The sequence below is a fragment of the Drosophila arizonae genome, chromosome 2 (assembly GCF_054131065.1).
Source record: "Drosophila arizonae isolate 15081-1271.41 chromosome 2, UAZ_ARI_1.0, whole genome shotgun sequence".
Taxonomy (NCBI): domain Eukaryota; kingdom Metazoa; phylum Arthropoda; class Insecta; order Diptera; family Drosophilidae; genus Drosophila; species Drosophila arizonae.
The window spans coordinates 4,958,788-5,210,964 of NC_142922.1; the positions used below are offsets into that span (position 1 = coordinate 4,958,788).

Here is a 252,177-nt window from a genome sequence, read left to right on the forward strand (position 1 = left end):
GCGTACAAAAATTTTTAACTTAAATTACTTTTCGTAATAACTTTATTTTGTAATTTACGTAAGTAGAAGTAACATTTATGCAGCTGCATAAACCTCCAGCCATGCCAAAGTAGCTTTCAAACTATGACGGCGCACGTAAAAAACTTCTCAAACAGTTTAAATATCCTCGCAAATTTGCTAAGAAACGATGAAAATGAGGCTAGCCAGGCAGCGAGCAACTGGAAATACGCTCCCCGCGACGACTTTGCCTTGCATTAGCCCAGCAGGCCCCACGCTGCGCCAAAAATTATTTAAAAACTACTCTGCATATGGTAATAACAAAAGTTTCGCGCTGATCTGGCAACACTAACAAGTCAAGGCGAAACAAAAATTAAACTATACCACTCGATGCTATGTGGAAATAATAGATATGACATTAGGTTTGTATGTTAAAGAGGCTGTGCGAGAGGCGTGGCGAGAGGCGGGGAGAGGGGCGAAACAGGAGCTGCCTATGCTTTTAGGCAAACACAAAAAGCTGCCACATATTTCTAAACACTCAGCTAAACCGGAAAGTCTTGTTGAAAATCGCAGAGAGAGGTGTTGTCTGAAAGCTATGTTAATAGGGGTAAGCGCAAGCGAATAGGTGAAAGGGGCAAAAGCATAATTGAACAATAATATTAGAGTATGTATGGCTTACTGGAAACAATGAAAATCGCATAGAGAGGCGAATAATCAAAGAGATGGAGTGATTGTGGAGAATCAGTAAAAGAGGATGGGAAATTAGAGTTGGTGAGTATTAATAATGTTGTTAATATATAAGATAAGGCAACTTGCATATATTGATAGAGTGAATGAAGAAGAGAAGAGATATATTAGAAAAGAGAGACAGAGAGAAGAAAGATTAAATTAAAAAAGGGTATGTATTAAATGAAAGATATGGAGAGAGAGAGAGGGAAAGAGAGATAAGATAAATGAAATAAAATGAATAAAGAAGAGAAGAGATAAATCAAAGGATCGAATAGAATACAAGAAAGAAGAAGAAATCAATCAGTAGATAGAGAGAGAGGGAAAGAAATGAAATAGATGAGAGATAAACCCAAAGCGAGAGAGAAAGAGAAGAAGCAAATAATAGGTGAAGAAGATAATAAATAAATCACGGGAAGGAGCTAGTAGAGCTAGTAGATAAATGAAAATAATAAGAGTTCAATCAAGAGTGGCGAAGAGAGAGAGAGAGAGAGAGAGAGAGAGCGAGATAGCTAAATGAAATTAAATGAATAGAGAAGAGCATAGTTAAATCAAAAGACAGAGCGCTTTAAGATTAAGAAAGGAAGAGATAAACCAAGAAAGTGCCATTAAGATAGAAATAAAGAGTGATTGACAAAGTTAACGGCACCAAGAAAGAAAGAAAGAGGTAGAAATTAAGAGAAAATAAATGAGCATATTAACTGAGGGTTTGAGTACAACTTTTCTTTCTCTTCGAGCTTTCTCCTCATTTTACTTTATTGCTGTATTGATGAATCCCAAATCTCGCTATATTTCGTTTGCAAATATTCTGTCAAAATTTGCACCATTACTGAATCTACTTTATTTTGATTTTTTAAAACACTTTCGCTTTGCCTTGCTTTGATTTTTGACTGTATTTTGATGAAACTCGTTGGCTGAAATGGCGTACGATGCGATTGTGCTGTAGTCGTTTGCTTTGTTTACTGAATGTTTACGAGAACACTTGTCCTTGCGCCAAGCCATTTGCATATGCGAAAAGCACAGCCAGAGCCACGCGGCCAAAGAAACAACAAAGCAACACACTTTACCTCAATGCACACGGGAAAGTGCGGCATACTTTACGGCGCTTAGCATATGAACCAAATATTTTCTGTGAGTGTGAGCCAAAAAGAGAGGGAGAGAGTGTGTGTGTGGGTGTATGTGTTGGGGTGTTACAGGTTATTCGCTCGTCTGACATACAAATCATTTTGTCGAGTGACTGAGCAACGCTGTAATGTTGGCTGGAAAAAGAAAAAGAAAAGCCAAATCCAACTGGAAATGGAAATATGTCTTAAGCATAGTGCCAGAAGCCAGAAGACAAAGGCATGCCACATGCAGCTAACCTTTAAATGGTTTTACACAAACACACGCAAGTACACACACACACACGCACACATACACACACTCTTATGTTTTGGTGGGAGTATTTGCATTTTAATTATTGTGTACAACAAATTTGGTTGCGAGCCAGTCAAGCAGACGGCAATCGCTTTGACAATCAATCAATAAATCAAACGACTTTGAACACATTTGCCCTGCACTCGATTTGCCAATCAGTGACTGGTGGGCGGTGGGCGGTAGGCGGAAGGCGTTGGTGGGCTAGTGGGCGGGGCCGCTTAGATGTGGGCTTCAATTATGCTCAAGAGGAACTCAAGCTGAGAGGCGTCAAGCAAGCGAAGCCAGCCAGCAAAATGGCAGCTCCAACAAGAAGAAGAAAAAAAAGAAGAGGCAAAAGAAGAGCTCAAGAAGAAAACGAAAAGAGAGAAAAAAGCATCAGCAGCTCCAAAGATGAGCCAAGTGAAATGTGTAAAATGCAAAAACACATTGATGATTGAATGCTGCAGCAGCAGCAGGAAGAGCAGGAGCAGCAGCAGGAGCAGCAGGAGCAGTAACTGCACTTTTTTTTGCTTCTCTTCTGCTCTTTGTCTCAATCTCAATAACGAAATGCAAATATGTAAAAAAGCGAAAGCAAATACACACATCTAGAAAGGGACATGGGAGATCGACAACAACAAGCAAATCGAATAGCACCGCAACCCAAGCCATGGCAAGCAGAGCTGCCAAATGCTCAGCAAAGTTCCTTAAAAACTTCAAATACTTTTGCCATCGGCTTTAAAAGCGAAGTGCGAATACCCTACTTGCTGATATGGTATTAGTGTATTCATCTGGAGTTCGGTTTACTTTGCATTTGTATATTAGAAATGTGATGAATATTATAAGGAGGAACAAGGAAGCGCGCTCTTCTTTGCTTCTGGTTCTCAATTTTGTGGATAGTTTCTTATTGAAGCAAATTAAATTTTAATAAGATTATGATATGACTATAAAACTTTGAAAATCCTTCTAGACATTTACATAAATTATAGTGTATTTTAACATTACAATACGAATAGGAGTTCATGTAGCTCCCAATAGACAGCTCAGCTAAGTTTATTCCATTTGAAGATTTTCGCAACAATTATGAAGTACATTAAAGTATGTTCTATGCATAGATATCATCATAGCAAAAAATTATTTTATAGTATATGTACATCACAAATAGAAATCCTACCTAAGTTTCATTTTCACCTGAAAATTGCTTTATAATTGATTGATATCTTACAGTTTATTAAAATCTATAATGAAATGTTTGTTTTGTTCTTATGTTTAATATAAGTATGCCCTTGATTATCTATCGAATACCAAGTGAATTTAGCTTGTTTTCTAATTGACAAAATCTTGAGTTGCTGAATCGGTAATGGAATAGCGTAAAATTTATTCGTTGACTCAATTTCAGTAACCTGTAACATAGCTCTTTCCTCTTTATTCATCTCATACGAATTGTTAGTATATACAGAGTGCTGATATGCTCGCTGAGGCTAGCCGCATGCCAAAGAAAATGGTGTTAGATGCAGCACGTAGAATTGCAAATTCAATTTCGATTCAATTGAGCATGTGTTTGCAGCAGCAGCAGCAGAGGCATATGCTGGCCTCACACTCCGTTTCTCCTTCTCTCTCTCTCTCTCTCTCTCTCGTTTCTTGTGTTGATAGTGCATATGTCTGTCTGTCTGGTTGGTTAGCTGTGTCTGTGTATATGAGCTGTTGTGGCATGCGGCTGGGCTTTGTTGCCTTGCGTGTTGCATTGTCAGTCGAGCGCTGTAACCGATACGATGACTCTTTATCTATTGATAACTCCCGGCGCCAATTGGCCAGAGATTTGTTCAATAATGTGTCATAAGAGCGAACAACTAACTAAATTACAGAAATACCAATCGCTTGCCAGCTTTAAAGCAGCGTCACTAATATCCAATGGCAATTGACAGAAATTAATGCCAATCGCAGCTGATTAAAATTCTAATTTTTGCCAGCACTTACAGTTATTATATACATTTATGTGCGATATACATATATGTATATACACATGTGTATATTCATTTCGTGGGGGAAATGTTAATTAGATTTTCGATATTAGAAATTCGCATTTTCGCAGCACATTTCATTGAAATGGAAATGCGAATGTGATGACAGCGCATGCATAAAATGCAGCTGCAAATCAGCAAATATTATTTTTACACATATATATATACATATAGACATACCTATGCATGTATATATCAATATTTGTGTAGATATATATGTGTGTGTAGAAGTGCATTTAATAACTATCATTATTGTCGCATTACATTATGAGCACAGTGGGGCAAATAGCTTAATATTAGCACAAATTATGGCCACATTGAATATAATTATTTAAAGAATAAAAAAGGCTAAAGTCTAATTAATTAAATACTAATTCAAGATGAATATATATATTTATATAAATAGAGAAGAGAATTCAAAGTAGTGAATATTCATATACATATATATTTATTTTGTTTAGCTTCTCTCGTACTGACCAAAATACAAGGTAAGCTTGCCTTTTACTTTCATAATTTTACAATAAGAAATTCTCATTAAGAAATTGTTCTATTACTGTCATCCATTATGCTTTTCAATTCCTATTTGCCAGCCCTTCGTCCACTGATAAACATAACAACAGCTTAGATGGTCATCTCGCTCTAACTCAGCAACAGCTTAGACTTTCTTAAGTAACAGCTATAAATATCTTCTGCTCGCTCTCACTCATTAACATGCAAGAGTTCTTTCAGCCATAGTATAGTGCTCTCTCGCTCTCTCTTTTGAAGTAAGAACGACCAGTGACAGGCCTGCAACCATAGCGCAAACTCACTCGGATAACAGTTTACAACAACAAGATCTCTGACTCACACTAATACAAATGCAACCGCAGATGGCAACCCCTAATAAGAAAGAACAGAATTGGGAAACTTTGTCAGAAGAGTCTGCTGGCATAAACATATGCATATATACAGATATATAATTATATGGAATATCTGTGTATACGTAAACTATATATTCATCAAAATAGTGTAGATTCAGATTTGAGTCTTCCATTTCAACTAATTCGAGTTTAACTAAATTGATTTTCGTCTTAGTGCAAGACAATGTGGCTACTCGAACGTGTCCTTTTAATTGAATTTCGATAAGAACTTTGGATCGTTTTGGCCATTGTTGCGAGCCGCGGGCCACGATGAACCGTTGCTTCATAGTGTGTATAATCAAATTAAAATTAACAAAAACGCCAATGATTGCAAATTAGTAGCTGAAAATGTGCGCTAAATTGAAATATCGATTCGGAGGGTCGAGTTGCGTGAGAGGATGAGGCTGGCTGTGCAGATGTCGCCGATTGATTTGAAAGTGGGCGTGGCCGCAGCAAGGATTTCAATTGGCGAGAAGCTGACTGTCGACTGCCGACTGTTGACTGTTGACTGCTTAGGCAGCCAAACGGATCAAAAGTTAAACTCGTGTTTGACTTTTCATTCGAAAAATTGGATTTTGAATTCGGGCAGAAAGTTTTGCTCTTAGCCAGCCGTGCAGTCAAAGAGTCAGACGGATAAGCAGCTCAGCGCCGAGCTTAGCTCAACTCGGCTCAGTTCAGTTTCTGGCTGGCGAAACCGTAGAAAAGTTTTGTTCCTCTTCTTTTTTTTTTTTAGTTTCTCTCTTGTACAACAACTAATTTATCAAATTTGTGAGATTTGCGCTTTGCACTTTTTGTTTGAGTTTCAGTTTTTGTTGTCCAAATGCCAACTGCCGACAGTCGACTCTTAAATACCAAAACAATGGCCATACAAATTTTAATTACTTATGAGAGTAACTAGAATTACAGCTGGCCCAAAAAAAAAAATAAGGAGACAGCATGAGTGAGTGAGTGAGTGAGTGGGGGGCGTGGCAGCTCCTGGAAATGCAAAAACAAATCCACTTGTCAATTTGCTAATTGCTGTGGTTCTCCCTTTAATTGCGACCGCAGCTCTAACCAAATGGCAGCACATAAAAAACCATGCCATAAGCTTTACCCACAAAATGCCAGAATCACCAGGCAAAAATACAAAAAAAAGAGGGAGGGAGACAGAGAGAGAGAGAGAGAGAGAAAACAAAAAGCAATTCTAATAAAAATAAAATGTTGAGCGTGGGAGAATCTGAGAATTTTGGGGCGGGGCATTGGCAGGCGCTGCCTGGGAATGCCCCCTGGTATTGCTGGCAACAATTGAAGCGTGTTATTAGCTCTAATTGTTATAAAGCCCTTTTAATTGGGTGTCTGATAAAGTTGCGCCAAAACAAAGCTTAAGACTCGGGCTTTACCCACCACACCCCGCCATGCCCCACCCGGTGCAGCCCACCCTTCCAGGCATGGCGTTTACCTTAATGGAAAAGGTCCTTTGCCCTTTTTTTATTCTTCTCCGTTTGCCACATCTTTTGCCTCAGCTAGCTTAGGCTTAGCAATGCCTTTCAGTTAACTTTTGGCCCAAAAGCATTTTTCACACGGCCCACACGGCGTATGCGTAATGCGCACAGATCTTTGCCACAGCTGAGGGGGCGGGGCCCACCGCATTTGTTTGCGCGTGCTTTTTTGCTTCAATCCTCTTGTTAACATGCTTTCAGCTTGTGTTTTAATTAATTTTCAATGTATTTGTGCGTGTGTGTGCGGGTGGGCTTAGAGGTGTGCGTCTATAGGTGTGTCTTACAAGCGCCATCTCTGGTCCAACTCTTTTTTCTTTTTTCTTATCACATTGTCGCAACAGCGTGGCCCGTTATCTTGCACTTAATTACAGCTATGTTTCACTGGGTTGCCATAACTCTAAAATTATGTTGAGGCAGGCGACACGGTGTGAGAAAATGGTGAAAAATGCGCAGACTTAGGGCGGGCGACCGCACATTCATGGATTGTTTTACGATACGTTTCTTTGGTATTGATTTGCACAGAATGCCTCAGAATTAAATATACTTCAGTAAAGCTTTAAAAAATTTGAAGATCTTTATAAACAGTAATTATCTGTGATCATAAATCATAACAAATTTTTCGTTGCATATTTGATGGAAGATGGAATAAAATATAGAAATTCATTACGTATTTTAAAAACCCTTCTATATTCAAATAGAGTAAAATAATACTGCGTCTCTCTCTCTGTCTCTCTGTCTTGCCCTCTTGCACTCCATATTTATCTTACTGTCTCACTCTTTCTACCTCTATATATCTCTGTTCATTTATATCTCTCTTGTTCTCTAATTGAGTTTCCCTCAATTTCCCTTGCTTCGTCTGCCTCTGTTTCGGTCTCTAACTTTACCAACTGCCACTTTCTTTTCCTCTGCCACTATGTTTTTCTTTCTCACTTTCTCTCCCTCTCTCTTTCTCTCTCTCTCTCTCTCTTTCTTTCTCTCTCTGTTTCTCAATGTTTCTCACTTTCTCAATTTTTCTCTGTCTGATCTGTCTTTTCCTTATTTTTTCAATAATTTTTTTCAATTTGCTTCATCTTTATCTCTCTCTCTCTCTCATCTTATTTCCTCTTATCTCATTCATTGCCTACCGTTTTTCTCTTGTTCTTGCATTGCCTTACTTAATCATCCTCCTCTATCACTCTGCATCTCTCTCCAGTCCCCCCCCCCCTCATCCTCTTTCAGTACATATTTCTCCCATTTCTCCCTCTGCTTTCTATCTCGCCGTCTCTTTCGCTCCTCCCTCTCTTGCACCAGGTACACACACTCCATCGAATGGATGTACTCGTATTATTATTTAAAATTCGGGGAATTCCTAAATACTTATCTAAAAGCTGTTCGCATTTGCATGCTTAGCGCCCTAATTTGCGATTGTGGTCAGACTCGGCTCGGCTCGGTTCGGTCTGTGCCTCTGTCCACATGTCCGACACTCTGAGTGTCTGAGTGTCTGCAGCTCTCGGCTGTTGGGCTTAAGACAAATTATGCACAATAAATATCGCGTCGATAATCCCAGTTAAAAGCACAAACATTTGTTTGGATTTGCTGCGGCATTTTGAAGCAAACGTTCTATATCAAGTTTGCATTGGTTTTCTCTTATTTTCCCCCGTTTTTCATGTTTTCCGCAGTGCTTGCCGAGAGCTGGTTAATGGTCGTCGATTGGTTGGACTAGAACGAATGGCAGGCCATTTGTTATGGCCGCTGCCAAAGGGCTTATTAATATGCGTCGTGTGCCAGCTGACAGACAGTTGTCAGGGTGTTGGCCACATTTTAGCGTAATCTGTTGGCCAAATCGCGCTGGCAACGCGCAGGTGCTCCATAATCGTCAACAGGCAACGCTTCACTCGCTGCGGTTGCGGACATGTAGTTGTCATCAATGCAAATACAACAGCCACACACACACACACACACACACAGTTGTCAGCCGCAGCGTCGTCAGGCTCGCATGATTGATCAAGTGCGTGCGTGCTGGAGACAGCATCAAGGAGCAGCAGCAGCAGCAGGAGCAATGGGAGCTCAACTCAGCTCAACTCAGCGAGCACTCACACACACACACACACACCCAGTGCTATTGCCGGCCATTTTTCTGACATTTAGTTGACAGAGCAAAAATTTTGTTTGCTCGTAATGCGCCCTCGACACGGTCCAACATGGTCATCGACAGCGCCATTTACATTGCCAGCATGCGAGTGTGTGTGTGTGTTTCGAGTGAGTGCTTAAAAAGCATTTCACGCCACGCTCCCAGCCGAGCGAGCGCACACACACTCGAAGCTTATTTGACATTTATCAGTGCAGCTGGATTACTTCGATTGGCCAGCGCCAGGGCAGCGCAGCTTTGTCGTTGATGGAACTGTTTAAAGCATGCTCAACGATGACGCTCCACGCTCCACGCTCAGCGCTCAACGTGCGAGTGCACAAAAATTGTAATGAAAAGTGTCAGGCGGAGTGGCTCAGGACATGTGATAATCCAATTGGGGCGGCTCGACCGCAGCGCGAGTGCCTTGTCTAATGCAATTCGTGATTCAGCATAAAATGCTGGGACATGCGTCGCATGCCACGCCCACAATTTATAGGCCACTCACCTACTGCGCTCGCCCGGCTAGCGCTTATCGTGGCTACGTCCGTTCGTCTGTCCGCCCCTCTGGCTGGCTGCCTATTTGGAGCTGCGCCCACTCGCACTATCAAACGGGCGGATAGGCCAATTGCCAATTGTCAGATACAATTTATTCTTCCCTTAGATGCGGCCCCAAACCCCAACGAAACGTGGGCCACGCCGGCTGCACTAAATGCGAATTGAAAATAAAATATTACACCGAGATTGCAGCGGCAGCGTGCGAAAAAAGCGCTCAGCAGAGAACCAACAATGAAATCCAGCACCGCAATCGCACCGCCCGCCCCGCCCCTTAGCCTTAGCCGCCACGACAATGCCGGCTCGCATTCTGGCTAAGGCTGTAGCTAAAGCTGGCGATGGGTTGAGGGGGTGTGGGCAATGAGACGGGTGGGTGGGGAGGGTAGTTTCGTTTGGAATTGCGGAGACAAACAAACATCCAGTGCAGCAAACAGCAACACGATTACGCCGCTGGCCATGCGACGGCAGGGATGGAGCTTATACCAAAAAGGAGAGGGAGAGAGAGAGAGAGAGAGAGAATGGGAGGGAAAGTGTGAGAGTGAGATGCCTAGAGAGTGGAGGAATCACTGGGAACACAAACGAGTCCTGCAATGCCAGCGACGCCCGCAACGGTGACGATCATCAAGCGCAAAAGGAATCGTAAAACAAAAGCGACAGATAGTTTGCAGCATGCCATAAAATCAACAGCAGCAACAACAACAAGAACAACAACAACGACGACGACGACTACAACAACAACAATGGCAGCCCTCGCGGCAGTTGGAGGCAACACCAATCGATTGTGTGGGACTTTTTTTTTTTTGTCTCTGTTTAAGTGTGGGCGGCCGTGGGGCAAAAGGTAGAGGAGCTCCCACATTCACAGTCAGTCCTTCTCCTGCTCGTCCTGATAACGCGCACGCAGAGATGCTTCGGCAGCGCTGCCAACGACGCGACGCGACGTCAGCGACGTCATCAACAGCTGCGCCAGTGCAGCTGCATTAGACTGATGCCAAAAAAAGCACGAAACTCAACTATTTCTCGTTGGAATTATTATGAGTGAAGCATAATAAAATATACTATTTATACATATTATAATATTTATATTTAAGTCTAAACTCTGTATAAAGAAAAAAAAGCTAGCTTTAAGCTAAATAAAGCATATATTGAATTGAATTTAATATTTATATTTAAAAATATCTATATTTATATATGATAAATAGTATTGATATTGATATATAGTTTAAAAATAAATCACAAAATAAGGAAAATATATTACAAAATAAATAATAAAATATATTTATGCAAATATGGGTTCGAGGCATATTAAAAATTTCTTAAATATATTTTATTTATATATTTATATAGAACACTTTATTTTTTTTAATCAATTTTCGGTATACAAAAGTGTTTATAAAATATAATTTTAAATTTTTTTATATTAGTTAGTTAGCAGTTAGCAGACTTTGCTGCTTGCTCAAAGGTATTTTTATAATGCATAAAGTAGAAATGATATTTTAAGCATAGCAAAATATTCAGAATGCCCAAACAAAAATTATATTATTTATGATAATTGCATTAGATCAGCTATAAAAAACTATGATTTTTTTTTTTTAAATAATAATGGGTATAAATGTGAATGTAAATAATTTGTAAATTCATAAAAAGTGCTATTATCAACATAAAATATATATTGTCCGTTGCTTACTCCGCATTTAGATAAAGTCTACCACAACATGAGACCCAAATAGCCGCTATAGCAACCGCTTTTAAGGAAGACTTGGGTCGGCTAGCACTCCAGCTGCCTTTGCCGAATATATTGAACTGGGTTAGCCCACATTCAGCCTTGCAACACTTGAAGGACAGACAGCAATCTCTAGTGTGCCTTTCAGAATTCAAGAGCCTCAATGAACTTCAAATGGAAACTGAAAAGGAGTAAAATATTAAAGGAATTTTTCTACTTGCTCTTTGCTGGATGCCATAGAAATATATCGAATATTTTGTTATAAATAAATTAAAATATCTGTCGTCATATGAACTAAATGAAATAAATAATAATACATTGAATTTCATAGTACAAAGTACAAAGAATGACTATACTTGCATTTATTTAGATATATCATAATTTATAAATATAAAAAAAAAGTATATTATAAATCGAATAATTATATATAGTCATATGAAGTTCTTTATATAAATTAAATAAATAATAAGAAATTCAAATATAAATAAAATAAATATAATTCTATACACATAAATGAATTCGGTAATAATAAATTAAATGACTATACTCATAAGGGAAAAGTTAACTTATACAAAAGCTTTAGGCATCGGATTATTAAGCTAACAAATCTCATTGAATATTTATAAGTAAGTATTATTAATTATTATTAATAAATTATAGATTTAACGTGATAATTATTTTATTGACTTTGATTGAGCTTATTAATAGAGAAATAGAGAATTTATTATAATATGGGAAATTATTTTAATTTATATTAAATTGTTTTCTTTTTTATCTTAAATTATACGAATACTATAATTTAGTTATTTTTATATCAAAATATATTTTCTTTTATTTTCAATTTATAGTTTTTTATAAAACCTATGTAAACTAAAATGGGAAGTATCTGAGATCTAACTGAAAATGGAAATCCTAAGTACCATGAAAATTATACGGCTGAGTCATCTGTAGCAGATTTCCCATAAATATATGTACATATTTAGTAAACCCCATTTCAACAACAATCGTGTGAGCTGCGCGTGACACGCGCTCATCTCTAGCACATTCTTTTTGGGCAGCAGCTCAGCTGCAGCAGCTGCCTGCAGCCGAGTGCATTGGTGTCCTCGCTGCTGCGACACCTTGAGGCGCTGTTGGCAAACTGCAGAAATCACATAAATGTGAATGGCGGCGACGTCGACGGCGACGGCGACTGCGACGCAGCCATTTCATTGCTTTCCGCCCGCATTTCCACAATCGGAAAAACACACAGCGAGGCAGTGGGCGGCGGGCTTTAAGTTTCGGTGGGCGTGGCGCGCTATGAAAGCGGCGTTAGACAATCCACATGCGGCGAACGACGAACGGCGAACGGCGCACGGCAAATGCAACGTAAAAATGCATAAATCCAACGGGATTTAAAGATTTTTTTGTCGGAATTTGTGATTTTTCGCGTTGGGTTTTTCTTCTGCTTTTTTGGCGTTATTTTTTTTTTTGTATTTTATTCGGCACGCTGCCTTCGCCTTCAGCTGCATTTTTTATGTCGCCCGCCCGCCCGTCGAGTGGGCGTGACTGGATTTACGCGCTGTCCTTTTGTTGAGCATGTGCGGGAATACCCGCTCCATTCGGCCCGCTGTTTAACACCCGCAATCAGCAAGCGCTACAAATTTCATATGACATTTTAAGTTGTTTTGCATTGCACACGCGCCACGCCCACACCGCCAGCCACGCCACCACACCACCACACCACCACGCCCCACACAGCCACGACTACTTTTGATTCGCTTTCAACGCCAAATCTGCAAAATCTGCAAATCCACGAAACGCTTTGTGCATTTCGACTTGGGGGCAAAACATTTCGATGCTTTGTTTCAACATTTCTGCATTTTGTGAATTTTTTTTTATTTGATTTGAATAGGTCTCTGGGTGACGAGGAATCAAAGACTTAGAGGAACTTGCAGTGCTGTACAAAATAAAAGTGATTCGTTCGCTCTCAGGCATCCACCAGAGACTCGGGTATGGTCAGATTGTACACGCCGGCCAGCAGGAACTGGCCGTGGACATAGGGCTGCAGCGAGATCTGGTCTAGGGCGTCTAGTTGCTCGGCATGCAGCCGACTCACGGCGCCGAGTCCTGCGGCGTCCTGCGGCGAGCCCGTCAGCATGAGCGCGAAACGGCCGCCGGGCCGCAGAAAGTGTCGAGCGTGCAGCATCAATATGCGCAGCTGCTCGTGATGCAGCGTGTCGCAGAAGAGGAAGTCAACGCTCTCCGAGATGACGCGATGGTACTTGTAGGGCATCGTGGCATCCTCGATGATGGCCACCACGTTCGGGCGCCGCTTGGTCAGCGCCAGCAGCTCGCTGTTGGCCCACGGGCTGGTCTCGACGGCATACACCACGCCCCCAGCGCCCACAATGTCCGCCAGGTGGGACACCGAGCAGCCGGTCGCAGCGCCCAAATACATTACCTTGCTGCCCTCGAAGATCGGAACGTGGGCGAGGTCCTTCAGCAGGGCAGCCGCCAGCTTGGACTTGTAGGGCGACCAAATGCGAAACCTGCAGCACTCCCCATTGTAGTCGGCCATGAGCGTCTCCTCGCCAAAGCCATCCTCAATGCCCGCGCTGCAGCGCGTCATCAGCTGCAGCGAGTCGTCCTTACCGCGTGACACAAAGGCGCCGGAGAACTGCTGCTGCTCGATGCTCAGCTCCGACTTGTGGCCGAATAAGGCCAGGCTATTGTTGCTGTGCTCGCTGCAGGAGTCGCTAACCTCGTTGCTGTCCACCTCGACGAGGTCCGCCAACTTGCTCCAGCCGCGGGACTTTGTATTGCCACGCCTACGCCATTTGTGTTTAGATACCAACAACTTGTTCATGTTTGTATGAAGAATGTGTTTGAGCCGATTCAAATATACATTTGAATATGACAGTTAATAAGAATATATCTAGAAATAAAGACAGAGAAAAGAAAACTACAAAGATACAAATACAAAAGATACAGATACAGATACAGATACAGATACAGATACAGATACAGATACAGATACAGATACAGATACAGATACAGATACAGATACAGATACAGATACAGATACAGATACAGATACAGATACAGATACAGATACAGATACAGATACAGATACAGATACAGATACAGATACAGATACAGATACAGATACAGATACAGATACAGATACAGATACAGATACAGATACAGATACAGATACAGATACAGATACAGATACAGATACAGATTACAGATACAGATACAGATACAGATACAGATACAGATACAGATACAGATACAGATACAGATACAGATACAGATACAGATACAGATACAGATACAGATACAGATACAGATACAGATACAGATACAGATACAGATACAGATACAGATACAGATACAGATACAGATACAGATACAGATACAGATACAGATACAGATACAGATACAGATACAGATACAGATACAGATACAGATACAGATACAGATACAGATACAGATACAGATACAGATACAGATACAGATACAGATACAGATACAGATACAGATACAGATACAGATACAGATACAGATACAGATACAGATACGATACAGATACAGATACAGATACAGATACAGATACAGATACAGATAACAGATACAGATTACAGATACAGATTACAGATACAGATACAGATACAGATACAGATACAGATACAGATACAGATACAGATACAGATACAGATTACAGCTACAGATACAGATACAAGATACAGATACAGATACAGCTACAGATACCAGATACAGATACAGATACAGAATACAGATACAGATTACAGAACAGATACAGATACAGATTACAGATACAGATAACAGATACAGATACGTACAGCTACAGATACAGATACAGATACAGATACAGATACAGATACAGATACAGATACAGATACAGATACAGATACAGATACAGATACAGATACAGATACAGATACAGATACAGATACAGATACAGATACAGATACAGATACAGATACAGATACAGATAAGATACAGATACAGATACAGATACAGATACAGATACAGATACAGATACAGATACAGATACAGATACAGATACAGATTACAGATACAGATACAGATACAGATACAGATACAGATACAGATACAGATACAGATACAGATACAGATACAGATACAGATACAGATACAGATACAGATACAGATACAGATACAGATACAGATACAGATACAGATACAGATACAGATACAGATACAGATACAGATACAGATACAGATACAGATACAGATACAGATACAGATACAGATACAGATACAGATACAGATACAGATACAGATACAGATACAGATACAGATACAGATACAGATACAGATACAGATACAGATACAGATACAGATACAGATACAGATACAGATACAGATACAGATACAGATACAGATACAGATACAGATACAGATACAGATACAGATACAGATACAGATACAGATACAGATACAGATACAGATACAGATACAGATACAGATACAGATACAGATACGATACAGATACAGATACAGATACAGATACAGATACAGATACAGATACAGATACAGATACAGATACAGATACAGATACAGATACAGATACAGATACAGATACAGATACAGATACAGATACAGATACAGATACAGATACAGATACAGATACAGATACAGATACAGATACAGATACAGATACAGCTACAGATACAGATACAGATACAGATACAGATACAGATACAGATACAGATACAGATACAGATACAGATACAGATACAGATACAGGTACAGGTACAGATACAGATACAGATACAGATACAGATACAGATACAGATACAGATACAGATACAGATACAGATACAGATACAGATATCTTTCAGCTATGTCTCTCGCTATATTTTATTCCCTTTACACATTAAATGTTTTTTATTCAATTTCTTCAACAGACGAACACCTGCCCTTGTCCTTGGCATCTTTTTCACCTCTTCAGGCTGTGCTTTCACAGTTCCACATTGAATTTGAAATTCAGCTTTCATATAAAAAGTTTTAAGGCCTTCTGTCTGCTTGAGGTGCGGGGCTTTAGCTACGTGATTTAATGAGCTGTTGATTTGCCAAATGCGCGTGAGTCAATTTACGGGGGGCACAAACAGACGATGGCTTTGTGAGAGCGGGACAGACAGATTGAGAGAGAGAGAGATGGCCAGTGCATATATTTGCTGACAGCAAACAGGAGACCAAGCAGGAGGCAGCTAACTCATATTTGGCTTTTATGCAACGCGTTTGCAACAATTTCAGCGCCGCCGGACGAGGGCACAAAAATTATTTAACATGTAAATCAAGGCGAATCTAACAGAGCGAAGCGCAAACTTTTTTAATTTCAAAGCAAATAGCGAGGCAGTCAATGTGGCAGGGGGCGGGCAGGCGGCGGGGTACTCAGGTCAGCTGGCCAAATGGAGAGACGTGCGGGCGCATGGGCGCATGGGCGTGGCAGGGCATCCATCTGTCTGGCTGGCATTGCCAAACGCGCGGTGATTATAGTCACGTACTTGTCAGCGCCAGCTTTAGCATCTAGAAGTAATTATGTGTGGGTGTGCCACTTACATGTGCATCACATGCGTGCCTCTATGTGAATGTGAGTGAGTGAGTGAGTGAGAGAGAGAGGGAGAGCTTGCTGGCAAATATTGGCGCTCAACTTTTATTTACGCGCGCTAATGTTCAAGTTTGCAGCTAAAGACAAATATTAAGAATTCTAAATCGCAACGCGAGCTTACACCAGTCCTCACCCACCCCCCCTACCACCCTACCCACACTCAGACACACATACTCATTTAACTGACAGTTAAAATTACAAACGCTTATCATGTACCAGAATCATATCATACGGAATAATTTATTATGCTCGACGCTTAATGTAATTCCCGAGCAGCGAAATTGGCGCCGAGCCATGTGTAAGTGTGTGTATGTGTGTGTGTGTGTGTGTGTGTGTGTGTGTGTGTGTTTGAGTTAGAATAAAGTGCGTAACATACCAAATGAATATGTGCACACACACACACACACACACACACATAGTTCTATTTGCTCAGCTCGTTTCATTCAGTTGAAGAGCTGGCATAATAGACAAGCGCCTAGCTCCCAGCGCTCTAAATGTATCTATGTAACTAGATGCTGTCTGTGTGCGTGTGTGTATAGAGATGTACGTGTGTGTGTGTGTGTGTGTTGGTATATGCTGGTTTATGCTCTGCACCCTGAGGTTAATTAAGATTTTGCCATGCATTCGCTTCGACATTGCGCGGGGGCCTCCACTCGCGCTGTAATTGTATCTGTATCTGTATCTGTATTCGTATCTGTGTCTGTGTCTGTATTTGTATATTTATTTGTATCTGGATTCGGATCGTCGTGGCCAAAACGTCTCATCAGCAAAACTTTTTATTAAGTAGTTGTAATCCCTAATTAAACGAAACTCGCTGTTTGTAATTAAATGGCGCAACTTATTATATAAAATTCACATTTTGCCGGGGATTATGAAAGGCCGAAATGTATTTAAATAGATACATGTAAAACAAAACAAAACAAAAAATTAAAAAAAATAAATAAATAAAATACAAAAATAAATGTATGTACATATTTAAATAAATAAATGTAAAAATATACATATTTAATGTAATATATACATATACATGTATATTACATTTATTATTTATTTAAAAAAAAATAAAATAAAATAAAAATAATAATGTATTTAAATATAAAAATAAAAATATCTAATGAGAATTTCTGGGAACAGAATGTATATATCTAAAAAATATATAATAAAATATATATATGTATATATTCACATGTATATATTAAACAGCAACAGTTAAATATATAATATATATAATGTAATTTAGATGTCAAGTCAAATGTAATAAAAGATAAAGATAGATAAGATAAAAGACACAAAATTATTTTCATTTATAACATATTTAAAATAATTACCTGATTTATTGCAGTATATCATAGATATATTATACAAATGACATTTGATGATATTTAAGCATACATACGGCTCTGCCCTTGAGTGTCCTTGAGCACCTGCCATCACAGTTAATGAGCACCTGAGCATATGGCAGCGCTCGTGGCTAAACAACAGCTCTTTCGTCTAGGGCAAATAAATGTGCATACAAATGCCGCACATAATTTAACAAAGTGAACTACTTACTTGCCCCAGCAGCCACTACTACAGCAACAACAACAACAAATACAACAATAATAATAATAATAATAATAACCTCGTTGGCCGCAGCAGCAGCTCTAACAACTACAACAGCAACGAAAAATAAAAAATAAAACACATTCGACTTTATATTATGTTTGCGGTTTTCTTTTGGCGCTCTCGCAATGTACATAAAACTTTTGCGAGGCACTACAATGCTTAATGCACTCTCTGACATTGGCTGGTACTCCCGGTGCGCCTGGTACTCCCGGCTAGCCCTTTCTCCCCCATGCCCCCCCCCCCCCCCCCCCCCCCCCCCCTCCAAGCACTGCCACGGGCCTCGAACCGTTGCCGAAACAAGCAAATGAAACTCAAGTGCATGTTGCGCTGGCCAAGTGGCACGAAATACAACAGCAAAAAAAAGAAAGAGAGAGAAAGAGAGGGAGAGAGAGAAAATGCAAAACAACAAAAAAATAATAATAAAACACAAAATGGGAATGAAACACAGTCGAGGCAAAACAAGAGCATGGGGAAAGGTAATAGCTGACTAGCTGATACTCTGAAGTTGGCCATAAAGCCATAGAATATATTTAAAGTCGAAGCTAATAGATATCTATAAACAGGGCTTCTCAGCCCTAACCAGTAAAACTTAATGGTAAATAATATATTTATATTCAACTAAAAACAAAACAAAACTCAAAAGTAAATTTTTTGTCTACTATTCGAGATATAACAAGATATCTCCAACATATCTCAGATGTTTTTGTATATCTTTTATATTGATTTATGTAAAGATATCAATCTCAATATATGCCAAGCTAAATCAGTTCATGCAGAGAGAAAAATAAATAAATAGAAGCAAAGAGACAAATAAATAAATAAATCATAAAATAGATGAGCAGGAGAGCCTGCTCCATCAATGTCCAATAGCCTATCAGACCACACACGCTCAACCAGCTTGCATAGGGTATAAAGCAACCCGAAAAAGAGTAAAAGAAACGAAACTAACAATAAAATAGACGTGAGTGGGGCGCGCGCTCAAATTTTTTAATAAACTCGCCCATTGTGGCGCTGCCCAGCCGCACTTTTTGTTGCATTGCTCAGGGGCGTGGCACGGCTGCCTAGTGCTTTAACCGCAAAGCTTCAGCGCACAGAGAGAGTTGCATTTCGTGACACGAGCAGCCGCAAATGAGCACGAAGTTTTTAGAGTACTAAATTTTAAATTATCCAAAATTGTTTAGAGTCAAACAAAATATTTGTTTATTTTAAAAAATATTTTAAAAGTATTTCAGCACATTTTATCATGTATGTAATGAAAAATGAACACAAATTCAATTAAAATATTTTATGCAATTATATTATGAATTACATTTTGAATAAATATTTTTTTCAAATACTTTATATATATACATAACATATAACAAATAGAAATATGCGACTTAAAAAAATATATATACCAACATGAATAATACTCAAAAAAATCTAGAAAAACATGGTGCCTTCAATTGAGTTTTGGGGTGTGTATATATATATTTGCATTAGATTATTGAAAAATAAACAGAGACTGAATTAAAATATTTAAGACAATTTTGTATGATTATATGTATTTTATATTAATATAGTTTAAAATATTTTATTTTAAATATTAATATTAGGTACTTTTTGCTTTAATTTATTGAAAAATAAACCGAAACTAAATTAAAGTTTTTAAACCATTTGTTTTTATTTATTAAATTAAAAAAAATATATTTTTTATGATTTTGTTTTAATACTAATAAATACCCTTTTATTTTTTATTTTTTTTACTCTTAATTTATAGAAAATTAAAATCTAAATCTAAATATTTTATACAATTTTTTTTAGACTTTTTTTGTTTTTTGTTTTTTTTTTTTTTTTTTTTTTTTTTGAAATATTTATTTAAATATAAATATGTGGTGAATTGATTCATTATTTTATTAAGAAGCAAACCGAATATATATTTCAAAAAAAATTTTTTATTTTTTATGAACTTAATTTAGTTACTTTCCATTCATATTTAAAATAATATCATACATTTCCACATCTTGTTGAGACAAGAGAAGCACGACATCAGCCCATCGCTATGGCCTGAAGTTCGTTGTTGCAGCGGCTGCCGCTGTTTATTTATGAGTATTTGCTTGGAAATGTTGCAAATGGAAAGTTTAGGCCGTCTGCTGAGGGCTGCTTGCCAAGTGGCCGGCCGCGACTTTCGGTGCGTCTGGCGTCCGTCTTTTGCATAATGAGCCGCAGCCAACAAAGTTAAGCGGCCAAAGTCGCAGTTAGTTCATAAAATCAAACCGAAGAAGAAGTGTCCAAAGAAGAAGAAGAATGGCAAAAGGCGCGACAAGCGCAATAAAAATGCGATTCGCTGCTTCTTCGGGCTGCCTCGCTTTTCTTTTCAACCTTTTGTGTGAGGCAACATGCCTGGAGCACATGTGCCTGGAGCTACATTAACCCGTTGGGGCACAAGATGGCACCCACACACACACACACACCCACACACACACACACACACAGTCGACGGCGCGTGCTTGACGTGGGCAGAGTAAAAAAACTATAGCATACTTACTTGGGCTGCGCAAGGAAAAAACTATAGCATAGTTATTTGCGCTGCGCTCACTCGGCCAGCAGCGCCCGAGCATTTGGGCCGGCACGTTCGATGTGTCCCAAAATGTAAAGCTGCCATCGCTGCAAAATACATTTTTAAAATACTTGCGCACATTCTCGCAAATGGCAACAAACGGTGCCAAGTTTAGCAGCTTCGCGGCGCTGGGCTCCGTAAAATGCATAAAAAAAAAAACTCAAGAGTTCTCGGCTCACGTTGCTGTTGTTGTTGTGGCTGCTGTTAATGCCATTGCTATTGTTGTTGCTGTTGGGCTGGCTTTTGGCATAACATTTTTTGCATATTTGTTGCAGTCAAAACACGTGTTCCAGCCAGAACTATGTGCATGTGTGTGTGTGAGTGTGTGTGTGTGTGCCATTAGTTGCTTTAGTCATGCACCGGCTGCAACACAAAAAAGGCTCACGTGTCGCATTTGCAACTTGCCAACAACTTGGCCGTAAAAGCACACACACACATGTGCACTCACACACACACACACACTTATGCAATATTGAGAGAATAAGTGCAATAGTTGAGGTTATTTATTCTGCATCTCTTCCCATTTAACACAGACATTCCTAGCCACATTTTAATCAATTCTTAAATTCTTCAATTCACACACACAAACACACACACCCACACATACGTAAATTATGCCAAAGCTGATATTCAAATAAAGGGCAGCATCTATAATACATAATAAATAATAGAAATTCTGTGTGGAAGACGCCTTTTATTTAGCTTTAATTGTCTAAATTTGAATGCAGTCAAAAATATATTTTAATATGTTTGGGAAAACAACAGAATTCTCTTTCTTTCTCTTTCTGTCTTCTTTGTTCTCGTTTTGCGAAATTGTATCATCGTTGTCTAACTAAAATGTATGCATGTATTTTTCCAATCTAATTGTTTTTTAATTGTAAAGTATAATTTGCTGTTGGCTTCAGTGAAAACTAAGCTTTTCTCTTGCTGAACCGTATAATAATCATTGATGACATTTCAGGGTTTTTCTCTTATATTAACTTTTTTATACCCTGAACCCATTGAAAGAGAGAAATCAAGGTAAAATGGTTTTGTGAAAAGTATGTAACAGACAGAAGGAATCATCACAGACCCCACAAAGTATATAGCTGAGCCGATATAGTCCTGTCCGTCGGTCCGTCCATCCGTCCGTGCGTATTAACGCCAAGATCTCAGAAGATTTAAGAGCTAGAGAGCTGAACTTTTGCATGTATACTCGTGTATTCCATGCGCAGTACAAGTTTATCTTATTTTTTCGAGAACTCATCCGATATTTTTGTATCGATAATAATTGATAAATTTATTTTGATTTTTTTTCAGCATTATTTGAACTCTTTTAGACCTGAAGACTTCAGATTTACTGTGTATATACATTTGATAAACACAAAGATTTTGTAATTTACAGATTTTCGATACCAAAATGATGATATGATTATCTCCTAGTCGATCAGCATCGACTAAAGCCTCTTACTTGTTTTTTATAGAACCTATACATCTGAATCTGATATGTAAAGTATACAAGAAAAAACTAAGAAATAAAAATAACTTGGGTCCGTCGGATATGGTCTGCCTAGCAGGGTTGCCAAATGGATCTGTCGAATATGAGCCACCCTGAACCCTGTATATCATGATGTCTTTCCTCTTAAATGCATATTTCTAAATAGTCTTCATAGTAAAATTGTAAATAAATTCAGCTAATTATAAAATATTTCAAAAATTTTCAGAGCTTTGTGAATTAAATTTCATCAATTTTATTGATCAATTTAGTATACATTTGATTTTATTTTATTTTTGATTTTTTTAACCAAATTGTCCTTTACAAATATTTAAGTAACAAGCTGTTTTGGGCAATGCACGATATGAAAATAAAAATACAAATAAATAATTGATTTATCTGCTGTTTATTAATTAAAACATTTTGATGCATTCAAAACTTTTAATGAAATTATGTTCCAGCACAGTTGGCACAGCGCAGCTATAAAGCCGCACTCTCTGCCTCTCACTCTCTATCTCTGTCTCTCTCTCTCTCTCTCTCTCACTATCTCTATTCATCCACCGTGTAATCTCATTTTGAGCGTTGGCACAAACAGCGAAAAAATTGAATTTAATTGAATAATATGATTAAATATTTACGTTTAATTCCGTGGCACGCTCCTCTGAGCAAACTGCTGCAATTTAACCAAAAAATAGTTGTATTAATTATGCGGAAATTAACATCGGCTTAAATCTGTGCAGCGGTTTAGCCCAGCCTCGTGCCGGCTGTTTGCTGCCCGCTGCCTCCTCCTGCTGCTCCTGCTGCCCGCTGCCTCCTCCTGCTGCTCCTGCGGCCTGCTGCTATTCGCGGCCTCATTAACCAGCTTTAATCTTTATTGATTTCCAGCAAAAACACAAATTTTAATTAATTTATTTCGCCGGCTCCAAAGAAAAACAATTTCCAAAAGGAAAATTGTGCGATAATTAATTGTGGTGCTTGCCAATTACACTGAGCGAAAATGAGCTCACTTGATGGATGAGATCTTCCTCTTCTGTTGTAATTGAGAGCATTTTGAATGATTGATTAGTGGTGCAATTGATTGATATGACTATCTGATTGACGCATTGAGAGACTGGTGACTATTACTGACTGACTGATTGACTGACTGATACACCGTTGACAATTTGTCAACTGGCAATCGGCAAATTGTTAATAAACCTGATTCAAGGACTGACTGACTATATGTTAAGAGTCTGATTGATATTTTGTTGAGAGATTGATTGAGCAATTCACTTTGCTCACGATTGATTAACCTTTTGTCAACAGATTGATTGACTGTATCTTTACTGACATAATGATTGATGGACTGATTTACTGACTGACTTAATGATTGATTGACGCTTTGTTAACATATTGATTGAGTGATTGATTGACTATTTGTTGACATTTTGATTGATCAATTTGACTAACTTTTTTTCAATTGATTGATTGACTGTATCTTTGTTAACAGAATGATTGACTTTGATTGATTGTTGACTCTCTGATGATAGATTAATTGAATGATTGACTATGTCTTCATTGTCAAATTGATTGAGTGATTGAATAACTTTTTGTTGACAATTGATTGTGCCATTGATTAAGTCTTTGTTGAGATTTTGATTGAATGAAGGATTGTCTCTTGTTTTGGTTTGTTTGATGATTGACTAACTTTTTGTGAATAAGAGTTGAATGATTTTTTAGTGATTACCTGCTTGACAGAGGCAACAGGCTCGCTTGCTAGTGGGCCAACTGAGTGACCGATTGATTGACCGGCTGACTGATTTCCCTGAATTTTGACTGATTATCATTAAGCATTATTAACTCATATACAGATTGCTTAAATTGCAGACCAACTGATTGACGGATTTACTACAGATTAACTGATTGACAAATTTTTTGATTGATTGAATACTATTTGACTGATTGATTGCGTGATTTGCTCGCTGATGGACAGATTTACTGCAGGGACTGATACTGAACGAGCATGATTGATTGAATGACTGACAACCTGATGAACAGACCAAGTCGATAAAGGATTGATTGACACGACTTACACACTGATTGATCGGTTTTTGAGTGAGCATTGTCAGAATTGTAATCTGCAATTTATCCTCTTAGCTAAGCATTTAAAAACAAATCTTATCATAGAACCAAGACTTAAGCCCCAAGGCGATTTGCTGTCGTGGCTAAAGAGCTGAATTAAATTTCAAATGCACCGAAAACTATCAAGAAAGGTTCGCCCTTGGTGGTGAAGAGCAGAAGGTTTCGGGAGTGCTTACAACTGTTGTCCGCGTCCATTGCAGATAGTTTCGCTTGGCAGGCAGCTCCATCTCGAGTCCTGAGAGTGACTGATAAGCCAAGCTGCGATTTGCTGCGCACCTTTGTCCGCCTTTGTTCGGCCAACCGATGCGGGCTGAGGCAGACCAGAGTCTGCACTAATTTTGTTTGCCCTTACTCTGTTCTCGCTCTCCCTCTCTCTCTCTCTCTCCATCTGTCTCTGTTACATTTTCTATTTATTTTGTGCTATTGCACTATTTTTGATAAGCGGCTTGGCAGTTGAATATCTCTTCTTGCAGCCTCAGCCGAAAAATACATTTCCGCTTGTTGCGTTGCATTTCGTGCTGCGATTCCTGCCTCCTGCCTCCTGCCTCCTGCCTCCTGCCTGCCTGCCTCCTGCCTCCTCCTGCCTGCCTGCCTCAGCTGTCTGCGAGACGGGCATGTGGCTAATAGGATTTCCAGCGAGCAGCAGAACAGCAAGAAGAATGACAACCAAAGTCTTGGGATTTTCCTATTGCATAGTTGGCTGCACAAGGCCGTTGCCACTGCGGCTGCCAGTTAATGTTGCATGTTCTTATTATTCTTATGCCCACAGAGAAAGAGACAGCACGACAATGTGCATAGCTCAATTATAAACGATTTTGGGGTATTATACAAATGCATATATATTTTATTGGACTTATTCATATCCAATTAGACTCATTCAATTATACTGGCAACAATTGCATTCCAGTTGAATTGAAAAATCTGCTTAATGAATATCCTATATTCAAATATATATTCGCATTCCCAATTTATATAATTATATCAATTTTTCTCTAATTTGTATATATTTTTAAACAATTTTCTACAATTAAATCGACTTCATTTCTCTCCTGTAGTCCAATTAGAATTTAAACTGATTTCAACTAACAGCCTGCCACTGTAACGCTTAACAGCTCTGTTCAAACTCTCCACTCGCTGTTAGTGTAACAGTGCTGTTAGGCAACAGCGCGACAAAGCGACAAATGCTCTTTGACGAGAGCAGAGCTCAAGAGGCAATAGACGCGCCCAAAAAGAGACGACGATGCAAGCATTGTTAAATGCTCCCATGATGCTCGTTAAACGACAGCACCCGAATCAATTGGAGCCGAAGCGTAAGCAGAGCAAAGCCGAAGCAACGGCCGCTACGCAGCATCTATGTATGTGTTGTTAAAGAGTTGCCAGCTGATGCTCTTTCGACGCTCGCGTCGCCGTCGACATCGACGTTGGCAGCAGTGCACGAAGACCGCAACGGAATCCAGGACAGGGCATGGATTTTACATACGGGACTTGGCTTGCTGACATCGCTGCCGCAGCCGCCGCAGCAGCCGCAGCCTCGCAGCGCAACGCAACGCAACGCCAGCTGGCCGTGGCCCCAGCCGAAGCGCGTCAGTTAGACGGCAACTTTTGTGGGACACGGTGCGTGCGGACGGACGGACGGGCGGGCATAACGGTGAGCGAAGAGGCACGCGGTGCGGCCGACTGACGAAGAAAGCGCGTAAAAGGCTAACAAAAACAAAAACGAACTAAGAAGAGGAAGAAGCAAAAGAAAACAAAGACAAATAACAAACGATTACAAGCATGTGCATATGTGTGCGTGTGTGTTAGGAAATTATGCATTTATGCAAATGCAAAAATAGAGGGAAAAAAATGTTTGCCGACTGTTGCGCAAGGCTTATAAATAAATATTTCAAAAGGGCCAACAAACTGTGCCATGAACTCAATGTGTGCGTCTATATGCATTCACATGTGTGCGTGTGTGTGTGTGTGTGCTTGAGTGTGTTTGTGTGTCACTTATGCCAGTCAATGAAATGTTTGTTAATTATTAAAATGCCTGTGCATTACGTTGCCATTAAGTAATTAACTTAGATTCAAGCACAGCCCAAACAGCTGTGTGTATGCGTGTGTGTGTGTAGCTTGTGATTGCACATATGTGTATGTGTGTGTGTGTGTATAGTTCGTTTAAGCGTCAAGTTTGTGTGGCCCTTGCTTATGCGTTATTTTAGTGGGCAGCATACAAACACAAACACACACACACATATGCATATGTATGCATGTGTGTAAGTGTATGTATGTGTGTGTGTTAAGTACATAGATAAGTAACAACTGTCTTTAGTGCACGATTGAAAAGCAAATGTTTGCATTAGGATTTCTAGCTAAATTGACAAAATTTAACTAGCATAATAGAGAGTGAGGGAGAAAGAGAGAGATAGAAAGAGAGAGGAGGCAACATGCTAGGCAACATAAAGAGTTTACTTAATGAAAATATTTGTGCAAACAATTTAATGTTCAACAATATAGAAAAAAATAAATATATTTATATTGCAATTATATTTAGCTGCAAATGAAATTAGCCTGAGCACATCTGCAAACACTAGCACACCTGCAGGCACCTGCGTTTATAGTAGGCAGCAGCAGCAGCAAAAACAAATTAACCAAGAAGCCGGCTCGCCACTGTTATTAAAAAAAAAAGTAAAAAGAAAAAACTGCCGATGCGAGCAAAAACTTTGCCACGGCAATTTTAATAAACGCGTCAATGAAACCAAAACAATGATGACAGCAGCAGCAGCAGCAGCAACAACAACAACAACAATGGCAACAACACAAGCGACAACAACAAGTCAAAGTTGACGACAAGGCAGCACAAAAAGAAGCCACAATTTGATTAGAGCATTAAAGGACTTTATGCCACAAAGCCTGAAGCGCCACAGGCTCCCACAGGGAGGAGGGGAGACGCTCGGCTTGGCTCGGTCAGCGTTGCGGCTGTGTGTGCGGAAGGGGCAATGTCCACTGACGTGGGGCGTGGGTCGTGGGGCGTGGGGCGTGGGGCGTGGGGCGTGACTCACTGCCTCCTGTTGGCCCAACAGCAACTGCCACTGGCCCCGATAGACAATCGCCGCAGACAAAGTTGCCGCCTGCCACATTTTCATTTTCATTTTCAGTTCGTTTCCCCCTCTATCTCTCTCTCTCTCTCCCTGTCCCACACTCCATTTTTGGGCCACAAGAAAAAAAAAATTTCAAAACTGTCAACGTTTAAATAACGCTGACAATGACAATAAACAAATGCAATGCACGACAACAACAAAATAACAAAACAAAACAAAAATAACAAAAACAAAAGCCGAACTTTATTATACAGGGTGCAAAGCGTAGAGAGAGAGCCGACTAGAATATACTTTGCTCTTAGACGAGGGCTGCCTAGGAAGTTAGTCAATTTTATAGATATATAGTTAGAGGCATTACATATCATATATGTAGGTGCTTTGCAGTCAGAGCTATCGATACAATTCAGTTTTTAGGTAATAAAATATAGATATAACATAAATATATAAAATATATGCGTGTGTCGGGCCCCTCTTTCTCGCTCTTTACTTCTCTTTCTCTACTTCTCAATTTTCCGCTGTGTCAGTCAATCTCTTTTGTTTATCTGTCTTTTTATTTGCCTCTCTCTCTATGTATCTCTCGATATATCTCTCTGTCTTTAATACCCCTATCTATCCCCGTCTTCATTTTCCTTATCTCCAGTTTTCTCTCTCTCTCTCTCTCGGTCTCTACTTATCTATCTCTATTTTGCTCTTTATATCTCTCTCAATGTCTCCCTCTTTATCTATCTCTATCTATATATTTCTTTCTCTCGCTCTCTCTTCCTCGATTTCCCCTTTTCTCCCTATATATATACAAATACATATATATAAGTCTCTCCATCTCTTTCCTTCAGACTTTTTCTGTCTCTGTCTATCACTCTCTCTATGTATATATCGTTATCTTTCTATCTCATTCGCCATCTCGCTCTATTTCTCCATATCTTTCTCTTCATATCTCCCTATGAAATTCTCTCTTATATCTCTCTTATGCCTCTATATATCTTTCTATCTCTTTCTCTGTCTCTATATTTGACACTCTCTTTCTCTCTATACATCCATCTCTATTTTACTATTTCTCTCACTTTTATCCCCCCTCCCATTGCGGGTCAAAGTTCAGTACTTTCCCTCGATCATATCTAGTTTAGATCATGCGATAGAGCATATACTAAAGTCTGAGTCAAAACTTTCTTAAAGCCGGACACAATAGACAATAGACCACAGGCAAGTGTAAGTGTGCGTGTGTGTGTGTTTGTGTGTGGGTGTGTCTGCTGTCTCAGTACGCCGCACTTTGACGCCAAAAAACTTTTCAAATTTAATAACCTTAAAACATAGCGAAAAAAAAAAAAAAAAAATAAAAATAAAGCATAAAAAGCGGAATTTGAGAAAAACTAAACGCCAGCAGCGAATGCTGAATATTGTTTTCTTTTTTGGCCAGCAAGGACTCGGCGCTTGTTTCAATTTGTTGGCCTGTTAATGGCACTTGTCGATATTGAAACTACACACACACACATATATATATAGATATATATAGAGACATATAAACTCGTGGCGGACGCTAGTGCAAAGTAACATGTTTGAGATTGTACGGCAAAGAAAGCAAAACACAGAAAATTGATTTGAAAATATGCCGGACGGAAAGTTTTCGCATGCGACAGGACCTTGGCCAAGGAGCACATAGAATGGATTATGCTAGCTGCTGGCTGCTGCAGCTGGGCATCTGTATGCTGCTGGGTAAGTTTAAAGTCGAGGCTTTAGTCCGGACCCGCCGGCCGCTGGCTCTCATAATAATAATAATAAAAATATTTGAAACTTTTCATTTTATTGCCTTTTGCTTTTAATCCCTTTAAGCTGTTCAACCTTTTTACGACAAGCTCGACGACGTGGCCAACTTTGCGGTTGACTTCAACACACGCACACACACACACACGCACACAGAGCCAGAGTGAGCCCTGACCCTTCAATGGCGACACCATGAAAAGTCATTTAGGCATTTCCGTTTCCGCTTTGCGCTTTTGTGCACTTGCCTTTTGTTGCCACTGTGACCCAAACTCTAAAATTAGCATAGCAATAAATGTGTGTTGTTGTTGTTGTTGTTGCTGTTGTTGTTGTTGTTCGTATTTTGTAAATATGGGCGAGACCGCAGAAATTTATGCAAATTTCATGCGACCAAATTGTTTTTTAAATACACTTTCAATTATTGCGCCCCACAAATGAAATGCGGCACACAAAAATCTCACCTGAATAACAGATATTGATTGCGGCAATTATTGCGCTGATTAGTCTTAAACATAGCTGCTATACTAAACTAGTTAGCATTGCTATCGAGCGACAGCAACAACAGCTGCAGCTGCGCCAGTAATTGGATTTCTCGATTGCACTCGGTGTCCCTTCTGTCACTTCTGTGCTCGGCCAACAGTTTTCCATTTTCCCATCGCCATTTGTCGCAGGCAGAGGCGTGGCAAACGGAGCTGACAGCGCGGCCAGCTGGGGCAAAGCGAAAAGCAAAACACAAAATAAGCTCAAGGTATTCAAGTCTTTCACTTCGAATGCATTCGAGACAAATGTCAACGAAATGTAAATAGAATTTTAAATATGCCCTCAGGCTGGGCTAATAAATTAAACAGCCCGAGCTGAAATGCACTTTTTGACAGCCAAAGAGTCAAGCAGCTGAGTTGGAGTAGATATATACAGCTTGGATTAATATTGTAAATAATTTATAGCGAAAATAGAAAGGGTTGTTAGGTCTTTTAAGCTTTTACTATAAAATGGACTATGGAAATTTCCAATTGTCGAAATTGCAATTTTTAATCCAAAATGAAAATGTAAAAATCCCATCAAATTATTGTGATGGATTTTAAAGACAGAAGAAGGCGAGGCTCATTAAGCTCAGTTCGTCAGTCTGTCAGCGTATACCAGGCAAAAGGAGGCGTGGCAGACCCCATAAAGTAAAAGTATTCTTGATTAAGGCGACGAGCTGGAGCGATATAGCCTATGCCATCTGTCCGTCCGAAGATATCAGAGCTAGAAACTGAAAATATCCTTTTTTTTTTATTGTTATTATTATTATTATTATTTTTTTTTTTTTTTTTTTTAGTTTTAATTAGGATGCACGAGTGCTTCTATTTGTTGCATAATCTCTCTGGACTCTTTTAAATAATGACAGATTTAAATTATCATTGATTTAAATTACTATAAATACTAGCTTAAAAATATCTATTCCAATTGTAGTTTTATTGATTCAACGCAAATTAATTTACAAAAAAAAATAATGTGTAATTGATTAAAAACTTTACCAAAAATCATCTATAAAGTTATATCTGGCTCATATTTATAGCTAGAATCTTTATATTAATACTCTTTTCTTTTTCCTTTTAATCAATTTTTCTTATTTATATTCATAAATATTCATTTAATTTTTATAAACGAAAAGAGTTAAAAGCAGTTAAAATATGTTTTTAAAAAAATGCTACTTTGAATGAACAAGCAAACATATGAATATTTCATCAAAACACAATCAATAGCAACTTTTTCTATTTATATTTTAGCTTTGGCTATAACTGTTTCCATTTGTATAAAATCATAAATATTTATAAATATTAATAATATTAAATAGATTAGGAAAAATATCTAAAGCTTGGTCGAACTGAAGAATTTTGTGGCATAAAATTAATGCAAAGGCAGACACACACACACACACACACACACACACACACACACACACACACACACACACACACACACACACACACACACACACACACACACACACACACACACACACACACACACACACACACACACACATGTGTATAAAAATTTGCATAGTTTTTTCTTAGGCATTGTTTAAAGTATTTAGGGCCAGCTAGAAATATTCGAAGGACATTCCAACCAGGACGAGAGCGAGAAAAAAAATTTACATAAAGGAAACATAAATGTGACAATTTCATTTTGGAGTACGCCTTAAAGGATTTACCCCCAAAACACAAGGACACAAGCACACACACACACACACAGACTGAGAGGCATAAAAACTTGCGCTATATTTTATTTGCACTTTTCTAAAAATATATAGACGCTTTTAAAATTTACAGTAGCCAAAGAGTGAGCCGAGTTGCCGGCAAAATAAATATTTGGCTACAAGTGCGTGGGTGTTCGAGGGGGGATGGGCGTGGTGGGCTGACTTGCCGACAGTTCGGCACTCGGCTGAGTCGCCTGCCTCAAGTGCCATAAAGTTTATTTAAACAAATTGCCTATTTTACAAGTGTCTTCAATTTTATTAAGTGTGCGATTTGGCTGGCTGAAAGTAAATTATGTTTGCGCCACTCCCACCAACTGCAATTGTGTGTGTGTGTGTGTGTGGGTGGGTGTATGTATTTTTATTGTAAATTCCTGTAAATTGTTTAGCTGCGCCGGGCGTGGCCAAAAAACTGACACTAATGTCTAGCGGATGTGGCATGCAGCAAAGCCAACAACCGCAGCCAATGTGGAAAATCAAGTTTCAACTTTGACGTTTCGCATGGGTCTAGCTGATGCTGCTCCTGCTGCTGCTATTGTTGTTGTTTGGCTTAAATCCCATTTGCTATGCAGCAGCCATAACAACAACAACGGCAACAACAACAACAACAACAACTATAGCAGCTATGGAATCTCAGCTTTAGCTTAACGCTCGTCGCATAGTTGGCCAGACAGCAGCTACGGCTATTTATTTTATTTTAGCTTCTCTTTTTTTTTTGGCTTCTTTTTTTTGTGCCATTTAGCTGCTCAATTGTTGTTGTTGTTGTGCGCAACTACGCTTTAGTGAGATTAGCATCTTTATTTGTGTTCGCCTGCCACAAGCTCAACTCCAGCTGAAAAGAAACTCAAATCAGATTGCATCAAATAACAATTGAACAGCTAAGAGATACCCCGTAGACAACATAGTGTAGTCTATAACGAATGGCGGGTTTTTCGCTTTTCATAGGTCAAGAACATTAGAGCTAGCCTAGGTTATCGATTGTTATCGAAATTTCCTTAAGTGAAAATAGAAAAATCAAACAAAATTAATAATAGAACAATTCTTTCGATCTTTCCTAGACCTTTTTTTACCCCTCTTACATTATAGATAATCGATATTTATCGATTCAAGTTATTATCGGGTCAAATTATTATTGAGATAAGCAAGACAGAAGTATATATGATATAAATCTTTGTACCTTTTCCTAGATATATGCTTTAAAGAAAATATGTTAATTTCGGCTGTTATCGGAACCAATTCATGATGGGACAAGATGATAACTGAAATAAGTATTAAATACTATTTAAATGAAAATCGAGATCTTTAGTTCATTCTATTAAAAAATAATAATAACTAATAATAATGCTTAATATGTTAGGATGTAAAATATTGATGTATATATTGATGAAATACCCCTGATATCTTTTATAAGAATTAAAACGCTTTCGAAAAAAATCTAGAGTTCATCCAATGCGGAAATCGATATTTATCGAAATATGATTTAGATGTATGCATCACATCTGATATGGAAACTGAACAGCTTCCAAACAAATTCAGTATTCTAACCTACCCCCACCCTATGCAGAAAATCGATATTTATCATTTATGAGACAAACTGAAACTTCATAAAAGCTTATTAAACTTGACTTCCCAGAATATATATATATTTAAAGAGGTCAACTTTCTTAGACTCGTGTACAATAAATTAGTCAGACTTTTGCTGCTTAAGCTTGCCTGAAATTCATCAAAAATGTATGCGACTTTCTAAGTTCGAATCCCTGCTCAAACTCTACCTATACTTACAGGGTATAGATATACGAAAGAAAAGAGAAAACGCAAACGCAAAGTCAAAACAAACAAGCGCTCGGACTGCGTCGTGGTGCTCGAAGCGTTTGTCGCATTTATATGCAAATTATAGATGCTTGGCATTTCTTTATGCTGCGGGCCGTGCAGATTTGTCTGCGCTGGCGTTTATCGTAAGCAGCAAACGGTTCTTTCGTAGCCAAAGCTGCAGCAACTTTTGTGTTGCCTACTTTTCAGGGCACGCAATTTGCATTATCCACTCAACGTGGAGTCAAGCGCAGAGAACTATGCGCTGCATGCCTTAAATAAAAAGTACAACAACAACAACAACACCAACATCAGCAGCAGCAGCAGCATCTAGCAGCAATAAAAGAAGGGAAAGTCTGGCGACTTTCTTTAGGCACTTTCACGGTTACCAGAGGAGGAAAATCCTTGCTTCGTGCTGCGGCTTTCACAATTCTGTAAGCCACAAGCGAACAGCTGTGCAACAATCAGCCAAGCAAACAGACAAAGCATCAGACAACCTGCTCTACCTATACATAAGTAATGCCCACACACACACACAAACACACACACCCACACACATGTCGAGTTGACGACAACAGCAAGAATCAAATTGAGGTCTTGAATTGCCATCGGAGTTGTTTGGCGTTGTTAGGCAGCAAAAACTTTGCTCAAGTGCGTTGATTGCCATGCAAAAAAGTTGCCTCTTCCTCGGCTATTTGATGTACTTATTTAAATACCCTGTGCCGTGCGTGTAACAGCTTTTGTGTGCAGCATAGGGTAGTTTGGCTTCAAGCAAAAATATGTATATACAAAATTTATTGAATTTAATTCAAATTTATTTAATAAATCAACTATATATAATTTTTAGTTATATAAGAGTAGATAATTAATGTTAATTACTTATTTAATTATAATTAAATGAACATTTTATATTAAGTTGAATAAAAGAACTAATAATATTTTATTCAATATTATTTATTTAATTTTCATTTCGTGCAGAAAAACTTGTTGAATTTATAAACAGTTAAGTAAAATATTTTTAAAGTTTTAACTAGTGATTTTTACAAATTCAACTATTTTTTTTTTTTTTTTTTTTTTTTATACGAAATGAAAATAAAAAAAATTAAATAACTTATTTAGCTTTGTTATAAATGCAATCAGTTATTTAATATTTAAATAAAAATAATAATAATAATACAAAAATGATATAAGTTCAAAAAAATGATATCCATTAATATTTAACGATTTAAACTTAAGTGTTATATAAATAAATGAAAATTTTACATTAATTGTTCAAAAAATTGTTGAGATTTTTGATAAATAAATGACTAGTTTTTTTTTTTTCATAAAATACTAAAAATGATTAACATTAAATCTTATAAAAATTAGCAACAAAACTTATATGCTTTATATTTTATTCAACAACTTAATAAAAAATATGCCAACAAATTTAAGTAATTAAATATTATGGATATTATTATTATTATTTTTATTATGCTTATTACTTTTGTAGTTTTTAATAAATTTAATTTTAATTACATAGCAAATTCTTAACACTTTTGATTTAATTGTAGTTAAAAAAATATATAAAAATTATTATATTATTTTAATTTAAGTGAGAGTTGTGAGCTTTTCAAGGTATTAAACTTTTTTATTTTTAACCAAGCGTCATAAAAAAAGTTATAGTATTATTAATTTAATTTGAAGTATTTATTGAGAGAGCTTTTCAAAAGCATTAAAGTCTCGTTAAGTGAATTACATACAATTTATTTCAAGGGTATTAGCTTGAAGTAAGCCTTTGAAGCTGCCGCTGTTTGCTATGCGCCACACATACGCACACAAAGGCACAACACACAAACACACACTCACACATATATAAATGTATATAAATTTATATATATACATATAGAAGAAGAAGAAATAGTCTTACCTGCTTGGTCACAGATACAGCTGTCATGCTTTCTGCCATGCAACTGAACTTTTACCGCCCACCTGTGGTACACCTACGCCTCCATCCCATGTGTGTGTGTGTGCGTGTGTGTGTATTTGAGGCTGTCATTAAGCTGCGGTTGCCGCTGCCATTTGCAAATGTGTTTGCGATTGTCGTTGTTATCGTCGTTGTTGCTCTTGTTGCTGTTGCTGTTGCTGTTGTTGTTGTTGTTGTTGTTTCATGCTACTGCTAGTCAGCAGCTTTGACATGCTTCAAAGGAGTCGTGTCACACTCAGCAGTCGCTCTGCGTGTTTATGCGTGTACATGTGTGTGTGCAGCATGCAACAGCAGTTCCGCCTCTTTGTCGTCTAGGCTAGGCACTTTTGTTTGTTTGTCTATTGAAACTTTAAACAAGTTTCTCAGTTTGTTTGCTGCCATTGACAAGGCATAAAACAGAATGCAAAGCTCACATTACAGCCTGCCATCTGTCGCGCATTATAAGAAAGTATCTCTATCTCTCTCTCCCTCTATCTCTATATATATGTATATGTATGTAGCTTTAAATCTGTAACGGTTACAAGGTAAGCACACTGCATAGACATCTTAAAGAAGTTATGTTGTTTGTGGCACAAAAGTTTTTTACTGCCACACCTCAAGTTATTTCAACTGTAAAGTGCAACAAATTAAATTCACGAGAAATGCTGCTGCTGGTGGTGCTGATGCTGGTGGTGCTAGTGGTGGTGGTGCTAGTGGTGGTGCTTGTTGCTGCCGCTGTTGCCTAATGCCATTTGCAGCAACAAAAATTATGCAGACAAGTTGCAAATTGTCGTCGTTGCTTGGCATTAAATTGTTGCTTATCATGCGGCACAGCGCTGCGATGCGGCAACTGCTGTGCGAGTGCGACGAGACATGGCCAAGATTATGGAAATTTACCAACAACTTTTTCAGCTGGCGCATGTTGCAGTTGCAATAAGCAGTTGCCCCAACAACAACACCAGCAGCAACAATTTCAGCTAATGATATTAACCACTTTTTTTGTTGTTGCTGCCATTTCCTTTTCAGCTGTCGGTTTGCACTTAAAAACGTTCCGCAAATTGTAAAAACCCACGCGCGGTTTCATCCTCGTTGCTGTTGTTGTTGTTGTTGTTGTTGTTGTTGTTGCTGTTGCTGTTGCTGGCTGAAAACGTTTAGCAGTTGTTGTTCTTGTTGTTGTTCGCTTTCCTTTTGCTCGTGCTTTCTTTTTGTTGCTGTGTCATTTCAGATGTTGAGCATTTTTACAAGTTCATTCAATTAGAAGTTGTGCGTCAGTTTTTTTCCGTTGCACAATTTGTCTGCTTCGCGTTTTAACCCTCTTCCCCTTTTCCCTCTCTCTCTCTCTCACTCTTTCTCGCGCTTTCTCTCTCTGTGTTTTGCTTAATTTCTTTTTATGTTAATTTATCTACCCAACATTAAGTTTTCTTTTTTTCTTTCGCCTAATGTACTTAACTCTTTAATCACTTAAAAAAAAATAAATAAAATCATTTTATTGTAACTTGAACTACAAAACACTTTAGAGCCCTTCCATGCGATTCTCATGGCAAAATGAGCTTGGGGGACAATTAAAATCTTAAAATTTTCGAACTTATAGATATAAGAAAGATGATACTTTATATTATACCTATCAAAGTCATCTATCAATAATCGTCATCTATCAATAATCAGTAAGAGATTTTCCACCAAGAGCAAGAGTAGGAGGACACAAAATGTTGCCAGAGCAGACAGATATATGCATTACAATAGCAAACAATCTACTATATATTTACCTATAAATATATATGTTTGTCAATATTTATAGAAGTAAACGTAAATGAATACAAATATTACAAGATTTCAAACAAATTGCATACATTGAAGGCTTAAATATTGAAATAACCCATATGCAGCAATTAGCATTTGACTCAGCACACGGAATACATACATATGTATTCATGAAATGCAATATGCCATTTTTTCATTGCGATTATAAACTCGGATGAAGCTTTATTTGTGCTATACAAACCCATGCACACACACATACACACACACACGCACACCAAAGCTGGCAAATGCAAAACCTTTTCGTTGCGTTTTTCGCTATAAATTGTGCAGCATTTTTATGACAGTTTTCATCATTTTATCTGACGTTGTTTTTTTTTTTTATCGAAAATCGCACCCAAATGCTGCTGCCGGCAGCTGCTGGCTGCTGTTTACCTCACGCTCACACTCACTCACCATCAGCGTATCTGCGTGTCTCTATCTCTGTTTCTCTTTTGGCAGCTATGCGACGCATTCAGTGTCTACTTGTGACTGACATCAATGTGCCACAAATTGTTGATTTTCGTGATAACGTGACATTATCCTGCAGCTATGACATAAGTGGTCACACGTTAAATTCGGTTAAGTGGTACAAAAACGACGGCGAGTTTTTTAGGTAAGTACACAAAAACGCGCACACACACACGCGCAGAGAGAGAAGGAGATGGAGAGCGTCTGTGTGGCTGTGTGTGCGTTTATAATTTATGATATTTATTTTGTTATTTTTGCGAAGGCTGCGCAGCTGTCAAATGCATCAAGATCCGTGCCATAGCCATGGGCGTAACGCCCGCTCGCACTCGCCACCGGTTTCAGCCACACCCACACAGCCCACAGACACACACACACACACACACGCACACTCACACATACACAGCGAGAATTGCCACACAAATATGTTCATTGTCATGCGACTTTCTTGCCTAATGAATTATTAAATAAATTAATTTACGTTGGTTCGTTTATGCGATGGCAAATTAATTTAAATGTCCTACCATATGAAATACACTGTTGTGGTTGGCCCCATTTTGGGTTTATAGGCTTTTAGCCGTGCAGCCGAGCCGGCTCGACTCAACTCGACTCAACTCGGCTTGCTCGACAACAGCAGCCATCAGTCACTTGCGTATTTTAACCTTTGCACGTTCGTGGCAGCAGCCCTGACAGTGGCTGTAGCAGCAGCAGCAGCCAGACAGGCGACAACAAAGCCAACTAATTGCTATAGGAGCTGATATCTGTTCAGAAGCTGTGTCAGAGGCAAGCTGAAATGATTATTAAATGCCAATTTGACCTCAAGACGACTACTTCAAATAGTGAATATGCAATCAAGAGAGGGACACAGACATTAACATCATTATTAAATTGCCACACATAAATTATAATCATCATCATAATCATCGTCGGCCCGCCCAGATGGAAGTCAGTTACATGCATGCACATATGTATGTATGTATATGTATATGCACGTCTGCAAGTATTTGCACTGCAGCGTAATGAAAAATCTCAAGTGACTGCTTCGCGTTTTGCTTAATTAAAAATGAGAATGAGTAGCGCTTAGGTGCTTTGCACACACACAGACACAAATACACACATCTGACTGCAACCCCAAGTAAGTAATAAGGGGAGGGTCGACTGCTAAGCGAAAGTTTTAATTAGACAGCAGGAACAGCCGTTGTTGCAGCGGCAGCGCCAACAGCAGCAGCACATGAAAAGTCAACTCTGGCCAATTGCAATTTTACTTGCACTTGTAAAGCAACTGCAAATTAATGTAAACAAAAAACTTTAAAACGCTAAAACATGCGCAATATATATACAGTTTTATATATATATATAAATATATATGTATTTTGCAAACTTGATACACAAACAGCGCCAACATTGCCTCATAGCTAGAAATTTGCGCACTGCAAGCAAAGAAACTTTCAATTGGTGTCATTTTTATAATGGTGCATTTTTATAATGGTACCGACATTCGTCGGTATATAAATATTTGTCTTCCCCTTTTTGACTGCTGGTCAAATTCGTGTATTTACTTATGGCAGTTGGAGCGGCCATTCTTTGCAGCGCCAGCTACCTGTCACGCTTGCACTTATGAAGATCAACCGCGTCGCGCCTCTCTAATCAGCATTGATCGCAGGCTTGTACGCAACATACGGTTGTCTCGCTTGCTCAACTGCTTCATATTCTAAAAGCTCGTTCATTGGTCAATATCAATTTCTCTTTCGGAATAAAGTATATTTCTCTCCCTCTCTCGTACTTCTTTTAGTTGTCACTGTAAATCTTTTATATAATGTGCAAGGCGCCAATTAGAAGACAGAATCAGTTGAATCTACCAACAAATAAATAAATTGAAATACAATTAACTTTAGTTGGGATCTGCTATCCCGTGTAGTTTATTTTATCGAAGTATTTATTGGCTTTGCACATCAAATATGTGAAAAACTAAGTGGAAAATAGGCATTAAACACAACACACAGACCATAATAGCTGCCTCAAAGCCCATGTAACGAGCCGCGTCCACGAACCAAAAAAGGCAAACGCCAAGAGCAAGAAAGCCAGTTTATATTGCTTATCAAATTTGTTGATTTGCTGCCGCAGCAGCCGCCATCTAAGCCGCAAATAATTCGACCCATCCCCCCCCGCTCAAGGAGCCCATCAGCCTAGTCTATCGTCCTGCGTAGCAGCTTGCCCAGTCTCGGACAAGCAACAAACGCCAGCTTACGCCTATTAACAAGTAGCGCACAAAGCGACTTATCAACACCACAGCAGCCCACAAAAGTTGAGAGCATTTTTTTCGCTCTCTCTCTCTCTGTAATACCGAGTAGAGACAGCGAAGTGGGGCATAGTTAGCTAATCGAAATGTGACAGCAGCCAATGGACCCATACACACACCCATACACACAGACTGCAGAGTATTTGAGCGTCGAGCACACTCTAGCACATCGCACTTGTTTATTTATGTACTAAGGCCACTTTTGTTGCTCGGCGCTGAAGAAGTTTTCCACTTGAACACTTTTGTTGTAGATTTGTCTGCAGATAGATTCAATATATATTTGAGGGATTAATGAGCAACAATCTACAATACAAAAACGAATTGAAGAAATCACCCACACACACACACACTTATACACACAGAGCTGAGTGCATGTCCCGGCACTTGTGTGCGAAAAATCTCCATTTCCTGGCCTCGTTTCGTTTATGGCTTGAAAGCTTTTAGCGTGCCTTTTCGGCCGATTATCAGCTGACCAGGCAGGCAGGCACCGAAAAAGGACAGTAAATGGCAGCTGGCACAATTTGCGGCCAATTTGCCGCCGCTCAAAGGAAACCCTTTAGGCCAACTAACCATCTCTCTCTCTCTCTCTTACTCTTCTTCCCTATGTCTCTTTCTACCCATAACATACAGATATGCGCCGCTAATGCAGACCGTTTTTCGCAAGTTCCCGGTGGCGGGCGTGCAATTGATCGATAACAGCTACGAATGCAATGAATCGTCGTGTCGTGTGGACTTGAATTTATTGGGCATCAAATCGACGGGCGTCTACAGGTGCGAAGTGTCCGGCGATGCGCCGCACTTCAAGCTATCCGAGCGCACGGCCAACATGAGCGTTGAGGGTAAGTTTTCACCAAGCCGCGTACCACGCTGCGTATACGTAATAAAATTCAATTTCAATTGTTTGTCTTAAATTAAAGTGCATGCATGCATGCATGCTTGTTTGTGTGAGTGTATGTGTGTGTGGGTGCGTATGTAATGCAAATATTTTTACCGCTATCCATCGGCAAATGCCCGTTGCGCTGCCGCACAGCATAAACCAAGTAAAATGTGTAATTTCCGTGATATTTTAATGGTAAACAACATGCAAAGAAAACTGCAAGGAACATGCACAGTGAGCGGGCGAGCGGGCTAGCGAGCGAGTGAGCGAGAGAGACAAAGAGCAAAAGCCGTTTGCATATATGCCAAAGTGGCTTGCAACAACGTGCAACGCGCAACGTGCCGCATGCAACGGCCAGCTACACGCACAGGATAAGCAGCCCGGCAGCAGGATGTATTCGCGCAAGAAACAAGCCAGCGAGCAGCCAGCGAGCTCTGAACGTTTTCATAAAATGTAACCAAGAGATGCATGTGATTCGCATCCCTAGCCACACACACACATGCACACACATAGTGCAGTTACACTGAGAGTGATGCTGGGCAGGCAACAAGAGCGCTGGAATAGCGCACAGGAATCGCGCTTGCCTGCCTCGAGTCTGCGGGTGTGCGGACCATGTGTATCTGTGTGTGTGTGTGTGTGTATATGTGTGTTGTTGTGCGCCTCTGTGATTTACGGCAGCACTTTATGCTTAAAAAGGATATCGCTAAAATGAAAAGCTCCGCTACGGAGTGCCTCCTGCCTCGTCCCTCCATGCACACACAGGATGTGTGTACGTATGTGTGTATGTGTGTGTGTGTGTGTGTGTCTGTGGCCGAGTGTGTCTGTGTAGCTCGTTTTTCCCCTTTTTATTTTCGCTTTTACTTTTGCCCACACACACACACACTTGCACACACACTCGCACGCAGCAGGATGTTTCTGCGCGCTCTGCATGTGTTTTATGATCATCTATTTTTTCGCTGATATAAAATAAATATCTTGTAGATGCGCTGCGTCGTACATGGTGTGCGTCTCGCTGCTGAAATATTTTTAAAAATTTATCAAAAGCAAATAGAGAAGTTGTTAAATAAACAACAGCAAGCAACGAGCACAACATAGACAACACAGCCTTAACGGCAAAGCAGAGGCTGAAGCAAGAGATGGAGATGGAACTGAAGCTGAAGCCAGGGCTAAGGCTGGGGTCGTTCAACAAGCTGCAAAATTTGCATGTTTCATGCACGTTTAATATTAGCTTCGCAGTTGTCACTAATGCACTTTTGCTACCTTTTATAATCTGATTATTTTATTATGTCCTCTCGCAAGTCAAATGAAAAACGATTTTTTGACATTTTCGTGAAGAGCTTCCGTAATGTTTTTTTTTTTTTTTTTCTATACATCACATTTTACCCATTAAAGGCACGACTCGACAACAATTTAAGCATTTCTTTCAATGGGACAAAAATTTAAATGAAGGTTCGCATTTTTTACTTAATAAATATTTAAATCCCGAGCTTATAAAGCTTGAAGATTCATTTAAGAGCTGTATTTTCGCTTAAGCGAGTCCTTCAATGCTTAAGGAAGCTGTTTCAGGACCAGTGACAAATGAAATTGCTTTTCATTTGCATTCATTAGTTGGCCAAGCCAACGACTTCTTAATGCACTACATAAAATTATCGTTAGCTTCATATTCTGGCACACTTTATATATATACATCGTTGTGTCTGCCTGCTTTCTTGCTGTTAACTTTGTAACTTACTTAACAAAACTTGGCAGAGCTCCAAATGATTCTTGCATACATTCGCTGAATCGAAATCGAATGAGTTTATAATATAGTAGAAACAAAAATGTATATTATATGATCTTGTTCATCTCATTCATTCGAAGTTCCTCATTATCCGCTCAATTTTAGCATAACACTTTTATTTCTTGCACCTACACTTCAGATATTCTGTTAACATTGCCATCACTATTGTTAGCAGTGTCATTCCTAGCTTTAACAGTCCTGTGGTAGAAAATTAGTCTATATAGTTGTCTCACTCTAGCACATGAGAGCAAAGACATCGATCTAGCTCATTCAAAATGTATTGATGATAAGATTCATTCGAGAATTAGAAAGCAAATAAAGTAGATAATACATAAAATGATGTGGGTTATTAATAAATTAAAAAATGTAATTAATTAATTAAAATGGCACTAAAACAAATATTGAAGCTATCTAAAAATCTCGATAGCTCAACAATAAAATTTACTGTCCTCATATCACGCTAATCAAAATTTTTGAGTGACCTAAATTCAAAAACTGTTTCAAGTGAAAGTATTCAAGCATAAATCATATGCATTCGATCATATTAAATTAAATTTATATATAAAATACTTTCTATTTAATCTAAAATCTTAAATATTTGATTCTACTTAAATATTTTCGGACACTTCAAAAGTTGTGTTTAAAGCTTAATTAATTCTTAATCGCCGTCATCTCACGCTCATCTTTTATATTTTATTATCACGCAGCTCTGCCTCAGAACAATCCGCTCATCAGCGGCTTCCACTCGATGTATCGTGAAGATGATTTCGTCCAGGTCAATTGTAGCACAGATTATTCCAGTCTGGTGACCACGATTAGCTGGTATATAAATGGCATCAAGGTGAGTGAGACGCCCACACAGACAGACACACACACAGACACACATACTCAGACAACTAAGCTGTCTATCTCATGCAGGCCAGCAAATTGGATTTGCTGCCCAGTGAAGAGACAACGATTACGGCACACGATTACAAGCTGCGGCGCATCGTCTCGCAGCTGAACTTTTATGCCAGCGAGCCGCGTTTCCAGCAGCCGCAACTGCAGCGCCTGCAACAACAGCAACAGCGACAACAACAACAGCAACATCAACAGATGAGGCAGCAGAAGCCGCTGCAGCGACGCCTCGAGCTGCGCTGTGTGGCCGAGATCGGCAGCTATCCGCAGCTGACGCGGGAGTCCACTCTGCAGGCGCTGGTCATGCGGGACGACATCGATCGCAAGAATCAGGAGCTGTACACGTCAGGTGAGTGCGCGCTCGCTTAATGCATGCGACCGCAATTACAATGCCCGGCAAAGTGATGTGCACACACAGCTGTGGCGGGCAGCTAATTAAAAATAAATACCTATCCAAATGCCAACTGACAGGCGGTTGCCTATTTGGACAATTTACAAACATAAATAAATATAATTGCACGGCATCGCTCACCTGACATCGTTTGTATTATTACCCCTGCTCTAGGTGCGCCGCGGGTCGCTCTGCTCGGCGTTCAGCTGCTGCTGGCCGCGACGACCGCAGCGGCGGCAGCCATCGGCAGCCGGTTGCTCTGCGAGCCGCTGACATTTCAATATGGCGCCCGGAAGTTGACGCGCTGCAAAATGGCGACACGGACAACTGCAGCTGCTACAACAACAACAACAATAACAACAACAGCAACAGCTGCAACTCCAATTTTTAGTTTTCACATTTAACTCGATCGGTTTATTCACAATTTTTCGTTTGTAAACTGTTTTCTAGCTTTAAGCAACTGAAATGCACGTGAGAATTTACAACTAAAACTGATATACAGTGACGAGCAAAACTGTAACACGAATTCATTGTTGCAACTTCAAGAGTCTGTATTTTTGCTTCTACTATATGGATGTTTAAGATCTTAATTTTATTTTGTTAGTATGGTATTTAGCTGTCTTACCTAAGAGTTTGAAATCATTCGGTTGGCTGGAATAATTATAAGAAATAAAAATGTAAAGAAAGTCAAATGTTACAGTTTTGCACCCGGGTCATTTTTCAACAAATGTATTTATTAATAATTTTTTAATAATTAATGCATAGCACTTTTGACTTTTTTTGCTCATTAATATCATTTGCCATCATTTTTGTGTACCGTCGCACCATTTCAGCAAAGTCGCGCACCAAATGTCCTTGTTCCTCTCCAACAGCTCTTTCATTCCATTTGGAGCCACCCATAATTCGCAAGCTGCGATTTCACATGACTCCATATATTTTCAATGATATTCATGTCTGAAGAGTATTCAGGACACTTCAGGGACTTGAATCCTTGCCATATTATCCACTTTTTGACCAAATTAGACGTGTTCTTTGAGTCATTGTTCTGCATTTTTCAGTAGTAAAACCCATATGTTCACTTAATTCTCCCAAATTCTTTTGTAAAATGATCAGGTATTGCTCATGAAACGTTATTCCATCGATTAATACCAAGAGTCCAGCACAATTTTTGTTTATTCTCCCCCAAACCAAAAGAGAGCAGCCACTGCGCTTGACAGTTTGCCTTACTGTAATGTTACAGTCAACAGACTGGACTGTAGGAGCATTTAGCTAATGCCAGAATTGTCCATATGACTTGAAACTGTTAATATAGTCAGATGAAACAATGAACAACCATTTTGAGTCATATGGATAATCTCGGCATTAGCATAGAGATCCTACAGTCCAGTCTGTTGACTGTAACATTACAGTAAGGCAAACTGTCAAGCGCAGTGGCTGCTCTCTTTTGGTTTGGGGGAGAATAAACAAAAATTGTGCTGGACTCTTGGTATTAATCGATGGAATAACGTTTCATGAGCAATACCTGATCATTTTACAAAAGAATTTGGGAGAATTAAGTGAACATATGGGTTTTACTACTGAAAAATGCAGAACAATGACTCAAAGAACACGTCTAATTTGGTCAAAAAGTGGATAATATGGCAAGGATTCAAGTCCCTGAAGTGTCCTGAATACTCTTCAGACATGAATATCATTGAAAATATATGGAGTCATGTGAAATCGCAGCTTGCGAATTATGGGTGGCTCCAAATGGAATGAAAGAGCTGTTGGAGAGGAACAAGGACATTCGGTGCGCGACTTTGCTGAAATGGTGCGACGGTACACAAAAATGATGGCAAATGATATTAATGAGCAAAAAAAGTCAAAAGTGCTATGCATTAATTATTAAAAAATTATTAATAAATACATTTGTTGAAAAATGACCCGGGTGCAAAACTGTAACATTTGACTTTCTTTACATTTTTATTTCTTATAATTATTCCAGCCAACCGAATGATTTCAAACTCTTAGGTAAGACAGCTAAATACCATACTAACAAAATAAAATTAAGATCTTAAACATCCATATAGTAGAAGCAAAAATACAGACTCTTGAAGTTGCAACAATGAATTCGTGTTACAGTTTTGCTCGTCACTGTATGTACATGTATGCGTGTGTGTGTGTATTGTACATTCGTACATCACAATGAGCGTACAACTATCCAACACACATGATGTAAGCAAGCTAACCTGTGTAAATAGTCTGTAAGTATGCGAATACGCAATACAATTAAAGCTCATCAATAAAAATAAAAACTAAATGCAAACGACGTGCGCTCGTTTCACTTCCTCGGCTCCGGCTAAATAAATGTTGCATTTGCATGACCGACACGCCCACGCCACGCCCATTACCACAAAAATTGCCGCTAACTATGCTGTTGGCCTTTTGGCATATGCAGCGCCATGGGGCATATGCGCTGGCAGCTTGAATATGAGCAAATACTGGGAAGAGATACTTTTGTATCTACAAGACTTTTTTTGTGGAGCAAAGTAAGTATGTATTAGTAACATGATCTACTAGTAACAGAATCTAAATATAAAATAAATTGGCAATAAATCTGCATTACTATTGTTATTATTATTAATTATGTAAATTATATTATTTATGGTATTTATTTATTTCAGATTTATTTATTTATTATTTATTATTAATTTATTTATTTATTATTTAGTATTTATTATTTTATTATTTATATTTATTATTTATATTTATTAGTTCTAATTTTATTTATGATCATTTATTTATTTATTACTTTATTATTACTATTTATTATTGATTATTTTATTATATTTATTATTTTTCTTATTTTCTTCTTTCTTATTTCTTATTTCTTATTTCTATTTCTAATTTCTTATTTCTAATTTACTTATTTCTTATTTCTTATTTCCTATTTCTTATATTTTATTTTTAATTATTACTTATTATTTACTGTTTATTTATTTCCCTACATAGAACTATTTAAATTAATTAATAAATATTTTCTAATAATTATTAGCTTAATTTATAGAGTATCTCAGAGTCTGCTATACAGCACATTTGAGAGCAGCGGGCTTTATCTATCCAAACTGACGGCCGATTCGTTTTTATTTCATTTTTAAATCGAATTCAATGAATTCAATTGCAATTCCTTTTTGCATACGCAAGTTTGTGGCTGCAAAAATGCGCGCCCGCCATCGCCGCGCTGGGTGTTTGGTGAAGCATGTGTTAATGGGGCCACCCATACGTGGCGCCCTTTCGACCGCATTCGTATACACTCCAGCAACACCCCAGATCGACCGACATACACACCCAAACACCCACACACACACATACATACAGAAACAGGCAGCCAGACACCCCCAAACACTCAGATTGCATATCAATTACAGCTCTTGACAGTTCAGGATTGATTTTTGTTTCGGTTTGCATTTAAAGCGCTTGGTCTTCATTTCCGGCTCAAATTTAATTTTTCATTTCCATTACTTTTAAAGCAATTCGGTGGGTTGCTCTTTGCTGGGCAGCCAATCGGTGTTGTTTTTTTTATATATATATGAGAAGCATTTATATAGTCCTTCAGGTAGTCTTGGAATTTATATAAAAAAATAAAGAAATATTCTTTGTTGAGTATAACAATAATGCTGTAAAGTAAAGATTCCTCTGGGAGAATTAAAGGATCCTTCGAATGCTTTGGCGTATAACTTAGAGATACAAAATACTTTCATATCTCTTATTGAAGACGGTTTGATTATGGATAAAATTTCATACTGCCGAATGCCTTAGCCCTTGAATGTCTTTAGGTATGATTCCTTCTGCAAGTATCGAACCCTGCTTCGAATGCTTTAGCATAATACTCGGAGCTAGAATTGACTCTAATGTCTCCTTGATTATAATTGTAATCAACTTAAAAGTTCACATAGGTGAAGAGGAAAGAGGGTGCCTAAGAATAATTTATAGATGCAGACTACAAAATATTTCTGAAATATTGCTTAGAGACAATTCATATATGCTTAATGACGAAAGCTTTGAATTCAGATTCTTAGAGAGAAGCTAAATAAAAAGACCCTGATGGGTTAGTTGGGGGATAACTATTCGGCATTTTCAAGAAAACTCTACGCTCTCCATCTCAGTTATCTAGGTCAAGAAGAAAAGGATTCAGGATATCAGATCTCTCATTCAATTTAGCTAAAAACCTATAATGCAATAAATCATATTTCGAATAGATTACAGATATAAATTACTTAAATTGTGCTCCTAAAAATACAAAGCCTTCAACTCTTTTCCATGGCAATGGATCCGCATTTAGCTAGCATTCATATAAACATACATCATTACATCAGTTCGTTGCGTAGGCATTCGGATACGGTTGCCTTAACTACTTTTCACAGTTGCAGGTGTTGCACGAGTAGCAGATAAACAAGGTGCTGCTGCTGCTACAACTGCCCAGCTTAAGTCGGATTACCGACAGCTCCAACACACACATACACAGAGAGAAAGAGAGAGAAAGAGAGAGAAAGAGAGAGTTCTCGTTGAGTTGAGGGAGCTGTGTGATATGCCCTGTATATACAACCTTTTTGCTGCGGTCACTGGCTCTTAATGCTCAGCAGCCTGGAGAGAGCTCTTGGCGCTGCCAATCGAAACCAATGCATGGAGTATGCTATGCCCGAGGCAGATGAGTCGCTGTCGCTGCCTCCTGTTCAATATTGATGGCATACATAAGTAGGCGCCAGCTGAGTGTAAGCAATGCCGAACGAAAGAAAATACAGACCTTATTTGCAGTATAAATGAAAAATGAAGTATGAAGCACCAGTAGCAGCAGCAGCAGCGGCGGCGGCTTTGGTGTCAGCCCAGGCAGCTAGAACAACATCAGCTAGGTAGTAAAAGGACTATTAGGCGATAATTTATTTGTAATCTGCGACGTGAATGCAACTCAGCGGGTTGCATCAGCGTGCGGCAATAAAAACGAAGACCAACAGCAGCAGCTGCAGCAGCAGGAGCAGGAGCAGGAGCTGGAGTAACAGCAGCAGCATCAACAGCAGCATCAGCGATTGCAGTCAAACAGGAAACAGGACGCATGCAGCTGAAAGGAATCATCGCGTCCCTTGGGGTCATAAAAACGACTATCGAAGCAAATGCCGGCAGTGGGCGGTGCAAATATTTAAAGACGGTAACGTTCACTTGCCGTCGTCTTTCAGTTGCAGCCCCACTGCAGTCGGGCAGCCCCGATGGCTATTTGAGGCCGGAGCATTGTGCAGAGAGTTGAGGTCGGGGGGGGCGGCTTAAAGGGTTTAAGCCAGAGAATATGGCCAAAATAGTTTTCGAATGCGGCTTACATGGCCAGCAACAACAATTGGCAATTATAATTGCTTTAATGTGCTGCTGGCTGAAGGGTTTTGCTAGTTGCTCCAAAAAACCGCAAGGATTAAGTAATTTCTGCCAGACATGCAGCAGCCACAATCAACCAAATGAACACAAAAACTTTGCCCAAGGCAGACAGACAGACACGCAGACAGACGGATCCAAAGATGGGGCTGGCACTCTAATGCACTCGTGTGTGCAATAAATTGGCATATCCTTACCACACACACACACACACATGCTCACAACTAAAAAGAGCGAGAGAGAGAGAATGGGATTTCTGTAAAATGAAGAGCTGCACACACACACACACACAGACAGACAAAGACAGAGACAGGGACAGACACAGCAATGCCAATGAGTTTTGCGTGTGCCGATGCGAGTGTATTATGCACAGGATGCGCATAAGAATGAAAATAATTTTGCACTTAATGGCAACACCCAAACTAAAGGGTAAAGAGCGACAAGGCATGCCGACTACTAAATACCCTGTAAGACATGTTAGGGGAAGTTTATTGAAAAATAAGCTTAAATAAGTATAAAAGATGATGAGCGCTTGAGAGTTATATAATATTATAAAAAAAATTTTTTTTAATTTAAGAAAACCGAACAATTTCGTATTATGTAAACTAGCTATAAATAGAAAATTATAAATATTAAAAAAAAGTGTATTTTTTTATTTATTTCAAATCAAAAATAAATAAAGGAATACACAAATTGAGTTGATTTCCTTTAGAATTAGCTCAAGTATCTTCCAAGGCTAACAAAAACCATCTCTGCTTTGTGATCACTTTCAACGTTAGTTAAGCTAAAAACATGTGAGAATCCGTGTAAGGCTTTGGAAAATGGAATAAAGCAAGTAAGTCTGGTAATCTAGTCTGGCTTACACTAGAGCCATCAACATACTGATTTCCTAAGGACATCAGCAAAACACTGAGATCAACTGAACCTTGGCAGATCATTGGGTATTTTTAAAAAGTTAGCATAGTATTCTCGTAAGCAAGTGCAAATATTCAGGAATCAAGTGTGAGAGCTCTTAAGATTCAAGAATGAAGGCAGTCCAATCTTACCCAATTAAATACGATTTTGCATACTAAATCTTGCTCCTTTTTTTAGAGGTTAAAATGAGTAGAAAAATTTTATAAAAAAGTGTGAATGTGTATTAACTAGTTTGGCATGAGACGATGATTACTATGAATATGAGTATGAAGAGTATGAACTAAAACCCAAAATACCTTAGTAAGAAATACAAAAAGCAAATATGATGGGAACTACACAACAATGAATTTTATGAATTAATTTAATGGGAATAAATAAAAATAAAATGGGTTTATACAAAATAAACTGTTTATTAGCACATTTTACTCTTATTTTACTTTTAGACTTTCTATAATATTTATAAGTAAAGCTAAGAGAAAGATGCTTTACTTTAATATTTGATTTGAATATAGCAAAGAAATGCGTGTTAAGCATAAAAGTAAAGCTCTTTATATTCTGAGAAGACAAGAAAGGAAAGTAAACAGTAAAGAAATTTATATATAATAGTTGATATTTATATATAAAAAAATGCTCTTAGAAAATCAAACTACCCGCTTATAGGGCATTAAAAGACAGTTATAAGAGCAGCAGTTGCAGCAGCAGGAGCAGGAGCAGCAGCTACAACAACAACAACGCCAGCAACAGCAGCCAACAACCAACCGCCTCCTGCTCTCCATCTAGCTATCTTCGTTCATGCCTGGGTAATATTATTTTGTGCAAAATTTCTTATTTTGCCGTGGAAACTCATAAAATTTGGTGCTCTTTTGTGTGGACTCAATGAACCCCGTTTTTTGCTGTTTGGCTCGCAGCTTCCGTCCAGCTGTTTAACCACTTTGAAGGCCATTAATTTGCGATGGCCGAAGCAATGTCGTCTGCTCGCCCCTTTTTACCCGGTTTGGCTTTTCGCACCTCTCAGCAGGAGTCTCGACTCTTTTCTATTGTCTATAGTATGCCCATTTATGACGGTTGCAAATGAACGAAAAGCTACAGTATTTAAGTAGTTCGCTTTAAGAGTCGCACGCCTTGCTGGAGTCAAACGCATGGCCATTTGATCCATTCGCTCTGTACAAGATAGATTGGCATTATTTATTCAAGCTACACGGCAAACTGGCACAGGACCCAGCGCTGTATGTTAAAAGAAATATTGTGTCCCGTTGAGCACTGGGCCAAGTTGCCGAGCTGGTGAGCTGGTGAGCTGGCGAGCTGCTGAGATTGCATACATTTCGCTTTGGCAGCACATTTTTTAGCCAGCGCAGCTAATGAACCGTTCCACGGCTCCGTTCCATGTGTGCAAGTAAGTATGAAGCTGGCGTCCCCAGCACACACACACACACACACAACACACAGTCCACACACAGCTAGCCTGAGAGAAGAGTACGCTCTCTAAAGTGCTTCAATTTTCAAAAAGAATTATTATCTCAGTTGTGTCAAGGCAACAAGCTAGAGCAGCGCTCACCCAACCCGAAGCCGAAGATTGAATGCTCTGCGGGCTAACAGATATGACTAACTGAATGAGATCTCTTTTAGATGGCAATAGAAATAAGATGGAAAGTAGAGCAAGTTGTAGTTGAGATTTATAATAGATAGACATTGAGTAGAGCACTTCATAACAACATATAAATTTGAAAAATACAAAATTTAATGAAAATCAAAATGAGAAATTAAAGCTAAACTCGAAAGAAATAGAAACTTAAACGAAAATCTAAATGAAAAATTATATTAACTAGAAAATGTATAATATATATAATATATAAAATATATAACCATATATAAAAAATTTTAAAATAATGGTTAAAATATAAAAAATGTATAGAACAGAAAATTAATGCAGAATTTTTTTGATTTCTATGTTGAAATTATATTTTCTTTTGTTAATATACTTTTATGATATAGATTTTGCTGTCTTTAGTTCAATTCAGAAAAAAATTAACGTTTGAAAAAAAAATAGAAAAAAATTTATAGACATAATAGAATATATGTATAAGATAATTTAGAATATAATACATATAATAGAAAATTTTCTGTTTCTTCAGGGTTTAACTATTTACCAAGCTAGAATATTATTCAAAGCTTTCATAGAATCGTCCATAGCTTTCCAAAAGATCCGTTATCACAGCGGTTGCTTAGTTTCTATCTGTATATATATATACAACCATATTTTTACAATTTTACAACTCAAGAAGCGTTTTAAAAAAAATTGCACAAAAGTCGAATTTATGCCCCAATAAGCTACCCTGCGTATGTCTAACTCTGTAATTAAACATGGAAATTGCAGAGTTTATGCTTATTATTATTAAAAATATTACTAAAATGTTTCCTTTGGTACTATATGGTTCTTACAATTAGAGAGACTATAATAATATATATGAGGTCTGTAACAAATTATATCAACATACATATATCAACAACAGAAAACTGCAGCTTTGTTTGGGTATATAAAGGTAGTAAGGATATATATAGTAGTAGTAAGACACATAAGTCTACTATATGTGGATATAGATAGATGATAGATGATCAACTGCTCGGATTGACAAAGCATAAATATACATATTTATAATGTCTATATGAAGTATGTAAACTTATACTAATAATAAATTTGTAAGACATTTATTGAATATGAGATTGATAGGCCTAAAAGCCAAGATCTAGAAAATCTACTCATTTGAATCTACTGCTACTTAAGTTAACAGCCAAATACACTTGACGATTATCTATCAGGCTCAACTAGCGATGGCTGTGCTTGGAGGTTTCAGTGAACCTTTTTGGCATCTTCAGGTCTCTGTGTAGGGGCAGTCAGTCGACTGTTAAGTCTCGACAGAAACCTTTGTATTATGAATGTGTTTCAGTTTGCTGTTACCGCCCATAAGTGTATGCCGTAGCTAGTAAATAATTTATGCAATAAATAAAACATGCACAATGTTTTCCAGCTATTTATTCGAGTTCAAATGTTGAAAGCATCTGCATAAAAATAATTTATTTATTTGTTTGCTCTTTATTTTCTGACAATTTTAAGCTTAAAGAATATTTTTTTTTTTTTTTTTTTTTTTTTTTTTTGTGTAAGAGACTAGTAATCTATTTATATATTTGTATTAGTTGTAATTTTTAATTTATGCATGAAACTTTTTGTAGATGATTTATGAACTACTTCAAAGCGAATGGCATTAAAATACGGCTGACAAGAAGCAAAAGAAGAAGCAAAAGATATAGAAATAAAAAATTGTACAAAATATGCGCAAAAGACTCTTAAGTTCTATAAATAAAACAAAATGGTTTTAGTTGTTATTGACAGAGACAGAATAGAAAGCAAATAAAAAGCTGTGTAAATAAATTAAAGAATTGCAAAATGCTGCAAGTGTGAGAGAAAGGGATAGAGAGAGAGAGAGAGAGAGAGAGAGAGAGAGAGAGAAAGAGAGAGAGAAAGAAATGTTAAATGGGAAATGGCTGTGATTGTCAGCGACGCCTGCACCTGCCACAAGCAGCCGAACAGAAGCTGCGGCAATTACAACAATAAGCCAAAGCAGCAGCAGCAACAATAATGACAATTGCAATTGTTGCGAATGCCAGAGCGAAACGAAAGCGAAACGCAATGGGAAAAGGGATGTGGAACAGAGTAGAAAAGCATTTACTTGGATTGACTTCATCCGCTTTGTTTGCAGCAGTTGCTGTCGTTGCTGTTGCTCTTGTTGCTGCTGTTGCTGCCGTTGCTGTTGTTGCTGTTGCTCTTGTTGCTGTTGCTGCTGGTCAGGCAATCAGGCGCAACGACTTCCGCAAGGACAACAGCAGCGTCGACGCCTGGCAACCGCAATTGAAATGTTTTCATTTCAGCAACTAAAAATTGTCATCAGGATTTTCATTACCTGCGGCCAACTTGGCTCGCCTCACGCTTTATTAAAGATGCTGCGCGACATATCTAGGAGCGAGAGAAAGAGGAGCAGTAAGAGAAGAAGATAGATAGAGAGAGAGTGAGTGAGTGAGAGAGAGCGAGAGTGGCAGGCCCTACCGTAGGCAGTTGGCTGCAGCTTTGCCTTTAATTAAGTTGGCTAGCAGCATTAGTCGCTTTCCATTGTGTGCGCGTGTGTGTGTGTGTGTGTGTGTGTGTCGGCGCTTCTCTTATCGGGCGTGAAAAAAATGCAATTAGTGTTTGGCTGCGTGCGTTTCAAGGGCCTTGCACTTAATTGCAAAAATGCGGCAAATTAAATCAACTCATCTGCCTCTCTCTCTCTCTCTCTCTCTGTCTCTCTCTCTCTCTCACTCGCACTCTTGCCTTGCTTTAAAGGCCACGAATTTTACTTTAATTACAACGAAAGCAAAATATGCAGCTGCAGCTGCTGGCAGCTCGCAGCTATTTGGTTGACACATAAAAAATTAGCATAAATGTGCGGCTCCAAGGACTGCGAAAAGAAAAGTTGTAAAAGCAAACGCCATTAAACACATCAACTGGAAAGAAAAACTCATTTTCTTCGCAGCAAATAAAAGCAACAACAAAAAAGCAAATATATACACATATACATATACATATACATATATATAGAGATGTGCATAAAAATCCAAATTGGACAAACAACAAACGATTTTCCACAAACACAAATGAAAATCTAACAGCAACAATAACAATGTCCAGCATTTTTTGGGGCAGACCGTACGGGTAATATAAGAAAAACAAAAACACAAACTGAAACAGAAAATGTTGTTCTTTAAATGGCACAAAATGTTTTGAAAGCTTATTTTTCATTTGCTTGGCAGACAACAACAACAAACAACGAACAACAAAAAAAAGGGCAGCATTATTATAGAGAGCGTCGAGATGAAAGAGAGACGAGCAAAAGAAATAACATATAGACACACACACACACACAGTTGATATAAGAAATAGCTGAAGATAGTGAAAAACTAGAAACGGCAAGCAGCAGGAGCTGCAGGACAAGCCAAATAAAAATAAATAAACATGGCACATAAAATGAAAACTAAACTTTACCAAAAATTTTATGCTACATGCGAAAAAGTTAAGAGCAACGCCGAATGGGTGTATGTGTAAGTGTGTGTGTGTGTGGCAACCCTCTAGCATAGCTACATATTTACCATCATCATCATCATCATCTTTTTTTTTTTTTTTTGTTTATTATATTAGCCACGCTGTGCTCAGCTCACATCCTTGGCATATTCCATATTCTGTTTAGTTTTTTATTTTCTTGCATTTCGGCTGCACTTTTTACAACAATTTTACAACACAAATCGAAATTGTCATCCATTCGCTCAATTTGTCGTCCTGGCTGCACAGCAGCCTCCCTCATGCATGCTCAACTCATCGGAGATGCAATTCTCTTTTTCATCTCTCGCAGTTGCCAATTTGCTAGCTGCCGCAGCAAAAAACAATCCAAGCAAATACAAATACAAATACAAATACATTAGCTAAATTTCAAATAACCCTACAGCAATCAGAATGTACGACAAGTGCAGAAGAAATATACTCCGCTGAGCAAAGTGCTATGGATGGGAGCTGTAAGAAAAACTGAACAACAAAAAATATAGTAGATAAATTACATGTACATTCTCTTACACAATATTACCATATGATAGTTGTGGTGAAAATGAAACTTCAGCTACAATTTTATAAATTAAACAGTACTTTAAATGACAAGAAAAAGAATATATACGAAATATTGTAGTATATATATTGAATATCTTAGGAATAATATGAATACATGAAACATGCAAGTCAGGAAAGAGCGCTCTTAGCGGAAGTGCCCGACTAGGATATGCTTATATATAACTGTAACTCCTATGACATTCATTCAGCTGCTTATAAGATAAATAGTATAAGCAAATGTAAGCATTATCAAAATCTTTGTATTCACAGAAAATCTCATATTCCTTGCTCTAAAAGTATTCCAATTATGCCTTATAATCTAAGTCAATGTATCGATTATTATCGATAGTCATGAAATGGAATGAGTTATCGGAAACATGTATATGAAAAACTCGATCTGCGTTTGGCCAGTCAAAATTTCAAGTCTCTAGCTTTTGTGGTTTACGAGATACGGAATTATCCTCATTCATAATATATATGCATACATAGGATCAGCCACGCCTCCTTCTGCGTGTTACATACATTCGCACAGAACCATTTTATCCTGGGTTCAGGGTATAAAAACAAGAAAAATCAGAGCTCGCAAAGTGACGAAATATATTATATCTTAGAAAATAAAAAAAAATAAAAAATTATAATGGATGAAGCAAAAATAAATACATACATATATATAGTTTTTAGAATTACTGAAATAACAAATATATTTTAATTTAAGTTAATTAATTAGTCAATAAAAATTGATGTTGAGAAAGAAGAAATATTATTATTTGTTTATTCAGGTTTATTATATAACAAAGAGAGAAAATATATATATATAAATATACATGCATATATTCTGTATATACCTAGGCAACAAATAAGTCTGGAAATTCTAATTATGTTGTATATTTCAATTGTGCAAGTCCCTTCAATGTGTGTAATAAATCTGATGTCAATGAAAGCTCTCAATGTGGCTGACTTTCGATAAAGCAAAGCGAGTTCCATTCAACCGGTAATAAACAAAATATTAATTTTGATTTGAAGGAAAGTTATTGTGCGAGCTCACAGTGGCGTTAATCAATGAAACAGTGTTGTAACTGGAATCCCTTGGCCAACTGCAAATCAAATTCAAATATGAAATGGATGATGACAATAGAAATGTTCGTTAATTAATTTATGGCTATGCGAATTCGAATTGTTGAGCTTGAAGTAACTCAGTTTCGGTTGGCAACTCTGCTGAGCTGTTTAACAATTGCAATGGAATAATTCAATGAAACCGACTATAAATGGAAATATATGCATCAATAAATAAGTGCTGAAAGTTCAGCTGAAATTAAATGAGAATTCATGTCTTGTGTGAAGCGAAATGCGAGTCTCGCTGGCGAACAGAGCTACAGAGATGCCGATGAGCGATGATAATGTGCATTATGCACGTTCTTATTGAGGTCCTGAACAATTGCGACGGCAAGATTTTAACAGCATTATTAACGCTGCGCTGGGACGGCGCGGCGTCTGGCCTCGTTTCATTTAATGGCCCAAAGCCGGCGAGGGCAGCAAAGGAAATGCTGGTAGACTTTTTGCCAACTCAATTAATGTAAAATAAACAGGCGACAGGCGACAAGCAGGAGGCAGCAGGCAGCAAGCAGGAGGCAGGAGAAAAGGCGAAGCAGTTTATAAAGACCTTGCCAGTCTCAGTCTCAGTCCGTCTCACTCTCTCTCCCTCTCTCTCGCTCTCTCTTTGTGTGTGTGTCAATCAGAGACAGATACTTAGATACATTCGCATTCGCATGGCACACATAGCAAAATTAATTAGCTTACTTCACTTAATCGCTTGCAATTTGACTGCAACAATGCCGAGTGCCGTCTGCCGTCTGCCGTCTGCCGACTGTCAACTGGCGAGAGAGACCTTTGTCCCTGCTCTGCCATAAAGCAATTTGCATTTGCAGCTAATGCCATTTGTATGCGCATATTCCGATTACAATTTAGTTAAATTTGATCCGCTCCCTCTGCTCCCCCGCTGTGTCTTGGCCGTGTTGTCCCGCAGGCGGCAAATTGTCCTTGGCAGTCGGTGTGCAACATTTTGCAGCAAGCAAACTATTGACAATGAACTAATTGCTATTGTTGCCAGCTCTGGGGACATATTTCGACTGCAAATAAACTCGTTGCCATTGACGTTGTCCATTCAGCATGTCGGAGCATGCAGCCACTCCTCGGGCCTCATCAGCACGGCTTTGGCTCCAACTAAACTGACATAGTTGTCGGCTCCAGCCAGCAGCAACAGCAGCAGCAGCAGGAGGCGTCCACTCGAATGTCTCAAGAGCTCTGGCAATCCGGGCATCCATCCACAAACGACTTCTGATGTGCTCCAACCAACCTTCGGCTGCCAACAACACACACCGCACTCTCCAAATCGCAAACAATTACTTTTTCAAGTGCTGCCAACGCCCAACTCAGACCAGCTTACCTGCTCAACATACACACACACACACACACACATTGATCTATCATCAGTTCACATGCCAGATAACGAACACTAAACGACAATGCCTCGAGCGACTCGATAATGCCTAGCTATAGAAATCATGTGCTACAGTAGCTACTCGCTTTGTTGCACTCTGAAGCACTGATAGCAGTGGAATGCTTTAACATTTGCTGTTTACATGCTGTATATGTTATGTTAAGCAATTGCTTTTATGTATTCCTGCAAAAATGAATAGGAAAGAGAGTATATGGGCTTTATAGTTTGCAGTTACTCCGGTAGGTGGCGAAACAAAGTGGACAAAGCAAATCTGTTTTGCCACTCCCCCTATGGACGTGAATATATTTAATATATCTCATTGATCTGCAGTTGTCAATTCGAATATATGATTAAAATTTCAATTTGTCAAATAAAATTTCTGTGATACCAGATAAATTATTTAAAGTGGGCGTATCTTTATAACACATCATAAAATAATTAAGCTCTCAGGAATAGATTCAAAATTTCAAGTCTCCTAGGTGAAGTGGTATATGGTTCATATAGATAAATGGATGGACAGACAGATGATCGAACAGACGGATAAATAGACAGACGGACAGATCGTCAAGCAGGCATACGAACGGACAGCCGAATGATGGAGAGAGAGGGAGACGAACTGACGGTCAGCCGGATAGATGGACAGACAGTCGGACGGATAGACGAATAAACGAACCGCTGGCGAAAAGGCGAACGGATAGATAAATAAACGAACTGGACGGATTCAGGGATGGTCGAAAAACTAGACGAACAGGCGGACGAACGGGCGGACGGACTGACGGATTGACCGACGGACAGCTAAACGTCTATACGGATGCACTGGCAGACGAAAAAAAGGATAGTCGGACAGACATAGAGACGGAAGAATCGACAGATAGACAACAGGGGGACGGACGGATAGCCGGACAGACAGAATGACGTATGAACAGGTGGACAGACCAAGTGAACGGATAAATTGACGAACGGACAAAATTGCCCAAAGCACTTATACTCCTTCCCTTCGTGAATGCATGACAATTTGAAGAACATGAATTCGTAAATAAATTGAACAGTTTAAAAAAAAAGTGAGTTAGTATTATGTACGTTTAATTTCTGTATATGCCGAGTCAAATTCTGTTCCATGAATTTTCATGCAATTTACAAATATTATTAAAATTCATATATAAAACAACTTAAAGAAAGTTAAGCAAATCTCAGTTTACACCTGCCTGAAGGCCGACAATAAAAATATGTAATTCCCAATTTATGTCACATGGCATAATGCGAAAACAACTTTATTAATTGCACTGACGTAGTTTTATGAGATTTTTAATGCAATCAGGGCGCGGCGCTGTTTATGCAACGGCCGCAATTTTAATGAAGGAAAAATTGCAAAGCCGAGACATAAAGTGATTAACTCCGGCAAAATGAGCAGCGAGACAGAGAGAGAGAGAGAGAGAGAGAGAGAGAGAGAAGCGCGAATGCAACAAGCGATAAACATCACAAAAATGTCAGAGAACTGAGAACTGAGAATTGACTGTAGGGAAACACACAGAGGAAACACACGCGACGCGCACGTCGAGCGATGTAAATGAAAACTTTAAATGAAGATTCAGGCATTCCGACTGAGGTAAAAGCAAAAGTTGTGCACGGCGAAAACTTGAAGCACACACACACATACACACACTGGCACAGTGGAGGGCACACGTTTAGAGCACTCTTGAGAAAGTAGGCGGCGAATGTAGTTGGCCCGCGTTGAACTCTGGCCTATGAAGTTTTTGGGTCTGCGTTTACCTTGGCCATAAACTTGTCCAGCGACTTGCTGGCAATTAGTGCACCTCTCAGGCCATGTCTGCGACTCTCACTCACTCTGTGTGTATGTGTGTGTGTGTGTGTGTGTGTGTGTGTGCGTGGCCATTTAATTCATTTTCACTAGCAACCCAGCCAGGCAGACTGTCGCTTTTGCACACAATTTCTCATTCAGAAGTTTTCTGTGGGGCGCGCGAACGCTCGCTCCCTCTCCCGCTCGTGCTCTCTCGCTCTCTCTCACTCTCTCACTCGCTCGCTCACAAGTTTGTAATTCTTAGTCTGTTAACAAAGTTCATAAATACTTGAGCAAGTTCGCTGGTTTCCCTGCAACAACAACAACAACAACCACGACAACAACTGCTGCAACAGTAATTGCTCGTGTTTTTGTATGTTCTGTAGGTGTTGCATAATCAGCTGCATATTATATATGGAAATAAATCTGTTGCCAATTAACAGGCATATGAGTGAATAGAGCGCCTTAAGGCCAGATGCTATCGAAAAGATCCCCTTTCAGACTTACTCGTGTTATTTACTGTTACCTTGTGCTTTGAGTAAACCACTTTAGTGAGGGTAAACAAAATTTATTAATCGATTATGGAATCATATGATTAATCATGCCATCACTAAACCACTTACAAGCATTATACTAAGATTCATAGTTAGGAAATCTTGTTCAGCTGTGTAATTAGACAACAGCATGAGAGCTGAATTCATTTGCATACGACCTACGGCATAATACTTCAGAAGCGTCTTCTATTCGATGTATCGATGTGAATACAGATTATGCATACATCGATTTTATAATATAGTGTAAGCAGTTGCCTGGTGGCTTGAGGCTCTTGAGGCTTCATCCTGCCCTAAATTGATCCCATTTCGACTCAGCTTTACTTTTTGATTCATAAGAACAAGTGGTAAAAGTCTCATGTCATTAAATTATAAATTCAAATGTAAATCAGATACAATCGAATTTTAATTGCAATTAATAGCAATGAAAATTCAGAGCTATCAAATGTCACATAGATGAATCGTAATGCAAAATAGATTTAATAAATATATGCCTGTATACTCACATCCAAACATAAAGATATAATAAAAACTCTGTTGAACAGGTAAAAACCAAAACGGGAGAGTGAAAAACAAAAGCAACAAAAGTTGGCGTCGGTAGTAAGAAGCGCACTTGAGTGCAGCTTATTTTCTTAGGCTTGCATTATTCACGAGCATTTACATTGATGATGTCGAGAAGCTAGAGGAGCAGGAGCAGGAGCAGGAGCAGCTGCAGGAGTAGCAACAGGAGCACGTCGTTTGGGACAGGTAGAAGCCGATGGAGTCAACTCGAAGCTACGCACTACAAACACACAGTGAAAGAGGTAGAGAGAGACAGAGAGAGGGAGAGAGAGAGAGGGAATGGCATATAGATAGTCACTGCCCAAGATACAGTCACTTAAATTAGCCTTAAGTTGACTGCAACGAGTGTTTTGCTTAGTTACTTTTTGCCCAGCACTTGGCTAAGTGCAAGCGGCGACTGCTGAAGAAGCGGAACAAGAAGACGATGAAGAAGAAGCAGATGAAGACGTAGCAGATGAACTCAAAGTAGAAGTAGAAGAAGTCCTACCAGCTGTACTACAGCAGCTCCTGAATCCTGCCCCACTCATGCATATCCAAGTCGCATACATTTTATTTCTGGCCAACATGCTCAACTTTGCGACTTTGTTAAGCGAAACTTTTTTTTTTTTTTAGCCAACAACAACAAGAACCACACGCCCACAACTCTGCCAGCCCATTTGATTACAAGCTTTTTATTACCTGCCCAAAAGCAATTTGAATTTATATATAAATGTATATACTTATATATATATATATATATACGTGTATAAATGTATATATATTTATGTCCTAGTCAATCCCCAAGTACCTTCGCTCTTCTGCTGGCAAAGGGGAATTTGTAAAGCAGATTTCTTGCATCTTGTTAGCTGCAACATAAGCTGATGTTTTTAACCAGCAGCAGATAACAACCAGCAGCATAATGATAAGCAACTTGTTCGAGTCTTAAGTACATATTTCGCAAATACACAATACATTTATATGAATGTTGTGCAGCTCTGGCCTTATGAGGCACACAATTTATTTGAATATTACAAATTTATAAGAGCTGAGAGGAAAATGAAGATAAAGTTAAATAAATGCGACAAGAAATATTTCAGCACTGATGTTGTTAATAGAATACAGTAAATATAAATGAAATAAAAGAGCAGCTGAAGCTATATACGATGAGGAGATACCCTGTAGAGATACGCAAGTCTTTATTAACTACATATAGTAGTATGAAAAGCTTATCTGCCTTTTAGTTAGTTATATTATTTTAGCAACAGTTGGAGTTTTCGAAAAGGTATCGAAACCATTTGATCATAAGCTATATAAATGATCTTTGATCAATGTATGAGTCTACGAAGGTAATAACGACCAATCTTTAGCTTGATGATGATGATGATGAGAATCAAGGATAATGATGATAAAGACTAAAAATGATCCTTTATTCAAAATGATCATTATGACGATAAAAGCTAGAGTTTAGCACTCATATGACTCATGATGATAACAACAGCTGATGATTATCTTATAGATGATGATGAAAACACCTGAAGATTATCGAAATTTCTGTTAGAATGTGCATTCCTTTTATAAAGCGACCATATGTTTAAGGACTCATTATGATCATAGAAATTTATAGCGGTGTCAATTCTGGTCACACTTTACTCCAATTCAAGTAACTTGTATATATCAATACTTTTAACTATATTTATCTGTATTCTATTAAAAATATATTTATATTTATATTATATTTATATATATCGTAAGAAAACTGCAGATCCACAGCAAATTCTATCAAAGCTTCCCTCCATCCTTACTATACTCAAAATAAATAATATGAAATTCATTTGTATGAATTTTATTTTTACCATGCCTACGCCAATGCCGCGTAAAACCGCGTAATACTTGATGCATAACTTCTTTTAAATATTCGCTTAGAAATTCTTATTTGTTTTCCTTGCGTTCACCTATATTTATAAATATTTTTATATAAATTTCTGTGCCAACATGGAATTATGGTTCACACTCCAAACACATACGCACGCACACTCACACAGTGGCACTCACGCAGCATAGATGTAACAGCCTCGATTACACTCCCAGCGGGCCGTAGCCATTCGAGAGGAAAGTTTTATTATCGGCTGCGTTTGAGAGGCAACCGAAGCAACGACAGTAACAACAGCAGCTCATAAAATATGTTTGCCATCACACACACACACACACGCACACACACACACCAATACACATTGCTGGTTGTACTCGGTTGTTGCTGCTTTATTCTTCATTTAACAGCTTGCCCCGCGGGAAATGCGGCGGCCCAATGTGCCGCATTCTTGTTGTTGTTTATATTTTGAATATTTTTTTTTTTCGTATACTCGCTCAAACAGCAAAAATGAGTATATTGGCTAAAGAGTAGGAACTTCAATAATGTAGAATATGTATTTTATTATTATTATTTTTTTTTTTTATTTATAATTTTAAATTTCTTATTATTTTTTTTTTTTTTTACATGCTTTTAAGCTTTAAAATCATATATATGTATTGCATTTTTACCTTTATTTTATTATATTATTATTTTTTTTTTATAAATAAAAAATAGCAGTTTTAAATTCACTTCTCACAATGGAATTTTTTGAAATTCTCTTTGTCTTATTAAATTTCTATGCTCTAGCATCTGTATCATTATAGTCGTGCATAGCCTATTGCATTTTGAAGGATTTTTTGTTTGTTTGTTACTTTTGGTCGGCCTCTCGCTGGTGCTGCCCTTTTTTTTATTAGTCGCCGGTTTTTTGGGCTTATTATATTTTGCTTTTACACTCATTTAAAGCATTTTTCAGTAATTTCGACTTTACCTAATTTTAAGCCATTGCCTTTGGCCGCCACCCGCTGCTTGTGGTTTAGTGACAGGGCAGCAAGGCCACGCCCCCGCAGTTTACACAGCTGCCCTACCCAAGGATCGTAATCTAAATGGAACGAGCCTGCGTCGCAAAAAAATGGAAATACATTTTTTTATGCCCACTTTGGCGAAAAAACAACAAATATTACAGGGTATTTATGAGTTTAGTTTTGCTTATGGAAAGTTTGCTTCCTTTTTTTTGCGGAAACTTGTTTTGTTTCATTTTTCTTATGACAGCCATCGGTCCACAGAGAGTTGAGCGCGTCGCGAGTTATGCCACGGCCCGCCGCAAAGTAGGCAACATAATTTAGCTAATTTTTTATTTATTAAACTTTTGGCATCCATTTGACTTGGGCCTGTGGAACGGAAAACTTGCACTTTATAAATTGACAATTTGTTGTGTTGACTTTGCGGAAATTATTATCTATCTAGCCTATAGCCAACCGGGGAATTGAAATCAAGAGCTTCGGAACTTTGCTTTGCCCCAGCCGTGCATTATTCAAGGCACTTCTATACAGATATCGTAGGCCAAACATTGCCTCTAGCTCGATCTCTGTCACTTGAGGTGCGAAGAAGAATAATTTATTTGTTAGGCCAGGGCGAGAGAGAGAGAGAGAGAGAGAGAGGAAGGGAGTGGGGGCGAGTGGGGTCAACGGCAACCAAACTGGCAGCTTTTACAGCTTAAATGCCGTGCTGGGGTTAAGCTGTTCAAGTGGAACAACAAAAGCTGCCAGAACAATGGAAATAACCACAGCACGATGATGGCAGCTTGCCGGGCGCTGTAGCTGCAGCTGAAGCTGAAGCGGAAGCCGGACCAACAAATTCTAATATTGTCATTGTTATTGTTTTTGTCTTTAGCCGGACTTAACAGCCGAGCACACGCACTCCACTTGACTCCAAATTGAGTTGTGTGCGAGCTGACGTAAAAAAAAAAAAAAAACACTGAATAAACAAGTGCGAGTGTAAGAGCTAAAATTGACTGACTAGGACATACCCTGCATACAGTGCTGAACTTTCATTAGATGAGTAACAGCTTCTATAGGTTTTATTTATCTATTATTATGGATATGTTGTTAGATTCATGCAAATGAGAACATGTTATCGATAATAATGCAATAATGTACAGAACTTGATTCACGGCTTTGCGTAGGATATTTCTTGAAATAAATGTATCGATGAAGGCTCTAACATCATATTAAAAAATCGATATATGTCGATAGCATATAAAAGCACATTTCATTTAAGCACCTTTACCCGAGATATGCTCTTAAACCTAATCTGAAAATCGAATATCGTAATAGCATATCGTAAATCGATGTTTACAGTGTTTCGGTTAAACTTGAGTGATGAAAATACATTTAACGACATTTGCTCTTGAAGCCTAATCAAAAAAGAGACTATCGAATATCGTATCGAAGTACTATATACTACTATATATATCTAATCTTAGGCCAATATACTGTTCGCCTTGAGATTAAAGACAAATGCATCGCATAGACAGATGGGCTTGACTAGAGCAGCTCACTTTGTATAACTAATATTTACATATGTCTATATCTAAACTTTCTAGCATCTATAAAGTTTTACACAACAACCTCTCAGAGCCTAATGATTGCTGGGTAGACAAACTGCAGTCAGTGTCCTTGGAGTCGAGAGCCAATGCGACAAAAGTCAAGTGCTGCATGGGGAGTCGGGCAATAGACGATGGACGATGGACGATGGACAACGATGGTCCTTAAGCCTTTTGGGAGATATGCACGGCGCAGTGCGAAGATATTTATGGCCACTGGAAACTGGACACTGGCCACTGGCCACTGGCCACTGGCCGGCGACGACGTGCAGCCATTGGACGCCGCTCGCCTTGAGCTGGACGTAAGCCGTTAAAGCTTTCGGCATGCCTCGCTGTGAACGCATGTGCCGGGTCAATTGCTGCAGCCAACGTGGCGCATGACTGATACGCATAGCTGCAGCCGCACAGTGTGGGCAAAATAGCGAGCAAACAACATACAACAAACAATCAAACAAAAAACAAAAACATTAAAAGCAACAAAAATACAACCAAACAACAACACAAAACATTCAATTGAAATATGCCACAACACGAACAGCAACTGCAACAAAATGGAGCTGGCAAACCTCACAGAACAAATAAACAGAATAGCCAGAACGAGGCTTTTCGGCTGGGTTGACATTACGTATACGACTCGCATTTGCAGTATTGAATAACGCACGAGAATAACAACATGAATCTTGTATGCGTGTTCCGCTAAATAATAAATTATGCCATCTACATACATGACGCACCCATTATATTACACTGCATTAAAATAGCAAAATTTCATTCGCTGACTGAATCGACCGAATTATTCCGAACACATTTTCGTAGTACAAAACAGGGATTTTTAACTTTTGGAATATGATGAATTTAGGTATATTAGAAATGTATACCTAAAAAATATTGTCGCATAATTTTAATATTTCTGAATACTTCAAGCGTAACGTTACGATATGTAATTGAATAATAATTATTATTTGTCTGTTAGTATTATTATTAGTAGTTGTCTGTAGATATAATGAATATATATGTACATGCCTGATACGCTAAATATAACTGTTTAAAATCACCAAATGAAGTTACGATATGAGCATACGATATGCTCTTGGTCAAAGAGCCGATCCACAGTTGCTCAGAGTAAGCTGTAATATAATTGTCCAAGTCTGATATATTAGTAGTCTAAGATACGATATGAGCTTGTCTATAATATATAAATTTAGTATATACTTTATGAAATATTGTGGTCTAATATTCAATGTTCGGTTGCCCAATTGGCCAAAACATAGGATATTCAGCTGCCTAATTGACTCCTATGTAATTGATTAAATTACAATACGATACAGTATACAGCCCTCAAATGCGATATTTAGTTGCATATACTTACGATATTCACTTATCAAATATACGATATGTACTTGTCTAGAATTCTGCTAGAGTTGCCCAAAGGTTCGACATTCTATTCGAAGAATGAAGAAATTAATAATGCCAAATGCAAAAAGCTTTAAAAAAAAAATAGGGCCTAAAGCTGATCTCTTAACAAATTTCAGATAAGAATGTTCCGCCAGCTGTTCTAAAATACCAAATAAATATTTTCCGACGAAAGGTGATATAATTCAATAGAGGTTTCTCAAAAATTCACACATCTCTTTAAACATAAACCTTAGATTATATTATACTGATAATTCAATACTTCAAAAAGATAAAATATAAAATTTAATTGAATTTGAATCCCATTTTCTCTCAACTGTGTATCTTAACAGGGCCCTTTAGGGCACTTTAGGTCTGTTAAAAGTGCATTTAAGATTGTAGATTTCCTGTTTACAATTACAATTTTCATGCTGCAGTGCAGCTGCAAATTACTCATTCCCCGACCAAATTCACTTTGGCAAAGAGCTCGTTACTCTCTTCGCTAATCGAATATTTGTTAGTGGCACACACGCACACCCACACCCACACACACACACCCACTTTACTATACCTTTCCATTCACATTTAGAATCGATGGCTTGGCACAATGGGGCATTACTTGAGCTGCATTTCAAGGTTTTACAAATCATCAGCTCTTACGTGCGCCGCGCCCCGCCTCGCCTCGCCTCTCCTCTCACGTTGTTTACTGCAATTACTATTGAAAATAAACGTATTTCAGGCTAATTAAACAATAAAAGCGCAAGCGAAAGTAAATGCTATAAAAACAGTGGGCGAGTGTGCAAGGTGAACGACTAAGCGATACCCTAGATTTGTATGGAGTTTCTGTATTCTTTACAATCTTTGGCTACAAATCTTTGGCTATATGACTTTCAAATGTATCTATCGAGTAATCGATATTTATCGTTATCGATCTCCTCAAGCAAGTTTATAAAATTGTAGATGTATAATGCATTAAACTACTCTAGCTATATCCAGCTTTCAATACAAACCAATTGCCTCTGCCCCAGGTCTAATATACCCGTTTCACTACTCACCAGGGTATTAAGAGCACACAAAAACGTAAAGGTAAGCTGAAAGGCAAGTGAGCGCGTTCCTAAATGAAATTTACCAAATAAGACTCAGGCAGTTTGTGCAGATGGGCTGACGCTGCTGGCAGAGGCGTTGGGCGTGGCCGAGAATCTGTCTTTCACGCTGACGCTGACAGCTGACAAACCCGCGAGAGTTGCCCGCTCCTCGCAGCCTCGCTGAAAAGTAGGCAACAAAGACGACTCGACGCCCTGGCACAATGATGTTGCAATTTAATTTGTATTGTTAGCTGTTGTTGACGTAGCTACTGCTCCTGCTGATGTTGCTGCTGCTGGTGCTCCTCCTGCTACTCCTGCTGCTGTTGTCGAGACAATTGCAGCCGCATCATGTTGATGATGATGATGATGAATCCACTTAGACGCCAGGCACAGTTAGCTAATGGGCACAGCAGTCGTTTAATTGAACAGCAAAGGGATGTGTACAAGCTACCAATGTGTCTAAGTGTGTGTGTGTGTGCGCAGGTGTGTGTAAAAATTGCACACTAGACACATGAACAAGCACCCACACAATGAGACGCTGCATGGGACAAATGTTAATTATCATTTAGTTTAATTTCATTTTATTGCCTGGCAGCTTATTCAATTGGCTTTTCAACTTATTTCGACTTTAACGCATACATGTTCTTCTCATTCGTGAGTATGTATAGCTGGGTGTGAGTGTGCTCGTGTGTGTGTGTGTGTGTGTGTGTGTGTGTGTGTGTGTGTGTGTGCTTGTGTGTATAAACTTGATTGAAATGCAAAAACGCTCGACTTCACAGCAATGCGATTGTTGCACGCTGCTGCTAATCGCGGCATATACGCTTCGATGGCGGCTCCTCATCGCCCGGCGCAATCGACTGCAACAGGCCGCAGCTCGTGTGGCTGCCAAAGAGCGTTAGCAACAGAGCGACGCCATAGCCCGTAGCACGTTCACCCTGCCAACCAGAAAGATAGAGAGAGGAGAGAGGGAGAGAGAGATATATATAGAGTAAGATTGAAATCATACTATTTAAAGCTCTGTGCAATCACTTACACAATTGACGGGCGTGGCCATGTCAACATGCATCCACACGCCGGGATAATCGAAGCCCAAATGAGCCGCCACAAAGAGACCGGCACAAGAGGATTGCGCATTCTGACGATCCTGCAAAGGCAGATTGAGAAATTTGATTAGATATAAATGCAATCTAAAGTGATTGTATATGAAATTGAGAAGAAAATAAAGAGATATATAATTAAAGTTATAAAATCTTTTAAATAAAGTATATGATGGAATAATTATAGATGGAAGAAGAGTGCAAAAGTATTTAAATTTTAGAATTCAAAATACAATTAATATTTTCTACCCTAAGAATCTATATTGAAGACTAGCTTACCTAGCAATCAAGAACCAAGAGTCTGTGTATATTCAACAATCGAGACCTAGTTGGTCTCTAAAATCTTTAGAATCAAGAACAGATATCTTCATCTCAGTCTTATGACCAGCGCCATAATTCTGTTGCGCTTGACAAAGCAATGGTCGATCCAAATAAAAATTACTTCTATAGAAGTATCTTTAATCGATATTTATCGATTACAGAATAATGTAGCTAAAATATACCAACTCCCATTTGCAATCCCAAGAATCTATATTCCCTTCGCTCTGAAATCAAGAACCCATATCTACAATACTTTAGCTTTATCCCATACTATGATCAACAGCATCCTCTTCCTGCTACCCTCACAGCTTCTTGTTGCATTTTATTTTAGCTACAGCGTAATCTTAAAGTAAAAAAAAGAAAAACTGCAACAAGTTTATGTGAGCAGCGTCTTTGATATTAAAAAGTCTCCAGCAGCGCAGTGCAACTGGAAAATGTATATCTGCTCACACAAACACACACACACACATGTATATACATATATGTATATATATATATATATGTGCACATGACACATACATAAATATCTCTATAGATGTGCTAATGCCTAAATTATATGCCAGCTACCACGTAACGGAAACTGTCGCTCTACTAACTTGGGCGGAAATTACAACGCTTAAATGGAAAACATAAAATACTATTGCCTAGTACAATGGGATAAGTTCCAATATTTTATGAGACATTCTTGGCGTTACTTGAGTCAAAAATAAATTAATTAGGGGATCATTAAAAAATCGGATAAAAATATAAGTAAAAAATCATTTTAAAAATATTTACACTTTTTTCCTTTTTTTTTTGTCAAGAATTTTTTTATACGTCTTGGTGTATTCCCGTCCCACAGTGCCACATATTAAAGAAAGCTATACATATGCCTCTTTATACTCACATATATATAGAGGGAGAAAGAGAGAGTGAGCGAGATAGCGAATAGACCGTATGAAGAAGAAGAAACTGAACTCAGCAGCAGAAAGGACAACGAGAACAACAACAACAGCAAAAGAAGTCTTACACAGAATATTGCATGACAACGTGTGATAGTCCAAGATGAAAATCACATACACAAACACACAAATATATATAAATATATTTGAGAAGCCTTTCGTCGTGAAACGGAAGTTTAAAGTCTATTCAAGCCAACGATTTCTACCGCAATATAGTTGTTTTTGCTATTATTATTCATATAATTGTTGTCGTAGTTGTTGTTGTTGTTATAGACGTTAATGCTGTACCTATTACTATAGATGTTTCAACTGTTTTTGCTATCAAACATGCCGTAGCATTTTAAAAATGTGCATGAAGAAAAAAAAATCAGAAATGATGCCTCTAGTTTGTATAGTTTGTTAATAAATTGGCAAATTTAATGTAATTTAATCCATTTGCTTTATATTCTTATACATGAATAGATGTGTATATATTTGTGTGTCAATTAGAAACAGTCCAATTAAAATGCTGCCATGCATTGTGAATGTCTTTCTAATTGAATTGCTTCCAATTAACAAATTATTTGTCAAACGAGCTAACGAGATTTATATTATTTTTAGCCGATACTTTTGACATTGTCGTCAGTGATATGACATAATGACATATGATATTATCTAACAGTTATATATATAGATAATAATTTTGTTAGAGAATTGGCAGAGTATATTTATTTCATACTTGATTAGACAACAGAATTTGTTATAGACTAAAAGAATATTTTTAAAAATATACATAAAAATTATATATATATTTTTTTTTTTAACAAATATTACTTATTATTACTTGTTTAAAAAAAATAATAATAATTATAAGAATGTTTTTTTTTTCATTTTTTTTAATGTTTTTTTTTTCATTTTTTTGTTTTATTTATTTATTTTTTTTAATATTTATATATATATATATTTTAGTATTTAAAAAAAATTTTACTTTATTCTTTGCATTTAGTAATTCTTTTTATTTACTTATTAAAATGATTTTTTTTTTTTTTTAACTAAAAAAAATTTTTTTGTTTTTTTTTTTTTTTTTTTTTTTTTTTTTGCTATTTTGGTTCAATATAAAATGGTTTTACCGATTCATGGCACTAGTTTAAACACAGCACAAAAGAAACATTTTCTATATAACATTAAAGTGAACTAAAATGACATTTCTATATAGAAATACACTTCATCAAACTGAAAGCAGCACCTCAATATCTAAATTATAGACAATTATCGTTTATCTAGCCAAAGGTAAAATTGCGCCCTTAACGATGCGTTGTGTATGCCCCATATCTCGTTAATTTTCATTAAAGGCTTTCAAGTTTATTCATTGTGTTTGGCTGGAGCTCAGATAGATACATTCAATGCTAAAATCAGCTCAGTCAACCGACTGCCAATGCGGCCCATGCGCTTTCATCAATAATGGCAAACATTTGTCAACATAATGTCATTAGCATTGATTGCATTACGCAACGCATTGATTGTGTGAACCTTTTGTAAATAGCCGAATAGCAAACGCACACGCCCACACGCCCACACACCCAATATCCAGCCAGCTCAGCCCAGTTGGCCACACATCAAGTTTGGCTTTGGGTCGGCGACTAATTGCGGTTGGCTACGTGACCAGAGCATGCCCCATGCTCCGCTGTCAATCACGCCACGTGTGCCACATACCTAACTCTATAGCTATTTTTGATTTGATGCTATTCGCCATCGAGAGCATCCCGTTTCAATTTCGATTAACGTGCATTTTAATTAACAGACCAAATCAATGCAACTCTTGCGGCCCAAATCGCAGGTGAACTGTAATTAAAAACTAAACGTTGCAAGCCATATGAGGAATAGCGCAAGGCAATGCGAACTAGTTATAGAAGATGGTGTTGGGAGAGAAGCGAGGAGCAAGGGGCGTAACATTGAGCAAGAAGTGTGCAAATGGAGAGGCAAAGGTAGGAAGTAACATGAGATGACTAGCAGTTGGAATTCATATGTTGCTGAGAGTCGCCTCAAAAGTGAGAAGCTAAGTGAGAAGCTAAGTGAGAAGTGAAGTGAGTAGCGAAATAATGAGCAAAAAGGTAACAAATAGATAAAGTAAAGGTAAGAGAGAGCTGTATAGAGGTTGGCTAGAAGTAAAAGGAAAATTTGTAAGTGAAAGTCATGATCGTCTGAGAGAAAAGAAGCTAAGTGGGAAGTGAAGTACGTAGAGAAATTTTGGGAAATACAAAAATAAAGAAAGCAGTGAGTAGTTATGAAGAAATTAGAATCAATATACAATTAAGAGTTATGGTCAACTAAGAAGAGAAATGATTAATGAGAAGTAGATTGAATGCCCAAATTTTGAACAATAGGACATTGACATGAGAGCTACAATTGTCTAAAAGGGAACTAAGTAAAGAATCATTGAACAATTAGCAATATTAAGAATTCAAGAGAGAAGGAATATGAGAAGTTATCTGAAGTTTGAAAAAAATAAATAAATAAACTAGAAATTAAAAAACAAGAAAATTAGAAGCAAATAGAGAGAAACAGATGTATAACAAACAAATTAAACTGCACGCAACACGATACTTAAAATAAGAAAAAGCGACGACAGACACAAACAATTAAGAAGAAGCACAAAAATCGATTAAAGTGAATCAAATAAATAAAAAAAAAAATAGCATCGAAATTTAAATTAAAAACGGAAAAATAATGAAACAGAAGAATCGCAGCAGAGCATAATATAAAATGGAACGATAAAAAAAAGTATATAATAGAGAACTAGAGGAACAGCAAAATGCAAAGTACTTCAAAAGCGAACGGCCAGAATGAAACAGTGAAAATTTAAGTGAAATGCTCATTATTTTTCATGCTACTTCTTTCTATTCTAATCGAATGCGAAGTAAGAGTGCTTGACTGAGAGATACCCTCACTAAGCTGCCAAGCTGCAGAGTAAGAATGAAGAAAGCCAAAATTTGCTTACACAAGAACTTAAAGTTCAGTAAATATACCAATTCCCCTCTCTCTCTCACAGGGGTATACGAAAAGGAAATCAGTCAGAAACTTTGCTTTCAATTGAAGTCCGAGTTTAAAGAGGTCGTTAAATCCTTAAAGCAACAAACACTTAAGATAAGCATTCAACTTGCAAGACGCCTGATATCAATGACAGACGTTGTAACACTTTCCACGTCCCGCACGTGGGCGGCACTGGGCGTGTCAGTGGGCAAACGTAATGCCTTGAGGCAGCAAATGTATTGGATGCCTTTGACTGGGTTTCAGTATCAATTACACATTCATTCAATGGGCGTCGCAAGGATTTGCAGCACCCAGCCAAACCGAGGAAAGCGACAACCGTTTTTTATTCAATTTTCCCCCAAATGTCGCGAGACGATTTACAAAAAAAAAAAAAAAAAGTTTTCCTCCCGTGGTGGGACGAAAGAGCAAAACGAAAATATTAGAAACAGTCAATGCGAGCGACGGCTGGGTTCATTTTCCTTACTTTTGCATTTTCCCTCTTTCACTTTTCCTTTACTTTTTTCAGCGTGCTCGCCTAAGAGACGTGCAAAAGTTGAGCGGAAACCAACACATAACAAGCGGAAAGATTTGTGTTAACAAAGTCGTCGGAGTGAAGTTGCGCTGGCCACGCCCCCTCCCCGAGCCGTTAGTAGGCAACGGAAATAGCGGGGCATTGCGCAAATTACGTGACTTACGGTCGAACAGGCTGGCCGGGACTTAAGAAAATCTGCATTTAAACCGCCGAAGCACTAAGCTCAAGCATTATTTATAAACTGTTGGCATTATTTAATCAACAGCAAGACAAACACAAAGCGCTAACAAAATATCATATTTGGCGCCGTGAGGTCGCGGCATTAAAGTGAAAACAAAAAAAAAAAAAACAAAAAAAAAAGGAACACGAACATAAAAATAAACAAACTTTGGCGCATAAAAAGTTCAATTTAATTCATTAAAAGCGTAAAAAGTCGCCGTACAATTGAATTTAAAATGCTACCGCTTAATAAAAATTTACCAACTGCAATTCGAGCGGAATGAAAATATCAAGAAAAAGAAAACAACTTGAAAGAGAAACGGTTTATCTGCGAAAGATGCCGACAAGCAAATACACTTGTTGGATTAAGCAATTGAGCTAAGTATTAGCTTAATTATAATTGAAATTAAATTTCCATTGCGTAATGCTAATTTAAATAGTTTAGCGACATCTATCGTTGTCCCGCTTGCGCTCTCTTTCTCGCAATAAGAATGAGCAATGAGCTAGGATAACCATTTTTACAACACCAATGTAAAAGCTTTCAGTCTCTCACAATTACAGCTGCAAGAGTGCGAGTCGATCAGAACAAGTTGAACAGAATTTATAAAAATCAAGACAATTGATATTCGTCAATGATAAATCAATAATAATAAAAAAAAAATTAAATTAAATACAAATATGTATTTTAAAAAATAGTCTTCATTAAAAAATAATAACTATAAAAATTATTTATAAATTTATGAAAATAAATTATAAGTAAATAATAATAAGTAGAATGACAATAAATAATAATATAAATTGTTGAATAAAATTAAAAAATCATAAATTGAAATTACATTTTATATATTAGTTTATATTCTATCCTTAATCAATTTAGATTACTTCTTGCCGCTTTGCATAGATCCTCATCAGTTTAGAGTGCTTGGATATAATCAAAAACAAAAGAAAGCAATTACGCATACGCCCTCACAGTCACACACAACCACACACACACACACACACACACACACACACAGAGAGAGAGACACAAACATCCAGAGAAGAGACACCGCAACACGTTGCTCGACCCGGCCGCTGTTGGCTTTATCTAAAATTCATGCTCTCCGGCCTCTGTGCGCTGGCTGCTTTTTACGATTTAACATAAAAATCAATTACCAACAATGGTAAAATTTCACAGTCATAAAATTTGAGTAACTTTGCCGCGCACAACATAGAAGAACATTCACAATGCCGTCTGTGTTCCTCGGCCGCATGTCTCCAAATTGAGAAACAATTCGAGACATTTAAATCATTTGATTGCTTTTATTCTCTTCACTTTTCGTTTGCCCTCTGTTGGTGCCTATGCAAACATAAACTAAAATACTCTAAATATGTAATAGTTATGTGCAAAGAATTACATCATAAAACAAAGTGTGGATTATGTACAAGTATTATTGGGCAATATTTCTATACTGAAAGCCCATATTTTGTTTATAGAAATAAACATCAAAGCAACATTAAAAAATGCTTTTAAATAATAACCAATCATTGACTCTTCTATTTTAATTTTCTACATCTATGAACAACTAAACAGAGAAGCTGCAGCGGCAGCAGCAAACAAAAAATCGACGCAACGTGTTAACCGCAACCACAACATGGCTAATGATAGGCTGGTCCCTCACACAGAACACAAATCAGAAACGGCATACAACAAATTGCAGTCAGTTATTTAAAAGCCAGGCTAATGGACACTACACCAGCCATGGCCAACAACAGCTAACCATCCCACCCACAAGCTAGCTGCCCGTCAAAATGAGCCAACAACGGCGAAAAAATGAGGAAGCAAAAAAGTGCGAGCGCTGCCTTGTGATGCGCCAACCGCTAACAACACTCATAATCCCTCCATTTAGCGGCCAACTAGCTGCGTCGCACTGCCAAAGCGCATACAGAAAAAAATGCATGTAATTTCAACGCAACGCGTGAGAATGTGGCACACAGCAGCAGCAACAGCAACAGCAGCAAATATCCTAGCAGATATACCCTAGCAGGTGGATAAGCATAGGGTATGCAGTCATGACAGTTTATATGGGAATACCAGGGGGTTTATATATCATAAGTATACTACATGTAGCCAACTTTAAATATACTTTAATATAAATATATTAGTTTTATCGACTGACTGATTTACTGTTTGATCACCCAAAGCGCTATAGATGTGTAAATTTTAAATATTTTAATTTGTTGCAATTTATTAAAAGAATGGAAAATTCCTCAAAACGAAAATCAAAATGTTAGGAGGATTGCATAACTTTAAAAATTGTAAACTCTGCGATTTCTCTAAAAAAAAAAAAAACAAAAACCAACAAAAAATCAAATACAAATCAAAATGCTTAGGCTCAAAAGGATTGCATGAAATAATATATCCATACTGAAATCTCTATTATGGAAATCTAAGTATTGTCAAATCTGTTTTCAAATCTATTTTTAACTCTACCTGCAATTCAAATCTGTTTTCATATTTATATTCAAATATAGCTTCAAATCTAATTTCAAAGTCCTTTCCAACTCCACTTTCAAATACACATTAATTTAAAAAAAAAAAATATATATATATATATATATATATATATATATACATTTAGTTTTATTTAAAAATTAACCTTTCTTAAATCATTGTTAAAATATTATTTTAAACATTTTTTTGTAATTCTTCAGCATTAAAAAACTTTGAATATCAAAGATAAAATATGTTTTTCAACTACGTTTCAATTTTCATCAACAATAATGCTAATATACATCAGTACATGCTGTAGGTATCAGCAATGTAAACCAAATAAAGAAATACATATATGTAAGTACATATAATACTAAAAATACAAGATCAGTTATAGGAAAGTCTTTCATTAAACCCCGGCTAATATTACTGCAAGAGACTAGATATGCAGCAGCTCGAGTCGAGTCGAGTTTAAAGTTGAATGCATTTCGAGTTTAAAGCACTTTATCACGGGCGAATTGACAAAGTGCGCGTCGCTGATGTCACATCAAATGCAGAAAAGGGGGCGTAACGCACCGTTGGGGCTACTTGCCATTCCTTTTTTTTTTTGCCCGTAAAGACAATAACAACGAGCGTCAAAGTGGTCGAAAAATCAAACAGCCAACGGCCAACAGGCAGAGAGGCAGCCAGTTGAGGCAGTTGGGGTCAGTTTTGTTGGACTGGGGCCAGGCAGATGACAGGCGGCTGGCGATGATGCAGGTAATGGGCAGGCAGCCAGTAACCAGCCGTGCCACTTGACCTACGCCCTAGACACCTCTACGCATCCAGGCAGGGCCACTAAGTGTGTGTGTGTGTGTATACTGCTAGCAGTCGCCCATGGCGTGACAATGATGAATGACCATTGATCCGAAGCGTTTTAGACGTACAATAAGGTAACTCGATTTGGTTGCTGTTGTGGCATAGCTTGAGGCACCTACGCAGCGGCAGGAGCAGCAGCAGTTCCGATGCCCAACCCCCACCTTTGCCACACCCAATACTTTTGCCCAAGCATAGATTGAACGCCAAAGTTTTTGATACATGTGAGCAGAAGAGCGTGTATGCACCATGTGTGTGCCTGCATGTGTGTCTGTGTTTGTGCAAGCTAGCATAAATCACAGTAATACTAATCAATCTTTAAACCGAACATGACGTCCATCATTTTTCGCAACATTGCGGCGATAAAAAAAAATAGAAAATAAACCTCGACTGACCCTGATAAAGTTAATTAAAATTGTGTGCTACCCACACACACACACACATACATCACACTTTTATGACCATATCTGTATGTGTGTGTATGCGAATTTCAGATGAGCCATATTTCTTGTGAAAAGTAAAAGTTGACGTCGAACTTTATTAACTTACCAAAACATTGGCAATGCATTCTTTTGGAATTTATTATGAGAGATCTTTATAGGAATTTCAGGACGTAAATGTTATATAAAAATATATGAAAATATAATTATTTATATTCTATATAAATAATATATATTCCTTATAAGTATATAAAAATGTATATAATCCAAGCGAAAGGATTATATAAGTATATAATTATTTTTTTATTACATTATTATATTTGAAAATATATTAATATGGATATAATACAAAATCCGAATCCGAAAAAGATTTATATATCTTATATATACATATCGTTATTTTAAATCTTAATGAAAATGTTGAAATATTCAGGAAAATCATTGAAGTTGCAGCAATGTTGACTGAGTCGAAATAAATCGTTTAGGATATATTGAAAGTAGTATTAGTAGGCTTACAATATGGAACTAGACTAATTTCTTTCGAGCAATGAAAAGTGAGGGCTAAAGACAACACTTTTAGGATTACTCTTTGCTTGCAATAGAGTGCCAAATTTGTTGCAGCAAAACCAGAGCTGAGTCTGGCTAAAAAAAAGGGACATGAAAAACGATGTCTACTGCTTCTTCAAATGCCTTGAAGGTATAAAAGTGGGCATGTGTGTGTGTGTGTGTTTGTATGGATTGTTTGATGTGTGGCCTTTGGTCGTCAAGCACTTGAAAGTTTTCTACTATTTTCAATTTTCTTTTTGTTCTTTTTTTTTTAGTAAAATAGTGGGTACTTACCGCAACAGAGTTTTTCATATCAGCAATGGCCGATGCAAATTCGGAGAAATGCAATTCGGGGCAATAAATAATGGGCGCCAATAAATCGCCGGATTTGCGTCCGGCCTGCAATGCCTTCGATTCCCATGGCTCTGAGTTTGTCAATATGGCGCCATGATATTTGCCCGTTGCAACGCCCTGCAAGTAGAGAGAGAAAGAGAGGCAAGTGAAATAAGTGGAGCTAACAAATTTAATATGTATACGAAAGAATAAAGGAGAGCAACATAAGAGAGCTTTAATGGTCCGGCCATCCGAACTGATAGAAAACATGCAATATTCAAGTCGAATGTGCTAACAATAAAACTGCACAGCAACCCAAACATCGTTAAGGTGGCAACATGTTGGGCGATTGGGAGGAGGCAGGAGGCTGAATGCAGAACAATGGGACGGCCAGGCGGCGATGCGATGCATGGTATGCAACAGCCAAAATTGCGAGCTTCCGACGCGACCAGCAATAAAAAGGTGCAAGGTTATTTAGCACAAGCAACACCCAAAACAACAGCGAGCCATGGACCACGGCATCAGCAGCAGTAGCAGGAGTAGCAGCAGCAGTAGCAGTAGCAGGAGTAGCAGCAGCACGAGGAGTAGCTGCAATAGCATCAAGACCAGCCAAGGACTCTAGCAGCGCGTGTTAAACTACAGCTGGACAAATGAAAGCAACACACACAGCAACAGCAACAACAGCAACAACAATAGCAACAATAGGTGTAACAAGCAGCAACATAAAATGTAAAAGCACAAAAGTGTTGGCTGCTGTTTGTTACTTGTTTCAATATACCCTACAGTAAATTGTAGCAAATGGCATATTAGCTCAACTTGCAAATGCTGTAAATGTTTGATATAATAGCAATCAAATAAAATATTCTTTTTAAATAGTATAAACACAGTACAAGTCTTCCATAAATATGGAATAAAATGTTTTCGTAAGCAAAATCTATTTAGAGAAATGCTTTCAAAGAAAATTGTAAATAATGTTTTGACAAAACTAAATGAATTGTTAAAATTAATAAAATTCTCTCAAGTTACTAATTTTCATTACAATTATTAGCTAACTATATTTATAGAGGGTATCTTGAAGTGCCACCTCATATGAAATGTATAACGTTATTGCTTTTGTTGCAATTTGTTTGTTGCTGTTGCTGTTGCTGTTGTTGCTGGAGTCGCAGTTGCGCCAATGTTGGCAATTAATATTATTGCATGTTGCTAAAGTGTTTCAGTTGTTGCCTATGTATGTGTGTGTGTGTGTGTGTGCATCGAGGTGTGCGCGTGTGTGTGTGTGAGGGAGTGTGTAATGAAATTAAATACAACAAGCGTCAAAGCGAATTCTAAACAATTTTAGAGAAAACTCTCCAAATGAAAAGTGTTGACTAGGTTGGCTCAACAATTTTAGTGGCACTCGAAACGAGTCGAATTGAGTTTTTCTTTGTTATCGATGGGACAGGATGGGACAGGATGGGACAGCAGTGCTCACTGCGCTTTGCGCCTTGTCCTGTTCGCTATCCCTGACCAGCTTCGATTTATTTCCCATCGAACCACAAATAACGCAAATTGGCATCATATTTTAAGCAAATTGCATCCAAGATTTATGGTAATTGTGCAGCATCGCCGCCAATGCCTTCAACTGCACCGCTTGCCGCTCGTCCTTTTGCCCCACCAAAAATGGCAACAACCGCAAAACGGGTTTGCCTCGTTGCCTTCATTGTTGCTGTTGTGCATTCGCAGCAGCCATTGCTGCTGTTGCTCCTCCTGCTGATGCTGCTGCTGCTGTTGCTCCTGCTACCGCTTCAAGTTGCCGCCGAAAAAAAAAGCAAATTTGCAATTTATTTTTGCCAATTAACCTCGTGACTTTTATAAAGCGTGGCATAAATTTTGCATTTAGAAACGTTTAAAAAAAAATAGGCAACCCAGACCCCAATGCCATTCGTCAGGCCAAGCAGGACGAAAACTACTTCGGTTAGCTGATAGAAATTTTATAAAATATGAATGCATAAGGAATTGATAGTAAAGAGGGTATCAAAGGTTGTGTGTAGGGAGAAGAATAAGCAGTCATCGCAAAGCTCTTGACATCTGTTGGTAGCAAATTAACGTTTGGTTAGATTGAAACAGAACTCAAGAACTGAAGAATACTATAGACTAAACGAGATTCAAAGAGATGCACAACTGAAAGATATATAAGACTTGAAGAGATCTGAGGCTGAAACAAGTTTAAGACTAAAAGAGATCTAAGGATGAATGAGAAATATAGTAAAACTAAAATAGGTCTAGCAGTGAAAGAGATTCTAAAGAGATTCGTACATTAACATCCTAAAAGTTACTAGAATTAATATCAATATAGCTAGGAGCTTTGAAAAAAGCTTTGAATGCAACTAAGTAAATACTTAACATAGTTTTAAGACATTTTTAAAATACATAGGTACATTCTTGATTATTCTAAATATAAGATTTCTAATGTTTATCAAATTTTTTAAACTCTATTATGATATAACTATAGCTAAAGCTTAGCAGCATTGCAGCAAACTCTTGAGTTACCCACAGGATATAGCCGTATCTAACTGAGTCCTTTACAATATTTACTCACTTGAGCGCCCGTCAGCGTGGCCATATCAAGTATAATGTTTGCCTTAAGATCCTTGTTGGCATAGCAAACGCCGTCGGCGAGCACCAGACGACCCTCGGCATCCGTGTTGTTGATTTCCACGGTGCGGCCCGAGTACAAGGTGTGTATATCATCGGGGCTGCAATCAACAAGCAAATAGATTAATTATTACAGCTAAATGAGATACAAACTTACCGCGTGGCATTTGGACCCACCGAGTTCTCGGCCAAACAGAAGACGGCATGCAGGTTATCCTTGAAGCCGCACTTAACGGCCGCATAGAAGGCACCCAGAATAGCAGCTGCACCGCCGCAATCCCGCTTCATGCCCGGCATGGCGGTTTTGCCCTTGATGCTTAGGCCGCCGGTATCATAAACAATGCCTTTGCCAACCAGCGCAATCGTCTCCTGCGCCCCCTTCGGCTCGTGCGAGAGCACAACCAATGCTGGGGGCACAGCTGCCGCCTTGCCAACGCCGTAGATGCCGCCAAAGCCGCGCTCTCGCAGCTCCTCGCCGCGTATGATTTGAGGCTGGATGGAGAGCTCTTTGGCAAACTCGCTGACATTTTCAATAAAGTGATCAACGTTCATCTCGTTGCAGGGCGTGTCCACAATGCGTGCGGCAAGCCGAATACCGCGCGCCGTCTCATTCAGGCAATTGATGTCGTCCTGGCTGAGGGGCTCCTGCTCCACGCAGCCATCCTTGTCAATGATAACGAATTCCACATTGACCACAGAGCGCGATGGCTGGCCATCTCCAACCTCACTGCTTGGCGACTTGCCCCCGTTGCCATTGCCCGTTTTGCGCGAGTAAAGAGGAAAGGCACGGACCACGGCACACGCGCTGGCAAAGAGGTTCTCACGCTCGCAGACGAGCACAACGCTCTCCTCGTTCACGTTGAGCACATGGTTCTTGACCAGGCGCGTTATCGAATGAGCCCGCGAGGCAGTATTATGTCGCGATGCCTTCAGTGGCAGCGCAGCGACTGTGGCCACATCCAGATAGAGCGAGCACTTGTCCGTCGGCGCCGGATGCAGACAGGCGATAGCGTTTTTAAATGTCTCCTCGTTAACGCGTGGCTCCAATTTGCCAGCCAGCTGGCTGAACTTTAACAGATTCAAATGCCGCAGCTGACCGATAATTAACACCGGCTGCACCTGCGGATCCGTGCGACTGAGCGACGCATTAAACTTGATGTCCGTTGCCATCTGAAACATGTGTAAAACTGAATGAATCAATTAATTGCAGCATATTGGAGCCTCAAATCGCTACCTACACGCAATTCACATTATTTATGATACTCCAAATCGACACAAATAAACTTTGTACTGTAAACCTGGGCGCATGACACAAATTGATTGGAGCAACTGATTTGCCTCTTGTGCTAATCATTCCTCTAAATAAAACTGATTGTAGACTTTAGCAAGGCCCAATAAAAACTAAATAAAACCTTAATCAATATAGTGTCAGGAATATAATTAAATGAAATTGAAAAGCTAAACTGATGCATATTCTAAAATTTCTTTTAGAAAAATGCATTTAATTGTTTTGCTATCGGGATTTTCTAAATTGAATATTCATTTTTTTATTCTACTTTTTTAATGTATTTTTAGTTATAAAATACATAATTATAAATTTAATCTCAAGCCCTGACGAGATTATTACTTTGTCTTATCTTATCGTCTACCTAAGAGGCACCTGTAAAATATATAAACAATAATAAGAATAAACAATATTATATTCAGCTGCCCAGCCCTGAACCAAGTCATTTTTTCATTAGTCATAATAATAAACATATTCTAATCTATAAATAGCAAATATACTGCACAAAATAAACAACAGAATAGCATCTGCAACTGCTAGCGACAATAAAAAGAAATATAATCAAAATTTCGTATCACCAGCTGCCGAATATGGCACATGCTGATAAGAGAGAAGGTATTCAAATTTGCGACGTCATCAATGCTATGGCGCAATGACATCGCAAACGGCGTGACCTTGTGTGTGAAAATAAAGGCGACCAACAAGTGGATGCTCTGCTCTCTTTCGATGCCATTGCTAATTTAACACAGATTAACCGTTATGTATGTAGAGATATGTGCAAGCAATTGCTTTCGATGGCAACAGAAATGAGTTTTATGCAAATGTCTCGTGTATTTTTAGAATCCATCCTTCTATTCCCTTTGTTCACAAAAATCCACAAATAAAAAAAAAAAAAAAAAAAAAAACTTGTTTGCTACGCCCCTGTCACCGGTATCTGAGCACAACGTACATATGTACTTACAGTTCTAATTGGAGGGCTAACGCTATAGCCACGACAGAATACTGAGCGTAACGCGTTTGCTGTGTGCAATATACGCATTAATATTTTATATGCAGCAACAATCAAAATTTACTTTATCTCAAATTTTTGCAAATCTCAATGACGCCTCTCACTTGCAATTTTTGCCGGCTATCAGTATGACAATTGTAGCCATGCAATCGATAGTTTTTATATACGATGTGTGCGATGTGCGGGCACACTTGGAGCTGGCGAGCGCTCAAAACATGTTCTTTCTGGCAACGCTAATAATTTTTAAATTTTCATTAAAATTTTAATTTTTAGCTTCGATTAGTTTTACTAGCAACTTAAATTGCATTTAAAATTTGCTCGAATGACACATTGACAATATTATCATTATTTGTTGAAAATTTATTGTAAGTAACAGTTGCGTGAATTGCGCTCATCTCTAATAATATTAGCAGTCTGGCAACTCTAGTAATCAATGGAGCGTCGTTTTGATATATGTTTGTTTTAAGCGCTGTTTATTTAAAAAATTTCAGAAAATCACAACTAATAAGCATGGCAAAACAAATTGACACGCGCAAACGTCTAATGGCAATGTTGCAAAATGATATCAGCTTGCAGCAACAGGAAAATGCACTAGCTAAGCAGAGCGCCAAGTTTCACAGCAAAATAGGTAACTAAAATTGTTTACAAGTGGAATTGAAATATGAATTAAATATTACTTCGAACACAGCGGCAAAACATCAACTTATAAAACGTCAGCAACGTAAATTGGAAAAATTAAATGAAATATCAAACGAACGCAAAGAAGATCAAGAGAATCGCAGCGCATTCGAGCAATCAATGCGCGACAAGTTGCTCAGAGAGCAACAAAATTTGAGTGAAATGCAGACCGAATTAGCAACGAAGAAACAACGGCGAGACGAACTGATGGGCTTGTAAGTGAAACAAAATATGTGTTTATTTATATAAATTATTAATTCCCCATCTGCTTGCAGCGTGCGCACTCTGAGTGAAGCAACCAACACCTACATCAATCTAAAGGCTTTGCCCGCCCGTGTAAAAGGAGTTGCACTGCGGCCTGAGCAAGGCGAGTGGATACCCTTTAATTGTGATGCCTATGATCTAAAGGGGTTAAATGCACTTTGGTCACGTCTGAACGAACCCAGCGCCAGCACTGATAAATGGCAGCAGCTATTCTCTGCTGAGCCAACGGCAAAAGAAAAGGAGAATGCCAACGCTTCGCTGTCGTCAATCATCGAGATTGATCTGACCTCGCCCACAGCCCACAATAAATTATAATGAAAATGATATAATAAAATATAGATCGATAATTTGGAGTAAATAATGAAAAATATGAAATAAATAAGATATTTTATAAACTTAATCTACATAGGGATATAAATAAATATTTTTAATATAAATATAATTTACACAGGTGTATAAATAAACGTGTTTAATATTAATTTAATCTGCATTAAGACGTAAGTAAACACTACACACGCTTTACTATTAAGTTAATTCACATGCAAAGAAATAAATAAAATAAACAAATTTTCTAGTATATATTTATAAGAACATCAACAGAAATAATAAAAATATTTAATATTTATTTAATCTGCATAAATATAAAAATGAATATTAAAAATATTTAGTATCAATTTAATTCACATAAATAAACAACGCATTTTAATCTCTCCAGAAAGTGCAAAGTCATCGTGAACGAGCGCTCCATTTATTTAAAATGTATTTATTTGCTAAGCCGAACAAAAAGAATGAAATTCATGCTTCTGCTACAAAATATAAATTATATTGTTTAATTAAAAAGAAATATTGAAACAGTGTACCATTATTAAACGCTCAGACTAATAATGAACTGATTATATACTTATTATTTTTAGTCGGCACAGAGATTGACTTGAAATGTAAGCTGACATCTATGATATCTTAGAATGTCTGATGCTCATCTGGAATATGAACAGATTGTAATCTGTCTTTAATCTATCAAGCAAGCTTACACGACCGATCACGGAATCTAAATTTAACTTTTGTAGGCCTAGGGTATCTGCTTGTCGGATTAAGTCATCTATGCTTTTGTTTATTTTATTATTTCGAAATTTAATGATTATATTCATCATGTGCAAGAGTCAAGCTGTTTATGTTATTTTTTTAAATTTTAATATTTTTTTTATAGTCTAGACGAGCCTCTCTTAATCTCATATCGAACCACCATTCTTTAGTTGGCCTTATATACAGAGATTGTGTCGCAGACGTAATCGTTATAAAAAATTTTTCCATTTCTGAGTTCTAAAGTCTATCAGAAAAATGCTACCTTATAGACCTGCCATCTGTTCGAAATGCTCAGTACGGACTCGAGCTTAAGTCGGGACGAATCAAAATGTTAACTGTTGTTTTACTAACGTTGGTGACGCTCATATTTTTATATCAGTTATATAAATATGCAGTCGCTCGTCCTGAAGGATTCCCGCCGGGTTAGCCAAACATAGTCAGAATCGAATTTCGCGTGTGATTTGCTAATCCTTGAATCCTTGCAGGTCCTCCACGATTGCCCATCTTCGGCAGCTATCTCTTTATGCTGCTGATCAATCGCAAATACCTCCACAAAGCGGTTTTACAGCTCAGCAAGTGGTACAAGTCGGACATTATTGGTCTGTATGTGGGCTCATTTCAAATTGCCGTGGTCCATAATGGAGAGGCAGTTCGAGAGGTCCTAAATAATCAGCTCTGCGATGGACGACCCGTTGTCTATTTGAGCAAAATCCGTGATCCTGAAGTTTGTGTGCGAGGTAGGCTATAAAGATTCGAGCCCCTTTAGAATGTATGCTTTCACATATTCATAATGACGCATCCAAATTTGACTGTCCTTTTATACATCGTTATCAGGCATTAAATACCTCACTTATTTAAGCAGTAATCTTCATTAGGTTTCTGTAGAGCAGTCCACTATCTGCTCAATTTGTTGAGGTAGGACGCTAATTGATAATTTTTCATTTTTATTAGTTTCAAAAAATTTTTTTAATTTTTTTTTTTTTTTTGTATGAGAAGCATAATCGGTCGAAAGTGTCGGACAGCGATAATATAAGAGATTGCAATAACCATAAATATAATCTCTAAATATTATTTTCAGGCATATTCTTCAAAGATGGAATTCTGTGGAAAGAACAGCGTCGCTTCATTCTACGTTATCTGCGTGACTTCGGATTTGGACGCCGCTTCGATCAGTTGGAGAATGTCATCGCGGAGGAAATCACCGACATGCTCGAGCTCATACGTAGCGGTCCACGCTACGAGCATGAGCATCAGCTGGTCAAGCCCGGTGGATATAGAATACAATTGCCTCTCTTTTTCAATCCCTTCGCAGCCAATAGTCACTTCAGCGTTGTCTACAACGAGCGGACTCCGAGACCTGAAATGGCCAAGCTAATAAAACTAATACAGTTTGGGCTACAATTTCAACGCAACGGCGATGATTATGGAAGAATGTTGAGCATCATACCGTGGATTCGGCATATCTGGCCCGAGACAAGCGGATATAAGAAACTGTATGAAGCAAACATGTTTATATATAACTACTTTGCAGAAATAGTCGATCGACACTTAAATACGTACGATGAAAACTTCGAGCGCAATTTCATTGATATCTACATAAACGAAATGAAGAAGGATCTACCCAAGGAATACGGCTTCAATCGCGAGCAGTTCATCATGGGCCTCATCGATTTCTCATTTCCCGCTTTCACAGCACTCGGCAATCAAGCAACACTGATTATACAATATCTTATGCTCAATCCCGAGGTCACTAAGCGCATACAACGCGAGATCGATGATGTGGTGGGCAGTGGACGCCTACCTACATTGGACGATCGTGAGAAAATGCCCTATACTGAGGCAACGATACGAGAGACTATGCGCATCGACACTTTGGTACCCTCCGATGTTCCACACAAAGCTCTAGAAGACATTGAACTCATGGGCTACCGTATCCCCAAAGTAAGTTCCATATAAAATGATCATAATATTATGTATATATAACTAATATGTTATTCACAGGACACACTAGTCATTCCCAGTCTATATGCCATGCACATGGACAAGCGGATTTGGGGTGACCCAGAAAATTTCAGACCCGAACGTTTCCTTGACGATCAAGGCAAACTGTGTCTCAAGAAGGATATGTCCCTGCCCTTTGGAGCTGGCAAACGATTGTGTGCCGGAGAGACCTTTGCACGGAATATGCTCTTCCTAATAACCACAGCCATGTTGCAGAACTTTGACTACGTTCTAGCCCCGGGCGATAGCTTGCCTGATCTATCAAAGAATGAGGTCGGCCTGGTTCTAACTCCTCCAGATTATTGGGTACAACTCAGAGAGCGTTCGTAATGCCACGAGCCAATATTTACTATGTAAGAAAACTCTATTCTTGGACCCGACGAGGAAATCGCTGAAACCTGTCCGACCTGTGACCATAACTTGAATCTAGCATAAAACTATGCAAAACTACTTTACATTTTTGAACTTATTCTTTCAAAAATTACCATATTTGTTAAAGTAAAATATAATAAATAAAATAAAATATGAAAACCTAAAAATTTGTCTATCATTGTTAGAAGGCAAAATCTCTATTGAAAACGAAAAAAATAAATGGAAATATAAATAGTCATCATTTTGCCTGGAGGCGAAATCCAGTGTTTAGTTGCTAATTCTAAACTAAAGCTGATAATGCAAACACAATATAGCAAAAAAAAATCTATAGCAAAATTATTGACGTTGCCGCCACGTGCTTTTTCTGATAGCCCAAAAGTATATGATACCTTAAGCCCATTAAAAATGGGAAATCAGAGAAGGGGGCGTGGCCGACGTCATCAAGTGTCTTATTATTATTGTTATTCTTGATCAAGGCGACGAGCTGAGTCGAGCTGTCTGTCCGTCTGATCGTCTGTGTGAACGCGGCAATCTCAAAACCTATAAAAGCTAGAGACTTGCCATTTTTATTACGTTCAAGGTATCAAATACGTTTGACCTATTAGCAAACGCACGTGGCAGCAACGTCAAGAATTTCTAGATGTGAACATATGTGCACACATCCATCAAAACATTTTTGTTATAGGAATCGTAATTTCTATTTAATTGCGACTGAATTGTTAGCATTTGTCTAAAATTAGCGACTAAATATTTGAGCAAAAGGGGATGTTGATAGATGAGAGCCTGTCATTTTGTAGAATTAAATTTTTTTTTTTTCCTTTTTTTTTTTTTTTTTGTATTTTTATTGACGGTTTTAGTCGAGATTAGTATACTCTGTTTTACCGTATTCAATGTTTATTTAAAAATTAAGCTGCAGTTTTTTTTACCCCGTACAACTATTTACAAAAATTGTTTCATAGAACAGAGTTAAATTACTCGCGTCAAGTGGTTTCAAAATTTGAGCTTGGCGCTCATGAATGCAGCATTCACTTATCGAAATTGAACGAGCTGCTATCGAGCAAAAAAATTCACTAAACACATCACTAAGAATTTGCCATTCTTTGAGAAAGTAAACAATTTATTGTAAGCGGGGACAACAATATTTCAAATGCCTAAGCGGCTGCAAAATACCGGAAAATTATTATATTGATTTTATAATAATGTGTCGCTTATATTATTCAATTATTATTAATTATTTATAATATTTAATCTCTATAATACGAGCTCAGAATAAATGCGAGCAAGGCTAGTAGAATCCCCTTAATTGTTATGCTCATCATCTATGTACATATGTACATAATATGAATACGCTTTCCGTTTCGTACAAGCACATCGTAAATGCTGATAACGGGAAGAAGCTATTGTCTAATAGCTATACAATGTCAACTGCAAAACGGAACAAAACGTCAACGTCAACGTCTCAATATCGTCTACAATGATTGATGTTGATCTTGCCTCGACGACATGGGTGATTAGTAAATAACGCGACTGAGAGCAAAATAAATCATTAATCATATTTACTATATATACTATTTTCAATTAATTTGTATAAGAGAACGCAAATTCATCTGAACACATGTGTTATCTGCATGCACACGAGTTCCGAGACTGCTCGACTTGGAGATACCTAACAAAATTGGATTATCATCTAGCATCAACAGTATTCAAGTAATGATTGGAAAAAAATATTTGATTTTGTTTATTAGTTATTATACATGATCTGAACTCGTCAGAATAATAAGTTCATTTTTATTGCAATCTATTGCACGTGTGACAGATAAGGATCAAAGGCTGAACTGAACCTTATCACATATACTACCTCTATTGAGAAAACTAGATTTTATGAAAAGGCGTCTCAACTGCTACTGCTACTGCACTTATCATTTTGAGTTGTAAAGTGCATTTCAAAATCTATTTACGACATTATCTGACTATTGCTATTTTAATAGCTGTCGTTCGCTCGAAAAGCATAGTATCATTTCGAACTCAGCTCGGAACGGAAGTAAAATGTTAACTCTTCTCCTACTCTCACTGGTGTCGATCATATTTATATATCAGTCATATAAATATGTAATTGGTCGTCCTGCAGGATTTCCGCCGGGTTAGTCAATCAAAGTCGAGTTGGATTTCGCGTGTGAATAACTCAAATTTAATCCTATAGGTCCTCCACGTTTGCCTTTTTTCGGAAGCTATCTATTCTTGCTGCTGATCAATTATAAATACCTACACAAGGCAGTTCTATCTCTCAGCAAGTGGTATAAATCGGACATTATCGGTTTATATGTGGGCAAATACCCAGTCGCCGTGGTGCACGATGGACAGACAGTTCGTGAGGTCCTGAATAATCAAGTTTACGATGGACGACCCGGTCTCTTTTTGAGTAAAATGCGAGATTCAGACGATTGTGTGCGAGGTGGGTTATCTTTTATATTAGTCCTTTATATCCTCGACCCTTTAGCGTTTACTGTTTATAACTGTTTCTGACTTAAAAAAAAAAACTTTTCGAATAATTAAAAGAGCTTATGATATATTCTAGTCGCATACTCCCCACATATGTATATATATATATGTATAAGTGGGTATTTTATTTTCAGTGAATCTTTATCAGGCATTTAGTAATTAAAGTGTCTCAGCAGACACCTACATATATATAAACATAAAAAAAAAATGTTTCAGCTCTACGTGTTTTGCCAGACATTTTGGATTTGATAAGAGTCCTCAGGGATGAATTATGTTGACATCAATTAAATTGCAATAATCATTTAATATATAATATAATATCATAAATTTTGCGTATTATTTTCAGGCATATTCTTCCAGGAGGGAGTTCTGTGGAGGGAACAGCGTCGCTTCATTTTACGTTATCTGCGCGACTTCGGATTTGGACGTCGCTTCGATCAGCTGGAGAATGTCATCGCGGAGGAAATCACCGACATGCTAGATCTGATACGTAACGGTCCACGCTACGAGCATGAGCATCAGCTGGTCAAGCCCGGAGGATATAGAATACAATTGCCGCTGTTTTTCAATCCCTTCTCAGCCAATAGTCACTTTAGCATTGTCTACAACGAACGAGTCCCCAGGGCTGAAATGCCCAAGCTAATAAAACTAATACAGTTTGGGCTACAATTTCAACGCAATGCCGATGATTATGGGAGATTATTAAGCATTATGCCTTGGATACGACATATCTGGCCCGAGGCAAGCGGATATAACAAAATGAATGAGGCGAACTTGTATATATATCAATATTTTTCGGAATTTATCGATCGCCACATAGATAGTTACGACGAAAGCTGCGAGCGCGATTTCCTTGATCTCTATATAACCGAAATGAAAAAGGATCTACCCAAAGAATCCGGCTTCAATCGCAAGCAGTTCATCATGGCTCTTATCGATTTCTCGTTTCCCGCTTTCACGGCAGTCGGGTCTCAATTATCACTCATTGTGCAGTATCTAATGCTGTACCCCGAAGTCACGAAGCGCATACAACGCGAGATCGATGAGGTGGTGGGCTGTGGTCGTTTACCCGATTTGGAGGATCGTCAAAAGATGCCCTATACGGAAGCAACAATACGAGAGACAATGCGAATCGAGACTTTGGTACCTTCTGATGTTCCACACAAAGCTCTAGAGGACACTGAACTCATGGGCTATCGTATACCCAAAGTAGGTGTTATATAAACTTCTCTTCTTATCTAATCTTAATAAACATGTTGTGATTCCCAGGACACCATAGTCGTTCCCAGCCTATATGCCATGCACATGGACAAGCGGATTTGGTCGGATCCCGATAATTTCAGGCCCGAACGTTTTCTGGATGATCAAGGCAAACTGTGCCTCAAGAAGGATATGTCCCTGCCCTTTGGCGCTGGCAAACGATTGTGTGCCGGCGAGACCTTTGCACGGAATATGCTCTTCCTAATAACCACAGCCATGTTGCAGAACTTTGACTACGTTCTAGCCCCAGGTGATAGCTTACCTGATCTCTCCAAGAATTGCAATGGCCTCATCATAACGCCTCCAGATTTCTGGGTGCAACTTAAAGAACGTTAGCATTATGTAACACCTCATTTTTAATAAATGAATTCTTAGCAATTCATATTTATGAATATAAGTTAAAACGTTTTCATGAGCTGCTAAATAAATACATATACCTTAAAAGGTCGTTTATTATTTTGTTTCTGCAGAGTTTTGTAAGTTAAAACGAGATTCCTAAGGACTTGCTTTAAACGATAAATCTTCTTGTATAGCCGGATAATTACTATCGTTGATACTGATTTTCAATTGCCATATACATGCATTGGCTAATCGATATAATAATCATCGTTGATTGTCATTCCAGTAACTAGTCTATCGACTACTAGCCACATCTGTGTATTATGTATCGATGAATATACTTAAAGTTTGGCGCGCACTTGAGCTTTGAATATAGCGATCGATTGTAGTCTTGTAAAACTGATTGCGAACAGTTTTACTAATTGCAAACTGCCAATAGAAAAACGTGATGATGAACAATAATTAAACTGTTTTATGTTAAAAACCCGTACCCGTTTAATATTTTAGATAAATGCTTTCAAAAATTCAAGTAATAGATCGAGAATTGTGTTTATAGCTCTGTGTTTGTCTTAATTTATTAGCGCATATTTTACAAGTTTACATCAGTTACTCATCATTTGATTGAACTTAATTTGAAAGGTTTGCTTAAAGAGTAGTTAATTGATAGAAGCGAGCAAATATCTCACCGAATTTCTAATCTTTTATGCATTTATGCATTTCTCTTGTATTGCTTACAATGTTTAATACTAGCTTAATGTATATATGTATGTATATATATGCATGCCATGCATCATCATTGATTAATACTGCAATCAATACTAAACCGGGTCAACTGGGACCTGGTTACATGGCCTCAACATATCCACAGGGAGTTGCTCACAACGCTTAAACATTTACAATTAAAATTATTCATATATATATTATCTAATTAAAACTCTTGATTTGCTTTCTTGGTTGTCTATGGCTACATCAATGATGCCAACTAATAGTACGCCTGCTTAATGGCTGCGCTGGTTATTAAAAAAGCGGAGCCTATCAATGCGAATGTAATGATTTTTAGAGCGCTGGGCCTACCGGAAGAATCTGCGTGAATTGAAAAAGTTTAGTAAAGCTCTTTGTAAATTTAGCATTGTTTTTAGAAACATACTCTTTTTGTTGGGCATTACGCGTATGCACTGCTTCTGCTCAGTGTTCGCTTGATAGCCAAATTTACATTGACAGACGGAGTTGCGACATTCCACATTCTCGGGATCCTTTTCAACAAAACACTCTGTGGCCTTTGAGCAGGGCTCGCTTAGCTCTGAAAGCAAATATATTAGATATATATTTTAGCTATACATGTAGCTTATATAAACGTACGTCGTTTCGTTTCACATATTCCATTCTTTTCGTGCTGCTCATCGGTGCAGCTGCATTTGCCTGCTTCATTGCAAGTAGCTAGCAGCGGCTTGCACTGCTCATCCCCGATACACTCCTCGCCTAGCTCGTCGGCTATAATGGAAATGACTTTAATAACTTCAAAAAGTTATTTCGATGACTCATACACACCTTCCTTGACACACTCGTCCTTGAAGTGCACATAGCCCTTGCGGCATTGACAGGAGCGCGGATGCTCCGAATCTTTGGCTGAATTGCTAAGACATGCGGTGTTTTCAGCTATGCACTCTTCATCCTCTGAGCACTCGGCACCAATGCCTGGTCAGACAAATTATTAAACACTTGATATCTGATCATCAAATATTTCTATTTACCTGCCACACACATTTCGTCCTTCTCATAATAGTTGTCGCGGCACACACAGAAGCGGTTTGAGCAAATGGAATGATCCACCAGGCAGCCATCGTTCGACTCACACTCAGCGCCCAAGCCGTCCTTATATTCGCAGAGCTGTGAGATCTCATTATATTGGGCGTACTCCTCGCACGTGCAACGTCTGGGAATCTGCGGGTGGCAATAGGAGGCGCCAAAGGGACTACATTGGCTGTTCGATGTGCAAGACAGATGATACTGAATGGCTGTGAGACAGTAAATATTTAATGAGCATTTAGTTACTCTATTCCAGTTCAAATTCAACTCACGTTTTCTACAATTGCGCAGGTCACGTTCATAAAAATAGTTCTTTTGGCATATACAAGACTTGGACAACTTATCAAACTCATATTCACATTCGTCACTGCTCTCCGCTATCTCGCCGAGCTCTGTCGAAGAGGCAAGTGAGTCAATAATGCTAACAATTTATGATTTTCTCTTACCTGCAAAGCATTTGCCGTTTCGAGCATAATAGCCCTGCCTGCACAGGCAAATCTTGTTTGTGCAGATCGAGTGGGGCAGGCCAGTGCAGGATTTGCCATTGTCAGTGCAGCTACTGCCATCTGAAATCAAAATGAGAACAATTATATTTATAATTTTTATCAAAAGTTATCAACAACTTGAACAAAAGTGTAATTGGTAGCAATTTGCTAAGATAACAATGAATGTTGCGTTATCGATAATTATTTCAAATTTTCAAATTGCCAGCACTTGTCTTTTTAGTGTTGGCCACGTTTGACAGAGATAGTTACCCAACACTGATTATCAAACTTAATACGATTTGGCTTATCGATTAGTCGCTGCTTAAAATTTTAGTATTGCCATCACTCTTTAGCTTTCTCAGTATTGGCAAATACCAAAATTAGGGCGGATATATTTAAAAATTATTTGTTCATAATCGCTGACTTTAATGAACAACTGAAAATTTGTGAAAGTCAAAAGCTAAAGTTGACTTTATCCAAAGTAAGTTGACTGAGTTATCTGTTGCCAACCACTTTTCGATTTGATTACGTTTCTTTGCGAAAACGTGGCTAATTGCCATGTCCTGGGAGTCGAGACATCTGCTCGGTTGATATAATTTCAAATTATGGGTCATTCCGACCCCATAATACTTGCTAAAAAATTGATTAAATTCCAAATTGAATACTCACACTTTTTGTCCTCAATATCGTCGTCATCGCGACTCGATCCCAACGTTGAATACGTTTTAATATCCTCATTATCATAGCGAAAGATGGCGGGCAACCGACGACGATTATTGATGGAGTTGGTTGAGGCGGTTGTTGTTGTTGTTGTAGTTGCTGTGGCCGCATTCTTGAAACTGCGTCCCAGCTCCTTCAGCTCGTACTGCTCGATGCTCGTCTGCACAGCGATTTCACGACTGCGACGAGGGGTCAACAGCAACGGCTCGTTGTCGCCGTTAATCAATGGCAATGTCGCCTGGGCGGCGGCATCCTTGTGAGTGGGCGTGGCATGCGGAAAAGCTTTGGTGAACTGTTTCTTTTCGCGCGCCCAACCGGTCTGCTCCTCGGTTCTAATGGTTGTGGTAATGGATTCCGGTTCGGTTGTCTCCTCATTCGATTCACTTGGATTCGTTATCGCATCAGTTGTTTCGATATTCTCCGTCGTGCTCTCGGTGTCGTTCTCCTCCGGCGTGGTTGCCGTGCCGACGGTGGTGCTGGCCGTGGTGCTCGACTCATCCACAATCGTACAGCTTAGATTCACGCAGGCGGCACTGGCGCCCAGTGCATCACAGTCCGCATTAACGACGCAAGCATCGTTTTTTTCTGAAATACAGTGAAACTTCTTTTAATGAATAAATACTTATAACTGGTTGCAAAAACTTTAACTTATTATAGATACTGATAGAGGTGATATTTATAGTGAAAACTCGGTTGACGAATAACTTTATGAAGCTTACAGAGCTCTAAGTCTCACAATATCTAACATCTAAATTCAATAGGTTAAGACTCATTTGAAGTTAATATTTCGTATATGAGACAAGCAGACTTTACTGTATATGAAAAATAGTATAATTACCCATTGATTTGCGACGGCATATGTTTCCATATCTGTGATAATAGCCATTTGCACAGGCGCAAACGCTCTCCTCACAGCGCACGGATGCTCGATCGTAGCCAAAAAAGCAATCCAAATCCTGTCAAGAAATTTCGAATTTTAGAATGCTCTAAGATAATTGAATACAAGGTTCTGGTCGCACCGTTTCGCAGGGCTCGTTGAGTCCATTCACTGGCCTACATTTGCCTTGCAAATAGGTTTGGCCATCGGCGCAATCGCAGACCCCGGTTTTACAACTGGCTCCCGTTGGCATAAGATTGCATTGAACGGTGTCTTGGCATGCGTCACCAATCAGCGAGGTGGTCAAGCATTCCGAGTAGTCATCCGAGAAGACCTGATCAAAGCTGGAGCAGGCGCAGAGATTTGTTTCCGGGTCACAGCTAGAGCCAGCAGCTGTGCAATCCGCATCGCTTTCACATGGCCAAAGCACAGCCAATGCACCGCCGTCTCCTGCCAAGAGGAGAGCGCTTATGTAGTTATGTATCTATCTATATATGTGTATTTCAATATTCAAGCATTTTGTCCATTTAGTGTGATTGTCCCCTTTGACGCACGTTATCGATCGACCCTTGGCTCAAAACATGCCCAAAATTAGCTTAGCTTGAATTATTCAATAGCTCAAAATTAAATATAATTGCAGCGGCTTTTGCGAAGGTCTGTCGCATAAGCCCGTATTATTATTAGTACGATTTATGAATGATACCATATTGATTTTGATTTATTTTCGTTATAGAATGTTTTTATTCGATTTAGCTATTTGTTTAATCAACTTTTAGCAGCCACAAACAACAAATTTCGGCAACAGAATATTCCGAATGCATAAAACAGGTCAGATAATTTAATACTGCGTAATACTCGCTAAAAGTGGGAAATGTCTGAAAAAAATTCTTGTAGAAAACCCATTTGGCTTTATTTTAGTTCCATGATTGTTTCAAGTTCTTTTTTTTTTCGATTTGTCACGCCAACACTTTATAATATTGGAATGTTACATTACTGTTGTAGACGTGGTTATATATTTATTATATATATATATCGGCAGTTTTAGGTCCCTTAGAGCACAACTGGCAGACAGACTGGCAGACTGGTTTATTGCACAAAATGAAAACACTCTTTTAACTTGTTGAGCGAGTATTTTGATAACATTTTAAAGGTAAATAATGTGATTCACTTTTTCACTGCTGAATGACCATTGATTGGGTGATTGATTGAGTGATGAGTTAACTGATTGACTGGCTGAATGATTGACAAATTAGCTGCTTGGTTGACTGACTGATATGACTGATTGACTGGTGGATTAATAGGTTGAATGACTGATATGGCGACTAATTGATTGATAGAGTGATAAGACTATTGACTACATGAAGGTCTGACCATTTAACAAACTAGCTGATTGACACACTAATTAGGTAGCTGAAACGCTGATCGATTGATAGATTGATTATTGTGCTGAGAGATTGAAGAATCAACTTGATGGACTGCCGAATAATTTGATTCATTAATTAACTGATTAACTGATGATTGCCTGATTAACTGACTAAGTGATGTTCAATGATGATCAAGCAAAAATAGAGCATTTTTATGATAATAAAAATTTAAAATAAGTCAAGTTGTACTCGATTAAAACAAAAAAAAAAAAAAACAAATTTCTAATTATCACTCTGCGAAATTAGACAGATACTAAAAGGGAGCTGCTGCACTTTGAGGCTGCGCTATCAATAAGTAATTAATTAAGTATACGCCCGAGGCCAACTCCTAGGTGTGCATGGGTGCGAGCATACACAAGGCCAAACTGTTAATTAACTTATTAAAAATCTAGCCTTTTGCAGCTTTAATGTTTGCGATATTTGACGGCTGTAACGGTTTGCCAACACGCAAGGCCGTCAAAGTCTCTAAAGGCCTGCAAATATATATTACGTATACGCCACAAGAACTTCCGCTAGCTAAGAAGAACAACATTACAACAGGGAGCACGAAACTGACGAAGACGAAATACGCTAACAGAAAAATTGAAATTTGTAGGAAATTTTTAGAGCTAATGACGGACTAATTTATAATGTATATTTTAAGTAGAACTAAGCATTTTTTGTGTACAGCTATTCTTATAAAAAAAAAAAAAAGTAGTGCAACGGAGTACTAAATGATGGACAAGAAACTTGATCTATACACCATATTTGGAAAATAATATGAAATGAGTATTAAGATTAACATATATGGGTATTCCTTTATATGTATTTTTGTTGCACACTTGAGATATTGGACATTAAGATACAAATTTTTCTTTTCCTCCTCTCTCTCCTCTTTTCTTCATTCCTTTCAAAGTCACAAAGTCATTCCACATATATAAAGAGATTGTTCTCCACATATAAAGGAAAAACTCGAAAAACTTTCGTTTGCTCTATGGCTGACATATTCCATTCCATTCCTTATATACCCTCTGCTCAGGCAGTGCATCAGAATGCGAATACAAAACAGTTTCAGTTGAAACAAAGAGCGCTGAAATTTCGCTCGTCACTTTGGCACTTTAATTTCCATTTTCCGTGGCTGGCGAAACCATTTGTGGAAATGAAAAGCATTTCTCATGCTTTTCCTCAGCGTCTGGCTAAGGGTCAATAGGGCAAAGCACTTGACCTTGATTACGTTTTGCATTAATTACTTTTCTTGTTTAATATTATGACTGACTTGCGCTGTTTGTTTGTATTTTGTACATAAAATATACAAAATACATATATATATATATATATTTATAGTATATATTATTTGTATATAAATTGTGGACTTTGCACTCCTTTTCTCTCACTCTCCCGTCATTTTCGCACCGAACTTGGACTTTAATTCAATTACCGGCCATTGCTCACAATGATTTGAAAGGCTCGACATGGAGGAGCCTTTGGGTGTGGGTAAAGGAAATTTCGTTTGGGTTTTTGTAAATTGCCTGTTTATACAGTTAGTTAGAGTTGTGTACCTTGCGAGTGGAGCAGGGCGCACAATAGACCCCATATTAGAATTTGTTTTGGTTTTTCCATTGTGCTCGGACGCTGCCACAGTTAAAATGAAACTGAAACCTTTCCATTCAGAGGCGGTACGCCAGTAGCTCCATTAGGTGTTCGATAGCGCTAATCTTATCGGAAGTAAGTGAATTCTATAACGATTTCGCCTCCCAATAGCTCCCCAAACACACACAATTGGGTTAATCTAATCATAATCAGTGTTTCAGCTGATTCGCGCGGCCCTCGTCAAGTGCGGCTTAATTGTTGCCAGGGTCGGCATTAAATGCCAATTACTCATGCCAATCGCTAATCTTACAGTCGTTTTGTATTATTTTCTGCTTCTTCTCTTGATCGGCGGCAGAACGACAAACTTATCGTCGCGTATCTATAACACCTGCCGGTGAACACCTGTTCCACACTTTATTGAGCACTCCACATTATTTTATAAGTTAGTAATGTTACGCCTAATCTCATTAAATGTATAAAAACGAATACAAAATTGCTCAATCAGGATGCCATTGGGTATTTTTTGCTATATTCACTATCAAGTTTCCTGAAGATCTTAAATACTTTTCTATATTCGACTTCAATTAGATATAATTTATTTCAAAAATGCAAGAATAAAGACGATTTAATCCTTTTTTAATTTTATTTAACTTTTTACTTAAGATTAGATGCTATTTTGTTTCCCATTTTTGTTTTCAAATTCTTAAAAATAATACATTGAGTGAACAACTATAGAATTTACCGTTTATAATATATTACAAAATTGAAGAAATATTAAAAGCAACATTACCGAGTACTTAAAATTTTATTAAATTATAAATAAATCAAAATAAATGATATAAAACACATTAAAAATAATTGAAATATTATCCAGTTCTCAGTTCCATAAGAAGTCCTTTCAAACCACTTTACGCTGTTTAATCTCTTGTTGGACGTGTTTTAAATTATAAAATAATTTTAGTATATATTCCATTTAAATCATATATTTCTTTGACTTGCGTTATCATTCAAATACAAAGTCTGTCCGTCCTTTCTGCATCAAAACTAAAGAGCTTATACAGTCGAGTATCAGTAATTTCTACTCCGATAATCGAAAATCGCATTAAATCAAACAAACAAAATTCTATCCCCTTGAAAAAAAAAAATTGCTCTGGTTATTCTCGACAATTTAAATTTCTGTGTAAATTGCCATTTCGAATTATCGGGACTTGACTGTATTTTAAATATTCTATATAAGCCTAGACGTCCGCCTTACATTGTTTTATTAGTGATTAAAGGCACAATAAATCGGAATATATTTTGGCCAGATCATTTGATATATTACTTGAAAATATTAAGGCTTATAAGTTGATGTATATACTCATTTTTGTCCAAAACAGCACAGACCTAAAATAAATATTAGTTCAAAATGGATATAATATTAAGTTTGTATATTAACTACGTGAATGGGGACATAAATTGCTCGCATACTATATCTATATCGTCAGGTAGTACCATATCTGTATAGCATGATTTGAGGCTAAATCACTGTGAATTGAAATATCTAATACTGTGCATTATATGCAAAGCCCATTAAGGCGTGGAAATAGACTATTGAAACCTATAAAAAGCCCAGATATTTCCATGTTTTTTTGTGTGCATTCCGTCCGTTCTTAATCTATTTTAGTCGCTAATTTTATATTTCTAACTCCTTCAAGTCGCTTGGACTATGAGCACAGTCCAGCAATAGCTTAAATATTAACCATATTTATATAGCTATATATATATATGTATATATGTACTCACTCACACAAATATATATGTATGTGTATGTTTGTGATTCTGATTATGTGTAAATGTTATGCTGTTTGCTGACAAATTGAGAAAACCCCAATAAAAATCAATAGTGAGAACAAAAGGTCGACTGACAATATTCATTGAAAATGCAATGCAATCAAATATATATATAAAATTTGGCGCCCTTGATAATACATATATAGAAGTACCACTGATAGCAATTATTAATTATTCTATATATATACTAAAACTCAGCTAAACCGTTCAGTAGTTCAGATAAAAATAGAACAAAATATATTTTATAGAGGACATTTACATATGTGTATGTGTGTGTGTGTGCGTGTGTGTGATTGCTCTGTTCATTTATTTACGATTCTTGTCATTCATTTCTTTACAGTTTCACGGCAATCGACATCACATACATATATTTAAAATCAATAAAGATTTTGTTAATGTTAAATATATATTTATCAATATTAGATATAATATAATAGATATGAATGATTCTGTTTTATTTATTGTTTTATAAACCTCTCTTTAATTGCATAAATCTGTAATTTAATACACCCATATTTCAGTCAGCATAGTCAACGCTGAAACTACTTCCTGTTTCCCAAATTAAGGAAAGGAGGTCAAGGCTAAACTAAATAAACAATAATAATTATGAATGTTAAGTTAGAAAGCAGAAATGAAATATAATACCAATTGTATAGAGCTTAAGAGTATTATCATAAACAACAATGAAAGTGAGAAAACAAAATAATACTCATTCAAGAGCATAATTGAATCTTTTATAATAGAGAAGTCCTGAATCAACCACATCCTCATGATATATATGTGTATTTTCGATATATATATATATATATATATATATATATATATATATATATATATATATATATATATATATATATTATATTATATATTAGTAATCCAGCAAAATTTAACGGATTTCAATGTTGGACAGCTCTTATCAAAATCGGAATGTCAGATATCATAAAACATTCATAGCTCACAGTTATATGTATTATATTATATGTATATAATGCTTCTGTCTTTCATTCAATCTATACGTTTCTAATATATTATTATATACGTATGTATACCAGAAATAAAACAAAACCCAAATAGGTAAAGTTTACGAAAAACATAGTTGAGAACAAGTGAAAAGGTTTATGGGACCGCACCCATTTGTCGGGGAATGTTTGTGACTGTTTGTCCGTCTGATTCCATGTCCAGCTCTTTGTCCGTCTGTTTGTCTGTGTGTTTTCTTCCTTGTTTCTTTCTATTCCGTAAGTCACTTGGCCCATTTTTGACATTTAGTTTGTTTTTCCTATTCTTTTTTTTTTTAATTTTGAAGCTTAACGTAAAATGAATTTTTGTGGCTGTAAAAATGTTTTGCCACGCACGCGATGAAAATAAAATGTCAGCGACAGGTGCAAGTAAGGTGAGTCCCAAGTCAACGCTATACATATATATGTATATCCTTTGTCTTCGTATGTTTATGTATATATGTATTTATGTGTGTTTATAGAATTATGAATTAGAGTGCAAGGTCAGGTGAAGAAGGAACAGTTTGTCCATCAGCTGTTTCTGGGAATGCTGAGAGTGTTTCGATACATAAACATAAACATTGCCATTGATATATAAATATTAGCTGGGAAAGTTATCAAAACTTTTTAATACCTTGTAAATAGACATATGTATGTATAATTACATAAACAATATATACATTTATATAGTTTTTAGATATATTTGACAAATTGCTTTAGCCTGACTTCAGCGTTCCAGGTTCCGGGCTCTAAGCTTCATTTTTTGATAATTTTCTTCCTAATGGATATATAAGGTCTAAATGTATTCTATGCATATATATTTTCAATCTCTTTCAATTTATGTGTAACTGTAATCTTAGTTCTTAATATAATATATATATCCTTCGCATATCCTTCTTAATATATATCCTTATACATGTATTCTCCTTTTGCTAATATAGAATCAAATAGTCTTCGAGCTAGGATAACAATACATATACGTATTATCTCTTTTCGCAGTACAAAAGTACAGTACAACTGTATTAAATATATGGGAATTTAATTATCTGCCACGCCTCTTAAAGGCAAGCATAACAAATCTTGTAACTTCATTTGACTGCGATATGGGTGTCTCGTAAATTCAAGTCTTTCACGTTGATATCAAGTAAATGTCTCAGCGTTATACCATAAATGATAAAAGAGAGATGTTCTCAAAAAGCCAATATGCTCCACATAACACACCTCCGAGCGTGTATATAAAAGTAATAAAAATATTATGTTCGAATTTCTGCTTTACACAAGCTTCATATACCTTTAAGGGTTTAGATAAAGGGAAAGCTAAGTAAATTTACAAATATATATACTGAGCTTTGCTATGTAAACCCTTAAAGGTATATGTTCTTTAAGTAGACTACACTTTATTTATACATAAATTTTCTTAATTAGGAATTGACCTAAAGCTCTCTTTATATATTGTATCTATAATTATAATTATAAAATTTAGTTAAGTCAATCGGCTTTTAATGATGTGTGCCTAAGATCTATTCTCTAGTTGTCTGTCTGTCTATGTGTGCGTGTGTGTGTGTGTCTGTATTTGTGCGTGACATGCATACGCACACACACACACACGCACACACATACGCACATATCATACATACGTAGGACGTTTATAGTATTTAGGAACTTTGCTGTTGTTGTTGCTGTTTGTGACTATAATGAATTGGAATGCGCTGGACAACGGCAGGCCGCGTATAATGACCTACACGACCCTTTTCTACTCCTTTTTTCTTTGTTGTTGCTGTTGTAGCTATAGTTGTTGTTGTTGCTGTTGCTGTTGGCTGTAGCACACATTTCTATTCCACTTACGACATATTTTTATTCAATCAATATTCATTAAATTTTCCAAAAACTTGTAATTATTAACACACAGCGGCACAGGCAGACACACACACACACATACACAGGCACTTATAGACGGCGTATCACAAAATATTATATATATGGGTGAGCGATATCTATGTATATATATATATATATATACATATATATTACAACAGCTATAACGGTTGATTGATTAGATTGTTTGGCTTTGGGCGCACTGCACACTACAGATGAATTTTTAAAATGCAATTACAGATTTCGTTGCATACTTTTGCGCGCAGTCAAAATGTAAGTTCTTAATCGAGTTGGCAACGCGCGCGCGGCAATTACGTTTTTCGATCCTTACGTTTGAAGCTCGTTCGCGCGACTGTTTGAGCCTTCGCGTGTTACCGTTGCATGCATGCGGCTCAAGCCCAACGCGAGCGGCAGAGCGAGGTAGCGATAAAGAGAGAGAGAGAGGCAGCGGGAGTGGGCGAGAGAGCGCACGTTTGACTGAGTGCTTGTCTGTGTGTGTGTTTGTGTATGGAAGAGAGAGCATAAGAAATGTGACACACGAAATGTGCCGCTCTAAGTTTCTTCGGCTGCGATTAAACCTTGTATTATTTTGTTTCTTTTTTTTATCGTTTGGAGCAACAATTTTGGGCAGGTGTGAGCATTTATATTGAATAGTTGTAAAGATATAAACATATATATTATATTATATGGCACTTTAAATCATTATTGCATAATTAAAAAAAAAAAAAACTGCCAGAAAATATGCCAAATTTCATACAAAAAATAATTTACATACTTTACTAGGCATAGGCATAGCCGCTCACCTTCACTCAGCGCCTTAAATATTGAAAGGAAAAACCCGAACCCGAACTTGTCACCAAATTTGGGTCAAGTGGCCGCTCTGAAGCGACAAGCTGCATATGTAATCCACGGTTAAGTTTCACGCCCCCCTCCGCCCCCGCAAACGATATCCTCCATACACCAACCCAAAAGTATGCAACAAATCCGAAAAAGTAACAGACTATAATATAGGCATGGCTGTGTGTGTGTGTGTGTGTGTGTGTGTGTGTGTGTGTTTGTGTAGTTGGAAATGGACTACATAAAAAAATGCTGAAAGTGCGAGCGAGCACGAAATACATTTATCCATGCTGTCCATATTATGAGGCACTAATACTAAGACAAGTTAGCCTCTGGCATGACTGGCTAATTTTACTGACCATCAGACTTTCGCCTTCTCGCTCTCTCTGCGCGTGCATTTGTGTGTGTGCGTGTGCTGCTTTGATATAGCGAAATAGTATTTCCTTTTTTTTTTTTAAGTGGAATAAAGAAATTATAAAGGATTTGCATAATTTAATGAATTAACTAGAAGTCTATCTGCAAGACAATTATCTACATTTATAATTGAAGGAAGACAAAAAAAAAATACAGACAAACTTGAATATTTATAGGTCAGAAACAAAGAAAAAATGTATAAAGAGAAATAACCATATGCTTTAAGCTTAACTTAAAATATCAGATTTTATTTAATATAATATAATATTGTTCAAACTACTAAAATATTTTTATTTATTTTTTTATAAAATATACAATATTTTAAATATATTTTTAAAAGCAATTAAACATATTAAAGTATATATATTTTAATTTATATAATAAATATTATTTATTTAAATATAATTTATATAATAAATATAACTTTAGTTTTCCAAGCAATCATACGAAGTACAAAGCAATCAATACAAAAAATGGCATTCAGACTAAAATATACCTAAAATACCCTCCAGTATCACTAACCACACTTCCAGTAATTAAACATAATCATCATAAATATTGAATTGAACAGCTCAGACATACGTTTTTTAGTTATAATAGTTATGATAGAATGTTGTTTCAGCTGATATATGATTCTCAATTAGTTTTCTGGGGAATATAGTTACAACATATGGCAGATATATGCCAGATGCAGTCAAGAGCCCCGACCAAGGCTAATAAGCAATAAAAACAAAGGCAAACAGAGAATATTATTTTCTACAAGTCTCAAGGCGACCATCAAAGCTCACATATGTGTTTGCTGCAGCGTTATGTTAAGCGTTAACTTTTTATGCCCGCTCAAGTGAAGTGAAGAGGGTATATTGGGCTTGCACAATGTAATGTCCACTCTTTGGGCAGAGATTTTGCATCTCGCCTCGTCTCGGGTCTCTTTGAAGTTATAGATGTGGATCAAAGTAGAATATCTATACTTGAATATCTTATACTTGAATCTGCCCTGAACGAGTATTGGTGAGTCAGTAACGCCTTCGATTGCAACTCTCGTACTTGTTCATTCTATTTTCAGCTCAAATATTATGTTAGACCATATATGTACATTCATTTGGGACACTTTACCACCTGAAGCCAGCCCCCGCCCCGGCCCCACCCCAGCCCCTAGAGCAGAGAAACTATTTTTAGAACAAGAGACAAAGTGTTTCGAGTAGGCAACTGGCACGCGAGCCGTTTGCCCATGCAAATGCAAACAGTTCAAAGTCCAGGAGAGAGGCTTCATATGGCATATGCGCTTTTCTGCGACAACAGCGACAACAACTGCAGCGATGGCAGAAGCAGGTGTAACAGGAGGAGCAGGAGCAGCAGGAGCAGCTAGGACAACAAATAGAGGAATAGACCATAACAGAGCGGCATATGCGTTCTATAAACAAAAAATCAATCAAAGAGTTAGGGCAAATATACAAATATACAAACACAGCCATGCATATGCGTATATGTGTGTATGTGTATATGTGTCTGTGTCTGTGTCTGTGTCTAGCGCCCTGTGGCCAAGCTTCGCACAAATGCATTCTAAATGAGTGCACAACTATAGCCCTACATTATAAAAAATTCAAATTTTTAATCGAAATATAGTGTAACCACAACAAAGCACGTTAGGTACATGGCAAACGGGCATACACGACTGACAGATGCTGGCTAAGACTGTGATTACAATTTACAAATGCATTGAGAGGAAAACTTTATCGTTTATCGATAAAAATACGTATTATCGATATGTGAAATGAAGCTATGCTGAGGGCTACTAGATTAGGGATTGAGAAGGACTTGAAATTTTCAGAGGGGAATGCTTTCAGTTTAATCTTGGCTTAAGATATTTTATATGTGTATTCAAAGTAGGAAAATGAAATATCACAATGGAATATCAACATATCAAAGGTTTATAAAAAACTGGAAGAAAGTAATTTCAAGCATGTGATAATGATTTGCTTGGCAACTTTGGTCTTCAGCTCAGGCTGGGACTTGAATCCAAATTTCCATTATTTACTTATGCGAAAGTTCAAACCACTTTTATATCAAATTTCAAAGGCAGATTACAAAAAAAAACAATCAAATCCAATATACCCCTTTCAAGCTACTCAAACGGACATAACCAGCACAACAGCGAGTGCAAAAATAGAATCCAATGTCCTGTCGCAATATCGTACAACATCCAATGTCCTATTAGCGATGCAGCAAAACAGATAACAATATACGCTGAAATATAAATGCGGTCAGAGCTCACATAGATACGCACGCACACATACACACGGACTGGCTACTATGTAGCATGTTTGAGGCTAAAAGCTAAAAGCCAACTGCTGCAACACTGCAGGCTAAGCGCGTTAGCCGTGAACTAAACCCAGCCCCAGCCACCATCCCCCCTCACTCCACGCTTCCGGCAAAAAATCGTAACGCAAAAAAAAACACGCTGCAGTGTTTGCCCCTTTTCCCATTTTCTCATTTCCTCATTTTTCATTTAATTTAATTGGCTAAAACATTGAGGTGTGCAATTTGAGCTAAAAACAAAAAACAATATATATGTACTATGAGTGGGGAACGGGGGGCAGCAGCTACTGAATAGTAACTATGGGAAGAAAGGGAAAATACACTGTTCGCTTGTCTAAATCTTACGTTGTTTTCCATTTGAAAAGTATGCAGGAATCAGAGACAGGGGTGGTTATAATAATTTCGGATTTTTGATATAATAGTGAAAACTATGAAAATAAGTATGAACATGAAAATATTATAAATATATCATGAAATTAAATATTTTCATATTTGTTCTCATTCGTATTTGCTTAAAATGTAGAGGAGGGCTTTAAATACTTATAATAATGAAATCATTTTTTACCATTAAATATATAATATTATTTTATTTTTGTCATTCTTATAAGCAGCTAAAAAAAATTGATAGCTAAGAAAAAACATTAACAAAAGTTAATTGTTTCAAGTTTTCTTTTTTTTTAGTTTCTGGGCTTCAAATTTAAAACAAATCAGTTGCTGAGCTTGTAAAAAAAGAAAACCAGTATAGTTTTTAATAAATATATTTTTAGAGGTTTTTAATATTTAAAAAAAAAAAAAAAAAAAAAAAAAAAAAAAAAAAAAAACAGAAACAAAACTTTATATAAACGAAAAATTATATATAAGTAACAATTCAAAAAAGAAAAAATTTTACTTTTTAAAATTATGATATTTTTTTCTGCTTTTATTTTCGCGCTGGAAACCAAAACCAATATGCCCAATAGTCGCAGACCACATGAGCAGTGTAATTAAAAAAAATGAAGTAAATTTAATATTTGACCAAATGGAAATGGAGAGTGTGGTGTTCACTAATTGCCGGCTAGCCCGGATTTGTAAATGCCAAGATGTTTAGCGCTTGGCGTGCGGCTTGTCGCTGCACCCCGTCGCGTAATTAAGTTCGCTCATGACTAATTATGATTGTGGATTGTGAGGCGACAGCGCAACCGACGTCATTTATATAAATCAAATAACCGAAACAACTACAGGTAAAAAGGTAAAATAAATACTAGTGAAACGGTGTTCTATTGCCTAAAGTAGAAGAGTAAAGAGAGATAGTGATGAGCATATTATTATAATACTCGGCATAAGCTTAAGTATGTATGTGTTCTATAAAGCCAATTGGGACTCATTTCTATTTTAGATCCGTTAAATATAAAATATATATTATATTCTGAATACCAAACAAATTCCTTGCTTTTTAAAAGAAAGTGAATCTGAAACGAAATCTCTTAAGGACTTAATTAATACTTACATAACCTATGACAGAAATATATATTACATATAATAAACCGTCAAGCAATGCCTTATCGCCGACACAGTATTTTAATTTAACTACAATGTGTTTCCAGCTAAAATCACATTAAACGCGCTTCAGCTCATGAAAACGTTTCAGCTTTGAAATCAGCAAACAAAAATCTGAAAATTAAAGCAGTTTTATCAATAAACTATAAACGTTTCATTTTATAAAGAATATTAAGTTCCAGCTACTTTAATTAAATAATAAAATTAAATAAAAAACAATAGTAATAAGTAGAGCTGTTTTAGACTGAAGTAACGACTGGGGAAATCCCTGATGAGCTTTTAAAAGGACGGACGAGAAATTATAAATAAGTCTGTCGGTATGCAAAAATAATATATATGAAAATGTATATTTTCATAAGAAAACTCCTCTTATGCTAGATAACTGTAAATCTATATTAAATATATAGATTGTGATCAAACTAATGCAGATGATTCTCGACAATTTCAAGCGTGATCAATTTCAAGTCTCTTTTGGAAATTGAACTCAATGTCTTCATGTCTATAGATGCTGATCATAAATATAAATTCATCATGCTACATACACTCATGATGAAAATATTAAGAACACCCAAAAAAATTTTGTATGTATATACTTTATGGTACTGCTGCCTCTCAAATATCCTACAAGACAAATAATGTATATCCATTTTCAGAATAAATTAATAATTAATTATAATTAATACTAATTTTATTTTATTTTATTAAAATGTTAAACATAAAAATATTTCAAACTACAAAAAAAGTATTTAATTTTTTCAGCTATTCTCTATGTAAATTAAATACAGAAATTATAATATTAATCACAAAAAAAAAACACAATTTTTTTCTCATATAAACTATTTACATATTTACTAATATTTCTGAAATAAGCTTTAATTAGGAGCTTGCGAATGGCTTGCAAGCATTCTGAATGCAAGCGCCGCACAGTTTGAGAGCCACAGGCTAATCAGCTGTAGTTGTATATTCTAATTTTCTCAACTTCATCTTTCGCATGGTTCACTTATCGGCTTTATCATCTCTTCTTCTGTTGTTCTCATTGTTTTGCGTCCGAAATCCGTTACATATTTATGTGTAGATAAGCGGAACGCCAAACGCTTTGAGCTTTGATAAACACGAAAAATCGTGACAAACTGCAAATTATATTGCATTTCACATCTGTTGCGGACTTCAGTTGAATTCGGTCAGTGTGCGGCGCAACGTGCGACCCCACAGTTCGAAATATTAATTGCACAGACAAAACAAATATTCACTTACATATACATATAGAAGTCTATATAGACTTCCGCTTAAATGGTGCATAAGTCATGGAATGTGCCCAAATTGTGCACCCAGGAGTCGAGCTGCCGCCTCTGGGGCTCGGCTCGGCTCACCTACTTGCTTTGCGCCTTCGTCGCCAATGTCCTGCAGATGGGCATGCGCAATATGCTGGGTCTGATCATTCTGCGCATGGTGCCATCCCACTCCCGGGAGGCACTGCAGTCCGGCCTGAATAACATTACGATGAATTCCACCTGCGGCAGCAACAACAGAGTATGGGTGGAGCCCAGCTTGGAGGGTGCTCAGGTAAGTCTAATGGAACACTTTGTGCTGAGTGCATGCGGAATTCTCTCTGTCCCTGTCTTCTCGCACTCTCCCCTTCTCTCTGTCTCTCTCTACATAGAGATGTAGTGATTCTCCTCTTAACTTTCGCAAACGCTAACTCTCTCACTCGATGTATACTTCTCTCTCTCTCTTCTACTTATCTTTCTCTCTCTGAGTCTCTCATTTTATTTTTTTCATTCTCTCTGCCTCCGTCTCTCTCTATCTATCTCACTTCATATCTTTCCCTATTTTTCTCTCACTCTCAATATTTCCTCACCTCTCTCGCCGTTTCACCTTCTAAAGCTCGGTGATCTACAATGGAGTCGCAGTCAAGCTCTGGCCTTTCCGGGCACCTTCTACTACGGCTTCGTCTTCGCCCTACCATTGGCTGGGCATCTAACGGATCGCTTTGGAGGCAAGGTGTTGTTTATCAGCTCGTTAACTCTGCAGGCTGTTGCCTACATTTTACTGCCCTTATTAGCGTATTATAGTTATGCGGCAGCAGTCACTAGTTTGGTATTTGCCGGCATTTTCGCGGTGAGATTTGCAAGTAGATTGCATATGGTTTGATATACTCAATTTGTCATCTGTCACACTTTAGGGCTGCGGCACACCGCCCCTCTATCAGCTATTCGTGGTTTGGGCGCATCCCACGGAGCGTACGTCGATGCTCTCCTTTGCCTACAGCGGCTTGATCTTAGGCTCCATTGGCATATATCCGCTGACCACTTATCTCAGCGAGCTTGGCTGGTCCCTGCCCTTCTACGTGATCGGCTGCGTTTCCCTTGCACATGGCATCATCTGTAATTGGCTGGTTTACAATAGTGTGGAGCAGCATCCACGTATCTCGGACGCTGAGCGTGAGTATTTGCAGCAATCTGCCCAGCAGCCGCAGGTGAGTTGATGCCATAAGCCTGTCATTGATTATGATTTAATTCTCCTTAATTCCTGCAGCATTTGAGCTTACCTTGGCGTTCGCTCTTGACCTCCCTGCCCGTCCATGCGTTCATTCTAACCCATGTCTTTCACAACTACACCTTTCTGCTCTTCTCGCTCATAATGCCACGATTTATGAGTGAAGCGATGCAGCTCAACATGAAAGAGGTATATAAACTATATGTGTTTATATGTGGGGCTAATAAATACAGACAGTACAGCTTAACTAACCTATTCTAGCTTAGATATTATAGTTCAGCTATATATTATATAGTATATTAGTTCAGCTATATTTATATAGTTGATTGTAGAGCTAGAGCTCTCATTATATACATTTATCATAATGTCATAACTGACATGGAGGTTCTTGTATGACTTTTGAATATTGTTTTCTTTTGTTTTGAGTTACTTCTTATATATGACCTATATAAAAGAATCATTTGGCTGACATAGCAACACTCTACATTTTTCCTTTAATTTCGTTTTGAATAAACAGAGAATATGGCATGAATAAAAATCGGCCTACATATTAGTATTAAATAAATAATAATATTGCTGGAATAGGAATTCACATATCATATTGTATTTTTAAAATAAATTAAAACCGAATTACTAGATGATAAGACATTTGCAATTTTTTCTAAATTACTATCTAGTATTATGTTTATGAGAATATTAATTTTTAACCTACCAACATTTTTCCTCTTCTAGATTGGCTTCCTGTCGTCGGCCCCATTTTTGGGCTCGCTGCTCTCTAAGATAATTTGTGTATTGAGTTGTTCCATTATAGAGCGACGTGTGTATGCCAAGCACAGTTATATACGTCGACTTTTGTACGTCGTCTGTAAGTGCATATTGTGTATCAAGTAAATCATTAAATTTAACAACTTCACTTGAATTTATAGGCTCCATTGCAAATATGATTTTGCTACTGATCATAATTCTGGCAGGATGCGAGCAAAAGATATTCGTGTTGCTCATGTTTGTGTTATTGGGCGTTACCACAGATATGGGCTTTAGTGGCGGCTATTGGCCGACATTATTGTATTTCGCGCCATCGTTTGCTGGCATGATTTCAGGCCTGGCCAACAGTGTTGGACACATATCGGGCTTTCTGGCCTCACATGTCATAGCCACGTTGGTGAAAACTGTAAGAGTCTGAGATAGATATATATATAATCATATATAATTTCCAAGTGAAACTAATTTTTGGTCTGTTTCAGGGTATTAAGTCAGAATGGAATCATGTTTTGCTGACGTTAATTTTTTGTAATGTGTTAGCCATAATTGTATTTGGTCTGTTCGGCAGTACAAATCTTCAGCCATGGGACCCTCGAAGCCAAAAGTCAGAAACCGAAGCCAAACCCTCAAATACCACAAATGAAACTGCTAACTAACAAAGTGCCTGGATATATTGTTGTACATATTTATTAAAACCGTCCAAAGTCGTATGTTTATATAAATATAAATGTAGGTGTATTAGTTATTTTTAACTTTATCGTGTAATATATTATTATTGTCACTAACAAACTTTAAAATAGAAATAAAATTGATGTAAACAACGTCATTACATTTACAACAAGAAAACAAGTTTGACGCGTGGATCAATAAATATAAATTATTCAATTATTTCATTTTACAAAAATGATCTGATAAAAAATGTGTGCATCGACACTGTATTCTGATTGTATCAGCAGTAATTTGCTAGTTATTTATATACACACATACTCGATAAAATTACTTAGTACGTAAACATATATATGTGTACATATCTAATCACCAGATTTTCGTTTTTACTCCATTCAAATTCGACATTGCGCGCGTATTTCAATGATAAGTTAATGAGCAACCCAACCTGTAAAAACTATCGATTTGGCTGCGGTAAATCGATTGCAAATACAAATCTATCGATGTACTCTAGTAAACCCGAACAGCTGTACAAAATTAATCGTCTGTCAGTTTTTGTTTTATAAATCATTTTCGATTCGTTTGCTTGACGTTCATGGACGTGTTTCCGCACACAGCATTTGAATTGGTTTCGCAATAGAAAAATTTGCGTGTTTTCTATCTGGATGCAACAATAAATTGTCAGTGTCTCCCTTTATACTTTTGCAATACAAAATTCTCAGTGGAAGATCAACAAAAGTAGAACATAGACTTCAGTTTGGCAGCTCTTCAAGTAAAATAGCAAAGTGAGTACACTAAATAAACGAGAAAAAGTTAAGTGGCTTTAACTTTAACTTTAGGGCTAAGTTACACAAGTGCGAAAAGAAATGCGGAAACATAAGGCATAAAGCTGACATGCCAAAACGTTTCCTGTTTTTGTAATTGCAGGCTTTTAATTTTGTTTGTTTGTTGTTTAGCATTTCCGCTAGCGAATGCTTCTTGACAAATCAATAAACGCTAAAATTTTCAACGACGCGGAGCGATGACGTCTGCCCCTAGGCCATTCGATTTTATGCTACGTGCCATTTGTTGTTATACGCAACTATAACAAATCACAAAGAATATAGCACGAATGTTGATTTTTTAGTGGAATATTATAAACTTTTTCGAAACACTTGTTACCTTGAGTACGCCGTGTTGTTTCAACTGCTTGCGCTCAGAGTTGAGGGAGGTTCATTCAATCATGTGTGTGTGTGTATTTACAGGTGTGTGTGTGTGTGCGAATGCATACTTAAGTATATGTTTGAGTGTGTGTTCATATATATTTACTATATACGCAGTGATCGCTTAATATTATATCCATACATGTGTGAGTGTGCTTGTTGGGTTCACGAAGTAAATACATTTAAAATTTTTGCAATATGGCAACTGTAGCAATACTGTGCGTACGCGTGTGTGTGTGAATGCGAATGTTTGTTTCTGCTGCATATGTATGTATGTATGATTATGTGCGGGACCGCACGTTCACATCAACATAGTCTATTACGCTTACGCACACAGCTAGGTATTTGTTTGACGGCACAAAAAGTTAACTACGCCCATGAACCAAACAACGTCCATGTCCGTGCCGATCCGCATACATATGCATATGTAATATGTATGTGCTTATGTATTTATTGTCTTATTGCGTTTTGCATAAATTCACAACGACGTCATTGTCGAATTTATTTATAGTTAATTTGTGTTTTGTTTGTTCACGTCGCAAACAGGTGATAACAGCGTACCATTAAATACACACATATAGCTGATATGCAGACATACAAATTAATAATTCTTTGATACTGCTTATCAAAAATATATGTCTCTGTGTATGTGTGTGTATTTAAATATATGTGTGTGTTATATACCCCACTTGTTTATAAACAATTGCCGTTGCCCTGTTTCCCTATGTACATATGTACATACATATGTATATGTGTGCGCGCCCTTTCTTTTTTTTCTTTTCGCTAGTCTTCTCTTTTACTCTTGTGCTTTGAGCTTAGTCATTCTGTATTTGAAAATATTTTTATGCGCCGCAACGGCTGTCAAAATGCAAAAAACAAAAATAGTGAAGACACATATTGGGCAAAACAAAAGCAAAGAGAAGAGAAAAATTTTTTCGTTTATTTGCTACGCATTTATATAAACAATATTTTATTATATACGAATGTATGTAATTGTGTGTGTTTGTGTAGTTGATTATGTGACTGCATTAGTATGTAATGTTGTTTGTTTTTTGTTTTGTTTATCTCAATTAAGCGATTGGCGATGGTGTTAAACCGGTTTCTATAAGAACGACGCAACTAACAGCTTTTTGCCGGCACTAAACGAGAATACTCACAGACAGGCAGTCGAGACACACACATATGCATACTTACACAAAGTTATTGCACTCATATAAATTTACTGTACATATGTACATAGTGTATGTCTGATTAAAAGTGCGTAGAAAGGGTCTCATATGGTTAAGCAATAGTGGAAACTACTTACATACATATACAAATATGTACATATGTATATGTTCAATGAAATATTAATTTAGTGTGTACTAAATAAGCTATTGATATGTACATATATTACTATGAACCCTTATGGACTTGTTTCTGTGTATTGGCTTTTTCTGCCAATTTAATGATAAATTTTAGGCCTGTCTACTGTTATTTAAATGTTGTGGAAAAACAGAACATGTGAGATTTTTCGAATTTAGTCACTCCTCAACTACGGATTCTTTGTTTTTGTTGCATTTGTATTGAATTCTTCTAGTATTTAATTTTCTCATTTCAATTTTCTGTTCTGTCTCTCGTAATATTTCCTCCGCCTCTTCTGTATTTAAATATTGTGTTTACCGGAAAACCTCATTACAGGGTGTATATTTGTCGAGAACTTCCGATTCGCTTTTTATTGCGTTTTCAAATGTTTTTAAATTAAATTTATCGATTATCAATTACAGCACAACCATGTTGTTAAAAGTACCATCTGTTGACTGGACGGATCAAATAGTTTACGTGGTGGACGACGACGAATCACTGTCTGACTTTGACGATGAGCCAGATTTCTCAGAATATATGTGGATGGAGAACGAGGAGGAATTCGACAAGAACGTAAGAAAAAAAAAACTGCAGTAAATCATGCTCTTTATATTTAATCATGTTGGCCGTCTGCAGGAGTTGCAACGTCTTGAAGAGGAAGATATCATGCAAGAGTGTTTCGAAGCCATGATCGAGGATGAGCTCGAGGAACAAATAAATGAATGGGAAAAAGCCAAGTGCGTCAAGCAAACATAGACCATATGATAACATAATAATAATAATAATATGATCGCTATCTTTGCAGAACGGAAGAACAAAATACGGCTTTATCTGCGCTACCAAAGAGTCAATGTAATATTGAGAAATCTGTGCTAAATCCCATGGCTGACGAATTCGTACCACTTTGCCATCAAATGGATTTTATAGCCTCGTAAGCGCCGGCCCCCAATAGTCTGAACTATATAACCTCTCACAGCAGCGATTTCAGATGTGCATCTGAAACGTATCATAGCAAGGATATTCCAACATCCCATGCAAGAACTCGATTACCGTTTATATATGATATTCACCTCCCTTGTCTAACCAAACATTTAAAAACAAAAAAACACACATAAAACCAGCCAATTCCAAACAGGCAACTATGTTGAAAAGTTGAAAAAAAAAGAAAAAAAAAAAACAAATATAAAACATTTGATGAAAATTACGCGCACATACACACACACGTTATCATATGTATAATAACCAACTCAACCGAAATGCAAACGAATACCATAAACATAAAAAAAATATATATATACTGAAAATCATTAAAAAAAAAAATATATATATATATATATATATATATATATATATATATATATATATATATATATGCGTAGAAGAGTTGAAAAAGAAGTTATCTTGACCCATGACTACAAAACTAACATTACGAGCAGCAAATTTCGCGTTTAATATCTATCTGGAGCCAATTATATATATAGACGAGCCGTGCTTAAGCTAGTGAACAAAACTTTCGTATAAACGTACAAAAATGACTTTTTACACACGCTAACTGTGAAAAACCATCTTGATATATAAATGTAAAAATTTCCAGCTAAAGCAAATGTAAACACTACAAGACTCGATTGTATTTGAAAACCAACCGTCATTTCGCTTGATTGAAATTTATGTTAAAGACGTTAATTGTAATTAATTTAATGCAAATGCCAACTACCTAAACTCGCTATAAGTTTAAACATTTCCTTCTTTTTTCTGTTGCCTCTATTTTTATTTTGTTCTCTCATTTGAGTAATTGTTAACTCGTTGTACGTTCTGTCTATGTTACAAAAAGAAAGGAAAAGAAACGACTTTACCTTTACCTACTTTTGACTCGCATACTAGTTATCTGCAGCTGTAAATAAGTAACTAATGTTGGAAACGAAAAGATAAACTAATGCTAAAATTAATGATATAACTACGTACTAATTTTAAATGACTTCTCTTACAGTATACATATTCATCTGTATATGTATATCTAGTATTAAATGCGCTGCAATACATTTTTTGTAAAACTTTAAAATTAATTCTTGTCCATTTGCTCGATTGCAAATGCATATGAAAAAAAAAACATATAAATTTAATTTAATTTACTTCTGTTTTCGGATGTAGAAATAAAAATATCGTTTTTTTTGGTTAGTTCTAGATATTTAAGACAGCTATAAAACAGATCTTATTTACGTTTTGTGTGATATAAAGATAAAAAAACGAATCAAAAAAAATATAAAATACTATTTTTAAAAATCCCAATAAAAAAAAGTATTATAGTATAAATCTGTTTAACTTTATTTGGAATAGCAGCTAATAAATAAAATACAAATATTAAAAATAAAGTTTGAATATACTGGGATTTTGAATCGGAAGAATGTTTGAGAATAACCCCTTATTTTGAATGCTCTAACTGTTGCAAACAGTGTGGCAACACCAAACGTTATAATATACAAAGTATCGATAAGAAGTCGATAAAAAAATTGCTGATAGCAAACATGGCGTCGTCGCCAATTTCTGGCTGACTTCTTTTTTGTTATTAATGCGAATGTAGAAAAAGTTGCAATAAATTGTGTGAAATGTGAAATATGTTAAGTGCAATCGAAGAGCGCGCATTGTAGCAACAAGCAGCAGAGCAAAGAGCAGGCTTCAGAGATGGCTGCGGCTGCTGCAGCAGTGCCAGCTGCAAACACAACAACAACAACGACAACACCTGCAAATGCACCTGCAATCGCAGCGAGCGCCAGCTCGGCGCAGTTTCGTGAAATACATAAGAATACGTGGTTGAAAAGACTGACGGCCGATGGCAAAAAGTTAACCGTGGGCCCCAAGGTAAACTATTTATCATCAGTTATAGCAGTCAAAATTACCTACCATTGATTTACAGAAATCGGAATGCAGTTGGGTGGTGTTCTGCGTGCATGATGACACCGAGGCCCTTCTGGAGGGCTATGCAGAACCGCGGCAGGCGGCCGCTCATATGCCTGAGTGGGCCGTGTCGCTGCGGGATACGCTGCACATATCACATGCTCTCATACCCAATTCCCATGAGTTTGAATTTGTAGTGACGCTCAGCAATGAAGTGTTGCGCTTTCATGCCGTTTCATGGTAAGTTGCGCACAACACAAACACACACAAACGAAGCAATTAACAATATTTTATTGCGGAATACAGGGAGATTATGCAAGAATGGGTGGAAACGCTGCGAGCTAAGCTGCGCGAAATGAAAATTCTATCGCCTCGTGAAAACCTATACACAAAGTTACCTGAAGTGCGAGCCCCATTGCTGCCCACACGTGATCCAACATCTCCGTTGCCGGCACCACCGCCCGTACCAGCGGCCATAGTGCCAGGGGTCGAGCGTATTCCGGCTCATCAGCATCCGCCAGCAACCATTGGAAATGAACAAACAGCCAGAGCGGTGGCACCAGTCATAGAAGCGGCTCCAACACCCGCTGTTGCCGTAGCAGCGCCGCCACCAGCAATGTCTAATACCCTAACACAGCATTTGCTTAATATGCTCTCGGATCCCATCAGCACGTACAGCGAACAAATTAGCGAAACAGTTTCAACAGCAGCTGCTGTTGAAGATGAAGAGGAGGAGGAGGAGCAGCAGCAGCAGGCAATTATAGTCGAACCCCCAAGCGCAACCACTGCAGATTCGAATCTTTCCGAAGATGAGTTCTTAACGCCCATACTACGAAACGGAGTGCGAGTCGATGTGGCAGCTTCATCAGCACAGCGCATATCTGCGGGTAAGCATCCCATGTCAAAGCGTTAAATTCAATTAAACTAAACATTCTTTTTTTACAGATCAAATCTTAAATTTTGAACAAATGCTGCAATGCGAACGTCTAATACCCAGGTAAATGCATAGATGACTCTATAGTCCCTTCGCTAAATCATTGTAATTATATTGTATGAAATCCAACGCCAACTGCTCCATGCCTTTGTCGTGTTTGTTGGTGTCCAGAAAGAGTTTGCGCAGTGTCATCAAATAACGCATTGTCATTAAGGATAGCTGATGCACCGCCGTTTCTTCCTGCATTCTAATGAGCTGCTTATAGCGTTTACACACACTAGCGTGCATTTCATTGTATGCTCTGCTAATTTGATCTCGTGTTGTTAATGACACATAATAGTCCATGTGATCGCGCAGTAAACGCCCTAACTTAATATCCATTTGCTCAAAGTGTGCCCGATCTCGTGCATCTTCGCAGAGCACAGAGAAAAGGGTCACGAAATAGGTTGGACGTTCCATAAATTGTGGCTGGTTAAATAGCTTAAGGGCCGTCACAGACGAGCAGGCAAAAATGTGCTTCATACACCCGACTTCTTTGCTATACAACTTATTGTGATCGCGCAGTGTTTCGTTTGTAGCCTCTAGGTTCTCGCGGTGCGTCAGCAAATTCTCTTTCTCTGCCTCCAGCTCCTGCAACTCTCTGAGCATCTCTTTGTTTTGCTCCATCAGCACCTTGTTGGCGATCTCCAAGCGCAACGAATTCTCTGCGCAACACACCTCTGGGCTATGCGAACTGAATGGCGAACTTGTATCCATGGTGGGGCTATCTTCGGTATTGGCATCTCCATTACGGTTATCATCTTTATTAACATCGTCGACGTTGCCATCTGCATGGTTCACCGTTAGACTCATCTGATGCAATGTTTTTAGATCCCGCTGATAACTGCGAGCATCCGTAAAAGGAAAACTCAGTGCGTTGTCATCGTTGAGCTGTTTGTGGAGCAATAGAAGCATGCAGTTGCGTGCAAATCTTTCCTCGGGATCGGCTGCCTGAAAGATCTTGAACCAACGCGTGCAGGTGGCCATTACGGCATTGCTGGGCAGCTTTTCCACAATTTTCGTCACGCTGCCCACTTCCCTAACGAACAACTCGTCCAGCGTCTCATCTGATAAAGCCACTTCATCGGTCATTTTAAGAAACATCTATAATTATTGGGTTGTTATTGAGATTTGACTTGATTTGACTTTTTGGATTAGTATTTAAATCTTGTTGGCAGTAGTTTACGAAGCTCACAAAGATTTCTAGATGTTAAGATTGTTGTGGGGCAAGCCAGTTATATTGATATTGATATTAAGATATTTAAGATTCATATTCTAATCTAGCTTATCAATATATAATATTCACTTTATTGTATCATCATCTAAAGCTTTTACTTTTCGTCCTCTCCATTAGACCCCAAACATCACGTTCCATGTCAGCTGGCGCCGCTGACAAAACCAAGAGGCCGCAACGCCAATCACCGCAGCCAAAGCTTCAAGCTTCAGCCACAAATTCAACTGCCGTCGAGGAGAATGGAGACAACAATGTAACGATTATACAGGTGTCCAATACGACAACTGCAACGACTACAAATACGACGCCAGCGCCCGAACTGCCGCCCAAAAATAAAGTAATAGCGGATATTTTTCGTTTTCCTGAAATCAGTTTGAAAGCCAAAGCGAAATCGCAGCCACAGAACGATTACAAAAGCAATGTACAAATAATTCCGTCCAACTCGAATACAATACAAGTGCTCAGCCAGCCGAGCAGCAGCAACAGCAGTAGCAGCAATAGCAGTGGCAATCCCTATACTATACCCTTAAAACCGAATGCTTCCAATCCGAATGCGCCAACTTCGAATGCTTCCACGGCAACAGCGAATGCCAATACAACAAAGGTGCAGGTGCTGGCCGATGGTGAGGCAACCACGGTGGCAGTTTATGGCACCTGTTACCCCACCACAGCCAGCGCTGGTGGTGCAAGTAAGCCAATCACCCCGAAGATGAGCAAGAAGATCATACTGAGCGCCAACAGCTCGGGAATCACGAATATACGCATCAACAATGAGCAGTCGCAGGACTCGAATGTCATCAGCGGCAACGTGCACTATGAGAAGGTATTCCTCTCGTCGAGCATACCCATCAGTAGCAACAGCAGCAGCAATAGTCCAACGGCTGTGCGTCCCACGAGTAGCCAAGGTCAGGCTAGCAATGCAGTGGTCAATGTGGAGGCGACACCCATGAATGGCAGTCCTGCTTTGCCACGTCGCGGCGTGGCCATTGCCTCGCCCACGCCCAGCAATGGACGTGTCCGGCCTCAGCTGACGCGCGGCCTAACCGAGCTGGTTATTAGCACGCGACCCAGTCGCCGTGACTTTCACTATCTGAAGCTACTCAATACGCCGCTCAAGACCAAGACAACGCCAAAGGCATCGAGCACGAGCACGAACACGAGCAATGCTAACAATAATATTGAACAGAGTGCTGCCAACAACAGCTCCAGCTCCGGTGCCAGCAATGCGACGCGGGATGCCAGCAATATTTCCGGCAGCACCAATACGGACAGCATTGAGCAGCGCAGGCGCAGCTCTTCCACATCGGATGCCCAAGCGCCGCTGCAGCGTGGCGCCACAGTCGCTGCAACAACGCAACAAAGCAGCCAGCGCGGCGCCAACAACAATGAGTTTGTGCCAGGACGCAGTGCAGCAGCTGCAGGTGCATTCCGCATGCAATCTCCGCCACAGGCTGTGGCCAGCCAGTCCAACAGCAGCAATAAGCGACTCACATTAAGAGAGCAGCAGGTGATGCAGTTGCGACGTGAGATCATGCATCCTGGTGGCGTGCGACTCAATCTGCGGCGCAAGGATTGTGTTGGTTCCATTGCCTGGGTGGATGCCTTCGGTGGTGTCTGGTGAGTCATATAGCCTATATCTGCAAATAAGTGTTTAATTGAAATGTATGTTCGTCTCATTTGCAGGATTGCGGGCTGGAAGCAGAAGGAGCATCCCGTGCTCTACAACGCCCTTCACATTGGCGATCAGCTGCTCTCCATTGCAGGCGTCAGCATCAGCAGCGCTGCCGAGGCAAATAAAATAATACGCAATACCAACACGTTATTCGTAAGTATTTACTATTTTAACATACTTACATACATCAAGATGTAAGCTAATTGTTGACTTACTGCAAATACGCCCTGACGTAAATTAGAATATTATTAAATTTATGAATCATGCTGTGTTAATATGTATCAGTTAAAATCTTGCAATATATGCTATATGATATAGATTGAAATTATAGTTTTAAAATAACTATAAATTAGGACAAGAAATTTAATGCTAAGCTTTAAAAACGTATATATATTTATAATATATACATAAGATTAAATAGTGTGAGTTATTTTAGCAATATGCGAATGTGTTGAAAATAGACATCTGCTTCATTAACATTATCTACCTATAATCAGCTAAGCCTGTCATTAGTTGCTTTATGTTTGACCAGGGAAGATTATATGACATCTTTAGCAATTTATATGGATTTATTAGAGTTTATATTAAATTCACACATTTTAATAGTAATATTAATATTAATATGTTGCTTAATTTGTAGTTACTTTACGTGCATTTTTGCATACTATGTAAATAAGACAGATCTAAATAGAATCATTTTATTGCATATAATTAATTAATGAATTTTCAATTATTACATAATTTTAACTATACAATAACTATACAAAATTCAAAATGTAATCTGTGTAAAAGAGCACAAATTTTTAGCTCACAATGCTCGAATTGAATGATTAAATCGTCATAATTTATGTCAAATCATTATCAAGACTAAACGAATACAGTATAGTATGTATGTTTATTGACACCAATTGTACATCCCAAATCATTATCAGACTTAGACTGACGTCATTGAGTATATTGCTTTGCTTACAGGTTGAAGTGCTGCTGCGTCGCATACCCTTTGGACGCGCCTATGCCATACGCCGAGATCGCGATGGACAGTGCCTGGGACTTATACGTGATGGCAATACCTCAACGATTGTGGACGTGGTGCCGAACAGTCTGGCGGCACGGCATGGACTGCCACCCAAGGTGATTACAAATTGCATTTCACAAATCATTTCCAATCAATTCATGCCATTCATTGATGCATTGCAGGCTCAATCGTGCGATGGCAGCACGCTGACCTTTTGGATACTGACGGAGATTAACGGTCGACCGTTGAATCTGTTTTTCAAGGATTTGGAGATACGCGATCGCCTCAATTCGGTGGGCAGGGATATATCGATACTGGTGCAACCGTCGGATTTGATAACCAAATTGAAAAAGCAACTGAAATCGTTGCGCGGCTACAAGGATTATCTAGTACAGTAAAATGTCGGCTGCAGCCTCACTTCAAAAGTGGTCGGCTTTTAAATAGGTACACATACACACACATATATATATATATATAAATACATATATAGGAAGATATATAGCAATGTAGTAACTCAAAACTGTTATACTATGTTATACGTGTATATTTTTGTATAACACTGGGCCAGATAACCATTCCATTATTCACATAAAAACAAAACAAAACAAAATGCATGTTTACTTATACGAACGAAATGCTATATAGTCATTTTTATATGTAGTAACTTTATACATGCGAGCATTAACGGAAAAACATATATACATATATAAATATATATTTTTGCAAATTTTATATAAGTAGTTTACATAGAAAACTATATAATGCTCTCACTTTGAGAAATATGCACAACAAAATTGTTCGAATATTATAGAAACAAAATTATGAAATTTTACAAAACAAACAAAAAATAGAAGATATTTTAACAATCAAAAGTATTTAATTTGAAAATTTTGAAATACTATTTTAATCGTAAATTGAATTGAATATATATACACAGACACACACACACACACACACACACACACACACACACACGTATTATACAAACCTGTGCAACTTAGTATCCTTATGCAATATTAGAGTGCCTCTGATTTTGTTTAATTTACGTTAATATGTTTTACTTTTGTATTTGATTTGTTTTTGATGACAAAAGAAAAATGAAACATCTATGTAACTTTAAGATGTGATAAACTGAGTACTCAAATTTAGGCAATTTTTAAAGGTACATTTGTAAAGGCTTTTTAATTTGTTTTATACATACATATATACATGCATACATATGAAATTTGTGTTAATATTTTGTCAGTATGCAATTATTACATTACGACATACGAGTATAATATATTATTATGTAACTTCATTGCGAAATGTTCATTAAAGCGATTCCATATACATAAACCTATTCGCAAACCGTATTTCGCTTGGCAGCAATGGTGTCTTGTTTCCAGATCCGGAAGTTGAACACGTTTGTGTCCAATGTGGAGTAGATGAATATGGGCATCGAGTTGGTCATGACCCACATGGTGCCATCCTCATCGATCTGTACGAAATTTAATCATAATTAGTAATGGCAAATGTATACTAAACTCATATTCTGACCGTTAAGTCGCTGGGGTAGATCATGGTTTCCGCATTGGCTGCCACAGTGTCATGGGTGGCTGCCGAGAACGGATTCCGCGTGTTCCAGCAGCCCACACCATTCGTTTGTATCTCGGCGTAGAAGACGACGCCGGTGCGCGGATCGTACTGATGCATTGTACTCTGCTTATTTTGACCCCGGCTGCCCAGCACACGGAAGTCGCTGCCATGATCGGAGCGAGCTGCATTCGACTCCAACTGGAGCACGCGGTTCGAGACGACGAACTCATTGTTGCTGGCCATGGCATGGAAGTAGACATCGCGACTGCCATCCGGCTGCTGGGGACCCAGTGTGACGGAGAAGATGCCGTCATCCCAGCGGAAGGTCTGGCCACCAATATGGAGATCTCCGGCCACAGGGTCGAAGTTAAAGTAATTGTGCTCAAAGCTCCACATGCGATCCGTTGCCAGGCTGTATACATATAGCCGCCTATAGACCAGATCCGGTATGTAGGCATATGCCTGATCGCACTGATTAGGCGAGGGCACATCAATGGTGAGGCTGGCCAGACCGCGACCCGTCTCCACGATCTCTTCGGGTATGTCGAAGCGCATCAGCTGACGATCTGTTTTCAGGTCCACTATCCAAATACTAGGCCGTCTTATTTGCTGGCGATTATCTGTTGTAAATAGAGGATTATTAGAAATAATTTGATGTGTGTGCATAAGCCATTGTCTTTGTTGACTCACTTGGATACTCCAGCATGCCGGTGTCAATAAACCACAATCTTTGGCACGCATCCACAGTGGTGCGATAAACGGAAACTAGATTCAGTTCACTGCTATTGAACTGGTTCATCTCGAAACTGGGATAGGCGTGCAGCTTGGGGCTGCTCTGCGCGCTGTCACGTCGCATGTCTATGTAATTTAGGGTCGAGGGTATTCCCACACGTCGCCTGGGCATCGTCACAAAGAGTCGCCCCCGAAAATGTGTTACGCCCATCGGCACATTGTTGTAGGGTATGTAAGGCAGAGAGTCGTCATCGCCAAAGCCGCTGCGAGTCACTACGCCCTCGGGCATATCCCGCGAGGTAATCACTTTGCGTTTCATTCTCCTTCGCTCATATTTACCTGGAAAAACTACGGGCGCTGCGTTGGGCAAAACACATGAACTTCAATTAATTTTTATACACATAATATGCACAGAGAGTGAGAGAGTTATGGAGTGAAATTTCCCAATAAATGGAGTTAATTGAAGTGAGTCAATTGTCGAGCTATAAATATATTTTAATTGCGCTCGAATTAAGTTAGCGTATTAATTGTTTTCTCTTCAACTCTCTACTGCTTTTATAATGATTTGTATATTTATTTATATGTACATACATATATAAATTTAAGTAAAATTGAATTTCAATTAATTTGTTGCCTTACATGTTTAATACATTTTATGAATATTATATTATATACATTATTTATAGAGCTTAATCATCTTGTAAGAGAGCAACTTTCTTCAACTTTAAATATTGAGCTTGAACTTATTCACTTTCTGATAAAGAATAAAATTCACATGTATGGGTAATATATAGCTTTACCTGATGGATTTGGTTGTCGTACTGCTCGAACATCGCCTCGGTTGTAAAAATCCATTTGTTTCCATTTAAACACCTCTATCAAGCCATCTCCACAAACACAACTAAGTGTAATCAAGAATACTACACAACACAGAAACACAGATCTTGACATCATTATTTTTATTCAAATAATTCGCTTTGTTTTTAATTGTCTTTTTTCGTTTAGATGTTCCTTATATGCGCGCTACGTACTAATAATCTGAAAGCGAGAACTCAAACTTTCGTTGTCAAGATCTCCACAGCAACTGAACGTTATTTTGCTTTAAAGTCAAGCTTGGCAATTTCAATTGTCAATTGATAAGAAATCTTTGCGTGAGAGTCGTGCAAACAAACCGGAAACCGGTTCTATATTTCTTATATATATATATATATATATATATAGTATATAAGGTATAATTATTCAAAGTTCACTAATAGGTACTTTGTACATATATTCATAGAAATAATTAATAATAATCCAGTCTTGACTATAAAAATGTATTCAAAATTTTCTAAAATAAAAGTACCACTTAAATTTGTACCATAATAGTAGGTTTTAATATATGTATAAATGTAGAGCTTAAAGATGGGTAAAACTAACATACAAATATATCTAACGATACGAAGGGAAATTTTGTTGTTCATTTCAGAGAATTCAAAGTTTTATTGCATACTCTTAGGTGTTAAATGTTTAAGCACTACAAGTGCATTGAAACCCAAACTGTGTGTTCCATATAAGTACTAAATATATTAATATCTTTTATACCTCCTTCAATTCAATGTTTGTTTTTATGGCATAATATAGAAAATATGACATATTTAATCATTTTGATATTGTATATTTTGTATTGGCTTAGCGCCACCTGCTTGTGCGCAATACTGGTCTATCGATAATGCACACATATTATTGTGTATGTATATCGCCGATACACCATTATTCCATTTGATCGAAAGCAGTGCAACGCTGAGCCAATACAAACACGCTCACGTACATGCACACACACATTCACGCACGTTCAAGGCAGAAAATTGCAATTGCACCGAACGGACGACTAGCGAAACAAAACGAAAAATCCCAAACATTTCACTTGTTAAATAAATCTATATACATAACTGCACAGCAGTCCAATTAGGCTAAAAGCGTATCAAGGTAATCGAATCAAATTGTCAAACGCCAAGAAACGCGCACAGCTCGTTGACGGCGCGCGCGTTTTGGGAAAAAACGCGTTGCGTTCTTTTCATTTTGCTGTATGTGAGAGACTTCTTCGACACAACACACAAACATACACATACACGCACACATACAGGCAATCGCCAGCAACAGCAACGAAAACGACGGTCGGTCCGAGACGAGGCGAGTGAAAGTGTCTCCACCACGGAAGTGCATCTGTGATTTGTATAATAATGCGTCGCGCATACTCAAATTTTTGTTACGCGAAAGCCCTGGCTGCGTTTTAGCCCGATTGACGTAGTGGCTTAATGTTGCAAAGAGTGTGTAACAAAAAGAAACAAAAATAAAAACATAAATAGAGAAGAATACGATATACAAAAAGATCGAAAAATTTCGTTTAATCAAATAAATAAAGATGGCTGAACAAGTGGAGAAGGCATTGACGTACATGAAGACAATTCCCGTTACCGCAATGTTACAGGTGCCAGACTCCGAAAGAGCAGTACAAGCCGCAACAGCAACAAAAACTTGCATGAACTGTTGCAGCAGCGAGGACGATGCGCGTCCCAGTTGCAGCGGGAGCAGCGGCAGCAACAAATCCAAGGGAGCCAAAGCCAAAACCCGTGCCAGCAACGTCGATGCGAGTGTTGTGGCTGCAGCCGAGGCCGTTGTCAATGGTGAACTGGATGCCGCCTCTTGCTATCATGTGAGCATGAAAATGTCCATTGACGCGGCCACGCCGCGCATCTGTGGTGACTCAATACCAATGAAATGTGATGCATTGGTCGCAATGCGGGAGGCGCTCAGCGCCAACAAACCATTGCCCCTCCAATCCAAACATCAAGCGGGCAAAAGCAATGGCAGCAGCAAGCCTAATCCACCACCGCCTTGTCAGCTGTTGGAGCGGCTAAATTTCCCCGAAGGCAACATCATAAATACGCTGCACACGATATTGGCGCTGCCGCCGTTTGATCCTTACGCGCCAGCGCCCAAATCGGATGTGGTCTACAAGGAGGTGGTTTCACTCATGCAATGGAGCCTGCGCGAGAACAATGTCATCGAAATGGAGCTAAGCGATAAGCTGCTGCACGAGTGTAAGTCGAAAAGCCAGGATCCAAACGATGAGACGCGCTCTTATTTGGTAAGTAGAACTAAAGATCTGAACTGAACCCTAATTATAATATTTGTTCCATTTCGCAGATGGCCATTGAGAATATGCGTTTATTCTCGGAGGATCCAAAGAATCCACTGAGGGACGCCGACGGACAGCTGCGTGCAATTACGGTGTGCTCCTATTGTCATGAATCTGTCATGCTGAAGCCTAATCCATTGCAGCTTTATTTTCAGAATCTTGCCTTGATATTTGTGAAGCATCGAAAGGAGGAGTTCTTCACATTTTGTTCCTGCAAGGAATGTCTCGAATATCGCGAAACCATCATGGCCATTATGATGGATCAATTCAAGGCTGCCCACATGGTCGTCATGCTGCTCGATGTGCTGATCAAGGCATACAGTCCCATGTTAAAGTTAGTCTCAAGCCAATCAATATATAATTCATATGATATAATCTATTTTAATTTATATTTATAGAAACGATGCTGCCTACAACAAATTTGAGAAGCTATTGGAGTCCAATAAGCAAATCTATTGGATAACAAGCGGATTTCTCTACGATAAAAATGCCGAATATTTGGATTTTATTGATGATACTGCGATCTCTGATAATATGATATTAGTGCTATTCAGCGCCATGTAAGTTGATATAATTGTTTGTGCGATCCAAGTGATACGAAATAAACATTCCGACATTCACTTCACAGACTGATGGCCAACAATCCAATGCTGCTGCTACAAATACTCGCCTATAATGTTGAGTGCATTGTCAAGGCATTTTCCGAGGGCATGATCGAAATTGCTCAAAACGTACAGGAGAACGAAAAGATATCTGCCGAAAAGATGCTCACATGTAGGTCCAACCGAAGGGTGATAGCTTGCAGTTGATATATAACGTTTACATCTGTATAAAAAAAAAAAAAATGCTTTACCTTTTAATTTTTACTAACATGTGAGAGTAGTACTAACTATAGCTATAATTTGTATAGCAAGAAAAAGTGTTTAGAATCCCATTTCACATGTTTCTAACAGTTTACTTCGACTCACATAAATAGTCGAGCCGATTTAACAAATTAATAAATAACGAACACCAAATAACTGCCAACTAAATAATTAGTTATCAAAACACTAACATTATATAGCCTAGATCAGATTACTTATAACTGGAAAACTACTCAAAGTTACAGCATAAAGATAATGATTAATTGTTGCATGTGAAACAAACAAAAACTATAATTTAAACACTCTTACATTAGTTATATCTTAAAAACACTTTACCCATTTCTGTCATTAGATTTACTGGACGGCTACTCAGATCTGAACTGCATCTCACAGAAGATCTCGCTAAGTCTGTTCGCTTTCGAGAATGATTTTCTGCGCAAGTTCAAGCTCTCCTGGGTGCTACTGTGCCAGCGTCTCTTTCAGCAACATGTGTTCAATCCGCTGGGCGACACCATGCTCGCATGCATATTGTCGCTGAAGGAGGGCGAGAGCTCGACCCAGACAACGGCGCTAATTAAACGCTATATGCTTTTCGATGAGCATATGCACTCCATTGAGCGCCGCTGGACGGACATTTGGGTGGAGCTAAACAAGTTCAACTTGTCGCCCACGGAGCACGATCGTCGCATGGGCCTACTCGATGTGTATAACATATTTGATAAGGTCGTTATGGATGCCACCTCCTTCTCGCTGCCGGATATCAGTGATGATGAGTTCATAGATTTTCAGCGGATTGTCGATCGTCAGCTGGCTTGGAAGAACATCATGGCGTTCACCAAGCTCAAATGGCCAGACGGTTTCTACGATCCGCCCAATAAGCTGGTGCACGAGGACTTATGCAAAAAGTGTAATGCGATGCTGGAATACCATAATGAGTAGGTTATGGAAAATTTGAGACATATCAGAACATTTCTCTCTAAGCATTTCCCCTCTTTGTTCCAGGAACTGCAAATGCATCACTTGCTCCATTGCTGGCACACCTCTGATGCCGCGACAAGCCGGACATTGTGCCAAGTGCACAACACTCGGCATTGTTGAGAAGGACGCCAAGCTAATGAAATCGAAAATACTGAGCACCTGCACCAGCGATGAGGCCAAACACCATATGGCAGCTAGCACAAGCGCCGCTGCTGCCGCACAGCAGCGTAGTCAGTCCGATGCTGTTGTCGCTGTCACAAAGGAGGAGTCGAGTGGCGGGACGTTGCGGCGTCAGGAGATGGATACCGCTTTGCGCACCACCTACCACGTGGCATGGGCTGTATTCCAGCACTTGGCGACACGCAAACGTTATCGCTACGACAGCGTCGAGCCGCAATACTTTTGCGGCGAAAACTGCCGAGTTTCCGCCTGCCAGCTGGCGCGCAAGATCCTTGCCAATGAACTGTCGCCGCCGCTGACTAAGCATTTGTTGCGTTGCTTCCAGCCGTTATCGTTTTCCCGCGAGGAGCTGCGCACTACGCTGCCATCACTGATGTTCTTCAATCGCAAGCTGGCGCCCAGTCCCGCCGAGCTGCAGGAGCTGAAGAACCAGCACTATGTCTACAAGACCTACTGGACCTTCGTGCTGTCCATCTATGCCAATTTCTTTGTCAAGTTCAATTCGACGGCCACGGACTTCAAGCATCTGGAGCTGCTCAAAGGCGATTTGCGATTGCGCCCGAATAGCGTGGTTGGCGACAAGGACGATGGACGCTTCGAACAGTTTTTGGCCCAGGTCATTGGGTGAGTAGTAATGGTATTACATGTGACACGTTATTAATGATGGTATTTTCATTCTCAGCTATTCGCCCTTCAAGATTACGGATGAGTAAGTTTATAATTTAGTGTATCTGATAAGGATATAAGATGTTGGTGCATTGAAGACAATGAGAATAGCGTGACAATATATTAAAATGCATTAACGTTGATTAATGTGATATTAATGTGATTCACAATTTAGTTGATGTAAACAAGTCGATCTACTTACATGCTAATGAATTTCCGCATTGCTGCTTATAGAAACTATAAACATATATAAGAGCAGACTGAATCGAACTAAATTAATTAAATAAACATCAGATACGCTTACGATGCATGATTATAGCACATTGTATGAGTGCAAGTGTCTCCAAATCACTGAAATGCCAAACAGCTTATATGTCAGAGACGACTGAATCGAAACAATATCATATATCTTAGTTAAATAAGTATACGATGAATGCATGATGCATGCATAGACTTTGGCATATTATCGATATACCCAACTATATATACATACATATATCTTAACATAAATACCAACATTTCTCATGGCTTACTTAGTTAAATGTCAAATGAAATCGATAATCAATCAAAATCTTTCAATCATAGTAGGCTTTGCTAGACGTGTTTCTCAGCACAATCTAATTGACTTCCTTGAGAGGGAGCTACTTTGCTAAATATTGTATTGAATACCATATACTCCGTTATTGCCTGATCATTTTTCTAACTCCCAATTGGTTTCTTCTTCGCCAGCTTCACACTGGGCGACGCCAACATCGACAAAATGCAATTTGGCGTGGATCATCTGATGAAGCTGCACGATTCGCAAATGATGTAAGTAGCGTAACTCCAGAGGTTTACACATTGATTAATTTATTAATTATCAAAATTTCTGTATTCAGCAAACGTGGCAAGCCGGACAGCACCACGAGCATGGGCTCTGGCAAGTCGAAGCTCAACGATCCGGCACAATCGGGCGCCGGCAACGACTCGAATAACTCCAAGAAGTGCAAGGAAAAGATGCGTAAATGTGAGCAGCAATTCATGAAATTTATTTTAAAGAATTCACTTTAATATTTTTGTTCTTTGTTCGGTAGGCTGTGCTGACTACGCGGACATTGGTGAGCCCTGCAAGGAGAACCACTCGAAGAAGCGTGTCAAGAAGGAGTGCAATCATGCGCGCTTCAACGAGACGCGCGATCGCTTGCGCAAGAAGCTCACACAGATTGTCAACGATCGCAAGAGCAAGAGCAGCCAGGAGACGGTGGCCAGGGCGCAAGCGGAGCCAACTGCGGGTCGCAAGCACGAGCCGGTGACCACCCAGCAGCCGCCCACACTCAAGGTGGTTGCCTCGGCGCAGGTGCAGGCGGCTACACGTAAAATGCCTGCAGCGGCAGCGGCTGCAGCAGCTGCTGCCGCCGCGGCGGCACTCAATGAGATTGGCGACAACATTGAGGATGGCGATAATAGTCTGCTGTGCCTGGACAGTCTGTGCAAGAGCATCCAGATGCACACGGATGCGGCTGGAGGCGGCAGCGGTGGTAGTGGCAGCAGCAGCGCCGGCAGCCTGCCCGCCGATCTGAACAGGTACAGCAAGGAGGAGATGATGCAGGACTTCGCCGAATTCTTGGGCAGCTATACACGCGAGCAGGACCAAAAGCGTTGGATTAATGAGACGTTAAATTTCATCGAGGGCAAGCCACAGCAGCCGCAAACGTCAAATCCCAAGAAGGCCGCGAAGAAAGCCAAGCAGAAGCAGCGCAAGGAGGAGGAGAAACGCATCAGGGAGCTGGAGGATTTGCGCCGTCAATTCCTCGACATCTACTTCAAGGAGTTTATCGACAAATATGAGATGCGAACCTTAACGGCTGCTGGCGGCCGCAAGCGCGAAAAGAAACGAATTTCCGAACTGGAGACCAACATCAAGAATCTGCAGCGGGCGAAGGCCAAGGTGGAGTCGGTCATACTGGAGCTGATTGCAACCATCAAGCAGGCCAACAGCGAATTTAAGTTCTCTTACCTGCCCACCAAGGAGCAGCAAATGGCCAAGCTAGCGCAACTCGATGAGATCCTGAAAGGGGGGCTACCCCATCTGGAGAACTTTCCCCGGCCACCAGCCCCAGCCCCAGCCCCAGCAGCAGCACCAGCATCAGCGCCAGCACCGGTTGCGGCTGGACCTGCAGCCAGTGCACACTATCCCAACTTTATCAGCTCTGCCGCATTCTTTCCGCCACACATTGGGGCGCCGCATACACCCATGTGCTATGCACCGCCCCAGCCGCCGCAGCAGCAGCAGCAGCAGTTGCCGCGGGACGTGATCGCCGCCATGGCGGCCAATGCCATAACCGCTGATCCATCCAAGCGCATCGTCACCATACGTCGCGTGCAGCTGCCGCACGCCAGCGGCGAGCAGCAGGTGACCGTGGTGGCCAAGGGCAGCTCGCCGGACGAGGACAAGCTGCTGTACACCTTTGTCAATGGTCATATGGTGGCCTCAGCGCAGCCAGCGCCAAAGAGCTCAGCTCCGGCTGCGCCGCCTGTGATGGAGAAGAGCGCCAAGGCCAGAAAAAAGGAGGCTAAACGGGCAGCAGCAGCAGCAGCGGCGGCAGCGAACGCCGCTGCGGCTGCGGCTGCTGCTGCTGCGACTGCTGCTGCTGAGTTGGAGGCAACTAAGACAGCAAAGAACAAGAAACAAAACAAAAAGGCAGCGGCGGCCGTGGCGGTGACGGCGGCTCCTATCGCCTCCAGTTCCACATCGGGCACCAGCTCCAAGTCGCAGACGCCGCAAAGCAGCGCCGTCAACACGCGCGAGAACTCCTTGTGCAGCATCAAGCCGAAGGCCAACAAAAAGGCGGCGTCCAAGAATGCCAACAAAACGGTGGTCGAAGCGTCGCCGCCCAAACCGGAGCCTGAGCCAACACCGGAGCCGGAACCGGAACCAAAGCCGGAGCCAGTAAAGAAACACAAACGCTTGAAGCCGCGACTGGATGAGGGCCAACTGGACAACAATCCGTTCAAGTCGCTGCACCTGCTCGACTCCTCGGACGGCGAGTGGGAAACGGGCAGCGAGTCGGAGGATGCAGCAGAGCCACCATTGCCGCAGCCAGTGAAATCGCAGCCGAAGACGAGTGTTGCATCCAAGCCAGCGGCTGCAGCTGTGCCAAATTCCAAGCAGAAGGTGGCGGCAGCGGCAGCGGCGCCTGTGAAGAAGTCCAAAAATGAGGCCGCGCGAACGCAAGCAGCTCCTCAGCAGCCGCAGGCGCAGCAGCAGCCAGGCAAATCCGCATCAGCTGCTGCTTCCAATCAGCGCAAAGCAACGTCCCAGCAGCAGCAGCAGCCGGCGCAGGCTAAGAATCCATCGCAGCGTTCGTCCGACTCGCAGTCGAATGGCAGCACACGCAAGGCCAAGTCCAGCCAGGGACAAGGGCAGGCCCAGGCGCAGTCGCAGTCGCAAGCGCAGGCTCAACCGCAGAGCATCCCACCGCCGGCTAACGGTAATGGGCATCGCGGATCGCAGTCGCGCGGAGGACGTGGCGGCAGTGGACGGTCGAAGGCAGCCAATGGAAGCCAGCAGCAACAGCTGCCGCATGCGAACAGCAATAGCACTTGCTCCTCGATCGCCACTGAGCAGAGCTGCAGCACTGGGCAAACCTCGAAGCGTTCGCAGCGCGGCAAGCGCGGACATCGTGGACAGAAGCAGGGTAAGAACTATTACAATTCAATGAAGTCGTCTGGCAATAATCTCAATTTCAATATCAATCTCAATTCGTATCTGTATGATTTTCCAGAGGATCTCTCGGGCATACCCAATCACATGGGCTATTTCAATCCCAACGAAGTTGCCATACCACCGCCGTCGATGACGTCGATGCCGCCGATGCCGCCGCATGCCGGCAGCTATGCCAGCACGCTGACCCAGCAGATGCAGCATCTGCGCATTGGCAGCGGCTCTTCCGGCAAGCAGCAGCAGCAGCAGCAACAGCAGATGCAGATGCAGCAGCCCAATTGCAGCATTATGGATCAGCTGAATCGCGGCGTTCAGGTGGAGCATCTATCACTGCCGCCGGGCATAACGCTCACCAAGGTGGATCCGGCCAAGAGCGAGCAGCTGCGCCAGAAGAGCGAATCCATACGTAAGCTCTCCAAACCGCTGGCGGAACAGCAGCAACTCTCGCTGCAGCAGCAGCAGCAGCAACAGGCACATCTCATGAGCAGCTACTATGCGGGCAATGCCACGGGTATGGACTCCGCCGCTGGCGTCATTATGGTGGAGGCCAATCCGCGCTCCAGCTCCCGCAACCAGTGCCAGCCTCTGGCTATGCCGCCCAATGGCAATGGCACTGGCAATGGCGTTGCGAATATGAATGTGGCTGCTGCCGCTGCGGCGGCCAGTGCCAGTGGCAAATCGTCGAGACGACGTCGCCGCAATCGTGGCAAGTCGGGCGGCAGTGGTGCTGGCACTGGCCTCGCCAGCCTAGGGCAGCACAAGCAGCGCTCTGGCCCGGACAACCAGCAGCAGCAGCAGCAGGCACAGCATGTGCTCAGCACGGCGCCCATAATGGAGGCGAGTGCGGGTGGCAACATTATAACGTTGCGCAATCCGATGTTCCATCAGGGCGTGAACAATGGGCCCGTGCCCGCTAGCATTCTGTCCAATCCCAATCCCATGCCGCCAGGTACAAAACGCAAATATCTCAGAGAAAAATTACTAAAATGGCATTTTTTTCAGCTCGAGCTTTTGGCGCTGGTCTGCCACTTGCCGCCTCGTTGCCAATGGACCAACCGGCCGCGATTATTAAGAATGAGAACGGCATGTTCACCATACGCAATCCGGCGTTGCACCAGGCCGTAACCAATGGATTGGCCATGGGCGGCTATCGTCAGTTTGGCAGCAATGTCAACTACTATACGCCGCAGGAGGCGGTGGCCGAGGCGGCGCGTGCCACACAGCAGAAGCTATCGTCGCCACCATTGGTTGTCACGCCCGGCAGCAGCAGCAGCAGCAGCACTGCCCAACCAGTTCCGGCTGCCCCCACCAACTTCTCATACTTTTCCAGTGGCTCAGCCAGTGGCGGCGGCAGCAGCAACAGCAGCAGCGGCAGTGGTGTTGGCCTCAGCGCCTGCGGCGGCGGTGGCATGGTCGACACGCACAATAATATCAGTATTAGCTGCACAAATGTTCCCATGACCAGCGGTAGTCCGGGTCGTCTGGTGGGCGATGCGGCCGTCATTGCCCGTCCGAAGCAGACACAGAAATGTCTGTCCGCCATTGGCAGCGAGCTGAAGCAGAAGACCAAAGACAACCACTCGTCCGCATCGAGCCAATGGTCGAGCTTTGGCCAACCGACATCGGAGTTTGGTGCCGGCCCGGCGGGCTCCACGCTGCAGGAGAAATACCAACAATCCAGCTATTACAATGGCTTCGAGGTATTCCCCTCATCTGCTGCTGCTGCTGCTGGGGCTGGTGGTGGTGGCAACGGACCCGGCGCTGGCCCAGGCGACTGTCACATGCATCATAATTGTGGCGACGACTCGCCGCCTCCAACCATCACCGGTTTCAATTCCTATCTCGAGGGCATACCCAACACTGGCGTCATTCGCTATGACGATGCGGCATTCCTCAAGAATTTGATACCGGGCCAGCATCTCAACAACGAGGTGCGTTCCTGTGAGCCACTCTGGCCGACTCAAGCGAATATGTTTCGAAAGGGCCATGTGCCGTTCCATAAGTTGTCGCCCGCATATTTCTCATTTTATTCGTCCTGAATGCATTTAATATGAAATTATACTGATATATGTGGGTTCTTGTGGATTACTTATTGCAAAGTGTATCTATATCCAAAAAGATTTATTTAAACTTTAATCTATATTAACGTACATGATCAAATTGAATTTGTTTTTTTATATTTTTGTTATACTTACGAAAGTCAGTCTAGGAATTTATTTCAATTAGATTCAGAGCTCCAATTGGAAATCAATAGCTTACATTTATCTGATTAGCAGCATAAACTTCTTATTAGCTTACTCATATAGCTTTCAGCTGTTCCCATGAATATATTGGGAAATTTTTTTATTTTTTTATTTGAAGTTCGATTATCAGTGTTGTGAATCGGAATTATTGCATAAACAAATCGATTTTATGGAGCTATTAGGAAACAAATGTATATAAGGAAATTGTGTATTATTTAATTTTAAATTTCGAATTATATATATTGACAGCTTTACAGCAACTTGGCAGCTTTCAGATTTGACTTACACATTTACCTGTTTATAGGTCTCCATACACAACATATCGGAGTCCAACTTCACGCGCAACAATGCATCGCCATCGCCGCATCATGTGGAGATAACAACCGTGTTCGGCAATCGCAACTGCTCAGCGAATGCCTATGAACAGCAACAGCAACAGCAGCAGCAGCAGCAATCGCAGGCGAACAGCTACTGCGACAATGTGGCCAGCGATTACGGCAGTGGTTGGTCCTTAAATTGATTCAATTGAATCCTCGGATTACTTATGAATATTATTCGTTGCAGATTCCACCCACCTGTTTGTGCAAGGCAACATGATGCCACGTTTATCACAGCCGCCGCCGACATCGACGCAGGATCCGTTTGGCTATGACTTTGAGCCAGCGGCTGGCTCCAAGCCCGCCAGCGTGGCGAGCGACCTGAATGAGTTCTTGCGTCGCAGCCCGCACAGCCAACGCACCTCGCCCTACAGTCCGGACGAGAACGTGGTACTCGAGGCATTTGTGCAAAACATGAACGCACTCCACATAGCCAGCGATGCGGAGCAGTGTGCTCGACTCAACGGAAGCGCAGCTTCTGCCGGAGATGCGGCTGTAGCAGATGCAACTGCGGGTGGTGCTGGTGTCGGTGCTACTTGGTGGTAGAGTGGCTATGACCATGACAGCTGTTGCTTCAATGTCAACAACATGAACTCACATACACACACACACAGATCCTTCACATACATCCTCCGTAACGCAAACATTTCATTGATAAGAAAAAACAAAAGAGGATACCCTATGAAATCATTCAAAATGACTTAGATGTCAATTTTAATGTTTCAGAAATAAAAACGAAAAACAAAACAAACAAAAAAATAAAAATAAAAACAGATTAAATTAAATGGAAATCAATTTTGAACTTTATTCTTCATACCATTAGATGCTAAAAATATTTATAAAATTTGACTTTCAGAGGAAATACTTCATATATTGCTTGCATTAGTCAGCATATTTTGTTCAATTCTCAAAGATTAGCGAACCGGAGGCATAGCTAACACTGGAGTCCTCCATGTCCAGGCACTGGCTACTCTGTGCATATTTCAGAAATTTAAAGCTCATATTCTTAAAGCCCTGATCCTGCAGGGCTTTAACGGCGCCCAGCATAACGCCAATCGGATGACGACCGCATATCGTATTATTATATTTGCGCAAATACTCTGTAAAAGCGGTTGGGCTGAGCGTCTCAATGATGTCCATGCCCTGCTTGTCCAGCTGCTCGATGCACTTGTGTATGGGGCCGCAGGAGCGATCGTAGTAGGTGTAACTGAAGCGCTGGCCCCAATGGCAAAAATCGGAAGATATCACAAATAGGTTCGTTGGGTCCATAAAATATTTGGCCAACAGGCTGCCATACTGGGCCTCTTGCTCCGGATTCAGCGAGCCCACCAGTATAGGCACAATAGTGAACTGATCCTTAAAGCTACAAAAGAAAGAAGATAATGAGATTCGATTGCCGTGATAATTCATTATTTGCTAGCACTTACTCCTCCATAACCTTGGCTATGTAAGGCAAATGCATTTCAATGGAGTGCTCATCCTCGTCCGTCTTTATGTCCATCCAGGTGAATTGACCCGTCTTTTCCAGCTCGGCATTGACTGAAATGACATATACAAAGTAAATTTTATATGATATTATGATATTTACTATATTTACATTTACCCACCTTCCGTATCAATTTTGAGATCATATAATGGCGTCTTATACTTTTTCGTCACCGATAAGGCACAGCTGCGCAGGCGGACGTGATGCGATGGTCCCAGTATAAATATGCGTTTACTGCAGAAATCAAGAAAGGGCATCAGCTCAGTGGCATATTGCATTGTGTCTCACTTACACAACAACGGGGCTCACTTGGCGATAGGCATATGCACCGCAGGCACCACAATAGGCGTAGCCGGCATGTCTATAAAGTATACAAGATATATTTGCATTAAGCTAGATTCTTAATTCAATTAACGCCGACACTTACGGCGCAATTATGGCACGTGCTGGTCCATGGGATAAATCGGCAGCGCCTAGCCAACGATCCAATTGTCTGGAGAGTTCAGAGGCTGCAAAATATAATAATAAAATTATATTAATTGTTATTTAATCCGGAAATAGCAGCAAGGGAAATTTGGCTAGGCAGTTTGTCATGGGAATTTAGGGAAATTATTTCTTCACTACAAAGAAATACAAAAAATTATCTTTAACAAGTATATTAGAGAAAATTAAGAGGTATTCCTGTTCAAAGGAATATTTATATTAAAACCTAGTAACCTTTGTGTTGCTAAGTAACAAAATAAACAAGTTTCCTTGAATACAATGTATTAAATTTCAGTTTTTGATGAAACTGCGCTATCCCACTTACACTAGAAATAAAATATTAAATTATATTCATAAAATATTGTGTATAAATTTACGTTGATCAGGAATATGGATAAAGAGAAGGAGAAGATAAGCGATGACTTATTGAATCGCATACGAAATGAGTTAACGGCCATTATGGAAGAAAAGTGAGTACGATTAGAACATATATACAGATATATACTATAAATGCAAATAATCTATCCATTCTAGCAAAAGCAATGATCCAAAACGCAGAATTTCCTATGAGGACCTTATGAGGCCTACGCCATTGCCCACTCTGCATACGAATAAGAATGAGAAGAAGAAAAAGAGCTCTAATAAAGGCCAAATATATCACAATCCGCAGTCACATCGCTCGTCAGTTGGCGGTAAAACGATTACCATGAAGCCATCAGTCGAACGCTTGACTGCTGGCCAGGCACAAGCTAGCGAAGAGTCATTGTCGTCATCGTCGTCTTCGCCCATAATGGGTACATCTAGTGCCAGCTCGTTGAGGAATAGGCTGGCCAGTTTGGAGGACAGTTTATCAGCAGAGTTTCTGGAGTCGAAGAGTACCAAGAGTATTGATGAGGATATGCAGAAGATGCAGCTGGAATTGGGACAGAGCTATCAATTGTTTCAGGGCATTGGTGAGAAGTTTGAGTCCATAAATTTTGGTTCACTGAAGTCTCGCATACGCGACTTACGTATGAACAATATGGCCAACGATCTGGGAAAGGTAACAACCAGCGAGCTACAGAAAATGTTCGAGTCCAGCTTTCTGCAGAATCGGCTGGACAAGCTGACCAAAAATGTTGGCGAAGATTTTCGCCAGCATCCCGGGGAGTTTGGTGATATACCTGAATTGAGCAACTTCTTCCAAGCATGCACCCAGCTGGAGCACGGCCTGGACAAACTGAAGCAGCAGCGTCAGCGCACCAACGAGCTGGAGCAGCGTTTATGTTGGGCCACTGAGATTGCATACGATCGCATGGAAGAAATACGTAATTCAGTAGGTGATAAGCCAGAAACTAATTTCTAAGCTTAATCGTGCGTATTTTAATCATTGATTTTAATCTTGTATGTTCTTCACTGAAAAAATATACATATGGTTTGAGCTGCTTAAAAATCCATTCTGATTAATATCCCATATATACTGGGATGTCTACCACAAATTCCCCATATATCTTATCTATTGACGTCATCTTCATGATAAAATTACATATATTAGTAAAATACATAGTTGTCAACGTACTGCCTTTATATTCTGCAAACTCCATTAAAATAATTACATCGAATGAAACTACACCTTTTATATAATTTAAAAAAAAAAAGTATCTTCAGTTCTCTATGATTCTCCGAATTTTTCATTATCTCAATATGTTGTACCAACACAAGGGTCAAAGACATCAATAACGAACACAAAAATAATCAAAGTAACGTTACCGGAATCTGTGTACCAGCTTCCTGCGTGCGTTGCTCTCCTGACGGACATGTCGATTATGTTGCTATGTGCGTAAAATTGCCTTTAAGAACTTTTAGATATGCCAAATGAACTTGGTTTTCACGCCCGCACTTGTCTTTGTGCCTCTTCCTCTTTTTATGTAAAAATGACGGAACACGAATACGAATACAAATGCAATGTGCATTCTTTCGGCATCGAAACAAAGTAATTATGTATATATCGTTATCGATACCCGGGACAGTATCGTCCAAAAACAGCGCAACTCGCATCGAGCGTTGCGTGTTTGTCGGGTTTACTTAAATATTTTTATTTTTAATATTGCCGCATACAATATTGTTTATCTAATTAATGTGAGTGTAAGGGGCTATGTGCATTTTAGAAATAAATATATATGCAAGAGTATATTTTATATTCATTTGGTATTGCGTTTGCATCTGAGTGTGCGTGGGAGCGTAAACATGAGAATGGTACTTTCGCGCAAAGAAGAAGCATAAAAGAGAATATTTTTTGTGCAAGTGGATGAAAAAGAAAAATTGTGTTGTTAATAGTGCAATTCGAGCTGAATCGTTCAGTAAAGAGTACGTAATTATTTGTCAGGTGTGTGAAATTAGATCGCCTATTGATTGCTCATATACAATTACATACATCATTAGCAATACGCGGCAAATGAGTAGCATCGCGGCAGTGAGTAGCATCGCGTCATTGCTGTACTAAAACTAAAAATTGCCGTATTCGTATTCCGCCATTTTGAAAGCTGCGAGTCGAAAGTGGAATTTGGACGCGTTGCTGGTAAAAAATTTGTTGAAAAATATATAAAAAGTACACAGAATTTGTTAAAAATGCATGTAAATTGTGCACTAAGCTAGCCGGTAAATGATTCTCTATCAATTGTGCGTGTGGGAAAGTGTTTAGCACGTGAATTTTGTGCAATTACAAAATCGCAAAAAAAAAGAAAAAAAAAACGCGAGTTGCGACCGCCACCGTCGCCGTCGCCGCCGCCACAATGAGGAAAAACGAAATGAAAAATATATAGAAATTGAAAAACTAGTGCGCTCTTGCTGTTGCTGCGAATTTAATAACAAAAAAATATTATGTATCTATACATATTTTGTGCGAGCTATACATCGTCTCTTAATCTCTAATATGGATAAATGTATTGCTTCTTCTTGTTGTTTTCGACCAGCGTGTGTATGCTCGTGTCTCTCACTTAGTATATACATGTGTATATGTGTGCGTGTATATATGTATGTTTGCGTGTGCGTGCGCGATAAACGTGTACAAGAAAAAAATTTAAACGTGCAGAATTTCGTATGAATTTTTAAAGCCGATTTACATGCGCGCTTGTATGTGTGCATGGTTGAGTGTGTGCGTATACATATATTTATAGTATCGCTGCTGAGTAAGCCAGTGTCTATATGCGAGAAAGCGAATGATAGCAATAATTATTTTTATTATTGCCAATACGCAAAACATAAATTTATTGTGCAATAATATTTGCACAAATATACACATAAGGTACACATACATTATCAATACAAGCATACAAATGTGTGTGTGTGTGTGTGTTTGTTGCCTTTTGCCGATGCCGAGTGACAATATACACGCAAGGTTCACTGCGCAACGCCCCTGTACCTTTCAACTACTCCGCCCCACACTACTGCAACATGCTGGCTAAAGCCGCTGCTCTGTCTCATCGTTGTTATTTTGCCGCCGCCGCCACAATTTCGTTCGAGTGAGCAAACAAACGAGAGAAAGAGAGAGCGCCAGAGGCCAGCTCCTATAGCAAGCGAATGACATATTTCAACAGCATTATTTCGGTTGCTGTTTTGCAGCAACGCCGCGTTTGTTTGCACAAAGAGTTGAGTTGAGTTTGTGAGTCCTTTAAAGGGTGAAAGTGTATCAAATTTTCGTTTTACTTGAAAAGTTCGTGCAAAATAAATGTGTGAACGAGAGCGGAGCTTTGAACACTTTAAACTCGCAGTTAAAGCTTCCTGCTGTTCTCCGAATACGAGTGCGCATTAAAGTTTAGTTTTGTTTCGGTTCCCCCTTTGTGTCCGGTCAGCCCGTTTTGTTCTATAAATAGCCACCGCTATTGTGACTGACTTCTTGCCCAGTGGCCTGCAACGCCGCCACCGCCTGCATATTGATTGAAAAAAAGGAAGAAGCAGAAAAACATGCATAGTTTGAGTAGTGGAAGGTTGGTGGGGGTATCGATGCCAGTCCCGTTGGTATGTGTGTATGAATGTACATTGTTTTTGTTTTGCAATTTATGCATACATAAATAAATAAGTAGCTACAAATGCGCGCACGTAAAAAAAGAGTTTATAAAACCGTTGCTGCTGTCGATGTCCATAAATATTTTACTCACACACACACACATACAAACAACTTGCTGTGTCTCCCTTCTATGGCCCCCCTTCAGCCATACCCTTGCAGGCCAATGAAATTGGCGCTTGTTTCTAGTTTTATTACAACATTTTTTTCGCTTGTCATGTTTTCCATCGCTGTTTCGTTCTGGCGCCCCTGCTGTACCCGCCAGCAACACAAACACACACACACAGCGTCACAACACTTGTGCTCGCCCGTCTGCGCTGTGTAATCATTTTTTTTTTTTTTTGCTTTTTTTTTGGCACCGCCTCCATCCAATTTTAGTCTATTTCGCATATTTGCATTGTTATGAATTTTCTCTTTCTCCATATAACGATCTTTGTTTTCGGGATGGGCGGGCAAGACAAACTCGAATTAGCTTTGTTTTTATATCGTATGTGTATATACAGACATCATATATACATACATATATATACGTTTATATGTGTTGTCTATGAGTTTTGAACATGAAAATTCCACTTGAAAATTTTCCTTCAGTTCACTCAAGTGAGGCACAATAAATGTTTAGTGTGGATGTGTGTGTATATATACATGTATATGTATAAAGATATCTGCTATCAATGTGCATGCAGTTGTTACCTTTTATAGCACCTCTTCTCTCTTTTCCACTTTTCCGTGCATTGCTGCTAACGTACGCTTATCATTTGTTCATGTTTATTGTGCTTTACCTTTTGTTTGTTGCCGAGTGCCAACATTTAAAATAAGTCAAAGAACAAAAGAAAAGAAAAAACAAGACTAGACACCTGCGACAAGAATTTCACACTTTGAAAATTGCAAAACAAAAATCACCAAAATAGAACGCAGTCCGTACAATTTTTCAATTCCTATGAAACAAGTTTAAAAATAAATACAGTAAATACTCTTGAACGGGAACAAAACAATTACGAAAGCAGATGTTCAAAAGCAACAAAATAAATCAACAATGTTTCAAATAAATTTAAAAATAAATATAGATGTTAAATGAACTATAATGAATTATAAAATACATCTGTTCAGTATTTGCATAGTTTTTTCGCTAGCAAAATTCGTTTGCTCAACGTAGTTTTTGACAACTAAACTAATAATAAATAATGTACAACTTAGTATTTAGTGAGATTCACCCACGGGAGATATACAGTATAGTCTCAAGACACCATAATAAATTTGAACAAAATACAGTAATTTTGATATACTGTTTTAATTAGGAAGGCATCACTGTACATCTATATTCCAATGGGGTGACATGCGAGAGAGGAGGAAGGTTTGCTTGTGCTGCCCCAATGGCTGCTTTGTATCATCGATCGATCTGCAGCCAAATTTACTGACGCGCTTTTGGTCTAAATAAAAAAGAAAAACATAAATCAACGCAATACACAATTTAATTGTTGTGCCAAATGGTTTTTAGCAGCAACAGCAGCAGCAGCAGCAGCTGTCCGCAAATGGCAAAAAGCGTGCGAGCCAATATAAATTGTTTTGATTTTTACTTTTTGTTTTTGTTTCCGACCAAAATGACTTGCAATGCTTGCAGTTTTTTCTTTTTTTCTTTTATATATTCGATTTGCGTCATTCAATCTAAACACATAGAACCGTTTTTTACCCAGGCACTCACACAGAGGAAAGAAAGAAAGATAGAAAAGACACGACAAAAGAAAAGCATTTATTCATAACGAAGAGAGAACAAAAAGCTTTGCTTAAAACGGATCGACAGCAGCTTTGGCTTTGCCGGCTTTAATGCTAATGCATGAGCAGAACAGACGGAAGAAAAAAAGCGCGCGAAATGCGACGTCACGAAGTAACCGTTAATTCAAAGACAAAACAAGTTGCGAACGAGCAGGCGAGAGAGCGAATATTTATAAATAAATAAGCAAATAAAAAAGAAAGAAAAAATCAACTTGCTGTCACACTCTGCTGCTGGCAAACTCCAGTAATTAAGTACAGTACAGCTTGGCTAAAGTAAAATGTATTATACATTTTGGCATGAATGAATATTTCAGAACCTTCTAGTCTACCAATATTCCTACTGTTATTTAAATGTTCCTTTAATTCAATTTGGTTTTATTATTGATTGCAATTCCGAAGTAGACAGTAAAGTCTATAAAGTGCATCAACTTGTAATTTGTGTGTCTGTTTTGCAGCTCCCCCACTTCAGATGACCCCCAACTCAAGCGGAAAGCACACACACAAGTTGGGCTTTCCTCTCTCTCTCCCTCGCACACAGACAACCCACACTCAAACTCATGCTCTTTCTTCCTTCCCCGGCTCGTTTGCTCTCTCGCTCTCTCCTGTTCGGCGTATGACTGTTGACTGTTGCAATGGCGTCATCAGCATTGAGCACTTTAAAAACTTTTTGCCTGCCCCAAGACTCACACAAACACGTACATAAATACATGTGTTTGGCTGTTGTGTGTGAGTATGTGTGTGTGTGTCTGTGGAGTGTGCGCATGACTTGTAAATATGTATATTTAAACGTGTTCCAAACATACACTCACACTCGCGACTCGACTCGCTGGGACTTGTCGGCTCGAGCCATTGCTTCGTTTTCGTTATTGTGGCATTAAGCCAACAAACAATTTAAGCCAACATGAGTTTTTCCTGCCTGAAAAATTGTGGCAAAAAGAAAGAGAAAAACAAGAGTGCTTTAGTCCATCGCCCTCAACTAGAAAACACCCTGTAATAAATAAAGTTTGTCCACATTTCGTTAATATTTGATTAATTTGATTTTAATAGTAATCGATTGCAACAAATCAATATCGATAGATACAAATTAGAATGAGCTGAAGTGTCATCGGGCATAAATTGTTTTATATTGCGCACTCAGCTAGAAATACCCTTCACTAGAACACTTTAAATAGAATATTTACTTATGCTTAGATTTCGTGAATATTTGATTACTTGGTTTTAATATTATTAATATATATATTAATTTCCTTTGCAAATTTATTTGTGACATAAAATATTTATGTGCTGAATAATGCTAATTGCTGATATAAATACGCCCCTCGCTTTTGTCTATTATTAATGGTTCCAGGGTATCAACAAATACATACACACATTAATATTGTTGCTGGTGTTATCGTGCGTCTGTCGGGTTGATAAACCGGTTTACTGCTGGCTTGGCTTGGTTTACCTAAAAAAGATAGACAGAAAGAAAGAAAGAAAGAATGAGATACAAAATGCCATTCGCCATCGCAGTTTGTGCTCGTGTGTTCTTAGTTTGACTTTTTGCTGTTGTTAGACAGCCGGCGACTGTTGCGACTGCTCAGCTCAGGTAGCGACAATAACTATAACAACAACAACAACAAAATGAAGAAGAAGAAGGAGATGAATAGTTGAGCAGTGAAATGTATCTGTTAGATATTACTGTACACTCATCTGTGATTTATGTATAATCGTATATGATTTACTGTTGTGTGTGTGATAATGCGTGCATCTGTGTGTACATATGAGTGAGTGTGTATACATACACACATCAACAGGTTTTTTATTTATTTTTTTTTTAATATTTTTCATTCGACTTTCTCAACTGCGTGGGCGCATGGAACACGTTGCTGCATCCTGTATCAGCGGCACCAGCAGCAGCAGCAGCGGCGGCGGCGGCAGCAGAAGCAGCACAGAAGTTGTTGCCACTAGTTTTTTTGGTTCACTTGCAGAACTGGTTTTTGGCGCGCTTTCAAATCTGTTGTGACTCTCGGTCTGTGGCTTCCTTTCACTGTTCACTCTTCGCGGCTCAACTGTTGCCACACAAATTGCGATCGACCAAATATATATATAAATATATTTCAACGTAATCATTCACAAAAGTGAAATAAATAGCATGCGCAATCTTAAGTAGCAATCAGAAATGTCTTGAAAATTGTTTTAAAAATAAACAAAGCATGGCGAGAGCTCTGCATGAATGCTACAAATACTGCATATATCATATATAATATATACTTATATATATGTATTTATGTCATAATTGTCGGCTAGACATTTGTTGCCATTATCTGGGCATCTGTGCAATTCGTTTATACTTTATTTTGTTCATTTCTATTGCTGACATGGCTATTAATATGATTATGGTTATCATTGTGGTCGTATGGACAATGTACAGCGAACAAAGGCCAAATACATATATTGGACACATACTTTATAATTCCTTAACGCAAAGAAATACCAATTGTGTGCTAAACTAATATTTAGTTTTCAAAGTTGCACTTATCGTGCGACTACTGTATGCTGTTTAGTTCCGAAGTCTACGAGTCTATGATGTGTCTTCATGATGTGATGTGGTTATGACAGCCGACCCATCTGTCTGTTCTGTTAATTCCGACACACACATGCATCTACACTTGATGGCTTATCAATTTTTATTTTTATTTTTGTAAATAAATATTGTTTATGTATGCGAGATATGAATCGTCGTGTGTCTGTGTGTGTGCCTCATAATCGTCTCAGCCAATTCTTAATTGCAATAATTTTGTTTTATTTAGAATTTTTGAGATAACCATTATGATGAAATATAAATTCTGGTATAAGAATGATGCAGTAAACGATACAGATAGGTGTTTCTGATTTAATAAAAAAATTCACGTTTATTTTGGTTAGTCATATCCAAAAAAAACTTAGACACGAAAGCTTCCTCAAGTATTTAGTTAGGTTAAATAAACATGGAAGTACTTGAATTATGCCGATAAGCAAAACAAATACAAAATCAATGAACTTCTCTTTAGTTCATGATTGAGTTTAGGAGAACTGTTTATAAATTTTTATTCATTTCTGCAAGTGTATAATAAATTGTAAACATCTTATAGAATTTTTAGAATAGAAACTTGTTTAAGGCATAACAAAAATCAAACGCAAATATTTTATTTCCCTATTTATATATTCTAAATTGATTTCTTCAGTATGCAAGAACAGGGGGAATTTTTTCGATTTAATTTTTTTTTCACTAAAGATAACATTTAAGCCCCTATGCTCGGGTTTTTAACTTTAGTTATTTTAATTTAATTTTATACTTTTTTCACACCCAAATCACTGAAACATATATTGCCTACAATTAATGCGACCTTGAAGAAGTATATTAAATATATTCTCAACTTGAAAACTCGATCAGACAGAGTCTTTGCTTATCACGAGCGCTCGAACTGTGCCACAGATACAACGACGTTATTCATTTCTGTTCTATTGCTGTTGATAAGATACGGGCAAAAAAAAATACGTCAACTAATCCAAAAATCAAACACAATAGAGAAATACCTGAATAGATGTAGCTGTTGCTGTCGCTGTTGCTGTTGCTTGTTGTCCGTCTAATCAAAGCAAGCGATTTTGATAAGCGCATTTGAAATTCTAGGAACCTATGGAACGAGGGGGCAATGCCATGAGGTATACTAAATCTAGATTTGTTGTTAATGTGACGATAGCAGCTGCTGTTGCAACAACAACAACAATGAAAGATAGCAATACATAACATAAATATATGAAACAACACACGACGCTGACCCAGGCCAGGCCGAAGCGTTATATTTCTATGTTCTTGCTCCTCCTCCTCCTCCTCCTCTTCCTTCTGCCCACTCGACGACTGTTTGGAGTGTGTTTTGGAAAGAGAGGGAGGGGGGGGGGGGGGGTGCGGTGAGGCGGCAGGCAGGCAGGGTGTGCAAACAAATAGTATCTTTATCGCTGACAATTGCGAAATCCAAACGAAAACTTGTCATCGGTGAATATTGTGCTGACACTGGCGCGATTTGTTAGCAATTCGTAAGCGATTTGTTGTTTCTACTTTTGACATCAGATTTCATGTTTTTCCATTTAATTTGCAAGTTGTATTATTTATATATTTATATACATGTGTGTGTGTATCTATATATGTTTTAATGGTGTCTCGCTTATTTATTGTGTACTTGCAGGATTCTCGATTTCAATATGAAGCGCCAAAAATGATTGCAATGTGTGAATCGTCGTCTTGAAAAAGGTTTTGTTTCCGTTGATTGAAATTAAAGCAACTGCTACACGCAACGAAGAAACAATTGCAAATTCAACACACACACACACAACACTGATCCATAAAGCTAGAAGTAAACGTTAAGGGAAGAAATATATATATATATTTATATATATATATATATTTTATATATATATATACATATATATATATATATATATTTATATTCATATATATATATATATAATAAACTTACAGAATAAGCAGAATTCATAATATATATATATATAAAATAAAACAAAATAAATTATGGACAAAAATCTTATGATGCCGAAGCGTTCGCGCATTGATGTCAAAGGCAGCTTCGCCAACGGTCCGCTGCAGGCGCGACCGCTGGTTGCGCTGCTGGATGGACGCGACTGTTCAATTGAGATGCCCATACTAAAGGATGTGGCTACGGTGGCCTTCTGCGATGCACAGAGCACATCCGAAATACACGAGAAGGTGAGTAGCATACATATAGTTTATACATGATTATTATAATTAATATCTTGTTGCTTTGCAGGTGCTAAATGAAGCAGTTGGCGCCTTAATGTGGCACACCATCATCTTGACCAAGGAGGATCTTGAGAAATTCAAAGCTTTACGCATCATTGTGCGCATCGGCAGCGGCACAGATAATATTGATGTCAAAGCCGCTGGCGAATTGGGTATCGCCGTATGCAATGTCCCTGGCTATGGTGTCGAGGAAGTGGCAGACACAACAATGTGCTTGATATTGAACCTATACAGGCGCACCTATTGGCTGGCGAATATGGTGCGCGAGGGCAAAAAGTTTACAGGCCCCGAGCAAGTGCGAGAAGCGGCGCATGTACGTATAGAACATGGGATCTCTTCTATATATTTTATATATGGTATAATAGATAGATATTTATAATATTTCTGTAATCTATTCTGCAGGGCTGCGCTCGCATACGTGGCGATACCTTAGGCTTAGTTGGTTTGGGTCGCATTGGCAGCGCTGTCGCGTTGAGAGCAAAAGCATTTGGCTTCAATGTAATATTCTACGACCCCTACCTACCCGATGGCATTGATAAATCTCTCGGCCTCACACGCGTCTATACGCTGCAAGATCTGTTATTCCAGTCCGACTGCGTTTCACTGCATTGCACGCTCAACGAGCACAATCACCATTTAATCAATGAATTCACAATTAAACAGGTATGCAAACGTGACAACATTCGAATGCATAAGCAAACAATTAGGTGACTAATTTGAATTATAATTAATATAGATGCGACCCGGTGCATTTCTGGTGAACACCGCCCGAGGCGGTCTGGTGGATGATGAGACATTGGCGCTGGCACTGAAACAGGGTCGGATAAGAGCAGCCGCACTGGATGTGCACGAGAACGAACCATACAATGTATTTCAAGTAAGAGATTGTTGTAAAACGAAACATTTTACGCAATCTGAGACGATGCCCGCAGTTGTGCTTGATATGTTTTATGCTAATTGAAATTCATTTCGCATTGACTTACAGGGCGCACTGAAAGACGCTCCAAATCTAATTTGTACACCACACGCCGCCTTCTTCAGCGATGCATCCGCAACAGAGCTGCGCGAAATGGCAGCCACCGAAATACGACGAGCGATTGTCGGCAATATTCCAGAAGTGCTGAGGAATTGCGTTAACAAGGAGTACTTCATGCGCACGCCGCCAACCACTGCAGCCGGTGGAGTTGCGGCGGCTGTTTATCCCGAAGGTAAACTACAAATGATATCAAATCAAGAAAAGTAGTGGGAGGCTGAAACAGATGCCAGGGAGAGAGCGTTACAAACAACATAACAAAAGAAAAAAAAAAAAAGAAGAAAAAGGAAATTAAAAACAAAATTCGAAACAAAAAACCAGAAACAGAAAAAGAAATCAGAAATCGTTTAAACAAACAATCACAATTACACACATACATAAACAAACACACACTAACACACACAAACCACATTAATGCAGCGAGCGTCTACATATATACATACTTCTATTCTTCTGATTCATTTCAAAGCACACATACATATAAATACATATATAGAAAGTGAGAGAAAGAGAGTCGCGTTGAATCAAGATTTCAAGAACGCGTGCTATAAAAGTTGATATATAAGTTAAACAGTTTAAGCTATATAAATATATATATACAGAAATATATATATATATACATATATAAATAGATATTTAGCAACATGAACATGAATTATGGATATGTTGAGTAGAAGGTTTAGAAACGCGACCGATGTTGGGTAACAAGCTATAAATGATAAGACGTATACTAATGACGATTAGACTTACCATATACGCATCGCTAGCAATACAAACTGCAAAGCAAAATAACAACTTTTGCGTACTAACTCAAGAAATACAAAGGAATCACGCTTAGATACGCAGAACACAGTTGGGCATTAAGCAAAACAGCGACCAGGTTTTGGAAATTTGTTTCATTTTCGTTTATTTTATTTTTTTTTGTTTATTTTCGTTTCCTTTTTTTTTTTTGCCAAGTCCTTCACTTTATCAAAAGTGATTGTTGAAACTGATTCCAAATGGTTTTTATTGGAATATGAGTGCAACATATTTATTAACAACAATAAAGTCGTTTTGTCCACCCAAAAATTGAAATAAAGAAATGATCTGGCGCAGACTCCCAACAAAAGCTGTCAGCGTTTGTAGCTAGCTTAAAACTGTAATTTCTTTGTAGAATGTACAAAAAAAAAATTATATATGTGTGTACATGTATATAAATATATATGTATATATACATATATTTATATGCGTATGTAGATATGTATTTATGTATGTATGTATGTATATATGTTTGCATATGTATACAAAATTCATAATTACTTACAGCAAAAGGTGAAAGTAAACAATTTGATGGATTGTTGTTGTTAATTGTTTTGAGACCCCTGCCTCACACACTTAATCTAACTAACGATCTATGCAAACTACAAAAACATAAGAGAAACAGATGAATACTTATAAAGCGAATGTAAGAGATTTTGTTCAAGCACATCTTTATTATATATATAAATATATATATATGCATATATCGTATTATACGTTGTAATATTTACTAACTAACCACAAGCGATAGACATCTTTTATATACAAATATCAGTAGCTTCCGAATGCCTCAAAGATTTTGTAATAATCAAGCGAGAAAACGTATTATTTATAAGAATCAATTGATTTTGCGCCATAAATTACTGACTTTCCGTTAAGATATATTTATATATATATAGCTATATATATGATTTGCTAATCAATTTGAAATTAAAAACACAACCTTTGTAAAAAAAGAAAATATCTCAATGCACTGCTCTATTAAATGCAAAATGCAAAATGATCTCATCATCCGTGTTTATTTTCGCCTTGCCTTAAGATCTTAAATATGCTGAGACCAGAACAGAAGTAATTATTTAAATACGTTTATACACAACAACAACAACACACACACATATATATATATATATATATATATATATATATATATATACTGCACACATACACACACACACACACAAACACACACCCACACAAATTATTGAAAACTACAACACGGCGCGTTAATATAATTAAACCACATCCATAAATAAATATAAAATTAATAATATGAACAGAAAAAAATGAGAGAAAAGTAATATTAATGCATAGTCTATGTACATTTAAAACATAACAGAAATTATATTAAAAACAAAGTAAAAAAAAAAATACTATTAAAGCCCTAGATTTACATTATTGAGGAGAAAATAAGATAAAAAGTAAAAATAAAATTACAAAAAAAAAAAAAAAAAAAAAAAAAAAATACAAAAAAGAAAGGAAACACAGCACATTATGATCAACCGAGTAGTCGGTAAATCTAAGAATTGTTAGCGTGTAAAATGTAAGAATATTTACAAAAAAAAAAAAAAAAACAAACAAACAAACAAAAAACGGCGCAAAGTATAATTTTGTAAAATTTTCGCAATTTAAGTTAAAAATTAAACAATTAATGCAATTGACGCCAATTTTTCACAATTATTCTTTATTAATTTTCGCTCAAGACCAATTCAAGCAGAACATACAACAAACAATATTCCTTATGAGAAAATAATATATAATGAATGCATCAAAAGTTTTATTTCTTATTTTATTGATGTACTTTATTTTGTTTTCAAGCTGACAAAATTTGTTAAATTTCAAGCACAAAACATAAATACGCATAGAAACACACACAAATCTAAATATATATATATTTATATGTATACACCCACACTCGCATATACAAACAAACCCAACACACACAACACTTACACGTATATAATATATATATATATATATAGACACACACAATCCTACGAGTATATAAACAAGCTGCAACAAAATAAAACTGAGCAAATGAAAGGAAATTAATAAGCCTAAGCGTAAAAGTAAAAGTAAAAGAGACAAAAAGAATAAAATACTGTTATTTTGTAATGTATAAAAAATATTTTTAATAACTGTGAAAGCTAAATAAAATTAAACAAAAAAAGTAAAAAAAAAAAAAAATCAATTAAAAACAGAGCAAGTTAATTTCAAGAAAAGAACAACCAACAAAACCTTTCCAGAAAATATAAAGAAAAAAACGAGAGATAAAAGAAAAAGAAAAAACAAATAAAAGAAAAAACTTTAAGAACCAATTTTTGTTGCTTTTGTGTGGCGCATTGCTGCAAAATTGTTTAACAAGTCCATTAGTTAAATTTATCTATTTTTTATTTTTATTTTTATAAATTTACATTTACTATATTTTCGATTTTCGGGATGATGGCATCATTTGAGTGCAGAGCAGAGCAAGCTTTAAATTAATATCGTTAAGATATCGATAAGATACACATTAGACTTAGTTGTTCAAGTTCCACGAAAAACACTAAATCGAAAGTCAGTAATTTATGAACGTTGGCCAACGGAATTGATAGCTCATATTATAGTCTATATAGGTCGCATTGTATATAAAGAAAGAAGCAAGCAAACCAAACAGAAAAAGAAAGAAAAGAAGAGCAGAACACATTTGATCAGCTGGGAGCTAGTTGTGTAGGCGCCTGTTCTGAACTCATTCGCATCTCATATATATATATACATACATACATATTTATAACATAAATAGATATGTGTGTATGTATGTATATATAGCTATTTCCTATTCGCCACTTGTCCTTCTCTTAGACCACACGCAGCCACCACAAAAATTGAGATACAATTCAATATAACCGAAATCTCCCCCACATTCAACTCCCAACTCTTTCCTCTAAAGAATATTAAGATAATACCAAGATAAACAGCAACATATTATTAACTTTACCTAAATACCAACCAAATACAAACAAATCGAAATACAAAACAGGATTAAATGGCGGCTATTATACAGGCGCACTGCAACATCGGGCACACAGCACCACACCGCACGATGGTCCCCACAGTACAACAAATCTTGGCAGCGGCAGCGGCAGCGGCGTCGTCGTCGGCGGCATTGGCAGCAGCGGCAATAGCGCAAGCAGCGCTGCCTTGATTCCGCCGCCACCGACCGCAACCGGCAACAACTCTGTGACAGCGGCTGCTGTCGCTGTGGCCGCCGCGGCGGCAGCGGCTGCTGCGCTCCTGCCATCAACGGTACCACCACAAAATGCAGCCGTGCCAACTGTGCCGCATTTGTCGCCGCAAGTTGGTGGATTGCCGCTCGGGATTGTGAGTAGCCAATCGGTAGGTACCACCAGCCAACAGTGAGTGTTGTGTGCGTGCGTGTGCGTGTATGTGTGCGTGTGCAAAAAAAGAGAGATAAGTACAAACAACAAAATTAATAGAAAACCCACTGAAATATTGAAAATTGTTGTTTGTGCCCCCATATACTGTAAGTGTGTGTGTGTATGTGTGTGGTCTAGCTTGTGTTGTTGTTGTTGTTTCATGTTGTTGTTGATGTTGATGTTGTTTGTTATTATTATATTGGTCATTAGTTGTTGTTTGCCTAGGCTAGGGTCTACTAACACCTCTTACGTTTTATACATACATATATAAACAATATAAATATATATATATACCCTAGTATATATATCATATACATACATACATATATGCATACATGCGTACGTACTATTATAATTGTTGTAATTTGAGAAGTAATGCATTTCTAATTGATATTCACATCTTGCTTTTAGCACCTGAGTGCGCCCGACCCTAATAACCATCTGTCATCGAGCATTAAATCTGAAGTGAAGGTCGAGTCAACGGAGACGCCGTAGGCTGGGCTGGCTGCTGCTGCTGCATCCTTAGCTGGAGGCATAAACAACACACACACACACACACACAACATTTAAAAATTAAATAAATTTAATTAAAAAAAAAAAAAAAAAAATCAACAACAACCAACGAACAGCAACAAAAACTGGTGTGACAACGGGCAGTGGAAGCGCTCACAGGGAGGAGCAGATGGAGCGAAATGGGAGTCCAACAGCTATAGAAACTTAACTGGATAACACGTGCTTACAATGTGATTCTGTAAACTTTTCGTTGTAATCCGCCAATTTAACAAACGAAACGAAGCAAACATAAATCACATGCAACTGCGGCTTACTCTGTGAACAACTGCGCCCAGCCTTTCATTTGAATTTTTCCAAGTTTCTAAGTTATAATTTAAAATACGATACATATTTGCATTACCAACCTTAAAAAAAAAAACGAAAAAAAAAAAACAAATACAAAACATAACAAAAAATACTTAAAAAACATACAAGAAATCCCTTCCCAAACACACACATACACATAACACACACCTCAAAATTAACTACGTATGTATTTAGTATTTAATTTGTAACTATTTAGAATTTTACAGTTACAATTTAAGACTTTTATTTGTATTGCAGCAAATTGTAAGAGAAAAAATATGTTATCTACATATAAGCGCAAAAACAAAACTAAAAGAAAAAAAAAAACAAAAACACAAACATGTTGGAATTTTTAACTTAAAAACAAAATTAGTAAGGAGAGACGAAAAACGCAAGATTTATGGCAAAAACAACTACACACATACACACACTCAAGAGAGACGTTTAGTGCTTAAGATACGTTTAAAGTACATAATAAAAACAAAACAAACGCAGTGTATATGTATATGTGTAAAACATTTTTACATATGCCAGAATCTAAATATGATATATCAGGATATGATGTATGTGGATCCGAATCATATTAGAGCTTTCATAGAATTGGCGTAAATTGTATTTATAGAGTAAGTATATGGAAATGCATGTAAAACTGAGAGTTGCAAGGTCTTGGTCATCTGCTAAATATAGGGAATTATACTTATAAGAGTGTGTGTAGCAAGATTCAACATATATAGGGGTGTTTGTATGGTAATCATCTAGTCATAGTGTCAGTTGCAACGCGCTTTGTATTCTAATCGTCTAGGTAAGGTTATTTCTATGTTCACCGTTTATATAGGGGTATTTATAAGATTTCTGTTTTATATAGGGAAATTTACATTAAGGATTTTAATATGGGTGTCGTAATGGTATTTGCAAAACATATACGGGTGTTTTTGTGGTAGGGGTCCATACAGGGAAATTTGTGTGGCAATCTCTTATCGTTAATGAACTTTTTATGGCTGGTAACGCTTTTAATGAGGGGATTTTTATGATAGGGCTGTTGACGTATACATATGGCAATATATCTATATATATGGTATATATGGTAAGGATACAAAAATCCATAACTATGGTGCTTGCAAATATAATCATTGAACCATATATTCTAATTTTCTATGATTGAAATACAAATTTATTAAAAAATTTCCCTTAAATGAAAAAAGTTTTTTTTTTTTTGGTATGTAAACTTTTATTTGAGTCAATTATACACAAAGTGGGATGTTGAGTGTTTTTCGGGTGGTTCACTATTTTAAATGCTAAATAACACCAGTACTAAATTAGCACAAACTACGCAGCGTCAAACAAGTTGGCTTGTATTTTTAATACCATTTTTTCACGATACAGTTCAAATATGTTTTTGTAGTTATTGTTAATAAAGTACATCTAGGTAGGTTCTTTTTTGTTTTGTTTTTAGTTTAGATTTTTTGTTTGTTGTTTTTGTTTTATTTTTTATTGTAAAATTCCTCAATATAATATGCAACATTTAACATACGGCCATACATACTTCCAATATCGAAGGTCCATCACGTTTCCACTTAGTGTCTAAAATTTCAGAGTTTTTCTACTACGGAATGAATAACATTTACATACATATGGATAAGTCGAAAGATAAAGTGTTTCCAGCTGCTTATGGGCTCGGGCACGTTCACATTTAGAGTTTTGTTCAAAAATAATTTTATGTCTCATGTAATCAACATTCGCTTTGTCTTATCTTTTGTTCTTGTAGCCTGTCCAGAAACCATTTAATCCTGCAACTACGACTTCTAACTGGTCAAAAAAAAAAATGAATAGTAATCATAATAATATATAGAAAGTATTCCTTGCGTGATGTTTCTTTAACAACTATGCAGCAACAGTTTAAAATTAAGTCCTTTTGTAAAACAATTGAATATGAATTGATATAATCGTATTCACAGTCGCGATATCTAAAGCCCAGTACACAGCTATATATATATATATAGATATATATCGTGTACTTGTGCATATCTATTTTCATTTTGATAGTTTCATTTTTGTTGGGTTTTTAAAACCAGGAATATGTTTGAATGTCTTTTCTTTTTTTCTTTTGGTTTGCACACATAGTATATACATATATGTGTACATATACATATATATTTATATTTGTGATTGCGTATAAACACTTTCTATCAAAAGCATCAAGTACTACTGACAATACTTATCATGTCTTCAATGCCCATTTCAAGTGGTGCCGGGCTTGTCACTTAATAACGAAAATAAATTCAACAAATATATATAGAAAAACATGCATCTGAATGAAAGTTAAAAGAAACGCGTCAGACGCGGCCGCATGAAACGAAAGGCGCCATAGACGCCCAGTCCGAGGAGTCCATACTTTAATGTATTCTTACACAGCCGCTGACTGAGGCTGGCCTGTGGTATTTCTAGTATGGCTGGTATCTTCTCGGGATCGACTTGGCCCCACATCTTGGCAATGCCATTGGCATGTCCGATGCCAACTACGCCAACGACTCGGACGGGACGCACCTGATGGGCACCGGGTGCCGCTTGCGGCAATGCCGCCAATTGCAACGAGTGACACAAATAGAGATCACGTTCGCGTACAAATACATCTGAGAAGGCTGGAAACTCGCCAGCCATTTCCTGCATAAGTTTCTCAAGCAGATCTTGCTTCTTGCACTCCTCCACCTCCTCGATGCTGATGCTGTCCGTGAAGGTCAGACGCCACACCAGCTTCATGGTCTGCCACAACGACAGAGCGCGCAGAGCACGATAAAGTGTGATGCGTATAGGTCGATCGCCCAAATGCAAAATGCAGCCGGGCAGCTTGTGTATCTCCTCGAAGGCGCGACGAAACTCACCGCCCGGTGCCATGCCCAAATCCTTGGCAATTTGTGCACTCATCTGCAGCAGCAGAATAAAGAAGATGCCATTGATATAGCCATGGGTCTGCAGAATGCCACGTATCTGCGGGGTATTTAAATGCATTAGAATATAAATATTATGAAGATATGCGTTTGGTTAATTGCCTTGGGTATATTGATATTCTTGGCCTCCTCCAGCAGCGTCTTCTCATCGAGTTTGAGTATGTGTACACGGGAGGGACATAGCTCCACCATGACCACATCTGGACGGACATTGCGAATGACCTGTGGATGGCAATTGAAAACAGATTAACATAAATTGGATTAACTTAAATATAATCGTTGGTATTCTCACATAAGAGACGTCATCCTGTGATTCCTCGCTGAAATGCGCCGTGCCCACCAAGTAGACCTTACTGCCAAACGGTGTATTCAATAGGGTCACAGTTGAGGGTAAATTTTGATCGAATTCCTCCAAAGTATCGTAGATCACAATTTCACGTTTAGTTTGCGGTTGATCGATGACGGCCACAGTCGGCTGCGCCAACTGCAGTTGCCGATCGTTAACTCCATCCGCTGCTGCAGATGCCTCAGCTATTGATATGTCCAGTTTTTGTTTGCTGGACTGCAGCAGGGTGTCGGCTTTGCGGCGTCTCTTGTCTGTGGCATTGTCGGCAACCTTGTTGGGTGACTTTTTCAATATGTTTTTGACCTTCTCGACGGCCTCATTGTTATCGTCGGTGGAGAGTTGCTCAATTAGTACCACCTCCTTCTCGAGATCTTCCTCCTTAATGGAATTCTCATTTATTTCTATAATTGACAAATTGGGATTATCGGTCTTAAATATTGTCTTATTGGCCAGCTGAGACTTTGGATCGACCTCCTCCTGTGAGGTGTTTGTATCGGTGCTCTCTGATTGCAGCAGCAGCATGCTGGCATTGATTGCTGCAGCATTTGATGAATGGGAGACAGAAGACGGCACACCATAGGTGTTAAAAGCCGCTATTTCCTCTAAATTGCCATTTCCGTTTCCGTTTCCATTGTGGACATCGAAATTCTCAGCATTCAGCACTTTGTGGCCAAAACTTGTCTGTCCTGCACTCTGATTGAAGTCTCCGTTTAGGCTTTCTGTGAATTCAAAACGAACGTGTTGTCGATTAATACAAAATATAGATGATCTGAAAATGCTTTTGGAATGGTGGAAATGGAAATTAAAAATGGTGTGTCGCCTGCTCGTATACGGCCTTCAGCTCAGCCAAATACGCTGATGTAGATTCATGGTCTGCGCAATGTTCGTGCATGAAATTCTGGAACAAATCGAAGCATCTCTGTCTGATCAGTGAAGACTTCCACTTTCGAGACTGCTCACATTTGTCCAACTTCGCCTCATATTTAGCGACCAGCTTTGAGCGCAGATCTGCCTGTTTTTTACTTATAACGTCTCTCAGCTTTAGCTCTTGTGCTTGGTAGGCCTGCATGCGTAGCGTGTGCATGGCTTTGGCCATCTCCGCGTCGATGTGCACACAGTGCTCCATCAAGGACTGATCTTCTGCGAAGGGCACGAATATCTGCACTAAAAGCTTGTGCGGAAATGTGAGGCGTGTTTGCGCATTGATCGCCAAGTTGGTGGAGTTGATGAGTTCCTGTTTGATGTTCCGATTGAAGCATTCGTTTCGCTGATTTTCTTGGGCCTTTTTTTCAATTTGCTGCTCCAAGTACTCGTTCTCAATGCTCAACGTAGAGATATGAAGTCTGGTGGTGTTCAGCTTTCGCTTAAGTGATGATTGCTCAAGCTTCAGCTCGTTGTGCTGCCGCAGCAGCTGCTGATGCTGTTGCTCTTGCGGACTGCACACAAGCGGCTCTGGGTCAGGTTGTGTGTCGGGGTCGCTCATCTTTGCATATGTAGTAATTTAAGCACTGCCGTAGAGCTGACGAATGAAGCGCCAAGGCCAACTTAACAGTTGAAATAGTTCCCTCTGCCAATAAACGATATATATTTTGAGCTGCTTAATATATTACTTACCATTGCAGGATTTATAATTTGCTGTCGCTGGGGATAGCTGATGATCCAGGGCGCTGTCATAGAACGTGCTATCGCCAATATACGATTTGCTCTTCTGTTCTGGTGTTCCCATTGTCGAGTCGCTTGAAGTTGATGCTGATATATCCATTTGTGCACAGTCGGTGGTTTTCTATATATATAATTATATATATATAGTGGGTGTAGTTGAGCTACGTGTGCGTGTGCCTGCGTGCGTGTGTGTGTGTGTGTTTGCACAGCTGCTGCCTTGGAAGAATTGGTTACGGATTGAAATTCGGTTTCAGTTTGGTTGCTGTTCCTTCACCCACGTCTGTACGTATCAATTTATTTTTGTAAGTATATTATTTGTGTGTACGTAGCTCGGTCATCGGTTGATTTTGTTGTGGTGAGTATGGCATTCGGTGAATAACTGTAAGTGTACAAAACAAAATATAATGAGAGAGGGAGAGATCAGCTGAGAGGCACCAGTAGATAATTCCAGTCGACCTCCTATCACGAACTTAAAATTTCAAAGATTCTGCGTACGTGTACATGTTTCTCGATGCTAAATACAAAGCCTAGTGTCGCACTGGCATATGGATTTAAAAAAAACACATGAAAATAAACTGATACTCAGGTTGTTTTTTAAGATATTATCAGCAGCTGCTATCGACACTATTTTGACTTTGTTTTGCTTTCGTCAGCTAGCTGTACATGCACATACACACACATACATACCCACAAAGGCATGTCTGTTAGTATGTATGTATGTATGCTTGTAGCGAATGCATCAACTTACCTGAAAGTCTTGTATTATTGTGTGCAGATCTATAATTGACGTACAATTTATGCAACTGGGTGTGTTGTGGTCTGCTGTGGCTTTGCACTTGCTTGCATTTGTTTTGTATTAAACGAGAAACCAAAAAACTAAAGAATGAAATTGTGATTGTGGCAAACTGAGCTAGAGCGTTCGCTTCTTCTTGCTAGCGTGAGCCAGTGCTGCCTATAAACTTCAATTAAAATTATAGCTCAAATTAAACACAGTGCACAGTGCATGATAAGTGGAATTTATTTTGTGGATATATGTTTAAGCGTAGAATAGTATTTCGTACAGTAATTGTTGTAAGGAAAGGTATTGTATTGATTCTATACATTCTTATCACAAAGATATGAGCAACAAATTTTTGCATGATGTCAATGGCTTGTCATACAATTATTTTTTTTCAATTGTGGTACAATATGGAAACACTGTTCATAAACAGCTGTTCGCCGCGTTTTGTAGGGACTTTACTGCAGAAAAAGTTAAATTTAAATTTGTTTAATAAAAATGTTAGATGACGCGCCAGAGGAGCCCAACAAGGTAAGCGGAAACAGAAGATTTTAATATGTAGTAAATATTGATTGATTTGTGCTTAATTCCTTGCAGAGCTTCTATATATTTGGACGCGATGTTGCTCAGATACCTTGCTTTCGTAACAGTTTTCTTTATGGCATCAGCGGCGGCATAGGTGTCGGTGTTTTGGCATTTTTGGGCACCTCCCGACCCCACCTGGCCACACATATTGGTTTTGGCTCTTTCTTTTGTGGCACAATAGTCTATTGGATGGCCTGCAGGTGAGTCGCAATAGGTTATGGGCGACATGCATTCTTATCAACTGCTTCCCCCTCCAGGTATCAATGGTCGGTGCGGCGCTTCGAACAACAACAACTGCGCGAGGCCATGCGCCGGCAGGCCATGTACGAGGGCACAAAAGTCGAGCGTGAGCTGGATATTAAGTCGGCGTAACACGTCGGATATATATTATATATACGAGCATACTTCGATAAACTGGCTAAATCTGTAGATACATTAAGACGAGTTGTAGCTGAATCATTTTTTGTATGTATATAAGATGCTATCATATGTAAATTGTTTTAAGATTCAAAACTTTACTGTCGAGAACGTTTAATGCGCCGAGTGGTATATATTATTATGGTATATACATATACGCGCGAAAATATATATTTCAATGAACACTAGCGATAAGGCACAATTGTAAAATATTTAAATGCAAAATGCAAATACTAATTGCCTTACGGCATAAGCATAAATATATGTATTTGTATAATAGCTCTGTAAGTTAGTTTAAATAAATTATGTAAATTTGTTAAAGGAATTTAGAGCTGACGTTGCTTTAGCATAACAAAGGTTTTAATTATTTTGTTTGCTGACATTTTGTATGCAATGAAAATTCAAGTTCTGGATTTTATATCGTTATAACATTTATATGTTTTTATGCTCTTAATCAGTGTGACGAACTGAGTCGATCAAACTATGCCTTGAAATATATAAAAAGTAAATAGCTATGTGTGGAAAAGAAACAAAAGTTTATGTATTTTTAAGTAAATTAGAAGAAGAAAAAATTTTGCCTCCACAGGTGGAATAGGTAGACGAAAGACTTAGAGAAAAACTGTTTTGATAAATTTAAAATGAAGTTTTTTTTTTGCATTTTTTGACATTTGTTATATTGACTCATGAATTATAATTTGCTTTAAATAGAAATTTGTTTGAAAATAAGTAAATAAGAAATACGCCATAATTAAAAATTAAATTAAAAGTAAAACAGTTTTACATAAGATAATAATTTAAAGTCAGTATTATTGATTACGAAAATCGGACTTCCAAGTTAAATAAGTTTATTGTATATATCCATTCACATAGCAACATTATAGGGCAGATACCCGTCGAGCATGTGTGTTTTGTAAAAATAATATATCCGTAATTGCTTTTAAATGAGCCTATCAGGTAGGTAGATGATAACTTCGAGCATACCGATGAGCAATGAAACAACCGAAAAACACTCAAACGATCCTGATAATTGTCGTCGGCTCGGTTCGGTTCGGTCTCATGTAGATTCGTAGCGCCTCTAATCTCAAAACTGACGAGCCTCAGCGTCAAAACGAATTCGTTTCTTGCTCGAGCCGGTCGTGTTTTATACACTGTGTGTGTGTTGAGTGTTGAGTGTTGTGTGCTGTGTGTTGAGTGTGGGAACTGAGGCAACACCTAAAACTGATCTAAGAACTTTTGTACATTTTATGTAGCCAAATAGCTAAACGCGTTTTGAGCTACCTTTAGACAGAGACGAATAAATCAATCAAGTTTACATAACATGTCAAAGACAGCGGCGGAGGCACCGTCTAATTTAGTGTTTTTTGTCAATGGCAAAAAGGTAAAGTATAAAGTATAAATATATTTTTAAAAATTAAATTGATTGTGTTTTCCATGAGATAGTGTCCTTATATTATAATATAACAACACAGCTTTCATTTATTCCCTTTATTAAAATCAGGGGTTAGTAAACCTAGTTGTTTTCAACTTTTTCGAACAACAACTCGTATTTGTTTCACGCCCATTTCTTTTTTTTTTTTGCATTCAATTACACGGCCTGAGCGATCTCTTGCTTTATAATAAAGTGATTGCGACTGTGTGGCTGGCTGATAACAATTGACCTACTATAATGGGTCAGTGTTGCTTTTATGGGGGGTGCCAGCGTCACGCCTTATCAAGCGCATTTCAAATTCCTTTCTCAATGCGTATTCTGCACTGGCGCGTGTAGTTAACTCATATAAAGATATGAATTGCTCGGGCAGTAAAGTCTAACAAATTCTTATCGTATTTTAAATTAAAGTATATTTTGTATTTTTTAACAGTTTTAGAATACAATAAACGCGTATTTATTAATTACGACACGTGATATTCTCCGGTAGTGCTCTATAAATAGATAAAAAGAGCAACAATTTCTTCAGGCAAGAGCGTGCTATAATTTCGCCTATCTTGAGTGATATGATAACATCCTCTATTCACAAGTACTACATATGCTTGCTCATGAAGCGAAGGAGAGTATATTGGTTTTATTAAATATAAGTTTGGAATTTTGAATATAAAGTAACGGCTCGGTAAATCCAAATATATAGGGTATTGTTAGATGGTCTTTTTTTTTTTGGTTCAGTATAATAATATCTATAATAATATCTAATAATATCCATAAGGTCCTCCTCTTGTGCAAGTCTACAAACATTGCTATCTCATCAAGTGCCACTGTTTGCCATATGCCCGGTATTGTAAATAGAGTCTACTGTAGCTGCAGCTAATCCATACTTTTTATACTAAATACATATGCTCAACATATGCATCGAGTGCAATAAAATTGGCAAACACAATGCAACCTGCAATGCGCGTGTTGTTTTTCAAGTGACTCGACTGATAATGCCAGATAATAACGAATTGCATTAGTTGGGGGCTGTGAAACAGGCTCAACCTGTTAGGCAGCAAAACAAAAAAATAAAAACAAATTTTTGAAAAAAAAAATAAATAAAAATGAAATTGAAATACAAATAAAGTGTTTCAGATTCAGGAGTTATTGTAAATAATTCATTATTGTAATTGTAATTGACAACTCTTATACACAGAAACTTTGTAGATTTCGAAGTTCACGTATTTAAAAATGTAAACATGTTTGTTTAGCTGTTTTATGAGCACATTTTTTCTATCATCAGCAGACTTTGTTTTGCTAAGTTGCAATCATTTGAAAACTTTATGATTGACACACCTATTATTGTAAATAATTATTATTTATATTACAGCTAATATAATAGAAATGTCAGTGTATTCCATTAATATTGTTTTAAAACTATAATATTTCTATACATAATACATAAATATGTTTATTATTATTTTATTTTGTTGCTTATATTTTTCGAAATAAGTTATTCCTAAAAATAAAATAAAATTATGAATATTGTTAGAAATAATGCAATTGTTAAATAACTTAAAAAATAAAAAAAAAAATTAAAAAAAAATATTTTATTTACATTTTATTATATATTCTTAAAAATTGTTAAAGCAAAAACTAGAGCTTTAACGTAGATATTTAATTTAATTTTTAATTCAAATGTCGTTGATTAAGATTCGAACATTCCATTAATATATGTAGGATTGCAGAGCATCATCTGGTCTTGGCATACCCGCCTGAAACACTTTCCCCAAATATAAGTATCTACACAAATTTGTAATTACTTTGCGACCCACTTTTTTTTTGGATCGACGTCAGCGCGCACTCAGAGTTTTGCTGGTGAATGAAATATTTAGGTGTTTTTAATAATTAGCCAAGAGTTCGTTCAGCATTAAAGTTCGTTGCTCCAATGAGATAAGATCTTGTGTTTTGCAATGAGTGCAGGGTTCAGCAAACTTGTATTAATGTGTTCTAATCTCTTTCTTTAACAGGTAGTGGATAGCAATCCCGATCCGGAATGCACGCTGCTCAGCTATCTGCGCGACAAGCTGCACCTGTGCGGCACCAAGCTGGGCTGCGGCGAGGGAGGATGTGGCGCATGCACCGTTATGATCTCGCGCCTGGATCGGCGCAGCAATCAGATACAGCACCTGGCCGTGAATGCCTGCCTGACGCCCGTTTGCGCGATGCACGGCTGTGCGGTGACCACTGTGGAGGGTATTGGCAGCACACGCACCCGGCTGCATCCGGTCCAGGAGCGTCTGGCCAAGGCGCACGGCTCACAGTGCGGCTTCTGCACGCCCGGCATTGTGATGTCCATGTACGCGCTGCTGCGCAACGCGGAGCAGCCATCAATGCGCGATCTTGAGGTGGCCTTCCAAGGGAATCTCTGTCGCTGCACCGGCTATCGGCCCATCCTGGAGGGCTACAAGACATTCACCAAGGAGTTCGCCTGCGGCATGGGCGACAAGTGCTGCAAACTAAGTCGCAAGGCATGCGGCGGCGCGAGCAACACAGATGACAAGCTCTTCAAGCCCAGTAAGTTCCAGCCCTTCGATCCCAGCCAGGAGCCCATCTTTCCGCCGGAGCTGCAGCTGACAGCCGCGTATGACGAGGAGAGTCTGGTCTTCCGCTCGGACCGAGTGACCTGGCATCGACCGACGCAGCTGAAGGAGCTACTCCAACTGAAGGCTGACCATCCGGCGGCCAAGCTAATTGTAGGCAACACCGAGGTGGGCGTGGAGGTGAAATTCAAGCACTTTCTCTACCCCGTGCTCATCAATCCGACGAAAGTGCCCGAGCTGCTGGAGGTGCGTGAGTCGGAGGAGGGCGTCTACTTCGGTGCCGCCGTTAGCATCATGGAGATCGATGCATATCTGCGCAAGCGCATCGAGGAGCTGCCCGAGACGCAGACGCGCCTCTTCCAGTGCGTTGTCGACATGCTGCATTACTTTGCCGGCAAGCAGATCCGCAATGTGGCGTGCCTGGGCGGGAACATAATGACCGGCAGTCCCATCTCCGACATGAATCCCATACTGACGGCAGCTGGTGCTCGCCTGGAGGTGGCCAGTCTGGCCGGAGGCAGGCGCACGGTGCACATGGGCGCCGGCTTCTTCACCGGCTATCGACGCAATGTCATCCAAGCCGATGAGATTCTGCTGGGCATCTACTTGCAGAAGACCACGCCGGATGACCATGTGGTGGCCTTCAAGCAGGCGCGCCGCCGCGACGACGACATTGCCATCGTCAATGCGGCAGTCAACGTCAAGTTCCAGGCAGGCTCCAATGTGGTTGAGCGCATCCAGATCGCATTTGGTGGCATGGCACCCACCACGGTGCTGGCGCCGCGCACCTCGGAGCTGATGGTGGGCCAGCCCTGGAGCCAGACATTGGTGGAGCGCGTGTCGGAGAGTCTGAGCAAGGAGCTGCCCTTGGATGCCTCAGCTCCCGGGGGCATGATCGCTTATCGTCGCGCCCTAGTTGTCAGCCTGTTCTTCAAATCCTACCTGGCCATCAGCCGAAAGCTGTGCGACTCCGGCATCATGTCGCCGCAGGCACTGCCCCAAAAGGAGCTCAGTGGCGCCGATAAGTTCCACACGCCCGCTCTGCGCAGCTCCCAGCTGTTCGAGCGCGTTGCCAACGATCAGCCGAGCCACGACCCGATCGGTAAGCCAAAGGTGCATGCATCCGCCCTGAAGCAGGCCACCGGCGAGGCCATCTACACGGATGACATACCGCGCATGGATGGAGAACTCTACTTGGCCCTTGTGCTGAGCACCAAGGCGCACGCCAAGATCACCAAGCTGGATGCCAGCGAAGCATTGGCCTTGGAGGGCGTGGAAGCCTTCTTCAGCGCCAACGATCTGACCAAGCATGAGAACGAGGTGGGGCCTGTGTTCCATGATGAGCACGTCTTCGCCAACGGAGTGGTGCACTGCCATGGCCAGATTATAGGCGCCATAGTTGCGGCCAACCAGACGTTGGCCCAACGCGCCGCACGGCTGGTGCGCGTGGAGTACGAGGAGCTGCAGCCGGTGATTGTCACCATTGAGCAGGCGATCGAGCACAAGTCCTACTTTCCCCACTATCCCCGCTATGTGACGAAGGGCGATGTGAAGCAGGCCTTTGCTGAGGCGGACCACGTCCATGAGGGCAGCTGCCGCATGGGCGGCCAGGAGCACTTCTATCTGGAGACCCACGCCGCTGTGGCTGTGCCCCGGGACAGTGACGAACTGGAGCTGTTCTGCTCCACCCAGCATCCGTCGGAGGTGCAGAAGCTGGTCTCGCACGTGGTCAATCTGCCGGCCAATCGCATCGTTTGTCGCACCAAGCGTCTGGGCGGTGGCTTCGGTGGCAAGGAATCTCGTGGTCTGATGGTGGCACTGCCCGTCGCCTTGGCTGCCTATCGACTGAAGCGTCCTGTGCGCTGCATGCTGGACCGGGGTGAGGATATGCTCATGACCGGCACACGGCATCCTTTCCTCTTCAAGTACAAGGTGGGCTTCAGCAAGGAGGGTCTGATCTCGGCCTGCGAGATCGAGTGCTACAACAACGCCGGCTGGTCCATGGATTTGTCCTTTTCGGTGAGTACGTCCATGCTAGCTGCTGAGTGATTTGATAACTCTATGTAATCCTCGCCAGGTGCTGGAGCGTGCCATGTACCACTTCGAGAACTGCTACCGCATCCCGAACGTGCACGTCGGTGGCTGGGTGTGCAGAACCAACCTGCCCTCGAATACGGCCTTTCGCGGCTTCGGCGGGCCGCAGGGCATGTTCGCCGGGGAGCACATCATCCGCGACGTGGCGCGTATTGTGGGCCGCAACGTGCTGGACGTGATGGAGCTGAACTTCTACAAGACAGGCGACTATACACACTACAATCAGCAGCTGGAACGCTTTCCCATTAGGCGCTGCTTCGCGGATTGCCTCAAGCAGTCGCGCTACTACGAGAAGCAAGCTGAGATCACGACCTTCAATCGGGAGAATCGCTGGCGCAAGCGTGGCATTGCCCTGGTGCCCACCAAATATGGTGTCGCCTTTGGCGTCATGCATCTGAACCAGGCGGGCGCACTCGTCAACATCTATGCCGATGGATCCGTCCTGTTGTCCCATGGCGGCGTGGAGATTGGACAGGGGCTGAACACCAAGATGCTGCAGTGTGCCTCTCGAGCCCTGGGCATTCCCATCGAGCAGATACACATTTCAGAGACGGCCACCGACAAGGTGCCCAACACCTCGCCCACAGCGGCCAGCGTGGGCTCCGATTTGAACGGCATGGCCGTGCTGGAGGCTTGCGAGAAGCTGAATAAGCGGCTGGCGCCCATTAAGGAGGCCCTGCCTCAGGGCACTTGGAAGGAGTGGATCACCAAGGCGTACTTCGACCGGATCAGCCTGTCGGCCACTGGCTTCTATGCCATTCCCGACATAGGCTATCACCCGGTAACGAATCCCAATGCACGCACCTACAGCTACTATACGAACGGCGTGGGCGTCTCTGTCGTGGAGATCGACTGCCTGACTGGCGACCATCAGGTGCTCAGCACGGACATCGTCATGGACATTGGCTCGAGCATCAATCCGGCTATTGATATCGGTCAGATTGAAGGCGCCTTTATGCAGGGCTACGGCTTGTTCACGCTCGAGGAGCTCATCTACTCGCCCGAGGGTAATCTCTACTCCCGCGGACCGGGCATGTACAAGCTGCCCGGCTTCGCGGATATACCGAGCGAGTTCAATGTTAGCCTGCTGACTGGCGCACCCAATCCACGCGCTGTTTTCTCATCAAAGGTGAGCAAGTGAACGCGTCTGGACAGGAATATGTTTACTAATATATATACTCCAATTGCAGGCCGTGGGAGAGCCTCCGCTTTTCATAGGCTCTACGGTATTCTTTGCCATCAAGAAGGCCATCGCTGCGGCACGCGCCGAGTGCGGCTTGAGTCCGGACTTTGATCTGCAGGCGCCGGCCACAGCCGCACGCATACGCATGGCTTGCCAAGACCAATTCACCCAGCTGGTAAGTCCGGTCCAGTTGAATATAGAATGAATTTGATTCTCAGGCGATCCTCTCCATCTTTCAGATCAAAATGCCAGAGCCGGGCAGTTACAAGCCCTGGAATATAGTGCCATAAATCGTTTAGTTCACTTAAGCATTTGTTACATTTTTAATTAATAGCTATTTAGCACTAAATTGAGCTTATTTGTATTATTAGTCTTATCTAATGCTTCTTGAAGACAATCCTCTCCACCCAGTCCAGGTAAGCGTATAGCTTTGTGTAGACGCCCGGCGCATTGGGCGCTGCGCAGAACTTGCCGAATGATGTGATGCCCACGACAAAGGCCACACAATTGTTTTCGGGTAGAATCGCATGCAGCGGTCCGCCGGAGTCACCCTGGCAGGTGTCCTTGCCGCCCGGCAAATAGCCAGCACAGAACTGCGAGTCGACAATGCCATTGGGCAGTCGACGTTCCTTGCGATAGATTTGCTTGCAACGCTGCTGCTGTATCATGTCTAGATCCACCTGGCGCAACGTATTCGACTTGGCGCCCAGGAATTCCGTGCGTCCCCAACCGGTTGCCACCACCGACTTGATGTGCATCTCAGGTAATTGCCACAAGCAGGCCGGACGCACATGCTCTGACAATTTGGCGCGCTTGGTCAGCTTCAGCAAGGCGATATCGTGGTAGTAAGAAGAGGAGCGATACTTTGGATGCAGAATAATGATGAGTATTTTAATGTCCTGCTGCCACGGGCTGGTGACATTCAGTTGCTGGGCGCCCAGACGCACCATGTCCGGTGGCTTACTAAAAGTATATATATAAAGAGACCATGTAGTGTCGGGGCTTCTTGTGCATTGCCACTCACCTACCCGACGTGGCGCAATGTGCCGCCGTGAGCACATAAAGCTCACTGACCAGCGTACCGCCGCAGCCCCACTTGATGACGCCGTCGCTTTGCGTCCAGCCCAGTGCGGTCATATGTGGAAAGAGGGCGTGCAGTGTGGGCGTGCCGCCCACAATCAAAGGCACGCTGGGCACACACTGCTTGCCCGAGAAAATGCGTCCTGTGTCGCCCAGGCGCAGTCCTTTAGTGGCGCTATTGTACTCCTGACACTCTGCACAGTTGGTTAGTTTAATGTCTAATTGGCCGAATGCTGCAACTCGACTTACTTGTGGCGCTAATCCGTTGCGACTGGACATGCTTTTCGGCCAGTGGGCAACAAATGACCGGCACGTTGTTGCGATGCGTGCAAATGTCAATGGGCGTGCCGTGCACGCGGTATTCGCGTATAATATGGAGGCACTGATAGGCCACGATGCAATAGCCGCTGCGTCCGTCAAAGCTGCGCCGGCAGAAGGCACCCTCTTGCAGCGTCCGTGCCGGTCCTGGACGCAGCTCTTCGTCATTGTCGAATTTTAAAGAGCTCTCCGACAGTTCATCCTGCTGTTCCCGTTCAGCAGCACCGGTTGCAGATGGCTCCTGGGGCCAGAGTTCTGGAAGCGTGTATTTGGTCGTTTGATAATTGAAAATCTCAAAAGCGGCTGAAAACTGGGGATGTTAATTGCAATTAAATTGTAGATGAGTTCAATTATACTACCATTTAGTGCTTGTATGTGTAGCAGCATAAATTGTACGCTGATAATTACGGACAAAATTGGCATTTCTTCATTTGTCGTCGCCTTTGTTTTTGTCTCTTGCACATTTGTAAACATCTAAATAACGTAATCCTACTGCGCAACGAAAGCTCCCTGTGCGTCAGTGCTAGAAAACCCGCAAAGTTTATGAATTCAAATTTGGAGCGAACATAATGGTACGTTTTTTAAGCGATGTGGCACCACTAGCAATGCATTTTTGCAGTCCTGTAAAGTTCTTGAACTCCAATCAGGAGCGAAGACAGCAGACAAGCTGTTGCTATGGAGCAGTCAATTTATTTAATCGATGGGGCAGCCTTGACAGTGCATTTTAAATATTTTATATACCTGGCAAAAGCAAGAAAAAACGAAATATTTAATCAGTGGGGCAGACTTGACATTGCATTTTAAATATCTTAAATGGCTGGCAAAAGCAAGAAAATACTAAATATTTAATCAGTGGGGCAGCCTTGACAGTGCATTTTAAATATTTTAAATGGCTGGCAAAAGCAAGAAAAAACGAAATAGTAAAGATTCAACGTCCAGTAATGCAGGCAGTGGTGAGGGCGAAGAGAAGAAAAAGAAGGAAGGCATTAGTGGCAAGAAAAAAGGGGGCGTGGGCAAGTCCATTGGCTGTGATATATTCAATGATGCAGCAATGGAGAATGCCTACTATGTATGCCACAATGTGCAGGTGAGATGGCATATTCTAAATTTGTCTTGTGCTTTACCAATCTAATGTGCATGTTTGTAGGATGTACTGAAAACCCGCGGGTTTCCTTGGCCCGATGGACAAAAGAAGAAGAAGAAGGGCAAGCGTTGATCAAATGACTTAATGACAAATTATTTACTTGAAATAAAATAATTTATTAAAAATGATTTACAATTTTTATTTCAAATGAAGTAAATATTATATTGCACTTGCATATGTATATGACTCAAATGTAAGCATTTTGTTTGTTACCTTTGCTTCTATTTATATCTGACCAAATCAAGTCGTCATCATCAATTTCGAACCAAAAATCAAACTCATTTTTGAGCGTCAGCAACAACACTTTCTAGAACAAACATCAGAAAATCTCCAAAATACGAAACGAAATCAAAATTACCGGCGTGAGAAAATTACAAACACAAACAAAATATTAAAACACATTTGGACTCGTTTTTGTAGAATTGCCAAAAATTGTGGCAAGGCGACTTGCCCAAAGATTGCATCATAAAAATCCGAGAGTTGTGCGGGCGCACGATTCAGTTGGATATCATCGGCGACAGCCAACGGTTCAGTGTGACGTCAACGGTAACGGACTGTTTGTGATTTAGACATTAAACATGGGCAAGACGCCGGCAATTGGTATCGATCTGGGCACCACCTACTCCTGCGTGGGTGTTTGGCAGAACAATAAAGTTGAGATTATTGCCAATGATCAAGGCAATCGGACGACGCCCTCGTATGTGGCCTTTAACGACACAGAGCGCCTAATTGGCGATGCAGCTAAAAATCAGGTGAGTGGCCCATGTGTTGTTGCACTTGAGCTCAAATTTGGCGAGCCGTATTTGGTCAAATTGAATTGAATTGTATGAGCATAGCTACATTATGAATGCTTTACTTGTTTATGATTCAAGCTGGGTGGCATCTCTTTCAAGAAGGGAATTTCTTCGAATTCTCAATACAATAACGTAGTTTTCTTAAAACTGATTTCCCAGTATTGCAGTTCAAAATGCCAATGGGCGATGTTTTAATTTTATTAATTTAAGGAAAAGCATGTTTGCTCATTCAAGAGAGATTTCACTGTACGTTGTCCAAAATATGGCTGCATTTTATAAGCCTTTTAATTATTACGTTCAAAAATATGTTTGCATATAAATGTTATATAACATTCAAGTAAATTCATGCGAGCATCCCGGCAGTTGGCCCATAAAAAAATAGCTATTTTGCTGACTAACTGATAAACCACGCCCTTACTCAAAATGCTCGAATGCAATTGCAGGTGGCAATGAACGCCAAGAATACAGTATTCGATGCGAAACGTTTAATTGGACGCAAATTCGATGATAAGAAGATACAGGAGGACTTGAAGCATTGGCCATTCAAGGTCATCAACGACGGGGGCAAGCCTAAAATTGAAGTCGAATTTAAGGGCGAACGCAAGCGTTTTGCACCCGAAGAGATCAGCTCCATGGTGTTGACGAAGATGCGGGAAACTGCCGAGGTCTATCTGGGCTCCAAGGTAAAGGATGCTGTCATTACGGTGCCGGCGTACTTCAACGATTCCCAGCGCCAAGCGACTAAAGATGCTGGCTCCATAGCCGGTTTGAATGTGCTGCGCATCATCAATGAGCCGACGGCGGCTGCCCTCGCCTATGGCCTGGACAAAAATCTGAAGGGAGAGCGAAATGTGCTGATCTTCGATTTGGGCGGCGGCACCTTTGACGTCTCCATACTCTCCATCGACGAGGGATCGCTGTTCGAAGTGAAGGCTACGGCAGGTGATACGCATCTGGGCGGCGAGGATTTCGACAATCGGCTGGTCAATCACTTCGTGGAGGAGTTCAAGCGCAAGCACAAGACCAACATCACCGGGAATGTGCGAGCTCTGCGTCGCCTGCGCACGGCCTGTGAGCGGGCCAAGCGTACGCTCTCCTCCAGCACCGAAGCCTCGCTGGAGATTGACGCGCTGCACGAGGGCATTGATTTCTACTCAAAGATATCGCGTGCTCGCTTCGAGGAGCTCAACATGGATCTCTTCCGCTCCACCATAGACCCAGTGCAGCGCGCTCTGAGCGATGCCAAAATGGACAAGAAGGCCATACACGATGTCGTCCTAGTCGGTGGCTCCACACGTATACCGAAGATCCAGCGCCTGCTGCAGGACTTCTTTGGCGGCAAGCAGCTCAACTTGTCCATCAATCCCGACGAGGCGGTAGCCTACGGTGCTGCCGTTCAAGCGGCCATACTCACCGGTGTGGGCAGCTCCCAGATACAGGATCTGTTGCTGGTGGACGTGACACCTCTGTCGCTGGGCATTGAGACTGCTGGCGGTGTGATGACCAAGCTGGTGGAGCGCAATGCACGCATTCCCTGCAAGCAGCAGCAGACCTTTACCACCTACAGCGACAACCAGAATGCGGTCACCATTCAGGTGTTCGAGGGCGAGCGGGCCATGACCAAGGACAATAATCTGCTGGGCACCTTCAATCTGGCGGGCATTCCACCAGCGCCACGTGGAGTGCCCAAAATCGATGTGACCTTCGACCTGAATGCCGATGGCATCCTAAATGTCAGCGCCAAGGACAGCAGCACTGGCAAACTGGAGAAGATAACCATCACCAATGACAAGGGCCGCCTGTCCAAGGCCGAGATCGATCGCATGCTCTCCGAGGCGGAGAAGTACAAGGACGAAGACAATCGTCAGCGCGAACGGGTCTCATCTCGCAACTCCCTCGAGGGCTACATCTATGGCTGCAAACAGGCCGTGGATGAGGCACCACCGGGTGTTCTCACCGAGGCCGACAAGTCCAAGGTGCGCGACAAGTGCAACAAGGAGAGCGCCTGGCTGGACAAGAATACACTGGCCGAAAAGGAGGAGTACGAGCACCATCTGAAGGACTGCCAAGGCGTCTGCAATCCCATCATGTCCAAGATGCATGCCGGCGGAAAGGCACCCAGTGGCAAGTCAAGTGCTGGCACCGCCAACAGTGGACCCACCGTCGAGGAGGTGGACTAATCTGGACTGACCAAGCGAACAATTCAATTGAATATGTATTTGAAATTTATGCTAATAAAAGAGTTCATTCAAGTCAGCTGCTGTCGCCATTTACCATATCCATTTCCATTCCATTCCCATTGGCATTCGCATTCGCAATCGCATTCGCATTCTCTTTCCCATTCCCATTCCCATTCCCATTCATCATTTAGCTTTCGGTCTTCAGTTGCCTTTCAATGGTTGCATCGAGTAGTCTGTTTGCTGAGCAGATCAGCTGGCGCAACTGCAATGAGCTGTTGCATCCGCATAGCTGCCGGCGTGCCGCTTGCCAGAATGTCTATCGGTTTATCTGGTCGAACCTCAAGTATTATCTGCCCATGTTCGTGCTGGATCTGCTGAAGCAGGCTTTGCGCGGCAATCAGCTGCTGCTGCACTCGCTCCGTAATGCAATGTGGTATTACGGCCAGCTGGTGTTCGGTGGCCTGGTCACTGGTTGGCTGTCAGCCAGCTTCATTTGCTTGCTGCGGTAGGCATCGGCTGTTCTGCTTCTCCTCTCTTAATAATCTCATCTGTGTCTCCTTAGTCACCTGCTGGGCGAATTCCGACCGAATACGGTGGTGTTTGTGCCTGCCGTCTTGGCTGGTGCTTTCGATGCGCTCTTGCCCATTCGTGTGAAGCAGCTGCATCAAACGGCCCTCTTTCAAGCTGTAAGTCAGCTCAACTGCGCACCTGGACCTACTGCTCCTCCATTCTACTCTTTCAGCTGATCGAAAGCCTGCTGCTGCAGCGCTCCACTCCACTGACCAAGGCGCTGGGCACATCTCTCTGGCGACAAACCCTGCTCTTCATGGCCTGCAGCGCCGTCATCATGCTGGGCAAGCAACGCCAGTGGCACAAAGGTTTCTGGTTCGTAACACCCGATTGCCTGAAGTCGGAAAGGAGCTTAAGTCCCCTTCAATATGTGGTTCAGGGCGTGCGTAAGTATTTGCTCATTGGTTTCGCTTTGGACATCTTCAAGGCTTTGATAAGCTGCATTAAGACGGGTCGCTGGCACCTGAAGCAGTTCAGCTTGGAGTCTATGGCCTGGCTGGGCTGTTACGTGGGCATCTACCGGGTAAAATATATGATTATTTTCATATAGATTATTAATGCAGAAATTTCGATATTTTTAGCAGGGAATATGACTTTTGCTAGAATCCTTTTTGTTTTTTCCCTCAAATATCTTAACAGTTGCCTGAACTCCTTCCTTCATATGTCCATTCCTCCATTTCATGCCCCATACGTCTATCGTCTGTCCCTTTTGACTGTCCCTTCTTTCACTCCTTACAGCACTTTTATGTAGACATACTTTTTTACATCCGACTATCAATCCATTCAAGTGTTGAATTTTTTCTCGTATGGCCTGGAAAAGAGGGCAGCCACCTTATCACCTCATCACCTTGTCGCCCATACAAATCTTTGTTTGCATTCGCAACTGCATAATAAAGCGATTTGCATTTGTTTAGACTAGCTTATGCTATATGGCAAGCAAGACGGATGCCAGCCAGACGCTACAGCAGATCGTGTCGAGTTTTCTGGGTGGGCTCAGCTTTGTTTGTTATCCGAAGTTGACCATCTTGAGCTATGCCCTGCTGGAGGCGGGTCGCTCGCTGTGGGGCAGGTATCACCGGAAAAGGCAGAGATCTCGGTTTGGCTATAGCGATCTGGTCTTTCCCCTGGTGCTAGCGTACCTGATACACACCTATGCCTTCTACCCGAAGAGAGTTAGCGCTCTTGCGAGCATCATTATCAACAGCACGACGGGCAATTAGTAAGTTTCTGAAGAGAATTTGTGTTTATTGCTTCTAAAAATTTGTTTCCCTTTCGTTCCCAACAGTGCCGGAAATATAAGCAAACGTCTGCAACATTTACAGCCGGCTGGATGGCATGGCAAATGGATTTAATTATAATTTATAATGCAATTAGTCATAAAAAAAAAAACAAAAACAAAAAACAAATAAATATAAATGTATCTATGGAATTTGCATAATAACCTTCTATTTGAACCGAATCAGCGACTCGGGTGGAGTTTGGGTGTCTCAGGTGTGGGAGTCAGTCGCACTGGAGATGTGCCTGTGGCAAAATGGTTGCTCCCAGCAAGCTATTCGGATATCCCATGAGTCACGTACACTGCGGAAATATTATTCACAGCCAGCCCAATCAGAGCTGCACGCAGGCTCTGCTATGGAACATGTACCGAAATCATGTGTCCAGCGCCAAATACTATTTGCCAACATTGGTGGTATGTCTATTTGCTGATCCGACATGGATGCCATGCTCAATTTCTTTTCGCTGCAGTTAATGCCGTTAATTTTGAATTGTCGCCGACTGAACAAACGTCGTCTGTGGTCCACAGCGAAAAACTATTTGGAAACTATGTTTTTTGCCTCCACAATAAATGCGCTTACCTTCTATTTGATATGCATTTGTAGGCGTCTGAACGGACGTTTCGTTTATCTGTGCACACCATTTCTATCAAATTACCTGGCAGCGTACATCAACTGGTGGGCACCACCCAAGGTGTTGCAATTCTTTATCACGGGCATTACACATGCGGTAAGTAAAAGTCGGTATATTTTTAATATATTAAAATTCTTTACGTAAAATGCATATCTTTATTGTCTACAATGACTTGGTTCTTCTTATTTAAAAGTAGCGCCAAATAAATTCCCCTGTGTGAGAATTCCTTCATATTGCAATTCAATATTTTCCTTTCACAACTTAAAAGATCCGGAACAATTTCCTGGGACTTTAAAATTCCCAGAAGAGGAAGACAAATTTCCTAATTCCTATCAGAGACAATCTGTTCCCATAGTCTTGACTTTTTATGATACTGGGAACATAATTAAAAAAACTTTCCTCATTTAAGGCTATGGAAGCCGTGCTCCGTCAAATGAATGCGGGTCTGGTGCGATCTCGACCTGCTCAGACGCTGCTATTCATGTTGTCGTCGCTAGTGGTGCTCCGACAGCAGCAGAAGCATATATACTCTGGTTTCTGGTTCATTAAGCCTAACCCGATGACTTTGGATTACAGCAAGTGGCCCTTATTACGTCGCCTTAAGCAAGCTTCATTGGAATTGTGCAAATACTTTGGCATAGGTTTTACCATTGACTTATTTAGTGTGTTAATGCGCCTGAATCTTCAAAAGTTAAGGCTCAAAACAACTAGCTTTATTGTAACCTATATGGGGCTCTACAAAGTGAGTATAGCTGACGGCGAAAGGTTCATTATGTTCAAATTTAATTTTAATCTCAGATAGTTCAAGTTCTCTTCGCTCGTAAACTGGAGATGAAGCAACTCAATTTATTGGCAGCATTTGTCAGTGGCGCGTCATACGGCTTGTTCAGCCATGTACCCTTCAGCTATATGTGCTTCGCCGTGGTCATTGCCATTCAGGCACTGTATAAAGATCTATGTAAAGTCGATGTCAGCCACAATAAGCGACTCGCTGCCCTGCTGTCCATGCCCTGGGCGAAGCTGCTCATTCCGCCTACGAGTGCGTATTTGACGAACTGCATGTTCTACAAGCAACATGTGCTAAGTAGCTTGGCGAAGTCTTTTATGGACGACACGTGCGATAACAAGTGGGTTTGCCTATTATCATACGTTAAACATATCATTTACAAATTATATTTTAAATTATTGCAGTGTTAATCGTATATATACCTTAATACAGCTACCCGTGGAAACAATATATAAAATGGCTCAAGCGGGGCCAGAGCCGAATTTCTTTTTTTAGTTGAAATCAAAAGATCGATTAACTTTAATCCGCTATGAATTTTAACAAATTTAAAGTGGTTAAAGATTGGATTTAAATACTTTTTCGACCCGGTTGGGTGGCGTGTAGTTGCCACACTGCTTTAAACTATATTATCGTCAAAAAGCGTTGCCACACTCTTATTAAAAGCATAAGCAAATTTAATTTACATAACTCTGTAACTAATTTTTAAAAAGTGTCTCGCATCCAATAAAATTATCTAAGGCATATTTATGTATTGCAGTGTGAAAACCGTTAACTTTACCTGTCTAGAAACTTATTATTTTACGTGATGTGAATAATGAGTATTGAAAAACATTTTTTATTGCGCAGATTAGAGAATTTCATAGCTTTCGCTTTTAAGCATCTTTGGCTAACCAAATATCTGAGGTACAATCTCCACCTGGGTAGCGCATCTCATGTGGCAGACTGGGTCCATAAGGTTCCTTACCAAAGTCAACCAGGAAATCCTTATTCAAGGTCATCCCGCCATTGACCACATCGACATCAATGAGGACCACATGTCCGCCCTTGGAGGCCATTTTGGGATAGAACTGTGAAAAAATTAACTTAATGAACTGTCATTTGCAATGCCTTCGATTGCTTTGCACCTGTTTGTCCCACGGTGAGTATAGTGAGGAGGAGACGTATAAGCGTTTGCCATCCAGAGAGAGCTGCATCATCTGTGGACCTCCTTCCAGGCGACGACCCTTAATGATGCACGGAGGCGGCCTTTCCTGCATCATATCAAATTACAAAAGGCATTATATATGCATTTATATATGAATATAGCGCATACGGTCAATTCCTTATCTTCCTTAACGATCACATTGGGCAGATCGCTGCATATGGCGCCTCCTAGCCATACACGCGATACTAGTTTGGGTTGATCCGGTATGGTTATATCGTATTGCCTCACATCGCCATGCATCCAACAGTTGACATATAGGAATCGATCATCCAATGATATTATTATATCTGAAATCATACCACCCATCTCGGAGGCGACGCCACTGCCCGTATCGACGAGCTTGTTGGGTATATCAATGACTTTCTTCACATCAAACTCGTCGGAGTCGGCTCTCTTCTTGAAGTAGAAGACCTTGGCATACAAGGCGCATCCCACATAGCCATCCGGACGCTTCGGATCGTGTAAGAAACGAACCTCCAAAGGTGTTGTGCCCTCCACACCCAGATCTACTGTTTGGTATAATGTTTGCGTGGACCATTTGTAAAAATTGAGCCTGCAGCCATACTGCGTCATATCCTCCAGATCTTCATTTTTCCAGCCACTATAAAAGAAAGATATAAAGCTGGCCATGGATGTCCCATTCGAGCTTACCGTCTAAACTTATTAGGTGCTCCCCATTCGGTGGATACCATGACATCATAGTAGGGCTGATACCAGAAATCGTAGCCGCAAAGTGCTCTTTTCTCGCCCTTTGTCCAGGTGCCAACGCAATTAAATTCAGAATCGAACAGAATGAAATCTCCCTTGGCAAATCCCTCAGCATCACCCATTACAGATATCATGATATTTCCATTGGCCAAGCAGTGAGTCGTGTGTGGAGCAGTAACATTATGATTTTTCAGCACTTCCCCGTCGATGACCTTGACAATTTCCGGCTTGCGCGGATCGGTAGCCACGTCCAGAACGTAAATAAAATCGGAATTCAAAGCTGGTAATATTAGGCGATTCCTCTTTGGTACACTCTTCGCATTCTTGTCCACATAGTAACAGCTGGAGCAGGCGTTCCAGCCAGAGTGATGCAACTCATTGCCCTTGCGATTCGTAAAAGTGCGATGGACAACCTAGGTATGCAAAAATATTATAATACAATAACAAAAAAGCAAACAAGTATATTTGCTTACCTGGCTATAAGTGGGACTATCAGGGTCCACATCTATGGTTGATAGATAGTCGCCATGCGGCTCATCCAAGTTGGGTTGAATTGTCACCGTGTACAGTAGTGTCTCCCTAGGTCCGTTTTTCAAGGCATCCAGTGGTGTGGCATAGCCGGGGCCATGGCAACAAGCTAAAGAGTGTGCAAAATATATAGAAGAAAACAATAATAAACGTAAGCTATCAGCGGAATAAATAATCAGCCGTGCCTTCTTTCGACATCTCCAAAATATTTTTCTAAGTACGTCGTAGTTGATCAAAGAACAGCTCAGCACTGGAAGTGCCGAGAGTATTTGCCTCCATTTATACAAAAACATGTATACAGAACCCATAAGCTATCAGCCGGTTCTGAGCGAACTTTTTAAGAGATTTGTATTTGAGCATTTTTATTTACTGCCGGCTCTCACTCTCTCTGTGTCTTTCTCTCTCTCTCTCTCTCTCTCTTACTGTGTCTCTCTCTTTCTTTCTCTAGCTCTGTTATATGAAAACAATCACTTCAAGCATATGCTCGTGTATCTACTTTTATATTTTGTTTTTCTTTATCTAATCAAATATTAATAGCACCTTCCTCAAGTCGAATATTGTTGTTTACTGCTAAGTAGCGCTTTTAAGTGATAATTAAATTGAATTCATCATGATGATTAAACAATTACATACATACATACATATGAATATTTGAAATAACAAAGGTATCAGAATTAGTATTAGCTATCAGGTTGTGTATTTAAAAAATTATAAAAAAAAAAAATAAAAAAAAAAAAACTATTTAACTTTTTCAAAACAACTGAAAAGCCAATACCAAGATGCATTTTTTTTTTTTTTTTTTTTTTTTTTTTGTAATTAATTGTTTTTAAATAAAATATTTTTATTTGTAAGGTTTTCCTTCCTGCATAATTATAATGTTTATATACAGTAGAATCCGGTTATAAAGACGCTCAAGGGATCGGGCCGTACCCGAAGTTTGCACATAAAAATTTGCCTGGAACCAGAATTTTCGTTGCAATACAAGTCGGACGTTATAAGCGGAGTCGATATAGCCGGATTCTACTGCATGTATATTTTTATTTTTATTGTGGTTTTGTTTTGGCTGAAGGTCATTCAAACACGATGCTTACAGAAGTAACACGACGCGTCGTGTCACGTAAGCTTACGCAGCCAGCCCATCCACAGCATGCGGCATTTATTGAAAAGTGTGGCAGCACCGCACTGTCTTATCAACTGTTTTTGTTCGTATAAATTTTATGTTAGTTTTGCCGTTACAACATGCGTTTGATATCGCAAATACGAAGAGCATCAACGCAAGTAGCACGCCGGCGTGTGGTTATAACAGGTAGTGGCGCAGTGACACCATTGGGTAATAATGTGTCCGAGTCGTGGCAGCGTTTGGTGGCGGGTGAATCCGCAATTTCCAAACTGGGTGCGGAATTCAAGGGCCTGCCTTGTCAAGTGGCGGCACAAATACCAAGGGAACGCATTCAGATAGACAAACATCTGAGCAAAAGTGATATCAAACTCATGAGTCCTGCCACGCAGTTAGCGATCATTGCAGCCGATGAGGCTCTGGCCGCCGCAAAGCTGAAGCCCAGCGAACTGAGTGAAGAGCAGCGGGAACGTTTTGGTGTCTGCGTGGGCATGGGCATGTTCGATCTAGCCGAGGTCTATGGAGCATTTCAGCAGCTGCAGCGCGGCTACAATCGTGTTAGTCCATATTTTGTGCCTCGCTTGCTGCCGAACATGGCGTGTGGACACATCAGCATGCGACATGGCCTGCAGGGACCAAATCATTCAGTGTCAACAGCATGCGCAACCGGCGCACATGCCATTGGTGATGCCCTGCGCTTTATACGGAACGGCGATGCTGATCTCATGCTAGCCGGCAGTGGGGAGGCCTGCATAGACCCCCTATCGATAGCCGGCTTTTGTAGGCTGCGCGCCCTCAGCACTACGTTCAATGATAACCCCGCCGTGGCCTCGCGACCTTTTGATAAAGCGCGTGACGGATTTGTGATGGGTGAAGGTGCCGCAGTGCTGCTTCTGGAAGAGCTGGAGCATGCCCGTGCTCGCGGTGCACCCATATTGGCCGAGATACTAGGCTACGGCTTGTCCGGTGATGCACACCACATTACGTCGCCTAGCGATGATGGCGCTGGCGCAACGTTGGCCATGAAGCGTGCCATCGCAGATGCCGGCGTCGCGGCCCAGGACATTAGCTATGTCAATGCCCATGCCACATCCACGCCCACCGGCGATCGTATTGAGGCGCATGCCATTGGCCGTGTCTTTGGCGATCATTTACCCAAGGTGTTTGTATCCTCGACCAAGGGCGCACATGGACACCTGCTTGGCTCCTCGGGCAATCTGGAAGCACTGTTCGTAGTGCATGCGTGCGCAGAAAACCGATTGCCGCCCTCGATCAATGTTGATCACCTGGACGTGGATGTAAATGTGGTGACCAAATCGTGCAAATGGTCAGAGGATCAATCGGTACAACGCATTGCGCTCAAGAACTCCTTTGGCTTCGGTGGCACCAACGCCTCCCTCTGCATTGCCAGCTACACTGGAAAATAATATATTTATATATGTTTAAATACAAAAACTTGTTAAGCTCTAATTGTTGCATGTAAATAAATAATATCCATTATAGTTTAGCATTATTCTTTTTTAGGAAAAATTTTTAAGTTTTAAAACTTTATTTGGAAAACTTTTCGGTTTCTTGTACCCCCGTCCCAAACCCACGAAAACCATGAGGATTTCTAGCATTCTGCTCGGTAAAAATGTATATATGCGTATTGCAGAGTTCGTACTATTATATTGTATGTGTGTATATATATCTGTATATAATGTTGTATATATGTAGCTCTGTTTGATTTGCTTCTGTTGCTGGCATACGCGCGCTTACTTTATAAATCGTAAACAAATATGTTTTATCTGGTCGTTTTTGCTGACATCAATAATTGCTGTTGTTTTCGTTCCCTTTTCTATTTCTTCGTCTTCTTCTGTTTTTTTTTTCACTTATCTTGATTTAATTTAAAGAATTTTTTATTTTACAAAATTACTTAAATTGTAAAGTTAAAAATACATAGATTGGCTTACAATTAGAATTTCTTTATAATCAATATATATAAATGTGGTTGCTCATTTTTTTGCGGTTTTTGTTGTTTTTTTTTTCTTGAAATCTTTTTAATGCTGATCTACTTTTAGATTTTACTTTACTCATCTGCCAAATTGTTTATTTTATTATTGTATTATTTATATGCTCAATACATTTATAAATGTATATTATGTGATTTCGATTTATTATTTATGTATTTCTATAGGCGTAAATAAAATATGCTATATTTGTGTTTATGTTGGTTTTTGTGTTGTCTATTTTGCATTGGTTTGAAATTATCGATTTTCAATTTGTGTATAAATTATGAAAATAAATTGTATTCGAAGTTATAAACTTTATCCCAATTACTGTACAATTTGTGGTGGTTATCCGCTTCTCGTTACAGCGTATAATTAATTTTTTAAATAATCTTGCACGTCACATTAATTAACAAGGTAAATTTTCTCAATTTTTTTTTTTTTCACTTTTACTTTTATTTTTTTTTTGTAAGTTTTGATACTTAAAGCATTAAATGAATTTTTCAACTATCGTTCGTCTATGATTTGCATATTCAAATTTTGAATAAAAAATATTTGAAAATTACGGAGGCCTTTGAATTACAAATTTACGTATTCTGGTGTTTAGCTAGGATGCAACAAACATTTGCTCAACAGAATTAAAATCCAGGAATTGTGCTTTGTATTTTTGTTTTTGTTTTTTTTTTGGACCTAAAGGCGCGTGGTAGCCAGTTAAAATAGATTAGACAAATTAAAATAATTTGGCATACATGATGTACACACAATGTACATAATGTTGAAATGTATGCGCTTTTATGAAAATTGGACAATGCAATAAAAAATAATAATAATAATAATTAAGAATTATTATAAAATGCCTACAACACATAAACTAATATAGAAACAATGAACTTATTATTCCTTGAGTTTCTCATACATGTCCAAAATTGCAGTGAACTTAATTTTCGTGAGATTTAAAAAAAATTGTAAAAATTATGTAAATTATGAATAAATATTTGATTTGTTTCGCGTTGTGTTTACTATTGCTTTCGATCTTAACACTTATTATCTTACTATTTGTTTTGTTCTTAAATTTTTTGTTTTGTTTAAAAAGACATCTATTTAAGCGCTAGTAAAGTGGGTTTTCTTGTTGCTGTCAGTTGTTGGTTTTCTGTTAGTGAAATGGATACCAACTTCATATGTATAGTGGATGCTGCAACACTTGCCTACACTAGATGTATGTATGTATGTATATTGTTGTTTTTTTTTTTTTTTGTTTTTGAGTTTTTTTTGTGATTTTTTTTTCTTTGTTTTTGTTTTTAGCATGCAGGGGATGTATGTATGGTTGTATGTATGTATGTACATGGCAAGCCACTGAAAGACAGAATGTGGGTCACTAGTTTAGCAATGCATCCATTGTATATGGAAATGGAGGATGTTGCTGTTGCTGTTCAAATCTGTTGGCTGAATATGACAGCAGCTTTGTCGCTGTTGCTGTTGCTGCTGCTGCTGCTGCTGCTGCATATGGTGTTGATGCTGATGCTGATGTATCTCCTGAAGACGGTCAGTCCAGTATTACGATTTGTGATTCAATAGGTTTGCTGCTCGGCTCGGGGGCCATTGACTTGATAGGCAGTGAACGCCATGGTTTGCGCGCCGCACGACGCAGATCCACAGCTGAGAGTATTTTTCGTGTTTTTCTGTGAATAAGGAAAGTTTAAATAAAATATGGCGATTGTGCATCAATAAATAATTGGCACTCACTTGTGTACGTCTGTGGCTCTAAAGTAAACATCGTCCGGTGCATCCATCCAACTGATAACCTGCTTGCGTCCATTGCCGCCACGTGCCATTTGCGCAATCTTTTGCTTGCCATTAAGCTGTAAGAATATTGGAGGAAATTGATAAATATTGAAATAGTAGCAGCTGACATGACACCTACGTGATGTCTAGAGAGGGGCTGGCCAGATGCTGCCATCATGGCAGCGAACTGCTCCGGACTGGGGCAATGCGAGGGCATGGGATCCTTGTTGGGACGTTTGGCTGGCGGCCCACTGGGCACAATAGTTACTACGAATGCAAAAAAAAAAAAAAAGAAACAATATTCATATTAACTCTCGTTATTTTCAAAGTTAATTGTTTAAGTCACCTTCGGTGCCATTGAGTTGCTGTTCCTCATGCGCACGTTTGCGTATCGTAGATGTTGCTTGCGCTGGAATTATAGTTAGTTCTTTGTCAGCCACAACGGGCACGGCGACCACATCGGGTGTTTTATTGGGCACGCGATCGTAGAGTAAACTGCCGTCGGGTCCTTTGGGCGGCTTAGGGAATGAGACAACAATGGGCTGTGGCATTTTATCCTTGGGCGTCAGCACCAGCCATTCATGCGGACCGCTTCCTGGGGCGCCCAATCGATTTGCAATTTTTGTGACACTTCCCCGATCCTTGGGCTTGAGCAAAAGCATCTTTTTAATATCCGCCGGCGATTTGCCGCTAATACGATTCGTAACTACAATAAAAATGTTAAAGTTAATAACATATTGATTATAATAAACGGATTTAAATTACATTCTTGTTTGACCAACAGCGCATTGATTGCGTATGCGCTTTGCCGCGCCGCCTTCTTGGGTTTCACAATACTTCGGCAGATAATACGTGCCACACGTGTCATGGGATTCGTGTGCAAGTAGAAGGCAGTGCGCGTCTTCATGATGGGCCGCGGCGAACCTGAACTGATGGCAATGCCATGCGCTTGTGCGTAATGGCGCGCCAGGTGGGTCTTCAGCTTGAACTCTTTGCCGCAGTTCACAATGGAACACCTACAATTCGTATAGCAACATTAATATACAATATATATCTATTTGGATACACACGCTAATCATACCTGTGCAATTGACGATTGCTTAGATCACTAACTTTGTCATCATCGTTAAGATCAACCACAGTGGTTGTGGCGCCTGCTGCAGCTAACGCTGCTACTGGAGTCGCTGCGGCAATGGCAGCCTTCTTCTTGGACTCGCCATCGTTAGCTTCGGCCTTATGCGCAGATTTCATACTGCCATATTTCCGCCAATACTCCCAACAGCTCTGACATAATCGACATGGCAGATGGCCATTGGTAAAGGAATTCCACTGTAATCAAATTAGATGAGTCAATTAGTAATAGTTGATCAACAAGTTTCGCCTTCAACTGCCTTACGTGTGATGATTTAGTTGTCCCGCACGACTCGCACGGTTTTCCATTGTTGGATAAGTCAGCGCCGCCATTGGTGGTGCCGTTGTAGATGCCACCAGCTCCGCCGCCACTGCCGCCCTTCACGCTGGTACCGTTGCCTTTGCCATTGTTATTATATTGCGGTATATAGACTTGTTTGAGCTTGAGTTCCGCCTCGACAGCCTTAACGCGTTTCTGCTGCACATACCGATCGGTGGTCTTCCACATGTAGTAGTACTCAATGATCTGTTTAAGCGTCTTCCAAGGAAGCTGTTAAATGGGAATATAATATTACTAAAGATAATTTTGTGTACAACTTCCTTTGACTTACAAAATCTTGTCGTATGTCATTGAAGTCTTTGCCATATTTATCTAGCGCTTCTTCAAAGAGATTTGCTTCCGATGCGCTCCAATCTTCGATTTCGTCGCGACAGAGCACTGGCCCAGTGGAAGGAACTAGCGAGGACATGGCCTCATCAATTGAATAATTGTGCTGGTGCAGAATGTTCATGGCGTGAAACTAGAAGCAGAGGTAAATCATAATTATTATTAAATGGACTTGCCCTTCATTAATTTTATCGTCATCCACTCACCAGCGTAATGTCTCGACTAGCTGCAGCTGCGGACATGTGCAACGAGGGCTGCTTTACTGAACTGCTGCAGTCGAGGGCGCGCGCGAAGGTGCCAATGGAACGCGAGACAACAAGGAATTGATCGATTTTGCGATCGGTCAAACTATGCTCCGGCGTCCAAACAAGCGACTCCAGCTCCTCCAGTTTACGTTCATCTGTGGCGGTATCTTTTAGCTTGGCGGGTATATCACACTGATAGCGACTGCCGACACGTATTTCGCCCTTGTCGGCAAGCAACGTTTTTTGATTCGGATCAAAGACCAGACAGTAGAAGAATGTGTCCTATGGAAATTTAAAAATTATGTAATCAATTTTAACTAATTCATTCATTTTCTATTCCATTCAACTCACGTCTTTGTTGAGATAGCTTTGCAGTGACTCCGTCTCGTTAAGCAGCGTCACGGAGCACTTCCCTCGGATCTGTGTGGCGGGTATCGACTCAACTTGGCGCGATAGAAACAGCTCCCGATGCTTGATCTGGTATCGCTGTTTGCTGGTTAGCGCGTCGCTCTTCTCGCCATCGCCGCCAGCAGCACCACCCGCAGCCGCAGCAGCAGCGCCGCTCGCAGCGCTGTTATTATTGTTGCTATTATTATTATTGTTATTATTGTTGGTATTGTTATTGGTGCTGGAATTGTTGGTGGCGCTGGCGGCAGACGCTTGCGTCGGACTGGTGCGTTCCTCTTCGAGTGCGGCTGCAAAGCAAACGTAATCACAACTATATAAGCAATTGCAGTCCAAGATAGAGCCGTGCAAATATCAGACATTACATACGAGCACTAAGAGAACTATGTTATAGAGCCAATTACAACCATTGCATAACCAATTCGGTGTTCGTAACTAGACTACATTGTACTGGTACTGACCTTAGCAAGAAGTCATGTAAGTGAAATACAGTGAAGACTCTGCTGACGAACAATGGGCAATCTTGCAATTTTCAATTTTTAACTTTCATTCAATTACATTCATAATTCAGCCAATATTTTAGTGTACAATAATAATTTTGTTTCAGTTTATAAATTTAATTTACAGTTCTTATATCCAATATATAATATGTTGTCTAGATCAGTACCAAATTTTGGTGCTCTACTTTATAGCATTTAAATGAAGAGAATTATTATAAAATCATGAAAGCACAATAATAATCGAAATAATAATTAAAGAAAAATATATTTACGCATTCCCAACAGAAGATTTCAACTACAGTCGTATTGCTTATTATTAATATTATTATTGTAATTATTTATTGAACTGCTTTGCCATTTTGTACCTATTGAGGGATCGAGCACAGCTTGCGCCGCCTGCTCCTCGCCCACCGGTGTTCTAAGCCAGGTTTTCTTCAGTTTCATTGCCAGCGGTGAGTCCTCGGCGGTTGCCACTGCATCATCAAGAGTGTGTGTGTGTGTGTGTATGCGAGTGTATGAGTGTGTCAAGTGTATTGGGGTGAGTTTTGGGAAATGTTGATTTTACAAATATACATATGCATTTAATACACGGATATATACAATTATACTTATATAATGTGAAAGTGGTATAACAAGCGAGACTTAATTTATATTTACTTAGCCTAGCTGTAAGCTGAAAACAAGTTCACAGTGCCGTCAAAGTGAGGTTAAGTACGAAAAGTAATTTTACTAAAAGATGTCGCGTTTTCCCAGAAACAGAAAGCCCAACAAAATAAATACAAAACTTTTTGAATTTATTTTTAATACCCAGCCACACAAGCCACGAAGGGATGGTAACGGGTAGGCTAGGCGGCCTCGTCATTTCGATGGCAATGGCAACGATGGTGGTGGCAGTGGAGGGCGGAGGGTGGTGGTGGGTGTTGGTTGTTGGGTGATGGCAGCAGGAGCTGCTTCTCTTTGCGCTACTTGAGGAGTTTGAGCTGAGACCAAGCCAAGCAAACCAACGACCCCTCTCACTGTGGGTGCATTCGTGAATTTACAAGAGCGTAGGTGTATCGCGAAAGAAGTAGCAGAGGCAGAATCAGCAGCAGTAGCAGCAGCAGCACCAGTAGCTGCTAGGCAAAGGAGGTGTGAGGGTGCACAACTGTTCGGTAGCCATAGATAGGACACAATCGCACAGTCTGGCAAGTGCGCAGGCGGACGGTGGGTGGGGTGGGTGCGGGCCTTGCCTGATGGAGGCGTGTGCGTTTTGTTTGCTGGCAATGTCCGCCTCCGCTTGGCGTTTTTCGACTTTTTTTCTTCTTTTAATACCCTGAACTCATTGAAAATGGGAAACTAGGGTATAATGATTTTGTTAAGGGGCGGGGTGACCCTATAAAGTATATGAATTCTTGATCAGGACGATGAGCTCAGTTGATTTGATGTGTCTATCTATCCAACCGCCAGGATGTGTTGATCCGAGGTCTTATAAGAGCTAGAGCAGAAATTTAGTAAGTTTGTACAGCATTCGCCGATCGGCTTGTTTAAAAAATCTATAGCTATTTCTGTTTAAATAGTATATGGAAATTAATTATAAAACCAATTAACTAAATCACATATTTTATATCTTTAAAAAGCTACCAACCAAATATTGCAATTCATATAATTTGGATTAGGTATTATGGTAAATTGGTATTATGGTAAATATTGGATACTGACTCAAGGCTTTGATGTATGTAGGTATATTTAAGTGGAATCCTACTGAATAAATTACTGAAATTTCTGAATAAAGGTTTAACCTTTTTTTATTTATTTAATTATTATTATATCTTTTATTTTTTGTGCTCGTCTTGAAGTTGTATTTTATATTTTTCGCACGAAAATGGAATTATGGAACTTAGGGTATTTCAGCTTCGTCATTGCCAGTCATAAAACGGAACTTTTTTTTTCTTTCTTTTCAACTTGAAACGTTGTCGTGGCCAGTTTTGAGCTTTCTGATTATTACTTTTTTCTTTTCATTTGTTTCATGACACGGCTGATAGACTATATGTGTTCCTTAGTCGAATGTTGTCTGTTGCTGTGCTAATTTGTAATAAGTGATTAGCAGCTGGGCTGCAAAATTGACAGCGCACGCCGCACCGCTGCCGCATTCGCAGTGGCAGTCGCAGCAGCACCTCCGAAAAAGGAGCCGTTGAAAAACATTCGAAGCATTATTGAAAACTGGGGCGGGCAACAAAGGGGCTGTTACTGTTAATGGGCATTGTCGACGAAATGTTGCGTAGCGGGATGTGAGCTGTGGGCTGTGGGCGGTGGGCGGTGGGTGGCGTATGGAAGGCTGTGTTGGAAAAACGCATTTTCGTTGGGTCACGTATCGAATTCGTGTGGGCCACAACCAACCCCACCGATTGGGGGTGGTGTATGTGTGTGTGCATGGATATCTCTCTCGGTGTGTGTGTGTGTGTGTATGTATACTTTTTGGTAGAAAGATACAGCAAATGGCGCTGTCCATGTAGATAGCTGCTAGTTGTTGTTGGGCTGGCACAGTGGGTGAGTGTGTGTATGTATACATAAAATGCAAAGCGCGGCTCCTTCGATGCTCCTGCAGCGCCAGGACTCATGAAAATTTTCGTGCACACTCGCATATACACCTAGAGAGAGAGGCACAGAGGTAGACAGCAAGTCTACCTACCATTGCTACTGCTGCTGCTGATGCCTAGTATTGAGGCAACCAAAAACGGCAACAACATCGAAGTACAGTGCAGCTCTACACACATTATGTTTATGTGCTGTTGTTGTTGTTGCTACGGATGCTCGGATTCCGTTTACTCTTTGCTTTGGCTGTATGCTTTACAGTTGTTGTCATTGCGGTTCTTGTTGCTCTTGATGTTGGCTTTCATTATTGTTGTTGTTGTTGTCGCTCCTGCTGCTGCTGCTGCTGCTGCTAAGTGGGTGTGTGTTAGTATGTGTGAGTGTGTGTGTACGTGTTGGGTGGGCTCCGCTTTGACACATTGCACACATTGGGCATATGCCGGGCGCTAGTGAAAAAGGAGGCGGGTGGTATTTGACTGAGGTGTGTGGGCGTGCAGCAGCTTCGGCTCGGTTTTGGTTGCGGCGCATGGTGTATTTCCGTCTTCAAGCGAACTTTGGTTTTTGTGGTGAAAAATGGGCTTAGGATCTGTATGGATGGGGCTTTCTGACTTATTTGTAGGCCACGACGGCGACTCGTCGCATAACATAACCTCACTTAGCTGACCAAAAACTTATACATTTCTATACATACATACATATTTATATGTATATACATACGTATATTTGCCTTGCCGTACTTACGTTGATGCTTATCGGCCAGCTGTACAAGCGGGTTGGGCAGATCACGACGCCGGTAGAAGCACATGACCTTCGCTTCCACATTGCCGGTTTGGTTTTTATTCAACTCCTCGATGCGACGTATCAGGTAGGGACTATTCGGCGTTGTCTCAACGTAGACGTAGTCTGCAAAAATCAACCATTGGGATTATTGAATTTCACTTACGGTTCAAAAAATTTAAATATGCAGTTGCTGGAAACATAATTACAGGCTCAACGGCCTCCAATGAGAGGGGGCAGCAAATCATTCATTAGGAAAACGAAATTGAAGCCCAAACGTCCAATGAAGCCAACATCAGGTAAAACGCAGCATTCAAACATACACTCTTGCACCCATACAGTCTCATCATACATGCACACATACAAACGTCTGTATGAAGTCACACAAAAACACACACATACCTATACACACGCAAGGAAAAAAACAAATGAATACAGGCAGACGTCAGGAATTAGAGATGAGCATAATTTGGGTTATCTGTGACTAAACGAACGAGCCCACGACTAAAGTATTTAATGATATTAAATACGTGTGATGTGCCACGTTTGACTCTCAAGTTAATTACCATATCATATATTCCTGAATGGTAGTCAATTCAATTAAATATATAAAAGTATATATTATATGCAAGAATTAAGAAATTTAAATTTATTAATTTTAATACATACATAATATAATATCAAAAATTAATTAAAGTGCTCAAATATATTCATACATATATACAAATGTATTCAAAAGCGTCAAAAATTAAAAATGGCCCTAATCATTCTATTTATAGTTTTTGTTATACATATATACATATATAATTATTTAGCTACTGTGCGAGTTTATTAGCACACTTAACAATCGATAAATGGTTTGTTTACATAAAGTATTCATTTATCGATGATAACAATAACAAATACAGCAAGAGCTTTAGGTCACCTCTCTTTTATTGTGCTAACACTTAATTATGGGCAATTAATAATTTATAGCATCGATAATCCCATTTTCTCAAGTGTTTTGGTAAACTCTTTCCTGTCGGTTCCGTTAACAATCTTCTGCTTGAAGTTTACAATTTATAGCAGTACTTGCTGGCAGTGGACACGCCGTTTAATTACGGCCACAGTACACTGAAAAAGTATGCGCATTGCTCAATTAAATACAAATGTGGGCATCCATCCATCCATTCAGCTCGCGCAACAGAAACAACAACGATGTCCGTGGACAGAGGCAAGGGGCTGAATACACACACACACATATACACAAACATGCATAGAGCGACGGTGCGGAACCTGTCGCAGAAACCGTTGCTTGGGTTTTGACCACGGCAACAGCAGCGGCAGCAGCAGCAGAAGCAACGAAAGCCGATAGAAGAGAGAAAATGACACAAAAGAAAAGGAAAAAAGAGCAGCGATCAAGCGGCAAAACACGCCAGGCATATTATAAAAGGAAAATGTATCTTTTGCATTTGGCTGATATAAAAAGAGATGAAAAAGAAAGTGTCGCCATAGCCTGCGACGACATTTGGGCTGCTGTGTATACGTGTGTGTGCGTATGCCTATGTATGTGTGCGTGTGGCTATTAAAAGTGACTAACAAAAAGCGCTGATGGAGACAAATTCGAAGCCAACGCGTGCACTGCGAGACCAACATACACACCCATACTGAAACATTATATGAAAATGCCGTAAAATTTTGTAATTTATTCATGTGCTGGGTTTTCTTATTTATTTATTTTTGTTGTATTTTTATTATTTATTTTGATTGCTTTAATTAGATATTTGCATTTTCCTATTTACAGTTCATTTGCATTTGATTTGGTCGAGCTGAACAACCATTGTTCTATATCATAGGCAGGTGAAGACAACAATAACGTCATCGACAAGCGAGCAAGCAAACGAGCGAGCTACCAAAATGAGTGCGTAAATTAGGTACAACAAAAAAAAGGGAAAATTCACTCAGAGCGTGAGATGCTGGGCCAAAGAAAAATTGCAAACTCATTAGCATAAGAAAACACGACGATGCCAATAGCAAAAACAAAGCAAGAGACACGTAAAAATCACAAAATATACTTTCAATTGCACAGCACACACGCAAGAACTATTACTCACACACTCATACTCTCATATACATACACACATGCTGATCGGCAGGCGGATTTGTCAATGCAATTTCATTTCATCAGTAACCCCAACCCTAAAGCACAAGCTTACACACACACACATTACCACATACACACACATATATCAGTGCTAATGCTTATCGGGGCAACAGAAACATGTACTAAAAACACTTGCTGCAGCTGCGACAATTCGGTTGTCATACTACTACACATAACCCCTCTCTCCATGGCCGGTTACTCGATGTTCCATTGCCGCTTCGTTGGTGTTGAAAAATCGTCTACGTTGTTAAAACTCGCGTCGGCGATTCGACACAATTTCAAGGCATATGTGAAAACGCATTTCACATCATCATCATTGTCATTGATAACAGGAGATTGAAGATATTGGTGCTTGGACATTTGGTAATACTTGATAATTAAATGCACTTTCATTATTTCCTTAATTCGGGAGTCTCATACACACACACACACACACACAATCATACGCACATAAAACGACCAGGCGAAACAGTGAGACGGCGCCGATAACGAAAGATGATAGAAAAGCGAGTATGGAAAAAAATTTTCTCACCTCCGACTCGATACATATTTGTGGCCATTTTCACAAAACTTTCGCACCAAATTTCACATGTAAAATATTCCGCACTTATTCAGCACTGTTGTTCAATAGTTTTGTTTCAGATTTGCGCACATTTATTAGCATAAAATTTAAGTTGTTATGATTGCATTTGCATTCACATAAGACGCGTTTTTTTCGTCGCCATCTTAGAAACAACTCTAAAAAAATACACACACACACGCACACTATGACAGCGACGAGTAAACAGCTGCATCAGGGCTGCATTTAAAAATAGGGCTGCTAACTTGTTTGCATATTCCGAGAGCATATTTAAATAAATAAATTATACAATAAATCTATATATGTTGCAATTTAATGAATTAAAATAAATTACGCATGCTACTGTAGCTATTTTCTGGATTCATCAAAATATATTTACCAAAACAAATTTGTTATTGTTTGCATGCCCCATTTGCTGTGTTTGTCAACGTTGACAAGCTGCCTGCTATGCAACCAACTGTCAAATCTGTGACGTGGCCTGGCCAAACGATTTTTCCAATAAGACTTGCTTGTGTTACAATTAATTTTAAGTTATTAATCGAAGTGAAAGCGTCGAAAAAAGAATATCAAAACGATGACTACCTATGAGGAGTTCATCCAGCAAAACGAAGATCGTGACGGCGTACGCCTTACATGGAATGTTTGGCCATCAAGTCGCATCGATGCCAGCCGCCTGGTCGTCCCGCTTGCGTGTCTCTATCAACCCATCAAGGAGCGTCCCGACTTGCCACCGATACAATATGAGCCGGTGCTGTGCACGCGCAGCAATTGCCGCGCCATATTGAATCCATTGTGCCAAGTTGACTATCGTGCCAAGCTTTGGGTGTGCAACTTTTGCTTTCAACGCAACCCCGTGAGTATTTCACTTGGACTTTCCGGTCTGTAGCCTAACGTGTGCCATTTCAGTTTCCTCCACAATATGCAGCCATATCGGAGCAACATCAGCCCGCCGAGCTGATACCTGGCTTCAGCACCATTGAATACACCATCGCCAGGGCGGCCACAATGCCGCCAGTATTTATATTCCTGGTAGATACTTGCATGGATGAGGAGGAGCTGGACGCTCTGAAGGACTCACTGCAAATGTCGCTGAGCTTACTGCCGCCCAATGCTCTCGTGGGCCTCATTACCTTCGGCAAGATGATTCAGGTGCACGAGCTGGGCACTGATGGCTGCTCCAAGAGCTATGTGTTCCGAGGCACCAAGGATCTGACGGCCAAGCAAGTCCACGATATGCTGGGCATTGGACGCGGTGGGGTGGCACCGACGCCACATCAGCAGCAGCAGCAACCAGGTCAGCCGGGTCAGATGCCAAATGCGCCGGGCGTAGGGGGGGCCGGACAACATTTGCCACCCGCTCATCGCTTTCTGCAGCCGATCAGCCAGTGCGACACGGCACTGGGTGATCTGCTGAGCGAATTGCAACGCGACCCTTGGCCGGTGCCGCAGGGCAAGCGCTATCTGCGCTCCACAGGCGCCGCACTTTCGATTGCGGTTGGTCTGCTGGAGTGCACGTACCCGAATACGGGCGGTCGGATCATGACCTTTGTGGGTGGCCCTTGCTCCCAGGGCCCCGGCCAAGTGGTTGACGATGAACTCAAGCATCCCATACGTTCCCATCATGACATACACAAGGACAATGCCAAATATATGAAGAAAGCGATCAAACATTACGATGCCCTGGCCTTGCGGGCGGCTACCAATGGCCATGGCATCGATATATACTCGTGCGCGCTCGACCAGACCGGCCTCATGGAGATGAAACAGCTGTGCAACTCCACAGGCGGTCACATGGTCATGGGCGACTCATTCAATTCGTCGCTCTTCAAGCAGACATTCCAGCGCGTGTTTGCGCGCGATTCGCGAAACGATCTAAAGATGGCATTCAATGCCACGCTCGAGGTGAAGTGCTCGCGCGAGCTGAAAATCTCTGGCGGGATTGGCTCGTGTGTGTCGCTGAATGTGAAGAGCCCGTCGGTGTCGGATGTGGAGATCGGCATGGGCAATACAGTGCAATGGAAATTGTGTGCATTCAATCCCAGCTCCACTGTCGCCTTCTTCTTCGAGGTGGTCAACCAGCATGCGGCGCCCATACCACAAGGCGGACGCGGCTGCATACAGTTCATCACCCAATACCAGCATCCAAGCGGTCAGCGGCGCATACGCGTCACCACACTGGCCAGAAAGTGAGAGCTCCCAGCCATACATACCTTCGCTATATAAAACTAATTCTTATTTACTGTCTTCAAGCTGGGCGGATGCCAACACCAATGTGCAGCACATCAGCGCAGGCTTCGATCAGGAGGCGGCTGCGGTGCTGATGGCACGCATGGTTGTCTACCGCGCCGAAACAGACGAGGGGCCGGACATCTTGCGCTGGGTGGATCGCCAGCTGATTCGCTTGGTAAATCCGTGTCAATAATATGTCCATTATCAATTCTCAATAGCCACTTCGACTTCTCTCTTGCAGTGCCAGAAGTTTGGCGAGTATTCCAAGGATGATCCGAACAGTTTCCGTCTGTCGCCCACGTTCAGCCTCTTTCCGCAGTTCATGTACCATTTGCGCCGTTCGCAGTTCCTGCAGGTCTTCAACAATTCGCCCGATGAGACCACATTCTATCGACACATGCTAATGCGCGAGGACCTCACACAGTCCTTGATCATGATACAGCCCATTCTTTATAGCTATTCGTTTAATGGGCCGCCGGAGCCGGTGCTGCTAGATACCGCTTCGATTCAAGCGGATCGCATACTGCTGATGGACACATTCTTCCAGATACTCATCTATCACGGCGAGACGATTGCCCAATGGCGTGCGCTCAAATATCAGGATATGCCCGAGTATGAGAACTTCAAGCAGCTGCTGCAGGCGCCAGTTGACGATGCCCAGGAGATTCTGCAGACGCGTTTCCCCATGCCCCGTTACATTGACACCGAGCATGGCGGCTCGCAGGCCCGCTTCCTGCTCTCCAAAGTCAATCCCTCGCAGACGCATAACAACATGTATGCCTATGGCCAGGTACGTCCATTAACTGGGATCCATGCATATTATTGATTTTTAATCTATTGAAACATTACGTTTTCGTTTTTGTTTTACTTTTCTCATTGTGTCCGCTCAACTGCCTTTTGCTCCTTCTTCTCCCCTCGTTGTTGTTCTTCTTGTTGTTGTCACTCGCAGGCGCCAATCGGTCAGACGACGGTAGTAAAACACAAACAGTTCTATTTTGTTTTTCCTCTTTGGTTAAATATAAGTTCCTCTTGGGTTTGGTTTCAAAGTTGCTTTGCTTCTTCTACAACTCTCTGCTCCGCTTTTGGTGTTGGCGCTGCTGCAGCGAAAACCACTTTTTAGATAATCCAAATTCGAAAATTCCTTCTGCTAACTCCCATTTGAATCCTCTTCAACAGGATGGCGGCGCTCCCGTGCTCACGGATGATGTCTCGCTGCAGCTGTTCATGGAGCATCTGAAGAAATTGGCCGTCTCCTCGACCACATAGATAGCACCTGGCATGGATCCTGGCTAGACTTATTAGTTATATACATATATATTATATATTTTAACCACATCTATTTGTGCAGTTACCGCCTGGTTAGACCACTACTACAATAAACCACATTCATACATATTTACACGTTTTTATTTCAAGCTCAGAACTAACTAATAAAAAACCAAAACTCGAGTTAATAAATATTTTAGGCTGACCGTTAAACAAATGCATGAATTTCACTTTAGAGCGGAATGAAATTAACTAGCGTAAAAGCAATCAACAATAATCATAGTGTATAAGTTACTAATACAATTGAATATGCCTCGGACTTGATATATACCCACATATATATATACGCCTATCTATATATATATGCGTGTATATATATTAATTGGACTAAACACTATTTGGTTCACAGTGACTAAGACATTTTAAATTTTGTTTCGCTGCTTGTGCTGCGGCACTAGTTGAGGAATCGAATGGACATCTTCTGGTCGACATCGGTCCGTTCCAGCGCCTTGCAGAAATCCTCGAACGAGATCTTGCCCTGACAGCACAGATCCGCCTCCAGAATTGTGCGCTCTGCAATGCTGACCAATTGATCTTGACTGATGTTCGCGCCGACCATCATGTGGAGGATCGAGAGCAGCTCGTCCCGGCTGATGACACCATCGTCGTCCAGGTCGTACATCTTGAAGGCGAACTTTAGCTTCTCCTCACGGCTGTTCAGCTTGCTCTGCTTGTTGTCCCGCAGCGGTCGGAAGTGGGCCAACACATTCATGAACTGGCGAAAGTTCACCCGATCGTCGGAGCTCTCGGCGAAGAAAGAGTGCACGATGCGCTCGCAGAGCGGATTGATTGCCAGCTCGGGTATGCGCATCAGATCCTCGCGGGAGAGCGTGCCGCAGTCATTGCGATCCAGCGAGGTGAAGCGCGAGTAAAGGCGCTCAATCTGATTGGGTGTAACTGCAAAGAGTGGAGGGCAAAGAAGACGTAAGAGGTTGGAGTCCAGTCGATTGATAAGAAATGTAGAGTGACAACAGCCATTATCAGAGATATGAACACTCGTTGGATATATACCGTTATAGCCGAGGGCCTTATCACACACGAATTACACCTACTAGAACAACTGATAAACACATGCATACATCATACATTCGCTTGCTTGTGTATAGGTTGGAGGGGAAACATCAAAAGGCAGCGCGTAAATAGCCTTTGCTCCAGTGACGTCATAAACTGAATTTATGATACCATCTTACATAAATGCATGAAGCCCTTTTGAGTGCATTCAAGAAGAACAGTTACACGTTCAATCACACTCTAGTCTGGATGGCTCTCTCTCGTCTCTCTGCCAACTGGTGTGGGTAGAGTTCATATGCTAATTGATTTTGGACTATGGCAAATAATTGCAGCGACGAGGAAAGGCTATAATTAGTTTCGCCACTTAAGTGCAAAGTATCTGAACACAATGTAAAGCTTTTAGCAACTGCGTATTTGTTTTGAATTGAAATTTTGGGAAATTTACAGCTGGAGGGTTATCAAGTCCAAGGTTACGTTAGTTATCTTAGCTTAGTTTGGTTACTAGCTATTGTTGTGCTATTCTATATACTTACAGCCAGTTTCATTTTGTATCTGTGCTATTTCCTCGTGCCGTAGAAACAGCGAAGATTTATTGCCCATTATTGACGGCTTATTTAAACCAATGAGAGCGACACAAACACAAAATTTCTACTGAATTGAATGGTGTATAATGTGACCGAGTATTGTGACTACGCGAATGCCAACATGCAGAATGCAGCATTGCCAGCTGTGTATCGGGTCATCAATTGTGGCGGCAAACCGATAGGCACTAGATGATGTTTTATCGGCATATAAACAACTTTTATTTTCCAAAAGAATAACAAATTTTTGTTGCTCGAATGCAAATGGATAAATTAAATCAGACTTTAACAGCTGTTAAGAACTTACGTTCAAGTGTCCGTCAGTGCTTTGAGCACTTGGCCGATGGCACCGATGGCGAAGCTATCGAGGAAAGCCGCAACAAATTTGTGCACGATTTTCAGGAGAGATTTACAGCCCTCAACTCGCAAATACGGTGAGTAGATGCAAATGTAAATTTTTTTACTCCTATTTGATCGTGTTTTAATACTAACAGTGACTTGGAGCAGCTTGTTAATGGGCTCCAGGTGCCGCCGTCAGCCTACCACTTGGGTAACACCACATTTCTTGCCCAGGAAACGACGCAGGAGCGTCAGGCGCTTTATCCGCAGCTGGTGAACAGCTACAAGTGGATCGATAAGGTGCACGATCATAGCATGTTGGCGTTCAACAACCTCAATCAGAACACGCTACGTCGCTCCTACAACTATTGCTCGCAGAAGCGCCAGCGATTGCCCTTCTCCTCCTTCAACAACGATCCGGAGTGAGTGACTTAAAATTAACATAACTTACTTTGGCTTACACGCATCTTCTTTTTTGCTTAGTCACATTGATAAGTTGCTGAGTGACATTAATCATCCGCCGCACACAACGTATAAAGTATTTCATCCGTTTGGCTCCAATGCTGTGGCCATAGTCACCATCAGCAACGTGCTCAAGGCAGCGATTGTCTTTAAGGGCGTGCTCATCGAATGGGTGACCATCAAGGGTTATGACGAGACGCTGGAGCACGACGATCTGTGGGCAGAGTCGCGCTATGAGGTGTTTCGCAAGGTGCAGGAGCACGCCCATTCGGCCATGCTGCACTTCTTCTCGCCCACGTTACCCGATCTGGCCGTGAAGAGCTACGTAACCTGGCTCAACAGTCACATCAAGCTCTTCTTGGAGCCCTGCAAGCGTTGCGGCAAATACATTGCGAACGGCTTGCCGCCAACGTGGAGGGACTTGCGCACATTAGAGCCGTTCCACGAGGATTGCCGCAACAGCTAAACAATACACAAACACTTATACATATACATATATATATTTTTAACATATTGATAAGCATAACTTTATACTTCATTTATTTCAAAAAACAAAAAAAATTATATGTATGTATTTTGAATGCAAGCGCCGCGTCGCGCGGCTAAATAACTACAACGGTTTAATGCAGGTTTTAATGGCCAGTTGAGGTGGCATTGATGGGTGCTCCTCCTACGGGCACACCATGCTGCAGACACATGCGCTCGAAATTCCGACGCAATGTGGCGCGCAGCTGCTCACGTTGACGCTGTACTTGCTCGCGCTGGTATTGATAGGCCAGCACCACCTCTTGGGGAATGTAACAGCAGTTCTCATCGTCCTCATCGTCGAAAAAGTCCTGGAATTGAATGTGAACAAATCGGGAATTATAAACGAGTTTGGAGTCATTGCATGATCGTGGCTACTAACCAACATCTGCAGCAATGAGAACTTATCGTCCGATTGCGTCTGCTGACCATAGACCGAATCGGAGACATAACTGTTGGGTGCCGTAACATCAACAACGGATTCCTCCTCTTCTTCTTCCGCCATCATGTCGTAATTATGATGATTGCACAGTCCGTCCGAGCAGGAGACTTCGGAGCCTTCCAGCGATGAGACTGCACTGGAGATGCGCGAATTGGCATGCGATGCGTGTGGATCGCTGCCATAGCCAGAGTCGCGCACATCCTGCTCGCAGGGACAATTCGGCATGGGTGCTAAACAGTCGTTGCATTTTGTAGCCTTGGCCACCGCATCCAGGTGCTCATCAACACACAACTTCTTTTTATGTTTTTTGCTAGCAGACTTTTGCTTCTTTTTCTTCGGTTGCTTCTTCGATTTCGATTTCGTTGGTTTCTCACTTGGCGTCGGCGGCTTTGGCTCTGGTTCTGCATCAGCATCGGCATCTACATCAGCGTCAGCGTCAGCACAGACCATAACAATGCCATCGTCGACGGCATCATCTACAGTAGCATCCACAGTCGGTTCAGTGTTTGCCTCAGCCTCACCGTTTACGCCATCCTCTTCCTCGCAGTCCGTTTCGGCAGCGTCGTTCGCATTGTTATCGTTCTCACACAGACGATGCATGTTCTTCTTCTCATCCTTCTTCTTCTTCTTCTTGAGCTTCTTTTGCTCACGCTTCAGCTCCTTGGCCTTCTCTGCCCGACTGATCTCCTGATAGAGCAGCTCCAAGTTGCTAATGCCCTGCTTCTGCTCCACACGCTCATGAAAGCTGCGACAGAGCGCATGTACGCCCACAGCGGCCAGCACTTGGCAGGCGCGCTCCTCCTCACGCAGACTAACATAAATGCGGCGCAAGCGCTCGTACATGATCATGCCAACGCATGTGAGCACCTCCTCCTGGGCGATTTCCAACGTTTTCGCATGGCGTTCGCGCAGCTTCGAGTAGCTTCCATTCACCTCCGGCTCAGCACGCTTGATCAGCGCATCAAGGAACTCAATTTTATTCGTGCTCACATGTATGTGCTCGTCGGGCACACATTTGCGGATGTGCGCGTACAGCTGTGCCGCATAGCCCTTCTCCTTGGTGGATATCTCGCCAATGAGTATTTTATAGGCACGCTCGATCTGTATTAGAATAATTATATTATGGTATGATAACCCTGATTGTGTGGTTGGTTATTTACCTTTGTGCGACAGCCGGCACAAAACTTGTGCTTCTTCAGATACTTGTCGAGCACTTCCTGCAATTCCTTCGTCTCAATGATGGTCACCTCCGTGCGGCAAGTGCTCTTCATCGCGGACCACACTTCCCGCCAGGTTTCCGAAAAAGGTTTGGCACGGAACGTGTCTAACGAATGCAGCACACAGCGCGTCTTGTTGCGTAGCTTATTATCGAGCAGATTGTTGAGCACCTCGTGATGCCGATATAGCAGCGTGCCCAGTGCTTGGGGCGTTTTTAATTTCTCCTCCGTTATGCCCAGGGTGCAATTGTTGCGCAGCTCAAGCGGATCAACCGTTTTATGTCCAGATTCAGCTAGCTGGTAAAACAAACGCTCCACCCGTCGCCGACAACCCACACACTGCACGCACTGATTGAGCACCGAAATGAAGCCGGTGCTATCAATCACGAGCGATTGCTTGCGTTCCGTCTCTGTGAGCAGATTAAATTTACGTGAGAATTCCTCCAGTTCGCGACCCCGTATCTGTGGGCTGTCAATGACAAGTCCTTTGCTGTTCAGGTCCATTAGCATCTGGCGATCACGTATAAAGAGAATGATTTAAATCCAGATCAGTTAAAAGCGAGTAAGAAAACAGTGTTTTCAAAAAATAATACCACATATACACAACAAACACACACACGTCCACAAAGAGAAAGAAAAATGCATTTGAAACCTGTTTTTGTTAAATTTTTCTTTTCTGTTTTTTTTTTTTTGTCGGTGTTGCCACTTCAGCAACATGGCGACTCTATGTAAGGTGCAGCGGGGAGTCGGGCAGGTGCTTAGAATTGCCGAACTGTTTCTAAGCGGCTATTTATTATTGCAAAGACTTCTAGTAGCATACAGAAATATCTCGATATGAAGTTTAATTAAACAAAGTTGATCATTTATGGGTGCAGTCAATGAGTATATACATATATGTATGTTTATGTACTTGTATGTGTTTACTACGCACATAGGCATACACAGATGCACGCGTACGTGTTATGAAAGTTTGACAATGTGCACACATACAAAGAAACCATCATTACACACACGCTCACACATACGATACAAAAATGCATAAGTATATGGGATTTGTGAGGGGGTCATCAAATTGTTAACTTTTATGACATTTGCGAGCAATAGTTAATTTTACATGATACTTGTCTGATGCTGTGCAACTTTGTCACTTACCATTAGCTTATCGCCTGCCACCAAGGGTAAATGCCTCCTGCCCACATAATTAGAATCATCTTCATCAGTATTATAGACTTTAGTTAGTCTCGCCATGTTCTTTCCAAGACCAACGATGGCAGTTTCAGGCACTTTTTTGACGCACTTTGTAGCAACAAAACACAGCACAATGTTTGAAGCGTATATTTAATTATATATTATACTAGAATATTGTGTTCTTTACACCGTAAATCGGCTTGAAAAATGATTTTTCTATGATTTCAAACACGTATGTAGGGTTCAGCAAGTCGTCCGGTCGCCATTAATAAATAGTGTTGCGTAACGAGAGACATTTGATATTTTTGCAGCACAGACACCAATGCAACATTGTGTTTTTGGCGTTGCCAGACCGTAGTAAAAGTCAGCCCGACTCAACAAGATGAGTTTTTTTTAGCGCGTTTTGTTAGTCTGTCTTGCTTTGCTGCAAAGTTGCTTTTGAGTAGGTTTCCGTAAAACAACGCGTGCTTTTCACATTGTTGTCTAATTTGGTCTTGCATTAACATACTTTGAGAAAATGTCGCATCACTATGTGGTGACTGCACAAAAGCCAACAGCGGTTGTTGCCTGCCTCACGGGTAAGTACGCTATGGCGAAATGAATTTTCCGCATGCATATTGCGGCTAACTCGTAGCCGGCGTTAGGCATATTTGCATTGCATTTTGTTAAGCTATACATACTCATGCTTTTGTATATACACATTGCCCAGGCAATTTCACATCGCCGACAGACTTGAATTTGATTATTGCCCGCAATAATCAGGTGGAAATAGATTTGGTTACACCTGAGGGATTGCGCCCTCTGAAGGAAATCAACATCAATGGCAAAATTACGGTAATGCGACATTTTCGTCCGCCGGACAGCAACAAGGATTTGCTATTTATATTAACGCGACGCTTCAATGTCATGATTCTCGAGGCACGTATGGTGGGTGATAACATAACCGTGGTAACAAAAGCCAATGGCAATGTCTCCGACTCCGTGGGCATTCTTTCCGAAGGCGGTTTTATTGCCGCTATTGATCCCAAAGCACGTGTTATAGGCATGTGCCTCTATCAGGGTCTATTCACCATTATACCCTTGGACAAGGATGCCAGCGAGTTGAAGGCGACAAGCTTGCGGTAAGTTGACAGAAATTGCCGAATTGATTTTAAGTTTTTTGTTATAATTGTAAATGTTCTGCAGCATGGATGAGCTAATTGTGTATGATGTGGAGTTTCTGCATGGCTGCTTAAACCCTACAGTTATCGTTATACACAAGGACAACGATGGTCGCCATGTGAAATGCCATGAAATTAATTTGCGAGACAAGGAATTCATGAAGCTCGCTTGGAAGCAGGATAATGTGGAGACAGAGGCTACTATGCTAATACCCGTGCCTTCACCTATTGGCGGGGTCATTGTAATTGGACGTGAATCCATTGTTTATCACGATGGCAGCAATTATCATGCTGTGGCGCCGCTGACTTTCCGGCAAAGTACCATCAATTGCTATGCACGTGTGGACAGCAAGGGATTACGCTATCTGCTGGGCAATATGGACGGACAGCTCTATATGCTTTTCTTGGGTATCAACGAAACTGGCAAGGTCCCCACCGTCAAGGACATTAAAGTCGAACAGCTAGGCGAGATTTCGATACCGGAGTGTATCACCTATCTTGATAATGGCTTCTTGTACATTGGCAGTCGCCACGGCGATTCGCAGTTGGTGCGACTGAGCTCTGAACCCATTGATGGCTCCTATGTCATACCAGTTGAGAACTTTACGAATCTGGCACCCATTTTGGACATAGCTGTCGTGGATTTGGATCGCCAGGGCCAGGGTCAGATAATTACCTGCTCTGGCAGCTTCAAAGATGGTTCGCTTCGCATTATTCGCATTGGCATTGGCATACAGGAGCATGCTTGCATCGACTTGCCCGGCATCAAGGGCATGTGGTCCCTAAAGGTGGGCATCGATGACAGCGTCTACGAGAACACACTCGTCTTAGCCTTCGTAGGGCATACACGTATTCTAACTCTGTCCGGGGAGGAGGTCGAGGAAACCGAGATACCCGGTTTTGCGAGCGATCTACAGTCGTTCCTGTGCGCCAATGTGGAATACGACCAGGTGAGAAAATGACTAAGGCGCCTTAGCCATAAATTAATGAAATCGGGTTTGTATTTCACCGACAGCTCATTCAAGTGACTGCGGAGAGTGTGCGTCTGGTCAAGAGCTCCACCAAGGCGCTGGTTGGTGAATGGAAGCCAGAGGGTGATCGTTCCATTGGTGTCGTCTCCTGCAACAGCACCCAAATTGTTGCTGCCTCGGCGCGTGAGATATTCTACATTGCCATTGAGGATGGCAGCCTGGTGGAGAAGTGTCGCAAGACTTTGGCCTATGAGGTGGCCTGCTTGGATGTCACTCCGTTGGATGAGAAGCAAAATAAGTCCGAATTGGTAGCTGTGGGCCTGTGGACAGACATATCGGCAGTTATATTGTCGTTGCCCGATTTGGAGACAATATATACTGAAAAACTAAGCGGCGGTAAATTATCTAATTCTAATCACACTCAAATTTTATAATTCTCTTTTCTCTAATATATTTCTGTTGATTTTGTTTAAACAGAGATAATACCACGCTCCATACTGATGACCACCTTTGAGGACATTCATTATCTATTGTGCGCTCTGGGCGACGGATCCATGTATTATTTCATCCTGGACCGCACCACTGGCTTTCTGACCGACAAGAAGAAAGTAACGCTCGGCACACAGCCAACCACATTGCGCACGTTCCGCTCGTTTGCCACTACGAATGTGTTCGCCTGTTCGGATCGTCCTACCGTGATTTATTCATCCAATCACAAGCTCGTGTTCTCCAATGTTAATCTCAAGGAGGTGAACCATATGTGCTCGCTCAATGCCCAAGCCTATCCAGACAGCTTGGCGCTGGCCACCAAAAACTCTGTCATACTGGGCACCATTGATGAGATCCAGAAGCTGCACATTCGAACAGTGCCGCTGGGCGAGGGGCCGCGTCGCATTGCCTACCAGGAGGCTTCGCAGACCTTTGCCGTGTCCACATTGCGCATCGATGTGCACGGACGTGGTGGGGCTAAGCCATTGCGTAACAGCGCTTCTACCCAGGCTCAGAATATCACCTGTAGCTCCAATATGTTGCCCAAGCCAGGTGGCGGCAATTCAACGGCCGCCAACGCAGAAGTTGGCCAAGAGATTGACGTGCACAATTTACTGATTATTGATCAGAACACGTTTGAGGTATTGCATGCGCACCAGTTTGTGCCGCCGGAGACCATCTCGGCATTGATGTCCGCCAAGCTGGGCGATGATCCCAATACTTACTACGTGGTGGCCACATCCCTCGTCTTTCCCGACGAGCCGGAGCCCAAAGTGGGACGCATTATTATTTTCCACTATCATGAGAATAAACTTACCCAAGTGGCCGAAACCAAAGTCGATGGAACTTGCTACGCTTTGGTGGAGTTCAATGGCAAAGTGCTAGCCGGCATTGGCAGCTTTGTGCGCCTGTACGAGTGGACAAATGAGAAGGAGCTGCGCATGGAGTGCAACATACAGAACATGATTGCGGCATTATTCTTGAAGGCCAAGGGTGACTTCATTCTAGTCGGAGATCTAATGCGCTCCATCACGCTGTTGCAGCACAAGCAAATGGAGGGCATCTTTGTGGAGATAGCACGCGACTGTGAGCCGAAGTGGATGCGTGCCGTCGAGATCTTGGACGATGACACTTTCCTCGGCTGCGAGACACACGACAACTTGTTTGTGTGTCAGAAGGACAGGTGAGCTGAGCATTGATACACAAATCACATTAACTTTCAACAAATTTTTGTTTTGCTTTGCTATTCCAGCGCGGCTACAACGGATGAGGAGCGTCAGTTATTGCCGGAGTTGGCTCGCTTCCATCTGGGCGATACAATTAATGTATTTAGGCATGGCTCGTTGGTAATGCAGAATGTCGGCGAACGTACCACGCCCATCAATGGCTGTGTACTCTATGGCACCTGCAATGGTGCGATTGGCATTGTGACTCAAATACCGCAGGACTTCTACGATTTCCTACATGGTCTCGAGGAGCGGCTGAAGAAGATCATCAAATCGGTGGGCAAAATCGATCACACCTATTATCGGAATTACCAAATTAATACCAAGGTGGAGCCCAGCGAGGGCTTTATCGATGGGGACCTAATTGAGAGCTTCTTGGACTTAAGTCGAGACAAGATGCATGAAGCTGTCACCGGCCTGGAGGTGAGTAGAAATGCCCATCAAAAAAGTTATATACGAAATTGATATGTAATTAATGGATTCTTTATTGCAGCTAACACTGAACGGCGAACGCAAGAGTGCGGATGTGGAGGATGTCATCAAGATTGTGGAGGATCTGACGCGCATGCATTGAACCATATAACTATATTGTGCTGTATTTAATTCATATAAATATTGGCAGTTGATGAAACCATTTGTTTTCGATACCATGTATCCTCGTGCACCCATTCAATCCAAATGTCTCGATTGTCTATTCACAGATTTTGGTCTATGTAATATGTAGACTAACAGTTATATACTGTTTAAGATTCATTATATACATATGGCAAAAACAACAAAAAACAAAAACAAATATAAATATGCTTTTTGACGAGCTTTCAAAGTTCCGTTATTTGAATAAAACTTTAAATAATATAATTGTTTGTCAAAAATTATGATAACTGATTTGGCTAAATCTGTATACATATATGTATAAATGAATAAAATGAATACTCTTGCAGTGTTATGTAGTAAAGTTCCTATTCAAATCCGTGAACTTATATAACGTATGTCTCACTCAAATGATTCTATTGAATGTAGTTATTGAAATATAGATCCCAACAATCATATGTCAGCAAGGGTATGTAGTCTTTCGGTATACCGAAAAGGATTTTTGCTTTAATTTCGTTTCTTTTTTTTAAGGCTTCTCTAATTTCAACATTTTGGTATATAGAAATTGAATTAAATGAGAGATATTTTGTATTATATTGATTTTAATATAACAATATTGAGAATCTAAAATATTAAGATTAAATATTAAACTACGAGAATTGGCTTTTAAATATACATACATATATAATAAAACTCTTGAAGAGTGAGCATTGCCTCAGTACTTAAATAATATACTTATGTATATCTGATGACTTATTTATATCATCAATAAATTAAGAACAATAACAAATGTTTTTATGGTTCGATGCAGCTCAAAGCAATGTTCTCGTTCCTGGTTGAGCTTCAGCTGCTCAGGAATGAGCTTTCGACTTGAACCGGTTCGGCTCAGCTTTGGGATTTAATACCGCACTTGCGATAAGCCGCGATTGCGCAGCGTTTTCACACACTTTACGCACTTCCAATCAAAATACGGCATTAGCCATTATCTGCACATCTCACACACACACACACATGTAAACACAACCATGTTTGGTTCCGGAACAAGCCAGCGCTGCTCTGTTCGTTGCTCACGTGCGGCTCGCAAACGTGAGCAATAAGCAGTTGTGTAAGGGGTAGCGCGGTGCGACTGGCGGCATTGGCGTTTCATTCATTAATACACGCACACAAGCACACACACACATAAACACATGCGTACATACATACGGCCAGCCACTGGAATGCTGCATCCACCACCAATTTCCAACGCCCGCAGGCAAACAGTTGTTTTTACATATGCGCGTTTGAGTGCGAGTGTATGAGTGTGTGTGTACGTGTCTGTTTGAGTGGTGTTTGTGCTTGTATGCGTGTGCGCACTCGATGCGCCTCCACACGCTTTGGCAGCGCCTGCTGCCTGCGCTGCTTGCTGCGCTGCTAGCAGCGACTACCGCTGCTGCTGCTGCTGCTGCTTCTGCGTCGGCTGCTGTCTCCCCCAGGTTACTGCAGCTGAGCTCTCGGTCCATTTGAGTAGTCACTCATTCGTTCGCCGCCTGCTCGCTGGTTCAGCTGCGCTCAAGCGCCTGTCGTAGTCGTTGTCGTTGTCACAAGCGTCCTGGCTGCTCGTTCGTGATTTACACAAGCATCCACATGCACACACCTACACAAACACGCACTTGTAAACATACACACACATACGCAAAAAGCTAACAGCACTTAAAATACGCTTTAAAAATATTTAAATTAAAACTATTTACAACTATTTGGCATGTAACACAAGATGTTGCCAACAGCTCAAGTGCCATAAAATACAACAAAAAATATAAATAAATATACAAAAATAAAAATAAAAAATAATTATACTAAAAAAAGAAAGAAAAAAAGTTTCGCGCTCATAAAAAAGTTTTTTGTTTCTTCATAATTTGTGTTAAGCATAAAACTCGCCCGGCCGTAACGCATTTTCGTTAATTTTCGCAATAACTAGGCGAAAATGTGCTAACAACAACAACAACAACAACTGCAACAACAATTAACATTCTATATATGTATATATATTATATATATATATAACTGCTCAGTTTTGGTTGGTCTTTGGTTTGTTGGATTAACAACGACGGCCATTTTATAGAAATAACCCAGCGGCAAAACGGATAGCTGCCCCAAGGTGAGAAAACGTCATTTGCATAATGATAAGAATATGATGAACTGTTACCCTTTGATATCAATTTGCCGACGGCATTGAATGACGCGAAACTCGATTCGATACAGCTTTGCTTTCTTTTCCAAACAAACAAATATAAACAGGAACATTACAGACGACTGCATAATACTCGCTCAAAGCACTATAATAATGATATCAGAGATCAGAAAATTGAGGCTAAATAGAACTAAATGTAGAGTATGCTGAAGAGTAAGTGTAGAGTTGACAGCTATAGTTATTTTCTTATTCACCATGTTTCAATATGTAAGGGTAAGTGAACTTCTTAGAGCTTCCAGCTGTATAGCCGTAGATAATGCCGTTACCTCATCAATTCGATTTGTAAAGCTATAATGCGTGTATTAATATAATATGGATATATTCAGTTTACATGATGCATGATAATATACATATATGTATATATAAGTAGAAATGTGTCTAGCTCTGGTTAATCCATAAATAATATAATATATTTATTATTTATGTGGTATATGGTATGAAAATTCACATTTGCCATGCAAAAACCCACGATCTCCATATCGCAGGTTTGTAAACCTGATTTAAGTCTCAGTTGTCCAACTTCTTCAGAGATAGTCGCCTCACAAAACCAATATACTCCTTTACACAGGCCGAGCGAGTGCAAATGTGAGCAAGTGTAATTCAATGCGAATTATTGTAGGCGAACACATTTGAAAAACATTTGTACTTGCGCCTCGAAACTCACTGAAAGAACGAACCTCGAGCCATTGACATCATCATCATCAGCTTCTCACACAGAGAGTAAAGGAGTAAGGGAGAGAGAGTGAGAAGGAGAGAGTCTGCTCCCTCTGCTCGGTTCTGTAATCGGATTCCTTTGGCTGCGTTGGCGTTTGGTGACGACGCCGTTAAAAGACCAAGAATCAGAAATTATTGTTTAGCAACAATAAAATACCTCGTCCTACCCCCGAAAAAATAAGAAGGAACAAAAAAAAAAAAAAAAAACACAACTGAAGACCATAAAGCGCAACGCGCGACTGCCAAATGCAAATATTAAAAACCAACAACAAAACGTTTTATAATAACCAAAAGGGAAAAACAGCAAATCGAATTGCAGTCAAGAGACTCCCAAAGAGTACCCCCTCCCCTCGCACCCCTCTTCACACTCCCAACTACCCATTCCAACGTCAGCTTCGTTTCGTCTTCGAGTCATGTAGCCCCACTCCGACTGCTGCAACGCCAACTGCGACTCAAAACTCAGACGCAGCCTGCACGGACCATGTCGGTCATCAGGCTAATTTTCTACGGAAACCGTTGGCAGCCCCATAAAATTATGCACATATGTATATGACTTATATACATACAATATGTATATATGTACTTTAGATATGTACATAAGTCAACGACACTCTTGTACAATTTGATCATTTTATAGACCTTGCATTGCTAGACGATCTTGAATATTGGATGTATTATTATAACAATATCACATTCCATAAGGTTCTATGAATTTGGAATATAGAATAAGGCCTATTTGCAGATGATCTTGAGAACAGAATATGTCGTTATTGTATCGTATTTTACAAGGTTTCATAAGGTCGCTAATACTGATAACACAAGATATCAGGTGTCTCAATTGAATCTCTGAATAATATGTGATGTTTCGTTATCAGTTTCTTATGGAAGCTCTAACGATCTCAAGTTAGCATTTAACAAATTGAAAATTAGAAAATTTTTGTTTGTATTGATAGACTAAATGGAATTTTGGATCATGAGTTGACATATTTATTAACCCTAACTATAACTTTTCAGCTCATCAAAATCTCATTCAACATTTTTGTTTACAACTCTATAAGGGATATATAGATCTAATAACTTTTTAAAATCTGAATTATATTCATATGGTTTATTATCTTAGGGGCTACAATTTATGAGAATATATATTATATATATATTATGTATATACAAATTTCTTGGTCGTATTATTCTTTAGAATCTATCATTAAATTATATTTTCCATTAAAAATGTGTAATTAAATCGTTTTAAACATTTTGAAAACATTTTCCTAGCGTTGAATGAGCTATTCGAAATGCGAAATATAGGATTGTCTTTTCTTTTAGGTAGTTCACATCTTATTATATATAGTTTTTCTTTTTCGCCTTATGAGCGCTATGAATCACAGTATTATATTATTATTGTATAACATTTCTATAAATCTAATTATACATTGAACCCATTGAACCCAATGCTTTTGTTTTGTGTGTGTGTGTGTTTTTTTTTTCAAATTCACAAAATGCTCTTTTATTGTTTTTAATATCATTATGTACATATATAATGCTATTTACAACTGTTAGTTATTAAATTTTTCTGAGTTTTTCGGTTTATGGAACTTGCTTACAGAACGTTGGCATTGAATTACAGTCCTGTATAAATTTTTAATTTATTTAAGCTTTCTCTTTAAGTCTATAAGAATTTATAAGAATCACAAACCTCTATTATTTTATATGTATTTATTTTCTCTTTAAGTCAATTAGTTCTCTTTATGAAAATAGTCTTTGCGAATATATATTCTTATATTTTGTCTATATTTTGTTGTAACCCACTTTCAAGCTACGATTCTGAAGACATCCTCTCGATATACATAAAACCTCTTCTTTTTTCTGTGCCATCCATGCCTAAACGAGCCTTTGTTCGCATTGTCGTAAATATATATAAATCTTTTGAAATATCTACTTTTCGGGCAGTGTGTATTTAATGTTGAATATGCAAATTGCGCATAGCTAATTTGCATTTATGACAACAGCAATGAAAAGAAAAAGAGGAAAAAGGTATTAACTAATAATCTGGCTAAAGGCGACGAAAAACGGAGTCTCGAGGCGCGACAACGACGCTTGAAGATATGCGAGAAATTTACAATAATACTTCCAAGAAGGCAAAAGCCCAAGCAGAGCCGACAACGATCATAAAGGTGGGGTTACAGGAGGCGACGGGGCAGCGTCGGGTACGTCGACGGGGACGGGGACGGGGGGTGAGGGTGGTGTGTGCTGCAAGTCCGCTGAGATGCGTTGCTGTCCAGCGCTATGAACTGACCATGACGAGCTCCACTCGAGGCTGGCCAAAGGTGTCGCGCGCCAAGCAAATTAGCGTCTGTGTCCAATTGGAAAACGAGCCACAGACGCGACACACGCACACTCCTATACATATATATATATATATACAGCTGTTGTATGTGTGCGTGTGTGTCGCCTTGTCACGTGAAATCAAATCAGGCATTACAATTTTACGGCCAATCGAGAATGTAATTGAGGCGCACAGCCGTCGCGTTGTCTGCCGCAAAGTCCCAAAAACGTTTTCACACCGACTTTTCCGGCTGCGGAAAAACAACAGGCCGGCTTCCGCTGCCAGCAGCAATGGAGCATGCAGCGCAGCTGAGCTGAGCTGAGCTGAGCTGAGTCTAAAAATAACTAACTAATAAAATATACATGTATGTATGTATGTATGTAGGTACTTAATAGTTCTTAACACTATTTTCTATATGCATTATTAACAACTATTTGTTGATGGCCTAATTTATGCTCGAACACGTTGTCGGATTTTCCCAGTTTTTCCCAGCTTGTCCTTTCGCTTGTTGTCCTGTTGCGTCCATTGTTTGGATCACGTAGCGACCGTCGATATCGAATTTGTTCGATCTGCGCGAGCAGAAGCTGAAGCTGTAGCTGAAGCAGAAGCAGAAGCTGTAGCTGAAGCAGAGGCAACTATGTTGCCAAGTGAGCAGCAGCTAAGCAGTTGAGGAGCTGAGGAGTTGAGGAGCTGCCACTGTCTGCCCATGTCCTTTGTGCGCATCCTTCTATTCCGCTATCGGATAACAGCGCCCGCATTCACGTTTCAGATTTTGCCATCGCCTGAATCTTTCTTATACGAACTTGTAAGTTTTTGTTTCTGTTGTTTTTTTTTTTTTTTTATTTTCTTCTTCTTCGCTCGGTTGTAAACAAGGGTTAAAGCATTTTGTATGGAAAATATGGGATTATTCGCTGCCTATGTGTGATCGTATGTTGTCCGATATCGATCTCTGGTCATGTAGGCATGGGAAAATTATGACTATACGTTGCTGACCCCTTTAAACTGAATTTTTGTTTTTGGTTTTTTTGTGGTATTTAAATCGGTTTTTTAGTGATTGTAAATTGAACAAAACATTCTAGAAAATAATGACAAATAATAGTAATAATAGTAATTGAATATGTTCTTTGTAGGTGATTTATTATTCATAAGAAACTCCGGTTATTAAGTCTTCTGTTGAAAATTTGTTTTTGTACAATTAATGAGTAAATACATTTTTTGATTATTTGTAGGAGTAAAAGCTTACAACTGGAACCTAGAAAGTTTATAAGCAGAAACTTCTATAAAAATAGTAGTAGAGGGATATGTTCTTCTATAGAACGCTCAGTTCAAGGTTACTTTAAAACTATTTTATTTATCAGCATTAAAGCCGATTTGAAATTTGATTTGATTAAACATAGCACATACAGTAAATTCCGCTTATAGCATCTGTACGGTTATTGCGACGAAAATTCTAGTCCCCAGAAAAACTTATATGGTTCTCTATTGTAAATAAAGAATTACTTTATAAAATATAATGGATACCTATAATTTTGGAATAAATCTATATTTTCGTCTGAAAAAAGAATTTCTATTTGATGAGCACTGGTATAGGATTTACATTCTAGTCGTATATTCCAGTAAGCAAGAGCTCTACTCTTTCTTTAACTCAACGTTGGTTCTATTTTTTCAAAGCAATACAATCAGCTTGTTATTTCTTCATACTCTTGTCTTATAGGTCCAGCCAAACAAAAAGTGTTTGCGCTTTAAACTTATTAATCAATGTATTTGTCTAGCAAAAAAGCCAAACATGCAATATTTTACTACTAACAATCTATTCATTCAATGCATATCGAGCATAAAATGGCGCCACGATGATTCAGTGTTCTCCTATCAGTGGCTAAGCCAGCAGATATATATATATATACATATATTATATTAATATAACTACATAGTAAAGGTATATATATAGTAGTTCTTTTACATTTTTGCACGTTATGTGTTGATAAGCCAAGAAGAAGAATAAACAACAACACTATGTAGTCATCAGCATTACAACAACAACAACAACGCCGACAGCTGAGCTGAGCTCAGCCCGAGCAAATTGTGCAGCGCGTGCAAGAAATTGTGAACGTCACCAGCGAGCGATTAGCTCATCATCGACGTCAACAACAACAACAACAACAACAACAATAATAACAATAAACAATTGAAGCAAAACATTGTAACACCCACAGAAAAAAGCAAGCCACAAAAAAAGTCCAAAGCAGCAACGACAATAACAATCAAAACAACAACAACAACAACAGCAAAAGCAACAACAAAGCTTTGCACATATCGAGCACACGTGCCACAGTGGCGACACACGGCGCACAGGTGCCTAAACATATGTACGCGTGATCGGCCATAAGTCAGATCAATGAATGAAAACGATAGCGCGCCGAGTGAGTACAAAGTGTTTAAAAAATAATAACATCAGCAGCAGCCACAATAATAGTAACAACAACAGCAACAACAACAGCAGCAGCAACAATAAGCCACGAAGAGTTGAGTTGAATAAAGTAATGCGCGACTGGCTTTATACCCTATAGATAGGCTAGGCATTGCTTTTTGATTTGTGAATATATAAATATAATGATTAATTGTAAGATTAATTAATGATTGATTGATTAACAGACTGTTTGGCTTATATCATGATTGAAAAATTAAGTTTGCCTAGATTGATCAAGCTAATTATTGGACTATGATAAGATAGATAGTCATCTAAAGTCGTGGGTTTATAGAATGATGCATATGATTTGAATATGATGACGATCGAGTGACTGAGAAATCCGTGATGGAGACTGAGACTATGACTGACTGTCTGAATATTCAAATAATTGATTGATTGATTGAGAGACAAGTTATTCAAGCATGAATAGGACAGAAATATTTATGCTAAGGAAATAAAGATTTCAGTTTAGATCTCGAATTCCTCAAAGATGGATTTGTTTTTATTTATTCTCTAGCTCTAGATGATTGAGAGACTGTTTGACTGAGCCAGTGAGTGCTCTTGGACTAATCTAGTGCTAGTCTAAGTAAGCTATGTAGCGGCTTATATTTCCTACTCCAAAAAAAAGCTCTTTCGTAATAAGTCCATATAAGATACAAATTTAATGATAATTGAAATGTATGAAATATATTTTGATACAGACAAATTCTTGTTAGATTTTTGCAAAGTAAAATTCTAAAAAATAAGAGTTTGAAGCTTAAGAAGTCCCTTGCTTCACTTGCACTTAAATTGAAGTTTAATACACCCTAGTGTAGCACACAGTCTAGCAATGGGTGCTTAGCGCATAAAAACTTTAAAAAGCTGATTCAAGTATACAAGTTTATTATTGTCTTTGTTTTTGTGGCTTATCTGTTTGGTTTAAAAAATTTTTTTTTTATTTTGTTGGTGTGTCTGTTTCAGGGGTCAACTGACAATGTCTTAAATAACTTTGAGTTTCGCCTTCTGTTCTGCCTAGATCAGCACAGCGGCAAAAGAAAGTCGAAGTCGTCGTAAGAAGAAAGCGCAGCAGTTTCCAGTGAAATGTCAACCGTTTTTCTCACTTTTCTTCTCATTTCATTTCATTTAATTTACTGCTTTTCATTTCTTTTCATTTTTTTTGCAAGCTGCGCACAAGTCACGGCCGCGTCGAAAGTATTGTTTATTTACCTAGCTGAACGCCGCCAGCCCCCGCGCACTCGCAGTGCAGTTGACATTGTTGGGCGACATTGAAAATGCCCGAAAGCCAATCAAAAGCGGAGCAGCGATACTGGCAGCAGCAGCAGCAGCAGCAGCGGTTGTAGCGGCAGCGACGGCAAAGCTCAGCTCAGCTCAGGTCAGCTGAGTTGAGCTCAGCTCCGAAATGCAGCGGCACCAAGTGCAGCGCGCGTCGCTTTAGCTTAGTTTAGTTTAGTTTAGAACGAAGCAGTCGCAGCAAAGGGCGCGAGAGTTCGTTCGGTTCGTTCGTTCGATTCGGTTCGGTTCCAGTGAGCAGTGCCAGTGTGTGTGCGCGCGCGCCTTTCACGAAATACCCTAAAAAACAACACAGAAATAAAAAAGAATCATACAGTTAATACTTTGAAATCGAACGCGCACAGCGCGCAATGCAGGCTGCAGTTCAATCATTTTGCCTCTGAGATGGATCCAAAAAGTAATTAGCCCTTGTGTGATACCCTAACTGAGAGGCAGGCCAAAGCTTGCAGCTGCAACTGTTTGTTTTTGCAGTGTCGCGGCAGACAGTGTGTGTGTTATTTCTGGTTAATACTCCGTTTTGTGTGTGTGTGTGTGTGTGTTTTTTTTTATTTCTGCTGACACTCCCCCGTAAATTGTGATTTGTTTTGTCTGGCCGCACGACCAAGCGCTTGGGGCACGAGGCTGTTGCTGCCACTGCCACTGTCTGCAGCACGGAGCTCGTTCTGGACATGCGCCTGTCGTCAGCTTTTGCTGCTGTTGTTGTTTTTGCTGCTGCTGCACAGAGTGATTTTAATTGCAAAATATTGAATTACGATAAATAAGGCATGCAGCCAGCTTAGAGAAGTGTGCAAAAAATTGTTGACGTACTTTAAAGTGGGGCATAAACAGTTCAGCTGTCACAAACTATCGAACTATCGGCAAGGACATTCGAATTTAGTGCGTGACCTTGAATAAATGTGACTGTGTCGAGCCAGCATATTTGCGGGCAACTTTTGAGTTTCGGGTTTCAAGCAATAACTCAATAAAATTATTGAATTAAATTTTATAGTCAAACATATTTAAGCTTTACAAGAAATTCATTACAATTTTTTATGTTGAACATAAAAAACACACAAAACCAGTTAAACAGAGTCAAAAATGAAATAATCATAAACTTTACGAGTGCATAAACTTTACGAGATTTGTGTAAATTGCAAATGAGAATAATAATAAAATAAAAATAACAAAAATGGCGGCCAAGTGTGTAGAAGAAGACATTTTAGCACATACGCATGCCAATACATATGCACGTGGAACTGACATTGAATTTTGTCAAACGCACGAGGCCGGAAGAGTTGCCACACGCCCCCAAAAATGTGTATATACATACAGACACACAAACACAAACGTACATCAATCATCAACTGAGACTCTTTGGCCGAAAGGGCTGAAAGAGAAAGCTAAACACTCCAATGCACGAAATGCTTTGCTAATGGAGTATAAAATACACGCACACACACACGCATGCATACATCCACACAGAGAAGCCGCGGCAACAAAATGAAACTCAAATAACAATTATTAAGGCGTTGCCAGACGTGCACACAACAATTATGCGCCTGTGTGTGGGCGGAGCGGTGGCAACGACAACGGACGCGATACAAATACACAAGCTAGCCCGCGAGATACAATACACACGCACAAGCACACTCGTACACACACACAGCATTTCCAGTTCCAGTTTGTCGTTCCAGGTCTCGCGCATTGTTTGTGTGCGTTGTTTGTATGCTCGTGGGGCATTAAACACGCCGAGACAGCCAATGAGATGTTGTTGCCAGTTTGCTCGTATTTGTGTAATGCTTTGTACTCGCCCGCTCTCGCTCGCACTCACTGCGGCGTTCGCAGCTGTTGTTGTTACTCTGCCTGCACAGAGGGTGGCATGTGTTTGTGTGTGTGTTTACGTTTGCGTTTGTATTTGAAAACCAGTTTTTTTCCTGTTACAGCAGCAGCAGCAGCAGCGACTGCGGCAGCGGCGCAGCCGTATTGCAATGGTCGGTGAATGAACCGTACGGCGGCCCTAATATCTTTCTAATGTTACCTGGCTGAGAAACCATTTTCTTTTTTTACTCGTCTTTCCCTTGTTATCTTTTGTTGTTGTATAGCTTATGATGTTTGTTGCTGTTGTTGTTGCTGTTCTCTGCTGCTGCTGCTGCTTCCTGTGCTCGTTGCTGTGTTGTTTTTTTTTTTGTACTGCTAGAATTTATGCTTTTAACTTTTGTCTCCCACATTTTGGATGTATCAACTGAGATTCGTCTGGGGCATTGAATGTGTATGTGTGGGTGTGTGTGAGTTACACGTTAGTGTGCGTGTTTGACTTCTTGTGACAAAATCCGCTTAATGCTGTAATTTTCCTGTTCGCTCTGGATATACGTATATTTATATGGCTTTCTAAACTATGACCTCAAGTTAAAGTTCATAACTTTTTTTGGCATTCGTTTTATTTATAGATTTTTAGATTACTTTTCATTATTGTTTATTAATTGACTGAATATAACTTTTGGCTGGCTTATAAAAGAGGTATGAAATCTGTGATCAAAGTAAATTTAAGTACTAATTGATCATATTTCATCTCATTTCTTTTATTTTTAAAAGTAGTAAAAATATATTAAGAAGATTATTAAGATGCTAATTCGACTTTTATTAAGGTTAATGTAAAAATTAGTTAAAATTCGTAAGTTTCAATATTACTGAATTTGAATTTTTCTTTAAGATATGCGCATTTGCTTTAATTGTATAGAATAAGCAGATAAAGTTATCGAAGTGTCCAAAGGTTCTATATATAATTCACACAGGACCAAAACCCGCGGCTATTGGAGATATTTTTTGCAATTTCGAAAGTCTATATTTTCTATCTGATTCCTTAATACATTTGACCATAGCTTCCATAAAAATTAGCCCTTTCACACCGCTTTTTGGACAAATGTCCCGCTGTGCGATTATGCATTTTTTCCGTCTGCTCCGCCTCGTAACGTACGTAACGTGTATAAATTAGACTTGATAGTTGACTGTAGATCTGTAGACTGTAACATGATAGAGAACTCGTAGATAAATGTTATTTGAAATAATTGATAATATTTGTTTCATCACTAAACACTCTGTTAACTCTAAATAAAACTTAAGTGATTTGAGTAAATTTCGAACGTTTTAGTTAATCCAATAGATATATGGAAACTTCTAGAGAATACACAAATATTGAATATCTCGTTAAACTATAGTGATCCAGATCAAACATACTAGATGGGCTGGGCCGGCTGGAGACTTCTTGACTTCTTGATTTAAAGTCCGCCCAAACTTTGCAGTTAATTCTAGTGAGACTTATATAGAGAGATGTCTGTAATAATTTTCTTGTTTTAAAATCCTTAAAACAGTTAATACTTAATGATAACTCTAACAATCAATAATTTTCTTAGCTACAAGTATACAAAAATCTGCTCTTTAATTATGCGTCATATTTTTTTGCGCTTTGCGAGGGTTTTATGCTTAAGACTCGCTTTATAGACAAGCAAGGCCTTCAATAATCTCTTGCTTAAACCGAAAATATATTCAAATTGTCAACACCATTTTGGGAAGAGCAACTTATTGCCCAGCATTAAGTGATCTTATATTGGGGGAACCAGCAATCCTCCATCATTACTAAAATGATCTCTTAGCACCGCAGTTGCGGTGTCTTCTATATTTAGTTTTAGATCCGCCCCACAATATGTCAGCCTTGTCGTAAATTTCAAGGTAAACATGCAACGATATAGTTATAAAAGTAGGGATTGTCGTATCGAAATGGAGCTATTTAAAATGGCGTCTGCTCTTGCTTCTATTTTTACTGAAATAGTTTTCGCTTACATAAAATGAAATTGTAGCAACAAATGGAATTTAAGTGTATTGCATGAGTGTGTGTGCATGCGTATTTGTGTGTGTGTGTGTGTGTGAGGGCATGTGCAAGGTATACGTATATACGTATATGTATATAGTATATGGTGTAGGTATCTAATGAAACGTGATTTTCCCCTAAACGTGACTTTGTATTGATTTTTTTCAACCATATTTTTGTTTCATTCTACGACTGAGTTCAAGTTGCTATTGTTCTTGTTGTTGTTTTAGTTGTTGTAGCTGTTATTGTTGTAGTAGTTGTTGTTGTTATTGTTGTTGCTTTTGGTTTTGCTGTTCTGTTGCACATTCACTGCTGCAGCGGCTGTTGCAGTTGCAGTTGCTCATATCATAAAATGTAAGACGCAATTAATGCCAGCAATTTAAAAATCTTTTACGATGTGAAATTTGCTTGGAATTAAAAGGAAATGATATAATAATAAAATGAAATTAATTGATTATTTATATATTTTTTATATTTGTACAATATTGTGTAGTTTATAGAGAAATTTAGTATATATTTTACTATATTCATTGTTGAGGCATCTATTGACATGTCTTATATACATATACATATATCTTGTAGCTTTTATATATATTTTATGATTTAGTACAAAGTTTATTTTCAATTATTAAATAAAATAAAAATATATGGGCATTGTATTGTAAAAACATTGTGATATATAATAATATTTATAATTTTTATATTTATATATAATTTATTGGTTTGTTTATCGTAGAGACTTTTATGCTCACATAGCTAGATATAAGTATGTAGAAATACCTTTGATTATACATACATATGCATATATTTGATCAGATCTTGGCATTTTCACACAAATGAATATTGTGCCTGATGAGTTTAATTATATTTCATTATAATTTATTTTGACAATTTCCTTTTTTTTTATTTTAATATTTACATATATTATTATATTCAAGCAAGACATATTACTCTTCATATTTTTAATACTTTACTCAAAATGCTCAAATTCAGTAATAGTATTTGTCCCCGAATAAACTCAAACTCAAATTGTCTGCTTAACAGATTTTCGGGTCTTAAGTTTCATTTTAATATCCAGAGCTTTGCTCTGCGTTCTACATACATACATATACGTATATAGACATATGTATGTGATAATATTTACCAACTCAATGTGTAGCATGTTTACACTTTGATGCTGTTGCTGGTCTCCATGTTTACCTATTTACCTGTTTTCCACTCTTGAATTTCTCGTATTTGTACAGTGTTCGCCATCAGTGCGGTAGTCGAGTCACACCAAACACGCTTGATTGTATTATTATTATTATTCGATACCCTGTACTATCTGAAGGTGCTTAGAAAGAGGGACTGATGAAGTGATTGTAGAGCGCTGAACTGGATGGTAAATATTTTCAGTATTGCTATATCTCTGCTATACTCAGCTCCTATAGGTTGGCCTGTTTGAATTTTTTCATAAATACCTGAGACTCAGGACCTACAGGAGCTGAGTATTTGTAATTTTCGTATACATCTTCTGTAATTATGAAATATAGTTGAGATCGATAATTTGTACCCTGCTAACTCAAAAATCGCGGTACATAAAAAAAACTCTTTCCCTTTGAAAAAATTCTTTCTTAATAATTCGCGATGTTTTGAATTTCTGTGTAAATAAACAAAAAAATAAAGATCCTCTTACCATTTTGAATTATCGGGACTCGACTGCATGTAAATGATATATATTTTGTATACATCTGCAATTGGGAAACATTTATCGATATAGATTTGAAAGCATTTTAAAGACACTCTATTCTATGGTAACCTATTTTCCAATTGCTGTTTATTGACTTATTTCAATATATTACAATATTATTAAAGACCTAGATATAAATTTTGAGACAGGCATAAAAAATTAACTTTTTTTTATCGAACTTACATTTTTGTTTGTTTTTTAATTGTAAAAATATATTTCATTCATTAGTTAGAGGCCAAATATCATGAAATAGCTATAGATTAGTATATTCGATTGGTTTATGGACAAAGAAGAAGAAGCACAGTTAACTCGCCCTTCTATTGTGACTGCTTTCAATTGCAATCAAGAGTTAACTAGAATCTCATTTAACCCAGTTCCATTGCAGTTACAGCTCATCTGTTAGTCGTGCACAGCCGACTTGCAATACTTTTGTCATAATTGTTGTTATTTTTGTTATTTGTGTTGCTGCTGCTGTTTTAGAGCAAATTCAAAATCAAATTCAAATTTATAGGGAACATCACGTACTGACAACAAAAACAACAAACGAACAATGCGTCTGCCGCGCTGTAAGTGATAATGGAGGTGTTTGGTTATTTACGCGTAGGTGAGGCCGGACATAGCATACAGTGCGAAAGAGACAGAGATAGATGGAGCGAGGGAGGGAGAGAGAGAGCAGGAGAGTGGTAACAGACATAGCGAGGGGTCAGAGGGGCATCAGAATGCATAACAACAGCAGCGGCCTTTGGCTGTATGCACAGAGCAATGCTATAAAATTATGGTTATCGATTTGACCCTTGGTGGGGACGGACGGAAGCCCCATTTTGCGCCCAGCGCTTGACTTGTTTGATTTGCCGGGCTCGTATGGCAGGGGACTGACGGACGGACAACTAAGACTGGTTGCTACCCAATGGCCATTTGGTTTGCAAGTTTGTATTGTTGATCGATTTTACGTGATATTTTCGAGATTTTCCGTATTTATAGCTGGGCTGCCGAACTGCCCGACTGTTCGACTGCTGGACTGCTGGGCTGCTGCTGCCGTATTTGTTGCCCATTGGCATTGTTGTTATTGTTGCTGCTGTTGCTTTTTATTTCATTTGAAAGTTTACTTTCGCATTTGGAACGCCTCAGTGCGCTGCATGTTTGCTGAACAAATACAAATACAAATACGAATACAAATACAAATAATATACAAATACATGCGTAATTATTTTCAATTTTTTTCCCTTTTTGCAAATTTTAAAAATATTGTAATGCATAAAATGTTGTTGCTGTTGCCTGATTACACTGGGCAACAGGTTTTATTTTTAAAATCAATGAATGGGTAAATGCAAATAACTTGGAATACTATTTTGTCTGTGCTTCAAGACTTGAGAGATATTGAATGAATTGAGACATGCACTTTTCAGTAAAAATATAATAATAAATAATTAAATGTACATGTATGTAATTTGTATAAGTATTTAAGATGCATGTCAAATATAATTGTTAATTTTATAGCGCTCTCCACATTAGAGGCGCTGCAGATGGAGCAAAGCTTTCTGTTCTATAGCTAAATCAATGCTCATTATATATTCTTGACCTCCTTCGCAAATCAAATTAAATCTAATTTTAATAAACACTCTTTAAAGACAGAGCACACTCCACCTTCCTTCCATACTCAAATATCTCTCTATCTGAAAATGTAATATCCCTCCTAAAATATGCGTTCTAAATTTTGTAAAAGCCTTTATTTAATACTGTTGACTCTCAGTCTTTCCCACTCACTTTCTCTCTCGCGCTGTCTCTATTTCTCTCTTACACCCAGTACACTCACACTTACAATCACGCTTTCACTCACTCTGTCTCTGTCTCTCTCTCTATCTCTTTCTAGCTCTCTCTCTCTCTCTCTCTCTCTCTCTCATTTATTCTATATCTCTCCCTCTCTCTTATTTTTTAATTCCTATTTCAGATTCCCCATTCAGTTACATCAAGTTAAAAGTCCAACCAAATTTTGTCGCCCAGTGTTATCGCTACGTTTCAATATGCAGCTCACATAATACCTAGTTGCTATCTCTCTCGCTCTATTTGCTATTGCATTTGCCGTGCTGGAGCTCAACAATAAAATCTGTTATTTATGTTCTTAGAGACTCGTTTGCTGCCACATGATATTTGTGCTGTTTGTTAATGTTCAATGCATTTAAGCTTCATTCTATGTTCAGCTATTCCCATTGCCAAATGCCGCATTTAGCCAGCTTTGCTAGAATTTGCCAATATGTTTCTAGGCGCATTATTTACTTGCATTAGTTCGCCTGCATTGATGACAAAATAGAACTTTGATTTTCTGGTCTGAAATTTTTTAAAGCTTTTTCAATTACTTTTAGCATTTTTAATTGAATTTATATTAAGTTGACAGAGTTTTCTTATGTATTATTTAATTACGGCATTTGAAGTTGCTTAGCCTAGAGTGAATAAAATAAAATGATTTAGCCGTTAAATAGGAAAAATCACTTTAAATTCTAAGCAGAAAATTCCTGAAAAGCAGACAAAAGTTTTATAAGTCTTATTGGCACAGAAAATACCAGGAAAACCCTTTTAAAGCCCTGCAAGGATACATAAACAAACTCTTTATATATACGAACGCCTTATAGATCAAATATATATACAATACATATATATTCAAGGCTTATATATATGACAAAATTATGCGCATCAATACGCCATTCTTAAAACCAAATTTCAGAGTGATGGTGGGGGAGGGGTAAAGGGGGCTAACTGTAATGCCCTAAACCCAAACTACAACAAAAACTCGTTGCAATTAGCGGATTTGAATTTGGGATTTGGGCAAACTTAAACCAAATGCAAACGCCTCGATGTTATTGTTGTTGTTGCTGTTGTTATTGTTATGGCCGTCGTTTCTTGTTATTGCTGGCAATTAAAACGTACACACCCCGGCCGGCACGCCCACTGTGGCGCCCCCGCGCGACCCGCCATAAACCGCTGTTTGATAATGTTAAAGTGGCGGGCAAACAAATCAAAAAGCATATTGAAATTGGGTTAATGTGCAGTCGTCCTGGCTGCTAGCTGCTGCTCCTGCTGCTCCTGTTCCTGCTGCTGCTGCTGCTGCTGGCTGGCTAAGGACAATGCGTTCGCTGTTTACTTTACGGGTTATAATCCGAAAATTAAGCGCGGCCCGAGCATTAAAATTTTTGCGCAGCTCACACGCGCCCAAAAACCCCTCCACTCCCTCCCCCTCCCGCCGCCCACCTCATCCCGCACACTCTGATGGGATGCTGGCTGTTGTTTCAAGATAAAACTTCATGTGCGTTGGAAAAAACAACAGAAAAACGCAAGTGTGTGGGTGAGTTGCGGGGGGGAAGGGTGTTTTGGGTTGCTTGTTGGTTTGGGGTTGATTCAGTTTGGCATTGGCAAACACTGGCAGCAGGCACTGTATATATGTCTTATCCGTTATCCTTTATGGCAATGTCATATGTTACGCACATTTAAAACGTATGTTGAATTTTCCATCACCTGATAGCGCAGGATATGCAGGACCTGCTGCTGATGTTGGTGGTGCTGCTGCTGCTGCTGCTGCTGCTGCTGTGTGGGAATCTGTGCATATACTCTACCTGAAAAGTCGTATCAGTCGCTGAGTTTCTCACACTTAATGGGCAATGCCCTTTGCATGTGCTGCGCGTTTTTTCCCGCTTTATCAATTGGTCCATTGGAAATACCCGTCCGACGTGAGCGTGGGAATTGCTTAGACTTCATACAGATTTTTAGCAAATATCTCTCTCTCTATATATGTGTATATACATATATGGTGAGTGTAGTGTTAGGTTCGTCGTGGCACATTACCTGTCGCATGCCGCATGCAGTGCGCAGCCGCAACACCCACATTAGAAGCGGCACGGCGCAGCAGCATTCCAAATGTGCCGTTAATTGCTTTATGGCTGCTTTTACTACACACGCACATACATAGCATATACACAATCTATATATATTTAGTCTATGTATTTTAAGACTTTTTGGCAGCGTGGGAATCGTTGTCAATCAGTTTTTGCATTGCTTTTACCTACGTTACTCTCTCTCTCTCTCTCTCACTCACTCTCTCTTGCTTGCTCTAACTCTTTCCCTATTTGCCATTTCAAGTTCAGTGCGCACATTTGTGTTCGGATTTATTTTTAAAACATTTCTATTTATTTTGTCTTCAGGCATTTGCCTTTAACCAGATTAAGGTCAAGCTATGGCTAAGCAGCAGCTCCGCAAGTTCGCATCTCTGTTTGTTATTTCAATGCTCTTTCCTGGTAAGGAGTGCCATAGCTTTGTAGTCAAGTGTGACTAGCTATGCCGTAGAGGCCACAATGTTTTTCAGAGAGTTTCTAATTGCCGTAGAAAGTACTGGAAAAAATTTGAATTGAATCAAGTGTGTGAAGAATTTAATAAATTTGAGATAAACTTGCACAGCTATTTTAAAGCATACAAAATATATAAGTTACAAAAAAAAAAATTAAGAAAAATATATATTATAATAATTTAAAAAATAATTTTGTATAAATAAAAAACTAAAAATAAAATTAAAATAAAATGATAAAATTTTTATTATTTAAATAAGTAAATTTTGGTTGAAAAATATATATGTATGTAGTTTTTTATGTTTCAAGTAAAAATATATAACTTGAAAGAAAAGACTGTTAAAAAAAATATTGAAAGTATAGAAAATAAATCGAGTTAAATTAAATAAAACATTTGTGACTATAAAAATTACATTAAATAGAAAAATGTAATTTGTCATAATTTGTAAAAAAGTTGGATTTCTTGTGATCTACATTTTTATTTGCTTTTTACTTTTTTTTTACTTTTATTAAAAAAAAATTGTTTTTAATGTAATAAATATGTATGTTTTTATGTTGTTAGGTTCTGCGTCTTAAAAGCACATTTATACTCTCTTAGAATATGGCTAAAAAGTGGTTAAAGTTGTAATGCATTTTTAACAACTTTTCTTTTCAGTTTTCCGTTAAGTGGAAGCTATTAAAAATATCAAAACAAAATATTTCAGAGACTTGCGAGAATTTTAGTTTTTAATATAGTTAGATTTATAAATACTTTTATTTCTTCTAAATATTATTATTCATAATTACTTTGGTTTATATTTCTTATAGTTACATTTTATTAATTATTTATATCTTTATTGTTTCCCACAAGCTATTGAATAATCAATAAGAGTATCGTTTGATAAGTGTCGCGGGTGAAGAAAACTTTTCGCCTCAATCTTCCAATCAATTCATATTATTGTACATATTTAATGTGCTCCAACTGGCGCAAATATAAAAATTTATGTATTCATGTTTATTAATTTTCAAAGCTATTTGATTCTGTGCTTTATGGGAATTTGTCTAATTTCGGCTCGTTTTTATGGCTATGGCAAAAATATGTGCATATATATTCTCGATGCCAGATATGGAGTCTATGAGCTGTGTGTACTTATATCTGTATATGTGTGCGTATCCTTTGCCATTGTGACCCACTTAGGGAACATAAACTATCATTAGCTAACTGCTAGCCGCGATACAATGGCAATTCAGATGAAACTTCCCTGTCGCGGCACTAGTAGAACAAGAAGAAGAAGAAGAAGAAGAAGCAGCAGGAACGGCAGCATACGCCGGATACGATACGGAACGACCTCGGCGGCACTTCAGACGCGCATGTTGTCACATTTGAGTTGCGGATTAGCGGCGAGCAGCTCTTTTAGGATTATGATCATTTAGCAAATCTGTTGCTCCCGTAGCACTGTATATACTTACATACATACCTCGCGTGAGCGTGGCGGGTGCACAGACTCCGGAACAGCATCCGAGCTCACACCCAGCAGCTGAGCGACTTTTGACAAATGTGCCATTTACTTAGAGTTCCCTTTTTTTTTGTTTTTTGTTTTGCTCTCCTCACATTAAGGTTAGCCTGGCATAAATTGATTTGCCATAAGCCAAAATTGTTTATCATGCCAGACTTTCAGCAGACATGCAAAGACACAGATATACATATACGTATATATATTTGTTTGATTCAGGTTAGGGCTTTGTGACTCTTGCGGCTACGTGACCTATGTCAATAAACTTGTAATTACGTGCGAATTCTTGCAATTCCTGCTGCTAAATAGCCAAAATATACACATGTATATATGTATAAGTATCTGTATATATATATGTGTGTGTGTGTGGGTGTAGAGCAGCAGGAGCTATGCGCTGCATATTTGCCAAAAACTGCGCCAAAATCACGTTCCAAACTATTTTATCAATGGCAAAGAAGGCAGCGTACAAAATTTTGGCCAACAAAAAAAGAATGGAAAAACTCTTCACTCACACACACACACACACACAGAGAGAGAGAGAGAGAGAGAGCTGTCTAAGGGCTCTGTTGGTATTGGCAAAAATAGGTTTTTGTACATTATGTATAAAAGTCAAAAATGCTGTCAACCTGTTGCACACACACACACACAGACACACACACTTGGACAATACTTCCATTACTTCCGTTTGCCATTGAGGATCAATGGAAAATCGGTAACATGGCCAAAAAGTCAATTGGCTTGTTACCTGTTTCTCTTGCTGACCAATGGCTGCTACAGTTTAGAGCCCTTGCAGCTCAGGTAGACAGCTTCCAGGTTAAAACTGACTGCACAGGACGAAGTGCGATCAGTTGCAAACAGGTGATCGTCGTGCTATGAGCAAGTGCTCGCAACAACGAATTCAGTTACACTAAGGATATTCCCGTATTTTGTGTGCTCGCAAAAAGAAAAACAAGTAAAATTTGTAACACATAATGACGAACCATCGTCGTGTGCGCAAGGACTGCTATGAGAGCAGATTACATGGTTTGTGCGACTGAGAATATGAGAATGAGGGAATATTGAGAGATCATTTAGGGTAAAAAATTGACAGTGAATAAATTAAATCAAATGAAATTAGCCTTGACAGATATCGTATAATAGATATATTAAGTTAAAATTAGAGTTAAAAAAAAAAAAATATATATATATATATATATATATATACATGTATATAAATAGGAATGGAATAGGAATAAGATAGGAAAGTTATGAATGAAGAAGTTAAATTGTGAATATATCAAGCTGATTTCTTATTGGTTTTTGAGTTTAATGATGCTCAAATGGTCATATATATTTCCACTTATAGTTGAATTCGGTTCGGGATTATATGCATAATAAATGTGTTGTCAATGTATAATATTGATACACTACATAATATTAATAATAATTGATAATCCCAAAGAAAGATTTCTTCGATAGCTAAAATAAATGTAATATTATAAATAATATTTAATGTAGCTTGAGTTTCAGGAGTCATTAATTTCGGATCTGGTAAAGATATCATTTTTCGTCAGTATTGTTTAAAGTACGGTCTTAAAGTTCTCTATTGTATGAAAACTTTATTTGTAAAGGTTTTGTTATAGTAAAGAATGAGAGAAATCTGGTTAAATCTAGAGATTTGAAAATCCATGCATATACATACATATCTATATTATATGTGTCCCCGTCTCTCAAGTTATTTTTTTTTTATACCTACACCCATTGAGAGATTGATAAATAAAATAGACAATTTTAATTTATATAGTAAAGGGCTATGCAGTTAGTGTAATACTGATATTGATAGTATAGGGGTATACTACCTGTTTTACGTTGCTTTGAAGATTACTTGATAAATCTGCGCATAAGTTTCCCAAAATCTTTTATTATGTTTGAAATCGTTAACGAATAAGACTTCTATAAATTCTCTAAAAATATTTCAATGCAAATATAGTTTTCCTCTATATATTATTTGTCTATATTTTTAGTAAAAAGTAAAATAAAATAATAATAATAATAATAATAATAATAATAATAATAATTATAATAATAATAATAATAATAATAATAATAATAATGATAATAATAATAAACAATAACACAAGAAATGTTCTTTGTTAATCCAAAGACCTCATTATCTTCATTAGCAACTTTTACCTATTTATCATGATCCATAACTCCATATAATCGATAAACTTACTCATTTTCGGCAATTTTCCTTTTTGCAGATATAGCCAAAACGTGTGCCATGAAGGAGAAAAGCAAAAATGCTGCACGCACGCGTCGTGAAAAGGAGAATACGGAATTTTGTGAATTGGCCAAATTATTGCCGTTGCCGGCGGCGATAACGTCGCAGCTGGACAAGGCGTCCGTCATACGTCTGACCACATCCTATTTGAAAATGCGTCAAGTTTTTCCCGATGGTAAGTGGGCCAACAAGTTGGCCAAGTCGCAGTGTGCCACAGTGCGCACCACCAAATGCCAATTGGTTCAGTTGAATTCATTTGGCTTTTCATCTTGCGCCTTCGCTGTGTGTGAATTACGTCAAATGAGGCATAAGGAATCCTGGTGACAGCCACGCGGCCGACACGCTCATTAAGCTGGCACACACACACACACACAGACACACACAGAGTTAGACAGGACACGGCAGGATACGGCCTTTGTTAATTTAACAACGACGACAAATTTTCAAGTTTAAAAGGCGTTGTTTGCTTAAAGCATATGCTTAAAGGAAAAACCACTCGAACAATGCGCAGACAATAAACAAGCAGGTGGGGGGCGGTGAGTGGGTTGAGGGTGCGGTTGAGGGGGGGGCCGAAGTCGGAAAAACACAATGGCGGCCTGTTGTTTCCACTCAAAGAGCAGCGAGCAACACGAGAGAGCGACGAGACGAGACGAGATGAGACGAGATGAGACGTTCACTGGAAGTGGATGCTCGGTGGTTGGCGCTGGGTGGCACAGCTATCAGTGTGTGTGTGTGTGTGTGGGTGGGTGTGTATGTGTGTGTGTGTGTGAGATTTTGTGCTGACTACGAGGGTTGCACAACAGGCTCAAGTTAAGGGCGTTTGTTGTTGTTGTTGTTGTTGCTGCTGTTGTTCCATTGTGCGCAGCGTTTTGTGCTTTTCTGGTATTTTTTTTCATGCACTGCTTTATTGAAATAATTATTTTAATAATAGGCAACAAACAACGCGCAAGGAAGTGCGCGCACAATGAGACCAGCACAACAACAACAGCAACAACAACAACAACTAAGCACAAGGAGTAGATGACATGAGAATGCAATGCGTATCGTGTATCGCCCGGGCCATATCCCATTCGGGGCGTCAGTTCGTGTGGGCTGTGAATGGGCCACCTACGGCGCTGATGACTTTAATTGGGAATAATATTTAGACGTCAACTGTGTGTGTGTGGGCAGGTTAGCAGCAAGCTGCCGGAGGGGGCAGGGGACAGTTCGTTGTCTCGGCGTGTGGCGGCTGCTGATTTAGTTGACAGCCTCTGCTCAAAAGAGGCCATGGGAAAGTTGGCACAGCCAGGCAACACGATTTCGGGCAGCCGGCAGTAAGTGAAGAATGAGCTGCCAAAAGTTTGGCATTGTGAGAATTTCATTAATATTCAGTTGGAACGGCGACATGGCAAATTTACAGCCTGGCTGTAAATCTAAATTATAACTGAATTTTTTATATATATATAATTTATAAGAGATTTTAATTTGTATAAACTGCTAATAGGGAATCGAGAAGCAGATTGTCTTATGCCATATGGCTAAAATCTGTCGGCGTATAAGACTTCTGTTTTATAAACACATACACCTAATGATCTTTGCTATATGTCCTATATAATCAAATTTACTACATATGTCTTATACTCTTCTTTCGTATATTCATTATCTTTAATAAAATACTATACTACATGTTCTATAGTAGGTCGTATATTATCTAGCTTATACAACATGTATGTCTTATATTATATGGCTTATACTTTTATAGTAGGTCTTATAATACATGCATTACACTACATATGTTATAGTCCTCTTATACTACTTGTCTTGTTTTACATGTCTTATATCAGAGTTCTTATACTACATGTCTTCTTCTACATGTCTTATATCAGAGTTCTTATACCACATGTCTTATCTCACAGTTCTTATAGTATAAGACCTGTGAACTTATATTTCAAATAAAAGATTAGATGTACTTTACTACATATGTACTATATACATATACGTCCGTGACCGTCTTTCCGTGTCTTATACTAGATTCTAATAGTATTATCCGAGACTATAAGTCTTACATTCTTACATTCACTTTCTTATACTGTTGTCTTATACAACCCGTACACACCATATGACTTATATTACCTGTCTTACTTTTCGGGTTTTCTACCACAAGCCTTATACTTCATCTTATGCTACATATTTTAACTAACTGTTTCATACTATGTTTCTTATATTACAATCGTCTGTTTATTTTTTGTTTGCAGGACTCGGTGAAGCCTGGGGCTCCTCGCCTGCGATGCAGCGTGGCGCAACCATCAAGGAGCTGGGCTCGCATCTGCTGCAGACGCTGGACGGCTTCATCTTCGTGGTGGCACCTGATGGCAAAATCATGTACATCTCGGAGACGGCCTCGGTGCATTTGGGTCTCAGTCAGGTGGGTGTTGGGCATCATTTTCCTGATTTATGCGCATAAATTTGAGCTGGCGAATGGCCCTTTCTGGGCCCGGGCTGGCAGCGCCACTTGCATTCGCCATTTGCAAGTCAAGTGGCAGGCATCAAATGGCCCGGAATTTGCATACGCTCGGCTCACTAATTGGCACTCAGCACTCAGGACTCAGGACTGAGCAAGCGAGCAACTGGCATTAATTTCATTCTGATTTCCTTTTCCATTAGGTCGAGCTGACGGGCAACTCCATATTTGAGTACATACATAGCTACGATCAGGATGAGATGAATGCCATATTGTCCTTGCACCCGCACATGCATCAGCATCCAGTGAGTAGACTCTCTTGCCCTCTCTCTCTCTCTCTCTCTCGTCCTCTCTCAATAGCTGCTCTCTCTCTATCGCTGTCTCTATTTGCCTACGTCTGTCTCTGTTACGGTTGACTCATGCCACAGGCTGCCTTTCTCAACTCCCTACAGCTCGCTCAGACGCACACGCCCATTGGCAGCCCGAACGGCGTGCAGCATCCGTCGGCCTATGGCCACGATCGTGGCTCGCACACGATCGAGATCGAGAAGACGTTCTTCCTGCGCATGAAATGTGTTTTGGCCAAGCGTAACGCGGGCCTCACAACCTCCGGCTTTAAGGTGAGCTAAACTTGGTTTACACCTCTTTAAATCTTTGCTAATTGTGGGGTATATTGGCTTCGGCAGGTGATACATTGTTCCGGCTACCTGAAGGCGCGCATTTACCCGGACTGCGGCGATGGCCAGGGCAGTCTGATACAGAATCTCGGCCTGGTTGCCGTCGGTCACTCGCTGCCTTCATCCGCCATCACGGAGATCAAACTGCATCAGAATATGTTCATGTTCCGGGCCAAGCTTGATATGAAGCTCATCTTTTTCGATGCACGGTAAGTAAACTACCAAAATATATCTCGGAAATATCAAATGTGGCATGTAAAAATGTTAGAATGTAGGAATGTAGGAATATGAAGATTGACTTGAGCTCTAAATTAGGGTGTTCATAGCAGCAGCAGAACCTCTTTATTAGGTAATCGTCATATAATACGTAGGAGGGTTCCAGCTCCTTATACTTTCTATCTTGTATACAAATTAAGATGACCGTGCTATCGAAATAATTTCTTCATAAGATAATTCAGCTATAATTAACTATTTATTTTATTTTAGAAATCAATAGGTAAATAATATTTAGGGTGACCATATTAAAACAATATCTTTTCAATGAGACAGTTCTATTATAAAGAGATTATAGATGTTATTGAAGTGGTTCAACAGTTAGTAATTAGGGTGACCATATTAACAGACCTACTGACTAATTGAGAGACCATCTCTTAAAACTGTATTAAATATTGTAATAGTACAGACTGAATAATTTAATATTTTAGAGAATCTTAATGATTAGGGTGACCTCAACAACGCAACAGATCGTATACTTAATTCAGATTAAGAACTAGCTTAGCAAATATTATAGTTAGATCATATGATGAGAAAATTTCATTGTCAGACAGATGAAACATTTCCTAAACACCAAACGAAACCCGATCGTAAAAAATGGAAAAGGGACTTTACCAAAGTAAAGCTTGCGCTCTCTTCGTTGCCAACGCCATAAAAAAGGCTCAATTTCGCTTAGAGCACTAGGAACACTAGACAAATATTTAAACGGGTCGCAACAGAAAAAAAGAAAGGAAACTGTTAAATATATGTGTGTATATAAAAAACAACACAACCCCCCAAAAAGATAACGGCAAAAAAAAGAAGAAAGAAATATAACAAAAAGAAATGACGAAACGCAAGACGAGAATCCCCGCTCTGACAGAAAAGGAAAACAAATCATTTCCCTCTTGAGCTTGATTTTGCTTTGTGTGCGCTGCTCCTCAGCAAATCGAGGGGGAGGTGACTGAATTGTGGGGCGGGGGCGGGGGCGGGGCAGCGTAAGCAGAAGGCGGTTGCCTTTAAGTGCCTTTGCCTTTGCCTCTGCCTTTGCCTTTGCCTATACGAGCAGAACCAGCAAAACCAGCTGCCCTCCAACCAGACCACTTTGTCTGACATTATTGTCACTCAATTACCCTCATGATGTTGCCATGAGGCGCGGCAGCAATGCTTTGTCTCTGTCACTCTCGACATCTCGCTGCCACGCTCTCTGTCTCTCTCTCTCTCGCTCACTCTCTTAGTTGCTCGCCCGGTAGCAGGATGTGGTGCAACCCCAAAGTGTGAAACAGCCCTTTTTTCGCTCTGTGTAAGCTAGCTGTTGTTTTTGCTGCATAATTGAATTGAAGTTGACAAAAGTAAACCGACCAACACACAGCAACAACAACAACGGCATTTGTTTAAATAAAAAAAATGTAAACGAGCAATAATGACGACATTTGAATGCCCTATACAGGCATATCGATTCGCATTTACATTCATTTGTGTGCGTGATAAATAGAAAGAAAATAAATTGGTTTATATGTATTTATACAGTATGTTGCAAAAATATATTTTTACGTTGATATTTATATTGATTAAACATGAAGAAAAGCTCGGTTTGATGTGTATATCTAAAAAATCCGTATAAAAATAAAATATTTTTAAGTTGTTGGTAAAACAATTTTAACTTATTTTAATTTTAACAAAAAATGATTTTTTTTTTTAATTTTTAAATTTTAATTTTTTAAATTAAATTAAATTAAGTACACAACATTTTTTCATTTATAAAAATTCTATTTATTTTTCATTTTTTGCAAATTAAATTAAATTTATTTTAGATTTGTTTAATAAATTTGAAAAATTCTTATTAATTGTTGTATTGTAGGACATGCGAAAATAGATACAAAATATTATATAGTATATGCTAATATATCAATCATCAATAGGAGAAATTTCGTAGCTTGCTTGTCAACATGCTCACACTTCCAGCAAGCGTATAAAAATACAACGAAATCGTTGAGTACATAACCTCAACGGTGCCTGTGTACATAACCTCAACTCTGGTTTATTTTCTCAATTGTTTTTATTGTTTATTTACTTGCAGCGTATCGCAGCTAACCGGCTACGAGCCGCAGGACCTTATCGAGAAGACGCTCTATCAGTACATCCATGCCGCGGACATCATGGCCATGCGCTGCTCCCATCAAATCCGTAAGAAAACAATAACAGTAAAGCCTTGTGCACTAAGCTAACGGTACAACACCTCTCTCTCCCTCACCAATTCTTTAGTGCTGTACAAAGGACAAGTTACCACCAAATATTATCGCTTCCTGACCAAAGGCGGCGGCTGGGTGTGGGTGCAATCGTATGCCACACTGGTGCACAATTCGCGTTCCTCCCGCGAGGTCTTCATCGTGAGCGTCAACTACGTGCTCAGCGAGAGAGAGGTCAAAGACTTGGTGCTCAACGAGATCCAGACGGGCGTCATCAAGCGTGAGCCCATCTCGCCGGCTGCCCAGGCGGCGGCCGTGGCCGCTGCAGCAGCCAGCGTCTCGGCGGCGGCGGTCAACGTCTGTGTTGCAGCACAGCAGCAACAGCCGCTGCCGCTGGCGCAGCCACAGTCGCAGTCGCAGGCCCAGCAGCAACATCCGGCTTCGAGCACACCAACGTTGAGTGTGAGTCCCAAGCTGGATCCGTACTTTGAGCCGGAGCTGCCGCTGGCGGTGCTGCCGCAGCCGCCCAATGCCGTCACGCCCGTCAATGCCAACGCCAGCAACAGCAGCAACAACAACAACAACAACGCCAACAATAATAGCAACAGCAACAGCGTGTGGCATCAGCAACACGCCCAGCTGCACCAGCATTCAGGCAGCATGGATCACGACAGCCTTAGCTACACTCAGCTCTATCCGCCACTCAACGATCTGGTGGTTAGCTCCAGCAGTAGTGCGGGCGGCGGCACTGCGTCTAGCGCCGGCGGCAGCGGCTCCAGTGCATCGGCCTCGTCGTCCGGCGTCTACTCAACGGAAATGCAGTATCCGGACACGACAACGGGCAGCCTCTACTACAACAACAACAATCATTATTACTATGACTATGATGCGACCGTGGACGTGGCCACGTCCATGATGCGTCCCTTCTCGGCCAACTCGAACAGCTGCTCGAGCAGCTCGGAAAGCGATCGCCAGTTGTCCACGGGCAATGCGTCCATTGTGAACGGCACCTCACCCTCACAGACCACGTACAGCGATCTGAGTCACAATTTCGAGCTGAGCTACTTCTCTGACAACAGTTCGCAGCAGCAGCAACAGCAACAACATTTGATGGAGCAACAACATTTGCAGCAGCGATTGCATGTGCAACAGCAGCAACATCCGCAGCAGCAACTGACCCAACAGCAACTCACACAGCAGCAACACGCGCAGCAGCAATACCAGCCGCAGCAGCAACAATATGGCTTGCATCAACAACAGCAACAGCAGCAGCAACAGCAGAGAGTGGTTAGCGACTTTGCTGAAAGCTTTAAGAGCGTCAATGCTGCAGCAGCAACAATTGCTGCCACGCCCCATTACACGAGCGTGATCGTTGAGCCGCAGCACTATATACCGAACGATTTTGTGCATTAGCCTCAGCTGTCGTCGGTCGTTGTTGTCCGTTTTGGAAGAGTCAAATATTGTTGCAATGTTATCGATATATCGAACGCTTCGATATATCGTTTATTTTTAATGCATCTCTGCGTTTTAGTTCAGCTCTAAGCTTTTGCCATTCGTGGCTGAGCCACGCGGCAAAAGCCCTTTTCTCTCTATCTCTTTGGCATTATTTCAACTGCAAGCATCTATTTATTAAATATTATTAATCTTCGACACATTTGTTTGAAACTAAAAATAAAAAACCATTGTTAACAAATGCAAATACAAATTATATATAAACAAAAATTGTAATTATAAGCTCTTAGCTATAAGCTGTTCATACAAATTAACTTATGTACTTACCATATACATATATACATACAACAAATTACTATAATAACAAATATTTATATATGCGTATGTATATAAATATGCGTTAATCTGTAAATAAAGCAAGCAGCGTTCTTCATTTACATAAATATCTGTTATGATGATGATCTTCATAAGTCGCGTAAATAATTGTAAATGTAACAATAATTGTAAACGTAAAATTTTCTAATTTGAATAAACAAATTATTATGTGGGTGAACAATAAAACAAAATCAATTTATTTATCTAAATAAGATATAGGCAATTTTCACTGATAAAATATATGATTAAGTTTAATAAATATCATTTCAATTTATTTATATTTTATTTGCAGAAAGTTACTATAAGTACTTACAGCGGACAAGCTTTCAATTTCAAACATTTTAAAGAACTGTTAACTTCTATTTGTAGTCTGGCAGCCTAATGGTATAAAATGACATATAGATGGCGCCATGTCAGCACTTGATGCACCGGTTCTTACACTTATTCTTAATAATATTCCGTACAATATGACTTTTTTCAGCAGTCTGGCAGCATGATTGTTACTATAACACATAGATGGCGCTGCTACGACTACCGTTTATTTTTAATGAAATGTTTTATTCAAGTCTTAAATTATATATGTAATTTAAAGCTCTGGCACTTATGCCGCATGCCACATTCGCATGATTTCTTTGCTAACTAATTGTAAATTATTTAAATTTTAATTTGGTGCACAAGTTGGAGTCAAACTTGATGTTTAGTTAATTTTGTTTGTTTGTTTGCTTTTGTTTTGGCCATTTTGGCATTTTGGTCAAATGCAAAACAAACATTTTAGCACATGTACGTGTCATTGTGCTGTGTCCTGTGCGTATTGCCTGCTGTCTATGGCCCTATGTGAGTGTCATTGATTTATTGCCGGCTATTTGCGAGCCAGAAAGTAAGCGAGAGAGTAAGAGAGCGATAAAGGAGAAAGAAAGGATGAGAGATATGGTATCTGCAGATAAAAGGGCTGACTGACCTCTTTTGGTAGAGGCTAATTGTCGTTTTTCAATTGCCACAGAGCACAAAAGACGACTTGCTGCAATTTGTGCCTCACTTTGACTTATTGCTAACTTATTTCTGTTAGCATTTGGGAAAACTTTTCTCGCATAGACCGCAAATTATTTAATTGCAATGCTACCAACCACCAACCACCACCCACTTCCCACAAAAAAAAAAAAAAAAAAAAAAAGAAAAAAAGAGCTTGGCTGCTGCTGCCATTGCTCAAGGACTTTGCCTTAATGCAATAATTTAAGTGCAACCAAACCGCAACTTGCAGACTTTCGCCTCAACACAGCTTCGGGGCAACGAAGTCATATTAAAAATGGAAAAGAAGAAGAGAATGAATGCAAAAACAAAACGCTAGGAAAGTGTACTAAAAATAGATGTGGGAGTTGTTTCGGCTCTGGCAATGCTACTCCTCTGTTCAATTGTGTGTCTCAGTGAGTTTGTGTGTGTGTGCGTGCTCTGTGCCTTTTTTTGCTCATTTCTTTTTGGCCTTCTGGCATCGCCGGACAGCAGTGGAAACCGAGATGCACTTTAATAACGAAAGTTGCGCCATTTTGAGTAGCATTCGAGTGCACAATTTCAGAAATGCAAAAACCTAATTTTGGTCTTAAACGCAAGTGCAAGTGCAAAGTATTTTAATTTAAAATTCGTGTCGGACTCTACGTGCCCGGCTGCCCGGTTGGTCGGCTGGTCGCCTGGCCGACGAGTGACGCATTTTAAATAAATGCAGCAGCTGCCCCCAAAAGTTCTCGACTTAAATTAAATACGACAAACTGGCCTTAGATATGGCACATCCATACGTTTCTCAACACGAATCTGCTATGCTACTAAAATAGCCATTAAACATTTTATATGTTTATTTTCTTGTCTCTTGCAAATTGGAGTTAGATATGGCTGCTGCCGCCTGTGTTGCAAAACGTTTAAACTGCATATTTGCTCTAAAAACTCTGTTAACGAGCTGGCAACGCTGTCCTTGTTTTTCTTTCGCCATTTCATTTCTAACGCCAACAATCTCGTTTGTTATGATGCATCGTTTTCTGTTAACATAAAAAGCAAAAGCAACAAAATAAAAACGCCAGCTAAACGTCTGACCCGATATTTGGCTGTTATTTTGCTTCAATCCAAACGCGTTTTTACAAACAGTTTGTTGATTTTTACGAGCACCCCGACAACAACTGTTAACTGGCATTTGCAAATTTCAGTTTTAGTACATATACTAAAAACTTTACATTAACAAATTTCTAAAGCTGCACTAAAAATACAAGTATTGTGAAAAATAATCGTTTCGAGCGAAAATGATTATTTTTAACGTTTTTTGTTATAAAATATAATTATTATTACTTTGTTTTAGACGAATAAATATTTAAAACTTTATTTCTGAATGTATAAAATGTATAAAATAGTAGAATGCCTTTTTTTTTAGTTACTACTAAATATGTATATATTTGGTTTCATATTATAGTCTATTTCTATATACTTAAATAGTTCTTTTTTAAGGAATAAATTGGAAGTAGTCATATTTATGTTCAACATATTTATATATATAGGACTTAGCTAAGTTTGGGTGCGTCAAACGCCTGCTTCCATCTCTAAGTGGACCGCAATGACCAAGGCCGAGAGTCCTGGGCAAAGCTGCTCAAGCATCATTGCGGTTGGGCACGGAAATGGTAAGCGATTTAAATTTTTAATGCTCGCTAGGTTGCAGCAGCAGCAGTAGCAGCAGGTGCTGTAGCTGGACAGGATACGCTGGCAGGATATGCCTGGAGAATGGCACACATTTGGCCAGCTTTTGTGGCTTCCAAATGGAAAATTTTCAAGCCTATTACATAAATGTTTAAGTGGGCAAATAGTTGGCAGCAAAACTGTATTGCTTGCAACGCACTCGCTGTGTGTGTGTGTGTGTGTCCAAGGGTCTGTCCTATTCCCCAGTTCATTGCACGCAGCTGTACACACAAGGGCGCCACCATAGGCGACTAACGTTTGTATTAAAGTGCCTGGGCAGGGATCTAAGTATGTGTAGTTTGCTGGCTGGTCAGCATCTCAAGCATCTCAAGCGAAATGGGGCCAGTTGAAAAGTGCAATTGGCAAATGCTAGAAATAGTTTCAGCCAAAGAAAACGACAAGCCAGAAGAAAAAAGAACAAGAAAAAAAGAAAATGGAGCCACAAAACTTGCAGAAAAGACAACTCTGGTAATTTGTTCTGAGCGGCTTTTGTTTTGTGCGTCCTTTTTGGGGGTAGCCAAACGAGAGGACATTGACAAAGGATGACGACGGACATTCGCTGGCAGCACCAACCTAGGCTGATTGAGTGTGTGTGAGTGTGCGTGCGTGTGTGGGTGGGTGCCAAAAGGCGCTTAGCATCCTTTTCTTGAGCTTTCACTTTTCAATTGACCTTTTCTGACATTTTGCGCATTGCCCAAAATTTATCACTTAATAAATTTTCTATACCCGTTTGTAGGTTACTTTTCCTTATATTTCTTATTGTAATTGGAATGGTTATGTTATGTGTACAAATACTTATATGTATACATGTATATGTATCTATCTATAGGCTGCGTGATTTGTGGCTTGGCCAAATTAAAGCTGTCTAAATAAAAGTTTGTATAAGTTGTTTATGTGCCAAATATAGCAACCAAAACATTGATATTTATACAGTTCGAGCAGAAGAAGAAGAACAGGAAGAGATATATGGAGTATGCTTAAAATCTTAATAAGCTATAAGAATGAAAATTGAGATTATTTTATGGATGAAATGAGTATCATTCAGAAAAGTTTTATTCACTCAACTTTCATTTTGCATTTCTCCATTCTCATTTGTCTTTTATGAGGTGAAATAAATGTTGATGTAGACCAAGTTAGGGTGCGGGTGCTATAAGCTATCATTTTTAGTTAATTTGTAGTGTGAGTAATTAAATTTTTAACTGCCCTGAAGCGAAGGTCTGTGAAGTGTAAACGCGTCCGGCTAAGTTTGTGTGAATCGGATTAAATGAAAAATATTTGGACCTTTTGAAATATTTAAATATATTTAATATATAATAGATAATTTATTATTACAATAAATGAAAGGGGAACAGTCCATCAAATTTATGTTGCTGAGTTGTTGTTCATAGTTTATATTTTATTAAATCGTAATATATATATTATTTATAGCAAGAGGAAACATAAGATAAACACAGCTGAAAGCATTTTAAAGCTTTAAAAATAAATAAAACGCTTCATTTAATTTAGTACTATCATGTAATATATAAGCTCATAAGAGTAAAACATATTTAAATTTCTGTATTTCAAAATACTTATTCTGATATGTATATCAATTTATAAAATGTATAATTCGATAGTTGCCGAATACACATGCAATTTTTTGACTATATATTTATATTATCAGTCATATTCACATATATATAATAAGTATATTAATGATGAAGCATTTCGAAATTTCCAAATTGATGTTCACCAAGTCGACATCCAAAAGACGTCTTCAAAATATTCAAAAGACTGTTTGCTCTCTATGAAAAACTCGTTGGGGCTCCATCAAATTTTACTTCTCACAATATTATTGCAGCTCTAAAGAGAAACTTTTTGGTTATAAAATCGAATTGATTTTGATTTTTATCCATGTGGATATTGTTACGCAGCAGATTTATGATGCATTACGAGTAGATTGAAGAATATTTTGTGTTTTGTGTTTTTTTCCTCATTGAATACGCATTGAACTGCAGAGAGACAGTGAGGGTGCAGAGGGCATGTTTGGCTTTTCGCTAAATTGTAGCAGTGAATGTCATAAAAAAGGATGCTAAAGCCCATATTAACGTTTTTTACGCACTTCACTTTGCCGTTCATTTGAAAGGGGCTTTGAAAGTGCTTTGAGAGTCAGTAAAGCAGCAGCAAAGCGGCAAAGCGGCAAAGCAGCAGCCAAAGAGCCATGGCTTCTTGGCTTGGCAAATCCTTTCGTGCAGACGTAAACGTTTTGCAAAATTTATGTAAAAGATTTACGCATAAAATTGCGCGTCATTGAAGTTCAAATGCGTCGATTCAGATTCGCGTGGCATGGGGTAAGTAGGCTGCGGCGGCAAGTGTGTCGACATCATCAATATACTTCAGCCATTAAGTGTGAAGGCGCGAGCGAGGCGAGCCACGCAACCGACAGCTAACAGTCGGGTGCTAAATGTTGCGCATACGCCATGTACGCCAGCACAAAACTTAAGCGTTCCTATTACAGCAAATTGAATAATATTTGAGGCGTGTGTATCTGTATGTGTATGTGTGTGTGTGTGTGAGTGAGTGAAGGCGTGATAGGACGCACACATGCTTATATTTGTGTGTGCGCTGCTATCTAATGCATTTGTTTGACTTGACTTTGAAGTGCGCGCAAATAAGTAGGCAACACTTTTTTCACTTTGATTTCACTTTGACTAAGGGTAATAACATTTTGTCAAACGGGGTGTTTGGATGTGTGTATATGTAGTAGTAGATATATATGAGATGTGGAAGTTTATGCATAAAGATTTCTTGAGAAGTTCCGCCTGCGTAGGCAAATTCACCTGTTCATCTGGATGTTGCATTGCAAACTCCTGTCTCAACTTTAATTTCTTCTGGCAGCTGCGGACATCGATAGATAATGATAATTAGAATTAAGTACTTATATAAGATTCTTTGTTTTCTTCGGATGTTTCGTGTGATAGTCGAGCTCTATGCCGAAATTCTATTTGTATAACACATACGATATTATCTAAATAATTATTTGTTCCTTATGTTAATAATTTGTAATTAACCAGTGATTTTTCTGGCAAAACTCAAGCAAGAGCTTCTCCCAGTTAATCTGTTAAATTGTCAACAATTAGCACATTTTTAGGTTTCGTTTTAGATAGTCGGATGGTTTCAGTCCCAGTGAGTTCAATCCATATATTATATTTTATTTATATTATATAAGTCTCGACGTCACAAGTCCGGTACGTGGAGTCTTTTTATATATTTCATAATAAATAAATAAATATTGTGTGCGTGTTTTCAAAGCAAATGAAATGTATAAAGTATATAATATAAAAAATTAATTTTGTATTTTAAAATTTATGCATGTATTATTTTTAAATTTCATATATTGAAATATATATAATATATGTATTCAAATATTGTTTATATATTTTTAGACATTTATTTAAAATACATGTTTGCAATATGCCACTGAGCTCTGCTTAATTCCGTTTTATTTTCAATTAGACCAATACAAGAAATATCTTTCAGAACATCGAATTTCCGCATAGATCTATAAAATGCTAAGCACTTCAAAAGGGTATTCAATCTGTGTCAACTTAAAGATAACTTTTCTATTTTCGGCTTTTTATTTTTATACCCGGCTGCTTATTATTTGCATTTTTTGTGAGCTGCCTTTTTATCAGCACACGCGCAGACCTTGTGTTTTGGTAAGGGTTTATGCTACGGCTTCAGACGCAAGTCGGCTAAATCTCAGCGATATATTTTACATCATTATAGCTGCCGGCAGCGTTCTTCTTTTGCTTATTGTTGTTGTTCTCATTGTTGCTGTTGTTGTTGTTGCTGTTGTTTTGCTTTATGTTTTGCCGCTTTCTCGCGATTTTATGACTTTGACAGCGCTGCCTCAGCCCCACAGCATGGCGGCCCATATCGAGTGAAGCTATTGAAACAGATTTCGCTGACGCTTATTTTTCGTTACATCACACCACCAACCCCAACCCCAACCCCCTCCCCCACCATCAAGCTCAGCGCCTATCCAGCTCCAGCAGCTCCCATCGCTGTTTGCGCATTCAATGAAAATCATTTTTCGATATGTTATTTGACTGTGCGCACGTGTATGTTTGTGTGGCATTGGTTTACCTTGATTCGCCCAGCCTCAGTCTCAGCCTCTGCCCCAACTCCAGTCGAGGCGACACTTTTGGCATCATTATCTGCACAGCATCGAATGCTCAAGCACTTTGAGTTATGCGCCCGGCAGACGCTCAAAAAGCATAAAACACAAATAAATGACAGAGAAAAACGAAGCACGAAGCACGCACACACACACACACAGACACACACATACACACAGGCATACGCGAAAGTTATATAAAGATGCCACAAAGATACATTTGCCGCAGGCGGGATAACCACACACTCACACATTCGCACTCACACACATGTATAAACAAAATGCTGGAATGCTCAAGAGTGTAAATTATTTTTGTAGCATAATTAAAAACTCTACAGAAGAGAAAGAAAATTTATGGGTTTGTTAAACAAACGCAACCAATAATTATCGATTTAATTTATCGATAAATAAAATATGAGCCAGGCACTTTTAAAAATAATTTAATATAAATTTTTTTTTAAGCAAATTGAATATAGAAATGCATTTGCAGATATTATTTTAAGCAAATTTAAACTTATTCTTGGCAAAATAAATTTAATCAGAAATGCGTTAGGATCAATATTAATGAAAGCAAATATATAAATTCGAGAATAGAAGAGAAAATATATTGCAATAGTTGGCAGATAAGGAATTCCATGTCAATATAATCAAAGTAGATCGGATTCTTTGGTATGGCGAGGCGAACTACAGTCTAGATTCCTTAAGAAAATGAAGTATCATTATTGAGAATAGAAGAGATAAATATTTAAAAGTTTGGTAGAGTTTTATATATACATATGTTTTATGTTTAGATATTGCAGTCTAACGTAGCAGAAGTTACAAAAAAATGAATTTCCAATTCGAATTCCTCAGGCTAGACTCCTTAATAACATAAAGGATAATCAAGTCAGTCAGCCAGAAAATTTATAAAAATTTACTCAAATATTAAGAAATAATAAATTCATAAAGCAAAATAAAACAATTAAATAAAGTGATATAAATTTATAAAAGTCTCTGGAAAGAATGCAACTTTCTTAATATCTTAATTTGATAAAAAACAATTTACTGTATAATAAGACAAATAGAAGGTATAGAAATATATTATATAATATAAGAAACATTATACTGTTGATCCAAATATTTACTGAAAGCAAAGTTTTTGCATCGCAGCAATTTTGCTGGAATGCTGAAATTTTCTTGTATCAAAGAAATGTCAAATTTAGTTCAACTTGAAATCAATTTGAGTTTCCACACAGAAAGCCCAGATTTGCATCAGCTGACAAATTATTTCGGCTCTGACAAAGTTATGAAAGTCAAAGATCTGAGGCAAACTCTTTCAACACATTTGCTAATGCGGGCACAGCTGTCAAGTGTTGAGGTCAAATCTGAAATCTGATGTGACTTCTGTTTGCAGCATCAAAGGCTATTTTTTGTTTTTGTTTGTTCCCCTCTTTATTTTTTATTTTTTATTTTTCATTTCGAATGTTTGATGTTTGATGCTTGACTCCCAAATAGAATCTTTGGCACAATCTTAATTTGGATAAGTGCAGTCTTTCACAGCTGCAGCAGGGAACTTCGCACATATTTCAGATACTAAACCGATGTTCGATGTTATTGGATAATGTTGTTGCCACATAAACTGGTCAACTGTGCGTGCATGTGTGTGTGTGTGTGTGTGTGTGTGTGGGTTGTGCTTAACACGCCATTGAACTGTTACGCAACAACAACATATGCGTGTGTGTGTCCAGCATTGGCCCCTTGGCTGCCTTGCCGCCCCTCGCCCCCCTCGGCTGGACAAATCCCATTTGATGTTCACTCAGCAGAAAGGCAACGCCAATGAAGCATGCAAAAGGTATTTCTGTTTTCATACCGCGTTCCTCCATCTTTCCCTCCCCTCTCACTCGCTCCCCACACCCACTCTCTCAATCTCTATCTCTCTGCTTGTTTCGTTTGCGGCTGCTGCTGAGATTTTGGCTTTGTAACTCAAAATCGACAAGCAGCAGCAGCAACAAGGAGCAGCAACAAGGAGCAAATGTGCAAACATCATGAAAAAAAGCGCACGAACAAAAAAATAAAAAAGAAGAAAATTCGCCCAAAAAATAATACAAGCAGCAACAAGGCCCAAAGACAAAGGCCATGCGGTTGATGTACAAGGTGCACAGTGGTCGCAAATCTCTTAATAGACTTTCAATTAGGCCAATTACTAAGTTTATTTGGCCAAGTTTGCAATTTATTGTTTTTTAGAATTTTAATAAAAATTTATTGGAATTTTAGTTAAAGGGATTTTGGTGTAAGTAAAGTGAGTGTAAAAAAAATAAGTTACAGTTGAAGAGCTATGACTGGGTCAAGCGCTCAAACATAAATTTAGAAAACAGATCTTGAAAGTGAGACACTAAAATGATTGAAATGCGGTATAAATGGAGCTGTCCATAGAGTTTTCCAGAATTAAATGTGCAAGGCTAAATATATATGGGCTATGCATGCGCTATGATCCATAAAAAGTGACTTTACGGATATTGCCAAGATAACCGTGGTTATAACTTAGAAACCGTCTTCCGGCTATAGCGGCGGTATCTTGAGCGCCATTTTTCTTCTTCTTTTTCCTAGTAAGTGAGGAATGAAAATAAAAGACAATATAATCTCTTATATTTTCATGACTTGTTTCAGATTCCTGATTCTTGATTTTTTATTTTTATATTAAATACAGTAGAATCTGGTTATAACGACACTCGACCGACCGTCGGCATACTCAGAAGACGGTATAACCGTTTAAGTTTGCTCATAGAAGTCTGGGGACCAGAATTTTTGTCGCTATACCCGTACAGACGCTATAATCGGAGTTGATATAACCGGATTCTACTATATATATATTATGTATTATTATTTTATGAACCCTTAGCACAAAATTTGATCAACCAAATGTATATCTGCAATTTTAGTCTACCAACGTTTCACATACTTTCAAACCACTGTGCAACAGCGGAGCTATAGAAAACTTTTCGCCACACATTTCGTATTCGTGGGCTATTTTATTGAACTTTAATTCATTGTGCAGCAGCAGCAGTAGCAGGAGTAGCAGGAGTAGCAGAAGTATCGGCAACAGTCGAAATGTGGCGCATAAATTCTTTTTACTTAAGTTGCTACTTTGTGCGATTGCGATGTTGAATGTGGCTGCGGATGCAGCCGATGTCCGCGCTTCCGCCTTTTTATTGTAAATACGCGTAAGCAGCTGGCAAAGCAGGAACAGCAGCAGCAGGCGGAGCAGCAGAAGGCACAGCAGGAGGAGCAGGAGCTGGAGCAGTTGTAACAGAAGCTGCTGCCCTTCAATACAATGTACATTGTACATTGTCCATTGGGTCATAAAATGGCTTCCGGTTATGCTTGAAGTGAGATTAACTTGTCGTTCGCAATTTCTCTTTGATTTGTTTCGAAAAATCGAAAAAGGGGACGAACTCAGCTAGGCGAGGGGGAGCCAGCGAAAGGTTGAATTGTTTTTTCTTCCTCCCCTTTCTTATTTTTTTTTTTTTTTGCTGTGTTGCCTGTTGCTAGCCTTCGGTTTCACTTTTATCTTTCACTCTAGCCCTGAGCCCCCTTAATATATTTATAGATCTTACTCGTTACTTGATTACTCGTAACTCCACCAAATGAAGCGTGTGAGTTGTTCCAAAAATAAGTAGAAATAAAACTAATTTGATATGGCCTTGAAATTTACGTTGGCTTTCGACCAGTTTGTTGGGGCTTCAAATTTTAAGCGCTGCAAGCCCAACTCTCGTGGCATTTGAGGACTTGTGTATGGGGTATGTCGTTTAAAAAGAAACTTTTCTAGTGTTATGCAGAACTCAACAATAATTATACATTACTCATTATTCAATCGTTACTAGAATGTTTTTAAATTTCATTATTCTATTAAAGACTTACAGGGTATTTGCGTCGTTGTTCAAACTAAAGCCTTCACGCTTCGGTCCACCCAGAGCCGTCGTAATTGTTGTATTCATGTTGTTCACCAATTCGTACAAATTGATTTACAACGATTCATTTTGCAAGCAGCTGCTAAACTGGAGCAGCCCATTCCGAGTCTCAGGTGTGAGTTTTATTTGTTCCAAAATTGTTTTAGGTCTTTTTTTTTTTTTGTTCGTCTTTCGGTTCGGACAACAACACCCAGGCCTCCCATTCACAGCGTTGCCTGGACTCTAATTCGACTGCGGTTCATAGAAGTCTGCTCAGCTTTCACTTTCAAAAAACACACAAAAAAGCAGAGAGCGCAGTAGAAAGCTATGCCTGACTAGCAAATACCCTGAAGTTAGAGCTGAGCTAAGGAAGGAAGTAATTAAACGACATAATACTTGGTTTCTGTCTAGAAAAGGAACGCCATGCTTCAGATATGCTTAAATTGGGGATATATTAACCGAAATTGTATACCGAAAGGGTGAATCAAGAGACATATCTACATCGATTCCTGTTCAGGAAAATGTGTACTTAATTTTTTTGCCACTTTTGCTTCCAGTTGACAAATATATATAACGCAACATATCATACTCCACGTACTATATTCAGGGTATTTTAGAGCAGAACAAAAAAACCCGAAATCTGGCACAGGACGGGGCAGACCACTGTGCAATTAAGCCGTGCAATCAGAATGCAAGATGAAGGCTTCACTCCTTTAACAATGGCGAGCCTCGTTGACAAAATGGCGGCCGCAGGCTGCAAAGCCAACAAATGTGTTGCATAACAGACGTCGGCTCTTGTTGCTGTTGTTGTTGTTGTTGGTGCTGCTGTTGTGCTGCTGCTGCTGCTGTTGGATTACACTTTTAGGTGCTTGTTGGCTTTGTGCTAGCTGTTTTTGTTGGCTAAAAGCGCCGGAATTGCCCTGCATTGCCCTGGCAACTGTCAGATCCCTTAGCGCAAGCAGTTCCATCGACATTTTAGCTGTCGAAATATTTGACCGAGCCATGAAAACGTTTCGGTGGACGCTGAAAATATGGCAAAAATCCTTTGTTTCAGCTTGACTGATTTTTCGATTGTGTGAAAAGGACTTTAATGTGATTAAAAATATAATTTAATACGGTGTTTGATTTATAATAATTTGAAATGTTTTAATTGCCTTTAATTGTGTCATTGTCATTGTCATTGTCATTGTCATTGTCATTGTCATTGTCATTGTCATTGTCATTGTCATGGTTATTGTCATTGTCATTGTCATTGTCATTGTCATTGTCATTGTCATTGTCATTGTCATTGTCATTGTCATTGTCATTGTCATTGTCATTGTCATTGTCATTGTCATTGTCATTGTCGTTGTCATTGTCAATTTTCATTGTCATTAGTAATTTAAAAAGTATACCGCACGTCATATATCAAATAGAGTGTTAAAATATAAATAGAATCATGGCAAATTCTAATGTCATGGTAAATTAAATAGGTTATCTGAAATGGTTTGACTCTCAGAAATACAATATAATGTCTCTCTTTCCAACGGCAAGGAAAATTAAAACTGTGTCAAATTATTATATATATAATTTAGACGATTACTCTGGTTATAATTCACTTCTGCAATAGCACTCGATTCGCTATGAAAAGGTTTCACATATTAATATTCGGTAAAATGAATTTTGGAAAAAAAAAACTTTTTTTGATTTCATCTGTGCTCAACTTTTATCGTTGCAGTCTTTGTGCTGTATGAACTTGTCATCTGCAATGATCTATCCTCGGAAGAGGATGAATCTGATGATCTAAATAGCGGATATACCATAGGTCGTACGCGAAACACTTTGAGGACGCTTGCACGTGAGTCAAAAGGTAATTCGGAGAGTTATTGTTGTTTTTGGATATATCAAGATCATCCTGCTCTACCCGATGCCGTGGATCTTCAGAAAAAGTATCCATTCGACTTCATAGTAAATGGGAAGATCTTGGTAACTAAACTTCCGACCAGTTCAACGTTAACTTATATAACGACTAAAAAAATGTAAGGCAAATAATAAAAAAATAAGCAGTTTAGTATTCCTCTTGTCTGTTCATTTACTTAGTTAATTAAATTCCATTCGAACAGCAGAGGGACTGCAGCTA

At 39.5% G+C, this 252,177-nt stretch overlaps 34 protein-coding genes and 3 long non-coding RNA genes across 73 annotated transcripts; 22 read left to right on the forward strand and 15 right to left on the reverse strand.

Moving 5' to 3' along the window:
* Nucleotides 1-4,614: 4,614 nt before the first annotated feature.
* On the forward strand, nucleotides 4,615-5,174 carry LOC149270227 (uncharacterized). The gene is made up of 2 exons (XR_016271607.1): nucleotides 4,615-4,805; nucleotides 4,866-5,174. It is a non-coding gene; the product is annotated as an uncharacterized LOC149270227 (long non-coding RNA).
* A 7,576-nt stretch (nucleotides 5,175-12,750) lies between these two features.
* Nucleotides 12,751-13,846, reverse strand: LOC149270228 (rRNA 2'-O-methyltransferase fibrillarin). Its single transcript, XM_089467246.1, has one exon. It carries the CDS (start codon nucleotides 13,735-13,737, stop codon nucleotides 12,859-12,861), a length of 879 nt encoding a protein of 292 aa, XP_089323372.1. The 5' UTR covers nucleotides 13,738-13,846; the 3' UTR covers nucleotides 12,751-12,858.
* Nucleotides 13,847-25,821: 11,975 nt separating this feature from the next.
* beat-Vb (beaten path Vb) lies at nucleotides 25,822-44,400 on the forward strand. 4 transcript variants are annotated; one of them, XM_089468358.1, is made up of 7 exons: nucleotides 25,822-25,980; nucleotides 28,794-29,122; nucleotides 37,420-37,573; nucleotides 40,355-40,563; nucleotides 43,089-43,222; nucleotides 43,300-43,627; nucleotides 43,844-44,400. In XM_089468358.1, exons 2-7 carry the CDS (start codon nucleotides 29,038-29,040, stop codon nucleotides 44,071-44,073), a joined length of 1,140 nt encoding a protein of 379 aa, XP_089324484.1. In that variant the 5' UTR covers nucleotides 25,822-25,980; nucleotides 28,794-29,037; the 3' UTR covers nucleotides 44,074-44,400. The 4 variants fall into 4 exon arrangements, with proteins under 4 accessions (XP_089324484.1, XP_017856586.2, XP_089324495.1 ...); XM_018001097.2 differs by having other exon boundaries at nucleotides 28,827-29,122; XM_089468369.1 differs by having other exon boundaries at nucleotides 25,829-25,980; nucleotides 28,831-29,122.
* A 24,145-nt stretch (nucleotides 44,401-68,545) lies between these two features.
* On the reverse strand, nucleotides 68,546-83,829 carry grsm (probable aminopeptidase NPEPL1 granny smith protein). 4 transcript variants are annotated; one of them, XM_089461708.1, is made up of 6 exons: nucleotides 83,628-83,829; nucleotides 81,539-82,551; nucleotides 81,326-81,482; nucleotides 78,709-78,885; nucleotides 69,015-69,125; nucleotides 68,546-68,916 (listed from the first exon to the last, which is right to left on the reverse strand). In XM_089461708.1, exons 1-6 carry the CDS (start codon nucleotides 83,703-83,705, stop codon nucleotides 68,785-68,787), a joined length of 1,668 nt encoding a protein of 555 aa, XP_089317834.1. In that variant the 5' UTR covers nucleotides 83,706-83,829; the 3' UTR covers nucleotides 68,546-68,784. The 4 variants fall into 4 exon arrangements, with proteins under 4 accessions (XP_089317834.1, XP_089317836.1, XP_089317848.1 ...); XM_089461710.1 differs by having other exon boundaries at nucleotides 81,539-82,568; nucleotides 83,628-83,811; XM_089461722.1 differs by lacking the exon at nucleotides 83,628-83,829 and adding an exon at nucleotides 82,624-82,770 and having other exon boundaries at nucleotides 81,539-82,568.
* A 247-nt stretch (nucleotides 83,830-84,076) lies between these two features.
* Nucleotides 84,077-85,017, forward strand: Spc25 (kinetochore protein Spc25). Its single transcript, XM_018003996.2, has 3 exons — nucleotides 84,077-84,303; nucleotides 84,364-84,568; nucleotides 84,629-85,017. The coding sequence occupies exons 1-3, from the start codon at nucleotides 84,129-84,131 to the stop codon at nucleotides 84,930-84,932; spliced, it is 684 nt and encodes a 227-aa protein (XP_017859485.1). The 5' UTR covers nucleotides 84,077-84,128; the 3' UTR covers nucleotides 84,933-85,017.
* A 946-nt stretch (nucleotides 85,018-85,963) lies between these two features.
* LOC108617438 (putative cytochrome P450 304a1) lies at nucleotides 85,964-88,240 on the forward strand. Its single transcript, XM_018013246.2, has 4 exons — nucleotides 85,964-86,122; nucleotides 86,186-86,437; nucleotides 86,779-87,641; nucleotides 87,702-88,240. Exons 1-4 carry the CDS (start codon nucleotides 86,029-86,031, stop codon nucleotides 88,029-88,031), a joined length of 1,539 nt encoding a protein of 512 aa, XP_017868735.1. The 5' UTR covers nucleotides 85,964-86,028; the 3' UTR covers nucleotides 88,032-88,240.
* A 1,814-nt stretch (nucleotides 88,241-90,054) lies between these two features.
* Nucleotides 90,055-92,276, forward strand: LOC108617344 (putative cytochrome P450 304a1). Its single transcript, XM_018013124.2, has 4 exons — nucleotides 90,055-90,213; nucleotides 90,274-90,525; nucleotides 90,919-91,781; nucleotides 91,842-92,276. The coding sequence occupies exons 1-4, from the start codon at nucleotides 90,120-90,122 to the stop codon at nucleotides 92,166-92,168; spliced, it is 1,536 nt and encodes a 511-aa protein (XP_017868613.1). The 5' UTR covers nucleotides 90,055-90,119; the 3' UTR covers nucleotides 92,169-92,276.
* Nucleotides 92,277-92,715: 439 nt separating this feature from the next.
* LOC108617286 (uncharacterized) lies at nucleotides 92,716-104,113 on the reverse strand. Of its 5 annotated transcripts, none has more exons than XM_089470086.1 (11): nucleotides 103,726-104,113; nucleotides 96,202-96,509; nucleotides 96,021-96,138; nucleotides 95,132-95,767; nucleotides 94,424-94,543; nucleotides 94,250-94,369; nucleotides 93,923-94,186; nucleotides 93,720-93,866; nucleotides 93,531-93,662; nucleotides 93,319-93,471; nucleotides 92,716-93,254 (listed from the first exon to the last, which is right to left on the reverse strand). In XM_089470086.1, exons 2-11 carry the CDS (start codon nucleotides 96,310-96,312, stop codon nucleotides 93,154-93,156), a joined length of 1,902 nt encoding a protein of 633 aa, XP_089326212.1. In that variant the 5' UTR covers nucleotides 96,313-96,509; nucleotides 103,726-104,113; the 3' UTR covers nucleotides 92,716-93,153. The 5 variants fall into 5 exon arrangements, with proteins under 5 accessions (XP_089326212.1, XP_089326219.1, XP_089326232.1 ...); XM_089470093.1 differs by having other exon boundaries at nucleotides 103,623-104,113; XM_089470106.1 differs by having other exon boundaries at nucleotides 104,010-104,104.
* Nucleotides 104,114-109,880: 5,767 nt separating this feature from the next.
* On the forward strand, nucleotides 109,881-112,942 carry LOC108617357 (sialin). The gene is made up of 7 exons (XM_018013144.2): nucleotides 109,881-110,421; nucleotides 110,743-110,976; nucleotides 111,041-111,334; nucleotides 111,394-111,543; nucleotides 112,087-112,219; nucleotides 112,281-112,525; nucleotides 112,599-112,942. The coding sequence occupies exons 1-7, from the start codon at nucleotides 110,149-110,151 to the stop codon at nucleotides 112,770-112,772; spliced, it is 1,503 nt and encodes a 500-aa protein (XP_017868633.1). The 5' UTR covers nucleotides 109,881-110,148; the 3' UTR covers nucleotides 112,773-112,942.
* Nucleotides 112,943-113,351: 409 nt separating this feature from the next.
* On the forward strand, nucleotides 113,352-116,509 carry Paip2 (polyA-binding protein interacting protein 2). The gene is made up of 4 exons (XM_018013214.2): nucleotides 113,352-113,567; nucleotides 115,751-115,901; nucleotides 115,965-116,065; nucleotides 116,134-116,509. The coding sequence occupies exons 2-4, from the start codon at nucleotides 115,758-115,760 to the stop codon at nucleotides 116,261-116,263; spliced, it is 375 nt and encodes a 124-aa protein (XP_017868703.1). The 5' UTR covers nucleotides 113,352-113,567; nucleotides 115,751-115,757; the 3' UTR covers nucleotides 116,264-116,509.
* On the reverse strand, nucleotides 113,364-114,581 carry LOC108617455 (uncharacterized). The gene is made up of 2 exons (XR_001916106.2): nucleotides 113,944-114,581; nucleotides 113,364-113,863 (listed from the first exon to the last, which is right to left on the reverse strand). It is a non-coding gene; the product is annotated as an uncharacterized LOC108617455 (long non-coding RNA).
* A 1,258-nt stretch (nucleotides 116,510-117,767) lies between the features above and the next one.
* Nucleotides 117,768-124,456, forward strand: LOC108617277 (uncharacterized). The gene is made up of 8 exons (XM_018013011.2): nucleotides 117,768-118,184; nucleotides 118,240-118,460; nucleotides 118,527-119,107; nucleotides 119,166-119,217; nucleotides 120,548-122,044; nucleotides 122,111-122,252; nucleotides 123,072-123,230; nucleotides 123,297-124,456. Exons 1-8 carry the CDS (start codon nucleotides 118,008-118,010, stop codon nucleotides 123,510-123,512), a joined length of 3,045 nt encoding a protein of 1,014 aa, XP_017868500.1. The 5' UTR covers nucleotides 117,768-118,007; the 3' UTR covers nucleotides 123,513-124,456.
* LOC108617377 (uncharacterized) lies at nucleotides 119,161-120,366 on the reverse strand. Its single transcript, XM_018013168.2, has one exon. It carries the CDS (start codon nucleotides 120,295-120,297, stop codon nucleotides 119,236-119,238), a length of 1,062 nt encoding a protein of 353 aa, XP_017868657.1. The 5' UTR covers nucleotides 120,298-120,366; the 3' UTR covers nucleotides 119,161-119,235.
* Nucleotides 124,278-126,524, reverse strand: LOC108617366 (L-dopachrome tautomerase yellow-f2-like). Its single transcript, XM_018013156.2, has 4 exons — nucleotides 126,225-126,524; nucleotides 125,383-125,781; nucleotides 124,654-125,312; nucleotides 124,278-124,594 (listed from the first exon to the last, which is right to left on the reverse strand). Exons 1-4 carry the CDS (start codon nucleotides 126,376-126,378, stop codon nucleotides 124,454-124,456), a joined length of 1,353 nt encoding a protein of 450 aa, XP_017868645.1. The 5' UTR covers nucleotides 126,379-126,524; the 3' UTR covers nucleotides 124,278-124,453.
* A 1,304-nt stretch (nucleotides 126,525-127,828) lies between these two features.
* Nucleotides 127,829-138,406, forward strand: LOC108617251 (uncharacterized). Of its 2 annotated transcripts, none has more exons than XM_018012975.2 (15): nucleotides 127,829-128,554; nucleotides 128,614-128,697; nucleotides 128,749-128,939; nucleotides 129,004-129,165; nucleotides 129,234-129,379; nucleotides 129,821-130,403; nucleotides 130,471-131,250; nucleotides 131,309-131,335; nucleotides 132,022-132,102; nucleotides 132,171-132,298; nucleotides 132,366-134,969; nucleotides 135,057-135,944; nucleotides 135,998-136,926; nucleotides 137,543-137,741; nucleotides 137,803-138,406. In XM_018012975.2, the coding sequence occupies exons 1-15, from the start codon at nucleotides 127,829-127,831 to the stop codon at nucleotides 138,159-138,161; spliced, it is 7,887 nt and encodes a 2,628-aa protein (XP_017868464.1). In that variant the 3' UTR covers nucleotides 138,162-138,406. The 2 variants fall into 2 exon arrangements, with proteins under 2 accessions (XP_017868464.1, XP_017868473.1); XM_018012984.2 differs by having other exon boundaries at nucleotides 128,761-128,939.
* LOC149270229 (uncharacterized) lies at nucleotides 128,613-131,798 on the reverse strand. Its single transcript, XR_016270565.1, has 3 exons — nucleotides 131,495-131,798; nucleotides 129,805-131,357; nucleotides 128,613-129,430 (listed from the first exon to the last, which is right to left on the reverse strand). It is a non-coding gene; the product is annotated as an uncharacterized LOC149270229 (long non-coding RNA).
* LOC108617395 (protein MEMO1) lies at nucleotides 138,396-141,475 on the reverse strand. The gene is made up of 6 exons (XM_018013191.2): nucleotides 141,334-141,475; nucleotides 139,529-139,610; nucleotides 139,394-139,462; nucleotides 139,223-139,335; nucleotides 139,043-139,154; nucleotides 138,396-138,978 (listed from the first exon to the last, which is right to left on the reverse strand). Exons 1-6 carry the CDS (start codon nucleotides 141,380-141,382, stop codon nucleotides 138,516-138,518), a joined length of 888 nt encoding a protein of 295 aa, XP_017868680.1. The 5' UTR covers nucleotides 141,383-141,475; the 3' UTR covers nucleotides 138,396-138,515.
* On the forward strand, nucleotides 139,845-141,016 carry LOC108617386 (uncharacterized). The gene is made up of 2 exons (XM_018013179.2): nucleotides 139,845-140,054; nucleotides 140,119-141,016. The coding sequence occupies exons 1-2, from the start codon at nucleotides 139,975-139,977 to the stop codon at nucleotides 140,927-140,929; spliced, it is 891 nt and encodes a 296-aa protein (XP_017868668.1). The 5' UTR covers nucleotides 139,845-139,974; the 3' UTR covers nucleotides 140,930-141,016.
* Nucleotides 141,476-141,579: 104 nt separating the features above from the next.
* CtBP (C-terminal binding protein) lies at nucleotides 141,580-156,049 on the forward strand. 15 transcript variants are annotated; one of them, XM_089470031.1, is made up of 9 exons: nucleotides 141,627-141,702; nucleotides 149,605-149,669; nucleotides 149,898-150,143; nucleotides 150,205-150,510; nucleotides 150,600-150,860; nucleotides 150,934-151,074; nucleotides 151,183-151,405; nucleotides 155,045-155,400; nucleotides 155,853-156,049. In XM_089470031.1, exons 3-9 carry the CDS (start codon nucleotides 149,949-149,951, stop codon nucleotides 155,934-155,936), a joined length of 1,566 nt encoding a protein of 521 aa, XP_089326157.1. In that variant the 5' UTR covers nucleotides 141,627-141,702; nucleotides 149,605-149,669; nucleotides 149,898-149,948; the 3' UTR covers nucleotides 155,937-156,049. The 15 variants fall into 15 exon arrangements, with proteins under 15 accessions (XP_089326332.1, XP_089326157.1, XP_089326071.1 ...); XM_089470071.1 differs by lacking the exon at nucleotides 141,627-141,702 and adding an exon at nucleotides 141,854-141,930; XM_089469993.1 differs by lacking the exon at nucleotides 141,627-141,702 and adding an exon at nucleotides 141,874-141,949.
* Nucleotides 156,050-156,302: 253 nt separating this feature from the next.
* LOC108617293 (uncharacterized) lies at nucleotides 156,303-162,218 on the reverse strand. 3 transcript variants are annotated; one of them, XM_089469719.1, is made up of 5 exons: nucleotides 162,045-162,218; nucleotides 161,205-161,631; nucleotides 159,537-160,309; nucleotides 159,347-159,466; nucleotides 156,303-159,284 (listed from the first exon to the last, which is right to left on the reverse strand). In XM_089469719.1, exons 2-5 carry the CDS (start codon nucleotides 161,350-161,352, stop codon nucleotides 158,619-158,621), a joined length of 1,707 nt encoding a protein of 568 aa, XP_089325845.1. In that variant the 5' UTR covers nucleotides 161,353-161,631; nucleotides 162,045-162,218; the 3' UTR covers nucleotides 156,303-158,618. The 3 variants fall into 3 exon arrangements, with proteins under 3 accessions (XP_089325845.1, XP_017868522.1, XP_089325893.1); XM_018013033.2 differs by having other exon boundaries at nucleotides 162,001-162,218; XM_089469767.1 differs by lacking the exon at nucleotides 162,045-162,218 and adding an exon at nucleotides 161,748-161,902.
* LOC108617406 (uncharacterized) lies at nucleotides 160,316-161,197 on the reverse strand. Its single transcript, XM_018013202.2, has one exon. It carries the CDS (start codon nucleotides 161,071-161,073, stop codon nucleotides 160,393-160,395), a length of 681 nt encoding a protein of 226 aa, XP_017868691.1. The 5' UTR covers nucleotides 161,074-161,197; the 3' UTR covers nucleotides 160,316-160,392.
* A 196-nt stretch (nucleotides 162,219-162,414) lies between the features above and the next one.
* On the forward strand, nucleotides 162,415-163,357 carry l(3)87Df (cytochrome c oxidase assembly factor COX20 lethal (3) 87Df). Its single transcript, XM_018013235.2, has 3 exons — nucleotides 162,415-162,561; nucleotides 162,628-162,815; nucleotides 162,873-163,357. The coding sequence occupies exons 1-3, from the start codon at nucleotides 162,529-162,531 to the stop codon at nucleotides 162,985-162,987; spliced, it is 336 nt and encodes a 111-aa protein (XP_017868724.1). The 5' UTR covers nucleotides 162,415-162,528; the 3' UTR covers nucleotides 162,988-163,357.
* Nucleotides 163,358-163,504: 147 nt separating this feature from the next.
* ry (xanthine dehydrogenase rosy) lies at nucleotides 163,505-170,667 on the forward strand. The gene is made up of 5 exons (XM_018012186.2): nucleotides 163,505-164,410; nucleotides 166,465-169,056; nucleotides 169,115-170,260; nucleotides 170,322-170,489; nucleotides 170,554-170,667. Exons 1-5 carry the CDS (start codon nucleotides 164,351-164,353, stop codon nucleotides 170,602-170,604), a joined length of 4,017 nt encoding a protein of 1,338 aa, XP_017867675.1. The 5' UTR covers nucleotides 163,505-164,350; the 3' UTR covers nucleotides 170,605-170,667.
* On the reverse strand, nucleotides 170,615-173,187 carry snk (snake). 3 transcript variants are annotated; one of them, XM_018012288.2, is made up of 5 exons: nucleotides 173,070-173,187; nucleotides 172,072-172,453; nucleotides 171,644-172,015; nucleotides 171,339-171,588; nucleotides 170,615-171,277 (listed from the first exon to the last, which is right to left on the reverse strand). In XM_018012288.2, exons 2-5 carry the CDS (start codon nucleotides 172,184-172,186, stop codon nucleotides 170,692-170,694), a joined length of 1,323 nt encoding a protein of 440 aa, XP_017867777.1. In that variant the 5' UTR covers nucleotides 172,187-172,453; nucleotides 173,070-173,187; the 3' UTR covers nucleotides 170,615-170,691. The 3 variants fall into 3 exon arrangements, with proteins under 3 accessions (XP_017867777.1, XP_017867794.1, XP_017867805.1); XM_018012316.2 differs by having other exon boundaries at nucleotides 171,095-171,277; nucleotides 171,343-171,588; XM_018012305.2 differs by lacking the exon at nucleotides 173,070-173,187 and having other exon boundaries at nucleotides 171,644-172,022; nucleotides 172,072-172,205.
* LOC108616881 (small lysine-rich protein 1) lies at nucleotides 172,586-172,984 on the forward strand. Its single transcript, XM_018012395.2, has 2 exons — nucleotides 172,586-172,799; nucleotides 172,860-172,984. Exons 1-2 carry the CDS (start codon nucleotides 172,602-172,604, stop codon nucleotides 172,926-172,928), a joined length of 267 nt encoding a protein of 88 aa, XP_017867884.1. The 5' UTR covers nucleotides 172,586-172,601; the 3' UTR covers nucleotides 172,929-172,984.
* Nucleotides 173,188-173,434: 247 nt separating the features above from the next.
* Nucleotides 173,435-175,906, forward strand: Hsc70-2 (Heat shock protein 70 cognate 2). Its single transcript, XM_018012277.2, has 2 exons — nucleotides 173,435-173,608; nucleotides 174,094-175,906. The coding sequence occupies exons 1-2, from the start codon at nucleotides 173,435-173,437 to the stop codon at nucleotides 175,828-175,830; spliced, it is 1,911 nt and encodes a 636-aa protein (XP_017867766.1). The 3' UTR covers nucleotides 175,831-175,906.
* Nucleotides 175,907-175,950: 44 nt separating this feature from the next.
* On the forward strand, nucleotides 175,951-177,848 carry LOC108611296 (uncharacterized). Its single transcript, XM_018003870.2, has 5 exons — nucleotides 175,951-176,335; nucleotides 176,393-176,516; nucleotides 176,573-176,923; nucleotides 177,315-177,619; nucleotides 177,686-177,848. Exons 1-5 carry the CDS (start codon nucleotides 176,046-176,048, stop codon nucleotides 177,750-177,752), a joined length of 1,137 nt encoding a protein of 378 aa, XP_017859359.1. The 5' UTR covers nucleotides 175,951-176,045; the 3' UTR covers nucleotides 177,753-177,848.
* Nucleotides 177,841-179,838, forward strand: LOC108616857 (uncharacterized). The gene is made up of 5 exons (XM_018012348.2): nucleotides 177,841-178,090; nucleotides 178,147-178,404; nucleotides 178,718-179,050; nucleotides 179,107-179,435; nucleotides 179,500-179,838. Exons 1-5 carry the CDS (start codon nucleotides 177,932-177,934, stop codon nucleotides 179,588-179,590), a joined length of 1,170 nt encoding a protein of 389 aa, XP_017867837.1. The 5' UTR covers nucleotides 177,841-177,931; the 3' UTR covers nucleotides 179,591-179,838.
* Nucleotides 179,839-179,914: 76 nt separating this feature from the next.
* Nucleotides 179,915-181,870, reverse strand: LOC108611207 (methanethiol oxidase). The gene is made up of 6 exons (XM_089470602.1): nucleotides 181,721-181,870; nucleotides 181,481-181,644; nucleotides 180,951-181,420; nucleotides 180,408-180,900; nucleotides 180,220-180,345; nucleotides 179,915-180,162 (listed from the first exon to the last, which is right to left on the reverse strand). Exons 1-6 carry the CDS (start codon nucleotides 181,731-181,733, stop codon nucleotides 179,968-179,970), a joined length of 1,461 nt encoding a protein of 486 aa, XP_089326728.1. The 5' UTR covers nucleotides 181,734-181,870; the 3' UTR covers nucleotides 179,915-179,967.
* An 806-nt stretch (nucleotides 181,871-182,676) lies between these two features.
* On the forward strand, nucleotides 182,677-184,154 carry LOC108616856 (3-oxoacyl-[acyl-carrier-protein] synthase, mitochondrial). The gene has a single exon (XM_018012332.2). The coding sequence runs from the start codon at nucleotides 182,775-182,777 to the stop codon at nucleotides 184,077-184,079; it is 1,305 nt and encodes a 434-aa protein (XP_017867821.1). The 5' UTR covers nucleotides 182,677-182,774; the 3' UTR covers nucleotides 184,080-184,154.
* Nucleotides 184,155-184,532: 378 nt separating this feature from the next.
* Nucleotides 184,533-195,628, reverse strand: MTA1-like (metastasis associated 1-like). Of its 2 annotated transcripts, XM_089469109.1 has the most exons (13): nucleotides 195,391-195,628; nucleotides 192,680-192,841; nucleotides 189,736-189,843; nucleotides 188,817-189,160; nucleotides 188,427-188,747; nucleotides 188,165-188,353; nucleotides 187,819-188,103; nucleotides 187,504-187,751; nucleotides 187,188-187,438; nucleotides 186,769-187,128; nucleotides 186,562-186,689; nucleotides 186,384-186,499; nucleotides 184,533-186,319 (listed from the first exon to the last, which is right to left on the reverse strand). In XM_089469109.1, the coding sequence occupies exons 1-13, from the start codon at nucleotides 195,416-195,418 to the stop codon at nucleotides 186,184-186,186; spliced, it is 2,676 nt and encodes an 891-aa protein (XP_089325235.1). In that variant the 5' UTR covers nucleotides 195,419-195,628; the 3' UTR covers nucleotides 184,533-186,183. The 2 variants fall into 2 exon arrangements, with proteins under 2 accessions (XP_089325235.1, XP_017867715.1); XM_018012226.2 differs by lacking the exon at nucleotides 189,736-189,843 and having other exon boundaries at nucleotides 195,391-195,626.
* A 247-nt stretch (nucleotides 195,629-195,875) lies between these two features.
* Sec23 (transport protein Sec23) lies at nucleotides 195,876-199,062 on the forward strand. Of its 2 annotated transcripts, XM_018012245.2 has the most exons (6): nucleotides 195,876-196,291; nucleotides 196,345-197,624; nucleotides 197,689-197,842; nucleotides 197,909-198,457; nucleotides 198,617-198,637; nucleotides 198,844-199,062. In XM_018012245.2, exons 1-6 carry the CDS (start codon nucleotides 196,013-196,015, stop codon nucleotides 198,931-198,933), a joined length of 2,373 nt encoding a protein of 790 aa, XP_017867734.1. In that variant the 5' UTR covers nucleotides 195,876-196,012; the 3' UTR covers nucleotides 198,934-199,062. The 2 variants fall into 2 exon arrangements, with proteins under 2 accessions (XP_017867734.1, XP_017867742.1); XM_018012253.2 differs by lacking the exon at nucleotides 198,617-198,637.
* Nucleotides 199,057-200,679, reverse strand: elm (calcineurin like EF-hand protein 1 elm). The gene is made up of 2 exons (XM_018012384.2): nucleotides 200,538-200,679; nucleotides 199,057-199,890 (listed from the first exon to the last, which is right to left on the reverse strand). The coding sequence occupies exons 1-2, from the start codon at nucleotides 200,602-200,604 to the stop codon at nucleotides 199,388-199,390; spliced, it is 570 nt and encodes a 189-aa protein (XP_017867873.1). The 5' UTR covers nucleotides 200,605-200,679; the 3' UTR covers nucleotides 199,057-199,387.
* A 19-nt stretch (nucleotides 200,680-200,698) lies between these two features.
* MED27 (mediator complex subunit 27) lies at nucleotides 200,699-202,203 on the forward strand. Its single transcript, XM_018012362.2, has 3 exons — nucleotides 200,699-201,019; nucleotides 201,080-201,346; nucleotides 201,408-202,203. Exons 1-3 carry the CDS (start codon nucleotides 200,844-200,846, stop codon nucleotides 201,850-201,852), a joined length of 888 nt encoding a protein of 295 aa, XP_017867851.1. The 5' UTR covers nucleotides 200,699-200,843; the 3' UTR covers nucleotides 201,853-202,203.
* On the reverse strand, nucleotides 201,910-204,857 carry LOC108616824 (gametogenetin-binding protein 2-like). 2 transcript variants are annotated; one of them, XM_018012264.2, is made up of 4 exons: nucleotides 204,723-204,857; nucleotides 203,514-204,080; nucleotides 202,294-203,454; nucleotides 201,910-202,222 (listed from the first exon to the last, which is right to left on the reverse strand). In XM_018012264.2, exons 1-4 carry the CDS (start codon nucleotides 204,816-204,818, stop codon nucleotides 202,019-202,021), a joined length of 2,028 nt encoding a protein of 675 aa, XP_017867753.1. In that variant the 5' UTR covers nucleotides 204,819-204,857; the 3' UTR covers nucleotides 201,910-202,018. The 2 variants fall into 2 exon arrangements, with proteins under 2 accessions (XP_017867753.1, XP_089325675.1); XM_089469549.1 differs by lacking the exon at nucleotides 204,723-204,857 and adding an exon at nucleotides 204,223-204,603.
* A 229-nt stretch (nucleotides 204,858-205,086) lies between these two features.
* pic (DNA damage-binding protein pic) lies at nucleotides 205,087-209,566 on the forward strand. Its single transcript, XM_018012207.2, has 7 exons — nucleotides 205,087-205,336; nucleotides 205,468-205,879; nucleotides 205,944-206,868; nucleotides 206,934-207,285; nucleotides 207,367-208,561; nucleotides 208,631-209,027; nucleotides 209,098-209,566. The coding sequence occupies exons 1-7, from the start codon at nucleotides 205,276-205,278 to the stop codon at nucleotides 209,176-209,178; spliced, it is 3,423 nt and encodes a 1,140-aa protein (XP_017867696.1). The 5' UTR covers nucleotides 205,087-205,275; the 3' UTR covers nucleotides 209,179-209,566.
* Nucleotides 209,567-210,678: 1,112 nt separating this feature from the next.
* On the forward strand, nucleotides 210,679-239,455 carry sim (bHLH transcription factor single-minded). Of its 5 annotated transcripts, XM_089469421.1 has the most exons (9): nucleotides 218,182-218,616; nucleotides 223,308-223,444; nucleotides 231,860-232,054; nucleotides 234,114-234,283; nucleotides 234,523-234,624; nucleotides 234,748-234,939; nucleotides 235,006-235,205; nucleotides 237,329-237,435; nucleotides 237,514-239,455. In XM_089469421.1, the coding sequence occupies exons 3-9, from the start codon at nucleotides 231,880-231,882 to the stop codon at nucleotides 238,848-238,850; spliced, it is 2,283 nt and encodes a 760-aa protein (XP_089325547.1). In that variant the 5' UTR covers nucleotides 218,182-218,616; nucleotides 223,308-223,444; nucleotides 231,860-231,879; the 3' UTR covers nucleotides 238,851-239,455. The 5 variants fall into 5 exon arrangements, with proteins under 5 accessions (XP_089325517.1, XP_089325547.1, XP_089325474.1 ...); XM_089469391.1 differs by lacking the exons at nucleotides 218,182-218,616; nucleotides 223,308-223,444 and adding an exon at nucleotides 210,679-211,332; XM_089469348.1 differs by lacking the exon at nucleotides 223,308-223,444 and having other exon boundaries at nucleotides 218,184-218,616.
* The last annotated feature ends 12,722 nt before the right edge of the window (nucleotides 239,456-252,177 follow it).

Excerpts from the sequence above, each read along its gene's own strand:
- LOC149270228 (XM_089467246.1), bottom strand. The coding sequence starts at position 13,737 with ATGAACAAGTTGTTGGTATCTAAACACAAATGGCGTAGGCGTGGCAAT.
- beat-Vb (XM_089468358.1), top strand. The coding sequence starts at position 29,038 with ATGCGACAGGACCTTGGCCAAGGAGCACATAGAATGGATTATGCTAGC. Across the intron at positions 29,123-37,419 it reads GGGCATCTGTATGCTGCTGG|CTATGCGACGCATTCAGTGT; the intron begins GTAAGTTTAAAG and ends CTCTTTTGGCAG. Across the intron at positions 40,564-43,088 it reads GGCCAACATGAGCGTTGAGG|CTCTGCCTCAGAACAATCCG; the intron begins GTAAGTTTTCAC and ends ATTATCACGCAG.
- grsm (XM_089461722.1), bottom strand. The coding sequence starts at position 82,735 with ATGATTAGCACAAGAGGCAAATCAGTTGCTCCAATCAATTTGTGTCAT. Across the intron at positions 82,569-82,623 it reads TATCATAAATAATGTGAATT|TTTTACACATGTTTCAGATG; the intron begins GCGTGTAGGTAG and ends TGATTCATTCAG. Across the intron at positions 78,886-81,325 it reads CCACGCTGACGGGCGCTCAA|GGCGTTGCAACGGGCAAATA; the intron begins GTGAGTAAATAT and ends CTCTACTTGCAG.
- Spc25 (XM_018003996.2), top strand. The coding sequence starts at position 84,129 with ATGTTTGTTTTAAGCGCTGTTTATTTAAAAAATTTCAGAAAATCACAA. Across the intron at positions 84,304-84,363 it reads CAAGTTTCACAGCAAAATAG|CGGCAAAACATCAACTTATA; the intron begins GTAACTAAAATT and ends CTTCGAACACAG. Across the intron at positions 84,569-84,628 it reads CGAGACGAACTGATGGGCTT|CGTGCGCACTCTGAGTGAAG; the intron begins GTAAGTGAAACA and ends ATCTGCTTGCAG.
- LOC108617438 (XM_018013246.2), top strand. The coding sequence starts at position 86,029 with ATGTTAACTGTTGTTTTACTAACGTTGGTGACGCTCATATTTTTATAT. Across the intron at positions 86,438-86,778 it reads TCCTGAAGTTTGTGTGCGAG|GCATATTCTTCAAAGATGGA; the intron begins GTAGGCTATAAA and ends TATTATTTTCAG. Across the intron at positions 87,642-87,701 it reads TGGGCTACCGTATCCCCAAA|GACACACTAGTCATTCCCAG; the intron begins GTAAGTTCCATA and ends TGTTATTCACAG.
- LOC108617344 (XM_018013124.2), top strand. The coding sequence starts at position 90,120 with ATGTTAACTCTTCTCCTACTCTCACTGGTGTCGATCATATTTATATAT. Across the intron at positions 90,526-90,918 it reads TTCAGACGATTGTGTGCGAG|GCATATTCTTCCAGGAGGGA; the intron begins GTGGGTTATCTT and ends TATTATTTTCAG. Across the intron at positions 91,782-91,841 it reads TGGGCTATCGTATACCCAAA|GACACCATAGTCGTTCCCAG; the intron begins GTAGGTGTTATA and ends TGTGATTCCCAG.
- LOC108617286 (XM_018013022.2), bottom strand. The coding sequence starts at position 99,082 with ATGGAAAAACCAAAACAAATTCTAATATGGGGTCTATTGTGCGCCCTG. Across the intron at positions 96,510-99,021 it reads CGCCCTGCTCCACTCGCAAG|GAGACGGCGGTGCATTGGCT; the intron begins GTACACAACTCT and ends TCCTCTTGGCAG. Across the intron at positions 94,544-95,131 it reads CGATATTGAGGACAAAAAGT|ATGGCAGTAGCTGCACTGAC; the intron begins GTGAGTATTCAA and ends TTTTGATTTCAG.
- LOC108617357 (XM_018013144.2), top strand. The coding sequence starts at position 110,149 with ATGGTGCATAAGTCATGGAATGTGCCCAAATTGTGCACCCAGGAGTCG. Across the intron at positions 110,422-110,742 it reads CCAGCTTGGAGGGTGCTCAG|CTCGGTGATCTACAATGGAG; the intron begins GTAAGTCTAATG and ends CACCTTCTAAAG. Across the intron at positions 111,544-112,086 it reads TGCAGCTCAACATGAAAGAG|ATTGGCTTCCTGTCGTCGGC; the intron begins GTATATAAACTA and ends TTCCTCTTCTAG.
- Paip2 (XM_018013214.2), top strand. The coding sequence starts at position 115,758 with ATGTTGTTAAAAGTACCATCTGTTGACTGGACGGATCAAATAGTTTAC. Across the intron at positions 115,902-115,964 it reads AGGAGGAATTCGACAAGAAC|GAGTTGCAACGTCTTGAAGA; the intron begins GTAAGAAAAAAA and ends GGCCGTCTGCAG. Across the intron at positions 116,066-116,133 it reads AATGAATGGGAAAAAGCCAA|AACGGAAGAACAAAATACGG; the intron begins GTGCGTCAAGCA and ends CTATCTTTGCAG.
- LOC108617277 (XM_018013011.2), top strand. The coding sequence starts at position 118,008 with ATGGCTGCGGCTGCTGCAGCAGTGCCAGCTGCAAACACAACAACAACA. Across the intron at positions 118,461-118,526 it reads CGCTTTCATGCCGTTTCATG|GGAGATTATGCAAGAATGGG; the intron begins GTAAGTTGCGCA and ends TGCGGAATACAG. Across the intron at positions 119,218-120,547 it reads TGCGAACGTCTAATACCCAG|ACCCCAAACATCACGTTCCA; the intron begins GTAAATGCATAG and ends CCTCTCCATTAG.
- LOC108617377 (XM_018013168.2), bottom strand. The coding sequence starts at position 120,297 with ATGTTTCTTAAAATGACCGATGAAGTGGCTTTATCAGATGAGACGCTG.
- LOC108617366 (XM_018013156.2), bottom strand. The coding sequence starts at position 126,378 with ATGATGTCAAGATCTGTGTTTCTGTGTTGTGTAGTATTCTTGATTACA. Across the intron at positions 125,313-125,382 it reads CGGCATGCTGGAGTATCCAA|ATAATCGCCAGCAAATAAGA; the intron begins GTGAGTCAACAA and ends TATTTACAACAG. Across the intron at positions 124,595-124,653 it reads TCTACCCCAGCGACTTAACG|ATCGATGAGGATGGCACCAT; the intron begins GTCAGAATATGA and ends AATTTCGTACAG.
- LOC108617251 (XM_018012975.2), top strand. The coding sequence starts at position 127,829 with ATGGCTGAACAAGTGGAGAAGGCATTGACGTACATGAAGACAATTCCC. Across the intron at positions 128,940-129,003 it reads GCATACAGTCCCATGTTAAA|AAACGATGCTGCCTACAACA; the intron begins GTTAGTCTCAAG and ends TTATATTTATAG. Across the intron at positions 131,251-131,308 it reads TTTTTGGCCCAGGTCATTGG|CTATTCGCCCTTCAAGATTA; the intron begins GTGAGTAGTAAT and ends TTTCATTCTCAG.
- LOC108617386 (XM_018013179.2), top strand. The coding sequence starts at position 139,975 with ATGGATAAAGAGAAGGAGAAGATAAGCGATGACTTATTGAATCGCATA. Across the intron at positions 140,055-140,118 it reads ACGGCCATTATGGAAGAAAA|CAAAAGCAATGATCCAAAAC; the intron begins GTGAGTACGATT and ends TATCCATTCTAG.
- LOC108617395 (XM_018013191.2), bottom strand. The coding sequence starts at position 141,382 with ATGTCCGTCAGGAGAGCAACGCACGCAGGAAGCTGGTACACAGATTCC. Across the intron at positions 139,463-139,528 it reads GCACGTGCCATAATTGCGCC|ACATGCCGGCTACGCCTATT; the intron begins GTAAGTGTCGGC and ends TATACTTTATAG. Across the intron at positions 139,336-139,393 it reads CAAGTGAGCCCCGTTGTTGT|TAAACGCATATTTATACTGG; the intron begins GTAAGTGAGACA and ends TGATTTCTGCAG.
- CtBP (XM_089470206.1), top strand. The coding sequence starts at position 149,949 with ATGGACAAAAATCTTATGATGCCGAAGCGTTCGCGCATTGATGTCAAA. Across the intron at positions 150,511-150,599 it reads AAGTGCGAGAAGCGGCGCAT|GGCTGCGCTCGCATACGTGG; the intron begins GTACGTATAGAA and ends TCTATTCTGCAG. Across the intron at positions 150,861-150,933 it reads ATGAATTCACAATTAAACAG|ATGCGACCCGGTGCATTTCT; the intron begins GTATGCAAACGT and ends TAATTAATATAG.
- LOC108617406 (XM_018013202.2), bottom strand. The coding sequence starts at position 161,073 with ATGAGCGACCCCGACACACAACCTGACCCAGAGCCGCTTGTGTGCAGT.
- LOC108617293 (XM_089469719.1), bottom strand. The coding sequence starts at position 161,352 with ATGGATATATCAGCATCAACTTCAAGCGACTCGACAATGGGAACACCA. Across the intron at positions 160,310-161,204 it reads AAATTATAAATCCTGCAATG|AAAGCCTAAACGGAGACTTC; the intron begins GTAAGTAATATA and ends TTGAATTCACAG. Across the intron at positions 159,285-159,346 it reads AGAATATCAATATACCCAAG|ATACGTGGCATTCTGCAGAC; the intron begins GCAATTAACCAA and ends AATACCCCGCAG.
- ry (XM_018012186.2), top strand. The coding sequence starts at position 164,351 with ATGTCAAAGACAGCGGCGGAGGCACCGTCTAATTTAGTGTTTTTTGTC. Across the intron at positions 164,411-166,464 it reads TTTTTGTCAATGGCAAAAAG|GTAGTGGATAGCAATCCCGA; the intron begins GTAAAGTATAAA and ends TTTCTTTAACAG. Across the intron at positions 169,057-169,114 it reads CCATGGATTTGTCCTTTTCG|GTGCTGGAGCGTGCCATGTA; the intron begins GTGAGTACGTCC and ends AATCCTCGCCAG.
- snk (XM_018012288.2), bottom strand. The coding sequence starts at position 172,186 with ATGTTTACAAATGTGCAAGAGACAAAAACAAAGGCGACGACAAATGAA. Across the intron at positions 171,589-171,643 it reads GCAACGGATTAGCGCCACAA|AGTGTCAGGAGTACAATAGC; the intron begins GTAAGTCGAGTT and ends CCAACTGTGCAG. Across the intron at positions 171,278-171,338 it reads CATTGCGCCACGTCGGGTAG|TAAGCCACCGGACATGGTGC; the intron begins GTGAGTGGCAAT and ends ATATACTTTTAG.
- LOC108616881 (XM_018012395.2), top strand. The coding sequence starts at position 172,602 with ATGGCTGGCAAAAGCAAGAAAAAACGAAATAGTAAAGATTCAACGTCC. Across the intron at positions 172,800-172,859 it reads ATGTATGCCACAATGTGCAG|GATGTACTGAAAACCCGCGG; the intron begins GTGAGATGGCAT and ends GCATGTTTGTAG.
- Hsc70-2 (XM_018012277.2), top strand. The coding sequence starts at position 173,435 with ATGGGCAAGACGCCGGCAATTGGTATCGATCTGGGCACCACCTACTCC. Across the intron at positions 173,609-174,093 it reads GCGATGCAGCTAAAAATCAG|GTGGCAATGAACGCCAAGAA; the intron begins GTGAGTGGCCCA and ends ATGCAATTGCAG.
- LOC108611296 (XM_018003870.2), top strand. The coding sequence starts at position 176,046 with ATGGTTGCATCGAGTAGTCTGTTTGCTGAGCAGATCAGCTGGCGCAAC. Across the intron at positions 176,336-176,392 it reads AGCTTCATTTGCTTGCTGCG|TCACCTGCTGGGCGAATTCC; the intron begins GTAGGCATCGGC and ends GTGTCTCCTTAG. Across the intron at positions 177,620-177,685 it reads AACAGCACGACGGGCAATTA|TGCCGGAAATATAAGCAAAC; the intron begins GTAAGTTTCTGA and ends CGTTCCCAACAG.
- LOC108616857 (XM_018012348.2), top strand. The coding sequence starts at position 177,932 with ATGGTTGCTCCCAGCAAGCTATTCGGATATCCCATGAGTCACGTACAC. Across the intron at positions 179,051-179,106 it reads CCTATATGGGGCTCTACAAA|ATAGTTCAAGTTCTCTTCGC; the intron begins GTGAGTATAGCT and ends TTTTAATCTCAG. Across the intron at positions 179,436-179,499 it reads GACGACACGTGCGATAACAA|TGTTAATCGTATATATACCT; the intron begins GTGGGTTTGCCT and ends AAATTATTGCAG.
- LOC108611207 (XM_089470602.1), bottom strand. Across the intron at positions 180,346-180,407 it reads AGGAAGATAAGGAATTGACC|GAAAGGCCGCCTCCGTGCAT; the intron begins GTATGCGCTATA and ends GATATGATGCAG. Across the intron at positions 180,163-180,219 it reads ACTCACCGTGGGACAAACAG|TTCTATCCCAAAATGGCCTC; the intron begins GTGCAAAGCAAT and ends ATTTTTTCACAG.
- LOC108616856 (XM_018012332.2), top strand. The coding sequence starts at position 182,775 with ATGCGTTTGATATCGCAAATACGAAGAGCATCAACGCAAGTAGCACGC.
- MTA1-like (XM_089469109.1), bottom strand. The coding sequence starts at position 195,418 with ATGGCCACAAATATGTATCGAGTCGGAG. Across the intron at positions 187,752-187,818 it reads GGACAACTAAATCATCACAC|TGGAATTCCTTTACCAATGG; the intron begins GTAAGGCAGTTG and ends ATTTGATTACAG. Across the intron at positions 187,129-187,187 it reads GCTGTTGGTCAAACAAGAAT|TTACGAATCGTATTAGCGGC; the intron begins GTAATTTAAATC and ends TTTTTATTGTAG.
- Sec23 (XM_018012245.2), top strand. The coding sequence starts at position 196,013 with ATGACTACCTATGAGGAGTTCATCCAGCAAAACGAAGATCGTGACGGC. Across the intron at positions 196,292-196,344 it reads TTTGCTTTCAACGCAACCCC|TTTCCTCCACAATATGCAGC; the intron begins GTGAGTATTTCA and ends GTGCCATTTCAG. Across the intron at positions 198,458-198,616 it reads ACATGTATGCCTATGGCCAG|GCGCCAATCGGTCAGACGAC; the intron begins GTACGTCCATTA and ends TGTCACTCGCAG.
- elm (XM_018012384.2), bottom strand. The coding sequence starts at position 200,604 with ATGGGCAATAAATCTTCGCTGTTTCTACGGCACGAGGAAATAGCACAG. Across the intron at positions 199,891-200,537 it reads GATACAAAATGAAACTGGCT|TTACACCCAATCAGATTGAG; the intron begins GTAAGTATATAG and ends CACTCTTTGCAG.
- MED27 (XM_018012362.2), top strand. The coding sequence starts at position 200,844 with ATGCAAATGGATAAATTAAATCAGACTTTAACAGCTGTTAAGAACTTA. Across the intron at positions 201,020-201,079 it reads GCCCTCAACTCGCAAATACG|TGACTTGGAGCAGCTTGTTA; the intron begins GTGAGTAGATGC and ends TAATACTAACAG. Across the intron at positions 201,347-201,407 it reads TCCTTCAACAACGATCCGGA|TCACATTGATAAGTTGCTGA; the intron begins GTGAGTGACTTA and ends TTTTTTGCTTAG.
- LOC108616824 (XM_018012264.2), bottom strand. The coding sequence starts at position 204,818 with ATGGCGAGACTAACTAAAGTCTATAATACTGATGAAGATGATTCTAAT. Across the intron at positions 204,081-204,722 it reads TGGCAGGCGATAAGCTAATG|ATGCTAATGGACCTGAACAG; the intron begins GTAAGTGACAAA and ends CGTGATCGCCAG. Across the intron at positions 202,223-202,293 it reads TCTCATTGCTGCAGATGTTG|GACTTTTTCGACGATGAGGA; the intron begins GTTAGTAGCCAC and ends ATTCAATTCCAG.
- pic (XM_018012207.2), top strand. The coding sequence starts at position 205,276 with ATGTCGCATCACTATGTGGTGACTGCACAAAAGCCAACAGCGGTTGTT. Across the intron at positions 205,880-205,943 it reads TTGAAGGCGACAAGCTTGCG|CATGGATGAGCTAATTGTGT; the intron begins GTAAGTTGACAG and ends AATGTTCTGCAG. Across the intron at positions 206,869-206,933 it reads CCAATGTGGAATACGACCAG|CTCATTCAAGTGACTGCGGA; the intron begins GTGAGAAAATGA and ends TTTCACCGACAG.
- sim (XM_089469295.1), top strand. The coding sequence starts at position 230,588 with ATGACGAACCATCGTCGTGTGCGCAAGGACTGCTATGAGAGCAGATTA. Across the intron at positions 232,055-234,113 it reads GCGTCAAGTTTTTCCCGATG|GACTCGGTGAAGCCTGGGGC; the intron begins GTAAGTGGGCCA and ends TTTTGTTTGCAG. Across the intron at positions 235,206-237,328 it reads CTCATCTTTTTCGATGCACG|CGTATCGCAGCTAACCGGCT; the intron begins GTAAGTAAACTA and ends ATTTACTTGCAG.